General features: G+C 49.4%; 9 protein-coding genes and 1 pseudogene across 16 annotated transcripts; 8 read left to right on the forward strand and 2 right to left on the reverse strand.

Annotated features, from left to right (window-relative positions):
* Positions 1-10,084: 10,084 nt before the first annotated feature.
* Col26a1 (collagen type XXVI alpha 1 chain) lies at positions 10,085-145,795 on the reverse strand. Of its 2 annotated transcripts, none has more exons than XM_085836333.1 (13): positions 145,501-145,795; positions 111,268-111,390; positions 99,524-99,621; positions 32,836-32,897; positions 25,133-25,289; positions 22,456-22,554; positions 21,732-21,884; positions 19,241-19,324; positions 16,484-16,536; positions 15,524-15,559; positions 14,251-14,298; positions 11,393-11,477; positions 10,085-10,454 (listed from the first exon to the last, which is right to left on the reverse strand). In XM_085836333.1, the coding sequence occupies exons 1-13, from the start codon at positions 145,656-145,658 to the stop codon at positions 10,294-10,296; spliced, it is 1,317 nt and encodes a 438-aa protein (XP_085692459.1). In that variant the 5' UTR covers positions 145,659-145,795; the 3' UTR covers positions 10,085-10,293. The 2 variants fall into 2 exon arrangements, with proteins under 2 accessions (XP_085692459.1, XP_085692458.1); XM_085836332.1 differs by having other exon boundaries at positions 99,524-99,627.
* A 13,526-nt stretch (positions 145,796-159,321) lies between these two features.
* On the forward strand, positions 159,322-159,728 carry LOC147005375 (small ribosomal subunit protein uS8 pseudogene; annotated as a pseudogene).
* Positions 159,729-170,405: 10,677 nt separating this feature from the next.
* Positions 170,406-178,385, forward strand: Ift22 (intraflagellar transport 22). Its single transcript, XM_085837324.1, has 5 exons — positions 170,406-170,551; positions 173,760-173,836; positions 173,938-174,027; positions 174,274-174,476; positions 175,733-178,385. Exons 1-5 carry the CDS (start codon positions 170,513-170,515, stop codon positions 175,879-175,881), a joined length of 558 nt encoding a protein of 185 aa, XP_085693450.1. The 5' UTR covers positions 170,406-170,512; the 3' UTR covers positions 175,882-178,385.
* A 4,174-nt stretch (positions 178,386-182,559) lies between these two features.
* LOC147005376 (uncharacterized) lies at positions 182,560-201,171 on the forward strand. 5 transcript variants are annotated; one of them, XM_085837326.1, is made up of 5 exons: positions 182,560-182,845; positions 182,985-183,071; positions 185,746-185,866; positions 189,145-189,337; positions 197,777-201,171. In XM_085837326.1, the coding sequence occupies exons 1-4, from the start codon at positions 182,697-182,699 to the stop codon at positions 189,172-189,174; spliced, it is 387 nt and encodes a 128-aa protein (XP_085693452.1). In that variant the 5' UTR covers positions 182,560-182,696; the 3' UTR covers positions 189,175-189,337; positions 197,777-201,171. The 5 variants fall into 5 exon arrangements, 4 of the variants coding, with proteins under 4 accessions (XP_085693452.1, XP_085693451.1, XP_085693454.1 ...); XM_085837325.1 differs by lacking the exon at positions 197,777-201,171 and adding an exon at positions 197,512-197,700; XM_085837328.1 differs by lacking the exon at positions 197,777-201,171 and adding an exon at positions 195,928-196,473.
* Positions 201,172-216,352: 15,181 nt separating this feature from the next.
* On the forward strand, positions 216,353-229,867 carry Fis1 (fission, mitochondrial 1). 2 transcript variants are annotated; one of them, XM_085837330.1, is made up of 5 exons: positions 216,353-216,667; positions 226,271-226,403; positions 228,710-228,786; positions 229,174-229,279; positions 229,549-229,867. In XM_085837330.1, the coding sequence occupies exons 1-5, from the start codon at positions 216,644-216,646 to the stop codon at positions 229,644-229,646; spliced, it is 438 nt and encodes a 145-aa protein (XP_085693456.1). In that variant the 5' UTR covers positions 216,353-216,643; the 3' UTR covers positions 229,647-229,867. The 2 variants fall into 2 exon arrangements, with proteins under 2 accessions (XP_085693456.1, XP_021018649.1); XM_021162990.3 differs by lacking the exon at positions 216,353-216,667 and adding an exon at positions 225,336-225,502.
* Positions 229,868-231,499: 1,632 nt separating this feature from the next.
* Positions 231,500-239,418, forward strand: Cldn15 (claudin 15). Its single transcript, XM_085837331.1, has 5 exons — positions 231,500-231,984; positions 235,870-236,034; positions 238,011-238,092; positions 238,180-238,296; positions 238,384-239,418. Exons 1-5 carry the CDS (start codon positions 231,768-231,770, stop codon positions 238,484-238,486), a joined length of 684 nt encoding a protein of 227 aa, XP_085693457.1. The 5' UTR covers positions 231,500-231,767; the 3' UTR covers positions 238,487-239,418.
* A 6,591-nt stretch (positions 239,419-246,009) lies between these two features.
* Znhit1 (zinc finger HIT-type containing 1) lies at positions 246,010-251,527 on the reverse strand. 2 transcript variants are annotated; one of them, XM_085837334.1, is made up of 5 exons: positions 251,340-251,527; positions 248,698-248,868; positions 246,649-246,728; positions 246,333-246,502; positions 246,010-246,232 (listed from the first exon to the last, which is right to left on the reverse strand). In XM_085837334.1, exons 1-5 carry the CDS (start codon positions 251,356-251,358, stop codon positions 246,211-246,213), a joined length of 462 nt encoding a protein of 153 aa, XP_085693460.1. In that variant the 5' UTR covers positions 251,359-251,527; the 3' UTR covers positions 246,010-246,210. The 2 variants fall into 2 exon arrangements, with proteins under 2 accessions (XP_085693460.1, XP_085693459.1); XM_085837333.1 differs by lacking the exon at positions 251,340-251,527 and adding an exon at positions 250,663-250,750.
* Plod3 (procollagen-lysine,2-oxoglutarate 5-dioxygenase 3) lies at positions 251,462-260,423 on the forward strand. Its single transcript, XM_085837332.1, has 19 exons — positions 251,462-251,654; positions 251,995-252,086; positions 252,213-252,349; positions 252,449-252,612; positions 252,759-252,871; positions 253,005-253,068; positions 253,691-253,788; positions 253,999-254,100; positions 254,266-254,391; positions 254,537-254,658; positions 254,868-254,972; positions 255,081-255,206; positions 255,418-255,559; positions 255,662-255,775; positions 255,902-255,970; positions 257,092-257,196; positions 258,029-258,175; positions 258,804-258,929; positions 259,983-260,423. Exons 1-19 carry the CDS (start codon positions 251,537-251,539, stop codon positions 260,136-260,138), a joined length of 2,226 nt encoding a protein of 741 aa, XP_085693458.1. The 5' UTR covers positions 251,462-251,536; the 3' UTR covers positions 260,139-260,423.
* On the forward strand, positions 260,259-263,140 carry LOC110294973 (2-acylglycerol O-acyltransferase 2-A). The gene is made up of 7 exons (XM_085836387.1): positions 260,259-260,339; positions 261,222-261,328; positions 261,786-261,957; positions 262,094-262,298; positions 262,410-262,564; positions 262,677-262,881; positions 263,070-263,140. Exons 1-7 carry the CDS (start codon positions 260,259-260,261, stop codon positions 263,138-263,140), a joined length of 996 nt encoding a protein of 331 aa, XP_085692513.1.
* A 61-nt stretch (positions 263,141-263,201) lies between these two features.
* On the forward strand, positions 263,202-269,572 carry Mogat3 (monoacylglycerol O-acyltransferase 3). Its single transcript, XM_085836388.1, is given in 7 exon segments — positions 263,202-263,244; positions 266,690-266,819; positions 266,821-266,853; positions 266,855-266,911; positions 269,124-269,238; positions 269,240-269,337; positions 269,419-269,572. Coding segments are annotated over 7 exon segments (630 nt in total).
* The last annotated feature ends 14,500 nt before the right edge of the window (positions 269,573-284,072 follow it).

The following is a 284,072-nucleotide window of genomic DNA, read 5'->3' on the forward strand; positions in this document are numbered from 1 at the left end:
AGAGGTTAAGAGCACTGGCTGCTCTTCCAGAGGTCCTGAGTTCAGTTCCCAGCACCCACATGGTGGCTCACAACCATCTGTAATGGGATCTGATGCCCTCTTCTGGCCTGTAGACAAACATGTAGGCAGAATGCTGTATACATCTTTTTTTTTTTTTTTTTTTTTTAAATCTCTACTTGTTTATTTTGTTTTGTTTGAGATAGGGTTTCTCTGTGTAGCCCTGGCTGTCCTGGAACTCACTCTAGACCAGGCTGGGCTTGAACTGACAGAGATCTGCCTGCCTCTGCCTTCCAAGCACTGGAATTAAAGGTGTGCACTACCACCTCCTAGCTGGTGTTTGCTGTGATTGAGTCGGGCCTCAAACTCATTATGTAAGTACAAATGACTTTTAACTCCTAACCTTCCTCCTCTACTGCCCCAGGGCCGGGATCACTGTGGTGCTGAGGATGGACACAGGGCATCCCGGGAAAGCACTCTGCCACCTGAGCTATATCCCTGGCACTGGGTTGGTTTTTAATGAAATTTCCCCTTGTATATTTAATTCATTAAATCTTTGGAAGTTGATATTGATAGATGGTGTGAAGGAAAGAGCTAATTTTATTTCCTTCCAAATAGCTAACCAAATGTCCTGGTATCACTTCTGAAATACTCCAGCTCTTTCCCTGCAGATCTGCAAAAGCCACCTCAGGAAACTGAGACCAGTGGTCACCATGGCAACCGGGATGCATTAAAAGTCTCCCTGCTTATGAAGGAGTTCAGTGTGATCTTGATACGCATCATACCTAATTGAGACACACCGTTTAGTGTTTCTGAGAGGGGGAAGATAGCCCAGTTGTTATTGTTTGCCAGACAAGTATGAGGACCTAAGTTCCATCCCCAGAACCTGCTTTAAAAAGTGAGGCATGGCTGGGCGTGTTGGCGCACGCCTTTAATCCCAGCACTTGGGAGGCAGAGGCAGGTGGATTTCTGAGTTCGAGGTCTGCCTGGTCTACAAAGTGAGTTCCGGGACAGCCAGGGCTACACAGAGAAACCCTGTCTCGAAAAACCAAAAAATAAAAAAATAATAAAAAAATAAAAAGTGAGACATGGTAGTGTGGACCTGTAACTCCTTTGCTGGGGAGGCAGAGACAGGAGGATCTTGGTGATCAGCCTGCTCCTATGACAGCGAGAGACTCAGACTCAAAATAACGTGGTGGATGATACCCCAGAAATGATACTCAAGGTTGTTTTCTAGTCTCTGCACACCACACACACACATACACACACATACACATACCACACATATACCACACACACACACACACCATACACGTACACATACCACACATATAACACCACAATACACATACCACACATATAACACACACACACACACATATATATATATATCACACACAAACACACCACACATACTACACACACATATCTCACACACACATGCATGTATATCACAGAACACACATATATTACATATACACATATACCACACACACACACCCCACACATACCACACACCACACAAACATATATCACACACACACATACCACACATACACATACCACACACACATGCACATATATCACACAACACACATATACCATACACACACACACACACACACACACACACACACACATATACCTCACATACACATATAATACACACACACACACCACACATACACATACCACACAAACATATATCACACACACACACACCACACATACACACACCGCACAATTCAAAGGAAAAATCATGACATCATCATAATGTAAATGTGGGACGGTCAGGTTCAAAAATGAATTCTCAAGGCCACTGAGCTGGCTCTGTAGGTAAAGGCGCTTGCTGCGAAGCTTAATGACCTGAGTTCAATCCCCAGGACCCACATGGTAGAAGGCGAGAACTGATTCCTGAACTCATTCCTGATTCTGACCTCCACACAAGCATTATGGAAGGTGCACAAGCACACCATTTATTTCCATGCAAATAAATAAGCAAAATGCGTAAAGGAAATGTGATAAAGGTGAGGGAGGCCCCAAGAGAAACAGTGCCTTCTTGTGGCCCAGCAGCAGCCCAGCTGGAGTCTGAGTCCCTCTTCACTTGCAGGATGCATGGCCTCTGCCTCAGACAACAAAACCATTCTTCCCTCTCTGGGATGTCTGGCTTAGGCCATTGAATCCACTGCCTTTATGCCCCTCTCAATGTGCATCCTTGTGGGGAGACAGGACCCCAGCTTGCCAGGGGAGCAAGAGTCATCCATGGACTGCCCTTCCTGTCCCCTAAATTCACATATTGTGAATGGCTAATCTGCATGTCAGCTTGGTGGGCTCCAGAATTGCCATGGAAACCTGTCTGTGAGGGATGTTCTAGACTGGGTGAATGAGTAGGGAAGACTCACTGTAAGTGAGGGGTAAAATAAAAAGGAGACAGTGAGCCGAGCCCCAGCATCCATCTCTCTCTGCTTCCTGACCGCAGATCAGCGTGAGCAGCCGCCTCACGCTCCCACAACACTCCATGCCTTCCCCAAAGGGATAGACTATTTCCTCAAACTGTGCCCTGAGATAAATCCCCCCTTTTAAAGAATTATTTGTTTATTTGCTGTATATGAGTACACTGTAGCTGACTTCAGACACACCAGAAGAGGGCACTGGATCTCATTACAGATGATGGTGAGCCACCATGTGGTTGCTAGGAGTTGAACTCAGGGCCTCAGGAAGAGCAGTCAGTGCTCTTAACCACTGAGCCATCTCTCCAGACTCCAAATTCCCTCTTTAAGACACCTTTATCAAGTATTTTGTCATAGCACTGAGGAAAGTAACATACAAAGCCTGACTCTTCTGCATGGTAGATGAATATTTGGGGGAAGGAGAATGGAGGGAAACAACAAAAGAAAGATATGGAGGGCTTTATGGAGGTGACATAGTCCTGAGGAGGGAGTGCTTGGGAATGAGATTAGTGTCCATCTGAGAACAGACATGCAGCATATAATAATTTCTTTGAGTGAATTGAGACATCCTATTGTAGATGGGTGATCTAAAGACCCAGGAAGCAGTCAACTCACAAGTTTCAGAAAGTCCCTGAAATTTATCAGATCCATAAGCCCCCCCCCCAACTCTAAGGTTATATAAAGAGGAAGGACTGCTGAGAAGGGGAACCTCTTTATCCTGTCAAGCTGTCTGTGCATCTTACTGAGAGCTCCAGGGTCATCCATCACGTAGGCTGGATGATACAACTGCCTTTGACTCATCGCTGTTCCTGTAACTAGCCCCAATTAACGCATTGGTTCACTAAGTTGGACTTCGGTGGTAATGTTACTTTGGTATGTTGTCAGTTCCTCCTTTGGAGTGAGTAGGTATTTATTCGCATCTCCTCAGGAAAAGTGTTACACATGAGAAGACAGAGCCAGGAAAGAGTCATCTGTGAATCCAGAAGAAAATCCTCAGCATGGTCATATCTGACTGCTTGCAACTTGATCTTGGTTCTTCATTTTCTAGAATTGTGAGGCATATTTGTTCAGTCCTGTAGCCTACGATCTATTTGTATTGTAGCTCAAGATGCTTCTTGGGGGGGGCAATTCTGGGAGCCCAGCCAATAAAGACTTTAGGAGTCTTTATTTTAAAGGCACTGGAAAGTGCTTTTGCTAGAATGCACCCGCTCCTCACCTGGCCCACAAGGTACTCAAAACCACAAGGAAAGCATGTCCACCTCCATTTTTCTTTGGGTCAGCTACTGTCTGAATTTCTTTGCCTGTTTCTATAATAAAATACGTAAGGGAAAGAGGCTTGTTTTAGCTCACAGTTTAAGGTAAGATCATTATGGCAGGCCAGTCAAGGTGACAGGAGCTTGAAGCAGCTGTCCACACCCACCATCAGGAAGCAGAGGTAGGTGAAAGATGGCTGCTGTTCAGTTCCCTTTCTCCAGTCATACACAGCCAGGGAATGGTGCCGCCCACAGTGGGCGGCTCTTCACACATCAAGGAACATTATCCAGATAATTCTCCACAGGTATGCCCCACCCCTCCCAGAGCAGGGTTGGGGCTCTCCCAGCTGATTCTAGGACCAGTCAAGTTGACAATTAACACTAACCACCATAGTCACTTATCTCTGGGATGTAGGGCATGTCAATCACTCACTCCCAGACTGAAGGTACAGTCACTGAAGACCCTTAGTGTTAGCATCTACACAGTCCCATTCCAGAACCCCGGAGACTGCCTATTCTAAGTCTAAAGTCACCTTGGACTCTAGGAACGGCAGAGCCTCACAGAAAAATCACCCCGTGGTAAGATCACTCCCACACAGAAGTGATCATGCTTTGAGAAGCAGCTTGTCCCTCAAGCAAGAAGGATTTAATTGGACTGCCCTACAGAATCAGATGATGATCAATGTGACCCAGAACATGTCCCTGTCCCCTGCTCCAGCTCTCTCTCCATCTAAACCTAAATCTCTTATCAGAGCCCTGAATATCGACTCGGGGGTCACTGAACCCCTTTGTCTTCTTTTCCCAACATGGAGACATTGATTAGATCTCCTTTTTCTGCTTTTTTACCATTAGTCATCTCTTTAATTAGAGAATTCACACTGGTGACTCATCTAGTCTGTTGATGGCTCTCATAACTAGAGAGTTTGCCCTAAACTCCTGTAACAAGAAACCAACAACTAGTTGAATGGCAGACGACTGTGAAGCTACCAGTCACGGGGATCAGACAAGTGAGAGGGTCTGTGAGAAAGCAGAGGCCATGAGGTTGGAGACACAGTGCCACAAGAGGAAGGGCAGGAAGCATGTAGGATCTAGAGGGGCCAGCAACCTGCCTCTGTGATACTCCTGCTCCTGTCACAAAGGTCCTCTTAAGTCCTTGTGCCTTACAGATGTCCCTACGATCCTATCGTCTTGATCCCTCCCAGGAATTTTCTTATTCCCTGTCTTGTGACAATAGTCTTTGCGCCTAAGGACCTTCTGGGCTTGCACTATCCCCTCCGTGGTCTCTGAAAAACAGGACAGCTCATGAGCGTCAGTGACAAGTGTACTCATCCAACAGACAAGATGATACAGGTGCTAAGTAGATAGGCAGACAGATGATAGACAAATGTTTTGTCTTGAGATGTGGTGGTTTGGATATGCTTGGCCTATTAGGAGGTGTGGCCTTGTTGGAGGCAGTCACTGTGTCACTGTGGGGGTTGGCTTTGGAGGTCTACTCCTATGCTCAGGCTCCACCCATTTTGGAAGAGAGCTTCCTTCTAGCTGCCTGAGGATGCCAGTCTCTCCTGGCTGCCTTCAGATCAAGATGCAGAACTCTCAGCTCTTTCTCCAGCACCATGTCTGCCTGCATGCTGCCATGCTTCCTGCTACCCTGAGTCTTCCCCTAACATCACCCTTATGCAGTCCGTATACACCAAGCCAATATTCCCCTGCTGTAGATCTTCCTTGGCCAGATATGAGGCAGGTTGACTAAAACTTGGTAATACATCTGAGGATGACCTTACTGCCTCCATCTCTCTAGTGCTGGGACTGTAGGTGTGTGCCATCAAGCTACACGGTGTGGGGATTGAACTCACAGCCTCATGTGTGCTGGGCAAAGATCTATCAGCTGAGCAAGCCCAGAGCCATCGCTTGGGCCAAAAATCCCATCAAGAGGAAAGTGGATAGAGATGAGGTGATCAGCAACTGGGAGGCAGAGGCAGGAGGATTGAAAGATTGAAGCTAGCTTGGGCTATATAATGAGGTCTGGAGCAGCCTGGGCTACATATAAAGACCCTGTCTCAAACAAACTAAACAACTGTTTGTATCACCCATATATACCCAGAAAAACACTGGATCAGATATCGAGGTTACCTCAGTGAGTCATAGAGAAGGTGACCAAACTGCCCTTTGCCTCAGGAGCAATAATCAATACCAACCCCAAGTGCCCGGAACCCTGAAGGAGACCCTGTGACCCCCCCCCCAGTGTTGGGGATGACGGTTGTCATTTGTCAGCTGCAGAGGGAGGGGACACCATACCCCAGCTCTCCACCTCAGCACACATGACAGGCTCATTGGCTTCCCCAGCCCCCGCCTGAAAAGGTATTTAATTTGCCTTTTACAACATGCCAATTGCAAGTTAATTAACTGGCAATTGAGAGTTATAGGCTGCATTAGAATTTATTAATACCATTGGAAGTAAATCTCCCTGGGAATTCAATTAATTGAAAAATCTCGTGAAATTCTCCATAAAGCAGGTCTGTGAGAGACTGGGGTTGGAAGTGCAGGTGCTGGCTCTCCTCGGGGCGGGAGGGGTTTGTGTTCCAACTGGGGCGGCTTTGGGGAGGCTTTATCTTGGCCCGGCTCCTTCTCACGCTGCCTTAAGGGGTCTGGACAGGAGGTGATTTCATTGCCCAGGTCCTGTCAGGTAGGGGTCAGTGATCTGACACAGTGGCTCACTGTGTTGCACCCAGCTAGCCTAGGGACTGAGGATGGCCACATGTTCCTGCACCTGGACATCCACAATTGAGCATGGAAGGGTGAGCTATGGGGTGAGTTTTGGATCGAGTGAGTCATGGGCTTGGCTGGGGGACCCTGGCTTTACCTTTATTATCCTTGCTGGGACTCAGTGCTGCCTGTTTCCACCCTTGTACCTCATGGTCTGGGGGAAGGCCGAGAAGGAAGGACATAGGTGGGACCAACTCGGGATCACAGTCCTGAGCGTTTGCCATGGCTGGAGGCTGTGGAAAGGCAAGTAGGGTTTCTGGTTGTGGAAAAAGCAGCCACGATGTTGTGTTCAGGCCATAAGGCTGGACCTCTCTCCCGAGCCCCCTTGCTGGAGTACCCTTGAGCCTCAAAGCGTGCACGTCGCATGCGCATGCGCATACACATGCAGGGACTGGAGGAAATGCGAGGAGGGGAGGAAAAACATAGGTTTCCGTATCTCTTGCTCTGGGCAAGGAACAAAGCAGTGTGCCATTCTCCATCCAGAACATTCCTGAGCTCCCTGCTCCCTGTCAATGTTCAGCTCCAAACACATCCGCCCTCAGTCTCCCAGTACTGAGTGATCCTGGGCCAGCTGGGTCCAGGACCGTGCGGGTAGCGTAGAAACACACACCTATCAGGTCTGGGAACAGGCCTATAGGCATCGTTCCAGAACAGGCAGGTGAAATTCCCAACTGTGTGTCTCTTGGTCTCTCTCATCTTTAGCTTTTGGTTCCGGACTCTCTAGCTCAGAGCCTCTGCTTTCTCCATCACCTGGATATTTGATAGCCATCTTCTTTATTAGATTGGAACTCTGGTTTCAGTGTCAGCAGATGTCGGCTTTGGTTTGGAGAGGATCAGGCCCACAGCAAGAACCTGATCTATCGTGACCCAGCAGTCACTCTGCACCCCACCCTGACCTCGGGACCTTGCTCCTTGAGTATTTGGGTTTTTCCGAAGTTCTAGAAAGGAACTAACTGATTGGCTAAGCCAGGCCTGGAAAGGAGCAGGAGACAGGGTAAGGGGTGCCCTGGTACAGTGCTAATAGCTAAAACCTTAGTCGGAATAACTCTACCTCACAGCAAACCACTTCTTTTTTAAAGTTGTTTCACGTCCCAAAATGTCACCAAAGCCATCTCTCCCATGACTAGACATTGCTTGTTGAGACCAGCAGACTCCTTGAAAAAGCAAAGGCAGACGCCATATTAATGTATAGTATTCCTAAATTCTGAGTTTTAAAATATTATTATTATTATTATTGTGTGTAGGTGATGCATTGTGGGCTGTAGGTATGGAAATCAGAATTGTCAAAGAACAACGTTGTGAAGTTGGTTCTGTCAGTTCACCTTTATGCCACTTCCGGGGATTGAACTCACGTCCCCAGGCTTACCCAGCAAGTGCTTTTCACAGCGGCCGCACAGTCTGGTTTTCTGTGGTCCAAGGTCACTGCTCCTGCTTTGACACTGAGTGTCTCCTGCTCTAGAGCTTGAACAGATTCTGTTGACACTCAGAGCCTTGTGAACTCACTCAGAGTGTGGTGGGCGTGTGATTGACAGCTACGAAGGAGGAAATGGGGCTGTCTGCACTTTTCCTCCTCATGAACTCATCAAACTCATCAGGATAAGCTTGCTTGAATCATCCTTACGTTGTTGAGCTATCCGGGTTGGGAAGCAGGTGTTAATTAAACACCCCCGCCCGGAGTCATGCAATGCCTGGCGTCTCTCAGTTTAACTCTGCCTTATAGCCTTATAGCACGGTGGCACACGCCTTTAACCCCAACACTGCGGAGGCAGAGGCAGGCAGATCTCTGTGAGTTCAAAGCCAGTCTGGTCTACAGAGTGAATTCCTGGTCAGCCAAGTCTTCAAAACAAAAACAAAACCACATGTATGTTTTGCAGGGCTGGGGCCCCAACTTAGCCCAGATTCAGCCTTGATAGAGAGAGTAGGCAGCTGCTTCTTTCTTTTAAAAATTTATTTTGTTTTTATTAATGTGTGTGCACGTGTGAGTGCATGTGTGTGTGTGTGTGTGTGTATGGGTGAGTATATTTTTCCTCCTCATGTAAGTGTGTATTGCACATGTATGTGGATAACTGCAGAGGCCAGGGGAGGCATTGGCTGGCCTGGAGCTGGAGTTTCAGATGGTTTTGTGTCCAGCATGGGTGTCATGCATGGAACCTGGAAACCCCTGTAAAAGCAGACAGCTGTAGTAACTGCTGAGCCATCTCTCCAGCCCCATCTTAAAATGTAGATGTATTTATTCCTTTATGTGTAGCAGTGCACATCTGGAGGCCAGAGGACACCTTGCAGGAGTCAGTTGTCTCCTGTCACGTGGGTCCTGAAGATTGTACTCAAAGTCACCAGGCTTGGTGGCAAATGTTTTTACCTATGGAGCCATCTTGGTTACTCCAAGCGGACACTTCTGAGGCTACCTTCCCTCATCTACCTGCTTTCTTGGGTTCCTCTGCCTCAAAAACCTTAAGGGTGCCCTGAATCTGGACACAGTTGTTTATCAGTTGTCTGGCATAAATTATCTGGGTGCAGTCCAGCCTCCCCCACAGCTGACAAGCCACAGAAAGACTACAGTGGAGAGAGCACCTTTATTTGAAATAACATCACAGGTCTCTGATCACCTCCTGGTGGAGACAGAGAATAGCTCAGGGAGAGCCTACAGGGCCCAGTGGGGTCAGGTCACAGCCCTGCATAAGCACCAAGAACTTGAGGGATGGTCACTCCTGCTGGGCAGGGAGACACACCCAAGCGTGGTGCTTTCTGTTCTCTGAGTGTCGGGGCCATGGCCAGTTAGAGGAGAACCAGGATGGGGGGTCATAAGAGACCAAGCACCAGCCAGAGAGGCCTTCAGGGCTGTGGGGCAGTTCTTCTGTGTAACCTGCCCGGACCCCAGCCTCAAGGTGTGTGGCCACAGCCCCTAGCAAGCCTAGGATCCAGGCAGTCTGACTCTGTTAAGTGGACACGGATTTGTGTTGTCCATCAAAATAGGATATAGATATTCATGAAAGAGTGGCCATGATGAAGGTTGTAGGTCCCATTCTGGATGGATGGTCTCATTAAATGGTCCTTCCTTCTCCATGGGGGAGGGCAGATAAGGACCAGTAGGCTCAGCAAGACTGGGAGACATTAGAGGGCATCGCCAAAGCTCTTCGCCCTTCTCAATCTCAGAGACCTTCCTCCCTCACAGTCCCAAACTCCCCTCTTGGAAGTTGACCCCTACCTGCAGCCCTAAGGAAGTGACCAGAGGAAGAGAGGCAGGCTCAAAATTCTGTAGTGCCCTGATGTCTTTCCAGGTGGCCCTGCCTCCCGGCAGCCCAGCTGCCTCAGGAATCCTCTGGGCCACACACCTCAGGGTCATGGCTTCAGCAACAGTGAGGTCTGGGTTAAAACCTACCCCCCACACCCCCACATCCAGAATCTGGGTCATGTGTACCATCTGCACATTGGTCCCCAGGCTGAGTAGGGAGCACAGCCCTACCTTTTAAGGATTAAATGAGACAATATAGGGAAAGTGCCTGAGCTGGCCCTGACCCTGACAGAGCAGGGGCTCAGCCATTGAGGGTTGTGATTATTCTCCCACCTCCACCCAGCCCACCCAGCTCACCACCCCCCCCCCCGTCTCCAGCGGGAGTGGGAGGTAGGGGGCAGGAGCAAAAGAAGAGCTCTGTTGGGGTGCTAGTCAGCACTGGGCCCTGCTCTTGGAAGTACCATCTCTCCCCAGGGACCCCAGGCTCCCAATGTCCTCCACAATGGTCCCTGCTTGATGCCCAGTCCCACATGGGGAGTCTTCAGGATGCAGCTGCTGTTCAGCTGTAAGACTGGGCTCGCACCGGAGAGAGGGACTCTTACTTCCTGTCGCCAGCCTGGTCTGCGCTCTTTTGTGCAGGGTCAGGGCCCAGCAGGGCAGCCAGGATGCTGTCCGGTCGAGGACCTCCTCGCTTCATCTTGAGATTGGCTCTCAGGGCTGCATCCTGCCCAGAGCCACCCTCAGGAGAGGCCAGGGGATCTGGAAGGAGGGCAGAAGGTAGGTTGCTTAAGACAGCCTAGGTGTATCCAATGGCCTTGCTCCCAGTGAGAGGAAGCAAATAGGCTCTGAACCTCATTCATTCATTCATTCATTCCATTCATTCTGCAGCACACACATTCATTCATCTGTTAATTTGCTCACCCATTCACACATCCAGGTCTCCATTCATTTTCCCATTCATTCATCTTTTTTCCCATTCATTCACCTAGCTAGTCATGCCACCATTCATTCACTTTGCCATTCATTAATTTCCCCATTCTCTCGTTTATCATTCACTAGCCCAATCTCTCATCCACCTACTCGTTCCCCAAGTCATCCTTTCCCCTGCTCATCCATTGTCTACCTACGCATTCTCCCACTCATTCATGCACCTAGGCACCCTCCCCCCATGTGTTTGATCCTGCATTCATCATACCTATGCACCCGCCCACTCATTCTTTAGCCAATAGTAAGTGGCCTGAGCTCCAGACCCTGCAGAGTCACCAGCCAACCCCAGCTTGTACAAGGGGTCCCCAGTGTATTGGGAAGACACAGGAAAAACTCATTCCACAGTGAGAAGGAAGATACGAACAAAGAGGGCTTAGGACAGCTTCACCGAGAAGCGTGGGAATCAGTGGTCAGTGCTCAGTGCTCAGTGATGGAGGGATTGGCCTGAGCGAGATGTGGAGGCAGGAGACAGCCGGGCATGTCTGGGTGTGGCTGGTCATCACCTGTGATGCCGGGGGTGGGGGCAGGGGGTGGGGTGTTAGGGTTTAGACACTTATTGTCCCTAAGCAAATGCCTCCATGAGCATGCCTCCATGAATGAGGATGTAAAATCAGAGGGCCATTTGACAATTTGAAGCAGGGACCCCACAGCATGGCAGCCCTCACGGGACTATAGGTCATGGGAGTGTGGGAGACCTGCTTGCTACTCACCATGGACCCCAATCATGTGCTCAAGGATAAGGACCCTCTCTGCCAGGATCTTCAGGGCCTCTCGAAGCTGCTGCACACCTTCTCCCTGGTAGCAATGAAAGGCCAGGTTCAGGGTCTCAGTCAGCCTGGGGTAGGCACAGGCTATGCAACACAGTGGACATCCTTGCAGCCCTGCCTTTCCCTCAGTGTTCACCACTACAGTCAAAGCCAAGCAGTGGCTGTGTGCCAGGCTGGTGCTCCAAAGAGGTCACCAATGAGCAACCTAGAATCCAGTCAGTATGCATCCCCACAGTTACCCAGCATGGACTTCTGGCCTGGGCTTCTACTCTAGACCTGGTGGGCTCAAGCCTGTTTTTCTCTTGCCATGGTTTTCTAAGGGCTCCTTCCCAGCATGCCCTGGGCTAAAATTGTTGCTAGGGTTTTTGTTTTGTTTTGTTTTGTCAATATGACACAAGCTAGCATTATCTGGGAAGAGTAACCTCAATTGAGAAAGTGCCTCCATCAGATTGGCTTGTAGGCCAGTCTGTGGCCCACAATCAATTTATTGACTGATGATTGATGTGGGAGGGCAGAGCCTACTGTGGGCGGTGTCATCCCCTGAGCAAAGTGGTCCTGAATTATATTAGAAAGCCAGCTGAGCAATCTATGGGGAGCAAGCCAGTAAGCTGTGTTCCTCTATGGTTTCTGCCTCAGCTCCTGCCTCCAGGTTGCTGCCTTGACTTTCCCTGATGATGGACTGAAACCTGAAATTGAAATTAACTCTTTCTTCTCTGGGTTGCTGTAGGGCACAGTGTTTATCGCAGCAATAGAAAGCAAAGTGACCTGAGCAGTCTGCTCCCGGCTACTGAGCCATCTCTACAGCTCTGATTCATCATCTGTTCCTGAGAGATGCAGGTCAAGCTCCAACAGAGGCTCTACTTCCCACTATGCAAAGGATTATCTCAAAAAGGTCGTGGACCTGAATGTAAGAGCCCAAATCATAACGCCTTTAGAAGGGACCATAGGTGTCAGCAGTTGTAACCTTGGATTAGGTGATGGGTTTTTTTTTGATGTGATGCCTACAATACAATGGCCAAGAACAAAGTAGGCGATCGTGTGCCTTAAAAGAGAAGATTTTTTTCTTTCATAATGAGGAATGCTAGCAGAATGAAATCTCACTCATAAATGGAAGATAATTTTGCAATTGTTGGACATCATATTGGACTGTTTTTTAACCCAGGTTATATGAAGAACTCTTACAAGCTTTGGCTTCCCCTGATGACCGGAAGTTTGAGAATCTGTTCTTCAGCCAGTGTTGATCACAGTGATGGAAATCAACCCGGGACACCCACCTTCCAGGCAAGACCAAGAGGCCAGAGCACCCAGCTCAGAGGCCTGCAGGTGAGCACCGAGAACTGCACCTGCCTGGATTGTCTGTCTGAGAGCACCGGCCAGATCAGCTTTGTGGGGTGGGCTGGGTCAAGCCAGAAGACTAGGTACAGTTGAGCCTCCCGGCTGGTAGGAGCTAGTGCCAGGCACATTCAGAAACCTTCTCACGAGGCTTCCCTTGTGGATGTACATGACCACAGAACGTAGGCTGCTAACTTTTGAGAGACACCGCGAGGCGGAGGCAACGCCAAGTGGCCAAGGGGCAAGGCTGCCACCCCAGAGCAGCACAGGGCTGGTGTCAGGACAGTTGTGTGGTTTTGCCCTGTGGAACACGGGAGCTCTGTTGTTCCATTCAGAGTCAAGGGGGGAGTCAAAGAGTGTTTATTAGATGATTAGAGGGGAGGTCTCACAGGAGACAAGGCAGCTGTGTGCAGAATCCATGCCTCCTAGCTGGGGAAGAGGCTCTGGGTCTTCAGGGTCTCTCAGAAACCCAGAAAGCTGTCATCTCCTCCTCCTCTCCCTCCCAACCCCTCCTTTCTTTCCCTCTTAGTTTTCTCCCTTTTCTTCCCCTCGTCTCTCTCCCTCTTCTCCCTTCTCCTCCTCCTCTCGTTTCCTTTTTCCTTCCATTCCTCATGTGCTATATTTTATTTTTTTGTTTTGTTTTTGAGACAGGGTCCCAGTATATGCCCCAGGTTAGTCTCGAACCTGTGCTTTTCCTGCGTCAGCCTCCTGAGCACTGGGATTTTCCTTTCCTTCCTAAAGCCCCTACGCTTGGCTCAGCCTCACTCCTGTAGCCCAGGCTGCCTCCACCCTGCTCCAAATCTCCTCACCGACTCTTGAAGTCTGCCACAAGCCTACTTCTGGCACATACAGGAAGCTCTGAGCAGGCACTTCCCTTCCCGGACTGTTTTTGCTTTTGTTATTTATTTTTTTTTGTCCCCCAACCCAGTCTTCCAAGGTCTCAGTCGCCCATGCCGGCTGCAGACAACCTTGACCTTCATGCATGCTGTGTTACAGCTTCCGCTGGGGATCCCAGGACCTCCGTTCCCTTTCCTCCCCCTCCAAGCACTTGTCCCAGCTCCCACTTGCTTGACCCAATCTTTTCCTCCTTCATTAGGGTTCCAAGTTGAGCCCCCTTCCTTCCTCCACCTGTTGAACCCCACATCCACCAGCTCAAGTCCACCAAGTCAGTGTGGCAACTGCTCTTTGTAACCAGGGCTTGTTAAGGGGCAGTGTCTTTCTGGCATGTCTATGCCCCGCCCCCAGCAGCCACTCCTGAGAATGCTCCTCCCATCCCAGCATCCGGGCTCAGTCACCCCAGCTGCAGCTGTGGCTGGCCCATAATTGCAAGAGTAGCCATCTTATTGAGCTGGAAATTGCCAGAGGAAAAAGGAGGACTCTGTCCTCGGCAGCTAGAACCCAGCTCAGGTGGCCTTGGGTGTCTGGCTTTCTCCTCTAGAACAGGAGACATTGCCAACAACCATAGTTACCTCTGCAGCGCTGGCTTTGTCCTCTTCTCCCTTCACACTGGGCTCACCCTAGGAAGCAAGTCTCATGGTCAAGATATTGGTAGAGGCAAGGGCATCTCTCCACCCTCGGGGACACACAGAAATTGAAGACAGATGGTTTGCGGTGACACAAGGGACTAGGACATCACTTGTCCAGTCCGCCATAGGGAGGTATGTAGAGTTACCCCAAGGACTGCCCTGAAGCACGGGGCACTCGGGCTTGGAACTTGAGGGGGGGTCAGCTTTTGTGAATGTTGATTAAATTGCCTTTGTCTCTAGGCTCTGTTTCCCAGTCTCTAAAATGGGGCCAGTAAAACCAGCATCATGGATGGCATTACATATATATGGCTAATGTCTGCTTTGTGGCTTTGAGCGATGTTAATCTCTCTGTGCCTATATTGCTCACCTCTAAAAGATGACTAGTAATAATACCCATCTTGCTGCTATGCAGGAGATTAAGTAGATTAATACTGAGCAGAGGCTTACACTATTCTGAGGTCTAGGAGTGCTGTCAAAGACAGTGCTGCCATTGGTCACTAGATAGAGGTGTGGGAAGAGGCAAGCCTTGGTCATTGACAGATGTTCCTGAGTTCAAATCTCAGCTTTACTGTTGTGCTGTGTGGCTTTGGGAATTACTTAATCTCTCTGAACTATGGTTGCCAGTTCTGATAAATCAGTATAATATAGTCTGTATATGTGGTAGTGAGGCTTAAATACATGATGACAGCCACTCCTATTATCAGTAGGTACTCAACGGAGATCCATTCTCCACCTCCTGACCCTGATTTGTGGCTTGAATATGAAATATTAGCCTCTTTGTTTGGTCTTAGAGACTGGAGACCCATAAATCCTTGTGTATTAAAAAAGGCAATGGAAGAGCTGTCCAAGTACCAGACTCTGGGAGGTCCAGAGAACCAAAGGAACCTTTCTGGTTACACAGACTGTGAATCTATAACCCTGGGCTATACAGCATTAATATAAAACTCCAGACCACTTGGTGCATTAACTGTTTATAAGTTGTGATTAGACCCTCCCAGGACAACCCCCAACTTGAGGCTATTTCCTCTCTTGTCACACTCTCAGGCTGGAGTCCCACCTCTAGGTTACCCCTTTTCTTTTGGGACAGCTCAGGCTGTACCTAGTTCATGCTTTCCAGTCCCTCCTTTAGTTAGAATAGACAAACCTACATTTGGGAACACTATGGAGCTGAGTGCAGACATGTCCCCCAATTTCCCGGTGCCCAGCCCATACTTACAGATGGCCTTGCCACAACCCGCTCATCCACCAGGCCCTGAGTGGGGAAAAAACCATCAGTGATGTTCTCGTTTTGGATGTTTTCACTCTCTCTCTCTGGCCCCACCTACATTGGATCTCAGCAGAAGAGGAAGCTGGAAGTTCAAACTTGGGAACTGACTGGGTCTACAGCCCCACCCACAGCAAAAGTCTGATCTAAGCCTTGGGTGAGACTTAGGTTCAATCCCTTGTACAGTGAAGCAGTGCCAAGCATGGGCATCATGAAAAGGAGGGAAGCAGGAGACTTAGCACTTGGGCAAAAAAAAAAAAAAAACTACAAGTAACTGAGGCAGGAGGATGGTCATGTATGTGCTGACCTAGGGTTTATATGTGCCAAATCCAGGGCTCTCAGTCATATGCTTATGTGTGCAGCTGTCTCTCCTGACACCCAGCTGCTCACAAAACACTGTCCAATCTGTCACTAAAATGGGACCCTAGCTCCTGGCCTCACAGAGTGAGCCAGAGAGACCTTCTGAAAATGCAAACAGTAGCATGAGAACTGACTCCCAACTCAACCAGTGCCATCTATATGACAGAAACATCACAAAGTTCCACAGATAAGTCCCAGATACCTCACCTTGTCTTACATCCCACTCCACATTTACTGCCAGCCTTGTCCCTAGATCGGGGCATCAGCACCCACACTCCCCTCTCTAACTGATGGATGACATGGCTGGACAGGCAGAGGAATCCTAGAATTCGGAACTGTCCAATCAAGCTTCCTCTCCCATATATGATTCTCAGGAAAAGAACCAGGATTCCAGTGCCATTGGGTTACCAGTCAAGAATGTCTGTGTGACTTCCAGCAATGTCTAACCTCCCTGGGACTCAGCACACCAACAAGATGGGAGTGGTGCCACACTGGGACATTGACACCCCGAGACTACCCCATATATTACACTAGAAATGGCTGTGTCCTTACCTGGGATCCAGGTGCTCCTGGGGGTCCTGGGGGACCGTGTGGTCCTGGGGGACCTGTGGGTAAAGTCATTGAATACCTGAGGTCAGAAAAGGCCACTGATCCCCCATTAGATGTGAACAGAGACATTCCCAGCATCCTGACCCTGCCCTGGGTCTTCCCTTCATTGGTAACAAATGAAAGTTTGATGAATGGACATCATGAAAGACTCATACACTCTCAGTTCTCATACTCCAATCTCTATCCACCCACCGCCTTTCATGCTTAATCTACATGGTTACCCCAATCCTGAGGCCAGGAGAGCTAATCCAAGCTATCCCAGCTTGTTTGCCCCCTGCCAATTTGGAAACCTTGAACCAGCCCTTCTGACAGCCTCTATTTCTTTGTTTACCACAGCTGCTCACCATGTCCATCCAAATCACACATTTAGAAATGCTTGATTAGGGACCTCTGTAGCCCCAGCCATTCTGGGCATCCTTATATAGTTATAGAGATGACTCTAGAGTCATCTGAGAGGAGATGCCCAAACTAGACTGGTGTGTGGGCATGCCTGGGGGATTGTCTTAATTGTTAATTGATGTAGGAGAGCCCAGCCCACTCTGGGTGACACCATTCCCTAAGCAGATGGTCCTGGCTGTAAAAGCCTGAATCAGTAAGCCAGCAAGTAGAATTCCTCCATGGTTTCAACTTCAGGTTCTTGCTCTGGCTTCCCTCAATGGCAGACTATGCCCTGCAAACTGAAATAAACCCTGTCCTCCCCTGAGCTGATCTTGGCCATGGTATTTGTCCCAGCAACAGGATAGAAATTGAAACACTCCCAAGTTCCCACCAGGCCCTCTTCACCTCACCCTGCAGATGCCCTTCTGGAAAGTTCCACTGGTGCTGTTTCCTCCCATTAATTGATGAGCAAACTCTATTATTATCCCTGGTTTTCTCACAGCACTGGGTAAGAGGAATACCAGGACTTCTCCCTTTCCTCCTCCACATAAATCTTTGGTGTGGGCCAGCCGCTGTCCATGGCCACGGTGGGCTTCATGCCTATTTCCCCCAACCGCCCAGGGGATGTCCCAAGGGCCAGGCTTTCAACCCTTTTACCTGCACAGACCTCACTTCTCCAGCCTGAGGGAGACTTCACTAGAGTGTGCCCAGGCAGCCACCTCAGGAAAAGACACACCAGGCCACAGTCTAGTTACAAAACAAACACCTTCTCTGTGTCCCAAGCAAGCCAGAGATGTGGCATGTCACCTGGAAGTCCTCAGCACTCCAAGAATCTGCTGCCTCACCTCTCTCAAATATAACCTTCTGTGTGAACCCCACTCATCTCCTTTCCAAAGCTGCCTCTCACCTTTGGTTTTTTCCATTCTACAGAAGAGTGGGGAGGAAACCCAGGTCCTTGAGCATGCTAAACAGTGACTCTACCACTGAGCCACGCCCCCAGCCCCTCCCTGGAGGATTCTAGGCAGGGGCTCTACCACTGAGCCATGCCCCCAGCCCCTCCCTGGGGATTCTAGGCAGGGGCTCTACCACTGAGCCACACCCCCAGCCCCTCACTGGGGGATTCTAGGCAGGGGCTCTACCACTGAGCCAAGCCCCCAGCCCCTCCCTGGGGGATTCTAGGCAGGGGCTCTACCACTGAGCCACACCCCCAGCCCCTCCCTGGGGGATTCTAGGCAGGGGCTCTACCACTGAGCCAAGCCCCCAGCCTCTCCCTGGGGGATTCTAGGCAGGGGCTCTACCACTGAGCCACGCCCCCAGCCCCTCACTGGGGGATTCTAGGCAGGGGCTCTACCACTGAGCCACGCCCCCAGCCCCTCACTGGGGGATTCTAGACAGGGGCTCTACCACTGAGCCACGCCCCCAACCCCTCCCTGGGGGATTCTAGGCAGGGGCTCTACCACTGAGCCACGCCCCCAGCCCCTCACTGGGGGATGCTAGGCAGGGGCCCTACCACTGAGCCACGCCCCCAGCCCCTCACTGGGGGATTCTAGGCAGGGGCTCTACTACTGAGGCACGCCCCACATCCTCACTGAGCCATGGCTCCTGTTTCCAGGACAGAGGTGAGCAGCACGGAGCTGTCTCCATGCATTTCTAATCTGTTCATTTATGGGACTCTTGGGGCATGGCATGGGCATCTGTGTACACAGAAGATCTGTGAGGGATGGGAAATCCCCAGTCTCTCTCTTCCTATAGGGATCTCAGTTTTGCTGCCCACTGTACACATGAGCTGTACCCTCCTCCAAGGTCCTGAGTCCCCTCTGTTGCCCAGCCTGGCCCTGGTCTGGGTTTGCATGGTTCCTAGTGCACCTCTCATTGTGGCCCCCACAAGGATAACCTGGGACAACTTCTTCAGGCATCTGTGCTGTTCTAGTAGACTTGCTCAGAGTTGATGTGTCTGGTTGTGTCAGGGTGGGGATGGGGGTTTACCTCAGGCCCCAGGTCCATCTGTAGACTATAGACTGCCCAATTGGACTTCAGTTTCCTCAGGACCTGGGCTCAAGGCTAAGGATGAAGACAGTAGAGTGCTTAACTGGGTTGGATTCCTAGCACTGAATAAGCTAGGTGTCCTGGGGCACATCTGTAATCTCAGCACGTGGGATCTGGAGGCAGGAGGACAGGAAGTCGAAGGCTATCCTTGGCTACATAGTAAGTTGAAGGCCAGCCTGGGCTAAATGATACCCTGACTTTAAAAAAAAAATGTAGGAAAAAAAAAAGACCTTTGTACTCAGGACAAACCCAAAAAGGAATCCTTAATCTACTCACCAGGGGGGCCTGGGGGACCCCGGGGACCTGGGATGCCAGTCAGCACTGTGTCTACAACAGCAGGGTTCAGCTGGGAGTCTCCATCTGCAGAGAAAGTCAAATGATCAGTAGTCAGGCGGGGGGTGGGGGTAGCCAATCTGGAGGCTGAGTCTGAGAGTCCAGCATCCCCACCCTGTGTGCAAATGCTCAGAATTCAGAGTAAGGGATGGGAAAGTGGATCAGCAGTTAAAGAACTTGTCACACAAGCATGAAGGTCTAAGTTCAAATCCCCAGCACCCCCATAAAAGCTGGGAGTGGTAGTGCTTGCCTGTAGCCCCAACACTGGAGCACAGAAACACCAGACTTGCTGGGTTCCTAGTCAGCAATCAGCAAGCTCTAGAGTCAGCAGGAGACCCTGTCTCAAATAATAAGGTGGAGGACAACGGTGGAAGACACTCAATGTCAACCTTTGGCTTTTACACACACGAACACACATACACACACACACACACACATACACACACATGCACACACACATGTACACTCACACGCTTGCACACACACTCATGCATGTGCACACACTCATGCCATGTGCACACACACAAACACATACACTACACACACGCATACACACATGCACGCACTCATGTGCACACTCATGCACACGCGCACACACACAAACACACACGCATATGCACATGCACACACGTGCACACTCATGCACGCATGTGCACACACACGTATACACCATTCACACACACTCACACATGTGCACACACGCACGCATGCACACACAGATACGCACACACCTGCGTACCCGAATGCATGGACATGGGGTGAGGGCTCCTCCGTTGGGCTCCTGGTGGCTTAGGGATATATTTATTTCAGTGGTCATTAAGGTCATTCAGCATCATTTGCCTTCTCCCTAACTAGGAACATTTCTTCAAGGGAGCCCAGGCTACAGACCAAGTCAGAATGGGCTTCTTGCCCCACCAGGCACCCTTTGAGTGCACCAAGATTCCCATCATGCCTTGGGACAAGCCCCCTCTTACTGCAAGCACTCAGAAACTATGCATAAATCTCCAGAGTGGCTCCTTTAGGAAGTATGGCCACCCAGCTTTACAGCTGGGGAAACTGAGGCCAGGATTCTCAGGCCCAGGGAGGTTTGTGTTATGTATATGGGGTGCTGAACAGGAGTCTCCTCAACCCTGTTTCCATAACAACAGACCCATACTGTCAATCATGTCACCAACCCAACCTCTTCTTCAAGATTTTATTTTTGGGGGCTGGCAAGATGGCTCAGAGGGTAAAGGCACTTGCTACCAAGCCTGATGACTAGAGTTTGATCCCCAGAACCCACATGGTAGAAGAAGAAAACACTCCCACTCTGACCTCTACACCTAAACTCTGGCCTGTCCCTTTCAATAAATAAATACAACAAATTTACTTTAGTGTACTCTTCTTTTTTGATGCAATTTATTTTTGAGGTATTGGAGATTGAACCCCAAGGCTCATAATGCACTATGTATTATGTAAGTATTCTACCACTGAGCCACGCCCCCAGCCCCTCACTGGGGGATTCTAGGCAGGGGCTCTACCACTGAGCCACGCCCCCAGCCCCTCCCTGAGGGACTCTAGGCAGGGGCTCTACCACTGAGCCACGCCCCTAGCCCCTCCCTGGGGGATTCTAGGCAGGGGCTCTACCACTGAGCCACGCCCCCAGGCTCTCATTGGGGGACTCTAGGCAGGGCCTCTACTACTGAGCCATGTGCCCAGACATACTTTTTTTAAAAAAAAATATGCTTTTTTTTTTTTTTTCTCTTGAGACAAGGTTTCCTTGTGTAGCTGAGACAGGTCTTGAGTTTGCTGGATATCCCAGACTAACTTAAAGCTAGCACTGAGTCTACTGTGTCAGCCTCCTGAGAGCTGGGTTTATGCTTGTGACACCAAGCCCAGCTCCTCCAAGGTTTTTAAATCACCCCAGGGCTAGGGTTAAGGTGAGGTTAAGATCAGAGTTATGCACTTAGCCAGACCTGCTCCTCCTTCAACTGCTCTCCTCTGCCTCCCTCTGGTCCCTGAGACCCAGAGTCTCTGACCCCATGCTCTGCGCCCCCTCAAAGCAGGTGTTTTATGTGGTCTGCGGCTCGCACAGGTCACACTGCGGTCCCTGAGAACAAGCAGGTCTCTGCCACTTTTGTGTCAGTAAACACCTGTTAGTATCTTACAGTGAGAGACCACAGGGAAGGAAATGTTTCAGGGGTGCTCCTGGTGGGGGAGCCTCCCCAGCTGCAGGCGGAGCCGGGAACCATCAGACCTGGTGAGCTAAGCCTGGGGCCAAGAGCAGGCTTGGAGGTAGTCTCCATGGAGGTGGTCTCCATGGAGCGACCAAGCCTCCTGTCCTGGATGATCCCTGATATTAGCGACTCTTAGCTTCTCTGGGATCCTTAGCGAAAGCTAGTTTCCCTCAACAGACAGTTTGGCTCACCCACCCCCGACCTGACCCATCACTCACTCTCCTTGTCTGTTGGTGTCTGCAGGGAATACAGGACACCTTGGGGATTGTTTGGCAAGAGGCCAGGACTTCCTGCTGGGCCAGGAGGGCCTGGTGGACCAGGGCGCCCCATCTCTCCAGGGAGCCCGCGTGGCCCCGGTGGTCCCAAGAGACCTACAATGAAGAGCAAAGGCTTTAGGTGAGACCAGCGGCTGCGATGTTACAGACAAGGGAAGTGTGGCCCCGAAGAGGAGTGACCAAGGACATTTGTCCAGTCAGTGACAAGTCTCCAGGCCTACAGTCCTCCTGGGAGGTCAGTGGGACATCTTCCTCTTTCTGGCACAGGGACAGCAGAGAGTGGACATGACAGAGTTAGGAGTGGGATCAGCACGGGCTCCAGCCAGATGTCTTGGGACTCGGGAGTAGTTTAACTCTGGAGCAAGGACAGAGGGTGAGCCAGCCCTGAGCAGGCATTGAAGCTCTGCAGTGCGCAGGGGATCATGGGATTCCTGGATGGGGTTCCAGGTGCTTGGAACAAACCCCTGGGCCTTAGCAGCGCCATCCCCACCCCAAAGGTCCCAGTAGACTCTTGTCCTGCAGCACCTCTGAGATTGGGGAGAGGAGAAAGGTGAGAGGGAAGTAATAAATTTGGGGTAACAAGCAAGATTAAGGTACACAAAAATGCCACCCATGCCCAGGTACAAAGCAAACTCCTGTCTCCACTCCAGGGGACAGGGCTCCTTACCTGGAGGTCCCACTGGGCCCTTCTCCCCTGTCTGGCCCTGTTCACCTTTGGAACCTGGAGGTCCTGCAGGCCCAGGTGGTCCCATCTGTCCTGGAGGTCCTGAGGAGAGAATTATGGGAGAACACTGTGGACTCAGATGCCATAGAGGCTCCAGTTCTGGTCACATGGGTTGTGTGCTCAGATGAGTGATAGGCAGGGATTCTACCACTGAGCCACACCCCCAGCCCCTCCCTGGGGGATTCTAGGCAGGGGCTCTACCACTGAGCCACGCCCCCAGCCCCTCCCTGGGGGATTCTAGGCAGGGGCTCTACCACTGAGCCACGCCCCCAGCCCCTCCCTGAGGGATGCTAGGCAGGGGCTCTACCACTGAGCCACGCCCCCAGCACCGGGTGTACTGGTCACGAGAGTTGAGAAGCTGTCTTTCCCTGTCTGTGATCCCAATGACTGAGTTTGTTTTCCCCTTTTGGGTAAACTGAGCCGCAGAGAAGCATGGCCTTCCACTGCCAGCCGCAGAGTCAAACTGTAGCTTGTTTTTTCCACATCCTTTCTTCCTGCTATCTTCTTGCTCATGGTCCAGAACTGCAGTTGTGGCAGCTGAGCCCAACCTTCCCTGAGGGTCTGAAGGGTCAGGCCTTCCCCCTTGAATCACTATCTCTTGAAATATTCTGGAGGCCTGAGTGTGCCACCACGGAGCAGGCCCAGTTATCCCAGCCCTGAAGAGTCTGAGGCAGAAGAATAAAAAGTTCAAGGCTAGCCTTGGGTGACATACTTTGTCTTACTGCTAAGTCATCTGAGGGCCGTGTATGTAGCACAGCATTTAAAATTGCATTTGACTCTGGTCTGTGAGGCAGAGCTGGAGATTCTCTAAAGAATCTCTTGCTGGAAAATCTCAAGGAGGCAGGAAAACGCAGGAGTCACCATTAGTGGGGTGTTTCTGCCACCTGCTGGCCACTCCTGGAACTTCACTTTCTCTGATAAAGTTCCAATCAAGAGCATCAATGAATGAGTTTTGAGACTTTGTAACACAGTAGATTTGGGGCCTGGGATCAGGGGCGTGTGTGTGAACTCTAGAAGTGAATCTTAGGGTTCATTAAGAGAGGAGAAAGAGGGGACTAGATCATATTCCCAGGACCTCCAGGCACTTACCTAACTTGTCTGAGTTTTAGTGGCTATCTCTAACTTGTTCGTTCACATGCTTTGATTTAAGTTGGGAATGACACGTACAGCCAGGCATGGCTGCCTGCACTTATAATGCGGCACTGTTGGAGCGGGGTAGCAGAGAAAGAGGGATCGTGAGGGCTTGCTAGCCTCCAGCCTAGCTCCAGGGTCAGTGAGGGTCAGGGTCCTGTCTCGGGGAATAAGGTAGAGGACACATGATGCAAACTTGTGAATTTATCAAAATATCTAGGGGGGACACAGTGGGGACAGTGACCCATCTTGAAGGACGTCTCACCCCCACATCCACCACCACCACCACCATCACCATCACCATGGTATACAACCTGAGGCCAGCACTATCTAGGTATATTAGTTAGCTCGGTCAGTTAGACACAGCCCTGGGTCAGCTGACAAGCTAGTCTCGGCTGTGGAAAACACCTAGATAGGATTGGCCTGGGGCATGTCTGTGATGGATTATCTTAGGTTGATTGCTGTAGGAGGGCTCAGCCCACTGTGAGGTGGCACCGTCCCAAGGCAGGTAGTTCTGGGTCGTTTAAGAAAACTAGGTAAGTGTGGGGCTGTGGGTGACCCAGCAAGCAACACTCCTCCATGAGCTTTGCTTCCAGTTTCTGTCCTGACTTCCCTCAGTAGTGGACTGATGTATAAGCTGAAATAAGCCCTTACGTTCCCTAAGCTGGTTTTGGTTTAGATTGGGTCATCAGGTAACAGAAGGGACCCCAGGACAAGCAGGCATGACAACTGCAACTGTGCTGGCCATGGACATCAGCGGCACTCTGCAGCCCGGCCACAAAGCCTGGACCTCTGAGGGGAGTCTACAGGAAGGTCTTTTTATTTTTGCTCTTGAAAAGAAGCCAGGGATAGTGGCCCAGGTCTAAATTTTAGCACACAAAAGGCTGAAGCAGGAGGACCAGGAGTTGGACAACAGAGCTCAAAATGGATCTATGGGGCTCTGTGTGTCTTAGGAACAGCTGCATGCTTCCAGGGCTTGCTTTTTTCCTTTTTATTTATTACCATCCTGAGAGATGAACACAGGTCCTCACACATACCAGAGGCTCTATCATTGAACCACGCCCCAGCCCCTCCCTGGGGGATTCTAGGCAGGGGCTCTACCACTGAGCCACACTCTCAGCATCTTTTATACTTTGAAACAGGATATGGCTTTGCTAAGTTGCTTAGGCTGGCCTTAAATTCACTCCATGGCTCAGATGGACTTTAAACTTATCACCCACCAGGTTCAGACTCCCAGGTAGCTAGGATCACAGACGTATGCTACCAGTACTGGCTAGATCGTTCACTATTTTAAAGAAGAATGTAAAATTCTAATGTTATGCTTAATTTACCTTTTTTTTTTTTGTAATTAGTTCAAGTTTCAACACACTACATGAGCAAATTAGACCCAGGAGGGCAGGGTGTGGCCTATATGTAGAGGCCCTGGGTGCCCACTGCCCACTCTGACCTCACTCCCTGGCCAGATTCCTCCCCTGTGGGTCCTTCTCACCAGCTGGACCTGTGGGTCTTCTCCTCCGGGGCCCTGGATGTGCGATGGGAATGGCGTCTGGCAGGAAGTCCTCGTTCCAGGTTGGTGGGGTGCTCTGCGGGGGTGGCAGGTCATTGTCTGGACCTGAAGGCTGCTCAGCTGCTTCCAGCAAGAGGACCTGGCCAAGGAAGGGTGGACTGTCAGGCCTTAGCCAGCCAGGACAAGGACAGGCAACAGATAAGAGTGGGGCCCAGATACACAGTGGAGTATTATTCAGCCATCAAGAAGAAGGCCATTTGCAGAGAGATCATTATGTTAAGCAAAATGAAACAGACTCAGAAAGACAAATGCTGCATATTTTCTCTCACAGTCAGGATCTCCCCACCCCTTCTCTCTTGAGTTGAATACAATTAAGATTACATGGAAAATGCAGTGCCCACTTTTAGACAACTTGGTAAAAAGAATGGGCTGGCGAGATGGCTCAGAAAGTAAAAGAGCTTGTCACCAAAACTAATGACCTGAGTTCAATCCCCGAGACCCCACACAGTAGAAGGAGAGAGCTGACTCCTGCTTATTGTCCTCTGACCTTCAAATGTGTGCTGTGACATGTGTGTGCCCCTATGACACATTCACACACAAAAATAGACAACATGTAAAAGAAAAGCTGGGCATGATGGGAACACCCATGTGTCCAGTGTTTGGGAGGTGGTGACAGAAGGATTAAGAGTTTAAGAGTTCGAGGCCAGCTGAGGGATATATATAGGAGTTCAAGGCAGCCTGGGCTACACGAGACATTGTGTGTGTGTGTGTGTGTGTGTGTGTGTGTGTGTGTGTGTCAGTGTTGCTGTTGTTTGAGCAGAACAGGGTCATGGGTATGCAGGGACACATGACATGACCCCTGATGGTCACTGAGACCAGTTGTCCGCCGCTCATGGTGAGTTATGCCTTTCAGCAGGGACGCTGTCCTTTGGTAGGTACATCTCTGTCCTTCCTTCCACATCAGAAGTTTCATGACTCTCAGGCAGCACTTTCCAGACCATCTGGTTCATTTGTAGCCATTTGTCACTATGACTGAATGACAGTGAGCCCCACCCTCTTCACTGACACAGAGAGACTGTGAGGCGTGCACCCTGTCCCCTCTTTCCGTGGCTTAGTGTGTTCAAATTCTTTCACTGGGGAATAATCATGAATGGACACATGGACAGAAAGATAGAAGGATGGATGGATGGATGGATGTTTAGAAGGATGAATGGTTGGTTGAACGGACAGATGGACAGACGGATGGACAGACAGATGGACAGTTGGATGGATGGGTGGGTGGACAGACAGACGGATGGACGGACGGACGGTTGGATAGATGGGCGGATGGATGGATGGATGGACGGATGGATGGATGGATGGATGGATGGATGGATGGATGGATGGGTGGAGGAGTCAACAGGTGGTAGATGGACAGGAAAGAAAGGTATACATGGCCTGTTTCGGTGCTCTTGGCATCTCTTGGCACTAAACTGAGGCAGTGGCTCTCAGTACCCCATGCCCTGCCATCTCCTCTCAGTAGAATTGGGGCTCAAAGATGGCAAATACAGGAAGCCTGTACCTGGAACTCTTTCCCTTGATTCAAGTTTTCAAGTAATGTATGGAAACACCGTAATGAAACCCATAGCTTGGCACGCTGACTCTTTTGGAGTTTTTGTTTTTATTTTATGTATGTGAGTATCTGGCCTGCATGTCTGTCTGTGCACCATGAGGTCAGAACAGAGCATCAGAAGCCCTGGAACTGGAGTTGCAAGCTGTGATGTGGGTGCTAGGATCCGAATCTGGGTCCTCAGAAAGACCACTGCGTGCTCTTAATGCTGAGCTATTTCTCCAGCCCTTTTGTGTGCCAATTAACAACAACAACAACATAAAAATTCCAAAACCCAGTGGGCCCTAGCTGTTCCTGAAGTGCCCATCAGAGGGCGCTGTGTACCTGGGCTGAACACAGGACAACCCCTGCTCTGGGAGGCAGGCTTGGAGTCTGATGGGTCCTAGGGCAGAGGGGTACATCTGGGAACCCCGTTACTCCCCCTGATGCTGGCAATCAATGGGCCAAACGGCTGTTTTCTCTGTCCTGGGTCCTGGCTAGCCTGAGGTTTCATGGGAGGTATGTGTGCCTTTCCAATTCAGCTACCTGGGGCTCCTCTCCACCTGGCGCTAGGGCCACTCAGCTAAGCCACTCTCTTTGATCCTTGAGTCAGGAAGGTTCTGTGCATTTTTCTCATATATGACCTGGAAACCAAGACTCAGAGACTGTACTTAACTCCTCTGAGGTCACCCAGTGAGTGGGTGGTCAGACTAGGATCTCAGCCTCGGATCTCCTGACACCCTGCCCACCAGGTTTCCTACCAGAAAGGGAGGGTTCAGAATCCTGCCCCAGCCTGTGGCCTTCCCAGAGCTCGGGCGACTGCTGGGATGCTGCCGCAGCAGAGGGGAAGGGAAGTAACTTAACGGAAGGAATGTGCATCTGAGGGTGGCATGGGATGGGTGACTCAGCACAGTAGATGCGAGCATGGCGTGACAGGGACCTCAAAGCCCGAAGCCTCTGTTAGGGATGGGGGAAGAAAGCTGCTCCCCAGTTTTGCTTGGTTACTGAGAACAGAGCTGTGTTGTCCATTAAACAAGGTCAGGCTTGGGGTGCAGCTGATAAGAACTATATCCCAGCATCCTCCAGGGATCTAGAGATGAGCAAGGAGACAATTCTCAGGTACCTGAAGCTAAAGTAAGGCCATGTCGGAGGATGTGTGTGTGTGTGTGTGTGTGTGTGTGTGTGTGTGTGTGTGTGTGTGGTAGGGTGTGGAAGGGTGGTGCTGTGGGGGAGGTAAGATTGGTGGGGACCAGGACAATCATCAAGTCAGAGGGATCCCAGAAGAAGTGTCTACCCCATACCACTAAGGATTGACCAAGGTATTCTTCCTGCTAAGTTCTGGGCTTCCTCAAAGGGACCCTGCCCCCAGCTCCTTGGCTGACTCCTTCTGGATGCTTCCACTTGGCCACCATGGCCCACAGAGCCCACAAACCAAGGCAGAGGTGTCCCAGCCTCCGTCAAACCTGAATCTGCCTCAGCCTGAGCCCCTGCACTCCTGGCTCGGCATGACTGATGTCCTAAGAGGGGAATCCATCTGTGCCCAGACTGAGCTTAACGGGGACACAAGTGGACACAAGTCCAAGAAAGCAGGAGCGTGGGCCGGTGCGCTGGCTCTGGGTTACCCCCTGAGCTTGCTGCCGAGCCTGCAGACCTGAATTTACCCCCTAGGGTCCACATGGAGGGAGAAAAGCGACTTCCACCAAGTTGTCTGTGCTTGCTCATACACACTGTGGCATGCGTATCTGCACTCATGACTATGTGCACACGCACGCGTGCACATGCACACACACACAAAATCAAGAAAAAGTAAAAAACAAAACAAAAAACCAGACTACAGATTTTCGGTGTCAGTGACCTGATGATGTCATCACAACCTGGTCCTTACTTTCCTCCATCAAGGGACCAGTGCATGCTGGGATTTGTGCAACTTTCACACGCAGAAACTTTTTGGGGTCCCTCCCCGTTCTTGTGGATTGTGAAGTGGGACTCAGGAAAGGAGAGGAGCCAGTGCCCTGCTGGCCTCTTGCCCATGCTGCCTGGGACAAAGGGAAGTCCACCCTAATGGCCACCTGTTCCCCCAACTTCCCCTTCATACCTTGCTCTAGAGCAGTGGTTCTCGGCCTTCCTGATGCTGGAGCCCTTTAACACCGTTCCTCGTGCTGTGGTGACACCCTCCCTCCCCAGTCATTTTCATTGCTACTTCATAACTGCAATTTTGCAATCATCATGTAAATATCTGTGTTTTCCAATGGCCTTAGGCGGCCCCTGTGAAAGGGTCGTTTGACTCCCGAATGGGTCGTGACCCACAGGTGAAGAGACACTGCTCTAGATCTTCCAGTTGTGTTGCATCTGTCGTGCGTGTCCCAGAGAAGGCTGGGGAAACGTAATTAGCGATCGATCATGGCAGTCTCTTTCTGCTTTGTCCAGTAGTCAGCTTAGCTGGTGACCTCTGCACAACCACACAGCCCAGCTAACAGCAGCCCTGTTAGTCTGCTGGGCTAACCCTTGTCTTTTCTATATTATTGATTTAGCGTGAGGATGGGACACTTTAGAACTCGAAGCATCACAGACACCGATTCCCTGGGGAGCCTGGGGGGGCGGGGAGTCTTAATGATCCTGGGTCCTTTGGTCACGGGACAAATCCCAAGACTGACAATTCCTGGATTTCCCATTTGAACAAACATACTTAGAGAATAAGCTCCTGTTGGCTGTGTGTCTGTCTGTCTTGAGCAACTTGATGCAAGTTTGTTTGTTTGTTTGTTTGTTTGTTTAATGACAGCTCTGTCTGTATATACACCTTCACGCCAGAAGAGGGCATCAGAGATGGTTGTGAACCACCATGTAGTTGCTGGGAATTGAACTCAGGACCTCTGGAAGAGCAGCCAGTGTTCTTAACCACTGAGCTATCTCTCTCCAGCCCTAACCACACAGTAGTCTTATCTGAGAAACTAGAAGTCTCAGTATCCAGGCTTCTGCCCTGTGGCTCTTAGGCAGGCTGCCTCAGCCAGGAGACACGTGAACACTGAATAGGCAGCTGGAAAATGGCGTGGGGAGGAGTCACGGCCCTCAGCCCTTACCTGAGCACTCACAAGTCTGTTTTAAGCAAGCTGGGCTGAGGAGTTGGGCTCTGCCCCAGGGTGGGCCCCAGGCTCCTCAAATTCAAGCTTTCTCCTTGGGCATCATATCCCGACACCACACCCCATCTTGGAGCTGGCTCTTTCACGGTATCCTGAGGTCCCTCCATCCCTCTGCCAGCCTGAAGGGCAGAGGGCAAGTTTTGCAGTTGTGACCTTTACTGCTGAGGCCCTATGTCCCAAGGAGAGTGAGAAATGGGGAGCTAGGGGTGGAGGGATTGCTCTTAGCCAGAGGGCATGTATGAGAGCCAGGTGCGAAGGAGGCAGCTGGCCCCCAAAAGCTGTGACTTGACACCCAGAATGCTGAACAGGAGCCAGGCCAAGCCGTCAGATTTTCCTCTGTGCCAAACTCTACCAGAGCTTTGGAAAATGCCCATCGGATCAACCTCCCTCCCCTGCTCTGAAACCTTAGGGGCAGGAGTTTGTCCCAGCCTCTTCCCCAGCAGCCTGCTCACCCTTACTAAGCTCTCCACCCCACACACCCCCAAGTCTCCAGAGAGATGCTGACTCCAGAGAAACAGACAGCCCCTCAGCTCTCAACAGTGTGCTGGGCCTGGGCTGGAGACCCTGGCTGCTTGCATAGTGGTCTGAGTACAGTAAACTGTACATTGTCCTGGGGCCTTGAGTACACTAAATTTTGCATATTCCCCCACAACCTGTCCTTAATGTTTTTATTTGTGTGTGTGTGTGTGTGTGTGTGTGTGTGTGTGTGTGTGTGTGTGTGTGTGTAAGGTGTGATGGGATACACTTGTAGTCAGAGGACAGCTTGCAAGGGTTGGCTATCAGACTTGGAAGCAAGTACCCTTATCCACTGAGCCATCACATCAGCCCATCTTTTCTTTCTAAGTATGTATATATGTATGTATGTATGTATGTATGTATGTATGTATGTATTATGCATGTATGTATTCATTTATTCCTTTTTTTAAGATAGGGTCTTGTTATAGCTCAGGCTTAATATTCTTTCCTTCCTTCCTTCCTTCCTTCCTTCCTTCCTTCCTTCCTCCCTCCCTCCCTTCCTTCCTTCCTTCCTTCCTTCCTTCCTTCCTTCCTTCCTTCCTTCCTTCCTGACAGTCTTGCTATGTAGCTCTGGCTAGCCTCAGACTCACAATCCAGAGTGCGGGGATGACAAGGTTAGGGTCAGGGGCGCCTTCCATTCACTTGTCCTCCAGGTATGCTCAGCATTCCTATTTCTGTGCACACATGTATGTGAGGGCACACACACATGTATGTGAGGGCACACACACATGTATGTGAGGGCACACACACATGTATGTGAGGGCACACACACATGTATGTGAGGGCACACACACATGTATGTGAGGGCACACACACATGTATGTGAGGGCACACACACATGTATGTGAGGGCACACACACATGTATGTGAGGGCACACACACATGTATGTGAGGGCACACACACATGTATGTGAGGGCACACACACATGTGTGTGGAGGTCAGAGGATGATCTCAGATGTGTCTTAGGCCCTGCTCACCTTGGTTTTTGAAACAGGGTTTCTCTCTGGGACCTGGGGCTCACCGAGTACACTAGGCTGGCTGGCCAGTCAGCCCCTAGCACCCTCCTGTCTCCACCTCCCAGCCTGGGGTTAGAAGTGTACACTGCCATGCCTAGCTCTTTCACACGGGTGCTGGGAATCGAACCCAGGCCCCCAGGCTCACAAGGCAAGCGCTTTGCTGACTGAGCCCGATCCCCAGCCGGCACCACTTGAATTTTGACTCGTGTGGAGCTCAGATGAATCCTGCCTATCCCTGCTAGCTCTTCCTAGACAGCCAAGCCACTGCAGAAGTCCCCATTCCTTTAAAAGGTTCTGTCACCTCAGCAGGACACCCCCCCCCCCAGGCCCTTCTTGCTCATCACCCAGCCCGCTGGGTGTGTAGAATCAGAGTATGTCCCTATAAGGGACATGCTACAGGCACCTTTGATCCCGCCCCCTGCTTTCTGGCCACAGAGGCACTGTATTCCAGGATGGCAGCAGGCCAGGCCATGGGAGAGCAGATTAACTCTGAGGAAACCTCATCCAGTGGAGAAGGAGCAAGCCGCTCCCTGGCTTTGGAAGGTCCCAGGTAGGTAGACTTGAGCGTGTGCTCTACAGCGCCCCCTGGAGGAACTAAAAGGGAGAGTCTTGTCCCCTGGAAAGGATACTCTACCCTGCTGAGCTGCCTGGAAGGCTGTAGTAGTATACTGTCACACGAACTGTGCTGGGGGCTTTGGTGAGGCTTTGAGCCATTTCTGTTCCTGTAAGTAAGCCTTCACGCATATTCCTGTGAATAACCCCAACAAAACTCGTTGCCCACCAAGTTGCACTTTGGTGGTATCTGTACTTTGGCTTGATGTCTGCTGTGTCTCCCCAGGACGTCTTGTCACACAGCCCTCCCCCCACCCCCACCCCCGCCCAGTGGAACCACAGTGTGGAGCCCCAAGGCCTGTGCAGGTACCCAGCCAGTGAACACACCTGTCCCTGTCCTATGCATGGGTTTCCCTGTGCCCTTCCTTGCCCTTTTGAGGCCAGGCCTCAAGCCACAAGTCCTCTGTCCCTGGGGTACCCACTGAGGACCTGGCCTCTGGCTGGCTGTCCCTCCTCCAAGTCTCTTACTCAGTTTCCTGTGCCCAGTCCCAAGCAGGTCCTTAACTGGGGAAGAGCAGCTTTGGAGAGACGGTGACTGACTTCGCTGAACCAGCCTCCCGCATGCCTTGGAAGGATAGTGCCCTAGATTGGCCACTCCCTGAGAATGTCACCCCCTTGTTCCTATCTCAGGAGGCTGGTCCATCTGAGGCTACACGGAGCCACGAAGGCTCAGTAGTTTTCAATGCCCAAGACCAGGCTGCTTAGGCTAGGCTGTCTCCTTGCAGAGGGGCTTCCTTTAGCCATATCCAGCATGTGCCACACGACCCTCCATCGCCATTCACGGTTGGCTCCCTAGGCCACCAAGCCAGTCTAACCTTGGCCTCCAGCGTGGTCAGCCGCTCACTCATGTCGCTAAGCCGGGTACAGTTCATACATTCTGAAAAGAGAGAGAGAATACAGTGAGGGTACAGTATAGATACCCAGGAGATGAAGCCTGGCATCAGGATATCCTCTAGTGACAGACAGGCAAGAAATTTCTAATAGTTTTTGCCTGGAAAACTCCTACCCATCCCTCAGAGCCCTATCCTTGAGGTCCACTCTCCTTTCTGCAACCTTGGAGACAGTCAGGAAGGACATGCTGGAGGTTGTGGTGTCTGATGGGAGGTCGAAAGGCCACACGGTGGTTGCTATGTGCTGAGACCCAGACAGGAAGAAAAGTAGGAATTAGCAACTCTTCTAGGGACTGGAGGAGGTGGAGTGGCCAGCACCCGATTCTCACACCAGGGTGCCTGCGAGATGAGTTTGGCAGCATCCGGAAGGACCTCAGAGAAGTGAAAGTTGGGTTTGCAGCTTTAAGGCTCCTTCTGCAGGCTAGGACAGGGCTCAGCTTGTAGGGCCCTTGCAGGGCATGCGTGGAGCCCTGGCTTCTACTTCCAGCACTGAAAACTGGGTGTGGTCCAGGCCTGGGATCCCAGCCGGAGGTGGGAGAGGAAGCAGGATTACCCCAGTTTAGGATTACTCCAGATCAAGTTCAAGGCCAGCCTTGGATATGGAAGACCTTGTCTAAAAACAAACAACAACCACACCCCCTTAAATCCCTCTGGTCTGTGCATAGCCACTCATACCAATGAATCCAGTACCTGAAAGGCTGAGTAGGAGAACCACCAAGAATTCCAGGCTAGCCTGGCCTACAGAACAACTTCCAGGCCAGATTGAGCTGCATAGCTAGACTCCTGCTCTCCCATGTGTGTGTGTGTGTATCTGTGTGTGTGTGTATCTGTGTGTGTCTGTGTGTGTCTGTGTGTCTATCTCTCTGTCTCCCTCTGTCTCTGTCCCTCTCTGTCTCTCTCTGTCTCTCTCTGTCTCTCTCTGTCTCTCTCTGTCTCTCTCTCTCTCTCTCTCTCTCTCTCTCTCTCTCTCACACACACACAAACACACACAGCCACCAGTCTGTGCTCCCCTAGGCCCTCACCTCCTCTGGACTTTAATTGTCTGTTTACGTCTGTCTCCCCAGACCAAAGCCCTTTAATGTGGAAAGGAGACATTCAAAGCCACTCCGGAGAGCTTTGATTGCTTCAGACCCCAAGGCTTGTCTCTCAGACTCTCTCTCTTTTCTTTCCCTAGTTCAAAGCTTAGATTCACAGGAACCTCCTTCTGGAGAAACAGATGCCCAGAGACTTGGGAGGCTTTGCTGTCTGACTCCATAGCTCCACCCACGTAGCTGACACAGGCTGCTGCTGAGAGGACGTGCAAGTGGCCTCCAGGAGGAGTGCAGAGGGGTGCAGAGGGGTGCGGGCAGTCCCGGTGTAATGCGTGTTAGGACGAAAGCACTAGTTCGTTCTCTGAGTGTGCACAGGCCAAGCTGGGCCACCTGCCCACCTGCCTGATGTGTCAATCAAAGTGTGCTGCACGCTTATAATCCAGTCCTGGGGTGGGGAGGGGGGGCAGGCGGAGAGACGAGGATGGAAAGTTCAAGGTCAGCCTGGGCTATATAAGCCTCTATCCAAGAAGTAAGGCCGGCGAAGTGGCTCAGTGTGCAAGCAGGAGGCCCTGCGTTCAAATCCCCAGAATGCTTGTAAAAGCCAGGTATAGGGCCAATGGGTTGGCACAGCAGCTAAGAGTGCTTTCTGCCAAGCCTGATGCCCTGGTTTGAACACAGGGATTTACACGCTAGCAGGAGAAACCAACTTCCACAAGTTGTCCTATGACCTCTGTGTGTGCATGAACACACACAAATATGTATATATATATATACATATATATATATATATACACATATACACACACATACGTACATACACATACATACATATATAAGAGAGAGAGAGGCATCATATGGGGGTGCTGTAATCCCAATAGCCCCAGTACTGTGGGGAGCACAGCCCAGTCAGGAAAACAGTGAGCTCCAGGTTCAGTGAGGACATCTGATGACTTCCGCTGGCCTCTGCAAGCATATGCACAGGTGCACAAATCTGTACACATGTGTCTACATGTGTTGCATGCATGCACATGCACTGAAATAATAGAACAAGAACAGAAAAAAAAATGCAAAAAGAAGACGAGCAATAATGAGAAGCAGAGAGGAGATCTGGCATGCGCAGTGGGGAGAGGAAAAAGGTCAAGCAGTCACGTGACTCAGAGTCGGCCTTTGCGCGCTTAGCTTAAGGGGAAGGGTTAGGGAAGGAAGGAGAGCCGGGTGTAATTAGCAGTTCTGGTCAAGGTGGGGTCTGGTTGGCCACTGTCTGGTTCCGCAGAGTGGTCCAAAGGAAGCTCTTGTTTGAGCGGAACAGGCTGATTCTCAGACGTGAGCTGCTCCAGCTCTAAGCTGCAGCCTCCTCTTCGTTAGTAACTGTTCATGTGGGCTCAGGCAGGGGCTTTGTCCCACATTTTTTCTGAAATACAAAGTGACTGTAGGTTTATGTTTTTTTTTTTTTTAAGATTTGTTTTATTTTCAACTATGTGTCTGTATGTATGACTGTGTGCGTGCGTGTGTCTAAGTATCCGTGTCTGTGTTTGTGCATGTGGATGCAGGTGCCCACAGAGGCCAGAAGAGGGCGCCATATCTCCTGACGCTGGAGTTACAGGAGGTTATAGCATGAGTTCTTAGAACTGAACTCTGTCTTTTACAAGGATGGCAAGCAAGTGTCCCTAACCACTGAGTCATCGCTCGGGCCCTGTGACTACAAGTTAACAATGACTGGAGCCTCTGCATGGCCTGGAACAGGAGAGTGTAGATGCTGACAGTAAGGAGCCCCATGACTCTAATCTCACCCTTCACTATGGATGGTGATTAGCTAGATCAGCTATCACCATGTTTTAGCTGGATGCCCCTGAGTGTTTAATGGACCTAGGAGCAGAGGTAGCAGCTGAACCAAAGTAAAGGATGAATGCAGGGTGAAGGCAGAGACACCAGGCCTGCTTCCAGCCTGCTTTTACTTAGTTGCCTTGGAGACCTGGGTGAGGAGTCTCTGCTTTTTAGCAAATGAAGTCCAAAGTATCCAACTTTTGGGTTGTCTTGCTTTTGAGATACTGAGGGTTGGACTAGAGTAAGTGCTCTACCACTGAGCCACGCCCCCAGACCCTCCCTTGGGGATTCTAGGCAGGGGCTCTACCACTGAGCCACGCCCCCAGCCCCTCCCTGGGGGATTCTAGGCAGGGGCTCTACCACTGAGCCACGCCCCCAGCCCCTCCCTGGGGGATTCTAGGCAGGGGCTCTACCACTGAGCCACGCCCCCAGCCCCTCCCTGGGGGATTCTAGGCAGGGGCTCTACCACTGAGCCACGCCCCTAGCCCCTCCCTGGGGGGGGGTGGGTTCTAGGCAGGGGCTCTACCATTGAGCTACATTTGTAGCCCCTTGCTGCAGGCTGGAGAAAGGGTGTAGGCAAGGGCTCTACCACCAGCAAACCCCATCCCAGGTCTCTTTGACTTTGTACTTTGAAACAAGGTCTCACTAAGTTGCTCAGGTTAGTCTTGAACTCATTCTGTAGTCCAGCCTGGTGTACAACTTTCCACCATTTGCCTCAGGCTCCAGAGTAGCTGGGGTGACAGGCGTGTGCCACCTGGCTCAGGTCTAAGCGTCTGTTACAGCAAGATTATGAGTACAGGAGAGTCGGGCTGTGCCCTCCATCCCAGCTCTTGTCCTCCAGGCTCAAACTAAAAATCCCTTAGCAAGAAGACTGACACCCGGCCCACCTCCAGCTCCCAGCCCTCTTGACTCATTAGAAGGAACTCTATGTCTTGCATGGAGCGCTCCCCTCACCTCTCTCTCTTTCTCTCTCTCTCTCTCTCTCACACACACACACACACACACACACACACAATCCCTCCCTCCTACCCCAGCCTGCTCCACATCAGTGGTTTATAAACAAGTTTTAGGAACAAGGACTCTCTTTCGCCTCTCCATAAAACCCTGTCATTCCGATACATAAAACAGATTAAAGACGGAAGGGTAAACACTGACTATTAACACAAGGAGAGGAATGAGAAATGTGTACAGTATCCAAGGTGGGAACCAGACAGGACTTTACAAAGGAAAAGCAAGAGGGGGAGGTGGGTTTTTTTTCTGGTTAAATGTGGTAGATTGAATGCACATGTCCTCTAGAGGGGAACTGGAGGTAAAGAAACAAAAAAGGCACAGAGAGAAAAGGCAGAGGTTACCTCAGCAGATGCCTGCGCCAGTAAGCCTCTCCTGAGATGGAATGCAGACAGGCCATCCGTCTCATCCTGGGAAACCAGGAGCCAGGAGGTCAGGTCACAGCCATTAGACCCTGCTGCGGTTGGAGCAGAGAGCAAAGGGTCCTCTGAGGGATGGGACCAGCCAATGGGACCAGCCAATGGGGCCAGCAAAAAAACAAAGGGCCATGGACACTGGAGCTCAGGGAGGGTCACTGATGAAACACTGGGTTCTGAGAGACCTGCCTCTTGCATGTGCGTGTTTGTGTGTGTGTAAATAAATAGGTCTGCAGCATGGGGGAAGGGGGACAGGAGGAAAGGGGGCCCAGAGAACTCCCAATGTCCCTTAACAGAATGGGCAAGAACCAAAAGGAACACAGGACCATCTGTCCACCACTCCAGTCCTGTCTTGTGTCCTCTTCACCCAACCCTTATCTATCCTACACTGAAGGCCCATGCCCACCCATCCCTATTCCCCATCTATGCTTAACTAATTCCCCACACACCCCAACTCATGCCCCACCAACCCCTAACCCATCCCCCACCCATCACATATCCATCCCCCACCCACCCCCAGTCCATGCCCCATCCACCCCTAGCCCATGACCCCTACCCCCACCCCAGAGAGCCATCACAAACAGCCAGAAGGCCACAGTGGACCTGGCTTGGGTAAACCAGTGCCTTGGCCCTCCCAGGTATCTGGGCAAAGGGCACATTCCAGAGGCTTTTTTTTTTTTTTTTTTTTTTTTTTTGGTTTTTCGAGACAGTGTTTCTCTGTGTAGCCCTGGCTGTCCTGGCACTCACTTTGTAGACCAGGCTGGCCTCGAACTCAGAAATCCGCCTGCCTCTGCCTCCCAAGTGCTGGGATTAAAGGCGTGCGCCACCATGCCCGGCTCTCCAGAGGCTTCTAAAGGTTTCTAGGGGCTGTTTCCAGGGTCTGGAGCAACAAATAAGACCCTTTGCGGGGGGCAAGGGTAGCTGAGGGAGGGAGCCTTAGGGACCTGTTTCTGGAAATGTGTTAGGCCCAGCCCAGTCTGCTCAGGCTCTCCATTTGGCAGGTGCGCAGTGGCTTGGCCCTTGGAAGATACTGGGCGGGTGAGGCTTGTTCCGCATCCCAGTCTCAGTGGGGGTGTCTTAGTGGTCCAACCATCTTGGATACCCCACGGCACCAGCCCAAGCAAGCCTTGCACATCTGGTTGGTTTATAGCTCCCCTGGAATATGTCACCAGCAGGCAGTTAAAGCCAGTTTGTTTAACTTGTTCTAATTACTAAGCCGCGTAGGTGGGGCTGGTCCTGTCCCCTGACTCTGGGACCTGCCCAAAGACATATGTGCCATGCTCTGGGCCTTGATGGGCCTAAGTAAGATGCAGGCCTCAACTTTGGGGATTCTGAGAGGTTTTAGCCCATCCTGACTACACCACAAGGCAGGCCAGGAGGACAGGACATTCCCAGCACTGGGGCGTAGATAATCTGCTGATCCCGAGAACCAGACGTGCTCCAGGCGGGGCAGGGGAGGTGCTCCCAAGAACCATACGTGCTCCAGGTGGGGTGGGGGAAGTGCTGTGTCAGTAAAGTGCCTGCCTTACAGGTATGAGGACCCCAGGGGGCCCCTAAAAAGACAAGCACGAGGGTGGAGCCGTTGGTGGGCCTCTGGGATCCACTAACTAGTCACCCAGTTTACCAAACCTGCTAGTTCCAGGTCAATGAGAAGCCTTGTCTCAAAGAATAAAGTGGCTCGTTGTGGGTCACGCTAGTAGGAGCTGGCGAGGTAGAGGCAGGAGGATTGTGAGTTTTCAGGCCAGCAAGATGACTTCCTGGCTAAAGGTTGTTTACCTTTTCAATTCCCAGAACCCAAAATGAGGTGGGAGGAGAGAACTGAGCTAGAGAGGTGTCCTCTGACCTTCACGTGACCTCTAGCCTCCCCCGCCCCTGAGAGAGGGAGGGGCCAGGTGGCTAAGCTTGGTAGCACACATCTGTAGTTCTAGGACAGAACAATTACTGCAAATTGAAGCTAGCCTGGGCTACATAGTATGTTCAAGGCCAGCCTGGGCTACATATTGAGGCTTGAGCCTTCTCTTGCTCCCTGCAGGGCGACATCAGTTGCCTCATCTGTAAAATGGGTCCACATTGGATTAGACCCAGGGCCTCGGGCAGATTCCTGAGGTCCCCCTTCATCCACAGCTTCTCACTAACACCCTCTGGCTATCCACCCACAGCAAGATAGGAGTGGGCGTGTCCTTTTGCTACCTGCATTTGCCCGGCACTGCTGCTGCTGGTGGCTGTACTCTCAGAACTCAGTCCTCACCTCCCTGCATGAGGCTGGATTCCTGAGGGTGGGCTCTGAGAAAGGCTTTGTCGATAAGGTAGGAGTTGGCTACAGGAGTGAGTTTAAAGAGACAGCAGAATTTTACTCTGAGATGTTAGTCATAGATCCTAGTGGGCCATCTGTGGAGAGGGGCATCGGAACAGGCAGCGTAGAGCGGGCTAGTTTCCCCAGCATGACAGCCCGCAGAAGGTAGAGCGACCTGCCTTAGTTCATACATGAGGCTTCATCCACTCGCTGCATGGAGCCAGCTGTGCCCGGCTCAGGAGACTAGCTGTTGCTTTCAGCCACACAATAGTGAAGTGACTCCCTCCTCCTCCTCCTCGTTCTCCTCCTCCTTGTCCTCCTCCTCCCCCCTCCTCCTCTTCCTACCTCCCTCCCCCCTCTCCTTCCCACTCCTCCACCGTTGTCTCTGAGGACTTCCCTCTATTGGTCACCCTTGCTGAACAGCCTCCATGGCCCTCAGAAAAAAGCCCAAGTCGTGGCCAGGCTTCCGATTCCTGCAGATCCTCACAACCCTCAGCCACACTAAGGACGCCATGATGCCTTCAGATGGACTGTGCCCCTTCTCCTGGCTCACGCTCCTAGTAGCTGGACCACATCACCCTTTGGGCCACACTTCTCACTGGGACATGCCTCTTACAGATGAGTCACAACCCTACAGTAAAAGCCACATGCCTTCTTACTTGGACACGCCCTCCCCATCTGGGACACGCCCCCTCCACTGTGCAGACACTCCCTCTGGCTAAGCCACATTCCTCCCATTGGCATAAGCGCTCTCAACACCCAGCCATATCTCCTTCAGCCGAGCTTCACACCTCCTAGGATATACCCCTAGGCCATACCTCTTCCTTTGGGTCACAGCCCCTTCAGCGTTCCACCCCTTAGAGCTATGCTACATCTCCTCCCACTGGGATATGTGCTCTTACAGTTAGGTCGCACGCTCTTTCAGATGAGCCATGCTCAGTCTAATAGAACATGCCTTCTACGGCTGGGCCGCATCTCTTCCCGTTGGATCACACCCCTCCTACTGGCCACACCTCCTTACATCGTAGCCAAACCCCTCCCCTTCAGCTAAGCCTTGTCCCATTCAATAGAGCCGCACATCATCCTACCAAGCCCCACCTCTCAGCCCTTCTCTCTGAACCATACTCCATCCATTAAATCCGTTCAGGCCTCTGTCCTTCCCACATAGCTTATAGCTCTTCTTCAGGTGGCATCATGTGAGCTATTCCGAGTCTCCCAGCCTTGGCAACAGACAGTCCTCTGCTCTGCTCACAGTTAATCGTCATTCTTAGAAACGTCAGCTTTGGCCCAAGTAGAAAGACGCCATTGCCAAGAGGAGAGCAACGCTGCCCTCGGCAGTTGTCTGGACACAGAGTAGCTTCCTTCATCCATTATCAAAGCTCTAGGAGAGAAAAGCCGCAGGACAAACGCTAGGCTGCGCTGTGCGCACATGGTCCGTTCTGCGTTGCAGGGAGGGTGTGAAGAGAGAAGGTTCCCACTAGCTGTTAAAGCAGGAATCCTCACTCTAATAAGCCAGCACTTGCCCAGCAGGTGGCTCCCAGGAAAGGTAGCAAGGGCTCTGTCACAGTAAGACTCCTATCTGGGGAAACCCAGCAGCCCAAGAAAGCCGACCTGCCGACCTGCAGGAGTCATGATTGGGCAAGGCAGGACTGTCACACAGAGAAGCCCCAAGTTTTAAGAGGACAAGCCTGGCATGCCCAACGACCATCCGTCACACATAAATATGGTCCCTAAGATGGGAAACACGCAGCAAGAGAGCAGAACACAAATTCAGAACAGAGCACTAGTCAACAGAAGAAAACAAAAGCAAACAAAAACAAAGCATCAAACCAGCACTTCAAAATCCTAAAGCAAAAATCACAATGTTTTTCTGTGTATTCAGTACCCTTAGAGAGCTATGAGTAAGTACACACCGTTTCCCTGTTGTGATTGTTTTTTACATTTATTTGCTTTGTGTGTGCATCTGGGTGTGTGGGTACGGGTGCTGCACGCATGTAGAGGTCAAAGGATAACTTGCAGGAGTCTGTTCTCTCCATGTATGTCCTAAGGACTGGACTCGGGTTCTCAGGTGTAGTGCCAAGCCCCTTTACCCACTGAGCCAATTCTCGGGCCCTATGGTCATCACCTGGGAGACAGACATCTGCCTGTGGGGGATTATCATGACTAAGCTAGCTGAGGTGGAAAGGCCCGCATTGATCTTGGATGAGCCTGTTCCTTGGGCAGGAATCCAGGGCTGTATAAAAGAGAGATGGTGAACTGAGCCCTGGAAGATTCACTGCTGATTCCTAACTGCAGGTGGGATGTGAACCAGTGGTTTCAAGTTCCTGCTACCTTGACTTCTCTCCAGTAAAAAACAAAAAACAAAGCCCAATTCCCCCCATGTTGCTTTTGTTACAGCATTTTATCACATCAAGAGAACAAAAATGCACATTCAGAAGTGAACATTTTAAAAAGTTCAATAAAGGGTTGATATATAGGAATGTGTTTATAACATTATAAAGGGAAAGTGTGAAAACTGAAGAGAGAGAGAAACAACCTTTAAGAAGGCATATAATCGCAAAAATTCAGACTCTCGGAGGTAGAAAATAATAAATGTTTTCAAAGATAAAATGAAGCCTGTGGGAAATGTCATAACCAGGTTGGTGTTGGAATCCTAGATATCACCAAACAGCTGGAGTGGGGAGCAGAAGCCACCAGTGTTCTTTTGAGAAAGAGGATTTTCTGGCTAAGATCCTATACCCAGCACAACTATCACGAAAGATTTGAGCCTGGAATGAAGACCTTGGTTTTAGACACGCACATTCTAAAACATGTATCCACACCTCACGTGCCTCCTCTCAGAAAGATGGTGAAGGATGAGCATCGCCCAAAGAACAGAGCAGACTAGAGAGAAGAAAACACTAAACATGAATATGCAAAAGTTCGGCTTTGAACTCCAGAGCTGAGGATGACCTAATCCTCCTGCCTAGGTGCTGGAATTTCAGGTGTGTGCCACCAGGTGTGGTTTCTGCAGTGCTAGGGATGACACCCAGGCTTTATGTATCCTACCAATTGAGCTACAGCCCTGGCACCCACTTCCCTTTTTAAAAAGTTTAAAGCCTTGAAGAACTGACTTTTCCCCATAGATGATTTAATTTGGAATACTATTTTTGGTGTTGGCATTTAAACTCAGAGCTTCGTGTGGGCTTTGTATGTACCCTCCCACTAAGCTACACCCCCGCCCCCTGACACAATTGCATTTTTTAAATGGGAAAAATACCAGTGCTATATAAAGAGATGGACAAAATTGGATCTGTATTCTGTTTGTAATTATATAAAAGATGCATAGCCAGGGATGGAAGAAGAGGGGACAAACAGAAATAGTTGCATCAAAGTGGGCAGGTTTCCCCCTTGTTTTTATAGAACTTCTGGGTGATGTAACATCTTGGCTCAGTCTGCTGGTCTAAAAATAGGGTTGGCCATCTCTACCTCATTACAGTTGCTGTATGGGCTGGGGAGAAGTCAGGGGAGAAAGGGGTGTCTAATATCCCTATTTCCTCTCTTATCCCCCTCTCTCCTGTTTCTCTCCCCTCCCTCCCTTCCTCTTTCCCTTTCTCCCCTCCCTTCTGCCCCTCTCTCTCTTTCTAAGATAGGTTATCAATATGAAAGCCTGGCTGGTCTGAAATTCACTATATAAACCAGGCTGGCCTTGAACTCAGAGATGTCCCTATAATCCTTTTTCCTAATTATGTGTATCTACACATAGGTCTCTCTGAGGGTTTATTGCATGAGCACAGGTTCCTGCAGAGGCTAGAAAAGGGGTATCAGATTCCCCTAGAACTGAAGTTTAGGCTGTTATGAGCCACTTGATGTAGATACTTGGAATTGAACTCAGGCCCCCTGATTGATTCGGGAGGGCAGCCTTCTCTGCATGTTGCCACCCTTGGGTAGATGGCCAGCGTGCCCTGAGAACAAGTCAGCGAGCATCATTCCTCCGTGGATTCTGCTTCAGTTCCTGCCTCTACGTTCCTGCTTGAGGTCCCTTCATGAGGGAACTGCAAAGTGTGTAAACTGAAATAAAACATCCCTCCCCAGGTTGCTTTTGGTCATGATGTTTATCATAGCAATAGAAACTAGACTAGAGCATGCAGTATGTCATACTCCTAATCCTCTCTCTCTCTCTCTCTCTCTCTCTCCCTCTCCTTCCATTTGTTTTTTGAGACAAAGTCTTGTGTAGCCCAGGTTGACCTTGAACTCTTGCAGTTGAGAATGGCTTTGACCTCTGATCCTCCCCACTACTATGGAGTGCTGGGATTACAGTCACACCCTAACCACACCCTCTTCACATAGCACTGATGATGGATGCCAGAGTCTTTTACCTCTAAAACAAGCGCTCTACCCACAGAGCTGCATCTCCTAGACTTCAGTGTCAGCCTTGACTTTGACTCTGCCTCAGCCCCTGAGATGGTTGCAAAACTGTTTTTTAACACGGGTCTCTACAGGTAACCAGGACTCAGATATCCAGTCCGAGTTCCAACTCTGAGCTCCTAATCTGTGACTTCCCATCGTGGGCCTCCTGACACTCTGAGGACATCTGCCTGCTCAAGTGGATCTGGTGGCTTCTGACTGTCACGTTGCAATAAATAAAGCCCTGACTTCACATTGAGGAGGGAACATGGTAGGCTTTTAAGGACAACCATGGTGTCCTACTTAGAGTCACTATCACTGTGATGAAACACCAGGACCAAAGCAACTTGGGGAGGAAAGGGCTTACTTGGCTTACACTTCCACATTGCTGTTCATCATCAAAAGAAGTCAGGACAGGAACTCAGACAGGGCAGGAACCTGGAGGCAGGAGCTGATGCAGAGGCCATGGAGGGGTGCTGCTTACTGGCTTGCTGCCTATGTCTTGCTCAGCCTGCTTTCTTATAGAACTCAGGACCACCAGCCTAGGGATGGCACCACCCACAGTAGGCTGGGCCTTCTCCCCTCAATCACTAATTTTTAAAAAATGTCCTACAGGCTTGCCTACAGCTGGATGTTAATTGAGGCTTTTTTCTCAATTGAGGTTCCTTTCAGATGACTCTAGCCTGTATCAAGTTAACATAAAATTAGCCAAGACACATGGGGAATGGGGCTACAGCTCAGCAAGAAGAGTGCCCACCTAGGAAGCGGCACTATTTGGAGGCATGTTGGAGTAGGTGTGTCACTGTGGGTAAGGGCTGTTAAAGACACTCTTTCTAGCTGTCTGGAAACTAGTCTTTTCCTGTTTGCCTTTGGATGAAGATGTAGAACTCTTGGCTCCTCCTGCACCAGGCCTGCCTGGATGCTGCCATGCTCCTGCCTTGGTGGTAATGGACTGAACCTCTGAACCTGTCAGCCAGCCCCAATTAAATGTTGTCCTTGTAAGAGTTGTCTTGGCTAGGGTATCTGTTCACAGCAGTAAAACTCTAACTAAGACACGAAGCATCAAGAAAGTCCTTGGCTTTATTCCTACTGATGTATAAAAGAGGTGTAGTGGTATATGCTTGTAATCTCAGCACTTGAGAGGTGGAGACAGGAGGATCAGAAGTTCAAAGTTATTGACTACTGGGAAGGTTTAGGGACTTTGTGGGTTACATGAGACCCTCTCTCAAACAAAACAACAAAAATAGAGGCTAGGGAGATAGTGCTATCTAAAGTCTGTGTTGTCCAAATGTGGGGAATTTGATGTACCACGCCTCTGTAAAAAGCCATACACTGGTGATTGTAGTTCCAGCATTGGGGAGGCAGACTAGAGGTTCACAGGCAGTGTGCAGTCACTTTTGAATTATATATTATCTTATGTACTTATTATTTGTGTAGGGCTATACGTGTGTGTGTGTGTGTGTGTGTGTGTGTGTGTGTGTGTGTGTGTGATAGCATGAATATGGAGTTCAGAGGACAGATTACACGAGTCAGTTCTCTTCCATCCCGTGCGTCTGGGGATTGAAATCATGTCATCAGGCTTGGTAGCAAACACCTTTACCCACGGAGCCGTCTCACCAGCTCATGGTGCAACCACTGTTTTGGTTTTTTTTTTTTTGTTTTTTTTTTGTTTTTTGTTTTTTTTTTGTTTTTCGAGACAGGGTTTCTCTGTATAGCCCTGGCTGTCCTGGAACTCACTTTGTAGACCAGGCTGGCCTCGAACTCAGAAATCCACCTGCCTCTGCCTCCCAAGTGCTGGGATTAAAGGCGTGCGCCACCACCGCCCGGCGCAACCACTGTTAAAAAGACTTTTCTAATAGGTCTGACTATAAGCTAACTTGACTAACATGTCCAACAAAAGGAATACATACAATCATCAAAAGGCACACATGAGAATGTGTGTGGCGGTCCTGCTCATGGTAGCCCAAGTTACAAATAACCCTGATTTCTGGGCTTATAAGGATGTTCCATGACTAAAATGCTTGCCTCACAAGTATGAGGGCTCAGGTTTGGGTTCCGAGAACCTACATAAATGTGGATGTGGTAGTACACACATAATCCCAGCTCTCTTATGGCTCTCTTACCACTCAAACAAGGTGGATGATAAGAACCAGTTCCTGAGGTTGTCCTCTGACCTCCACTTATGTGCTCCATGGCACCATGTACTCAGACAGGAGAGAGAGAGAGAGAGAGAGAGAGAGAGAGAGAGAGAGAGAGAGAGAGAGAAAGCGAGCAAGAGAGACAGAGACAAAAAAGATTGATTCCCAAATTGGATGTCCAGCATGATGGTCTAGACCTGTAATCTCAGATACTTGGGAGGCTACTTGAATAAGAATGACCAGTGAGGGGCTGGGGGTGTGGCTCAGTGGTAGAACCCTTGCCTAGAATCTCCCAGGGAGGGGCTGGGGGTGTGGCTCAGTGGTAGAGCCCCTGCCTAGAATCCCCCAGTGAGGGGCTGGGGGTGTGGCTCAGTGGTAGAGCCCCTGCCTAGAATCCCCCAGGGAGGGGTTGAGGTGTGGCTCAGCAGTACAATCTTGCCATACAAACATGAGGACCTGCATTCTATCCCCTGACCCATGCCTGGTGATGCACATTTGTAATCCCAGAGATAAGTAGGTCCTTGGGATTCCCTGGTCAGTTAGCCAATCAGTCAGTTCTAAACTGGAGGAATACTGAGCTTCAAAAAAAGAAACAAAGGAATTTAAAAAAAAAAAAAAAAAAGGAATGTGCCTAAGGAATGACAGCCAAGGTTGTCCTCTGGACTTCTTGCACACACACACACACACACACACATCCACACACATCTGAGGAGCTGGTGAGATCGTTCAGGAAGAAAGGGTACATCTTAGTTGGGGGTTTCTATTACTGTAATGAAACTTGTAACCAAAAGCAACTTGAGAAGGAAAGGGTCTATTCAGCTTAGAGCTTTCATGAAGGAAAGTCAGGGCAGAAATTAAGGCAGGAACCTGGAGGCAGGAAGATGCAGAGGCTGTAGAGGATGCAGAGGCTGTGGAGGATGCAGAGGCTGTGGAGGATGCAGAGGCTGTGGAGGATGCAGAGGCTGTGGAGATGCAGAGGCTGTGGAGGATGCAGCTTACTGCTTGTTCCTCAAGGCTTGCTCAGCTGTTTAACTGTACAGTCCAGCCCCATCTCCCCAGGATTGACATCACCCGCTATGGGCTGGGTCTCATCAATCACTAATTAAGAAAATGCCCTGGGCTTGCCTACAGGTGGGCCTTATAGAGGTCTTTTCTCAATTGGTGGCTCTCTCTTCTCAGAGGACTCTAGCTTAGCTTGTGTAAAGTTGACAAAGTACTTGTTGACTAGTCTGATGTTGGGGGACAGAGAAATGCCTTCTTTGAGTAGTCCTTTGACCTCCACAGGTGAAGCCCTACCCCCCTCCCTCCACGCCCCATAAACTTAAGCGCCACATTTGAACAACAAAGGCCTTTGTGCAGCATCTTCCCAGGGTGCCCAACAGTTTAACTCATCCCCCTGGATCCTGCTCTGGCCAAACTGATCAGGAGGGAAGGTTGACAACCAACTTCCTTAACTCCTGGATCCTCAGTTGCTATGTCCATAATGAGGAAAATTCACTATGGAGAAGACCTTCCACTGGTTAGGAGTAACTGATGTGTGGAAAGTCTCGAATTTGAATAGTGGCCGACAAAGTGTGGAAATCCTGATCCCTCTTCTCCCCTCTAGCCATTTACAGTCTAGCAAGAAGGAATCGTTACAATTACCAAGCAAGTTACAACGTTTCAAAAAGTGCTTGCCCATGATCCACTCCTCCTGTAGCTGGAGAATTCTTTCAATTAATGCAAAGACAAGAAGCGAGACCACACCTCTCAGAAAGAGCAAATAAGTTGGAAATCCAAGGGCATGGAGAAAGTTCACAGCCATTAAGATCGCTTGCTGCAAGCCGGGCGTGGTGGCGCACGCCTTTAATCCCAGCACTCGGGAGGCAGAGGCAGGCGGATTTCTGAGTTCGAGGCCAGCCTGGTCTACAAAGTGAGTTCCAGGACAGCCTGGGCTACACAGAGAAACCCTGTTTCGAAAAACAAAAAAAAAAAAAAAAGATTGCTTGCTGCACAGTTTGAACCTGAGTTTGGTTCCTAGCATCTACACCAGTGGCTCAATCCCCTTGAACTCCAGCTCCAGAGACAACGCGTCCTCTTCTGGCCTTTGTAGGTACTGCATGCCTGCGCAAGCGCTCCCATACAGACACCCATGCATACTCATAATTATAAGGAAATATTTAAAACTAAGGTGGAGAGCAGTGTAGAAAGATGTCTATGTCATCTGCCAGTCTCCACCTACAAACAAACAGGAAGACTCAGAACAGGAAGACTCAGACAGCACGGCTCTCCTGGCTGTCGGGCTGTTGCCTGCTAGGTCAGCCCTGGCCGAGCGCTAAGCAAGACAGGTCAAGGTGAACCTGAGCAGTAGGCTCTGCCAGCTCCAGCACTGTGTGTTCTGCCTGCTATCTAGAGCTCAGGGAGGCAGCTGTTTTGGGATTTAACATCACTGCTGCGCTGGGGAGGGTGAGAAGGCGTCTTGGTTTGGCTTGAGTTTGCATTTTCTTTTTACATGCTTGTAATCTCACTGCTGGGGAGACCCAGGTGGGAAGATCATAATTTTGAAGTCCGTCAGGGCTATATGGTAAAATCCTGCCTCCAAAAGAAACAACCAATGGAAAAGAACAGACAAAAGAACCTCACAACTAAATAAAACTCAGTGATGGGGCTGGAGAGATGGCTCAGTGGTTAAGAGCACTGACTGCTCTTCTGAAGGTCCTAAGTTCAAATCCCAGCAACCACATGGTGGCTCAAAATCATCCATAATGAGATCTAATGCCCTCTCCTGGTGTGTTTGAAGTCAGCTACAATGTACTTACATATAATAAATTAAAAAAAAAAACAAAACATCAGTGATTTTATTTTCAATTATGTGTGTCTCTCTGTATACTACTTTGTGTGTGTGTGTGTGTGTGTGTGTGTGTGTGTGTATGTATCTGTGTGAGGAGGTGAATGTGTGGTGGTCAGAACATAACTTTGGGTGTCAGTACTCAGATGCCCTCAACTTTCTGTTGGAGCCAGGGTCTTTCCTTATCCTGGAACATTACCATGCAGGCCAGGCTAGCTAGCTAGTAAGTTTCCAGGAATCTACCTACCTCTGCCTCTCCAGCAGAATGCAGGCTCCTGTTGTGTGGTTCTGGCCTTCAAGCTGAAACACTGTATCCCTGAGAGAGTCTCTAAGGCTCAGGAAATAAGCAACTCAAAAGTGTTGGGAAGTTCCTGAAACTCAACACACTCTCTACGGCCCTGCCCAAGGTCATATAAACAGGAAGTCCTCCTAAGAAGAGTCTGAGGCGCGAGCTGCCTGTGGCAGGAAGGCAGCTTTTGTGAACTGGCACCCAGGCTGGGGTGGGCTTCTCAGCGATGCAGCTGTCTCTGCTACTATGCTAACCCCAGTAAACGCATTGGTTCACTAAGTAGATGCAATAGTGTCTTTAGTTATCATTGGTAGTCAGTCTGTCTGAGGGCAGGCCATGTATGTCTCAAGAACAGCCATGCTCAGCTCTCTATGTGGGTTCTAAGGATCCAAACTTGGGTCCTTCGTGTGTGACGTGACCACTGCACCCACTGGGTTCTGCTTGGTTTTGTTGCTTTTGTTCTGATTCGTTTTGAGGTGGTACTGTATTAAGTAGCTCAGCCTGGCTGTAAAATCATGATCCCTCTGCCTCAGTCTCCCAAGTACTGGGATTGCGGCGTGCACCCCCTCACCAAGGTATGTGGTACCAGGAATAAGACCAGGGCTTTCTGCATGCTCAGCAAGCACTCTACCAACCGAGCAACATCCCGGCTCTTCAAGTAGAGGCTGTGCCAAGCCAAACGGTGTGCGGCGACCACCAGACATGCATTTGAACTCTATAACACATCAAGAACTCTATAACAGAGAGAGAAGACTCCCACGCACTTTAATTACCTGCTGTGAAGGCTCAGAAAAGTTCTCAGCACAGCAGGAGGCCCAAAGCCAAACACCAGGCTGTTGGAATACTGTTCCCTCTCCCCCTCCCTATCCCGTCCTCTCCTCCCCCTCCCTCTTCTCCTCCTCCCCTTCTCTCTCCCCACCAATCCCTAGCCTGGCTTAGAACATTCTGGGGACTTGAAGGGACTCAGCCACTTTCATGGGACAGCAGGAAGCCGTGAAAACAGCCAGGCCAGTAGCTCTGTCCACAGGCTTCAGTGAGACACCACCACTCAACGTTCCCCGAGGGAGGAAATCCGAGCCTGTGTTGGGTCCTGTCCTCCAGGCTGCAGGAGCCCCACGGATTCCTGGGCTACAGATTCTCTTTCAGGAGCACATGCCTGATAGGATTGGAGAGATGGTCACGTACAGACTGATGCAATCATGGACCCGGATCGGATCCCAGCACCTATGTAAGCAGCAGGGCATCCTGCGCATGCCTGAAACACCACCTTCAAGGGGGCGGGGCGCCGAGAGCCGAAGGCTGCTAAGTCCTACTGGCTTCCAGCCTAGTTGAGAAAACCCAAGCCCCTGCTTCCGGGAGAGACCCTGCTTCAGAGGAATAGGCAGGGGGAAACAGAGTGGGATACCAGATGCCTCTTCTGGCTTCCACCCATGTATACAGGTGCGCACGCTCAAAGACATGTGCGTATATATACGCATGTACCTGAAGGACAGTTGACAGCGTTCAGAATGATCCCTTTGACCCAAGACAGACTGCTGGGACACTGTTGCACTAAGCTGCCTAGGGGAGCCACAGATTTATTATGTAGTCCAGGCTGGCCTTAAAATCTCCATCCTTTGCCTCAGCCTTCCAAGTGCTGGGATTACAGACCTATCCCACTGTGCCTGGCTCAAACATCCTCCTCCTCTTCCTCCCTCTCCTCTTCCTCTTCCTCTTCCTCTTCTTCTTCCTCTTCTTCCTCCTTTCCCCCCTTTCTCCTTCCTCCTCCATCTCTTCTTCCTTTTCCCCTCCTCATAATAATAGTAATTATTAATATTATTGTTATTATCTTATTGAAAGAGAGTCCCATGTGGCCTGGCAGACTTCACATTCACTGTGTAGCCAAGGATGATCTTGCTCTCCTGATGCTCCAGCCCCAACAAGTGCTAGGTTTATAGCCATGTGCCACCGAGCCTGATCTATGTTGTGCTAGGGATGAGGCCCAGGGCTTGTGAACACTAGAAAAACACTCAACAAACTGAGCCACACCTCAGATACAGCCTAGCTTCTATGAAGGCTTCCCTCCCACCCTGGCACAGAGCTTAGGACAGTGCATGGGATTAAAGACTGCAGGATGCAGACACAAATGCAAGGGGGGATGCTACGAGTATCCTTCACTTGTGAAAGGGGGGGGGGACAAATGTGATTTAAGATAAGAACTATGAATCGGGAAGGAGATATAGCTTGGTCAAGATGGATGGCACAGCTAGTTCACGGTACCACCCAGGCCACCAGCTGATGATTCCCACTGCCTGCCTGTCTGCCTGCCTACTGCCTTTAATCCTTCCCCTTTCCCTTCCCCTTCTTCTTCCTCTTCCCCTTCTTCTTCTTCTTCTTCTTCTTCTTCTTCTTCTTCTTCTTCTTCTTCTTCTTCTTCTTCTTCTTTCGCCTCCTCCTCTTCCTCCTCCCTCTTTTTCTTCATTATTTCTCTGTATGCACATTCATGTGTGCAGATGCACATATGATGAAGAGACCTGTGTGTACATGTGAGTGGAGGCCAGAGGCCAACCTCAGGTGTGTGTGTGTGTGTGTGTGTGTGTGTGTGCATATAATGTGGCACATAGGAGGGGGGTCAGAGGCAGTCAGTTCTCTCCTTCCAACAGTTGGCTCCTGGGGATTAAAGCTGGGTCTTCGGGCTTGCCAGCAGGTGCCCATATTCACTAAGCCACTTTACCGACCATCTTGTTTTTAGAGACAGCATCTCTCTCTGGACTCTGATCTACTGATTCAGCTGGGCTGGCTGGCCAGGGAACCCTAAGGATTCTTTTCTCTTCTTACCTAGTTCTGGGATCACAAGAATGCTCAGATTCCTACTCTGCCCACCAGGGGTTCAAGAAGATTTGAACTCAGGTCCTCAAACTTGCCAAGCCAGAGCTTCACCCACTGAGTCACTGCCACATCCCTACAGCAGGTTTTTAGCACACGACTTACCAATGAGCAAAGACTGCCTTTTGCCTTTAAAGGACTTTCCTGGGGGCTCTGTGGAGGTCACACTGAATAACACAAGTCTTTCCCAAGCTCCTCGGTGCTCCTAGCTCTAGGGTTGAGGGCGGTGGTGACCACAATGTGGCGGTGACCACAGCAACTCCCAGTCCCACACCTCACCCCGTGGGACAGACAGCTGCAGGGAACTGATGACACAGCCCAGTTTAGAAAGACCAATGACAACGAAAATTCGGTCTGACACCATCTGGCTTCAGTTCCCAGAGACTAAAATTAGGCAGGAGAAATTTAGGATACACTTCAGATGTCCAAAGAAAATAGGGGCGGGGGCCAGAAAATGGATCAGAAAAGAATTTGGGTGACTCAGCCCCAGCTGCGGAGAGCAGGCAGGAGCTCTGCGTGTGGGAAGGAGCAAAGGATGCCTTTCTTCCTTCACAGCAAAAGAAGACTGAAGGTCCCCCCACCCCGCACCCCCACTCCCACCCCCACCCCCAGTCAACACGTTCCCAAACTGGGGCCTTGCTTCAGCCTCACTTCCCAGCTGGAACAAAGAGGTTGACAGGAAGCAAGCTGAGCTTTTATTTCAAGCTATCCCCCTGCCCCAGTTTCTTCTCTTCATAGGAAGCTTGGGGGGGGGGGCGTGTCTTAACATTTTAACTTATTACTGTGTGCCAGGCACATGTGTGGAGGTGAGAGGATAACGTTGAGTTAGTTCTCTCCTTCCTGCCTGGGTTCCGTGGATTGAACTCAGCTCACTGTGACGGCATGGCAGGCACCTTTACTCGCTGAGCTATCTCAGTGGCCCTTGTTTGGGGTCTTTAGTGGACTGCTACCCCATCTGGACTAGGTGTATCTGTCCCCCAAGTCCAGCTGAGAAAGGGCTGGACCACCCTTGTGGGTGAGTTTCTAGTCTCCTTTCTGTTGCTGTGATCCAATACCTTAACCAAAAAACAACTTAGGGGAGAGAGGAGGTTGATATGGGTCATAAGTTCAGGTTATCCCATAATAGCCGGGAAGTCAAGGCTGGAAATGGGATGTCATTGCATCTTCAGTCAAGAGCAGAGAGAACTTAATGCCATGTGCTTTTGTTTTGCTTTTGTTCAGATAGTTTTCTCGCAGTCAAGGCCTAGGGAATGGTGCTGCCCACAAGGGCCCGGTTCTTCCGACATCAATAAATTTTCACGACAATCCCCTACAGATAGGCCAACAAGACAGTTTGGTTTGGGCGATCCCTCAAATGAGATTCTCTTCTCAGGTGACGCTTGGATTTGGCAAGTGGACATTTAAAACTAACCCGTACAGGAGTCAAGTGCCTGGGAGGCTGAAAAGCGACCCCAGACGGGTGCACACCTGCAATGCCAGCACTCAGGAGGATCAAGGCCATCTTTCAGATCGAGGTGAGTTCAGGTCAGTCCGGGCTACAGGAGACCCTGTCTTCATAAAGCCAAACCAAGAGAAACAAAGGAAGGAGTGTGGAGAGGAGGAGGGAGCAGAACAGAGGAGAGCAACACACACACACACACACACACACACACACACACAGAGAGAGAGAGAGAGAGAGAGAGAGAGAGAGAGAGAGCATGAACCAAGGCCCAGTGAGGATTAAGGCTCTCTCTATCGTACCATCTTATCTTATCTGGAAGGCCTAAGATCTAGATTCGATGAGATGATAGCACCCTCTAGGATCCCAATAAGCAAGAGTCTCTGTAGGGGGCGGGTTTTAGTAAACAAGACAGATGGTTTTGTCTAATTCTTAGCAAAATGGGCTATGTGATCCCTAAAGTCTAAGACCTTGACCTTGTTTATTTAACTAAATCCCTCCTTTTGTAATTTTATTTGTGTGTGATGAGTGTGGAGGCCAGAAGTCCATTCCGCAGGGTCTTCCTCAGTCATTTCCCTCCACCTTACCTTTAAAAGAAGAGAAGGGTTCATTTATTCATTTTGTTGGCGTATGTGCACGTGAATACAAATGCCCTCGGAGGCCAGAGGCTTCAGTGCCCTTGGAGCTGGAGTTACACGGCTAGCTGTGAGGCCCCTGGCATGGGCTGTGAACTTCACCTGGGTCCCTTGCATGAGCAGCACACGCATGCTCTTAACTGCGGAGCCACCTCCGGCCCCTCCAGTTTATTATTATTGAACCTGGAGCTCACTTTCGTCAACTGTGATTGGTGGCATGCACCTGAAATATTACCATTCAAAAGATAGGAGGATTGCCATAAGTTCCAGGACAGTCTAAGTACACACAGAGTACTAGACCAACCACAACTTTACAGAAAGATCTAGTATGGATAAAACATTAAGAGGAAATCACTAAGACTAAAATTAAAGCCTAATCTCTTCCATTCCTAAAGACATCACAAAGAAAGTGGAAAGACAAGCCATAGAATGAGGATATTCATAAGTCATGTGACCAATGACATCATAATATTCACATAATATTCAGATCCTATCTTATATAGGTCAACAACAAAAAAGCAAGCAGCTCAATTAAAAAAAAAAAAACCGTGTGTGTGTGTGTGTGTGTGTGTGTGTGTGTGTGTGTGTGTGTGTGCAGTGCCTTAGAGGTCAGAAGAGGGCACGGATCCCTTGGAGCTGGAATCAGAGGTGGTTTGAACAGCCTAACATAGTTGCTGTGGTCTGAACTCAGGTCTTCTGAAAGAGCATCAGGCATTCCTGAGCACTGAGTTGCCCCAACAGCTCAAACTGAAAAGGTTAAAAAGACATTTCTGTATAGATGTCTCTCCAACAAACACATGAAAAGATGCTTAGAATAAACCAGAATTCCCAAAATAAGATGTTACTGCACATACATGCTCTCTCTCTCTCTCTCTCTCTCTCTCTCTCTCTCTCTCTCTCTCTCTCTCTCTCTCTCACACACACACACACACACACACACACACACAATCAAATTTAAAATAGAAACAGTTTAGGACAAGATACAGGTAGCAACTAAACACTGTAGTGATTGTAACTAAACACATTGAAGTCAGTCATGTTGACGTGTTGAGTCACTTGGTGTGACTCGAGCCTCAGTAAGTTATTCTAAAACCAACCAGACAGGTCTGTTATTGTGACTTGTCCCATCTTCCTTAGATGAATGAAACACTTGGGACTAGAAATGTCTCAAATTTTTGGAGTTAAGATTCAAGAATGTCTGCATAGACTTCATCAGTTGAGCTTGAAAACCCAAAATGTTTGAGATGCTGAGGGTATACTGGTTTCAGCATTTCAAACTGGCGACAGAACAGCCATCTCTTTTTAGAGTCTTCAACCAATACATTTCCCCCCAACAATTCCAGAGAAACACAGCCAGCTTTCTCCTTTAGCTAGGCAGGAAAGAAAGCCATCCAAATGGAATTTCCTACGCATTTTGTTTTTGTGTGTACGAGCTCTACGTCAGAGACGACAGAGAAAGATACATTGCAGAAGGAAGAGAATTTGATGTGAAGCAACCACACTTCCGGTTTAAATGACACTGATTCTGGCTTCAAATATGGCCATTTCCAGGTTACAACTGACCATTTCCTGTTTGGAGGCCCCCATATTTGTTCTAAAGCAGTGTCCTTGCTCATTTGAAATTTAACCATTCAATTCCGGGCTTTCGTTTCCTGTCGAAGGGACAACCACCAAGCTTCTTAGACTTTCCTCAGATGCTTCACCCCAGGCTGCTTCAGAAGGACACCTTGTCTTTGGAGTCAATTTACAAAATCTCCACTCCCCAAAGGCAGATGGTAGCACGATGAAGCTGTCTGGAGAGGTTAGCGACCCTCCTGTGACATGCAGAAGCCAGGGGCAGAGCTGGAGCTTGGGCCCAGTCTACTGATGGCACACCTGTCATCTTAGCTTTACCTGTCAACATGACATGTTGACAAGGGAGTCTCAATTGAGGACTTGCCCTGATCAGATTGGTCTGTGTGGATATATCTGTATGCCTTGACTGTTAATTGATATAAGAGGGCCCAACCCACTATGGGCAGCTCCATTCCCTGGGCAAGTGGTCCTGTATTAGAACGTTATCTAAGCATGAGCCTGTGAGTGAGCCAGTAAGCAGAATTCTCCATGATTTCAGCTTCTAGCTCCTGCCTGAATGCCTGCCCGAACTTCCTTCAGTGATGGACTGTGACCTCTAGGGCCCAAGCAAACCCTCTCCTTCCCTAGTGTTTTGTCACATCAACAGAAATGGAACTGAAGCACAGGACTCTTGGTGTACAGTCCTCTAGTCCTCTGAGGGATAGGAGTCAGAGCAGGAACTAATAAACCCCAGAGACCAGCATGCTTTCCAGTGTCCCCCACCCCACCCCCAGGAAGGCATCCAGGACATGGGCCAACCTAACCTCTGCACTCAGCCATCTTCAGCTAGAACCCAGATAGAACCCCTTACCTGGCTGAGGGGACCCAAGCAACTTAACCTCAAAGGCCAGTGTCCTGAGCTGCAAATGTGCTGCACACCAGATTGTTATGCACGCTTTAGAGTTTTTGTTTGTTTGTTTGTTTGTTTGTTTGTTTTTGAGATGGAATCTCATTAACTCAGTGACAGAGGACAGCAATGCTCTCTGTGGTGGTCAGTTTATGTCAGGCCTTTGTGTGTATATGTGCATATGAGTATATATATTCATGTAGTGTGTGTGTGTGTGTGTGTGTGTGTGTGTGTGTGTGTGTGTGTCTTTCCTCCAGAACTGTCTACCCTGTTTTCTTGAAATCAGGTTTCTCTCTCACTGGGATCTGAGGCAGGACAATTACTAGGCTGGTTTGGCCAATAAGCCCCAGGTATCTACCTGTCTCTCCATGCCCCCACCCGGCCCCCAGCATTGAATTTACAAAGTGCACAGAGCCATAACCATCATGCGATTTCTGAATATCAAATTCCAATCCTCATGCTTACATAGCTAGCACCTTAAAGAAAGCCACAAATAGATGTAGATGTAGGTATAGTGCAGACACATACAGAGACATGGGCATCACAAGCCATAGATGGATCCCAGGCCTGTCTCCATGTTGTATTATTCAACCTCCCTTCTGAGATCAGAGTTAAACTAGGTCCTGGAAACTCAGAGCCAAACGAGGCTCTGTCCCTGCAGATGACAGGTTCACAGCTCAGAGGCATCAGAAGGCATTAAAGCTGGGCATGGTGGTGCACACTTGTGATGCCAGCATTTGAGAGGCTGAGTCTGGAGGACTAACCTCAACTACATGGTAGCAGTCTTAAAACACAACATCCCCACAAACAAAAGGGCACCTGAGGGCCAAAGGCAGTCACTGTGAGATTTTTGCCTTAGGAGGGGCAGCCTGGAGGCAGAATGGAGGGGTGCCACCCAGCTTGTGATGAAAAAACTTTCAGAGCTACAAGGGAAAGCCATTCATAAGAGGCAGGGTGGGATGAAGCAGAGAGGGGGGAGTGCAGGGAAAGAGGACAGATGAGAGCTCAAAATAGGACAGGATTAATAAAGCGTCTGCAATGGGTCAGCCCCTAGCGTTCACGTGTCACGTGTCTGTCTGTCTGTCTATCTATCTATATCACTGTCTATCTATCATCTGTCTTTCTATCTATCATCTGTCTATCATCTATTTTCAGTCTATAGATCTAGCTACCATATTTATTAGCCATCTATGTCTCTGTTTACTATGTATGTATCTTCTGTCTTTACACATCACATCAATATATGAAATATATTTGATAATAATTACCATTTGAATTGCATTAATATATACTGTTAGGTGTGCATGCATGACAATACAATTGGTGGGACCCAGGGCTAGCTGAGCATCTACTAGGCAAGTGAGCTCCCACCAGGCTATACCCTGGATCCTGTTTTAAGCAGTTCACAAATATTCACCAGATAAACTTCACCACATCCCTACAAGGAAGGCATTCCCAGTGTTATCAGTATTCCCATTTTATAGGTGAGAAACTGATTGTTCTTAAAAGGAATGCACTCTGTTGAAACTGAAGTTTGAGTTTGTTGTTGTTGGTTTTTTTTTTTCCTGTTGTTTTTAAAAAGTATCTTACAGTTAGGTCAAACTGATCTTGAACCCCCTATGTGGCCAAGGCCCACTTTAATTTCCTGATCCTCTTGCCTCCCCCCATCCCCAGTACAGGAATTAGGGTATGCACCACGGTGCTGGACGGAATCTAGGGCCTCCTGAACTATAGGCAAGCACTCCACCAACTGAGCCATCTCTACAGGAGGGGTTCTGTCTCTAAAGTACTCTACATGCCTATCTGCCATGTTCACATGCCCCTGGTGAGCGAGCAATAGCTCCGGGTCATTGGAAGAGAAGATATGAGCAGGTCCAAGGTTACAGAACCCAGGCGCTGAACCTGTACAATCCCAGCCAGGTCCCATGAATTCCTATGGTCAGTACCACATCCGTCCAGCAGGTGGCAGCCACGCACCTCCATGAGAGGTTGTCTTTGCCGGCAATTGCACAAAGACATCTGTGTTCGCCAATAGTTGCTGTTTGGCTTGTAGCCAAGCAGAGTGGAGCTAGACAGCTTACTCTTGATGGAGTGACACTATTGCAGCTGAGGTGGCTCAAAGGCGCCCCACAGACAGCAGAACAACAGGCTAGCAACGGACAAAAAAACAATAGCAGCAAAAAACTAGGCAGGGCTTTGAGATTTGCGATTCAGTAGCCAATGGGTTAGATGGGGTGCTTGTCATCAAACAAGAATTAGAAGTGTTTCTAGGGAACTAAAGGGGAGTCGCTTGTTTGTTTTGCTTTGTTGGGACAAGTTCTTATGTAGGCCAGGCTGGCCTTGAACTCATTGTGTATCTTGAATTCCTGATCCTCTTGGATACACCTCACATGTGCTGGGATTATGGACATGTGTCTATATGTACCAGTATGTGGTGCTGGGGATGAAATCTAGGCTAGACAAGCCCTCTCCAAATTGAGCTACAGCAACAGCTCAGAGCTTAGCTTCTCAATGTGTGTGGGGTGACGGGACTATAGAGCACACAGGAAGGATGCTGGACATTGGGAGGGCCAGGATGCAGGGGCATGAATCTTAGTGTGTTGTGACTGTTGTCTGTCTAACTGAGGCTCTTCAGAGGTCTGGTGCAAATTCTACAGTACAGATCCGAATTCAGCCAGAACACCTTCCCATCCTACCACCGTGGGACTTGGAATCACTGTCCATCTCCTCACCTAATATCTTATTTTTTTGTGTGTGCATATGTATGCTTGTGTGTGTGTGTGTGTGTGTGTGTGTGTGTATGTGTGTGCGCACGCGCGCGAGTGTGTATGTGTGCACACGTGGCAGGTACACAGAAGCTAGAGGACAACCTCAGCTGTCATCTTTTTCAGACACTGTTTAGAGACAGGATCTCATACTGAACCAAAACTCACTAAGTAGACTACACTTCCCGGCCAGTAAGTTCAGGGGATCTGCCTGTCTCTGCCTCCTCAGTGCTCAAATTACACTGCCATGCCTGTGGGGGTAGGGGTATACTCGCGTGCGCATGTGCTCTCTCTCTCTCTCTCTCTCTCTCTCTCTCTCTCTCTCTCTCTCTCTCTCTCTCTCTCGGCTTTATTATTCAGGTCAGAGGCTCTCCCTGAACCCGGATACTTGTGTTTTCAGCCAGGATAGACACCTACAAGCTCCAGCCATCCTCCACAGTCTTCGAGTTAAAGGCATCCCAGGAATCATGCCTGACTTGTTATGTGGGATCCGAACCCAGGTCCTCATGCTTGTAAGCAAGCACTTTTACCCCCCTAGCTGTCTCACCAGCCCCCTGGGCCAAGGTCTTTAAATACACTCTTTCCATGAGGCCCTAGTGACTGAAAAGGGTTTGCATTTCCAGAAGTAAATGGAGGTCTGTCTGGTCACCCCCAACCCCACCCCTAGCCCAGAATCCATTTTTGCATTCTGGAACATGGGCTGGGAGAGCAGAGGGAAGGGATCTAATGTCCCATGGAAGAACCCAGACTGACATGAAAAAGCCCAGCTGATAGACCAGCCATGGTCTGGGGGAGCCTCTCTCAACTGCTTCAAGCCAGAGCCACTGTCCCAAGAGACAGGCAGGGATGCTTTGGTCTCTGCTAAGAGGCTCCCATCACCTCTTTGATTAGCAGCCAAGGCGAGTTTCTTTCCAGGTCTGAACGAAAATAAAATAAAGCATGTTACAGAGTGCCTCCCTCTCCTCAGATTTTCATTTTTAATGTGGTTTTCAGCACTGGCGTACTGTGAATAGGCTTGTGTGTGTAAGCACATGTGCTCGCAATATGCAGGAGACAGAGGCCGCCGGCCGCTCACAGCAGAATCAGCAGGGAGACCAGAGGCAGCACTTTGAGGGCCCCATCACAGAGGACTGAGGTATCTGTCCCAAAGACTGCGGGGGAAATGTGCTTTCATCTAGAGACTTTGACCTCTAATGGGAGCCATGATCTTCTCCAGCCTGGAAGGATGGATGAACAACTCAGGAGTTTTGGCTTCTAGGGTAGGAAACAGGTCAATAGAGAGGCCTCTTGTTTGCTTGCCTCAAAAGCATGTGGACCTCAGTTTGGACTCCCCGAGCCCACTGAAAAAGCTGGGCACAGAAGGTCTCAGGCCAGCCTGGCAGCTTACTGTTTCAAACAAGATGGAAGGAGAGGAAGTTACTGACTTCTACGTGTGGCCCAGTGCATGTACACACACGCACACATTCCCCATGTACACATGTACACGCGCACACACATTTCGTATACACATATGTGAGCACACACATGCACACACACACATCCCACATGCACACATGCACACACATCCCACGTGCACACATGCACACACATCCCATGTGCACACATGCACACACGTACACACAAACTTCTTAGAGCCACAAGAACTGGAGCAAAGTGGGTAGGAAGCTCTTTCCTACACCGGTGACTTAGGGTCTGGCATGTCATCTATGGTGACTAGGCCATTTCAGGCAAATGCCTGTCCATCTCTTAGCTGTTTGGCCTGTTTTTCCCCCTTCCATGAGTTTACTTGGTGCTGGTGAGATGGCTCTATTGGTAAAGTCATTTGCTGCCAATGCTGACAGGCAGAACGTGATCCCCGGGACCCTCAAGCTGAAAGGAGAGAACTGGCTCCCACAAGTTGTCCCGTTTCACAGGATTGCCATGGCCTGTGAGGGCGTGCAGACACACACAAACACACTTAATAAGTAAATAAGTAAGTAAATAAATAAGTAATAAGATTTAAAGATGTACTTGTCTTCGTTTTTTTTTAAACTTTCGTTTCTTTTTTTTTTCTCTTCTCTTTTTAAATTAGTTTTTAATGTGTTTGAGTGTTTTGCCTGCATGAATGTATGCATACCACACGTATGCAGTGCCCAAAGAGACCAGAAGAGGGCGTCAGATCCCCAGAATCAGAGATACAGGGGCTGTGAACCACTATGTGGGTGCTGGGAACAGAACATTGATCCCCTGCAAAAGCAGAAAGCACTCTTAACTGCTGAGCCATCTCTCCAGTCCCTTCTTTTTAATCTCTCTCTGTCTCTCTGCGCCCGTGTGAGTGCACCAGTGAGCACGCGCGGGCGTGCGTGCATGCGTGTGTGTGTGTGTGTGTGTGTGTGTGTGTGTGTGTGTGTGTGTGTGTGCAAGTGCGTGCAAGTGCATGTGTGCCAGAGAACAAGCACATGTATTATTCTCAGGAACACTATTCATCTCCTTTGAAACAGAATTTTCCATTGGTCCAGAGTTCACCAATTAGATGAAGTAGGTCAGGCTGTGAGCCTGGAGGATCCTCCTGTCCCTGCCCGCCCCACCCACTGTGCCTCTCCGTGTGTCCACCCCCTGCCCCCCGGCCGCCGCCAGCAGCTCTGTCCTGGAGTTTGCTGACCCCAACCCCAACCCCGCCCCAATCTCCTATCCCCTCAGTTTCTCACACTCTGCTTCCCCAGGGAAGCCATGTGAAGGTGGGGCTGGGCTGGTTTCTTCTGGAACTCATGATTTCTTTGCTATTCCGCAGCACTGAGGGGTGCCCTATACGTCATCGTCAACACCCTCCACGGATGCTCTTTAGCTCTTTGCCTCAGGTTCTCCCTCCTGCCAATTTGATTTTGGTGTCTCTCTGGAACATGAAGTTCTCGCCTCTCAGGACCCTGACCGGGATTTCTCTTAGCTGCTGAGACAGACAGCAGGTTTCTCTTGAGTAGATGGTGGGACACGACTCTGGGTCATTATTTCCTTTCTTTCAGTTAGGTGGGTGGACCCGTGGGTGGATTGGGTGGGGTGGGGTGGGGGTAGATGGGTAGACCAGTGGGTGGGTAGATGGGTATGTTGGTGGATGGATTGATGGATGGGTAAGTGGGTAGGTGAGTGGGTGGGTGTCTAAATGAGTAGGTGGTGGGAGGGTTGTGAATGGGTAGGTGGGTGGATGGGTGGATTTTGTGGTCTAGGATTGAATTTAGGACCTCATGCATGTTAGGCAAGTACTTTACCACTGAGTCTGTCCTGTTATCAAAAGCTTGGCCTAAAGAATGTATTCAAGGCCAATCTGGGCAACTTAGTGAGATTCTGTTTAAAACAAAAACAAAAACAAAAACAAAAACAAAAACAAAAACTGGGATACAGTTTGGCTCAGTGGTAGATCACCTGCCTAGAATCCCCCAGTGAGGGGCAAGGGGTGTGACTCAGTGATACATGAAACCCAAGATTCAATCCTTACCATAAATAAATAAATAAATAAATAAATAAATAAATAAATAAATAATCCACTCTCAGCCCTTCACACGTAGGCCTTGTGAGTGATTCCCTGAATTCCTCTGAGCTCAGTGGCCTCGAGTTTGACATGAGAAAGTAAAAACATCATAACGACCTCCCCCCTGCCCCGCCCGCTGGGCCTCTGGAGGCTCCGCAAGGATGGAGGAGATGACAGGAGGGGCGTGCTTTATGCATCCCAGACCCCATCATCACGTTCCTCAGCTCTGGCTTCAACATCTTCCCCACATATGGAAATGCTGTCAACCGGGACTTGGAGCCGGGCAAGGTGTGGATTTCCAGTTCAGAATCTCCTCAGGTGAGAGAGGTAGCGAGGGCCGGTGGGTGGGATGGCTCAATGGCTCAAGGTGCTTGCTGCCAAGCTTGACAATCTGAGGTTGACCCCAGGGACCCACATGATGGAAGGAAAACAAAAAAACAACAGTTCTCAGAAGTTGTCCTCTGACCGCCACATGTTTGCCGTGACACCTGCACCCACCCCTACCCCATCCTACCTCAACACAAACTAAATAAAACTTAAATAGAAAGGGAGGGACCTTTGTCCCTAGTCCTAAGAGACAGTGGTGAGCTTTGGTAAAGATGGTGGCTTACACAGGACCCTAAACCTACAGGGACCCAGGAATTTGTCATCTGGAGGAGGCAAGAAAGTGAAGGTCTGTTTAGCCCAAAGCCACCTGCCACTCTTCAGATCTCTGGCAGCACACAGGGCCAGCTCAGGCCTCCTATGTGATCCACGTCTTGGAAGCCACCCTCCTCTCATGCCCAAATAATGACCTGACTGGAGCCTCTGTAGTTGGTGTAAATCAATGGTCTCTCCAAGGGCAGGGATGGCCACTGCCCACTCATGGCCTTTACACAGGGCCACCGCTCTCTTCTCCAACCTCTGCCCATGTGGTTTCCCACAGCAAGAGGCCTAAAGTTAATGTCATGATCCTCTGGCTCGTTATTACATTGACATCTCTGCTGTCCCCAGTGTGGTCCTGACCAGTGGGGTGTGCTAGGGGCTGCCTAGAAGTGCAGGCTCAATTCTGTGAGGAAGTCCCCAAACTGATGAGAGACACAGAAAAAAAAAAAAGGTCAGGAGAAGATTTTGTAATGGAAGAGACCACTGTACCATTGTACATCTGGCCCAAGGTCCTGTCTTTATGGTGGTGAGTACAGAGACAAGGTTGCAGAGGAGCAGGCAGACTGGACCTGGGAAGCCAAAGAGGTGCTGAACAGCTCTCTGGGAGGAGGGAGGAGGGAGGAGGGAGGAGGGAGCAGGGAGGAGGGAGCAGGGAGCAGGGAGCAGGGAGCAGGGGGAAGGAGAAAAGGACTGGAGGAAGGAGATGTGAGGTGCGGAAGGAGGGGAAGAAGGAAAGATGAATGGAGAGAGAAAGTGGGAGTAGGGAGGGAGGGAAGAGACAGAGAAAGGGGGGAAGGAAGGAATGAAAGGGGAGGCAGAAGGGAAGAAAGAGAGGATGCAATGAAGGATGAGAAAGAAATGGCAGGAGTGAGAAGAGGGGGAAGAGGGAGAAGACAGAAGTGGGAAGAGGGAGAGAACAGAGGAGTGGGAGGAAGGGGAGGAAGTAGAAGTGGGGGAGGAGGGGGAGGAGAGAGAGAAGTGGGAGGAGAGGCAGGAAGAGGGGGAGGAGAGGGAGGAGGGGGAGGCCTAGGCTACTGGTCAAAAAGGCAGAGCAAACATCTGTGGGCCTCTCAGTTCCCCTGACTTCATACAGGCCAGACCCTCCCTACCTCCTCAGGGGATGAGCCGCAGGCTGAGTGGATCCGCTCAGAGGGAGCGAGTGCCCATCTCTAGAGCTGCCCAAGAAGAGGTTAGACAGCCATCTAAGGGCATGCTTGAAAGGGGAGCTGCTCCCCTAAGATCTCAGAATCTGAGCCCCCATCCCCCAAAATGCAAGTTACCCAGCTGTGAGAAAAGTGACCAACACGGTATATAACAAAGAGATAAAGCCTCATTAGGTGAATTCCAGATCACCCTGCCCGGGGGCTGGGATTGCAATTATGCTCTACCCAGCTGGCTTAACTGTGCTTTAGTGCTGGGAGTAAGCTAGCAGGAAGGACGGCATCCTGGGTAGCTTTGAGTAGGCTTGGTGAGGGAATATGGATCTCGGTTTCCACACTAACTGCAGGTCCTACTTCCCTCAGGAATCATGGCGTCCCACGGGAAGTTTCCTCTGTGGCTCCCTCTGGCGGACAGCAAAAGGAATGAAGAAACGAGCTCGCGCACAGCAAGCTCAAAGCTAGCGACTGTCTTAGTTACTTCTCTTGCAGCTCTGACCAAAGCAATAAAAGATGGAGGGGTAGAATTTGGTTGAGTCTGTGTCCTGTCTGTCATGATGGGGAAGACCTGGCGGCAGGAGCGTGAGGCAACTAACTGGTCACATGACACCCACAGTCAGGAAGCAGAGAGAGGCAGAGGCTGGGGGACAGCTTGCTTTCTCCTCTTTATTCTACCAGGGACCCCAGCCTAGGGAATGGTGCCGCCCATATTTAGGGTGTGTCTACCCAATCTAGAAATTTCCTCACAGACCTGCCAGAACGGACTCTGATCCTGTCAAGCTGACAATCAGTATTGACCACCACAGTCTGGCCTGGACCTGCTGTCCTGCCTGGACAGACCCTGGGGGTGGCCACGAAGGCGCGCTATTTCCAGTGTGATTTCTGTGACTCTCCCGTCATTGACAGATTCCCCCCCCCCAAGTTTCTGAGCCTCAGTTTCCTAAGCTGCAAAGCAAGCTGCTCCTCTCAAACAGGGCAGGAGATGATAACTGGCACTGGGGTTGTCCTCTGACCCCTACAAGTGTGCCAAGGCATGCACACGCGCGCGCGCGCGCGCACACACACACACACACACACACACACGAGCACACATGTCCCAAGTTTGTCCCCACTCAGTCCAGGGCTCTGATTCTAGAAGGTTCTGCTAGTACCTTGCTCAGCTCTAAAGAGGCTCTCTCTTCCTTTCCCCCTCCCCTCCCCTTGTCCCCCCTCTCTGTCTCACTCTCCTATGCAGAGTTTGTGCCTGTGTGTGAGTATCCATATGAGAGTGTAGTACCCCTTAAGGCCAGAAGGGGGCTGTCAGGTGCCCTGGAGCTGGAATTAGAGGTGCTTCTAAGTTTCGCCATGTGGATGCTGGGATGGAACTCAGGTCCTCTGCAAGGACAGCAAGCACTCTTAGGCACTGAGCCATCTTTCTTATTCCCTAAAAAAATATAAAGTAGGGTGCTTGTATGTTTGTCTGTTTGTTCACTGCTGGGAATTGAACTCAGGGACTTAAAGTCAAGGCCTCTCTTAGGACATGCTGGGTGTCCTAGGTAGCTTCAGTTGTCAACTTTATACATCCCAGTCTCATCTGGGGGACTGCCCAGATAAGACTGGCCTGTGGCTACATCTATGAAGAACTGTCTTGATGGTTGACTGGTCTCCAAGCCACTGTGGGCAGTGTCATCCCTTAGGTAGATGGGTCAGGGCTGTTTAAGAAAGCTGGCTGAGGGCTGGTGAGATGGCTCAGTGGGTAAGAGCACCCGACTGCTCTTCCGAAAGGTCCAGAGTTCAAATCCCAGCAACCACATGGTGGCTCACAACCATCCGTAACGAGATCTGATGCCCTCTTCTGGAGTGTCTGAAGACAGCTACAGTGTACTTACATATAATAAATAAATAAATAAATAAATAAATAAATAAATAAATAAAAGAAAGCTGGCTGAACATGAGCCAGTGAGCACACTCCTCCATGGTTTCTGCTCTAGATCCCTGCCCTGATGCCCTCCTGCCCTGATTTCCCTCAATGATGGACTGTGGGAGTGTAATTGGAAATAAACCCTTTCCTCCCCTAAGTGGCTTTTGATCATGGTGTTTATCCCAGCAACAGCACAACTGGAACAGTAGCCGAGTACTTTGCCTAATTCCTCAACCTGAACATGATCTTAATGCCAAAGAATGCGGGGATGGGAGCTACAGATGGACCATCCACAGATGACCACTGCCCTGCATCTACCTAAGGGGTGAAGGGGTCTGGGTGCTTCCTCTCTCGGCCGCTTCTGCCTCGAAGCCTCCCTTGCGCCAACAGCCCGTCCTCCTTCAGACACATGCTCCTTCAGTCGGGAAAGCATTGAGAGAGAACAACTCCATCTCAGATGCAATCATTACAACCCCCCTGAGGAACGTGAACTCCAAAGTGAAATCTCCCTGTCAAAACTTTCCTGAATGGTCTGTCATTGTGCTGGGATTGGCCTACATTCACGTCCTGATGGTAACGTTTGACATGGACCAGCTTCTCAGGGTGCGGTGTGGAAGATAACCGAACCCCCAAACCTCCTCCCTCTGTGGACCCTGGGGAATCTGTCTTCAACCTGGATCTCCAAAGGACTGCAGGACAGCATGACAGCAGGACAGCAGCCTTTTTTGTGGGGACATATCTCAAGCATGTTCAGAAGGCACAGCTACGTGCTTCAGAAAATTCCTCAAAAAAAATAGTGTGTGTGTGTGTGTGTGTTGTTGTTGTTGTTGTTGTTGTGTGAATGGGAGAGCGTGTGTGCCATATCACATGTGCGGTCAAAGGACAACCTCGGGTACTGATTTTTCACTTTCTACCTTGTCGAGAGACAGGATCTCTGATTGTTTACCACTGTGTAGACCAGGCTAGCCGGCCTGTGAGCTTCCAGGTGTCTCCTGTCTCTGCCTCCTGCCCCACCCTGGGAACGGAGCTCACAGACAGGTGACCTTATAGATGATCCTGGGGTTAGCACTCCCATTCTCATGCTTACACTGGAACCTCTTCAGTTACTGAGCCATCTCCCCAGCCCTCAGATAGAAGCCTTGTTGCAGGTAACACCAGGGTGTGTATGCAGGGTGTGCATTGTGGCCAGTGTCCCATGATGATGTCACCTCAGAGTCAACTGCTTGGTTAGAAGAGGACGCCCAAAGGTTTCAGGTACTCAGTAAGCCTGAGTGAGGTACAGTGCTGCCCCCAGCTTAGGGGGGCGGGAGGGTAGAAGTTTATCATGTTATCAAGTTTATCACTGTAGTCTACACTCTCTTACTTAGGACAGTATGCCCTTCCCTTACCTGGGAGGTGAGGCAGCATGACTGTTGGTATTCCGTCTGGACTCCACCCCCACAGTTACCTGGTTGCAGCCAGGTATCCTCCTCCCCACAGTTACCTGGCAACAGCCAGGTATCCTCCTCCCCACAGTTACCTGGCAACAGCCAGGTAGGCCTGGCCCACTATAAAAGGGGCTGCTTGCCCCTCCTCTCTCTCTTGTTCTTTTACTCTCTTGCCCCTTGTTCTCCCTTCCCTTACCCCCCTCTCCACATGGTCATGGCTAGCCTCTACTTCTCTACATTATCTCTCTCTCTCTCTCGCTGCCTTTCTCTGCCTCTACTACCCTCTTAACTCCCCTCCATATGCCCTGAATAAACTCTGTTCTATACTATACCATGGTGTGGCTGGTCCCTCAGGGGGAAGAGATGCCTTGTTGGGGCCATTGAGACATTCCCCAACACCTCGCCACCCCCCCCCCCCCATTAAACATATTCTTATCGCTTTATTTTTTTATAATCACAACAATAACAGACCCACTTTACAGCTGGGAAAACTGAGGCATGGAGGTCTAGGTTGGAGATAAGTTCTATGGTGTTTCCCTGGTCTGATGGGCATGCCTAGATCTCTGCTCTCAGTCACTGCTATAGCCTGGATGGTCCTCAGGGCTAAGGGATGGGAGTGCTGTGTAGCTATGTTCTCTAGATTGAAATATTTCCTCCTAGAGGAAGACTCACTGAGATGCAGAAAGTAGGAACTGAAGAGATGGCACAGTGGTTAAAAGCACCAGCTGCTATTCCAGAGGACCCAGGTTCAAATCCCAGCACCCACATGGTGGTGGTTCACAGTCATTTGTAACTCCAGTTACAGAGCATCTGCCCCCCTATTCTGGCCTCTGTAGGCAGCAGGAATGCATGTGGTGCCCAGACACACATGCAAGCAAAACATCCATCCATACACATAAAATAAAATAAATCTTTTAAAAGTCTTAGGAGGAAAACTAAAACTCAGAAGGCTCAAAAAAAAAAAAAGAAAAAAAAAAGAAAAACAAAACAAAAAACCAACCAACCAAACAAAAAACAGAACTGGTAAGTTTCAGGAAGTTTCTGAAGCCTACAAGACTCACAAGGCCTCTCTCCAGATGACATCTCTAGAGTCAGAGAGCCCCTTCTTCTGGGAGATAATTGCATACCCCAAAAAGTCACCTCTAAACTAAAATTGTTATCATTTTGCATTTTGGGGGGCAACTAATTACCAAATAAACTTTTAAAGAAAGGCTTGAGGAAATTCCTGTAGTAAACCCCCAACTATCACCAGGGTATCCCACTTTCTTGGAGGGAAATGGAGCAGTAAGTGCCATTTGTCCCTGAGTCCCCTTCCTGCCCTGATTTTGTGCCTAGGGAGACCAAAAAGGGCATGATCGCCTGGAGTCAGAGTTACAGGCAGTCGGAAGATGTCTGATATGGGGCCTGGGAACACAAGAGGTATTCCAGGACTGTGGTACACCCTGCTCACTCTGCTGTGGTGCCCAGCAGGTCTATACTGCAGCCAGCCTACGTTGGCAGCAGTGGCACAAGCCACTCCTTCTCCTAAGCATCCATGGCACCTGCCAGATGTTGCCTGTGACCCTGGTTCACAAGTCAACTCATGTGAGCCTTTTCCCCTCTGGAGTGCTCTGCTCTGGACAGTAACACACACACACACACACACACACACACACACACACACACACACCAGGACTTCCAAGGCTGGGCATGCCTTGCAATCCAGAGCCTCCCTCTGGAATGCATGAGTCCTTTGAAGTCTTCAAGGCAAGAGTGACCAGATGTGGTGACATCCGTGTCCCAGGTAGCCCACAGTGCCTGAAGTTTCCTTGCGCCTCCACAGGAAATTCACAGTTTAAATGGTGTCTCTTTGACATACATAAAGGGAAATCGAGGGGCTGAGGAGACCACTCTGTAGGTAAAGTGCCCACTACACAAGATGGGGACCTGAGTTCTGATCTCTGTCACCCACTAAAAAAGAAAAGCCATGCGTGATCGTGCACGACCATATCCCCAGCACTGTGGGGGCAGGGTGTAAGCAGGGATCCAGTGAGCCCCAGGGTTCACTGGGCAACCTAACCTAATTGATGACCTCAAAAAACAAGATATAAAAAACAGTAGAAGTCACCCAATGTATGGCTTTTGCATACGTAGGTGAATACCCCCTGCCATCCACCCCAAACACAGAGGAGAAATCAAGTCAGCATGCTTGCTAGCGTTTGCAGGCAGACTGATATGTAGGCTACATTCATGACATCATGGTAGATGACTTTATAGCCCTCCATATACAGCAATTACAGTTGAAGGCTGATGGTGTCTCTCTGAAAACCTGACTTTCTCAGTAATGTCTGTTTAAGACAATAATAGTATTCCAGGTCTCTCCCCGACCTCACCCCCACCCCCACAGAGACAGAGTAGCATCAGGTTGAAGACTGTTCTTCCCAGGAGAGTCTGAGGCTTCAGGGGAAGCCTGGTTTCTCTCTGCAGAGGGGATGGATCACAGTCGCTTGGGGGTGGGGGCGGGGTCAGCCCTGGGGCTTGCTTTGCAACCTGTGGAGGGAGGTGCGGCTTATCACCCGTGTAGGGTAAAGCCAAGTCACGTCTTACTAAACAAATGGAACTGCGAGAGCCAGGCCTGGCCCCCTGCCATACCTTCCTGGACTTAATTCTCTCACTCGCTCATTCAAGCAAACCCGGGAGAGTCGACTTGTCTGCTGAGCGCAAACCGCGCGTTATTCGAGATACTGAAAATACAGACAAAGAGCCTTGAGGGATCCCGACTCTGGAACTCAGGTTCACAGCTGGGGTTCATGGCGGGGCGGGGAATCGGGGTTTGGCGAATATTAGAGACATAGCTCGGTCTGTAAAGTGCTTGCTTGCAAACACGAGGAGCTGACGTCTGTCCCTGGCACCTAGGGAAATGCCAGGCATGGTGGCATGCACCTGTAATGCCGGCACTGGGGAGGCAAGGGCAGGTGGATCTCTGGAACTAGATATCTAGCCGGTTTAGCCTAATTGATGAGTTACAGGCCAGTGAGGCACCCTGTCTGAAAAGAGGTGGATGGTTTTCCTAAGGACTACACGTGAGAGTTGCCTCTGGCCTCCACATACGTGTGCCTATACGGTCATGCATACTCACGTGTACACTCACACATACATGCAGAATAAGTGAATAAGTAAATCAATAAATCAGGGGACAGTGAACTTGATGAGAACTAAAACTAAGGGTCAGTAAGGTGGAGCACCCACGAGGCTAGGGCAGGAGGACTGCAAGTTTGAGGTCAGCCTGGGCTACAGAGGAACAGGTTAGCCTGGGCTACATAATAAAACCTGGCCTTCTTGTTGGGAGCCTGCTAGGTGTGTGGGAGGGCTCACCATGTACAAGACCCGGGTGACACTTATTTTCAGGTCATAGGCTCCGTATCCTGCCTGCTCAGAGATAGTTTTGAAGTGAAACCGAGTCTGCAAATCTCCACCCCTCCCCCTACAGTAAAAAAAAAAAATGCATTTTTCCAACTAACTGAACCAAACAAAAGCATGCATTATTTAAATTTCCCGAGCAAATGCTTTTTGTCATTGGTTTTCTTCTCTTCTCTCTTAATAGCTTTATTTCTCACGAAGCAAACAAAGTCCCAGTGACTGAAGGAATTGCTCCAAGCACCCCAAAATGTGTGTTTGCCACACTGAGGGTGCTTGCACACACACACCCCCCCCAGCCTCTTTGCTCTCCAGGTCACTGGGAGGACAAGGCTGCTGCCACTGGCTGTAACTGTGACCCCAGACTGGCCTTTGCTTTGTTTGGTTTTGTTTTCTAAATTATGCATAGAGAAAAAGGAGGGAGACAGACAGACAGACAGAGACACAAAGAGACCCCCAAAAAAAATGGAATATGCACATTTACAGGTGCCTAGGGAGACCAAAAAGGGCATGGGATCGCCTGGAGTCAGAGTTCCAGGCACTCGGAAGATGCCTGACATGGGGCCTGGGAACACGACTCAGCTTTCTGCAGGAGCAGTAACCGCTCCTAACCACTAGGAGCAGTAACCGCTCCTAACCACTAAGCCATTTCTCCAGCCCCAAGGGCTGCTCTTTTGACCTTGCTGAGACTCTGTCTATTCATCTCTAAATGGAGGCAGTGTTCATACCCACCCACTCTTCACAGTCAAGTCCCAAGGGTGAGAAACAGCTGGCGACAGGCATGAAAGACATGCTCCAGGCTTGCCAGTATGAGCCCTGAGGCACAGTGAAGCAAGGTGATCTCAGACACACACATTCTCTCTCTCTCTCTCTCTCTCTCTCTCTCTCTCTCTCTCTCTCTCTCTCTCTCTCTCTCTCTTTCTCTCTCTGTGTATGTGTGTGTGTGTGTGTGTGTGTTTATACACACATGTGTATACATTTCCTGTATGTAAGTACCCAGAGGAGTGCACTCATATATGCACAGGTAGAGGACAGAGCTCAACTCTGGCTGTCACCCTCAGATGCTATCCACCTTGCTTTTTTGCTTTTTGAGGCAGGGTCTCTCACTGGCGTGGACCTTACGGACTCAGCCAGGCTGGCTGGCCGGCGAGACCCAGAGACCCAGGGAGCCTCCTGATTCTGCCTCCTCAGCCCTGGGAGTACAGGTACAGGCACACGCCACCACACCTGGGTCGTCCCTGTAGGTTCTGAGGATCAGATCAAACTCAGGTCCCCAGGCTTGTAAGGCGAGCGTGTGACTGACCAAGCCATCCCTCCACACTAGCCGACGCTGTAATGCTATCGCTTGCTCCCTGAGTGGGGGAATGAGGCTAGTATCTGGGACCTCTTTCTTTAATTGTGACAGCTGAGTGGGCTCCCTGCCTTGTCCTCCCCACAGCTGAGGAGGTCTGGGCTCCGGCCCAGCTGCTTGACTTCTTCAACCTATCAAATAGAAGCCATGCCTGCCTGCGAGACTGGTGCCAAAGAGAGGAAGCACGGGGGCCATTTCTGTCCCCGGCTGCCTAGTTGCATAGTCTGTCCTCCTACAGATGGAGACTCTCGGGGGTTAAACCACAGCGTCTCCAATTTGGAGACTAAAATGCTGGGAAGAGGCAGGAAGATGAACATTTGCCTCGTTAACACAGAGAATTTAAAGTCAGGCTGGGCTGCATGAGACTGTATAACAAAACCAAAATGGTGTTGGAGAGACAGCGCACATACTTGCCCTGCCAGTATCTGACCCTGAGTGCAATCCCCAGAACCCACATTAAAAAAGCCGGGCACGGTGGTGTGGGTCTGTAACCACGGTGCAGGGGTGGGGGCAGACAAGCAGATTCCTGAGGTTCAGTGGCCAGACATCCTAGCCTTCTTGGTGAGTTACTGGCCAATGAGAGCCCCTGTCTCAAGCAAGGTGGTGGTGAATGGCAAGATAACTCATAGATCAGAGCATGCACTGCTCTGGCCGCAGACCTGGGTTCTTAGCGCTCAACATTGGGCAGCTCACAACTGCTTGTAAACTCCAGTTCCAAGGGGGCCAAAGACATCTTCTGGCCTCTGCTGGCACCCACACACATATGGTGCACATGAACCCATGCAGGCACACACATAGAACGTAAATAAAAGCAAAGTGAACTAATCTTTTTAAGGAGATAAAGTAGGGGTGGGGGAGATATCTAGGGGGTTAAAGTGCTTGCAGCTGTGAAGGCCAGAGATCAGATCCCAGAAATCCATACAAGTGTCAGCTAGTCACGGGGGACCGACTGCAATTCTAGCCTCAGAAGGTGGAGATGGGGATCCCCAGAGCAAGTTGGCTAGTGAGACCAGCCATCCCAGCAAGCTCTGGGGTTGGCCTGGAGACTCTGCCTTGAGGAATGAGGTAGATGATAGCTCCTGATGACAACTCCAGGTCACCACAGGCACTTACACAGACGTGTATATGCATCCACACATATGTAAAACTATGCATACACACAGACATGCACAGCACAGAGACACACACACTCTCTTGCATGCATGTGCGAGCACACACACACCTGTGAGTGCATACACACACACACACACCTGTGAACACGTGTGCTCACACACTTTCAGTCCTCACAAAAGCAAACATGAAGCCCTCACATCAGTGTTAAAGTTCAACTCGGTTTCTTAACTAAAAGAGGGCCAGAGCCTGAGAGGTGCCTGTCATAACCAGTCCAAAGGCAAATGCATAGAACTATGGGAATGCAGATGTTGCAGGCTTGCCAAAAAGAGCCGATGAATAGATGCAAACCAGGCGCATCCCCGGGGCGCAAGCAAGAACATTCCACAGGACGCAGTTAGCTGGCGAGCATGTGGACAGGGGTCGTGCACAGCGATTTTGACAGTCGTACAACTTCACAGGGTTATAAAATCGCTAAAAGACCATAAAAGGGGGAGATAACACAGAAGGGTGTGCTGGAGAGAGAACATCTGGTAATCCCCTCTTCCTTAAAACTTTAATCAGGGTGCCGGGAACATTCTAGAGACGGCGGCCAGTGGTGACAGTTGAATCCGATATGCAAATGCACTTGATGGTACTGAATCTCATACTTAAAAGTAGCTAAACTCTCAAAACAGGAGAGGTGACTGAGTGGCTTAGAGTGGCCTTGCAGAGGACTCAAGTTCAGCTCCAAGTTCCCTGTTGGACAACTCAAAAACAGCTGTATCGCCAGGCTGTGATGATGAGTATCTTTAATCCCAGCACTTGGGAGGCAGAGGCAGGCAGATTTCTGAGTTCGAGGCCAGCCTGGTCTACAGAGTGAGTTCCAGGACAGCCAGGGTTACACAGTGAAACTCTGTCTCAAAAACTAAACCAAACCAAACTAGAGCAAACCAAACAAAAAACAGAGCCAGGCGTGGTGATAAGCCCTTGACCTCCAGTGTGGGGGTCATAAAGATAGGACAAGCCTCAAGGCTCTTTGGCCAGCCAGCCTAGCCTACTTGGTGAGACCCTGTCTCAAAAAAAAAAAAAAAAAAAAAACCATGTGGATGATGACTGAAGACTTGGGCCCGAGACTGACTAACCGTCCCATAAGCACGTACTCCTGCGCACATATGCAGAGGTACACACACAGAGAAAATAAGATGAAATTGATCATTTTAACTGCTTTTCAGATTTATTTTAATCGATTGACAGTACTTCCACTTGTGTGCGTGGGTGCGTGGGTATGTGCCCAGGAGAACAGGTGCACTCAGAAGATTCTGTTAGATCCATGGAACCTACATCTGTGTTTTGTTTTGTTTTTTGGTGGTTTGGTTTCATTTGTCTGTCTGTCTGTTTGTTTGTTTGTTTGTTGTTTTGTTTTGTTTGAGATAGGGCTTTTCTGGGTAGCTCTGGCCAGCCCAGAACTCACTGCGTGGACCAGGCTGGTCTGGAACTCAGAGATTCACCTGCCTCTGCCTCCGGAGTACTGGGATTAAAGGCGTGCACCACCACCACAAAGTCCTGGCTTTTTAAATTTTTTTTATTTTTTAAATGAGCTCTGGTGACTGTATCACCAACAGAGCTGTTTTTTCAAGCTGCAGACAGTTTCATCTTACGTAGAATTTATCCCTATTAAAGAGAGACTGGGAGATGCTCAGTGGGCAAAGTGTTTCCTGTGGAAGTGTGAGACCCTGAGTTTGGACCCTCAAGACCCACAAAAAGCGGGACACAGCAGTACACGTCTGCAATCCCAGCACTCCTATGAAGAGATGTGAGGCAGAGACCAGAGACATCCCAGAAGCCCTCAGGCCAGCTAGCTGGGAGTACTTAGCAGCTAACATGAGACCTGGTCTCAAACAAGGTGGACCTCCAACCTTTACAGACGCACCATGCCACATATACCCACAGACACACCATTTTAGAAGAAAGTGTTTGAGTTCCGTTGCCAGTACCTGCACCTGAGTGGCTCACCATGGGTCCTAGCTTTGGCTTTATTGATGTGAAGAGACACCATGAAACTCTTATAAAGGACACCATTTCATTGGGGCTGCCTTACAGATTCAGAGGTTCAGTTTATTACCATCATGGTGGGAATCATGGCATTGAGCAGGCAGATATGGTGTTGGGGGAGCCCAGAGTGCTACATCTTGATCCACTGGCAGTAGAAAGGGACGATTTCCTGCAGGCAGCCAAGAGGAGACTGTCTTCTGCACTGGGCGGAGCTTAATCAAAGGAGGTCTCAAAGCCTGCCTACACAGTGGCACACTTCCTCCAACAAGGCCACACCTCCTAATAGTCCTATGGCCAAGCATTCAAACACATGAGTCTATTCAAACCACCACACCACATAACTCCAGTTCCAGGGGTTCAAAAGCCTCTGACTTCCATAGGCACCTACACTCATATGTACATACCCACATATACACATATATGTACACATGAAATAATAATATGAGACAGCACACACTACCCTATCTGCCCAGTGGTATTGTGGCATTATAGCCTTCTCTGTTGGTCTTTTCTTGTGATGATGACGAGGACGAGGATGACATTTCTGGGCCTTGACCTCAGGGCTTCATGCATGCTAGGCAAGCATTCTACCAATAGGCTCTATTTTTGCCCTAACATCTCTAATTTTATTTAAGATTAGAATAGGCTGAGCTGGTAACGCAGACAGGAATAATGGCAATAAAAAGTTTGCAATGTAAAAGCCACTCCACAGCCCAACGGTGACAAGCAGGTTTTGCTTTGTGACCTGCCTCAGGAGCTGTCTCTCCTACCCAGAATATCTCCAGACCTTATAACAAAGAAGATCTTCCCTCAGATGGAGAGTGACCAACCAGAGGGCTAGTGTGCAGAGGGCTGGGGACTCTGGGAGCACAGAGTACTGGGCCCAGGATCTCAGGTCTTCATGTGAACATGGTAGATCTTACCAGGCTCAAAAGCACATCCCCAAGCAATGAGTCTTGTCCAAAGTTCCACCTTCTATAGGAGCCTCCTTGAGAGTGTCTGAGGAGTCCAGGCTGGCTAAAGAGAGTACCGGATACCACAACACAAAACGAAAAGTTAGGTAATCCTTTCCCCCAGGGTCACATTAGCTGGTGGTCCCAAAGGCCTCAGGTGAGGTCTGTGCTCTGGCTCAGGGTGAGGTCAACATTTGTGTGCCTGCATCTTCAGGGCCCAATCAGAGAGAATTTCCACAGACACATGGTTCTCTGGGATGTGGTTGGGCTGCTTACTATCTATCTCTGTCTCTGTCTGTCTGTCTGTCTGCCTCTCTCTCTCTCTCTCTCTCTCTCTCTCACACACACACACACACAAACACACACACACACACACACAGACCTCATTACCCTACTGACCAATACAGTGAGTCCCACATTGTGCTGGGGAGATGGCTCAATTGGTAAAGCACCTGCCTTGAAAGCAAGGGACCATAAATTCAATCCCCAGAATGTTGAAAAGCCAAGGATGGTCACTCTCCATCTGAGGGAAGATCTTCTTTGTTATAAGGTCTGGAGATATTCTGGGTAGGAGAGACAGCTCCTGAGGCAGGTCACAAAGCAAACCTGCTTGCCATCCCCCGAGCTGGGGAGGATGGCCAGTCCTGAGTGATCAGCCTGTCTAGAGGAAGCAGTGAGCTCCAGATTCAGGGAGAGATTCTGTCTCAGAAAGGAATGTGGTTAAGGGATGGAGGAAGACATTGCAACTCAAACTGCTGTCTTCCACACACTCCATGCTTATAGGCACACACCATACAGAAAAACACACAACAAAAAAGAAAAAGTCACTGCTTATAAAGCTATAGGGGATCCGCTATAGCTGGGGACACTATGGGACAGCATTCCACCCTAAAGATTCTTCAGGGTCTTTCTAGATCTCTTCTCTTCTCTTCTCTTCTCTTCTCTTCTCTTCTCTTCTCTTCTCTTCTCTTCTCTTCTCTTCTCTTCTCTTCTCTCCCCTCCCCTCCCCTCCCCTCCCCTCCCCTCCCCTCCCCTCCCCTCCCCTCCCCTCCCCTCCCCTCCCCTCCCCTCCCCTCTTCTCCCCTCCCCTCTTCTCCCCTCTTCTCTTCTCTTCTCTTCTCTTCTCTTCTCTTCTCTTCTCTTCTCTTCTCTTCTCTTCTCTTCTCTTCTCTTTTCTCTTCTCTTCTCTTCTCTTCTCCTCCTTCCACTCTCTCTGTCTCTGTTCTCTCTCTCTGTTCTCTCTCTGTGTTCTCTCTCTCTCTGTTCTCTCTCTCTCTCTCTCTCTCTCTCTCTCTCGTGTGTGTGTGTGTGTGTGTGTGTGTGTGTGTGTGTGTGTGTGTGCGCATGTCTGTTTGGAGGCCAGAGGTTGATTTTGGCTCTCCCTTGAATCACTCTTCACCTTATTTCTTTGAGAGAGCAACCCCGTCTGAGCCTAGAGATGGCCGATCCAGCTAGATGGGTTGGTCCACTGCTGAGCCTCTGGGATCAGTCAGCCTCTCTGCCTTCCCCAATGGCAGAGCTGCAGATATGTTCCACCAAGGGGACTCAAACCCCGGCCCCACGCTTCTGCGGCCAGGACTTTACCCACTGAGCCTTCTCTGCAGCCCTTCCAGTGGCTCTGGAAGTGGTGTCCCACTTCACCTCCTCCTTGCCCAGAACCGGGACTCCAAAGGCTCCTTTGTCCATCATCTAACACCGCCTCCCGCCCCGCCCATCTACCGGTGTCTGCCCAGAATTCCCTTAAAATCGGGAGCTGTGGATATGAGTTTCTTTCTTCCCACTCCTCCGGTGCCCCCTGCCCTTCCCCAGAGGACTGGACCCAGGTTTCTGATGCCGCTGTGATGACCAGGGGCAAACATGAGTTGGATATTTGCCCAGAGACTTCAGAATGAATAGCCGCAGAGTCCGGTTCCAAAATAGCATACATTAACAACCTGGAATCCATTCTGTCCTGATCCCGTTAGGCGGGAGGAAACATGGTCTGCAGCCAAATAAAAGACACTCTGGAACCCTTACGGCCTCCTCCATGGAAGACAAAGGCAGAGCGAGGACATTATGGGATGGACGTGCCTAATAAACGACGTGTTGGCATCTCCCTTCCACCGGGACCTGGATTAACAGCAGATGTTCAACGCGCATGTCGACTTGTACGCTAATCGAAAACAACTGTGAGGCTTTTGCAGACAGGAATTCCATAAATGCAGACGGGGGCCTGTTCCTGCAGTTGCTGGTGGGATGGCAGTAGAAGGGGAGCAAGCTGACGGGGGGGGGGGTAGAGGGGGGCAGGCTCCAGCCCTCCTCTGGAAGACCCCTAGCTCAGGGTCAAAGCTCCAGTTCCCGCTCTGCTTCAGGACTAGGCTGAAGCTGTCTTGCAAACCTCAAGGGAATGGAACAGGACATTGAAAGCCTTGGGTTCCAGAAAGTGTGACACAGAACCAAAAATCCAACTCAGTTCCTCGATGGCAATGGTTCTCAACCTATGGGTCGAGATCCCTTTGAAGTTCGGAGGACATTTTCACAGAGGTCACCTGAGACCATCAAAAAACACACACTTACACTTGAATTCATAACAGTAGCAAAATTACAGTTATGAAGTGGCAATGGGAATAATTTTATGGGTGGCAGTCACCACAACACGAGGAACTGTATTAAAGGGTCGCAGCCTTAGGAAGGCTGAGAGCCACTGCTTTATGGGATGGTTTGGAGACGATATCCTGGCATAGCCTATGAACCTTCACACGTGCATATCACAGGAGTGCACACACGGAAGAAAACAGTCACGATTTATAAAGTATAGAATCCACTGGGCAGTGTGATGGGGATCATGCTACCCTCAGAAGAATATTCTCCAGACCTTTCTAGAACCTTCACAAATGTCCGACCCTTTCTAGATTCTTCCCAGGCTCAGGGATGGAGTTCATCAGTGGATCCCAACCTCAGAGGGTGAAGATGGACTGTGGAACCCGGGATAAACTTAGACCTCCTGCTTCCTACACACTGCCATCTGAGAAGAACATCAGGAACACAGAGGGGAGATGCAACCATCCATGCCCGTGGATGCAGCATGAGATGGAGACCCACCCCAGCCTTCCCCCCGCCCCCGATTAGGTTAGTCGAGGGCCTGTGAGATGGTTCAGTGAGTAAAAGCACTTGCCGCCAAGCCTGGCAACCCGAGTTCAATCCCTTAGGACCCATATGGTGGAAGGAGAGAACCAATATCCACAGGTGTTCTCTGACCTCCACAGGTGCACCTGTGCACACACACATACACACAAATAAAATAAATGCCATTTTAAAAAACAAAATTAAATAGATCAGGTTGTTAAAGTGGGGATATCTACCCTAGATGTGGCCTGGGTTTCTGAGCAAAAAAAAAAAAAAAAAAAAAAAAAAAAGGACAAAGTAAGCTGAGCTCCAGCATCCATCTCTCTCTGCTTCCTGACTGTGGACACAATATAACATCCCTCTCTGCTTCCTGACTAGAGACACAATGTAACATCCCTCTCTGCCTCCTGACTGGGGACACAGTAACAGCTGCCTCGCCTCGCTCCTGCTGCCATGATAACTGGACCTTCAAAATGGGAGCCCAAATAAATTCGTATTTCCTTAATTTTATTTATTTATTTATTTATTTATTTACTGTGTGTATAATGTAGGGAGCATATGCATACATACCCCAGCATGCATGTGAAGGCCAGAGGACAGCTTTCAAGAATCAGTTCTCTCTGTACACTCTCCATTCCGGGGATGAAACTCCTGCCATGAAGCTTACATGAGCTTTCCCCACTGAGCTACCTCTCCAGTCCCTTTCCTTCCTTCAGATGCTTTTTCAAGAATTGTGTTACAAGAGAAAAGTAACTTAGGTGTGCTGACCAGTCTTATGTCAACTTGCCACACAAGGTAGAGTTATCTGAAAGGAGGGAGCCTCAGTTGAGGAGATGCCTCCATAAGATCCAGCTGTAAGGCATTTTCTTAATTAGTGAATGATGGAGGAGAGCCCAGCCCACTGTAGGAGGTGTCATCCCCTGGGCTGGTGGTCCTGGGTTCTAGAAGAAAGCAGGCTGAGCAAGTCAAGAAGAACAAGCCAGTAAGCAGCACCTCTCCGTGACCTCTGCACCAGCTCCTGCCTCCAAGTCCCTGCCCTGTTTGAGTTTCATTGCTGCAATAGAAACTCTGACTAAGACACCAAGATAGATCTCTTCAGGGCACAGATGAATGAAACCCCATGATCAAAAAACAACTTGAGAAGGAAAGAGTTTACTTGGCTTATACTTCCATGAAGTTCATCACTGAAGGAAGTCAGGACAGGAACTCAAACAGGGCAGTAAACACAGCATATGAGTTCATATCCTCGGTACCCAGGTAAAAGCCAGCCTTGGAAGTGCACATCTGAAACCCAGTGTTTAGGGAGAGGAGAGAGGCAGATCTCTGGTACTCCCTGGCCAGACAGTCTAGCCAACTGATGAGCTCCAAGCTCAGTGAGAAACCTTGTCTCAAAAATTAAGGTGAAAAGTGATAAAAAAAAAAAAAAATCACATTAACCTATGATGTTTGCATACACACACATGTGTAAACACACACACACATACACATATATTCACGTGCATGCACGCGTGCGCACACACACACACACATGCACATACCCCACACACCTGCATGAATACTTACACACGTGTGCAAACACCCTACATATGTACACACATATCTACACACATGTGGATACCTTGCCACATACACACATATATACAGAAAAACACATACCCACACACCACACAAACAAACATACAAAACTTAAAACTAAAACATAATAAAGTTCAGGCTTGGAAGTTTTATTTATGAATACAAAGCCCCAAAGTTGAGTAGGTAAGGTGGCACTAGCATTTAATCCTAGCCCTCAGGAGGCAGAGGCAGGCTGATTTCAATGAGATATGGCTTGGTGGTTAAAAACACTTGTCGCTGGAGGCTGGAGAGAGAGCTCAGTGATTAAGAGCACTGACTGCTCTTCCAAAGGTCCTGAGTTCAAATCCCAGCAACCACATGGTCGCTCACAACCATCTGTAATGGGATCTGATGCCCTCTTCTGGGGTGTCTGAAGACAGCTACAGTGTGCTTACATAAAATAAATAAATACATTTAAATAAATAAATAAATAAGAACACTTGTTGCTCTTGCAGAGGACCTGAGTTCAGTTCCCAGCACCTGAGTGGCAGTTCACAGCTGTCTGTAACTCCAGCTTCAGAGGATATGATGCTATTCTGGCCTCTGAAAGCACTGTATGTATATATGCAGGCAAAACAGTCATCCATATGAAATACAAATCTTTTTTGTTTTATTTTCAAGGCAGGGTCTCTCTGTGTAGTCCCAGCTGTCCCGGAACTCTCTGTAGATCAAGCTGACCTCAAGGTGACAGAGATCCAACGGCCTCTGCCTCCACCTCTGCCTCTCTGCCTCTGCCCCCGCCCCCGCCCCCGCCCCCAGGCCCGGCCCCGCCTCCGCCTCCGCCTCTGCCAAGTGCTGGAATTAAAGGTATGGGCCACCATGCCCAGCTAAATCTTTTTAAAAAATTTTTTTAATAAAAGTAAAATTAAAAGGGGAAAGCATGCAGGATACCGTTACAATTATACAGCCTGGTATACATAGCAAGACCCTGTCTCAAAAAGAAAAATACATTGCCCTGGACTTTTTCAAAATAAAAGTCAAGGAAACATTGAAGCAAATATGACATAATGCTAACAGCTATTTAATCTCAGCGGTTGGTATATGAGTATTTTATGGGGTGTTTTATGTGCTTCTTAGCTCAGAAATATTTCTTACATAAGGTTTAAAAATTAAGAGTTTAATATTACCATCAGGATGTCAGGAGGCTGTGCCCGGCTGCCCCGTATGGTGACCTGCCTCTGCAAGGGGACATTCCATGGTTCCTTTCTTGGTTATTTTTGGCACAGATGGCAGATATTGCCACATATTCCTGAAACCCCACTGAGGTGACATAAAGGATTAAGTTTAAAGATAGAAATTGACAAAGATAAAGAAATCCAACATAGAAACAACAGAAAGGAAAAAAAAATGAAAAGAAAAATGGCTGCCGAGTTATGCTCCATCAGGGAAGGCAAAGTGGCTGCGTTGTGCACACTAGCCATACCAACACTCAGAGGAGAGACAGTGCGGTGTGCTTTGGGGCAGCCTGATCTACAGAGTGAAACCAGGAGAGGGGAAGGGGGATGGAGATAGAGACAGGGACAGACCTCAGCAAGTAAAGGTGTCAGCCATGAACACGAATGTCCTGAGTTCAATCCTCAGGACCCACATGGTAAAATAACTGATTCCTGAGCATTGTCTTCTAACGTACACACACACACACACACACACACACACACACACGTACACACACATGCACACATACACACATGCACACACACATACACACACATGCACACACACATACGCACAGACACACACAATGCACACACATACCTACACACATAAACACACACACTACACACACAGACATACACACAAACATACACACTACACACACATACACACACACTACACACACACATAGACACCCATACACACATGCACACACACATACACACACACATACACAGACACACACACCACACACATACACACACACACAAACACACACACACTAAAAATGAAAAAATAAAAACAAAAACAACCTGCTATTCTCAGTAGAAAAGTAGGGATGAAAAATAATGTAGGTAAGGAAGAAGAGAGAGAATGAGAGAGAGAGAAAGAAAAGGGACAGAAGGGGAACAACAGGAAGGGGATGGAGAAAGGGAGAGAGAAGGGACAAGTTACTTAGTTCAGCCCTGGTTCTGCAGCAGGGAGGGCTGATGAGCCCTGGATCCCGCTGAGTCCCCTCCCCAGTGACATACTGCATGTACTTGAACTTGAAGGGAGAGAACAGAGGTGTTCCGTGCAGACTGGCTCATGCAGGAGGACGTCTCTGGGTACTGTCCTCTCCCCAAACAGAAAACTGGATTCTCTGCAGAAGGAAAAGGCAAAACGCTCACTCCTGAAGGACGCCAGCCATGGCTGAAGGAGAGCATGGTGAGACCAGCGAATGAGGTGTGAAATGATACACTGAGTGATCGGAAAGACCCCGCCTTCGCTTCTCCCGGCTCAGCTTCCAGATGGCCTGTGGCCAGACACACCCCTCAGGTACAGTTAGACACATTTTCTATGGAGAATCTGATCATGTCACCCACAGCAGGGAAAGCCTACATACTGTGCAGCAGTACCCACACACATGCAGTGCACAGTCATCACAGGCATGATGCACTCATCCCTCATGCATGGCTGGTAGACCCCACCCAGACACACATGCCAACATACAGGCAAGGCTCGGCTTTACATCTCAGTAAGTCCGTCCTCGGGCTTGAAAATACCGTTAGGTCAAAAGGCATTAAATATGGTGTGGGTGGGGTGTAGCTCAGCTGTAGAGTGCTTGCCGGGAACCCCTCAGTCAGAGGCTGAGGGTGTGGTTCAGGGGTAGAGCATTTGCTTCAATCTATGAGGTCCTGAGTTCAACCCTGAGCACCCAGGGTGGGTGTGGGAGGTGGAGATAGGGATGTCTCAACAACAATCAAGCAACAAAGCCGAAAGGATGGGAGAAGTTCAGACGGCTCAGACACTGACCAGCTGGGAAGTAAATATAGAGGCAATTAAGGAGGCAGCAAGAAAACTGCAAAGTTGTAAAGGAAGTGCTGAGCAAGAGTCCCAGGCAATAAATGATTGCATTATAAAAGGCATGAGATTCTGGAACGTTCCAAACCCACACTGGGGAATTGAGGCGGTGTTTGGCCATAAAGAACATTCAGGGGGTTCTTATGTGAACTAGGAACCAAAAGCCAAGTATGTGCGTTCCCTGGAACTCAGAGCTAGGAACTCCCTAGAAGAAGCCCCTGAAACACTTTAGCTGGGGAAGGGGTGAGGATCTGAGCCATGGAGTCCTGGGTTTAAGGGCTTCTAAGAGCCTGTGGGCATTTCATAAATTGGACTGCAAAGTGGGACGGTTGACTAAGTAAAGGCTGCCTTCATCTCAGATGTACCTTGTCCTCCTGGAGGGTACGTGAGGGACATGACCTCTAATACAAGATTCACACAAGCTAGAATCACATAGTTTTATTACCGATCATGCCCACCCACCCACATGTGACCACTGTGAGACTCCACCACTGAGTTCAGATGCATCACTGTGGCAAAGCCCAAAGTCAACTGACAGGAAAAAAAAAGACCCTTGTGTGAGACCTCATTAGGGGGCCAGTGCCACACAGGATGTCACTGTTCGTTAAGAGGGTTTCCTTGGCCTTTTGCCTCAAGTTAATGCTCACACGGGAATCTTTTAAATCATATTTGTTAAGATTTTTCTTTTTAAAAAGGGCTTGTGTGTGCCTATATGAGTTTTATGTGCACCTTGTGTGTGCAGATTCCTGAAAGGCCAGAAGAGGGCACCAAATCCCTTGGAAGTAGAGTTACAGACACTTGTGAGTCACCATATGGAAGCTAGGAACCAAACCCAGGTCCTCTGCAAGAGCAGTAATACTTCTAAACACTAAGCCATTTCTTTAGCCCCTATTTATCGTTATATTTACTTATGTATTTATTTATTTACTTACTTACTTACTTACTATGTTTGGAGAAAAAGAGACAGACAGACAGCAGAGAGAGACAGACAGAGAGATGTATTTGTGCCAGGGTACACATGAGGGGGTCAGAGGACAAACTTGTAGGAATTGCTTCTCTCCTTTCAATGGGTGGGTTCCAAGGATGAGACACCTGTCATCAGGCTTCACAGCAGGCGCCTTTACCCACCGAGCCATCTTGCTGGCCATATGTTTTACATAGATACATATATATTTATCCTGTCTCTGCCTCCTAGGTATTGAAGTCACAAGTGTATGCTACCATGCCCAACTATTTCCCCATGACCTATAGAGATCCAAAACCAGGTCTTGACTCTTGCAGGGCAAGCAAAACTGTCGAGCTGATTCCCTGGTCTTCCCGACGGCCATCTTGATGATACATGAATACCAGCTCAACCTTTGCACAGTGTGCTGGCTAGTTGTTATGGCAACTTGGTGCCAGCTAGAATCACGTGGGAGGAATGCCTTTATATGGTCGGCCTGTAAGCAAGCCTGGGGAGCATTTTCTTGATTGATGACTCATGTGGGAGGGCCCAGCTCTCAGTGGGTGGGGCCAACACAGGCAGGTCATCCTGGATGGCATAAGAAAACAGGCTGAGCAAACCACGAGGAGCAAATCAGAAGCAACACTCCTCCCTGACGCCTGCATCAGTTCCTGCCTCGAGTTCCTGTCCTGACTTCCCTAGATGATGGACTACAAGCCATAAAGTGAAATAAGCCCTTCCATCCCTAAGTTGCTTTTGGTCATAGTGTTTTATCACAGCAATAGGAACCCTAACTAAGAGACGACACCTGTTGCATAATGATATGAGTAGCGAGATGGGCATGGCAGTGCTTAGAATCTCACCACAGGGGAGGCTGAGGTGATCTTGAGTTCAATATCTGGACTACATCGTCTTCCAGGACAGCCCAGGCTATAGAGCCAGACATGAACTCAAATAACATTCAGGTACTTTTTATGAGAACCAGAAACCATCAACCAAATACATTCCCTGGGACACAGACAGAGACTCCCCAGAGATCCCTGGAACACTCGGGCTGTTAGTCACCAGATGTGGGTGCTGAGAACTGAACAGCTAGCTGTTCTCTGGAAGAGCAGCAAGCACTCACTCTACTGGGGGTTGAATATGCTTGGCCCATAGGGCGTGGTCTTGTTAGGAGGCGTGGCCTTGTTGGAGGCAGTCACTGTGTCACTGTGGGGATGGGCTTTGGAGGTCTCCTCCTATGCTCAGGCTCCACCCACTGCAGAAGAGAGCTTCCTTCTAGCTGCCTGAGGATGCCAGTCTCTCCTGGTTGCCTTCAGATTGAGATGTAGAACTCTCAGCTCTTTCTCCAGCACCATGTCTGCCTGCATCCTGCCATGCTTCCAGTCAAGATTGGTGTGGACTAAATCTCTGAGACCTGTAACCCAGATCCATTTAAATGCTTGCCTTTGTAAGAGCTGCCTTGGTCATGGTGTCGCTTCACAGCAATGGAAACCCTAACTAAGACGCGCTCTTAACTTAACATCATCGCGCCAGCTCTCCTTTCTCCTTTTTATTCTGCCCAGGACTCCCAGCCCATAAAATGCTGCTGCTTACATTTAGAGCAGGTCTTTCTAACTCAATTAACCGAAAGTAGAAACTCCCTCTTAGACATGCCCAGAAGCTGTCTCCTGGGAGATTCTAGATCCTGTCAAACTGCTAAAGCACATTAGCCATTAATCATCACCACTGAATCTGACGCCAGAAGGAAACATAACGCCATCCATTTCTTTATCTATAAAGATATTCTCTCAGCCGGCACATGCAGCCTTCAGCCTGGTTCAGAGAAAGGGAGTCTGCGATTGTCAAACCTGCTTCTGTCATAATTGCTTGGCTCTTCAAAGACAGCAAAGCCATTTCTGGGTCTTGCATGGTTGTTTGTTTGTTTGTTTGTTTGTTTGTTTGTTTGTTTTTGTTTTGTTTTGTTACTACCAAAGGCTCAGAGGCAGGCTTTAACCTCAAACCAGCATTCCTTGCAAACAGCAGGCATGTCTATTGAGGTACTCTGCCAGGACATGGAGGAGCAGGAGTTGGAAACATCTGGGCTGCAAGATTCTTACTGCATCCTCGATTTTACAGATAAGAAAACTGAAGCTGGGATAGACTGTAGCAAGCTTGCTCCTGCCAGGTATAAACATGCAGTAGGTCTGAGCTCCAGTTGTGGGGCTTTTAAAAGGCAACTGGGTGTGAGCACTGCCATCCCGAGCAAAAGCTGTGGGCTGAGACTCAAGTCACAGCCAATTGCTAAGGCCTTCATCTCCCTGTGGTTCTTGAATCTCCATGAAAGAGTAAGTTGGAGTTGAGATTATAGCTCACTGGTATGCACTTGTCTCATATGTATGAGGTCCTGAATTCAATTGCAAGCACTGCAATAAGTAAATAAATTAAATAGATAGAGATGTTAGTTAGATAGATAGATAGATAGATAGATAGATAGATAGATAGATAGATAGATAGATAGATAGATAGGGATAGATAGGGAGAGAGAGAGATTAGGTAGACAGATGGACAGATAGATAGATATGGATGGATAGATAGATATAGATAGATAGATAGATAGATAGATAGATAGATAGATAGATAGATAGATAGGGATAGACAGGAACTGAAAGAGATCTCTGGTGATCTGAGTTCAGTCCCCACCACCCACATGAAAGGCCTGAACATGGTGGTGCAGGTTTATAACCCCAGTGTTGGAGAAGCAGAGACAGAGGGATGCCTGGGGCTTGCTGGTCAAATAGCCTATCTTAATCAATAAACCCCAGTTTCCAGTGAGACACCTTTTCTCAAAAAAAAAAAAAAACAAAAAAAAAACTAGATGGCTCCTGAGAAACAACATCAGAGGTTAACCTGGACCTTGCACACACACACACACATACACCACACAAATGCCATGGCACAGACACACATGTGCACACACGTATCAATAAAAACTTTAAAGAGAAACACTTTAGAAAGGTAAAAGAAAAGAAAACTGTGTCTATGGCTGAGGCTGGAGAGAGGGCTCAGTTCTTATGAGCATTTGCTGCTCTTCCAGAGGACCCAGGTTCAATTCTCAACACCAATGTGGTAGCTCACAATCATCTACAGCTCCAGTCCCAGAGATTCTGATACTGTCTTCTGGTCTCTTCGGATACTGTATGCATGTGGTACATAGACATACCTTCAGGCAAATAGCCATACACGTGTAATACAAACAAATAAAATATCAAGATGGAGGTCAGCGTGGGCTACATGAGATCCTGCCTCAGAAAAACAAATGGTAAAGAAAATGGGCTGGGGACCTGACCCCCAGCACCCACAGGAAACATGGGGACCTGACCCCCAGCACCCACAGAAAGCATGGGGAACTGAGCCCCATCACCCACAGAAAGCATGGGGAACTGAGCCCCAGCACCCACAGACAACATGGGGAACTGAGCCCCAGCACCCACAGAAAGCTGGGCACAGTGGCCCATACCTGTTGCTCCATCACTGAGTAAGGAGGTAGAGTCAGGAGGATTACTGGGTCTTGGCTTTCAGCCTAGTTCCAGGTTTCAAGGGAGTAAGGTAGAGAGAGATGGAGCAGGTCAGCAGGTCACCTTACGTTTTCTCTGGCCACTCTAAATGGGCATAAGTCCACACATATGTGCACACACACACACACACACACAGAGAGAGAGAGAGAGAGAGAGAGAGAGAGAGAGAGAGAGAGAGAGAGAGAGAGAGAGAGAGAATCCTTCCACACATGTTTAAAGACCAGATATAAAAAGCTTCAAGTGGGGGCGGGGACTATGAGCCATCTGAAGGGGCTCCCAGGATGCCACAGCATAAATCCCACACATAGTTGTGAGGCATCTGTTCCATGGTTGAAGGCTGGGGACATGGTTTCAAGCTCTTCCCCAACAGCTTCCAGGAGTATGGGTGCACTGGGAAGTGCCAGAAGACAGGGTGACAGTCCCTTCCGCTGAACCCCATCCCCAATACCTGCACCTGGTTTTTCCAGGCCTCAATGGAACTCAGGACCAAGCCCAACCCCAGCCTTTGTGTCCCCGAAGCCAGAGGTAAGGGAGTCCCTTGGAAGCAGCATGATAGACCAATGACCACAAAGTCATGGAGACCCCAGGAGAAGAAGTTGAAGTAACTACAAGATGAATTTGAATGTTAAAAATCTTTCCTGAGGATTGAGTTGTAGCTCGGGTGGTAAAGTGCTGGTCTGGCATGCAGAAGCCTTGCGTCCCATCCTCAGACCACATAATCTGGGGTCTGGTGCATGCCAGCATTTGGGGAGGTGAAGTCGGGATAGCCAGGGGTCAAGATCCTCGTTAGCCACAGAGAGGGTTCGAGGCCAGCCTGGGATGCACGGAACGCTGCCTCAGTAAAGAAGGAGGGGAGGGGCAGAGGGAGGGGACAGTGGTTCTCTAAAGCTTGGTGCCATGGCACACACCTGTATTCCCAGAATTCAGGAAGCTACAGCAGCAGGGGTTTGAGTTTGAAGCTACCCGGGGCTACACAGCAAGACTCTTTAGACACACACACACACAACTGCAACAAAATACCACAAAGGTCCTTCGGACAGGTTCTAAGTCATCCCAGAGTCCCATAGGAGTGACAGTGACTAGGGGACACTAATGGCCTCTGAACCCTACAGTCAGCCATCCCAGGACAACCCAAGACATCCTTTGTCTTCTCTTGGAGTGACATGAGCTAGCTCTGGACAGTGACGACACACACAGGGTCCCTTTGGGATAGACTCACACGGGCAGGGGACATCAATATACTTTGTCTCTCCTCACCTCACCCTTCCCTGCTCCAGTGACCCTCTATGAAAAGCCCATTGCCAAGCAAGTGACAGCAGGAAGGGCTAAGTGTTCTGGGTGTGTGCATAGACCAGAAGGCACACTATGTGCTTTGTGAGCTGAGCAAGAGCTTTCCAGAAAGAAACCAGGCAGGTGACATGTACAGGCTCAAGTGACATGTGGGTTCCATGGCAACATGGCTAAAGGTGGGCAAAGATCTAATAACAGAACTCTATACGGTGCCTGAACCAGCTTCAGGGGAGGTGGAGGGTACCACAGGCTCAGGGTAAGATGGGGTATCATAGGCCCAGGGTGAGATGGGTTATCATGGGCTCAGGGTGACATGGGGTATCATGGACCCAGGAGCTCTTCCATGAAGCCAGTGTGTCAGTGTGTCTGCTGAGTGAAAGCAGATGCCTAAGCCAACAGGGTCTGAGCTCATTTCCCCCTTACCCCTCCCCACCCCCACACCACTGATACTGACACTCTGTCCCCACCAAGGCACAAAAGCTACCAGAGATCCTAAAGAAGGAGGTGACAGCATAGGGGGAGAAGGGGATGGAGGTGGGGGCACGGCTCAGTGGCTAAAGAGATTGTCACAAAAGCATGAGGGAGGACGAGTTCAAATCCCCAGAATCCACAATGAGGGAGGGTGTGGCAGCCCATCTGTAATTCCAGCCTGGAAAGGCAAAGATGGGGATTCTTAGAGCAGGCTGGCTAGCGAGGCTCGATGTATTATGGGCTGGCTCTGGATTTGATGGAAAGACCCTGTCTTGATGAACAGGGTGGAAGGAAGGTTGTATATGATTCCTGATGTCAACCTTGGGTCTACACACACACACACACACACACACGTACATGCACATCACATACACATAAGAAAATGAAGAAAACGTAAAAGAGAAGTGGGGGTTCGGCTTAGAGGAGGCTTTTCATTAGTAAAGTACTTGTCATCCAAGCTTAAGGACCTGAGCTTGATCCCGAGCACCCATATGAAAAGCCAGGTGTGGGTGCAGACACACGCAGAGCTCGTGAGCTCACTGGCCAGCCTGACTGAGTTAGCAAGCTCCACACACATGCACATACACACATGCATATACACACATACAAGCACACACACACACACTCACACAGTCACACACACACACACACACACACACACACACACACACTGAGTGGCAGCAGTCAGGTCCTATGAAATGTCCCCTTCACCTGGGCCAACCTGACAGCATCAGTGGCACATTGGTCACTCAGCCTCAACTATCCCAGTGACCTTAGCAGGACCTCACATAAATAATACATTTCTTGGGTGATGGTGGTGTATGCCTTTAATCCCAGCACTCAGGAGGCTTTGTGAGTTCAAAGCCAGCCTTATCTACAGATCAAGTTCTAGGATAGCCAGGGCTACACAGAGAAACCCTGTCTCAACAACACCAACAATAATACCACCATTTGTTATTGTTGTTGTTCCTTTTTGTTTTGTTTTTTTCAAACAGGGTCTCATGTAGCTCAGGCTGTCCTTGGACTTGCTTTGATGACCCTGAACTCTTCTTGATCTTCCTGCCACCCGGGATTAGAGGCATATGCCACTGGGTCTGGCTTATGTGATACTAGGAATGAAAATCCAGGCATTTGTGTATGTGAGGAGAGCATCACCCAATGAGTTATTATTACTATGGCCCTAACCCCAGGTGACTTGGTGAGTTCCAGGCCTGTGGGAGAGGATATCTCAAAGCAAGCAAGAACAACAAAAGACTCAGGGTAGAATGCACCTAAGGAAAGGCAACGGAGATGGTCCCCTGGTCTCCAGGTGCTTGCTCACACATGCACTTGATTAATGCCATGGCCACTCAGAGACTTCCCGGGGAATGAGCCTCTGTACAGAGTGAATTCTGCTGCTCACTTGCAAGGGCTGGAACCCAAACAAAGAGCTGGAACCTTCAGTGAATGAGCGAATGATGCCACAGAGCCACCTTCAGCATCCATGAGGCCTCGTAATAGTTGGGCTCTTTGTTCCTAGGAGAGGGGAACTTTTACTTAGGCTCTTGGTTCAAGGGATGAAGTCCAACATGGTTGAGAAGGTGTGACGATTCTAGGGGATTCTAGGCAGGGACTCTACTGCTGAGCCATGCCCCCAGCCCCTCCCTGGGGGATTCTAGGCAGGGGCTCTACCACTGAGTCATGCCCCCAGCTCTTAAGATTCTTCTCTTGATGGTAAAATGCACTAATGGGAAGGAACTAGGAGGAAAGAGATAAAGATTTTTTTTTTTCTAGACAGGATTTCTCTGTATAACCCTGGCTGTCCTGGAACTCACTCTGTAGACCAGGCTGGCCTCAAACTCAGAAATAAGCCTGCCTCTGCCTCCCAAGTGCTGGGACTAAAGGCGTGTACCACCACCGCCTGGCAAGATAAAGATTTTTAAAAGGGAAATATGACAATATCCAGGACGTAGGGTCCTGAGAAAATAAGTAGAAGCCAGAGGACCAAGCCTGTAGTTTCAAGAACCCCCACCCACCAATCTCTATCCCTTGTGGCTTCCACAGCATTTCAAATATGCATTCAGTAAAATTCGTTCCCAACTTCAGATCCTCCACTTATTCTTCTAGGTACATCTTGTAAGCCTGCACCTAGGGATGCCCAAGCTTTCCCCTTCATCGTTGCAACATGAGCATCTAACGCAGTACCTGGACCCCCTAAGCCTGCCATACATTTTAAAAGACAGCCATACTCTCTTATGTCCTGTTTTAATGGCAGCCGTGGAGGACAAGCCATAAAACCCTCCTCAGATTCGCTAGGAATCATTTCCCTAAAATGCTGAGCTCTGCAGATTGGCGAGGGGTGACCTCAGCTCCTCCCAGGAGAATTCCTTTGGCTTTGAATGCTCTGCCATTCAAAATAAAAACAGGCTCATACACAGAACAGGGGTGAGGTGAAAGGCAGCCTCTTTTGGATTCAAATCAACCAGCTCCATGCTGAAATGCACTAGCGGAGCCCCTCTCTGCCCCAGGCCTGCCTTGCCCTTTATGGGGACCCTGGGGATTGATTTCCATCCATCCTATTTATTTCCAGCTGAATACAAAGAAGGGGGTGGGGTGGGGTGGGGTGGGAAAGGGCCGTTCCACACTTAAATTATCACACCCCCCCCCACAACACTCCATTTGTTACTTTTCTGGGTGCTGTGACCTAATATCTGATAGGAAGCTTTTTAGGACAAGAGGGGGTTATTTTGGCTCATGGTTTCAAGAGATAAAGTCCATGTGGAGAGGAAGGCATGAGGGCAAACTGCTCCAAGGTAGTAGGAGTGTGTAGCTGGGAATTCCCACTTCCTCACATCTCAGAGAAACAGGAAGCAGAGAGTAGACAGGAAGTGGGCTGCAAACAAGTTTCACAGAACTGTCTCGAGCCAAACAACGACCGCCATCGTAGGGCCGGCTGTGCTTGCTTGCAAAAGGTCATCATGGCTGTGCTAGCTGAACGCTGGCATTCCAGAGAATGCTGTCGTGGGGAGGGCCATGGGACCCTCATCTGAGTATCTTCACTCATAGGCTGAGGAAAACTCATCTGAGAAGCCATGAGAGTCAGAGACACCATCCATGCTGGGTACAGACCTTCCAAGGAGACTGTTTTAAGGTCTCCCATGCTCCAGCACCTGGCCTCCCTCTCATCCATGACTTAAAGTAAACCCAACAAACTCATTAGTTCCCCGAGGTGAACTTTGGTGGAATGAAACTTTGGTTTGTTACTGGGACGTTATGAGGTAGGGGCAGACATTGTTTAGTCTGCCCATCAGGGGGACAAATTTTGCCACAAACTTCCAAGCCCACCTCACCCCACCCGACCTCTACCCCATATGATTCTCTTCCTCCATCAAGTCTCCTCCCCACTAAAGCTCCCACAATCTACAAAGCGATGCCACAGCTGGGAACCTTGTGTTAGAACACATGAGCCTGGGGGCGGTACTTCATACTCAAACCCCAACAAGCACCCCTGAAGTGGGAATTTCTGGTTTTGACGGGGACGCGGTTGTGTCGTGTGATGTCTTCCTGTAGCCTGTCTTATGAGAGGATGCTCTGCTGAAGCAGACACGTGGCGTTTTTCTGGAAGTTGCCTGGTGAAAGGGTATGTGATGTTTTCCTGGAGTAAATGCTTGAGAGGCATCTGATGTTTGGAAAGAGTGTAAGTATAACCCCATCAACAGTGGACGGACGACGCTCTTGCATTGGTTCACCTTGCAACTCTTGGCTGGTCCTCACTGGGCTTTGCGGATGCTGGTCTTCGCTGATGATGCTGTGTGGTATTGCTTTGTCTTGCCTTCTTTGCTGATCTTTGCTTCATAGAGAAAAGCTCGCCAGAGAAATTCGGGTGGTGTCCCTGCCGCTTGCTCAGACTCATGCTGATTGGCAGAGACTCTCGGTTTCTTCTGGATTGAGCTGCTGCTACTGATTCATGTTTGGCGTTTGCCGAGTGGACTGGACTGCCTCTGCTGTTTTGTATTTGGCGTTTTGCCATTGAACTGGACTGCTGACAACAAAGACTGGAATTGCCCCAACGAGCTGTTTCTAAACAAGTCCACAACCCCCTTTCCTATTAACCTTTCTCTTCCCTACCTCTGGTGGGTGGTAGACTGTGGGGTGGAGAACCATGAAAGGAAGCCTGGTAATGTCAAGCTAAGGCCCCAGGGACTCTGATGGGACGGTAGGAGCTTTATCTGCTTACAACTCCAGGCCCCTGTCAAGTAGCCACAGCCCCCCATAGAGAGAATTGTGGTCATCAGTCATGTGCAGCACCCACAAGTCCCTCCTCGTGTAGATGAGGCATCTCAGGCCAAGCTAATAGGAAGCACCTGCTGTCAGACCCAACCCACCCCAAAACTGTATAGAAGACCCTATCTGGAAGGAATAAAGGTGTATGAGAGTTACTCCACCCTCTGAGAGCATCCTTCACAAGAGCTGTTACATGGCCTGGGAAGAGAACGCTCTCCTGACTCCTGCCGCTTTTGCCACCAGAAGCTTCCGTGCACTTCATTCACCAGCCAGCTTGGCTTGGCTCAGCGCAGCCAGTGCAGCGACTCAGCTCATCATCATCATCATCATCATCCTCAGCAGCAGAGGCAGAGGCAGAGGCAGAGGCAGAGGCAGAGGCAGAGGCAGAGGCAGAGGCAGAGGCAGAGGCAGAGGCAGAGGCAGAGGCAGAGGCAGAGGCAGAGGCAGAGGCAGAGGCAGAGGCAGAGGCAGGCGGAGACACTTCCCCCTCCCTGTTCACACCCTTTCCCCTTCTCTTGACCCCTCCCGCTGGGCCAGGACAAAGCTCTCTGCAGAGAGCCTCCAGTACATCTGTGTGCGGATAGACACACAGACCGACAGGGGCTAGAAAGGAGGCTGAAGTGTTAAAGAACCATAATTAATGTAAGTTTTGAAAACTCTAAGCCTACACATCCCAAATGAGATCTGACTTCTGAGTTGCTAGGGACAGTGCCATCCTGTATACCGGGGAAAGACTCAACCCAGGCTATGCCTGCGATAACTATGGGTGGGATTTCCCTGGACCTTCAAAACTCTAGGCAGGGAAAAAAGAGCTGTGTTGCAGCTCTGTGTTGACACTAACTCTCTTTCTGCCTCAGAGTCTCGGTTTCCCTACATTGCCTACAGTGACAGCGTATAACACTGGGCTGAAAATCCTTTCTCTACTGCATCATATTCAAGGTGAAGACCATGGACATGGCTCCCTGGAGGGACACCTGTTGGTAGGACATGGGATTTATTTTATTTTTACTTATATGTACATGCAGCTGTATGTAATGGGGTGAGTGCGGGCATTATGTGGAGAGCTTAAGGAAGCCAGAAGTTATCAGATGTCCTGTAGCTAGGGTTACAGGCAGTGGAGAACCACCTGGTGTGGGTGCTGAGAACAGAACTCCAGTCCTCTGCAAGAGCAGCAGTCACCCTTAACTCTAAAGCCATGTCTCCAGCCCCGGGGAGTCACTCTCAGATCAGACCTAGCAAAGAAAGAGTAGACCCATATTCATGTTCAGTGCCTGCCTCCTGCACTTGGCTTTGGTGCCACGTGAGTCAGAAGCGTTCTTAAAATGTCTTAAGGGCTGGGGATATGGCTCCATCTGTAAAGCTCTTGCTGTGCACACATGAGAACCTACATTGGATCCCTAGCACCCATGCACACAGCAATGTGTGCCTTAAATCCTGCCAGCAGAGAGGCGGGGACAGGGATGACTGGAGCTCGCCAGGCGGCAACATCAGCTCTGAAAACATGGTGGAGAGAACTTGAGACTGACACCCAACACCAACCTCCATCTTCCACACACAAACGCAGGTGTCATCTAGATTCTGGACGTGAGAGGAAGTACGTGCCCTTGCCTCTCAGAGCCCGGCCGAGTCTCCTCAACATGAAGTTCTTTGCCTCATTTACTTCCTGAAAACGATAGAATTTCAATCTTCTCTGTGGCGCAATAAAACCCACTATGTGTACATCTGCTTCTTTATCCATTCATCTACAGGTGGATATCTAGGCTGATTCCAGAACAAGGCCAATATTGTTTCAATTTAATAGCAACTTGTCACCCCCTCCAAGGCTCAGGGAACACCTTAGAGAAGGGGACAGAATGACAGTAAAAGCTTGAGCTGGAGGGAGGTGTGAAGGTTTCAGGATGCTGTCTCATGGGTGTAGCACCGCATCTGGACTCTTGGACTCTCAGGGCTAACCTGCAGTGTTTACCTGAAGAGACCTACTGTAGACTAGGCCCATCATGACCCCATCCCAGAGGAGGGAGGGGCTCGGGAGGCTCCACCCTTCCCTAAAGATCTGCAGTAGTGGATGGTTGCTGGGTAGGGAAAGGCAATTTCTTCAGTGTTGTAGTCTCGGATGAGCTATGCCCTCTGCCAGACTCTCGAAAGCAGCCCTAATGAAACTCATTGGATCCCAAACAAGCAAACAAGGAGATACGTAAAGGTATGAGCAGGAAGTGGCTGGGGCTTGCGAGCTTCTGGTCAAGCTGAGAAAACACAAGATGAGCCCTCAGATCCAGGGAAAGACACTGCCTCAAAGGAGCAGGGGGAGGAGGCCAAGAGATGGCTCAGCAGCTATGAGCACAGGCTGCTTTTGCCGAGGACTCCAGTTCCGTTCCCAGCACCCACATGTCAGCTCACAACCATCCAGAACTCCAGTTCCAGGGGATTTGACACCCTTTTCCTGACCTCTGTAAGTCCAAGCATGCACATGTTACACAGGCATACATCCAATCAAAACACCCATGCACATAAAATTAAATCTGAAAGAAAGGAAGAAAGGAAGGAAGGAAAGATTGAGGGAGGGAGGGAGGGAGGGAGGGAGGGAGGGAGGGAGGGAGGGAGGGAGGAAGGAAGGAAGGAAGGAAGGAAGGAAGGAAGGAAGGAAGGAAGGAAGGAAGGAAGGAAAGAGAAAAGTTGTAAGAAGCAGATGGAGAGGATGCTGTGGTGGTCTGACTATGCTTAGCCTGAGATGTGGCACTATTAGGAGGTGTGGCCTTGTTAGAGTAGGTGTGGCCGTGTTAGAGGAAGTGTGTCACTGTTGGGGTGGGCTTTGAGACCTTCCTCCTAGCTGCCTAGAAGACAGTCTTCTTCCTGGCTGTCTTCAGATCAAAGTACAGAACTCTCAGCTCCATCTCCAACACCATGCCTGCCTCAATGCTGCCGTGCTTCCTGCCATGATGATCATAGATTGAACCTCTGTGACTGTAAGCCAGCCCCAATTAAGTGTTGTCCCTTATTAAGAGTTGCCTTGGTCATCGTGTCTCTTCACAGGAATGGAACTAACTAAGACAGATGTGTAGTGCCCTCTTTATAGTGCCCTCTTTTGATCTCCACACTTACTCACAGGCACATGCACCCCCACATACAGATGTACATACACACACATGTACCTCCACATACATATGTACATACACACACATGCACCCCCACATACATATGTACATACACACACACACATCCACCCCCACATACATATGCACACACACACACATGTACCTCCACATACATATGTACATACACACACATGCACCCCCACATACATATGTACATACACACACATGCACCCCCACATACATATGTACATACACACACATGCACAACATGTACACACACAGAGATGTATATATACAAATAACTAAACAAACATTTGCACATTTAAGTATATGAAAATTTTACTTATTTTAAAAAGATGCTATGCTATGCAAAAGCGGAAATAACTCAAATACCTTATACTAGACGTTTAGCTAACAAACGACATGTGTTTCCATATTCTATAACCACAAAAAGTTATAGAAGGACGTCAGTCCACAAGAAGAGATGCCCTTGAAAGCCACTGAATGGTCGGTACATAAGTGTACTGCATGCACACACACACACACACACAATCTCAAGTTTTGTTGTTGTTACCACTCTTTGGTTTTCTTTTTCTTTTTGCCAAAGGGAGATAGGAAGCTACTTTGAAATATGTTATTCCGGGTGTTTCTATTCTTTAACACTGAATATGAATAGGTGCTTTTTGACTTACAATAGGACAGTGCACAGATATACTTATCATAAATATAACACATTGAAAATAAATTTGAGGGTCTAGAGAGTCATGTAGTAAGGTCTTGACCCGAGTATCAGTAACCTGGGTGTGTTGTGTACACTGGGGAGTTGGAGGCAGGGGGATTCCTGTACCTCACTGTCCAACCAGCCAGCCTACAGCCTACCTTAATCAGCGGGCCCCAGGTCTCAGTGAGAGACCTTCAAAAGAACGAGGTGGACGGCTCCAGTGTCAACCTCTGATCTCCACATATGCACAAATTCATGTGTACCCACCTACACATAAACAAAAGGTATATGTTTTTATATAATTAATCTGAGGGGAGCGAGATACAGCTCGGCATCCTGGTGTCTGCCTGTTTGTACCAGATTAAATCTCATCTGCATTCGCTTAGCCACAAACTGCTAGTAGTACCTGCTCCAGTTCTGAATGTGTCGGAGCCAGAAGGAGAAACAGGCTGTAAATCAAATTCCCTCTCCGAGATCAGAGCTGCTGAGGCTCCCCCACTTCCCATCCAGCCAGTGTAAATAGGAACCCAGGCTGGCCACAAGCATGGTGGACCGCTTTGCCCAGAGTACGGGGCTCAGGGATCGTCAAAAGAGTAAAGAACTCCAGTTCTCAAAGCACGTAGAGCAGAGAGGGAACCAGCGGACACAGGGCACATGGCGAGTGAGGACAGAAACAGCCTCGATGGCTAGCATCCCAGCTCCTACTTACCTTCCTCGCAGTTGCTTCCAGTAAATCCAGGGCAACACCTCCACTCCAGCGCAGTCACCGTGCGGTAGGAAACCCGGTAGGTTGGTCTAATGAGAGTCCTGTAACTAACACAAGGACGCGGTCAGTGGGGCATGCACTCCTGCCCATCAACCCCAGACTGGCTGCTGAAGGTACCTGGCCTACTTAGAGTTTGGGAGGACAGCAGGACAGCGGACCTGTCACCTCAGCTTTGTGCTCACTGGCTCTGTGGTTAGAGACAAATCACCAGCCCTGGAGACCCAGACAGGGATCAGGGTCCTTCCAGACTCTTCTTCCTTCTCTTAACCCCTCACTAGAGGATGCCAAGCAGGTGCTATACCACAAGGACATGCCCTCCCCACAGCACTTCACTGGGGGATTCTAGGCAGGAGCTCTACCACTGAGCCACGCCCCCAGCCTCTCCCTGGGGGATTCTAGGCAGGGGCTCTACCACTGAGCCACGCCCCCAGCCCCTCACTGGGGGATTCTAGGCAGGGGCTCTACCACTGAGCCACGCCCCCAGCCCCTCACTGGGGATTCTAGGTAGACATTTTCCCACCAAACACCTTCAGCCCTCTTTGTAAGACAGGGTTTTAAGTTGACTTGGCTGATCTCAGACATATTCTGTACTGTCCTGGCTAGGCCTGACCACGCAATCTTCTGGCTTCTGCCTCTGAGTATCTGGATTGCTCACCCGGGCACGTACCACCAGACCATGCTCATCCCTGTCTTTCTCTAGCTCTGTAAGCACACTCAGCTGCTGGGGAGAAGTGTCTCACAGTCTTGAGTAAGCAAGCCTGGGGTTGCACTGTGATCAGAACGTTGCTCACCCTCAGCAAATGCGTTTTGATTAAAATTCAGACAGCCACATTAGAATCCTTCCTCAGCTAAAATGTTTCTAACCAGGCACATCAAGAAGGTTTAGAGCAGGGCTGAGGGGACAGTGTGGTCGGTACAGTGCTTGCCTTGCATGTACCAGATGTGTTTGAAATGCAGAACACACATTAAAATACCAGGTGTGGGGACGTGCGCTCATTATCCCAGCCCTCGGAAGGTGGGGACAGGAGACTTCCTAGGACTTGCTGGTCAGTCAGCCTGGCCAAGTCGGTGAGCTCCAGGCTGAGTCTCAAAAGGGAGGTTAAAGGGCTGGTGTAATGGAATGATGGGTAAATGGTTGACCTGATTGCCCCAGACTCACACAGTGGAAGGAGAGAGCCAATTCCCAAAGCCTCTGACTTCTACCTGTGCACTGTGCGTGTGCGTATGCTCGCGCATGCTCACGCTCGCTCGCGCACGTGCGCCCATACACACAGAGAAAGGTTAAAAAGTGAAATCAAGCGGGGCAGTGGTGGCACATGCCTTTAATCCCAGCACTTGGGAGACAGAGGCAGGCGGATTTCTGAGTTCAAGGCCAGCCTGGTCTACAAAGTGAGTTCCAGGACAGCCAGGGCTACACAGAGAAACCCTGTCTCGAAAAACCAAAAAAAAAAAAAAAAAAAAAAAGAAAAAGAAAAATGAAATGAAGCCCAGTGTTATGGTGTACATCTGTGAATGCAGCAGTTGGGGAGACTGAAGTTTGAGGACCTCATGTTTGAGACCAGTCTAAGCTATTCATAGTGGGACCCTCTCTCAAACAAATAAAATACCCCCCAAAACAAACAAAAAGAACAAACAGCCAAACAAAGCAAAACCTATATGGTCAAAGATCGCAAGCCCCGGCTCCGGTGTGCTACTCCAGCTTTCTGCTTTAACGTGTCTGTACCAATCCCCCTTCCACACAAGGCGACTTGGCTTCACAAACATTTAAACCCACTGTCATGGGGTGATTTAATGGGCAAATGGAGAAATGATGAGTTAATTGGTAGCAGCATCTGGAGCTACCCTGTTGACAGGAAAACCCACAAATCACAGCCATTTCTAAAATTGGACTTCAGGAATAGGCTCTGCTTGTGGGAATTCTTGAAGGTCTCCTCCAAGATGTGCCTTGTGAGCATTCCGCAAGCCAGAGAGAGTATCCACCGTTTAGCTACATGTCCCCTGCTCTACCTGGGGTGGGACAGTTCCCTCTACATACTGCCCCTCTCTCTCCCAGCTTCTGACCACTGAGAGGTACTGCGGTCCACATTTTAAGCGATGATGCTGGAGAGACGGCTTAGCTGGTCACACGCTTGCTGGTCAGGCCTGAAGTCCCAAGTTCTGATCCTCGGCAATCGTGTGACAATGGCAGCTGTGGTGGCAAGCACTTGTAACACCAGCCCAGAGGAGGTGGTGATAGGAGAACCCCTGAGGGTCACTGGCCAGCCAGTCTAACCTACTTGCTGAGTTCCAGGCCAGTAAGAGAACCAAAGAGATGGCTCAGTGGTTAAGAGCACCTACCGCTCTTGCAGAGGGCCCAGGTCCGATTCCCAGCAACCTACTCACAGCCATCTAGAAGGCCAGTTCCAGGGCACAGACTCCCTCTTAGGAGCTCTGAGGTGGTACATACATGGTGCACATATACACACGCAAGCAACACACACAGAATAAAATAAGTAAGGGACTGCAGAGATGCGCGAACATTAAAAGTATGACGGGCTCTTCCAGAAGACCTGAGTTTAACTCCAAGCACCCACATTGGGCAGCTCACAACTGCCTGTAACTCCCACTCTGGGGACTCAGTGCCTCTGTCCTACAGAGGCACCTGAGCTAGTGTGCACATACTCCCACACAGAGATTTCCCTTCATTAAAGACCATTTTTAAATCTTTAAATTTTTAAAAAGTGCACATATACACAAAAACAATGACTACCCCAAAACAGAACATTTAAAACCACTTCATTATTATTGTGTGGAGAGCGCTCAGCACGTGCCACAGCACACCTCTAGAGATCACGGGGGGGGGGGGGGACAACTTTCTCTCTCCTTCCACTGTGCGTGTCCCAGGAATCAAACTTGGGTCTTCGGGCTTGGCTGCAAGCACCTTTTTCTGCTGAGCCGTCTTGCTGGCCCTAACACGGTGAATCGAGTGGTTTATATATGTTCATGTAGAGCAAGTCAAGAGGCCATGATCATTCTGAGCTTGCGTAGGAAGAAACTGAGGCAGAAGTCTGTTTAGCAACTTTAACAGCGCCACTGCTGCTGGATGTCCGTGGCGCTGTGGAATCGCTCCAGGGTCCAGTCAGTCTGTTCTGGCCATCTCGTGCCTTGAGAGCACTTTTCCTTCCAGAAGCTTCCAGAGGCTGCTGCTTTCAGGCTCCTGAACTGCAGGAGGAGAGCTTGATCCTCCAGTACAGCTCCCCTCTGGCTCACTATGGACCACTCTGCTGACTGGTGCCATCATTCCGACTCTGCAAAGCTCCTAGCCGGCGCCAACGACAAGCACAGACTCCACCAGTGGGTGGCGCTGTTTCGCCAGCCTGGACGACCAAGGCTACCTTTGACGGGCAACTTGGTCTCCTGGATATCCAGAGGGCTTCAGTATGAATTTGTGAGCTATCTCCCTCCCTAAGACGGAGCGTAGGGATGCTTCATCCTCCCCTGTCAAACCTGGTCGTGCACACAAAAGTTCCCCTCCCTATATACCTTTCTTTCTTCTTCTCAATGACCCTTCACAGTGAAACTCAAATGTTCCCTCTGTCCCCTGGGCAGAGTTGACGAGCTCCCTCCTCTTCCCCTCCTACGCATCTTGTAAGAGAGCTTCGTTTATAAGTTATTCACACACTCAGCAAAACAGTCCTAACAGCCAGGCGTGGTGGCGCACGCCTTTAATCCCAGCACTTGGGAGGCAGAGGCAGGTGAATTTCTGAGTTTGAGGCCAGCCTGGTCTACAGGGTGAGTTCCAGGACAGCCAGGGCTACACAGAGAAACCCTGTCTCGAAAAACCAAAACAACAACAACAAAAACAAACAAACAAACAAAAAAAAGCATTCCCAACAGTCTGCTTTGTGCCAGCAAGGGGATTGTTAGCCTGAACAGGGAGGCAGGCATGGACGTGTACACTTCTAACCCCAGCCTCTTGGGAGGCAGAAGTCTTTACAGAGTCTGAATGCTGCCTTTCAGAAGGCAGAAGCAGGTAGAGCTCTGAGAATTCAAGGCCAGTCTGGTCTATGTGGCCAGTTATAGCTCAAGTAGGGCTATGTAGCAAGACTCAGGCTGTCCTGCTTAGGGCTTCTATTGCTGAGATGAAACACTTTACCAAAAGCAAGTTGGAGAGGGAAGGGTTTATTTGACTTACATTTCCATATCTTAGTCCATCACTGAAGGAAGTCAGGACAGGAACTCACACAGAACAGGAACCTAGAGGCAGGAGCTGATGCAGAGGCCATGGAGGGGCGCTGCTTGCTGGTTTGCTCTCTGTGGTTTGCTCAGTCTGCTTTCTTACAGAACCCAGAACCACCAGCCAAGGTATGGTACTGCTCACCATGGGCCGGGCCCTCTCCCATCAATCACTAATTGAGAAAACGTCTTACATCTGGGTCTTATGGAGACATTTTCTTATCTGAGGTTCCTTCCTCTTAGATGACTTTAGCTCTTGTCAAGTTGAGAGAAAACTGTTCAGCACACTGGACAAAGGGAAAAAAAATGCTAGACAAGGCAGGCACACAAGAGTGAGCAGCCAATACCAGGTGGTGTGATGAAGCTAACTCTGCCCCAGCTTTGTGCATTATTTTTTTAGATTTATTTATTTATTATATTTATTATATGTAAGTACACACTTCAGACACTCCAGATGAGGGCATCAGATCTTGTTACAGATGGTTGTAAGCCACCACATGGTTGCTGGGATTTGAACTCAGGACCTTCAGAAGAGCAGTCAGTGAGTGCTCTTAACCTCTGAGCCATCTCTCCAGTCCCAGCTTTGGGCGTTATTAGTGTACACGTTTAGGTGTGTGCACACCACAGTGTGTGCAGGTCACAAGACAACTTGTGGGAGTCAGTCCTCTCCTTCTACCATGTGGGTCCCAGAGATCAGACACAGGTCACTGAGTTCAGTGGTGAGTATTTCTCCCAGGGAGGGGACCTGCCTCATGAGAGATCTCCACCCGAGGCCAGACAGGAAGGAAGGAAAGGGATGGAAGGGAATCAGGGCTGCTAACTGAGGAGCAAGGACCCAGCAGGGACAAACGGTCTCACTTAATGAGAAAAACTGATACCCAGAGGAGAATGAGGTCGGGCTCAAAGCAGCATGCATTTGACAGACTCGAGCCGCCAATGGGGCCAGTGAGTGTGCTCTTGTCGGCCAAGCGATGTATCAAAGCTCTTTGCTGGAGTCTTGGGAGGTGGCTCAGTGAGTAAGAGTGTTTGCTGTGCAGGCATGAAGACCCGAGTTCAAATCCCCAGCATTCAAAAGTGAAGCCTGGACCTGGCTGCCTGGACCTGTAACCTCAGCGCTGTGGTATGTCCAGGTGGGGGACTGCAGTGCTGCGGTATGTCCAGGAGAGGCACTGCAGCGCTGCGGTATGTCCAGGTGGGGGACTGCTGGGGTCTGATGGCTGCCAGCCTAGCTCAGGTTTAGTTAGAGATCCTGTCTTAAAGGAAATGGATAGAAGTAACAGAAGAGGACACTCGACGTCCTCCTCTGACCTCCACACTGGACTTGGACCCTGCGCAGTCAGAGAGGCCTTGTCTTCTGTAGGCCTCCAATCCTGCAGAGACCCTCTGACTCTCTGCAGAGATCGATGACTGTCGACTTTACAGGCTCTAGAGTCAGCATGGAGACAATGTTTAGACATGCCCGTCCCAGAGTTTCTATATTAGGTGAATGGAGGTGGAAAGACCCACCCTGAATGGGAAAGGCATCGTTCCATTGAACCCCGGCATCCGTCTCTCTGCTTCCCGACTGTGGCTCCAATGTGGCCAGCCGCCTCAAGCTCCTGCTGACATGTCCCCACTATGATGGCCTTGTACTCTCCAACGAGGCGACAAAACCCAACCTTCCTCTCTGAGCTTGCTTTTGTGGGTTATTTTATCATAGCCATGAAGCATTTAGTTGATTGTACTGTCTGGTTTTATGTCAATTTGACACAGGCTAGTATCATTTTTGGATAAGGGGACCTCAGTTGAGAAAATACACCCACTAGATTGGCCTGTAGGTAAGCCTGTGGTGTGTTTTCTTCATTGATGACGTGGGAGGTCCAAGCTCACTATGAGCAGAGCCACCGCTGGGCTGGCGGTCCTAGCTGGATGCTGTAAGAAAGGAGGCTGAGCAAGCCATGGGCAGCCAGATGCTAAACAGCACCCTACCACGGTCTCTCTGTCAGCTCCTCCCTCCAGGTCCCTGCCATGAATTCCTGCCTTACTTACATGGATGGTAGACTACATGCATGTTTTCTCACAGATGAGAACCCCTAACTAAGACACTAACATGCCCTTCAAGGACATACAAGTCCTCCAAAGAAATGGTCAAAATCCCAATTATGTGGCATGCAGGGAACTCAGAGGGGGACCTGCTACAGACCCACAGCTTCTCAGTGACTATCTTGAAAGTCTGCAGAAGTGCCCAAGGTGTGCCCCAAAGCAGGCTGCTTCAGAGGAGATTAGAAGGACTGGCAAGATGGCTCAGCCAGGAAAGGTGCCTGCTGCCAAGACTGACCACCCAAGTTCAATCCCCAGGACCTACCTACAAGGTGGAAGGAGAGACCTGACTCCTGAAAGTTGTCTTGAGGCAGCCACATGTGTGCCATGGTGCATGCACACATGTGAACACACACACTAAATAAATAAGTGAATAAATACATTTTTTTTAATTTTTAATATTTTTATTACATATTTTCCTCAATTACATTTCCAATGCTATCCCAAAAGTCCCCCATAGCGCCCCTCACTTCCCTACCCACCCATTCCCATTCTTTTGGCCCTGGCATTCCCCTATATTGGGGCATATAAAGTTTGCAAGTCCAATGGGCCTCTCATTCCATTGATGGCCGACTAGGCCATCTTTCGATACAGAATAAATACATTTTTAAAAGAGAGAGATTTGCAAAAGGTATTCCTATCGGGGTGAGATACTCAATTACCGGAAATAGATGCATAGAGGCCATAACCCTCTGGCCTTCAAAGGACATCTCCCTGTAGTAACAAGAGGTCTCTTAATGGGAGCCTGGGGGACTGCCACAGTCTGGGACCCACTGGCTCATCCTAAGACCTCATCCAAAGAGTCTTGCATCCCTCTCTCACTGGCCAGGTCATCTTTCCAGGCCCCCTTGCTTGCCTGGTTCTCTGATACCTCATCAGAGACCTCGGTGAAGAGGAACAGGCTGGGAGGTAGCAAAGCCTCCGCAGGAAACAAGGAGGCATGGCACTGCTCAGAGGAAGGAGATTAGCTCCTGAGGAGCAGCAGAGGACCAGGAGGGAGGGAGGGAGGGAGGGAGGGAGGGAGGGAGGGAGGGGAGGTCCCACTGCAGCCTCTAGCATTCCCCAGGGGCAGCCACAGACAACTTAGGCAAGAGAATTGTGAGTTTGACATTTGCCTGGGCTTCCTAGTGAGAGCCTGTCTCAAAAACAACAATGAAATCAGATGAGGGCTGGAGAGAGAGAGAGAGAGAGAGAGAGAGAGAGAGAGAGAGAGAGAGAGAGAGAGAGAGAGAGAGAGAGAGAGAGAGAGCTCAATGGGTAGAGTGCTTGAAATGATTAGGACCAGAACCTGCCTGATTCCCAAGACCCATATGAAAATGCTGGCCATGGGCCAGCAAGATGGCTCAGTGTGTGAAGGGCTTGCCACACAGGCCTGGAGACCTGGGTTCAATTCCTGGAATCCATACTACAAATGTGGAAGGAGAGAATTAGCTCCATAAAGGTGTCCTCTGACCTGGACATTTACATATACAATAATAATAATAATAATAATAGTAAATTTAACTGTTGGATGTGGACACAGGTGTATTCCTGGGCTTGCTAGCCATCTAGCCTAGCCAAACTGGCAAGTGCCAGGCTACATAAGAGATTGTATCTCAAAAAACAAGATGGTGACACTAGTGCCACCTGAGGTAGATCTATGGACTCTGCATGCATATACCACACGCCTACACACATAAACATGTACACACCAAGAACAACAGGGAAGAGACAGCAGACTCAGCAGACAGCAGCTTCCATTTGTAGCTCGGGTCCACAGAGGTGGGGAGCATCACCTAGACAAGAAAGCCTCTGAGATTCCGCAGTCAGGGTGAAGAGGAGGAAGGGGAAGGGGGAAAAGAAAGGAGGGGAAGAAGAAAGAATAGGGGGTGGGAGGAAGAGGAGGAGGGACGGGAAGGCTAGCCCACATCTTAAAGTATTTAAATCAGAACTCCATTTAGCCTGGCAGGCATCTGCCCCCTGAGCAGCAGGCAGCCCCACCAAAGCAGGAGGCCGGCCAGCAGGGGATCGTCTGGCAGAGGCGGAATGAGGAGGCAGATGAGGAGGAGAGAGTTCCTCCAAAGCCCTCCACTCAGCACATCTGGAAAAGGTTGGCTGGAATGCCATCAAAGACCTCAGAGGAGCTGAAGAGTCGGCCAAGGGCAGAAGAGGCTTGGTGGAGCAAAGCGACCCACCCCTTGGTGCCCATGTGACTCCTCTGAGTCTGGCAGACCTCCTGAACCCAGCCCACCACCGCTAAGAGTTGACTGAGAGAGCCTTGGGGGCACCCAAGGCTAATGTCTAATACCACCTGACACTGACTGTAAGGGACACACGCAAGCTAAGCCTATCCCCCACTCCAGAGCAAGACAGGGAATAGGAGTCATCCCCCTGTCCCAACTAGGAAACTGAGGCACTGAGCAAGGACACCCAGACGGTCCTTTCTGCCTCCAGGTCTTTGTTAGTGCTGTGTCATAACTTGACCCATAAGAGAGGAAGGATTAATCTGGGCTCATGGCTCAAGGGCATAGTCCACCAGGACCCAAAGGCAGCCAGACACATTCATTGAGTCTGCAGTCAGGAAGCAGGGGGAGATGAACGTTTATGTTCAGCTTGAGTTCTCCTTGTTTGTTTTAAATCTGTGCTTAATTTGATTGCATTCCCCCCCCTCTCGTGGTGTTGGGGGGTTAGGGGGTCAAGGGGATGACACACTGAGACCAGCTACAGGGAGGCATATCAACTTTACTTGGGGTGATCAGGGCTTATATAGTTTTGGGGACTAGGGATAGAAACACCCAGGATGGGCAATGGTCACTGGATGAAGGCTTTGTGTACCAAAATGCCCATTAGCATGAGGAAGCATTTCAGCATCTCAGGTTGTAGCTGAATGGGTTCTTATCGGGAGAAAGGAAGTTACACCTGTGATCTAATTAAGGTTACATGACATTCTGCAGATAGAAGCATAGGGCCTGGGGAGTTGAACTCCCCAGACAAGGTCGGAGAAGGGGAAGCCCTACCAATGAAGGGGGTCCTCCATATTGTGCAGAGCTCAGAAGGCTATCCAGTCAAGGGTAGAGTTCGACTTTAATTAGCAGGGCAGCAGCAGTGTGTGCCAAGACCACGTGCATGTCTGTGCGCAGAAGCCCCATCAGTCGTCCATGTTGGTTTTGTTTTGGAGACACGGTCTTCACTGGCCTGGAGCATGTCAATTCATCCAGGCTGGCTATAGGCTGGCTAACCAGTGAGCCTCAGGGATCGAAATGTCTGCCCCTTGCTAAGCTGGGGTTACAGGTATATACCACCAAGCCACTTCTAACCTGGGTTCAGGGGATGGAACTCAGGACCTTATGCTTGGGAGGCAAGCACTTTATGACAGAGCTGTGTCCCTCAGTCAAACCCTAGTCTTGCTCCATTCACAGCAAATTGTCAAATTCTTATGTTAAGTTTCTCCCTGCTCAATGCCATCTCCATCCTCACACCTACCATGTCCCCCAAAATGTACATACCGCTGTCCCCAGTAACTTAGTCATCTGGCGTTGTGCCTCCAGCTGGCCAGAGGGCAGCAGGGATCCACCTCCCTCTGCCTGCCTGGCGCTGGGCTTGCCAGCATGTGCCACTGTGCCCGCCCAGCTTTTTCACAAGTGTTCAGGGAATGGAACTCAGGTCTCCTCTTTATACAGAAAGCTCTTTACCAACTGAACCACCTCCCAAACCCAGTTTAGTATCTTTTTCTTTTGGGACAGTATCTTCAGGCCTGAAGTTCAGTCTCCCTGCCTTAGCTATTGAGTGCTGGGAATACAGGCACCCAACCAACCTTTCCCAGAGCGCTCTATCCCTGTCTCTCTGTCTCTTTCTCTGTCTGCCTATCTCTCTTTCTCTCTGTCTCTCTATTTCTCTTCTTTTTCTTTCTTTCTTTCTTTTATTTTTATTTTTTTTAGTTTTTGATACAGGGTCTCATGTAACCAAGGCTAGCCCTGAGTGTGCTCTGTATCAGAGATAACATTGAACTTCTGATCCTCCTGCATGTTCCACTATGCCTAGTTTATGCAGTGCTGGAATGGAAATCAGGATTCTATGTATTCTAGGTGAGCACTGAGCTACATCACCAGCCCCTTACTGTCTAGGATAGACCCAGGATCCAGAGATTGAAGTGACATTACTACCATGGAGAAAGCAACGGGGGACCAAGGGAAGCAATTTGCAACTGATCCCAAGCTCAGTGAAGTGCCTTCTGTATTCTGTTTTCTCCACCACGGTTCTATGCCAACACAAATCAAGGCACCCAGGAATGCTTCAAAGGATGGGGAGACCAAAATTGGGCCCCACACAACTTCAGAAAAGTGGGCAGGCAAAACAGGCAAGAAATACGGAAACCTGAACGCGACTATGTAAATGCTGCGGTTGGAACACGGCCAGACACGCTGAGCAAGTGGGATTCTAAGTGAAAGAATAGGCCAGAGTCAGCTCGGGATGGGGTGGGGGATCCTGTATTTGCTTCTCTAACCTCAGAGCGAGGAATGCAGGCAAGCAGCATGCTCAGGCCTGAACCGCACCAGGAGCGCCTGGAGTTGGTTCCTAAGCCTTTCGACACTCCTCAAAAGCCTGCGCCTCAGAGTTGATTAGAAGTTAGGCTCCTGCGGGACTTCCATCATGGAGTCTCATCTCCTCCCCCAGCAATATTTTGAGGCAGTATTCTGTCCTCTCCATTTTAAGGTAGGGAAACTGAGACTTGCAGGCTCCCAGCCAATGAAGCATCAAGGGAAATCTTTAGGAAGGCAAGGTTGTGAGAAGGTGGAGCTTGCAAGCTACATACGAGAGGGTAAGAAGGATGGCTGGGAATGCACGTGCTTGAGGGGTGGGGCTGTGTATGGGTGTGGCTTTTTGAAGGGGCGTGGTTTTGGAGGGTGTGTCTGTGAGAGTTCAGATCACAAGAGGGTGTGACTATTGGAGGTGGTGACTGTGGTAGGGCACAGCTGTGAGACGGTGTGGTTGTGGGAAAGTGTGACTATAGGATGGTGAGGCTGAGAGGACTGGCTGCGGAATGTGCCCTCAAGAGGGGTGTTGTAATAGGGTGTGGCCCTGAGTGGGCGTGGCTATTAAGGGGCAGCAGCTCTAAAACCTAGATTTCCAAGCCCATATTTTTTAAATTTACTTTCCTCCTTAGTCCTACCATCCCTCTCCATCTCTTTTGTCCCCTCCCCCAAGAATCAGCAATAATCCGGAACAATGACACTGTCTCAGGTAGGAGCATGTCCCTCTCGTGGCGGCATGTACACCTCACTCCCTGTTCATGGATTCTGTGGCCAACTCTCCTTTCCCAGCATCAAGGCAGCCAACCCCAGGACTGTACTTGGGTCACATCATGCGAGGGAACAGAAAGACAAGGCAGAACCGGGCACCCTAGGTGCCTTTACCTCACGAGGTTGGCACAGGGCCCAGGCCACCGGCAGCTCTGGTAGACTCGCTGGACCACCGTCTCGGAGCCATTCTGCACCTGGCAGGACACTGTCCTTGTCACCGTGTGATGGCACCAGTGCCTGTGGGGACAGCAACAGTTGTGTTAGCCTTGGCTGTTCCCAGATGGTCCAGGGACAGTGTAGAAGAGCATACTATGGGGAAAGGGGGTATTGTCAAAATAAAATTCCCAACAGAAGCAACTTAAGGAAGGAAGGAAGGAAGGAAGGAAGGAAGGAAGGAAGGAAGGAAGGAAGGAAGGGAGAGTTGATTTGGGCTGAGTCTGAAGGTCCAATCTGTCATGACCGGTAAAGCATGAGGCGGCTGGTCACATGGCAACCGCAGTCAGGAAGCAGAGAGAGTTGGATGCTGGTGCTCAGCTCGCTGTCTCCTTTTTATGCAGCCCAGGACTCCAGCTGCATAAAAGAGAATGGTGCTGAGCATAGAGAATGGTGCCGCCCATTTGGTCTTCCTATTTCAATTAACCCGATCTAGAAACATACTCAGAGATATGTCTCCTAGTTGATTTTAGATTCTATCAAACTTGACAGTTAACTGTCATAATCAGGCCTGGACCAGATCTGCCTGTTGTGGGACTCTTTCTAGAATAAGCACTCAGACATCAATGAGAAGGGAAGAGAGATGTCACCAGTGCCTAGGAAGCACAGCTTAGCGTAAGCATAGGAGAAACCTGTCAATCAAGTGAGCTGGTTACCTGGAATGCTAGAATGGTCAAACAACGTGGTGATCCTTAGCTATTCTGTTAGGAGCCAGCCTCCCCTGGGTTCCCACTAATATCCTGAGTATTGTTTAGGCCCTAATCCTGAGCTTCAGCTCTCAGTGATTAGAATCCACTTTTATGAAAGAGGTTCCATGTACTTGGCATTGCCTACCAATAGAATATATCCTTATGCTTATCCAGAGGCTCCTTCCTCTCTAGACCCCAAGCCCTGAGCTCTGCATATCTGCCAGGAGAGCTCATTCTTGTTATAAAGGTCACAGGCTTTGCTACTTTGCTAGGGAGTTTCTCGGTAGCTACTACCCCTAAAGCTTTGTTGTGATCATTGTTACATGGTAACCTTTTCCCAGAGTTTTACTTTGTTTAACTGTGTGAGGAGAAGAATAAAACACAAGGTCAGACTCGGGAAGGGTTTGACCCAGTGCCTGCAGAGATGGTACTGACTAGAGGCTCATTCTTCACCTTGTATGGTTTATCTCTCGGCCAGCCCCGAGGCTTATGGGGTTGCTGGAACCAGCAGACTCAAGCCAGGACAGCTCCTGGAAGGCTTCTAGGTGGGGCAGGCAAGCAAGTGAGATTTTACAGAAGTGTCAGCAGGTTGTTAAGGACAAATGACCCCTTGTTTCAGCTGTTCCTCCATGTCATTCTGTTTTGGTAGCAAGTGATGTCCTGCTGGACAAACAGGCAGTACAAGCAGTGTTTTAAATAAATCACTAAATACACCAATATCTTCCCTGTGGTTTCCCTTCCCCCACCTGCTTGAACCTGCTTGCTCAAGGGTGGAGCTTCCTTCTCATTCGTCCTGCCACGCCCACTGCTGGACCCTGCCCCTTTGCTGCTTGGAGGCACACACGTGTTCTTCCTGCTACTGGACCCCGAGTTACTTGGCGGGAAATCGGGTTCCCTCCCCCTTCCTTTATAACTGAGTGTCTGGAAATAGTAAAATTGAGCTTTGATCAGAATACTGTCTTAACTACATTTCTTTCTCTCGCCGCCTAGCCCCTCTTCTCTTCCAGGTTTCCAAAATGCCTTTCCAGGCTAGAACCCAGGCTGTGATCTGCTGGCCGGACACAACACTTCCCCCTTTTTCTTCCTTTCTTCCTTTCTTTCTTTCTTTTTTTTTTTCTTGGTTTGTTTGTTTGTTTTTCGAGACAGGGTTTCTCTGTGTAGTCCTATCTGTCCTGGAATCTGCTCTGTAGGCGAGATTTTGAACTCGTAGAGATCTGCCTGCCTCTGCCTCCCAAGTGTGGGGATTAACGGCGCGCGCCACCACCATCCAGCAATAAGCCAATATCTAATAATTGATCTTTTCTACCTTACTCTACTTCACACTCTTTTCTTCAAACTCTAAGTTTCTTTGCACCCTGTCTCCAGGTACAGTCTCTCTGTGTATCCCTAGGTGACCTGGAACTTGTGACACAGACCAGGCTGTCCACCAATTCACACAGATGTACTGGCACTACCTCCCCAAGTGCTGAGATTAAAGGCCTGCGATACCACACCCAGACGAACTCTTGGTTAACACTGACCTGTGTATCTGGCCTGTGAACGTTAACCTTTAGGATCAGCTAAAACACACACCTCCGGGAGTGTCTGGGAAGCTTATTAGAGAGGGTTGATTGGGGTGAATATGGGCGGCACCAGCCAGGGGTCTGGGATCAGGGACTAAATAATCAAGAGGAAGCAAGCTGTTTGCAAACACCACTCACGGCTCCTGACTGGGAAGGCAGTGTGAACGGCTGCCCCAAGGTCCTGCCCACGTTCTCACGTGAACTGACCTAGTCTTGAAACTCTGCCACAGACATATCCACAGTTTTGTTTCCATGGTACTTTTAGAGCCTATTGAGTTGACAATATGAACTATCAGAGATCCTCTGTCAGGGGCTGAGGGGAGGCTAAAGCACTTCAGGCTCTAAGGCCTGGTGTCCTCTCAGTCACTGACCTGTGGATTCCGTAGAAAAGCTCAACCCCCTCCTTGCCACTGAAGCATGACAGAGACGGACCTGGTTACAGAAGAGGCCCAACCTCCTGATGAGCACAGGGATCTACAGGAACAGAGCAGGGTCAGTTCTAGGAAAGGCTACAAGCTAGGCACCAAAAGATCAATCCATTAACTGCAGTCCCGTGGGTCATCAAGGGACAGCGTTACCACAGAAGGATAAGCATGGGCCAGAGCAAGGCTGAAAGAGACAAAAGCATGTCAGAAATTCCTGTGAAATTAGGAGTGTCAGGAGAGCTGGGCCTAAGGACACAGGCCTGTTCTGGAGGCTGGGGCCAAGACTCAGTGGCAGGGCACTAGACCCCCCAGTGAGAGACTAGAGGTGTGACTCAGTGGTAGAGCTCCTGTTAGAATCCCCCAGTGAGGGGCTGGGGGCGTGGCTCAGTGGTAGAGCCCCTGCCTAGAATCCTCCAGGGAAGGAGCAAGGGTATGTATGACTCATCAGGAGAGTGACTGGCTACAGAATAGGAAAGGAGAGCTGGACAAGGACAACAGAGGTGGAAAGGGCACAGAACAAACAGTGTGGAGACTGGGCTAAGATACCCAGCAGGAACATACTCCCATCCCCTCCACCTACCACCAGATCCTAGAAATTTTAAAGCTAAAAATAAGTCCCTAGCCACATTAGAAAATGAGAAGCAGTGGGCTAGATGTTCTGAGGCATCCGGGAGAGACATAGAGCAGATGGGAGTAATTTGGAGGTGGAGAGCCCAGCCGGAAATCTGCAGCCAACAGGACCAGCACTAATGATGGGGGCAGCTTAGGAGCACATGTGGTCAGTACGCAATGGAACCACCCGGGTGACTGCCAGAGGGCAAGGCAGGAGCACAGTAGAAGTGGTCAGGGATAGCGGTAAGAGGCAAGTCTCTATCCCTGCTGGGATCAGGAATCAGGTACTGCCTGCTGGTGCTGGTACCTGTGGCACACGCCTTTAATCTCAGCACTCGGGAGGCAGAGGCAGGCAGATCTCTGTGAGTTCGAGGCCAGCCTGGTCTACAGACTGAGTTCCAGGACAGCCAGAGCTTCACAGAGAAACCCTGTCTTGAAAAACTAGAAAGAAAAACAAAAGAAGAAGAATTAGGCATTGTAGCTGAGATAGGTGGTGCATACCTACAGCATGAACACTCTGGAGGCTGAGGCAAGAGGACTGCAAGTTTGAAGCTATCTTGGACAACACAGTGAGTCCCAGACCAGCTTGGACCGTCTATAAAGCACATAGACTCATAAGCTATTGACCTTCAGGATGCCCTCAGGTCACATAGCTGGATTCTTTTGCACACCCTTTCCCCATTTTTTCCCCCAAATCACCAGTGTACCAGGTATCAAAAGTTAAGGTATCAAGAAACAGTAAAGTCATATAAAACAAAGAACAAATGCCAAGACTTGAATTATTTAAAGAGAAAAATAAAAAAGACAGAGAGAGGCACCAACTAAATAGGTGATAAATCACAAGGAAAACCAACAGAGGAACCAACCAGATAACTGGAAAGAACATTTTTTTTTTTAAAGACAGGGTTTCATGTAGCCCAGGTTGGCCCCAATCTCACTATGTATATAAGGATCACCTATAACTTTTGATCCTTCTGTCTGTACCTTCCAAGTGCTGGGATTATGAAGTCTTTCTCAATAGGATGCTGGGTATCGAACCCAGGGCTTTTGGGGTGCTAGGCAAGTATTGTACCAACTGAGCTGCATTCATCAGCACAAAGAGAGTGTCTAAAACCGTAATATCCTCAAAGAGATAAAATGTGCCACCTGTAAAATTATGGGATGAAAACTTTTGATTTCTTAGAAATGAAGTAAGCCAGGCATGTTGGCACACACCTGGATTCTAGGTACCAGAGAAGCAGAGGGAGGCAGGAGCATCAGAACCTCCAGGTGAGCCAGGACTAGCGTCTCAGTGGGTCCTTTTCTCTAAAAAATGTCACAGGGGCACGAGGAATGGCTCAGTGGATGAGCACGCTTGCTGCTTTTCCAGAAGGTCCTAGTTCCGTTCCCAGCACCCACCTGAGGCAACTCACAACTGTCTGCAACTCCAGCTCCAGAGATCCTAACATCCCCTCTGGATGTCACCACATACATGAGGCACACACACAGAAATACACATAAAAATAAACCCTTAAAAAAAAAAACCAAAAAACTGCCTTTGGCAGCACATACTTTTAATCCCAGCACTCAGGAGGCAGAGGTAGATCTGGTAGAACTTGAGGCTAGCCTCGTCTACAGAGCAAGTTCTAGGACACAGAGAAATACTGTCTAAGAAAAAGAAAACTACAAAGAGACCAGGTTTGATGGCACCTTTCTGTGATCTTAGTACGTAGGAAGTAGAGACAGGAGGATTAGGAGTTCAAGGTCATCCTCAACTACCTACCAAGTTTGAGGTCAGCCTGAGCTACATAAGACTGTAACAGAAAGAAGGGAGAAGGGAGAAGGAAAGAGGGAGCATGAAGAAAATGAAAGGCAGAGAACTGTATAGAAAACTCACCAGAAGACACACATAGCCTACGGAAGGCTCCACTAAGTGATACTATAGTAAATTTCAGAGCAATTCAGACACTAAATGCCATAGGAAGAAAAAGAAAAGCTGAAACTCCAGCTCCAGAGGATCTGGCGCCCCCTTCCGGCCTCCGAGGGTACCTTCACTCATGTGCACAGGCACACACAATGACACATGCATCATTTTACATCCTAAGATTTCAAAATCTTGGTAGTCGTGCTATTTTGAAAGCTTGTGGGAACCTCAGGATGAAAGACCTAGCTAGAGGAAGAAGGTCACTGAGGACAGGGTGTAGAGGACGTAGGTCACTGAGGACAGGGTGTAGAGGACGTAGGTCACTGAGGACAGGGTGTGGGAATTATTATCACAGCTTACTTCCTGCCAATTTCTCTTTCCTGGTTGGCCATGATGTGAAAGGAACTTCTCCACCATATGTCCCCACAGTGATGAACTGTCTGAAACCAGCAGCCAAAATGAATCACTCTCTCCTCACAGCTCGGGCCCACATTATGGCACACCTGCAGAGGTCAGGCAGCAACTTTAGGTGGGTCCTGGGGCTTGAACTCAGGTCCCTAGGCTTGTGCAACAAGCCCCTTTACCTGTTGAGCCATATTGTCTGCACCCACCCCTCCTTTTTTCATCATAATATAGCATGGGTTGGTTCTATATGACCACTCTGTGTGTGCTACCAAAGGACACAGAGATGTGATTCTATTCTAAACAATCTACTGCCAACCTGAGGACAATGCCCAACCTTGAAACCCATCCCATGGACACCAGAACAGACAGAGAGTCCGGCCGCTGCTGGATCACACGTAATGGCATTTCCACAGAAAGATGAACTGCAAATTGGAAAACATTTTCCAGTGGTTTGAATCATCTCCTTCAGACATCTGATATTTTCATGGGCTGTCAATGGTCTCCAGCAACCAAAACAATCAAGACAGCAAAACAGAGAAAGAGGGCTCTGAGCAGTAATACATGAAAACTCAGCTCATCAGTGCTGGGGAGGTGGCTCGGCCAGTGAAGTGATTGCCAGGAGAGCATGTGAACCCGAGTCTGCAACCACAACACCAACATGAAAAATTGCCAGGCCCAGGGCATACCTGGGAGCCCAGCACTGAAGGAGCGAAGACAGGAGGGTCTCTAGGGCTTGCAGCCAGTCTAGGTGAGCTCCAGGTTTAGTGAGAGAGATCACATCAAAATAATAGAGTGGAGAGCAGCTAAGGAAGGTACTAACAATGACCTCTGACCTGTGCACGCACGCACACACACACACACACACACACACACACACACACACACACACACACACGAGAGAATCAAGATGGCTCAAGTAGGTAAAGGGGCTTGCTGCCAATCCTGATGACCTGAGTTTGAACCCCCACAGGAGGAAAAAAACTGACTCCCCACAAGTTATCCCCTGACTTCTACCAGCTCGCCATGGTGGCTGCACCCACACTCACACATACAAACACACACACACATACCCAAAATAAATAGATACTTTAAACTGTTTACATGTATGGGTGTCTTCTCTGGATGCATGTGCATGCACCATATGTGTGCTGGTATCCAGGAGCCCAGGAGAGTGCAGCAAACTCCATAGTGCTGGAGTTACCTAGTTGTGAGCAGCCACATGGGTGCTGGATCCTCTACAAGAGAGGCCAGGTCTCTTACTGCTGAGCCATCTCTCTAGCCCCTAATAAACAAAAATATGGAAGATAAGCCATGTTCCCCTCCATGTACTGCCCCCCCCCCATGAGTGGTGGGTGCTGGGTTGTGACACTCAGACATTCTGTATGGCAGTTATCACATCACTGATGCAATAGAATACTTGATAAAAGCAACTTAAAGAAAAAGGATTAATTGATTTTATTTAGTGTGTGTGTGTGTGTATGTGTGTGTGTATGTGTGTGTGTATGTGTGTGTGTGTGTGACAGACAGACAGACAGACAGACAGACAGACAGACAGACAGACAGAGGGGGCGCTGTGGAGTGTGTGTGTGTGTGTGGAGGTTAGAGGGTTACTTTGGGAAATGCCTCTCTCTCTTCACCCTGTGGTTCCTGACACTCACATTCAGGTCATGAGGTTTGATCAGCAAGCGCTTGTACCCAGTGATCCATCCAACCACCTAGAATGGTTGATTAGGGCTGGCAGCTTGAGGGTGCAGTCCACTGTAGGAGGAAGGCATAGAGGGTGGCAGGAGTATCAGATGGCTGCTCACACTGCATCCTTAACCAGGAGGCAGAGAGAGAGAGAGAGAGAGAGAGAGAGAGAGAGAGAGAGAGAGAGAGAGAGAGAGAGAGAGAGAGAGATGCTAGTGCTCAGCCCACTCTCTCTTTTTTACCCCATCTAGGATTCCATCCCATGGGATGGTGCGAAACCTCTCCAGTGTGCCAGCATGAGGAAAAGACAGAGACCAACCTCAGCTGTCATTCCTCAGGTGCCATTCATAGTGAGGTGGTTGTTGTTGTTGTTGTTGTTGTTGTTGTTGTTGTTGTTTGAGACAAGGTTTCAGGCTGGCCTCAGACTTGTAGAGATCCTCCCATCCCTGTCTACCAAGTAGTGGGACCATGTTCCACCATACCCAGTCCAATAACAGGTAGAGCCAACATAGTCAAGCTTAGAATCTTCCAACACAGTCAGACACAGTATCCATTGTGCCCTAGTCCCCTCATCTTGGTGTTTGAAGACAGGGTCTCTCATTGGCCTGGGGCTCGCCAAGTAGGGTAGGCTGGCTAGCCAGTAGACCACAAAGATCCTCCTGGCTCCACCTCCCCAGCACTGGGGTTACATGCATGAGCCCCCATGCACAGGTTTGTTAAACATGTATGTATGTATGATCATCATGAGGTGGATCATCATGAGGTGGGTTGAGAACATGCATGATGTGCTATGCAGGCATGTATGCCATGGAGCTCAGGGGACAGTGTGGGACTGGCTCTTTACTTCCACTTTGGCAAGGTCCAGAGATCAAACTCAGGTTGTCAGGATTGCAAGGCAAAGCCATCTTCCCAGCCCCAAAATGCTGATTTCAGACCTAACAGATGCTGATCTGAGAGCTTCATGACCACTGCCCAAAAGTGAAGGCAGTGACGTGGCTTCTGGATTCTGGGATCCAGGACCCAGCCCCAAGGCTTGAAGGATGAAGAACACGGGTGGAATTGTGTCATGGGGGAAGTCACTTCCTTGCAGTGACCCCACAGAGAGAGCAAGCTGTACACCTTCCATGCGTTCATTCCAGAACCTTCCACGGTGAGAATTCGTGAGCCCACTCCATGTAAGGATCCTTCAAAGACCATCAGTTCATTCCCAACATGCCGGTCAGCCAGAAGGAGAGTTCGGTCATTCCAGAATCAGATTTCCCATCCATCCCGGCTGCAAAGAGTCTAAATGATTAAGACAATAAACCTATGGCCACTTATGGGCATGTCAGAGAGGATATGCTGAGAGAGAGAGAGAGAGGCAGCCAAATGCTCTCCGTTGGATCAGCAGCTCCCACAACACAATCAGGACACTGAGGATAGGGCCTGCATAGATGTGGGCAGAGGCCACAGAACAGGAATTGATCTGCTATCTCCTGTTTTTAAACTCTGGACCCAAAACTCAGGATATAGGCAAGTGCTCTACTAATGAGCCTGTGAGTCTCTAACCACTCACTGGAGGCCTCTAGGCCAGTGCTCTATGGCTCAGGCACATGCCTGCTAGCCACAGCCCCTTCCTACAAGAAAGTAGCAGGGAGATTAGTTGGGACTCAGAGGGGTAGCAACAGATGAATGTTATCAAAATACACTATATGGAGTTGAGGCGATGGCTCAGTGCACAATAGCGGTGCAAATGTGACGGCTTGAGTTTGAATCCTCAGCACCCACATAAAAAGCTGGGCGTGGCTAAGATGACTAGTAACCCCAGGACTGAAAGGGACAGGCAGCAGAGAAGGATCATTGGGGCTCACCAGCCAAGACCCAGTGTAGTGGCTATTCCTGGTTGTCAACTTGACTATATCTGGAATGAACTACAATCCAGAATTGGAAGGCTCACCAGTGATCCTAATCTGGAGGCTGGGAGATAGAAGTTTCTGATCTGGATCTTGGCATGAAGATCTTGAAGCATGGTGGCTATGAATTCCAGAAGATTAAGACGGGGAGTTCAAGGTCATCTGGGATTAAAGGTGTGGTGGCACATGCCTTTAATCTGGGCTACACCTTCTGCTGGAGACCTACATGAGGACATTGGAAGAAGGAAGATTTACTGCCCCCCTCTCCTTCACCTGCTTGCCTTGTGGGACTGAGCAACTCCTAGATCCTTGGACTTCCATTCACAGCAGCTGCTGACCATTGTTGGGAGTTGGACTGCAGACTGTAAGTCATCAACAATTCCTTTACTATATAGAGATGACCCATAAGTTCTGTGACTCTAGAGAACCCTGAATAATACACCCAGTCTCAAGGGAATAAGGTGGAAAGTGAATATTAGCAGGGGCACACACATGCACATGCATGTACATGCATACACACAGCACCCCACACTAATACACCAACAAGCCAATGCTCTCCAGGTTCAAGGAGAGATGCTGTCTAAAAAAAATTAAGGTGGAATTGGAAAGATAGCCCACTGGTTAATGCACATGCCACCAAGTGTGGGGACTAGATTTCAGATACCCAGAACTCACATGAATGAAAGAATGAATGAAAATTTCAGAATCAACCTCACTGTTTTTGAGGCTAGCCTTGTCTAGTGGTTTCTGGAAACTTCCAACCTATGACTTCAGACATGGTTGAACATTAAAATCCTATAGCTGCCGGGCATGGTGGCACACTACTTAGATCCCAGCACTTGGGAGACGGAGGCAGGTGGATCGCTGAGAGTTTGAGTCCAGCCTGGTCTAGAGGGCTACAAAGAGAAACTGCTTAGAAACAAACAAAAAGATTCTACAGCTGAAGACAAGGGAGCTCTTTCTACAGCCTTGCGTTGGGGTCCTGCCGGGGATCACTGTGTTGGGGTCCTGCCGGGGATCACTGTGTTGGGGTCCTGCCGGGGATCACTGTGTTGGGGTCCTGCCGGGGATCACTGTGTTGGGGTCCTGCCGGGGATCACTGTGTTGGGGTCCTGCCTGGGATCACTGTGTTGGGGTCCTGCAGGGATTGGGGGGGGGATCACTGTGTGATTATTCCTCTCTGGGCTCCTTCTCATCTTCCTGTAGCCCACAGGGCAGGAAGAACATCCTTGAAACTGGGAGAAGTTTCAGAGTCCATCACATTGATGTGCAAATGAAGGCTGGAACTCTGTGACATCTCTCCCAGAAGCCTTGCTGGTGAAAGCCAAAGTAGCCAAGCAAATAGTTTACTGGGGACAGGTTTCCACTGTCCGCAGGGTTCATCATATAGGGATTACCCTCAAATATCTGACACAGTGGGGATCATTTCTAGGTCCACAGGGACTTTGTGATAACTTCCAGTCAGGTGGTGTCAACTGGAAGAGTGTTCCTGTGTCTCTTCCTTCCAACTGTCACTTCTAGTGGGCAGATCCCCAAGTTCTAGTCCCTAGCTCCCCAACACAGGACCCTAACTGCCCCCACTCAGGCTAAGCTGGACCCACATCCAGACTTCCAGCCCATAAAGACTCTTCCAGAAACAGAGCCATTCCCCTTACCACCCTGCCTCAGTGAGAGATACCTACTCCCCTCCTTGGCTTGTCAACTGATCAACAAAGGTTCCTGGATCAAGAAAGTCCACACTGCTCCCTATGGAGTCCCTCTGAGCATGCTGAAGCCGCTCCTGGGAATGATAACAGGGAGGTGACTGAGCTGTTTTTCAGGACACAGAGAGGGTGAATAACTCATGTGGCTTTTTTCTTAATTGGAGAAGGGACAGTAAATATGTGGGTGCCCTCCCCTGTATAAGTATATAGAGACCAATGATTGATTTCAAAATGTCTACCAATGTCACTTTTCACATTATTTTTCAAGAAAGGGTCTCTCACTGAACATGGAATTCTATATTTCATAACAGTAAAGCCATGTCCGCAATACTTTTTTTTTTTTTTTTTTTTTGGCTTTTCGAAACAGGGTTTCTCTGTGTAGTCCTGGCTGTCCTGGAACTCACTTTGTAGACCAGGCTGGCCTAGAACTCAGAAATCCGCCTGCCTCTGCCTCCTGAGTGCTGGCATATTCTTAACAAATGTTTTACAGTTGAGCCACACCCCCAGCCTCTCCCTGGGAGATTCTAGGCAGGGGCTCTACCACTGAGCCACGCCCCCAGCCCCCTCCCTCACTGAAACATTCTAGGCAAGTGACTCCTAACCATAAAATTATTTTGTTGCTACCTCATAACTGTAATTTTGCTACTGCTATGAATTGTAATGTAAATATCAGATATGCAGCATGGTCTTCGGTGACCCCTGTGAAAGGGTCATCTGACCCATAGGTTGAGAAGTGTTGCCCCCCTTCATTGGGGGGTGGGGACAGGGTCGCAGTCTAGGCAGACCACTTAGAATACACAGGCCCTGAATTCCACCCCTAGCACTGCAAGATAGACACACAGACAGATAAGAGCCTCCTTATTCTACCTTAAGGCCAGGGCTGGATCAGAAAAGAGCCTTCAGAGAAGAGCTGGGATGCTGGGCTGGTTGGTATTGGAGCCCTGGCCTGAGGCTATAGGAAGGCATGCAGGGGCATTTAGGTAAGGAGACAGGACCTGAACAGCAAACAAGCATCAGAACGTTTGCTTCAGCCTCCTCCCCAGGCACAGTGGCCTGGGCGGCTGAGACCCCTGCCCCCACTGCCGCAGACTGTGGAGAAATCTGAGCTGCCCTCAGTCTGTTACAGGCAATTAATTGCCCCTCTTTGTTCTCAGCACTGATTAAAGGCAGATGTCCCTTTGGAGGAAGGTTCAAGGAGCCCACCTCTCCCCTCTCCTCTCCCCAGACTGCCTCACTAAAGTCCTACCGGCACCATGGGGGCCCCACCACCACTACCACAAGAAAGACCAAGAATCACCCAGAGTATCTGCAACTGTTTTAAGTTCTTGATTCGTCCCCGCAGAGCCATCCTCCAACCCACCCTTCTTCCCATGCCACACACCCTGCAGTCTCCCTGATTAAAGGGTTTTCCTTCCAGGAACCCCTGCAGACCCAGCGAGGGCGATTCCCACAGAGCGCCGGAGAAGCCCGGGCTTCCGCACCTAGTCCCGGGAGCCACTGCCGCGCTTGCTTGTGGGTTTCTCTGTGGGATCAAACAGAAAATTAAATCCATCGCAGGCTGCAGAATGCGCCGAATTAGGCTCATCCATGAAAAATCTGAACGCTAATGACTTACAGTTCCTTTACCAGAAAGGTTTCTTTTAATCAATCCCCGCGGGTGACTTTGCCAGGCATTGGGCTAGAATTCCATGGGATAAGTTTCTATCCCTGTAGAGGGGACATTTGAAACGGTCAGGTCTTAAAAGTGCTTTTGTTTTTCTTCCTCCTCCTCCTCCTCCTCCTTCTCCTCCTCCTCCAGGGCTCCAGCTTCCGGGACTAGTCACCAGCGCTAGGATGGACTTTCAGTGATGCCGGAGCCTTTGGGTCATCTCATGCTCTTGTAAGCAACCCCGATAAACTCACTAGTTCAGCATTTTGGACTGTGGTTATGTCCCGTCTCTGGTCTGTCAATGGTGTCCCATCTTCGGTAATTAGGTATTTGTGTCAAGTCTCCCCTGGAACAAGGTCACCTGACAGCATCTGAGGTTCACGTCAGTAAAGTAGGGTCACTGCTGTCCCCCTAATATGTGTGTGCATGGTTACCTCTTTTATTACATTTTCACTTCATTCTATGTGTTTCGTATGCACATATGTGCATGGGTGTGCATGTGGAGGTCAGAAGACAACCTGCAAGAGTCTCTTCTCCCCTACCATGTGGGTCGCAGGTATTGAACTCGGGTATCAGGCCCGTCAGCCAATGCCTTTTTCCCTCAGAGCCATCTTGTCATTCCCGGCCTCCTGCCTTGCTTCGGTGTCCCCTGTGTCACGCACGCCCTTTCCTCTTGGGATCTGTAAGTAATAAGTTCCTTTCCAATGACATGGTCTCTGGATATGGAAATGTTACTACACCTCATCTTTTCTACTGTAGTGAGTGTGTGTGCGTGTGTGTGTGTGCGCGTGTGTGTGTGCGTGTGTGTGTGTGTGTGTGTGCGTGCGTGTGCATGCGTGTGTGTGCATGTGTGTGTGTGTGTGCGCGCGCATGTGTGTGCGTGTGTGTGCGTGTGCATGCGCGTGCATGTGCACTTGAGTACATATACACAGGGAGTCCAGAGGTCAATGTGGAGTATCTTCCTCAATCTCTCTCCACCTTTTTAAACCTTTTTAAACCCTCACCAAACCTGAAGCTCATCAGTTTGGCTAGACTCACCAGCCAAGTACATGCAGGGTTGTGTCTGTCTCTGCATCCCATCCCACAAACGCTGGGGCTCTACCCATGCAGCACCACAGATGCTGGGAATCCAAACTCAGGTCCCGGTGCTTGCACAGTAAGCACTTTGCCCTGTCCCCATCGTCTCCCTAGCTGAGGATACTCTGTATCTATCTGAGGACAGGCTGCCACTCCATCCGTCCTCATTGCAGGCTCTAAGATGCAAAGAGGCAGGAGGTGCAGCACAGGAAGCCAGAAAGCCAGGCTCTGAGCTGGACGTGGAGCACAGTTGGTAGAGTGCTTGCTCCATATCCGTGATGTCCTGGGTTTGATTCTCAGTAGCACATAAACCAGGCATGCCTGTATCCTACACCTGAGAGCTAGAGGGAGGAGGTTCAGAGGTTCAAGGTCATCCTTGACTACCTAGCCAGCCTGGAGGACATGGAACCTACATTTCAGAATAAGAAGAAAACAAACAAACAAACAAACAAAAACAAACCAAAAAAACATCAAAACATAGGTTCCAGCCCTGTCTGGCGCAAGACTGTAGCTTTAGGTGTTAGACTTTAGCTAAGTCCTTTCTTGAGACAAAGAGCCCTGACTGGCACAGCAAGGGGCACACATCAGCAAGCAAAACGCCTGTGGCTGTGGTAGTCTGCTAATGATCCGGTGTACAAAGATGCTTGACAACCCGCGATCCATCCCCAGAACCCATATGGTGCAAGGAGAGACCCAGTCCCGAAAGTCGTCCTCTGTGCTCCAACGGTGTGTCCCGGCACAAGTGCCCACACACATACACACTCACTAAACAAAAGAATCGGTTTTACTTTTTAATCTTAAAACTACAGAAGTGAGCTTTTGTGTTCCAAACTTAAGTCTGCAGAATTCCGTAGGCCTTGAAAACGTGTAAATATAGAGTCCAGATGCCCCTTTCCCAAGTCTCAGGGAAGATCTGAAAGGAGCGGATGGGGAAAATGTGGCTCCCCTTCGCTCTGGAAATTTCCTGGGCCCTGCCGTCACTCAACAGGACATTGGCTGATGCTGCACAGGGTCCTCCAGGCCTCGGGGTGGGTCATGGCCCCTGCCCTGGAAAAACTGACAGCCCAGACAAAACCAGGTCCTGCAGAATATAAACAAGAAGACTCTCAATCAGGCTCCAGTGCATGCCCAGAGAAGAGAAGGTGACCAACTCTCTACACGCACTCCCTCCCATCTGCGAGTGAACGCTACAGCCAGAAATACTCCAGCCTTGCGCTGGGACCGGATGCCCCAGAGAGGCAAACAAGCCCTTGTTTTTCTTCACCATCTGCTCTGGCTCTCAGAGAGCTGGGGCCCATCCCCCTTCCTTCCTGCTGCTCTGTCACCAGCCTCTGAGGGTCCTGTTACCACAGCCAGGCTGTGCATTGACCTCAGGACAAAAGGCTTCGGTTAGCAGGTCAGGCTGGAGAGCCGAGTCCCTGGAGCTCAATGGCCATAGCCAATCAGAGAGCTGGAGTCAGTGAGAGACCTTGTCTCAAAAATAATAATACAATGTGGAGAGGGACTGGGAAAGGCAGCTCACGTCCACTTCCGGTCTCCACATGAACAGTCACACATGGGCTTGTGAACCCACATACATATGTGTGTGCCCACATGTATGACACACAAGCACATGCTTGAAAATAATAATGCTGCTGCTGCTGCAAAGTTGTCCTGGTTGGGCACAGTGCAGGCAGGACCCTTGAGATTACAGACCCAGCCCTGATAAGGAGCGAGGGTCTCAGTTCTGAGAGCTGGAAGTAGGCTGTGTGTAGAGTGTGTGTGTGTGTGTGTGTGTGTGTGTGTGTGTGTCACTTCCTTTTGTCCTTGCCAGTCACCAACTGAAGTGTCTCCTTTTGTGGTTTTTGACTCAGGGTCTCACTTCTCCCCCACTGGCCTTGAACACTTTATGTCCTGAGAATGGCCTTGAAGGACTGATCCTCCTGGCTCTCTCTCCCAAGTACCGGAATTACAGGTGTATGCCACCATGCCCGGTTTTCTTCAGTGCTTCACTGCTAGGCTTCAAACATGCCAGGCAAATAAATGCTCTACCCACTACCCACGCCCCACCCTTGGACTGAGGTTTGCATCTCTACACAGTTTGGTTCTTAGATCTGTGTAGCCTCAGACACCTCATAGTCCCCAGCACTCAGAAAACACAGACAGACGGGCAGGCAGGCAACGGACAGACAGACAAACAGGCAGGCAGGCAGGAGGCAGGAAGACAGGCAGGCAGGCAACAGACAGACAGACAAGCAGGCAACAGACAAACAGACAGGCAGGCAGGCAGCAGACAGATAGACAGGCAGGCAGGCAGGGAGGCGCATGCGCGCGCGCGCACACACACACACACACACACACACACACACACACACTGCAGTGTATCTGAGTCTAAATTCCCTCCGGAGATAGGGAGTCAAGCTCTCCCACCCTGGGACGACTGGAGAAAGAGTCAGATCTATATCTTTCCCAGATTGCCGTCCTTCTCTATTCCATTTGCTAACAAAGACCTCCTGATCCAACACAGTGGATGGTGGCAATTAAAAAGCACAAATCTGGAGGGGTGGATCAGTGGTTAGAGCACTTCCTGTTCTTATAGAAGGCCCAACTTTGGTTCCCAGCACCCACATCAGGTGGCTCGCAACCACCTATAATTCCAGTTCTAGTGGATCCTACACCCTCTGGTCTGCACGGGCACCTTTGCATGCATGGTAAACACACACACATATGCACACACATGCATGCATGCATGTACATGCACACACATACATACACATTCAAATAAAAATAATAAATTTAAAAATCTAAGTACAGAGCCAGGAAGATGCTGGGCTAGGAAAAGCACTTGCCGTCCATAAATGCTGGGCAAGAATGCCTGCCATCTTTAATCCCAGGACTCAGGAGGCAACAAAGGGTGTCCCCAAACTAAGCGGGCTGAACTTTGGGCTCCAGGGAGAGGCCCTGGCTGTATATAAGGTGGAGAGTGACCGAGGAAGCCACCTGACCTCAATCTCTAGCCTCCACCTGCAGACATATGCACCCTCAAATGAGCATACTATTCATATGCATATAGACATACAACATATGTACATAAATCCGAGCATTCGTGCGGCAGAGGTAGATGGATCACTGTGAGTTCAAGACCAGCCTGGTCTACACTAGCAAGCTTCAGGCTGGGCAGGGCTACATAGTAAGACCCTATTTCAAAAAAGAAAAAAAAATGTATGTACATATTTATACACACCACACACATACACACACACATACACACACTCACATACACTCACATTAAAATATACATATCATTTACTTCATGGCTAAGCTGGCAAGAAAAGAGGCAAGGGCTGGCAAGATGGCTGAGTGTCTAAGGGTGTTGTCCACCAAACCTGACCATCTGTGTTCAATTTCCGAAAACCACATAGGGGAAGAGAGAACCGACTCTTGTAATTTGTCCTCTGACCACCACACAAATGGCATGGTATGGATACATGCGCACACGCGTGTGCACACATACTAAACAAACACAAACAAGCAAATGCATTTAAATATAAAGGGCATAAATTTCTACACAGGCGAAAATCAGTAGCTGTGAACTCACAGGAACACACCAGTCTTTATCTCTGCTGTGGCTCAGCAGAACTCTGAGAAAGCTACTGAAGGATACCCTCCACCTCAAGACGGAGTAAACCGAAAAGCCAGTGGCTATGAAATGCCACAGAGAAGCATAAGGGAGAGACTTGGTTCAAAGACAGATCTGGGATGCTGGTGAAGGCCAATTCCAAAACTGTCAGTCTAACTTTAGATCCTGAACAGATTAGAGTTCAGATCCAACAACAAGGGATCCAAGAAGACAAAACTCAAATGCATCATCAGGAGTAAAGGGCTGAAGGCGTGGCTCAGTGGTAGAGTGCCTAACATACATAAAACACTGGGTTCCATCGTAGCATTATATAAAACCAAACATACTTGGCCATTGGAGGCAGTAGGATCAAACTTTCAAGTTCATCTTTTGCTACTTAGCAAATTCAATGATAGTATAGGCTACATGAGACTGTGTCTACAAAAAAGTTAAACTAAAATAATAAGAATTCACCGGGCAGTGGTGGTGCATGCCTTTAATCCCAGTACTTGGGAGGCAGAGGCAGGCGGATTTCTGAGTTCAAGGACAGCCTGGTCTACAGGGTGAGTTCCAGGACAGCCAGGGCTATACAGAGAAAACCCTGTCTAGAAAAACAAAACAAAACAAAACAAAAATTATTATTATTATTATTATTATTATTATTATTATGAAGAATTCAAGTTATGACTCAATAGTGTAACATCATATGCTTTAAATACAGTTCTGCTGCTCCTCCACTGTCAGCTTCAACATAGAAATGAAACCTTGCACCAGGTGTGGTGGTTGCATGCCTTTAATGCCAGAACTTGGGAGACAGAGACAGGCACATCTCAGAATTTGAGGCCAGCCTGGTCTACAGAGTGAGTAGAGAACAGCCAGAGCTACACAGAGAAACCCTGTCTTGAAAAAACAACAGCATAAAGCCAACAAGAAAAACAAAAAATTAAAAACAAAATGGAAGGTGGTTTGGGGTTGGTTTGGATTTTTGAGACAAAGTTTCACTATGTATCTCTGGCTGTCCTGGAACTCACTGAGTACAGCAGGCTAACCTCAAACTCACAGAATCCACCTGCCTCTGCCACCCAAATTCTGGAATTAAAGGTGTGTGCTTCTACATGGGCTCTATGTTCACTCCTTTTTCGTTTGTTTGTTTTTAATTTTTTTCTCTTAATTTATTTATTTATTCACTTTATATCCCAATTGTAGCCCCTCCCTCCTCTCTGCCCAGTCTTACCCTCACACCCCCTCCTCTCACTCCCCAAGGGAAGCCCCCCTGCATGGGTGCCATCCTGCCCTGACACCCCCCTCACTCCCCAGGGGAAGCCTCCCGGATGGGTGCCATCCTGTCCTGGCATATTCATCAGGACAAGGCACACCTCTCCTACTGAGGTCAGACAAGTCAGCCCAACTAGGGGAAGAGGATCCAAAGGGAGGCGACAGAGTCAGAGTCGGCCCCTGTTCCAATTGTTGGGGACCCCCATGAAGACCAAGCTGCACATCTGCTACATACGTGGGGGGCGGCCTAGATCCAGCCCATGCTTGCTCCTTGGTTGTTGGTTCAGTCTCTGTGATGGCCCATGCTCAATCTTAATCCTAGCATTTGGGAAGCTACAGCAGGAGACTAACGATTTTGAGACTAGCCTCCGTTACGCAGAGAATTCAAGGCCAGCTTGGGCTCCCTGTCTTAAAAAAAAAACAAAAAAACAAAACAAAAAAAAAAAAACTAAAGTTCTTATTAATACAAGACGAAAAATAATAAAACTCTTAGAAGAAAACACAGGGAAGGGTTTCATGACATTGGATTGGGTGAGAAGTTCTTGGCTATGACACTAAAAACACAAACAACAAAAGAAAAAGCAGTTAAATTTGATTATGTCAAAATTGAAAACATGTGGGGATCTGGGGAGACAGCTCAGTCAGAGGGAGCTGTTTCAGCCTGAGCAAGAAGCGCCGGCCGGGGTACACAAGCGAGTGCCTGCAACCCCAGCGTTTGGGGCATGGAGACCAGAGGATCTCCAGAGCTTGCTGGCCAGCCTTATCTAATCAATCACTGATCTCCAGATTTAGGTAGAGATCTTATCTTTTAAAGGGGGGGGGGTGTGACAAGTGATAAAGGAGGAAACCTAACATCAACCTCTGGCCTCCTTGTTCTCACACACACACACACACACACACACACACACACACACACACACACACACACTGCATACACACTCTTTTTAAAATTGTACTCATTTGTTTATGTGCATTGGTATCTGCCTGTATGTACGTCTATGTACCACTTACACACCTGGTATCTGTAGAGGCCAAAAAAGAACATTGGACTTCCTGGAACTGGAGTTACAGACAGTTATGAGCTACTGTGTAGGTGCTGGGAACTGAACCTGGGCCCTCTGCAAGAGCTGCAAGTGCTCTTAACCACTGAGCCATCTCTCCAGTCCCACTTTAAGAAAGAAAAAAAAAAAAATGATGATGATGCATGCCTTGATCTTAGCACTCAGGAAGCCTAGGCAGGAGGATTAGGAGTTCAAAGCCCACCTGGACTAGAAAGCGGGCTTCTATCTTAAAAGGCAGTATCAACCAAAGCCACAGAAAATGACAAACAAATCTTCGCTGTTATAGGGACAGACGATGTCACAACCACTGTGGAAGAGGTCCTCAAAACACTGAGACTGGTGTTATGACCAGGCAATTCTGTCTGTGAACATGCACCTAGGAGAGTGGCAAGGAAGAGAAGAGATGCTCACCCAACTGCTGCCTTAGCATCAACATTCTACAGCCAGAAGGGCAAGTAAGATCACGTGATACATACACGTCAGTACACACAGGCGTATATGCACACACATACATGCACACGCATACATGCACATACACACACGTGCAAAATCACAGGTCTGGAAGATACCTCAGTGCATAAAGAAGCAGGAAGACCTTGGTCTCGTCTCCAGAAACAATGAAAAAGAAATGTTAAGGGTACTGTGTGCACCTGTAATGGCAGAGCTGGGGAGGCAGAGCTGGGCAGATCCCTGGGATTTGCTGGCCAAACAGACTGGCTTATTCAGTGAGCTCCGGGCTAGTGAGTGGCTGTCTCAAATTAATTAATCAGTTAAGTAAACAAATAAATAGGGTTGGGGGAGGGGCCTTGGAGGGGCGGCACAGTAGTTAAGAGCACTCACTGCTCTTACAAAGAACTTGAGGCCAGTTCCCAGCACCTCCACCCAGGGGCTTGCAACCACCTGTAACTCCAGCCCCAAGAGCACTGACGCCCTCTTCTGGCCTCTGCAGGCATCTGCATGCACATAGTACACACAGACAAGTAGGCATGCACACATACACACACACTGCACACACATACACACAATCATTAAATCAATCAATAGACAAAAAATAAATCGCCCCCTTTTAAAAATACGAGGTATGAACTTAAATAGCAACACCCACGATTGACTTTTGGTCTCCACACACTGGTGTGCACACACACACACACATGCACATTTGCCAGAACTTTTAAAAATAGAACATGAGTGAGCCTCACCTACACATCTGTCCTGGCCCCAGGAGCCTGCGCCCTCACAGCTGCCTAGCCTGCTGAGCCACAGACACCCACCAGTTTCCTCTACCTGACACCAACATTTGGCTTCCATTTCTGGCTCCTCACAGAATTCTCAGAGACCAGCTCTTGCAGGGTTTCAGGTCCAGAGGAAGCCAGAGGCTCTTGGGAGAATCAGTTTGCATCTCAAGGGGTGGGAGGTGGGTTTGGCAAGGCCAGCCAGTGGGCCGTCTTGCCCAGCCACCCCCTGGCGCCCCAAGATCCCATCCATCCTGCAGGCTCCCCACCCGCTGTCAGCAGGGCAGGCACACTTCCTGGTGCAAGGTAACCTTAGCCGGCTCTGCTCCCCATGGGCTTGGCTGAGCTCTGTTATTAATCTCCTGTAGATCCTGTGTCCTGAAGCTGAGACAGCTGTCCCCATGTGCAGCTGTTCCAGGACCAGAACTAGCAGGCAGACAACTTCCAGTACTATCGCTTTTATGGAAAGAGATGTTTTTTTTTTAAACAAAAGTAGATGTGAGCTGTTTTTCCTGCAAAGGTCTAGGTGGACCCTCATACTGTCCAGGTGTCATGGCTTCTGGCTCCTGAAATTCATTTCTAGCCCCATGAGTTCATCAGTGTTCTGCACAACTCAGTCTGAAGAGTGAACACAGCAGAGTTCCGTCCACTGAAACTGAATTAATAAGGAACTGCTATGGCTAGAACATGACTCAGTGGTCAAGAACTTTCTTGGAATCCCCCAATGAGAGTCTGGGGGCGTGGCTCAGTGGTAGAGCCCCTGCCTAGAATCCCCCAGGGAAGGGCTGGGGGCGTGGCTCAGTGGTAGAGCCCCTGCCTAGAATCCTCCAGTGAGGAGCTGGGGGCGTGGCTCAGTGGTAGAGCCCCTGCCTAAAATCCTCCAGGGAGGGGCTGGGGGCGTGGCTCAGTGGTAGAGCCCCTGCCTAGAATCCCCCAGTGAGGGGCTGGGGGCGTGGCTCAGTGGTAAAGCCCCTGCCTAGAATCCCCCAGGGAGGGGCTGGAAGTGTGGCTCAGTGGGAGAGCCCCTGCCTAGAATCCCTCAGTGAGGGTCTGGGGGCGTGGCTCGGTGGTAGAACCCCCTGCCTAGAATCCCCCAGTGAGGGGCTGGGGGCGTGGCTCAGTGGTAGAGCCCCTGCCTAGAATCCCCCAGGGAGGGGCTGGGGGCGTGGCTCAGTGGTTACCTAGCACACATAAGACCCTGGGTTCCACTCCCATCATCACAAATGGCAAGCCAGAACAGGGCTTTGCTTTAGTCCAAGCCCTGAGCTCGCTCAGTCCTTCCTACATTATTTGCTAGGGCCCATGGCTCAGTGGTTAGAGTGTTTGCCTACCATGCATGAAGTCCTAGGTTTGATTGCTAGCACCACATTAACTGGGAGTAGAAGCTAGAGAGATACACCAGTGTTTTAAGAGCACCTACTGGCCGGGTGGTGGTGGCGCACCCCTTTAATCTTAGCACTTGGGAGGCAGAGGCAGGTGGATTTCTGAGTTCGAGGCCAGCCTGGTCTACAAAGTGAGTTCCAGGACAGCCAGGGCTGCACAGAGAAACCCTGTCTCGAAACAAAACAAACCAAACAAAACGAAGAGCGCCTACTGCTCTTCCCGGAGACCTGAGTTCAGTTCTTAGCACCCACATCAGGCAGCTTTCAACTGTGGCTCTAGGGGATTCAACACCGTCTTCCGACGTCTTTATTCACATATACAAACAAACAGACACACATGCACACCCGTATCTAAAACTAAGATAAATTTGGTTGGCATAGTGAAATACACCTCTACTCCCTGCACTCAGGCTGCAGAGGCAAATGAATCTCTAAGTTGGAGGCCAGTCTGGTCTGTATACTGGGTTCTTGCAGGTCTGGTCTACATAGAAATCCTGTCTCAAAAATAAATAAGTAAGTAAATAAATAAATATTATTTATTATTATTTATAAAATTAATTACTTTTTTTTTTAAAGAACAGGTAAAACTGGAATTAGTCACATGTATTTGTAATCCCAGCACTCAGGCAGTGTGGACAGAAGCATCAGAAGTTCAGCTTGACTGCTGTACCCATCAGTCGCATGTGATCCCAGGGTGTGTACCCACTCCTGGGTCAAACAAGGCCTCGGTGCTGGTGTGCACTCGCTTGTATACACACACACAATGCACACGTGCATACATGCGTGTGCGATTATAAAATGTTCTCCCTCAAAGCCCTAGAAAACCAACTGATCAAACATTAATATAATTAAAACAATATCTCAAAAATAGTCTGAGCCTTTAATCTCAACACTCAAGAGGCAGAGGCAGGGGGATCTCTGTGAGTTGGAGGCCAGCCAGGGCTGTAAAGTGAGACACTTTCTCAAAAAAACAAAAAAAAAAGAAAAAAAGACCAATTTTTTACACTTTGTGTGTCTGTGTGTGTGTCTGTCTGTCTGTGTGTCTGTGTGTGTGTCTCTGTGTGTGTCTGTGTGTGTGTGTGTCTCTGTGTGTGTCTGTGTGTGCGTCTGTGTGTGTGTCTATGTGTGTGTCAGTGTGTATGTCTGTGTGTGTCTGTGTGTGTCTCTGTGTGCCTGTGTCTGTCTGTGTGTCTCTGTGTGTGTGCGTGTCTGTGTGTGTGTGTCAGTGTGTATGTCTGTGTGTGTCTCTTTGTGTCTGTGTGTCTGTGTGTGTGTCAGTGTGTATGTGTGTGTGTCTGTGTCTGTGTGTCTGTCTGTGTGTGTGTCTGTGTCTGTGTGTGTGTGTGGGTGGTGTGAAGTTGGTTTTCTCCTTCCACCTTTATGTGAGTAATGGAAGTGGAGCACTCTGGTTGCTAGGCTTTTGAGGAATAAAGAGCTTCATAATTTGGATGTGGGGAGATGGCTTAGTGGGCAAGAGCACTTGTGCCGCAAATGAGCGGACCTGAGATCAGATACTCCCGCCCTCTGTAGAGAGCTGGGCGTGGCCATGCCCATCTGCCTCCCAACCCCAACCCAGTAGTGGGTCAATGGTTAAATAGGATCACTGGGGCTTGCTGGCTGCCTCCTTAGCTCCAGGCTCTCCGAGGTCCTCTTCTGGCCTCTACAGGGGAGCGCGAAGGCACAGGCGCCACACCCACATGCACACAAATTCTCAGGATCTGAGTGAATTGTCATCAACAGCTGCAAACCAAAGGAAAGGGACAAGGCTGACACATTCCCCAGCAGTCAGCCGGGGATCGCATCACCCCAGAACTGGGTGCCCAGAAAGGCCAAGACCTTGTGGAGTCCAAGGACTAGCCGTATGGCCAAGTCAATCACAAGGACCCAGGGGGAGGACTATAGACAGGGCCCTCCAGGGGAGCAGGAAAGACAGATGTGTCAGAAGCCAGAGGTGACCTGCCTGGATGTACCCAGTGCAACTGAATCAGGAAGAAACTGCCCAAGCATTGAGGTTCCCACAAAACACAAATTGCCAGCCCACCAGGACCCTCCATTGGGCGTCATATCCGATTCCAGAGAACATTCTACAAGGCTCCAAGTAGGGAGATGCCTCAGTGGATAAAGCATATGCCATGTTATCATGAGAACCCGAGTTCAAATCCCCAGCACCCACATACAGCCTGACAGGTTAGGACACATCTGTAATCCTGGTGTTCCTATAGTAAGTTGTTAGCTGGAGACAGGAGAACCCCAGAATCTTGCAGGCCAATTTAAACAATGACAGACCAGAGCCCATGTAACCACTAGACGAAGGGGAAAGATTCAAGGTTGTCATCTATTCTCCACACACTGAGACACATCCACCTGCCTTTGCCTTCTAAGTGCTGAAATTAAAGGCATGCAGCACCATCGCCAGCTAGGAATGAAGATATTTTATTTATTATTTGTTTGTTTGTTTAGGTTTTATTGAGACAGGGTTTCTCTGTGTAGCCTTGGGTGTCCTGGAACTCGCTGTGTAGACCAGGCTGGCCTCGAACTCACAGAGACCCACCTGCCTCTGCCTCGTGAGTGTTGAGACTAATGGCATGCCCCACCACTACCCAGCAAAGATACTTTTAAGAGACACTTGTGCCCCTTCCTTTGGCTATCGGGTTATTTATCGGGTTATTGAGACAATGGTCCCAACGAAACTGGAGTTTCCCCAGGAATCACTGGGAGGAAGAGAGCTGGAGCTTGATGCCAGTCAGAGGTAGAAACTATCTTTGAGGAAGAGAATGGAGCCAAGACAATGACAGGTAAGTGATGGGGGGGGAGGGGGGCCACACCTGAACCCGGACTGCTTAGCTGGCCATACATACCTTTTGCCCTGTCTTAAACCGAAAGCTTTGTCAGGATACCAAAGATAGAATTTGGGATGGAGGGACCTCTGAGTTCCCCTCCCCCGTGTGGACAACGGAATAAATATCTTTCTTTTTTGCATGTAGTTTGTGTGCACATGTGCACGCACATATGTGTATGTGTGTGTGTGTGTGTGAGAGAGAGAGAGAGAGAGAGAGAACTCCTGCACATCTGAGCACACCGTGCGTGTTTCCATGGCACATGAGTGGAGATCAAAGGGCAACTTACAGGAGTTAATATTTCTTCCCCCCATGTGGCAACTCAGGCTGGCCGCCTTGGCAGCAAACATCTTTGTCCACCAAGCCATCTCACCAACCGTGAATTAATCTTTTTCTGTTTTCACTATAGAATTGTCTTTTTAATTGACAGATTGAGGGACTGGTGTTCATTGCTTGTTAGGGCTTCCAGAACTTAGGCGACTCTGACCCTCACAACTCAAGTTAACAGTGTCGGACAAGGAGATGCAAGAAGCCAGAGGACTCACCTGTCCACGATTATGATGAGCTAACCTGGACTGAATGTTGCTTGTTCCGAGGGGAGAGACAGCTAGAAGGGCGGGACCCCCCAAGAGATTCAGAGAACAGTATATGGTGTGTAGGTTTGTTCCCTTGGGCACTTTGTGTGAACATTCCTGAAAATCCTCTAACAGTTCGTTACTGAGGCTCGGGTCACCGCCCCAGGGGCAGCTGGTCTGCGTCCAGATCACACACTCTCCAAGTGGCAATGAGGTGTGGGGCCAACGAGAGCCAAGAGAAGCTAGTGGGGATTTTTACTGCCACGGCAATGCTTTCTCTGGGAACAGATTTTTAAAATAACAGACAAGCTGAGGGAATACAGAAAGGAGATGGAATCAGAAACCTTAGGGCTTTGCGGGAAGGTGCCCAGATACATCTCTGGAGACCATTCTGTGTGATTTAAAAAAAAAAAAAAGAATTTTTTTTTAATCCTATGCTGCAGGAATATGGGTACCTGAGCTCAGTCCCCAAGAGTCAAGTACAAGGCCAAGTGTGGTTGGTGTTTTCCTGTAATCTCAGCACTGGGCAGGCAGAGACAGGAGAACCCTTGGGGCTCACTAGCCAGCCAATCCAGCTGAATTGGTGAACTCCAGGCTCAATTAGAGTTAATGTCTGGGGGCTGGAGAGATGGCTTAGCACTGACTGCTCTTCTGAAGGTCCTGAGTTCAAATCTCAGCAACCACATGGTGGCTCACAATCACCTGTAATGAGATCTGACATCCTCTTCTGGTGTGTCTGAAGACAGCTACAGTGTACTTATGTATAATAATAAATAAATCTTCGGGCCAGAGCAAGTAGGACCAACTGGAGTGAGCAGAGGTCCTAAAAATTCAACTCCCAACAACCACATGAAGGCTCACAACCATCTGTACAGCTACAGTGTACTCACATACATAAAATAAATACATAAATCTTTAAAAAGAGAAAAGAAAAGAAGCTCAGTGGTTAAAAGCACTGATTGCTTAAAAAAAAAAAGTCAATGTCTCAAAAACTAAGGTGGCAGGCCCATGAAGTGGCTAGGTGGGTGGAGGTGACTGCTGCCTAGCCTGACAGCCTGAGTTCGATACCCTGAACCCACACAGTGGAGGGAGCTAATCAACTTCCACAAATCGCCCTCTGGTTTCCACATGTCACAGCGTGGAAGCTTACAAGCATGCACATACACATAAACAAATAATCTGTGTATGTGTGTGTGTGTGTATGTGTGTGTATGTGTGTGTGTGTATGTGTGTGTGTATGTGTGTGTATATGTGTGTTTATGTGTGTGTGTATATGTATGTGTATGTATATGTGTGTATGTGTGTGTGTATGTGTGTGTATGTGTGTGTGTATGTGTGTGTGTATGTGTGTATGTATATGTGTGTTTATGTGTGTGTGTGTATATGTGTGTATGTATATGTGTATATGTGTGTGTGTATGTGTGTGTATGTGTGTGTGTGTGTGTATGTATATGTGTGTTTATGTGTGTGTGTGTATATGTATGTGTATGTATATGTGTATATGTGTGTGTGTATGTGTGTGTATGTGTGTGTGTGTGTGTGTATGTATATGTGTGTTTATGTGTGTGTGTGTGTATATGTGTGTGTATGTATATGTGTATATGTGTGTGTGTATGTGTGTGTATGTGTGTGTGTGTGTGTGTATGTGTCTCTCTTCCTGTGTCTTCTCACATATGTGGATAACTTGAAGAAGTTAGAAGAGAGCACCAGATCCCCTGGAGCTGACCTTGCCTGTGATTGTGAGCTACCCCCAAAAGATGCTAGGAACAGAACTCCAGTCCTCAGCCAGACTGAGCTCGAAGTCACTGGGCCATCGCCCCAGCCCCAGGAAATGTTATTTTAAAAAGAATCAGGCCGAGCAGTGGTGGCTCAGGCCTTTAGTCCCAGCACCTGGGAGGCAGAGTCAGGTGGATTTCTGAGTTCAAGGCCAGCGTGTCTTCCCACCAGCCAAGGGCTCCAGACCCACTGTGGGAGGCCCCATACAGAGAAGTCCTGCCAGGTAATTCAGGATCTCCAAGCCACCAAGGGTATCACAGTTGCTCTAGAATGCAAGGGACAGACTAAATGACAACTTTCCAGTAAGGCATTCTCTGAGTGTGCCCTGGCACTGCCAGCTCGGTGCAGGGACTGCAGTCAGGATGTCCTGAGTTGGAGAGCCCATTCCCTTATTTCCGTGAACCATGCATCTAGAACCCAGGGACAATAGCCTCCAGTGGGATGGAGAGAGGGGAAACCAAGGTGGACTTGAGAGGCTCCAAGATGGAGTGAGAGACTAGAAAACGATCTCTTGGGTAGCAATTTCCTCCAGTTCTAATACTCCATTCTTGAGTGAAGCTCTTTAAAACTCAGTAAGTTCCAAAGGGAGGCTTCTGAAAACTCAGGAAGTAAACAAGCAAACACACAAGTCTCTGGAAGTTCCTGAAATTTAAGAGATTCACAATGGCCCTCACCCAAGGTTCTATAAGCAGTAGACTACTGAGTAGAGGAGGCTACCCAGACTGCTGATCAGCCTGCAAGTTATCCAGAGAGCTCCATTTTTCATGAGCCATCACCCATGCTCTCAGGGATGCAGCTGCCTTGAATTACTCATGTTTTTGTAATTAACTCCTCACCCATCTTCCTGTGAGGAACTACAATTAACTCATTGGTTCACCAAGTTGGACTTTGATAGTGCCTTTGCCATGATCTCTGCTGGTTCCATATTTTGTGTGTGTAGAAGTCTGTTCTCATCTCTCCAGAAATAGTGTTACATAATACCATCCTAGAAAGGCCAGGAGGAGGCGAGAGGTAGCCTATCTCCTCAGTGGATATATTTCAGTGTCCTAGCAGATGTTACACAAAGTTAAAGAGAAGAATATTGAGTGGCTGGGGAGATGGATCAGCCATGAAAGTGCTTACCTTACAAGCCTGGGGACTTGAGTTTGACCCCCAGAACTCAGATTTTTAAAAAGCCAGGGACTTTGCAGTTGGCTTGGCAGTGGCGGTGCACACTTTTAATCCCTGCACTCTGGTGGCAGAAACAGGTGAATCTCTGAGTTCCAGGGCAACCTGATGTACAGAGAGAGCTCAAGGATAGCCAAGACTACACAGAGAAATCATGTTCCCCCTTCTTTCCCCCCCCCCAAAAAAAAAATCCAGGGGCTGGCTAAATGGCTCAGCAGGTAAAGGTCCTTGTCACCAAAACTGAAGATCTGAGTTCAATGTCTGGGGCCTACATTGTGGATGGAGAAAACCAACCACCTCCAAATGATCTCCACCTTCTGAGACACCTGGCCACTGTCCTGGGAGATGTCCTCAATGCTGCTCATTCCTGAGGAGGTAGAGATGGAGAGGGAGACAGAAGGAGCAGGAAGGAGGTTAAAGTGAGGGGGAGGGAGGGGTGGGAAGGCAATAGAGGAGCCAATAGTGGGGATAAGAATGGGGATACAGCCCTGTCATCACATTGAGGTTCGGAACCTTTCCCAAACAGGCCTGCCAGACAGTTTCCCAGTGGGACGCAGAATGGTTTCAGGTTCTGCGTTCACTCCATCCATCTGCACAGAGGACAGTCAGGAAATGGGCAAAAACTTTGCACATTGAGCCAAGATGTGATTGAGTTGTGTGTGGTTGTGTGTGTGTGTATGCGTGTGTGTGTGTGTGCATGCACATATGAGTGTGGAATCCAGCACCAGCGAGCCTATTGTCTCTACCGCCAGGGTGCTAGGGTCACAGTGGAGTACAGGGCCACAGGCAGCTTTTTATGTGACTGCTGGGGATTTGAACTCAGGGCCAAGGGCTTGCTGGGCAAGCACTTTAACTCACTAAGCCATCATCTTTCCTGGTCCCACAACTGAAATCCTACAAGAACAGAAACAAACACCCTGAGTAACCTGGGGTCTTCCCTGAGTAAGACCCCTCCTCATCTCTGAGAGGCGCCTGTGGAGCATGTGCCCTAGCTCTCTCTGTGACAGACTGAACCCCGAAACCCTAACACCAACAGCAGTCACCACCACTGGCGTTATGATTTAGAAGAGCTCGGAGCTTGTGCTGGGCGTGGTGGTGCACACCTTTAATCCCAGCACTCTGGAGGCAGAGGCAAGCAGATCACTGAGTTCAAGGCCAGCCAGGACAAGTTCTACAGAGCAATTTCCAGGACAGCCGGGGCTACACCTGTCTTGAAAAGGTGAGAGAGCAAGTGGTAGGGGAGACAGAGAGAGAGAGAGAGAGATGGGGCTGGCCAGCCTGAAGTAGAGCAAGGGACAATGGTCAGTAGTAAGAGGCAGAGGTGGCTCTGTCAGACAGAGAAGGACTGAGCACAAAGCTCAGCAGGTCTGACTCTCCTGATGGGAGGCCTGGGGATGTAGCCGAGGTTGTAAGAACACTAGCTCGGTGTGTAAGAGGTCCTGCCTGGGTTCAATCCCAAGCAATGTATGCACCAGGTATGCAAATGAGCACTTACAACCCCGGGAAGATCAGGAGTAGAGCATCATCCTTGGGAATTTCGAGGCTAGCCTGGATGATATGAGGCCCTGTATCAAAAGGCAAAAAGGAGAGGTCTGGGAGATACTCAGTCAGTAACATATCTGCCTTTCAAGAGCAATCCTCAGATCCTGTGGGGGGGGGGCGGGGGGCGGGAACCCAGGTGTGCTGGTACACGCTCAAAGTTCCTGTGCCCGGGAGACAAATAAGGACTCGCACTCCCTGGACAGCCAGCCTGGCCTCCTCAGTGAGGTCCGGGTCAGTAAGAAACCCTGTCTTATAACCAATCTAGATGGTGTCTCAGGAAGGATGCACAAAGTTGTCCTCTGTCCACCACATGTGTGTGCTCATTGGGGCATTTGAACATACGTGTGAACTCCGGTACATATCAACGCGTGGGCATGCATACACACATAAACAAACAGTTGGAACCTGAAAAAAGGAATGAGGCTAGATGAGTATTTGTCAATCTCCCAAATCCCTGCATCCCCTTCTGCTGCCAGCATCTCATGCCCACTGTGGTTTCCATGGGAACCTCATCATATGGAGCAGAAGACAGGTTCCGGGAGATTAAACAAGGCCATTCACTGGGACAATATCAGGTAGCATGGATCCTGAGAGATCGTCCACAGACCACTAAGACTGTACTTAAAAATGGCCTTCCAAAAAATTCAGGGGCTTTCTTGTAGTTTTCCCAAAGCAACTCCAACACAGAAACCCATGCTGGGCTTCTAACAGAGATGATCAAAGAGAGCCAACATGGACAGATGATCTGGGTCATGAGGGCTCAGATGAGAGATTGTGTTGTGGAGGAACAAGGCAGAGAGGTACAGATCTGGAACATTCTCCTCTGGCCATCACATGTGTATGCAAAGGGATGCACATCCAAACACACATGCACACATACATATGGCACACTCACACACATACAAATTAGCTAACAGAGTTTTATTAATAAAAATAATTCAAAAGGCCCTTGCCTAACACGTACAAAGCAGTGGGTTCACTCCCTGGACTACAGGGGTCGTAGGGGAAGCTGCGTGGCACCGCTTCATCCCATAAATGACATCACACCATACATGTATGTATGTATGTACTCTTCTATAATGTATGAGACTTTTTCACTTCTATCTTCACATATGGAAGCATACAAAGTCCACACTTTTGTGGGTGCTTGGAGATCTCTCCCAATAGGAACTTTGAAAAGATATTTCCGAACAGAATGAAAGCGATAAACTGGCAGGCAACCCTCTGTGTGTTTGGAGAATCCTTCTAATAGAAACTTTTGGAAGATATCTCCAAACAAAATGAAGGCAGTCGAGTTTCACGTGAACTTGTGTGTGTGCACATTTTGGTGTGTTTGTGTGCGTGCGCAGGGAGCGGGCAGAGGTCAAGGCCCTCAACTTGACTTTTTTGAGACTGGGTCTCTCACTGAAGCTGGAGCGCAATAGATCAGCTAGCCTTGCTGGCCAGCAAGTCCCAGGAATCCTCCTGTCTCAACCTCCCAACCCCTGGTACAGCAAGCACAGTAGCTCAGCACTGCAGCTCCCTGTGAACCACCTCTTCTGCCCCGACCAGCAAACCTTGGCAAAGGACAGGGATCTTCCAAGGGTGACGCTCCATGGCTCCCAGCACGCACCGTTCTGCTTTCCTCGCTGCAAACACTGATAACATTCCTGGTCATGGTCATTGAGTCTGGTATCTACTTATCCAAACTTGGCTGAATCCCGAGATGCAAATCTAGAGATTAGGGGAAGTGTGTGTGTGTGTGTGTGTGTGTGTAGTCCTCTGGCTTAGTCCCAAGATTCTCTCTATACTCAATAACTGCTCAAACACAGTATTACAAACACATAGAAAAACTGCTTTCCAAGGCAGGCATAACAGTACATGACTGCAACCCTAGCTACTTTGGAAGTTGAAGAAGAAGGGTTACCGGACTGAGGCCAGCGTGTGATACACAAGTGTAAGACCAGCCCAGGCACCTTAGAGAGACTCCATCCCAGATTTTAAGTTTTAAAGGGAGCTGGAGAGAGGACTCTACAGGTAAGGCAGCTTGCTGCACAAGTGTGAGGACCCGAGTTTGAATCTCCAGCACCTGTGTTCAGTTTTGTTCCAAAATGAAATCACAGCTCACACTATACAAAATGGTCTACAATTTCCCAAGCTTGCTTACATCTTCACATATGGAAGTGTGCACAGTCCACACTGCTGTGGGTGTCTGTGTTTGCAGCTCTCTCCCAATAGAAGCTTCTAGAAAGTTATTTCCCAACAAAATAAAATCACAGGCAAACTGGCAATAATAGAACCTGGGACCTACTTCCTAGCTTCCATAACGGGGGAGGCAGTGAGAAAGCGACGATAGAACAAGTTTGGCAGTCAATCCTGCGTGTTGACAATGAACTCAAAGAGTGAGACTCTAAATTCAAAAGGCAGTTTTATTTTTTAAAGTGTGTGTGTGTGTGTGTGTGTGTGTGTGTACGCCTAAGTGTGAGCGCAGTGCCCGCCCTCAGAGACCAGAAGAGAACCTCAGATGCCTGGAGCTGGAGATATGAGCAAGGGGGTTAGTTCTGGGAGACCCACGCAGTGGGCGCTGAGAACCAAACTCGGGTTCTCTGCAAGAGTCACTTAATTCCTTAATCCTGTGGCGGTGTGAGGATCAAAATACACCGCGTGGAGCTAGTACAGATGCGAGGATTGGAGAGATAGTCGAATAGGAAAGTTAAATTCGGTAAGATTAGCAAACAACTCAGTAATATATATTTGGGTGCGCTGCCTTTTCTTTGAAAATTCAAAAACCATTGAGACAGCGCTAAACCATCGGAGGAGGATAGCGCGCCACCTGGCGGTAGATGGAAGCAACGGACAGGTCCAGGCACTGAGGGCTGAGTGACCCCGCGCCTCCACCAAGCCCACTGCGGAGCCGTGGGATCGGGGTGGGTACCCTGTTCCAGAGTGAATTAGACAGCCAAATTTTCTTCGGCCCCCTCGAACCCCAAAGGCCGAATGGAATGGGCTCTCCAGTGTCGCCAGGCGACCGAAAGGACTCATGGCCTTGGTAACTCTGGGAGCTGTGGAACACAAAGCCAAGGCCGCGCAGGTGAGCCCGGCTACTCTGTGGGGGCTGAACCCGGAGTCTTGTGAGTCCCAGGAGCTCCCTCTGCGACTCCCGGATGCAAGTCGGTGCCATCTCCATTCGAAGCCCAGGGCCGATGGGCACAGGGGAAAAAAAAAACGGAGTGGGCGCGACCGGAGACCACCAAGGCTGGGGCCCCGGGTTTCCAGAACCCCTCTCACACAAGTTGGCTCCCCGAAGTCTTTAGGCCCGGGGTCCCAGCAAATGATCACAATATCTATTCCCTCTCCTGCACCCGACCACAAGGCTCCTATGGTCGTTCGTTCCAGGCGTCTGTAGTCCCCAGGCCTGCGTCCTTAGCACTGGGCTACTGTGCCTCAGAGGCCACCCCACTGTTCCCCATCTCGCTTTCGGTCTCCGTGCCCTCAGGCCTCGTGGTACAAGTCCGATGTCCTTCCTTCCCAATCACTGGACCACTTTGCCTCTTAGTCTCTGTGGTGCGTCCCCAAGCACAGAGCACTCAGCAGGGGGTCACTGCGCCTTGGAGAGCGCACTGGCTCTAATTCTCACGCCCCCGTGTCCTGAATCCCCCAACATCCAGCCACCACTCCTCGGAGTCCTCACTGTCCTTTGATCTAGTTCCTGCGCCCCCAGCCCCTAGCCATTACGCCTCAGAATCCCCACTGCCCGGCGATCCAGCTCCGCGGCGCCCCAAACTCATGCCTTTCGACCCCAACACCCAACAGACCTCAACTCCTCGGATCCCCTGTTGTCCCTCGATCTGGCCCTCACGCCGTCGAGCCTCTGATCTCCTAACATTCGACCACCTTTTCTGTGGTCCAGTCCTTGGTCCGCTATCCCGCGGCCCCCCAGCACCGGGCCAGTGTTCTTCACAGCCCCCGATGTCGCTGGATCCAACCCTCCGCGACCCTGGCTCACTGTCCTGCGTTACTAGTACCGGGTCACGGCTCTTCCGAGCCCCCGCTGTCCCTGGATCCAACCATCGTGCCCCCAGGCCCGGTCACTGGTTTTACTCACCGGCGACTCGAGTAGCCGTTGCCGGGGGAGCCGGCGCCCTGCTCCGGGTAGCCGTGCTGCTGCAAGGCTGCTGCCGGGAACGGGTAGAGAAAGCCGGTGGCCAGCGCCGACCCGCACAAGCAGCAGCACGCCCATGGTAACAGCAAAACCAGCTTCATTTTGCACGGCTCTCCCACGGGGACCTAGGGTCCCGGGAGCCGGGGGACGATCAGGAGTGCCCCAGACCGCTTGACTGACCCTGTTGCCCCAGGCTGGAGCGCAGGGAGCCAGCCGGTGAAGTCAGGGTCGGAGGTGGAAGTCGTCTGGGGGGGGGGGCGCCCACGCCTCTCCAGGGCCGCCTTTTCAAATTCGGCGAGGTGGGCTCTGCGCAGTCGAAGGGGGCGTGGGTCTTTCATTTTAACCCTCAGCGGTCCAGGACTGAGGAGGTGGCTACCAAGCCGGGGGTACCCCCCAGGGACACACATGTTTCCAAACACTAAATCTTACACTGTGGGCCCTTATACACATTTTGAACTTTCTATACCAAGGTGGAGGAGGATTTGGTCCCTCTTCAGTACCCAGTCTTTGATCAAACACCGTGGCACTGTGAGATATCACTATCTCCATTTTTCAGAGGTAGATCTTGGACTCAAGGAAAGTTAAGCAAGGTTCTGAGGTAAAACTGTGTGCTACAGAAACTTGACACCCATATAAAAAGCCAGCCATGGGCACTTAACCCCATCCCTAGAGCCTCCAGCCCTGGGACTTCTGACCTGGCTCAAGGTTCAGTGAGGGAAACCCTGACTGGAGGTAAGAAAACCAAGAGGACTAGAGCCGGACACCCTATGTTGCTCTCTGGCCTCAATTTACCCATGTGCACGTGTGTGCATAAGCCCCCCCTCACACACATTTAAGCCTAGCTAGTGTGCACCCCTATAATCCCAAGACTCCACATGCTGATTTTGAGTTTGGGGCCAGCCTAAGCTTCATAGTGAGCCCCTGTGTCAACAGTAACCCAGAAAGTACAAACGGAGTTCTGCTTCTGATAGTAGCACCCACAGCACAGGCCAGTTGACAGCAATGTGGAATATTCTGGTCTTTCTCGTTAGTCACGGTGTGGAGGGAAGGTTAGAAGACAAGAGTATTTTCAAATCCAGGCGAAGAGGAGGCTGTGACCTAACCATTTGTTGAATGTCGCCAGTACCCATGAGGCACCCTTCAGATTCCTTTGGGAGGAGGCGCTGAACACCCCTCCCCATAAAGTGGGGGTCCTCCAAATTCTTCAGAGCCGGAGGGAGACATGGATGGGGAGTGTGAAAAAAGGTCCTAGGTCTAAGACACACATCCCATGAAGGGACTATCTACTCTGTGAAGACTAACCCGGCCTCCGAGACTCATGAGAGCTTGGGAAGGGTGGACGTTCCACAAAATAAACCAGAGCCAGGCTGAGCATGGCAGTGCATATCTGTGATTCCAGTTCTAGGAAGTTGGAAGCAGGAGTATTGGTCAGCCTGGGCTACATAACAAGACTTGGTAACAGACAAAAAGAACTAAGTTGGGATTGGAGGGACTCTCGGGAAGGGATGGGCGATTTAGGGGAGAAGGTAAAGAGAGTTGATATATTGGGGTACCCATGCTAGAAGGTACCTGTGAGTTATGTATCTATCTATAGGACTATATTAGACCAGATAGCAAGTCACCGGAGTGGGTGGCTCACTCTCCTAACACCAGTCCTACAGCCAGATGGCATGGGAGACTATAATTCCAGCCCCAAGCAATAGGAACAAGACTTTGAATCCAGCCTGAACTATATAGTGAGAACCAGTCTCAGATGGGCGCAGGGTCGGGGGGGAGATTCCTGAAAATGTAGCTCGGAGTTCTTGTCCAGAATCCTCCCAGCAAAGTGCTGGGCTGTGGCTCGGTGGTAGAGCCCCTGCCTAAAATCCTCAGTGAGGGGCTGGGGGCGTGGCTCAGTGGTAGAGCCCCTGCCTAGAATCTCCCAGGGAGGGGCTGGGGGCGTGGCTCAGTGGTAGAGCCCCTGCCTAGAATCCCCTAGGGAGGGGCTGGGGGCGTGGCTCAGTGGTAGAGCCCCTGCCTAGAATCCCCCAGTGAGGGGCTGGGGGCGTGGCTCAGTGGTAGAGCCCCTGCCTAGAATCCCCCAGGGAGGGGCTAGGGGCGTGGCTCAGTGGTAGAGCCCCTGCCTAGAATCCCCCAGGGAGGGGCTAGGGGCGTGGCTCAGTGGTAGAGCCCCTGCCTAGAATCCCCCAGGGAGGGGCTAGGGGCGTGGCTCAGTGGTAGACTGCCCGCAGCTTGTACAAAGATGTAGATCAGATCCCTAGTGCGCTGTCTCTCTCTCTCTCTCTCTCTCTCTCTCTCTCTCTCTCTCTCTCTCTCTCTGTGTGTGTGTGTGTGTGTGTGCGTGTGTGTGTATGTGTGTGTGTGTGTCCTTAATCCTCTACTGCTCATGCTTTGACGTCATCAATCTACTCCTGTCTCCAAGAGAGCAGTGGGTGCACACAACTATTTGAAGTTGCTTTTTGTTTCCTTTGGAGTTTTTAAAATGGGGTTTCTCTGTGTAGCCCTGGCTGCCCTGGAATTAGCTCTGTAGACTAGACTAACCTCAGACTCACAGACCAAACTGTCTCTGCCTCTCAATCGCCAGGACTAAAGGTGTGTGCCTCCGTGCCTGGCATGTCTCCTTTTCTTGATCGTTGGGATTACATGTATATGTCACCCTGCCTAGTTCACGCAGTGCCAAGACCGCAGCTCAAGGCTACCTGCGTGCTAGGTTAGGTGAGCGGACCAAACCCAGGTTGTTATTATTTTCTAAAGTAATTTTTATTAATTGGCAAACAAAATCATGGCTTTCATTATGGCATTTGTACACAAGGCACAGTGAGTGTATTCTTTTGATTTGCTATAGACGAGGATGCTTGGAGAGGTTAGGTGACTCCTCTAAGGTCACACAGCTGGTGCTGTGGAATGGGCCTCTGCGGCAGCTGTTCTCTTTGGGGACGGGAGAGCAGATACCACAGACGCTTTCTCCACGCTCTCTCCCATTCCCCACTGCTGGGTGGTGCTGCACCTGAAAATTTTTTCAAGGGGAGCAACTTTGGAGCCTGGCAGTGGTGGCATATACCTTTCATCCCAGCATCCTAGCACTTGGGAGGCAGAGGCAGATCTCTGAGTTTGAGACCAGCCTGGTCTACAGAGAGAGTTCCAGGAAGCCAGGGCTACACAGAGAAACCCTGTCTTTGAAAACCCTATCTTAGGGGCCTGGACTGTTCTTCCAGAGGACCTGAGTTCAATTCCCAGCAATCACGTGGTGGCTCACAACCATCTGTAATGGGATCTGATGCCCTCTTCTGATGTGTCTGAAGAGAGCAATGGTGTACTCTTATACATAAAATAAATAAATAAATCTTTAAAAAGAAAAAGAAAACCCTATCTTAAACAAAACAACAGTAAAAACAAAAAAAAAAAAAAGGAAGGAAGAAAGAAAAGAAACAGAGACAAGAGTAATTTAAGGTCACCCTTGGCTACATAAAGAATTTGAGGCCATCCTGGGCTACATGAGTCTTTGTTCCTAAAGCAAAATAATGTTAACAGCATCTAATTTATGGATTTGCTGAGGAGATCAAATGAATTGTTCAGACAATGTACTTGGAACTATGTGCCTGAAATATTATAGCCATCAATAAAAACTAATGTGTATTATTATTTAACTGAAGGACACCTGGTATCCAATCAGGTGGGAACAGCCAATAGACTGTTCATATACAGAACACAGGTTCCCTCAGAGATCCAAACTCAACACATCTTTGTTTGTGTGTGGTGCTGGGAATTGAACTCAAGAATCTTCGTTCACACCAGACAAACCCTTTATCAATTGAGCAATATCCCCAGCCCCTGGTACATCTCTTTGTTCTAATTGTTGTTGTTCTATCATATCTGTAATGTTAACACTCGGGAGACAGGGACAAACAAAAACAGAAGATCCTACTGGGAAGGTGTGGTTTATATGACTTTTTTTTTTCAATGCTTATTTTTTTAATTGAGGGGAGAGGGCAGAGCACACAGCAGACCCCAGGTGTGGAGGTCAGAGGACAGACAACTCATGAAAGTCAGGGTTTTTTTTCCACCAGTGGCCCCCAGGGATTAAGTAGAGGTACAAGGATAGTCAGAGGCAAGCACCTTTGTCCTGTGAGCCACCTCTCTCTCCAGTCAGAATTCCATTCAAGGTAAAGCGGTGTGTGGTGGTGCATGCCTGTAATTTCAGCATTTGGGGGGGCTGGGAAAGGAAGATCTGGAGTTCGGAGTCATCCTCAGATACATAGTGAGTTCAAGGCCAGCCTAAGCTATGTAAGGACTCTGTGTTGAAAAAAATAATAATAATAACAACAAACAATAAAAAAATTTAAAATAAAGGATAAACTTTCTAAGTGCTGGGCAGAAATTTAGGGACATTCCAGCAGCCTGGGAGTCCAGCACTCCTGGGAGAAGCCAGCAAAAGACAAATGCATTCTCTAAACTAGAATGTTCACAACTGCTGTTGCTACAGCTGCCATCCCCGCCCCCGCAGCGCTGCCCCAGGGGCCTCTGATCAGTTCTCCACACGGGCATTTGTCTGTGTTTCAAAACTGTGTTCCCAGCATTCCTGAAATACATGGGGAAACTTCCGGAGAGGGGGAAGCCATTGTTCATTTTCCAAGAGCCCCAGAAATCCAGCATCGGAAGTCTGGAGCTGAGAACAGATGCGGGTGCTGGTAAAGTGCTTACTTTGCAAGCATAAGGGTTTGAGGTAGATTAACCAGCCCCCAGAAGAAGTTAACTGGGGGCTGGTGAGGTCAGTGGGCAAAGGCGCTGGCAGCCAGACCTGGCCTGCCGAGTTCCATCCCCAGACCACATACGTGGAAAGAGAGACTCCCACAGGTTGTCTCCTCTGACCGCCACACATACACCAGGGCATATACACATGCACTCAATAAATAAAACGTCATTTAAATAAATACAATCAGGGCATGGCAGTGCAGGCTTGTAATCCCAGGTCCCAGTGAAAGATTGTCACACACACACACACACAAAGTAGACAATGTATGAGAAATTCCATACAGTCATCTAGCCTACACACACACACACACACACACACACACACACATACACACACACACACACCCTTAGATCCTCATCCTCCCGCAGCAATACCTTATGTGGGCGGGTCAGAGCTTGTAGTGTCCCTAACTGGCAAACAGAAGTGACTTGTCCAGGATCTCCTCCTCCCCTCCTTCCACGATGAAGACCCTGCTGCTTATTCAAAGGTCATGGGGTGAGGGGTCAGGGGTGGGAATCATGACCAGAGTCTTGAACTCACTGGACACGTGCTGGTTGTGAAGCCCGATTTGCCTGCCTCTGAGCTGGAGCTCCGTGGCGGTGTGTTTGGCTAGCATACACATATACAAGGGGCCGGAGTCCCATCCCCCGTACCACAAGAAAACAACAACAAACTACAAATATTCTTTGAGCTAGATATGGTGGTATAGAACTGTTATCCCGGCAGTAATGAGACTGAGGAAGGAGGGTCATAAGGTCCAGAATGAAAAACAAACAAACAAAAACCTTGGAGAAAGAGAGAAAGATGGAGGGGGAAAGGAAGGAGGAGGGGAGGAAGGGAAGGGAGGCAGGGGTAGGGGGAGAGAAGGGAAGAGAGAAGGGGAGAGAAAGAAGGAGGAGGAGAAGAGAAAGAAGGAAGGAAGGAAGGAAGGAAGGAAGGAAGGAAGGAAGGAAGGAAGGAAGGAAGGAAGGAAGGGAAAGAAAGAAAGAGAGAAAGAGAGAAAGAGAGAAAGAGAAAAAGAGAGAAAGAAAGAAAGAAAGAAAGAAAGAAAGAAAGAAAGAAAGAAAGAAAGAAAGAAAGAAAGAGAAGCAAGGTAGTACAGAGAAAGCAGTTTTTGCAAATACTAGCTTGCCAGCTTTTCTGATAAGAGAATAGCACCAGCATCCTCTCCAGCCCACAGAAAGCAACCTTCACTTTTGCTGAAGTCAGCAGAGCCCCTGCGCGGAGAAGTCAATACTGAGCAAGCTGGGGCCAAGGTAAATAGTGACCTCTTGGCATGATAAATCTTACTGTTAATCTAAAACAGGAATCTCTCCCAACCACCACCATCGGCCCCAGGTTGCCCCATAACCGGACACGGATCCTGCAGGTCTCAGGAAAGCAGAGGGAAGCTTCGACTCTTGACTCTGCTTTCTCCCGATGCACCACCCGCTCCCAGCTGTTTCGGGTCTCAGAATAACAAGATAATGGTCTGGAGAGCACTCTGCTGGGAACAGCAACGCCAAACCGGAAGGGCTTCTTGCTTCTGCACCCAGTACTCTGTGCTTGACTGTGGATATCACAGAAGAGCCTGAATTGAGTTTTCCTCTTTGCCAGAACTCCCCAAAAGTCCACTTAGCATCTCTGAAAGCAATGACTCCTTTGCTGAGCACTTCTGTTAAGTAGAAATCGGCCTAGTGCCTAGAGGGACCTAGATGACCAGAAGACATCTCCTGAGGATTTGGGGTGAGACCAGATGGTAGAGGGCTTGACTAGCATGCTCGAAGCCCGAAATTCCATCGCTGGCATCACATACACCAGATATGTAATTCCAGCACGCAGGAGGGGAGGTAGACGGATCTGATCAGGGTCATTCTTGGCAAAATAGCAAGTTTGAGGTCAGCCTGGATTATGTGAAACTCTATCCTACCAAAGAAGTAAAATAAAACCGGGCGGGGTGATGCACGCCTTTAATCCCAGCACTGGGGGGGGGGGGGGGCAGAGACAGACGGATTTCTGAGTTCGAGCCCAGCCTGGTCTACAAAGTGAGTTCCAAAAGTAAAACTTAAAAATCTATCTGAGACTATCTCAAAAAAAAATTACAAAGGTACAAGAAGATGGTGAACTGGTTGGCCATTGTGATGGTTACTCTCGACTGTCACGTTGACACAATCTGAAATCACTTGGAAAGAGAGTCACAATGAGGATTTTCTTGATCAGGTTGGACTGTGAGCATGTCTGTGAGGTGTTGTCTTGATTAGTGGGAAGACCCAGCCCACTGTGGGTGACACCATTCCCTAGGCAGAGATCCTGGGTTATATCAGCGTGGAGGAAGCCCTGAGCATCCACGTGTATGTATTCACTCATTACTCTCTGCCATTGAAAGGCTTTTTTGGTTTGTTTGGTGGTTTTTTTTTTTTAATTTCAAGTCTTTATCAACTACAAAACTTAAAGGCATAAAATAATAATCTAGTTTGAAAAGTGCCTATGAGAGCTGGAGAGATGGCTCAGCGGATACGAGCACTGACTGCTGCTCTTCCAGAGGTCCTGAGTTCAATTCCCAACAGCCACACGGTGGCTCACAACCATCTGTAATGGGGTCTGATGCTCTCTTCTGGTGTGTCTGAAGAGAGCGACAGTGTATTCACATTAAATAAATGAAATCTTTTTAAGTGCCAATGAATAAATATCTGCCATCAGTTTCTCGATGGATTTTTCACTGTAGACAATTCTTTATGGGTTTTCTTTTTCTTGTTCTTATATATTTGTGGTCTATTTGCTTATTATTAAATAACCATAATATTTTTGGAATTAAATTTCTTCAGGCAGTGGAAGGTTCTCCACTTCCATCACTTCAGGGTTTTTGTTTTTTGTTTTTTGTTTTCTGTATTTCTGAGTCAGGATCTTATTTAGCTCAGGCTGGGCTCCTATTTACTATGTAGCCAAGGTTGACTTGAGCAGACCCTCCTTCTCCACATCATAGGTGTGCACTACCACCCCAGACACAACCTCTTTTGTGTGTGTGTGTGTGTGTGTGTGTATGTGTGTGTGTGCATGCGCAAGAACACATTTGGAGTAACCACTCAAGAAAGTACATATGAATTTTATATCTATGGGACTATATTGAACCAAGAGTGGGGGTGTCCCATCACATTTTCCTAACAACACTCCTACAGGCACATGGTGTGGTAGACTGTAACTCTAGTCCTCTGGAGATCCAAGCAATAGGAATCAGGCATTGAGTGCTACCCTTGGGAGCTAGAAGAGGGCATCCAATCCCCTGGAACTGGAGCTTCGGGCTGCTGTGAACCTGAGACATGGCTGTGGAGAGTTGAACTCCGGTCCTCTGAGAGAGCAGGACAGTATTACTGTTAACCGCTGAGCCATCTCCCAGCCTCAGTCATAGTCTCTTAATTTTTATACCATGGTTATGTGAGATTTTAATATCAGAGAACAACCGGGTGAGGGTGAATGAGAACTCTTGTATCTACCTTATGACTTTTCTATAAAGCTAAAAATCATTGCAAAATGTATTAAGGATTTTAAAATGAAGCAGAGAGACTTTAAAACTATATAACATCTGGGGCTGTGGAGATGGTGCAGTGGGTAAAGCACCCTGCCACATACGCATGCAAGAGCTGAGCCAGGATCCTTAGAACCCATGAAAGCTGGATGCTCTGTGGCACATCTGTAATGCAGCACTCCTGTGGAGAGGCGGGAGGGGACAGGAGAGTCCCTGGAAGCCCCTGGGCCAGCTGGTGTGGAGTTCAGAGAGGTGAGCAAAGGCTCTTGTCACAAACAAGGTGAAGGGTGAGTGCATCATGGCACACATGTGCCCAGGCACACACTCATTTATGCATGCTCACTTGAGCCAGCACACACATGCAAATACACACACACATAAGTATGTGGTGCACTGGTATCCAAATACAAATAGGCAGCCTTTGTTCCGGTCCTAATTTTGAACAAATCAATAGAAAGCATCTTGACAGCAGAGAAATTTGAAGACAGACTTAATACTGAATAACATTAAGACAACATTAGCCATTTTATTAAGTGTGATAATGGTGTTATGCGCGTGTGTTTGTGCGAAGCATCTCTCTTGAAAGCACATGTAGCTAGTGGTGAAATGACATGATGTCTGGGATTTGCTTTAAACTATGGAAGAGCTGGGCATGGCCCATGCCTTCATCCCAACACTTGGGAGATGGAGGCAGGAGGGTCAAGGTTCAAATGAGAACTCAAGGCCCAGCTGGCTCTGTGAGACCCTGTCTCAAACAAACAGCAACAAAGAGAAAGAAAAACAGAGAGGCTGGTGGTACATAAACAAACTGAGGCTGAAATGTGGCTGAAGTCGTTGGTGGTACAGTTTTGGACTCTGGAGCATCAAGATGGCTCAGGTGGTGAAGGTGCTTGCCACCAAGCCTAATGACCTGAGATTAAGCCCCCCAAAACTACATGGTGATGGAAAGAACTGACCCCCCAAAATTTGTCCTCTGACCTACACACACATACACACACACACATACACACATACACTCAGAGAGAGAGAGACAGAGACAGAGAGAAGTGGGGAAGGAGGGAAGGAGAGAGGGAGGGAGAGAGGGAAGGAGAGAAACTACATAAATGTTAAGTATTTGGAGGGCTGGAGAAATGGCCCAGTTGTTAAGACCTTGTGCTGTTCATCCAGAGGACCCAAGTTCAATTCCCAGCACCCACATCAGAGGGCTCACAAGTACTTATAACTCCACCTCCAGAAGATCCAACTCTCTCTTCTAGACTCTCCACGGCATCTGCACACAAACACATGAGCACAACCCCATTATCACACTTAATAAAATGGCTACTGATAACTTAATGTCATTCAATATCACATAACCACATACATATACACTCAAATGCACTTAATCACACTTAAAGTAAATATTTACATACACACACACACACACACACACACACTTGGAGCTGGAGAGGTGAAAATCAGTTGTCCACATTCCCAGTTAAGAAAGAACAAGGGAAGCCAGGCGTGGTGGCGCATGCCTTTAATTCCAGCAGTCGGGAGGCAGAGGCAGGTGGATTTCTGAGTTCAGCCTGGTCTACAAAGTGAGTTCCAGGACAGCCAGGGCTATACAGAGAAACACTGTCTCAAAAACAAACAGAAAGAAAGAAAGAAAGAAAGAAAGAAAGAAAGAAAGAAAGAAAGAAAGAAAGAAAGAAAGAAAGAAAGAAAGAAAGAACAGGGAGGAAAGAAGGAAGCTCTCTGCTGTGTTGTGAGAGGTGCATTCTTTCCCAAGCAGATCCCTGGGGCTTGCTGGCCATCCTCGATCACTTGCTTGAGCACTGCAGGTCAGTAAAAGACACCGCCAAAAGCAAATGAGAAACAGCCAGATGGTTCCTATGAAAGCCTTGGGAGAAACTGAAGGTTGACAGGAGAGAACTGACCCCACTAAGCTGTCCTCTGGTCTCAACAGGAGGGCTGTGGTAAATACACGGGCACATGCGCACACACACACACACACACACACAAATGCACACGATAATAATAATAACATAAAAAAATGTTTAAGTAAAAAGAAGCCAGGTGGGACGGAGAGATAGTTCAGTGGTTAAATTTTTTTCCTTTTTTGTTTTGTCTTTTGGATTTTTTTTTTTTTCTTAGAGCACTGGTTGCTCTTCCATAGGACCCTGGTTTGATTCCCAAACACCCACATGGTACCTCATAGCTGTCTGAGACTCCAGTTCCAGGGGATCTGATGCCTTCTTCTGGGTTCTTCACACACTGCACAGACATACATACAGGCAAAACACCCATACAGGGAGGGGCTGGAGACATGGCTCAGCAGGTAAGAGCACCGACTGCTCTTCCAGAGTCCTGAGTTCAATTCCCAGCAACCACATGGTGGCTCACAACCATCTGTAATGGGGTCTGGTGCCCTTTTCTGGTGAGTCTGAAGACAGCAATGGTGGTGTACACATGTATAAAATAAATGAATAAATCTTTTTTTTAAAAAACCACCCATACATAATTAATTAATTAATTAATTAATTAAAAAAATAAGCCAGGCTTGGTGGCACATGTCTTTAATCCCAACACTTGGAAGGTACAGGCAGGTGAGTTCCAAGCCAGCCTGGTCTACAGAGTTTTTAGAACCCTGTCTCAAAAAAAAAAAAAAATTAAGTTGAGGACTAGCAAAATAGCACAGTGGTAAAGCTACTTCATCACCACGCTTGCTGCCTGATTCCTGAGTAACTGGGCCCCATCTGGTGAAGGCAAGAACCAGCGCCTACAAGCTGTGCTCTTACCCAACGTGTGCTCAGGGCTTGTACACACACATACACACACACACACACACACACACACACACAGGAATAAATTCGAAGAAAAGAAGAAGAAGAAGAAGAAGGAGGAGGAGGAGGAGGAGGAGGAGGAGGAGGAGAAAAGAAGTAGAAGAAAAGAAGGATAAGAAGAAAAGAAGAAGAAGAAGAAGAAGAAGAAGAAGAAGAAGAAGAAGAAGAAGAAGAAGAAGGAGGAGGAGGAGGAGGAGGAGGAGGAGGAGGAGGAGGAGGAGGAGGAGGAGGAGGAGGAGGAGGAGGAGAAAAGAAGAAGAAAAGAAGGAGAAGAAGAAAAGAAGAAGAAGAAGAAGAAGAAGAAGAAGAAGAAGAAGAAGAAGAAGAAGAAGAAGAAGAAGAAGAAGAAGAAGAAGAAGAAAATTCTTTAAACAGCACTCAAGGAACAATGCCTGAGAATGTTCCCCGGCCTCTACATGAACATACACATACATGTCTATACACCACGCCCACACAAACATACTCAACAACAGCAATACCTACTGCATAGGCTGTTGAGAGTTTTAAAAGAGGAGCCAGTAAAGTGGCTCAGAGGCTTAAGGTACTTGCTGCCAAGCCTGACAACCTGTTTAATCCCTGTGACCTCGTGGAGGATGGAGAGAACCAGTTCCTACGAGCTGTCCTCCGATCTCCACACATACACCGTTGTACACACATACGCTCATCCACACACAAACACAAACTAGTATTTAAATTTTGTGTTTGTTTGTTTTCAAGTGGGAGTTTTTCTGTATAGCCCTGGCTGTCCTGGAACTCGATCTGTAGATAGGCTGGCCTCAAACTCAGAGATCCGCTTGCCTCTGTTTCCGGGATGCTGGGATTAAGGGCGTGCGCCACTACACCTGACTATTTCTCATTTTTTAAAACAAGCTGATATGTTCAAAGTTCAGGTGAAGATGCAAAACCCTTTACAGCTCTCCTGGTGTTACACGGATAGCTCTGCACAAGGGCTCAGCCGCAGCAGCATGTACACTCTGATGGCCAGCGAATGCTTGCATCTCAGCCTCTCCCTGGATCCATAACGCATCCCATATGAACCTAAGAGTCGCCTGCAGCCATCTGGCCAGACCCGCGCCTCTTCGTCCATCCCATGCTCCTCGTGTTCAAATGAACTTCTCTTGTTTTCACGGTCATTGTCAAAAGCAATTTGACGAATTCTTTTCACGGCCTCGAAAGTCTACGCTTAGGGATCCCGATCTGCCAAGCCTCCTTTCTTAGAACCGACCGACAGCAGACGTGGTGGAGACGTGGATTTCCAGTGGGTCATTTCGCAGGGGGCAAAGGGGTCTGTCTGTCCCGGCATCCTCCACACTGGTTACAAAGTCCTTTTAAAAGACAGCATGCCTTGAATTACGATCTGTCTGGCATCCTGGAACTCTGCATCCTGTCCACCCTTACAGCTGGACCACGGGCAGGATGGGGGATGTTCAAAGAAATTCTCTCCTAACATATGAAACCTCCCTGGAGCAACCAGCTCTTTGCAGCATATTTAGTTAATTGGTTTATGTTTGATTGTTCTACACAGTGCAATCAAGCCACTTCCTGGCTCTTCCAAGCTTCTAATTCACAACGATCCTACATGCTTTTCTTTTGGGGTTTTCTATTCTTCTACAGAAAGACTGGTCCGGGAATACAAACAGCATGCTATTATGGACTCGGGCCAAAATTTCACATTTATAAAAAAAATCTAATGTGGAATGGCTAGAGAGAAGGCTTGGTGGTTAAAAGTGCATACTGCTCTTGCAGAGGATGGGAGTTCAGTTCCGTGCGCTATGTCAGGTGGCTTTCAGTAACTCTGGCTTGTGGGAGGGGTGGGGGGGCCGCAGGGAGGGTAGGGGATGAGGAGGAGCAATATGACGCCCTCTTGTGGCTTTCTTGTGTACCTGCACTTGGGCAGATACACAAAGACACACTAGATACAAATGATATCAAAGTGACTTAAAAAAAAAAAAACTTTTTTAAAAACCTAAATCGTGCCGGGCGTTAGTAGCGCACGCCTTTAATCCCAGCACTCAGGAGGCAGAGGCAGGCGGACTTCTGAGTTCGAGGCCAGCCTGGTCTACAAAGTGAGTTCCAAGACAGCCAGGGCTACACAGAGAAACTCTGTCTCGAAAAAAAACAAAACAAAACCAAACAAACAAACAAAAAAACCTAGAGCATGGCGGCCTGGATGGCTGAGTGCCTGCTATGCAGTCCCGGGGGCTGAAGTTCAAATTCCAACCCTCATTTAAGGAGTCCTGTGTCCTGCTCAAGCCTGGAACCCAGACCTAGATCCCAAACTCTGAAGTAGGTGGAGACAGCTGAGGCTTAGCGGCTTTCAGCATAGGGAAAAAAAAAAAAAAAAAAAAAGCCTCAGGTTTAGTGAGAAATCCTACCGCAAGGGAATAGATGTAGAGTTAGGACACTCGTCACACTCGTCTAGCCGCCGAGTGCAAAACCATGTGCGCATGCCTCCACACATGTGTATAATCAGAAATACATGAATACATAAATACATCTGTAAAAAGAACAGGAAGGGCTTGGTCCGATGAGTAGAGCCAAGCGTTGGGGGTATCCAAGGCTGGAGAGACGGCTCTGAGGTTAAGAGTGCTTGCTGCTCTTCCAGGAGACTGGAGTTCGGTTCCCAGCACCTGCTTAAGATACTCAAAACCGCTCTCTTTCTGCCATCTTCCCTCGATGCCACCATGGTGCGAATGAATGTTCTGGCGGATGCTCTCAAGAGCATCAACAACACTGAGAAGAGAGGCAAATACCAGGTCCTCATCAGGCCGTGTTCTAAAGTCATCCTTAACCGTGATGATTGAAACACGGGTACTTTGGTGACTTCGAGATCATTGATGGTCACAGAGCTGGTAAGATCGCTGTGAACCTCACAGGAAGATTGAACAAGTGTGGCATTATAAGCCCTGGATTTGATGTTCAACTCAAAGACCTAGAGAAATGGCAGAACAACCTGCTCCCACCACGGCAGTTTGGCTTCATTGTGCTGACAACCTTGGCTGGCATCATGGACCATGAAGAGGCAAGACAAAAACATACATGAGGGAAAATTCTGAGATTCTTTTTTTTTTTTAATGTAAAGCATAAATAAAAAGCCTTCGTGGACTGTGGGGGGAAAAATATTCAAAACCACCTGTAACTCCAGCTCCTAGGAATCTAAGGTCCTCTCGTGGTTTCACATGAATTCACACTCACAGGAATAGACACAGACACAAGCACACACAGATACATAAATAAAAATAAACACACAAGGAGAAAAGAAATGAAACATTGCAGTAGTAGCGTGATATAGTGACTGCTACACCCTGAGGCAGGGGAGATCATGAGTTCAAAGCCAGCCAGGGTTATTTCCAGTGACCATGTCTCAAAAGCCAAAATCAATCCTGGAGAGACCAGAATCATTCTGTAAAATGAGATACACAGAAATACACATAGATACAAATGATTCAAAAATAGTTTTTAAAAAGATTTATTTATTATTATTCATAAGTACACTGTAGCCGTCTTCAGATACACCAGAAGAGGGTGTCAGATCCCATTACAGACGGTTGTGAGCCACCATGTGGTTTCTGGGATTTGAACTCAGGACCTTTGGAAGAGCAGTCTTACCTGCTGAGCCATCTCACCAGCCCTTTAAAAGATCTTTTTTAAAAACCTAAAGTGGGGCTGGTGAGATGGCTCAGTGGGTAAGAGCACCCGACTGCTCTTCTGAAGGTCTGAAGTTCAAATCCCAGCAACCACATGGTGGCTCACAACCACCTGTAATGAGATCTGATGCCCTCTTCTGGTGTGTCTGATGACAGTTACAGTGTACTTACATATAATAAATAAATAAATCTTAAAAAAAAAAGATTAAAAAAAAAAAAAAAACCTAAAGTGTAGAGGCCTGGCTGGCTGAGTTTGATCCCCAGAATCCACATTGAAAAACAAAACAGGTTTGGTGTTACATCCCTGTAATCGCAGAGCTGCGGATGTAGAGACAGGTAGGTCCCTGCAGCTTGCTGTTCAGCCAGCCTAGCCAAAGCACTGAGGCCCAAGTCACAGCAAGAGATGTTTTAAAGAAGAAACAAGGTAGCCGATTCCTAAAGAAGACACCCGAGGCTGACCAGTGGCCTCCTTGTGTTGTAGAAATTATTTTAAGTCTAGAGCAGGGGTTTTACCCCACCTTCGATATTGAGTTCCGAGATGAAAGACACACTCAGAGCCTTAATAGTTTTAATAAGCCCTAATCAGCACAAGAGCTGGGCAGCTGCCTACCCTCCATGTTGTTAGAATCTACTTTCCTACCCACAACCCTGAGCTATTACTTACTATGTTTCATCTGGGCTGCTCTGAACTCCAATTGGGCAGCCCTCAGGGCCACATTGTCTTGACCCTTAACCTATGGCAGCTTCTCCTTCCTCCTCTTCTGCACTTCTTCTCACCTCTAACCCCAAGTCTGGGAAACCTAAATCCCACCTATGTCTCTTCTGCCCAGCTATTGGCTGTTGGCATCTTTATTACCAATCAGATTAACTTGGGGGCAGGGTCACAGGAGCTATGTGCAGACTCCAGGTCTTTGGGGCCACACTTAGCATTACAATAGACAGTAAAAGACGCGTGCGCGCGCGCACACACACACACACACACACACACACACATGCACAAACAGCATAGACTGGTTCCCCTGCATACACACAGACACATGAGAGAGACAGAGACAAAGACACAGAGACAGAGACAAGCAGAGACAGAGAGACAGAAGCAAACAGAGAAGAGGAGGCGTCTACGACCACCAAACAAATCTAATGTTGATGGACCATCAGTGTCTCAGAGCTAACCATTGGAGCAGCCAGCACTATGGTTGTGGATGAAGCTTTTCTGGCAACTATAAAATGGCTATGGTCCTGGTTTACCAAGGCTCTGACAAGACTTGCCCTTCCCCAAAGTCTAGCATTTAGAAGAAACAAAACAGGGCCTGGGGCCGTGGCTTATTTGGTACAACACCTGCCTGCCATGCAGGAAGCCCTGGGTTCTATCCCCAGGACTGCATAAACCAGATGTGGTGCTACACTCCTGGAATCCCAGTGCTTGGGGGGTGTTGACAGGAGCATCAGTGGTTCTAAGTCACTCTTAGCCATGCAGAGAATTTGAGGCCAGCAAGACGGCCCAGTGGGTAAGGACACTCACTTGCCATTTGTTGCCAAGGCTGGCATGTCCTGTGTGGAAGAAGGAGAGAACACACTCCTAAAAGTTGTCCTCTTGAGTTTCACATGTGTATCCCAGCATGTATGTGTGTGTTCAACACACACACAACGATAAGTAATAAAAATGTAATAAATATGAATAAGTTGGGCATGATGATGCATGATTTTAATCCCAGCTCTCAGGAGGCAGAGGCAAGAGGATCTCTGAGTTTGAGGCCAGCCTGGTCTGCAGAATGAGTTTTAGGGTAGCCAGGGCTGTCTCAGTCAAAAATAGAAATCAAATAGAAGAAAACAGAACAATAAAGTAGAAACAATAAAAATGGCCAATGCTGAGGACAGATACCTTTGGTTTGCAGACTAGAGGCGTGACTGAGCCTTCAGCTTTCACTAAGCTCTTCACAGAGGTTGGAGGAAGGAGGGATCACGGCCTAGCAAGGATCCTTTCCCAGGGGCTACCAATGGAGCAAAGCCACAGGCCAGGGAACCGGGCCCCTGGCTCCACTTTCCCATGTACCTCAGGCACGAGGAAACCTGTCTCCTGTCCAAACCCCACTGTGAATGTTGAGCAGATTGCAGGAGAGGGGCAACGGCTTTGAAGATAGGGATTCGGGAAGCAGGAAGGACTGTGTGTTTGGGTTGGTTCCCAGGGGCTTCTCAGGAGATTAAGGCTGATGAATCAGTCTGCTCATCGGTCTGCTCAGGTGGCTGGATGCCTTTGTGTGGGAAAAGGAGTCATTTCCCACAAACTCTCTCCTCCAGGGAGCAACAAAACCACCCTGTCCTATTCCCCACTGAGCCCTGCCCCCCCCCCAAGCTTATCTTCCTTCAGCCTGGCTGGTCTGTAAGGAAAAGGAATTTTCTTCAAGTGATTTCATTCATGCACTGGTCCAAGAAATGCAGCTCTGGATGTAGTTTTCAACCCGTGACTTTGGGTGAGATGGTGGCACATACCTTTAGTCCCAACACTTGGGAAGCAAAGGCAGGTGATCTCTGTGAGTTCGAGTCCAGTCTGTGGAGCATGTTCCAGCCCAGCCAGCGCTATGTACTGTGACTCTGTCCTTTAAAAAGATGAAAAGAGAGCAAGGAAGGTACTTTGTAGCAAGTGTTGTGATTATAAAAATATAAAGGGATATTAAGATATGTTCTGTGGTGGGGGTGAGGTGTGGGGGAAGGGGGTGCCTCATTGGCCCCATGCCAAGGTATCCCTTCCCCTTGAGGGACCAGCCACAGGAAGGTATAGTAAAGAATAGAGTTTATTCAGAGCATGGGGAGGGGAGTTAAAAGGGTAGTAGAGGCAGAGAAAGGCAGAGAGAAGAGAAGAGAAGAGAACAGAACAGAACAGAAGAGAACAGAAGAGAACAGAAGAGAACAGAAGAAAAGAGAAGAAGAGAAGTAGCAGGGGAGCAAGAAGCAAGAGAGGCAAGAGTCAGAGAGTGAGGGGGACAAGCAGCCTCTTTTATAGTGGGCCAGGCCTACCTGGCTACCTGTTGCCAGGTAACTGAGGGGGTGGAGTCCAGACAGAACACCAACAGCAAGCAACAGAACCACTTAGAAAAAGACATCACATCAAGATTTTACAACATCCAGCAGAGAGACCATTGGAGTAGCCTGCTGGGGAACAGAATCAAGGAGCCCGTGAGGTGGCTCCGGGGGTAAAGGCGCTTTCAGGGAAAATCCCTTGACAACCTCAGCCGGATCCCAGGATCTCCGTGGGAACTGATTCCCCTGGGGTGTGTGTTCTCTTACCTCACAAGTGCCACAGTGTGCACAGCCACACGCACACAAGAAATCAAATGTGATGATATTAATAATAAAAGCTGCACAAGTTCTGTATTTACATTTTTTAATTTTGCTTCAAAGTCTTATTTTGTATGTATGAGTATGGGTGAGCACCTGTGGAGGTCAGAGGAAAGCTTTTGGGAATCAGTTCTCTCTCTTTTTATCATCTGAGTGCTGCAGATTGAATTCAGGTCATCAGACTTGGTGACTTTGCAGGGCGAGCTATCTTGCCCAGCCACACAGTATCTATATGAGGGTGAGGCGTGGGAGGACATTTGACCTGGGTCTGGTGGTGCAACCCTGTCATGTCACCTACTCAGGAGGCTGAAGGAGGAGGATCAAAAACTCAAGGCCAATGGTCAGGCAGTGGTGGCTCACACCTTTAATGCCAGCACTCAGGAGGCAGAAACAGATGAAGTTCTGAGTTCGAGGCCAGCATGTTCTACAGAACAAGTTCCAGAACAGCCAGGGCTGTCACACAAGGAACCCTCCCTGTCTTGAAAATCAAAAGCAACAAAACAAAACAAAAACCCTCAGGGCCAGCCTGGGCTATAGAGCAAGGTCAAAGTTAGTCAGGCAGCTTAGAGAGATCCTGTCTTTAAATAAAAAGTAAACACAGGTATGGTGGCACAGGAAAGCACAGGTGGATCTCTGTGAGTTCAAGACTAGCTTTGTCTACATAGTTCCAAGTCACATGGCACTCAAAGTTACACAGTAAGACCCTGTCTTAAAATAAGTAAATAAATTTAATTTAAACTGAAAAGAGGGCTAGGAGTATAACAGAGGCAGAACATCTGTCATTCTAGCACTACCACTGAGCCACGCCCCCAGCCCCTCCCTGGGGGATTCTAGGCAGGGGCTCTACCACTGAGCCACGCCCCCAGCCCCTCCCTGGGGGATTCTAGGCAGGGGCTCTACCAATGAGCCACGCCCCCAGCCCCTCCCTGGGGGATTCTAGGCAGGGGCTATACCACTGAGCCACGCCTCCAGCCCCTCCCTGGGGGATTCTAGGCAGGGGCTCTACCACTGAGCTATGCCCCCAACCACCCCCACTTCCTTTTTATTTTTAAAGGAATGACAAATAGTTACCAAGAATGAAACAGATCCAGGTTACAAACCACTACATGGCCATCTCTATCTTTGAAAGTTGAACAGGTTGAAAACCTCTGAGTCATACAAAGAAATTCTTGAAGCCCATTTTTATTCTCACGAGTCACAGGAAATCCACAATTTTTCCCTTTGGTTGTAAAAACAGCATGTGCAGTCATTTGGACCGTGAAGGGTCAGCTCAAATGACAGAATTTTATGACTGGTGGTTATATTAAATCTTTTCAACAATTCATAGGAAGGATTTAAAATCCGTCAAAGTTCTTTCCTTCTTTTCAAGTGAGAGACTTTATGGCTTTGATCACAAAATCAGGAGGAAATGAAGCTGAGCTCCTCCAGCCCTTGTCCCTACTGATGCCACATTGCCCTCAGGACTGAGCCATGTACCACGCATAGGAAGTCAACCTCATCTGAATAAGGTATTTTAACAATTTCTGATGATAATAATGATCCCAAATTTAAATAGTGTATATTGCCAAGAAAAGTAAAAACACTTCACCTTTTTAATTCCCTCACCTGGAAATGAAAACCAAAATGCCTTGGCAAGACTAAAGTAACATTCATTGTCATTAACTGAAATATTTATATAAAGGGCCAGGGAATGAGAGATGGCTCCCGGTTAAGAGCACGCACTGCTTTTGCAGAGGATGTGAGTTCAGTTCCCCGCACCCACCACAGGCAGCTCACAATTGCTTGCAACCCCCAGAAGCTCTGACACCCTCTTCTGGCCTCCACAGGCACCTGCACTCAAGTGCACAAACACGCATGTACACACATAAACAAATTTTAAAACTTTGGAGTCGGGGCTGGAGAGATGGCTCAGCGATTAAGAGCACTGTCTGCTCTTCCAGAGGTCCTGAGTTTGATTCCCAGCAACCACATGGTGGCTCACAACTATCTGTAATAGGATACAATGCCCTCTTCTAGTGTGTCTGAAGACAGCTACAGTGTACTCATATACATAAAATAAATAAACCTTTAAAAAAAAAACCCTTTGGAGTCAATGAATATATATGTGAGGGGTTTCTGTGATGGTATGTATTGATAGAGAAAAAAGAATTAATTTGTATTAAGCACCTATTGTGTTACAAACAAATGAAACCCTTCAAAGAACTGTAATTTATTCATTTTATGTATGTGAGTACACTATAGCTGTATTCAGATGCACCAGCAGAGGGCATCATATCCCATTACAGAGGGCTGTGAGCCACAGTGTGGTTGCTGGGAATTGAATTCAGGACCTCTGGAAGAACAGTCAGTGCTCTTAACCTCTGAGCCATCTCTCGAGTCCCTGTAATTTATATTTTCAATTTTGGCTTGGGGTGTGTGTGTGTGTGCCTGCCTTGGTGAGTTTTTGACAACTTAACACAAACTAGAGTCACCTGGGAAAGGAGACCCTCAGCTGTAGAATCGTCCATGTGAGCCTGACCTGAGGCCACGTCTGTGAGGTCCTTCCCTAAGTGCTGTGCTGGACATTGGTTCTAATGCTTTCACTTAATTGGGAATCTGCATGTCCAAATGCTAAAGGCCCTTGTTCCCAATTGGGTTTTGATCGATCAATAAGGATGCCGACAGCCAATGTCTAGGCATGGGGCGGGACACGAGGATGCAGAGAGGCAAGGGGAAGAATCGCCATGACTCAGGGTAGCAGGATGGGATACAGGAGCAGCAGGAGATAAAGCCAACCAGCCAAGTGAGACCGGATAAGTGGCCACTGGCCACTTCCCTGATTGGGCCTGTGGTAGGTAGCAGGGGAAGGTTTAGAAGTACCCAGCCTTTGAGGAAGCCAAGGCATTTTAAAAATAAGTGTGTGTATGTGTGTGTGTGTGTGTGTGTGTTTCATTTTCGGATCCAAAGATAGATCCTTGGCTGGTATATGTGAGCAATCCACCAGGAGGCAAAGTGTGTAGCAAAAACTCACTTCTACAATACTGGCTGATGTAGGAGGGCCCAGTCCACTGTGGGTGGTGCCATCCCTAGGCAGATGGGCCTGAACCATGCAAAAGAAGTAGCTGAGCAAACCAAGGCATCAAGGCAGTCAGCTGTCTTCTCCACAGTCTCCGGTCTCCATCCCTGCCTTCAAGTTCCTGCCTTGAGTTCCAGCAACGATGGATAGAACCCATGAACTAAAATAACCCCTTTCCTACGCTGCCTTAATTTTGATCCAGGTTTTATCACAGCTATAGAAACTTTAATTCCAGTATCCAAGAGGCAGAGGCAGGTAGATCTCTGAACTGGAGGCCAGCTGGGTCTACAGAGTTCCAGGATGGCCAAGGCTACACAGAGAAACCCTTTCTCGAACCCTCCCCCTAACCTCCATCCCCCAATAGAAAGAAAGAAGGAAAAGTAAACTAAGACGCACACATGCACGTGGGTGCTGGTGCCTGGGGAGGCCAGAAGGGGGCGTTGAATTCTCTGAAGTTGGAATTACAGGTGATAGAAAACTACATCTGGAACCAAAATCTGGTTTTTCAGCAAAAGCAGCCAGCACTCTTAACTACTGGTCCATCTCTCTAGCTCCTCTACCATATTTTTGAAACAGGGCCACTCAAGAAACCTGGAACTCACTGATTCAGCAGGACTAGCTGGTCATTTGCTCCAGGGATCTGCTGCCTCTGTCTCTCAAGCAGTAGGGTGACAGGGGCTTGCCGCCACCCCTGACATTTTTACATGATTTCTAAGGAGACAGACTCAGGTTCTCCTGTTTATATGACGAACATTTTTACCAAGCCACCTCTGGAACCCCGTTGGCGGTATGTTGTTTGAGGTGAAGACTAACATACCCTGAATTGATCTTGAACTTTTATATAGCTGAGACTCTGAACTCATGATTCTCCTGCCTCTGTCTCTGAGTGCCAAGATAACATGGGCACGCACACTGTGCTTGACTTTTTCTAGAATGTTAAAGGATAGAATACATCACAACTTCTTCCCGGTGTAACAAATAAACAGCCAGGCTGAAGCAGCCCAGGCTCGCTCTGGACCAGCCAGAGGCAGGCCATCCCTGCACACAAAGGAGACAGTGCATTTCTGCACATAAGAGGGGAGATGGGAGGACTGGGGACATGGCCAGTGGTAAGTGCTTGCTACACAAGCATGAGGACTTGAGTTCTATCCTAGTGCCCATGTAAAAGCCAGGCAGTGGCAAGCATCTGTCTCAGGACTGGGGAGGAAGTGGCAGGAAGAGGAGCTTGCTGATCAGCCAAGGTAGCAGAAATAGTGAGCTCCCTGTTCAGTAAGAGACTCTGTGTCAAAACTTAAGGTGAAGGGGATCGAGAGATCACACAAGAGTTAAACACACTGGCTGTTCTTCCAGAGGACCAAGATCTGATTCCCAGCATGACCGAATGAATGTCAGTTCACAAACTAACTGTAATTTCACTTCCAGGGGGAATCTGCCGCCCTCTTCTGGCCTGCTCGGACACTGCATGCAAATGATGCACAGACAGATATGCAGGCAAGACGCTCATACAAATAAAATAAAAGATCTTGAAAAATAGGGCAGAAAGCAATAGAAGACACCAGAAATCTACCCTGGCTCTGTGCGCTGTATATATACATGTGTGCAAACGTACATGTATATGTATCGTCATGGGCACACACATACACAAGCATATGTACACACATACATGAACACACACAAACAGAAAGAAGGGGGAGAAGGAGGAAGCTGGGGTATTGGACAAAGCCTGTGACTCCAGCTTCCTCACTGCTATCCAGTTAGACACAGCCTCCTTACACTGTGTTGGTTTCTTTTCTGTTCCTTAAAGTCAAACCACACACTTTATCTCCGAGTACTAGCTTAGGCGCAGATGAAAACATGACTCTAGAGATTGTAGAGATTCCTGTACAAGCATGAGGATCTGAGTTCTAATCCCTGGCACCCACATAAAAGCCTAGTGGCGTCACTGGAGAGGGAAGAAGCAATGGGATGCCAGGAAGCTGGCAATCTAGCTGAAACGGTGAGCTCCAAGTTCAATAAGAGACAGGAGGAGGAGGAGGAGGGAGAGGAGGGGAAGGAGGAGGAAGAGAAAGAGGAGGAGGAGACGGGTAGAAATTGATAGGGAGATATACAAAGCCAACCTCTGTCCTCCACAGGATCACAGAGAGACACACACATGCATAGATGCACAGGACTTTATAGGGATTTACCTGGCAAGGGGAAACACACTGTGTAGTTTCTCTCTCATCTGAAAAGGAAACTTGAGGTGCGGAAGGAGCCAAGCAGTTCCATCTCTGAACATATGTTGCCCAATGAGCTGACACCAACTTCTCCTACAGCTCAGGCCGGGGACCTAAGTGTGTTTCAGGCCAAAAGTCAGAGGCAGGAACACAAAGTTCCCTTCAAATTTTCCAGGTTGTGTAGAGAAATAATTTTCCTGAGGGGGTCTCTTGTCTTTTGAAACTTTTAATTTTTTTTTCAGTGCATGCGAAAGAATGTATGTAATACATTGCCACTCTGAAACAAGAGCAATAAAATTAACCGCCCGCGATTAATATAATGGAGCTTAAAAGTATGAAAGCCAGCCGGGCGTGGTGGCGCACGCCTTTAATCCCAGCACTCCCGGAGGCAGAGGCAGGCGGATTTCTGAGTTCGAGGCCAGCCTGGTCTACAGAGTGAGTTCCAGGACAGCCAGGGCTACACAGAGAAACCCTGTCTCGAAAAACCAAAAAAAAAAAAAAAAAAAAAAGTATGAAAGCCTGGGCTGGGGAGATGGCTTGAAGGTTAAAGCACTGACTGCTCTCAGAGGAGCCCTGACTTTGGTTTCCAGCATCCATTTTGGGCAACTGAACTTCCATAACTCTAGCTCCAGGGCACTTCCTTCTGGCTTCCACAACCACCTGCACTTTTGTATACGTGTGTGTGTGTGTGTGTGTGTGTGTGTGTGTGTGTGTGTGTGTGTGTGTGAGTGTGTCCGCGCGCACACTTTTTTTTTTTTTTTAATATGAAAAAACTCAGAGAATGACCGAAATGTCAAAAGAACACACACACTGGTTTGGAGAAGCTTCTCCGCGGCCAAGAACAATCTCAGCATCAAAATAAATAATGACAGGGCTGGAAAGCGGCTCATCAGGTAATGACCGGAACCACCAAGCCTGAAATGGTGGTGGGAGAAGAAAACTGAGTCCTATGTCTTGTCCTCTGATCTTCACATATGTATCATGGCGGACGCACATACAGGCAGATAGATAATTGATTGATAGATATAATCTTTTAAATTGAAAAAAAAAAAAAAGTTGGGAATCGAGAGTGGTGACACATGCCTTCAATGGTATTAAAGTTGGGGGGCAAAGGCAGGTGGATATCTTTGAGTTTGAGGCCAGCAGGCCTACATAGCGAGTTGGACTGGGGAGATGGTGTCAGTGACAGAGCGCTTTCCTAGGATTGATAAACACCTGAGTTCAATCTCCAGCATCCACCCGCGGAAATAAAAGAAAACCAAGATCACAGTACTGTTTTCCAGGCAAATTTAGCAGCTCCTTTAATCTATGGAGCGTTCAGGAAGACCGGGAGATATAAAGCAGATTAGAGCCTGGCTCTTCTACCCCTTCCAGAACGCTCAGGTTGCAGTTAGCAGGCCCAGCTTTGCCTTTTCTCTTTTGGTCCTCCTCAGCTTCCATCGTAGGCCACCTTTCCAGGCTCCCGGAACTAGCAGGGTTTCCTGGGCTACTGCGCAGCTGTTCCCGGTCGCCGTGGAAACTGACCAGCCAATCAGAGCATGCGGCCCAGACTGGCGGACGCGGCGGGGAGCTTAGCGCGCTTTGGTGGTGGGCTTCCGCGGGTTCGTGTTAACGGACAGCGATGCTGAAGGCTAAGATCCTCTTCGTGGGCCCCTGCGAGGTGATTCAGGGCTCGGGGGCTCCCTAGAACTGGGGTTGTTCTCAGGAGATGCAACTTGGTACCAGCAACCCCACTGAGGGCGGCAGCTGGCGCTACCGTGACCAGCGGAGCGGCCAGGCCTTCGTCCAGTTCACCCCTCCCAAGTAGTGGAGGAGAATATTGAGGTACCCAGGTCTCAAGGGCAGCGGGAATAAGGGACGCCTCATGACTTCCCCTCCAAACCTTCCATGCAAAAGGAATATGTCCATGGGGTTAGAAAACTAGATATTTTCAATATAGGGACTTGGAGCAAGTGGCTATTAATATGAGGGAGTCACTCTATATGTGATTCACCGAATTAAAGTTCAGATGGACCGAAACTAAACATGCAAATAAGTTAACTGTAGAAGGAAGCTGGGCGCAGCATCACATGCCTGTAATAATACCAGGACTCAGAAGGCAGTGGAGGAGTGATCACACGTTTAAGGCCAGCCTGAGTTATGTATTGAGTTCTGGGACAGCCTGAGCTGCAATGTGAGATGTCTCAGATAACAAAATTAGATAGATAGATAGATAGATAGATAGATAGTTGGATAGTAGAATTCGGGAATCACCTAGATGGTTTGTTAAAGTTGAAATCCCAGGGTCCCAGCTCAGAAGGTTAGCTTATGTTAGGTTTTGATATTTGCTGATAATGTCTTGCTACACAGCTGGGGCTGGCCTTGAATTCAAGATCCACCTACTTCAGCCCTCAGGTCTGGGAAGAATGTAAGAATTCAGATTTTGTACGCAGTAACTTTTAATAATATGATCTTCATCTGAGGTTATTGGCTGATTGAGCAAACGTGAGAACTAATGTACATTCATAGGTGACTATATGGTGAAGATATGGCTTTAATCCTAAGTTAGGAGGCTGGGGGTAGAGCTGGGTGATAGGATGTTTGCCTAGCATACAGGAATCCCCGGGTTCAATCCTCTTCATATAAAACGTTCATGGTGGTACATGCCTCAGTTTCAGTGTTTGGAAGGTAGAGAGGCACGATGATTGACAGTTCAAGGCCACATCCCTGGCTACAAATAGCAAGTCTGAAGCCGGCCTGGGATCCGTGAAACCTGTCAGAGAAAGAAGTTGCTAAGTATGCACAGAAGCAAAGGAGGATTGAGCCATGTGTGGCGCAGGCCCGACACCTCAGCATACAAGACACTAAGTGTTGCCACAAGTTTGAGGCCAGTCTGGACCATATAGGAGTGTTGAGGCTAGCCTGGGGCAGAGAGGAGGAGAAGGCTTAAAAGAAAGGAGGGGCTGGAAAGACAACTTGGTGACTAAGAACAACACATACTGCTCTCACAGAGAGAGCTGAGTTTGGTTTCCAGAACCCATGCCAGCTGGCTCACCACTGCCTTTAGGTTCCAGTGCCAGGAGACCTGACACCTCTGGCCTCTGTGGGCACAGGCACTCAATATGCACAGACCCTCACACGGCCCGGACATAATGGTCCATGCGTTTAATTCCAGCACCGAGAGGCAGAGACAGGTAAATCTTGAGTTGAGGGTCAGCCTAATCAACAGGCCAGCCAGGGCTACATAGTAAAACCCTGTATAAAATAAAATAATATATTAAATAAATAAATAATACATACAATAAATATATAAAATAAAATGGAGAGCATGGTTGTGGTTTGGAGAAAGTTTGCAGACTGTTACAGTCTGCGGTTGGTGATATACACAAAGCTTCCATCATTTTCAAGCCTGAGGCAGGAAGCTTGGTTCCCAGCCTGAGCTACATAATAAGTCCTTACCTTAAAGCAAGCAGCTTGGAGAAGAGAGTATAATTTCGGGGAGCGCCGTGCTTTGTCTTTGGTTACTTGGTGGTCTGGGGCTTCTCTGAAGCAGGATCTCAGGTAGCTTGGAGTGACCTTGACCTCCTGATCGTCCTGCCTCTTCTCAGCCTCTCCACCCCTTCATCTCCTCTCCTGTCCCTTTTATCCCTCACCTCATCCCCTTCTCCCATCCTGTAGAGTTTTACCAGGGCCCACTCAGGTTTAAGAGATTGACTTCTGAGGAGAGAGGAGCTTTGTTGTATATTCAGGCATATACTGGATGGTGCAAATACACAGAGAAGATCATAGCTCTGAGGAGGGAATCGGTGGATGGGGGGATGGATGGGTGAGCAGGTGTTGGAGAAAATGGGTAAAAGGATGGATGATGATGGATGGATGGATGGATGGATGATGGGTGGGTGATGGTTAGATACGATGGGTGGGTGGGTGGGTGGGTGGATGGATGGGCATGAGTGGGTAGAGAGAGTCGTTGCATTGATGGATGGGTGAGTCGGTGTTTGAAGTGGGCAGATGGCTGGGTAGATGGATGGGATTAGTGGGTGGTTGGATGAATGGATGGGACGGATGGGGTGTGAGTGGGTGGTTGAATGGAAAGATGGATGGATGGGTAGAAACCAGGTTTGGGTAGAGGGCTCAGAAAGGCTGTCTTACTGTCCTTTTATAGGAAAAGTGATTACTAATGTAATACAGAAGGAGAAGTGACCCAGTCAGCCAAGAGTCCAGAAACCTGGGTCTCAGCGTTAACCTTGATCCTCTTCGTGGCCTCCTATCTGTAACAGACTGACTGGCTGAAGCTGTGCAGAGAAATAGAGGAGGTGGTGGGACACACACTCCCCTGGGGTGCTGCTGTTGTTGTTGTTGCTGTTGTTGTTTGGTTTCTGGCTTTCTGTCCTCAGATAAGTTAACTGAGTACCAGCCAGGCTGTAAGGAGAGGCATACTGGGTCCCAATCCAAGCTGCTCCCATTGTGCTAGGGCAAGACAGCATGCTTCAGCATGCTCTCTGTCTTCGAGATCCCAAGGAGTCGTGGCCAGTATTTCACCACACCTAGCAGCCCAAGCTAGCCTGGAACTTGCCTTCTTGCTACCTAGCCCCCTGTGTGCTAGGGTTGCAGGTGTGTGCCAGCGTTCATGGTAGGTGAGGCCTCCTGGGTGGTTTCTCTCGTGGATCTGTTTGTTCTTGCTTTTTTTTTTTTTTAAGATTTTATTTATTATATGTAAGTACACTGTAGCTGTCTTCAGACACTCCAGGAGAGGGCGCCAGATCTCGTTACAGATGGTTGTGAGCCACCATGTGGTTGCTGGGATTTGAACTCTGGACCTTCGGAAGAGCAGTCCGGTGCTCTTACCCACTGAGCCATCTCACCAGCCCTTGTTCTTGCTTTTACAGAGCGGCAAAACAGTGTTGGCCAACTTTCTCACTGAATCTTCGGACATCACTGAATATAACCCAACACAAGGTGTGAGGTGAGCTTGCCCTGTGTGAGTCTCGGAAGCAGCTGTGATGCATCGTTTATTCCCTCCCCACTTCCTAATCACGAGGGCTGCTGTGCTGTTTGTGTTTTCAGGATCCTAGAGTTTGAGAACCCACATGTCACCAGCAACAACAAAGGCACTGGCTGCGAATTCGAGCTCTGGGACTGTGGTGGCGACTCTAAGTAAGTTTCCTTTAACACAGCTCTGCTTCTACAGGTGAGTGACAGAAAACAGGGCCACGGTTGGTTGGCTCAGTGGTAGAGCCCCTGCCTAGAATCCCCCAGGGAGGGGCTGGGGGCGTGGCTCAGTGGAAGCACACTTGCACTATATGTGTGAAGCCCCCAATGCTGTAATAACAATAACAAAAATAAACATTGAGAAGCGAGGGTGGCCTCCAGCTCTCTCCTGACTTCTTTTCCACATGTCAGGTTTGAGTCCTGCTGGCCCGCTCTGATGAAGGATGCTCATGGAGTGGTGATTGTCTTCAATGCTGATATCCCAAGCCACCTAAAGGAAATTGAAATGTGGTATTCCTGCTTTGTCCAGCAACAGTTCCTCCAAGACAGTCACTGCATGCTTGTGGCCCACCACAAACCGGGCTCCGGAGGAGAAAGGGGCAGCCTGGCTTTGTGTAAGCACCCTGGACTTTCCTCTCCTGCTTTTTGTCTTCAGTGTTTGAAACGTGTATGTGTGTGTGTGTGTGTGTGTGTGTGTGTGTGTGTGTGTGCGAGCATGTGTGTGGGTGTGTGAGCACAAGTATAGGTCCATGTGTATTTAGAGACAACAGATGAACCTTAAGTGTCATTCTCAGGAAAGCCATTCACCTTGGCTTTTTTTTTAACTTATGTTTGTGTGTCTGCCTGAATGAGTGTATATATACCTCTTAGGTAAACATTTTCATAGAGGTATGAATTAGTAGTAAGGTGCTTGCCTAGAATCCCCCAGTGAGGGGCTGGGGGTGTGGCTCAGTGGTAGAGCCCCTGCCTAGAATCCCCAGTGAGGGGCTGGGGGCGTGGCTCAGTGGTAGAGCCCCTGCCTAGAATCCCCAGTGAGGGGCTGGGGGCGTGGCTCAGTGGTAAAGCCCCTGCCTAGAATCCCCCTGTGAGGGGCTGGGGGTGTGGCTCAGTGGTAGAGCCCCTGCCTAGAATCCCCCAGTGAGGGGCTGGGGGGCGTGGCTCAGTGGTAGAGCCCCTGCCTAGAATCCCCCAGGGAGGGGCTGGGGGTGTGGCTCAGTGGTAGAGCCCCTGCCTAGAATCCCCCAGTGAGGGGCTGGGGGCGTGGCTCAGTGGTAGAGCCCCTGCCTAGACCTCACAGTGATGTGGCAGGGTACAGCTCTGTGACAGAGCACTTGTCTAATATGCACAAGCTTCGGGTTCCTTCTCTAGCACCACACAAACAAAACCCAAAACAAGGACCTGCCAGTACCTGCTTTCCGATTGCAAGGGGGCAAGGGTTTTTTGTTTTGTTTGTTTGTTTTCTCTGTGTAGCTCTGGCTGTCCTGTCGCTTTGTAGACCAGGCTGGCCTTGAACTCAGAGATCCACCTGCCTCTGCTTCCTGATTACTGGAAGTAGAGGTGTGCACCACCACCACCCAGCTAAGGGGCAGTTTCTTAAAACCATTTTGTCAAGCAGGTTAAGACTTGAGACGTTCAGCACATCCCTGCATGTGCTAGCTCAGTGTCTAATCTCAGCACTGGTGAGGCTGAGCAGGAGGACGACCGAGAGTTCTGGGCAAGCCTGGGGTACATTGCAAGGCCTGCAAGGGAAGGAGGGAGGGAGGAGAGAGAGGAAGCAGAAAGGTGGTGTTCCAGAAGCCTGGCTCGTCACAAGCTAGAAAGTGTTCCTTGTCCACCTTCAAGCCTAATTAGCCTCCTTTCCCCCTTGGAGCTCCCCCCTTGAACAAGCTGAAGCTGGTGCACTCAAACCTGGAGGAAGACCCTGAGGAGGTCCGGGTGGAGTTCATCAAGTATTTAAAAAGCATCATCAACTCCATGTCGGAGAGCAGAGACCGTGAGGAGATGCTCATCATCACCTAGTGTCCCTGTGCCACCGCCTCCCAAAGGACGCTGACTAACCCCACCCAGCCGCTGACGCACCCTTCTCCTCTAGAAGGCTCCAGGAAGATCAGGCATGGTGGCACACACCTGTGATCCCAGCTCTCAGGAGGCTGAGGTAGGAGGAGGGTTGAGAGTTCAAGGCTAGCCCTGGCTACATAGGAGCCCTTATCTCCTCCCTTCTCCAGAAGCAAAAAGCTGCCCTGCTTGCCTGTCTTGGCTGTCATGCATAAACATGTCCTTCCTTCCGGCAGCCCCTAGTACTGTTCACTGGTGATAGTGGGATGAAGTGGCCTAAAGCAGACAGATGATGTGATCTCTGCTGTCCCCAAGTGCAGTGAGGGAACACGTGGTCGAGCTGCTGCTTTCGGGCTTTGCTGTCAAAGAATCAATAATGGGGACAGTGAGATGGCTCACTTGCTGCCCAGCCTGGCATCCGCACTTCAAGGTGGAAGGAGAGAGACCCGACCCGCAGAGTTATCCTGTCTCCCCTGGTGACATGGCACCTCCACAACACACACACACAATATACAGTGGTAAAAGGGATCTGGCTGGAGAGACGGGTCTGCGGTCCAGAGCGCATGTTGCTCATGCTGTGGTCCTGAGTTCAGATCCCAGCACCCACACTGGGCAGCTATGATTGTAACTCTAGTTCCAGGAGATCCAGGGCCTTCCTCTGGCCCCAGGCTTCCTCCCACATCAGCATATGCTCACACAGACTGTTTCTGCTGCTGTGATAAAACACCATGGCAAGGCAGCTCGTAGAAGACTTTATTAGGCTTACAGTTTCAGAGAGGTAGTAGTCCATCAAGATAAGGAGACATGGCAGCAAGTGACAGGTGTGGCAGTAGGGACAGGAAACTGAGTGTCATACCGAACTACAGACACAAATCAGAGAGAGCAGATGGCATGCCATCAGTCTTTGAAAGCCCACTGCTGCTGACATAACTCCTCAAGCAAGACCACACCTCCTAAACCTTCTAAACTGCCATCAGCCGCGAGCCCAAGGCTCTGAGGGCCATCTCCTTTACACAAACACAAACATAATCACTTCAAAAGTAACAAAGGAGCCGGGCGAGTTGTGCGGCTCCACAGTAGACCATGTGCTTAGAACCCCACTCGGGTTAGAGGTGTGCTTTAGAAACACCACTAGCTTAGCACGCAGGGGACTTTTTTTTTTTTTTTTTTTTGGTTTTTCGAGACAGGGTTTCTCTGTATAGCCCTGGCTGTCCTGGAACTCACTTTGTAGACCAGGCTGGCCTCGAACTCAGAAATCCTCCTGCCTCTGCCTCCCAAGTGCTGGGATTAAAGGCATGCGCCACTACCGCCCGGCTTGTAGGGGACTTTTGATTCCATTTCTAGAACTGAAAAGAAAAAAGTCAGTACAAAGTATCTTTATAAAGGAATGCCAAGGGCTAGGAGATGGCTCCTTTGGTAGAACCCTTGGCTTGCAAGCAAGAGGACCTGAGTTCAGCTGCCCCCCAAAACCCGTGTGAAAAATCTGGGCATTGTGGCATGTCCTAAGATCCCAGCACCGGGGAGGCAGAGGCAGGCAGATCCTTTGGCTTGCTGGCCAGTCAGCTTATGCTATTCTGTGAGCCGCTAGCTTATGGAAAACATTTGCTCAGAAATAAAGATGTGGTCTGGTGAGACAGCTCAGTGACCAGTCTTCTGGCTGCACAAGCATGAGGTCTGGAGTCAGAGTCTCAGAACCCACAAAATGTCAGGCAGGTATGGCGGCTGCCTGTAATCCCAGAGAGAAGCTTAGGCATGACCTCCGGGGCAAGCTGGCTGGCTGGCCGGGCTGGACTAGGCCAGTTCTGGGGTCAGCTAGAGGCCCTGACCTAATAAGTAACGTGAAGTGGGCTCCTGAAGGCACGTGTGCACACATACACACTGAGGCACATACACAGAGAAATAGATGTGGTGCCTGAATGAGCAACTACCAAGGCTCCTCTGGGCTTCACATGCATGTACACACACATGCACTCACATACAAAGGGACACTGGTTATCTTGGCACATGCTTGCACTCACAGCTGCCAGGACATGAAAGCAGGAGAATCGGGACTTCACATTAGCTTCAACTATTTAACAATTTCAAGGCTAGCCTGGGCTACATGAGACACTGGAAGTTTCTAAACAAGCAAACAAAACAAAACAAATAAAAAAAAAAACCCAATACTTATGAGATCCACTGGTGAAACTCCTGTGACAAAGTTCCCAAGAGTGGGCTCTGCATTCCCTGCAGTTATTGGTCTTGTAACTTGATGGACTGTCATTAACAGTAACAAGCAAGGCTGGTAAGATGGCTCAGCGGGTGATGGTGTGTGCTGGCAAGCCTGATGACCTGAGTGTCAGGAAAGAGCTAGCTCCTGCAAACTGTCCTCCGATCCCCCACACGCACACCTCAGCATGCTCACAAGTGTGCACGGACACACACAGAGACCCAGAAAATAAAAATAAAATAAGTAAGAATTCCACCTCTATCTCCTCTCATAATGAGACTGCTCGATACTGGAAGTCAGAAGTCCAAAGTTGACACCTCCGGGGTCCAGATGAAGGTACCACCAGGGCCATATTCACTCTGGAGGAGCCAAAAGAGTGATTTGTTTTTGTTGTTGTTCTTTTGGGGAGAAAGTGTTGAGATAGATCTCACTTTGTAGCCCTGGCTGGCCTGGAACTCACTCTGTAGACCAGGCTAGCCATGAATTCAGAAATCTGCCTGCCTTTGCCTCCCCAATGCTGGGATTAAAGGCATGCGCCAGCACTTTCCCACTACTGTTGGCTTCTCCTGGCTGTCTGCACTCCTCAGTCTATGGCCACACTACCCTTGTAGTCCAAGGAGACTCAGCAAGAGAGGCAGGGCTAGGACTGGATCCCAGGCTCTGTTCTTCCCTCTCTCGTGATCCAATGCACACGGATTATAAGTGTCACTGCAGAGACCAGAATGACGAAAGCACCAGCCACCACAGTGCTGGCCCAAAGGCCCGAGTGTTAAAAAGGCTTGATCGTCAGCCTGGTGCTATTGGAAGATGGACACCTTTGAGAGGTCAGTCCTAGCAAGAGGCTTAGGGAGCATGTCCTTGGAGGGGATCATGGGATACCAGCCTCATGTACTTCTGTGGCCACCTGAGGGAGCTTTGCCCCACCTCCTGCAGCCACCGTGGTGTGTCTCCACGGCCTAAACACAAGCCATCACCAAATGAAACCTGGGAACCATGAGCCAAAGAGCAAACTTTTATTTCTTAAACTTCTCTTGGGTATTTTGTTACAGTAACAGAAAACTGACCGACACCACTGGGAACAAGGAGGGTGAGTAAGGACCCGTCAGAAAATGGTTTATAAGCATCTTCTAGGAAAAACAAGCATCATGTTTCTTTGAACCAATAAGGTGACTGGGGGTGGGGGTGCAGTATTCTAAAGTAGTGGCCATTTACAGAAAAGGATGCCCAGCTTACACGTTAATTTGAATGTCCATTTCTTAAGAAGGTCAGCTAAATTGCTTTGACAGAATTTTCTAGGTCCCAGAGCACACAGGCCCATTAGTGTGTGTGTGTGTGTGTGTGTGTGTGTGTGTGTGTGTGTGTGTGTTACATGGCAGGAGGAAGCCCCTAGGTCTCTGTTTTTAAAACCAGAACTAAATGGCTAGAGCAGTGACTCAGCCATACCTGCTGCTCTTGCAGAGGATCTGAGTTTCGTTCCCAGCAGCCTCTTGACAGCTCACAAACATCTGTAACTTCACCTTCACAGGATCTGATGCCCTCTTCTGGCCTCTGTGGGGAGTGTGCCTATGTGGTACTCACACATGTACACAGGCAAACGTTCTTACGAGAGGGGTGGGGGGAAAAGGGAGGGAGGGAGGGAGGGAGGGAGAGGGAGAGAGAGAGAGAGAGAGAGAGAGAGAGAGAGAGAGAGAGAGAGAGAGAGAGAGAGAGAGAGAGTCACTTGGTCTACAGAGAAAATTCAAAGCCAGTCTGGACAACTTAGTGAGATAGTGTCTCAAAAATAAGGCTGACAATGTAGCTCAGTGTAGAGTGCTTGCCTAGAATCCTCCAGTGTGGGGATAGGGACAAATGGTTTGGCTGTAAAGTGCTTGCCTAACATGAAGGAGGTCCTGAATTCAACAGCTAGACAAACAGACAGACAGACAGACAGACAGAGACACACACACACACACTAAATGAGGGAAGGCATGCTTGCCTTTAATATGAAGAATAATCTGTGGTTTTGATGTATCTTTGCTGTATCAGTGAAATACTCGCCATGTGTTAAGATGGGAGTCGTTTTCCTACTGCAGGTACAGCCAACTGTTCCCACTGCAGAAGGAAAAGCCGCTGGCTGAACTGAAAAACACCCCTTCTCCATTCTGCTCTCTCTCAGTTCATTCCAATTCAAGCTTTTGGATTTGTTTATCGAGTCCTGTGTAGCCCAAGCTGATCTCAAATTCCCTATGTATCAGAGGATAACCTTGAATCCCTGATCCTTCTGCCTTCACTCTCACAGGCCGCCATTACCCATGCCCCATTTATGTGATGCTGCAGATGGGAGCCAGGACTTCCTGTTAGCCAGGTGTCTACCCACAGAGCTGCAGGCCTCTCTGTGGCTCTTCATACAGCCTTTGAAAACTGCCTCTTGTTTCCAAAGCCCCAGTGTGGCCCAGGTCCTCTTAGGGATTCCAGATACTCAACCTGTGAAAATCAAAATGAGCCTCGTCTTCTACATCTATAGTCTTATCAGAGTTTTGTGCTAAGTTGCTACTAGTAGAAACCTGTTTCAACTACACAACAAGAATATAATCCTTTTGGAAGCTGGGAAGATGGCTCAGTCAGTACAGCACCCGCTGCGAGAGCACTGAGGACCTGAGTTCAGATCTATATCCTCAATGTACAGCAGCATGGCGTGATGATGTGATGGAGTGATAATGGCACCTGCGATTTCAGAGATGGGCAGACCCCACAGCCAAACTGACCACTTTCACTAGAGTGGGAGAGAGGGAGAAAGTAAGAGAGATGGCTTAGTGCTAAAGTGTTTGAGGAATGGAGTTTGGATTCCCAGCACTCACACAAAAGCCAGGCACTGAGGCACTCCCGGGGGGCCGGGGGGTGGGCAGAGACAGAAGGATCTCAGTGGCTTGCTGGCCAGCCAGTTTATCAAATCAGATAAAGATTCAGTAAGGGGCCCTATTTAAAAAATATAGATAGAAGAGTGACTGAGGAAGGCTGGTGGTATGGGTCTCCGGACTGCACGCACACGCACAAACAGGTGACCTGCCCACACATAGGCCAGAAGAGGGCATCAGATCCATGGACAGATTATAGAACAAAGGCCATTGTTATCCAAACTTCAGTCTTGCCCCTCTGGTCAGGTGGTTGACACTGTCTCTTGGGATCCCAGTCTCCTTAATTACCATCTCTCAGTGTGTAGCAAGAGAAAGATTCATACCCAGGCCTTTCATTTCTGTTGTGTCCTGGAGTGGACATTTAGTTTGAAGGTTAACTCAGAACAAACCGTTAGTAGTTTTCAAGATTTCTTCCTACCATATAGGTTATTGTCTTAGTTAGGGTTTTACTGCTGTGAACAGACACCATGACCAAGGCAAGTCTTATAAAAACAACATTTAATTGGGGCTGGCTTACAGGTTTAGAGGTGCAGTCCATTATCATCAAGGTGGGAGCATGGCAGTATCCAGGCAGGCATGGTGCAGGAGGAGCTGAGAGTTCTGTGTCTTCATCCAAAGGCTGCTAGTGGGAAGACTGACTCCTAGGCAACTAGGGTGAGGATCTTAAACCCACACCCACAGAGGCACATCTACTCCAACCAGGTCACACCTCCAAATGGTGCCACTCCCTGGCCCAAGAATATACAAACCATCACATTTATGAAGTATGTATTAATCGTAATAGCCACAGGCTCCTTTGGTCTACTTTTGTGTACAACAAACCTTAAAGGAAGATGGCTGAAGACAGGCTAGCCAGGTACAAGCTCCACTTAGGAAATGCAGTGTCTGAAATGGCTCCGAGGGTAAATATAAAGAAGGGACTTGAGGGCTGGAGAGATGGCTCAGTGGGTAAGAGCACCCGACTGCTCTTCCGAAGGTCTGGAGTTCAAGTCCCAGCAACCACATGGTGGCTCACAACCACCCGTAACAAGATCTGACTCCCTCTTCTGGAGTGTCTGAGGACAGCTACAGTGTACTTAACATATAATAAATTAATTAATTAATTTTAAAAAATTATTAAAAAAAAAGAAGGGACTTTCTGAGTACTATTTAGTCTAAGTACTTATAAGGCAAAATTCTGTGTTTGAATTCTTAAAGGCATGGCTAGTAATCAATGGACTACGTTTCCCATAGCTCCTGTGGCAGCTTCTCTATTTCCTAGAAGGCTGTTCGCCCTTTGCTCTGGCCCTGAGCATCCAGGAAGGAAAAATGGCATTGCATTTGTCAGCATTGTTTAAGTCAAATATCGTCTTTTGTCCTTTATCGTTCCCCTAATCTGGTTTCTGCTTCTTCGCTCGCTGGTTTGCAGAGCCCAAATAATCTGAGAATGGTCTCTGTGGCAACTACAACGGTTACTAGGGCTACTTGGAGAAGCAGGAGGCTGTCGATGCCGAAGCATTCTGGGAGTTGTAGTTCTGATTCCTTTCCAGGCAACGGCTGTCTTGCTCTGCCTCCTCCCACACCAGAAGTGAGCATCAGGTGATGGCGAGCGCGTGGACAGGGTGAAAGCTGTGAGGGTTAGCGACAGATCTGCGTGTTCACCTTGCTGGTCACCGGCCACCATCACCTCGGAGCCAATGAATTTTCTGTCGCGAGCCCCGCTAACAGGCTTGCCGCTGAGAACTCTGGGAAATGTAGTTAGGCGCCAGCAAGCTGCCGTTAGTTGCAGGTCTGAGGTGGGAACCGCGGCTATTCGTGTGTTCGTGGCTCGGATCAGCCTTCCACGGTGAGGATTGTCAGCCGGGAAATCAGGACCAGACCTGGGACTGGATGCGCGGGAAGCCCAGCCCTGAGCCGGGGGGCGCGCAGGTCACCTCTCCAGTCCTGAAACCCTCCGTTGATGTGACTCTGGGTTAACCGTCTAGTTCCTTCACGTTGTCCGGAATAGCAGAATGGATCCTGGTGATCGGAGCAATTAGGTGCTGTCCATGGGCTGGGGAGATGACGCAGGGGTAAGAGAGCTTGTACAACCTTGAGAAACCACTCGAATCCCCAGCAACACTCCCTTCCCCCCAAAAGGGGGGCAGGGACACAACCCACAGAGACCCTAGCCTCGGGCCTAGCCCTACCTTCAAGTTCAGAGACGGACCCTGGCTCTAGGGAATGAAGCTGGGAGTAATAACTTCCTGTAGCCCCTGCAGTTGCCCACGAGCTCTCAAGCATATGTCAGCATGCATCCACCACACACAACAAGTAGTGATGGGTGCTGCCCCAGCCACAGCCCTCCACTATTAAAGAAGAGGGAGCTGGGGTTAGATTCGATAAGGTACCCCTCACCCACGGTCTAGCTGGGGCCGACAGACGCAGATCTGCAGTACCTAGCAGTGTTTGCCCTCGGAAGCTTCACTGCTTCCTAAGAGCAGACGCGTTCGATACTCCAGTAAATGACAAGGCTGGCAGGTGCTTTTGGTTGGTTGGTTGGGTTTTTTTTTGTTGTTGTTTGCTTGTTTTGGGGGGGACTTTGTTGTTTTCTGTTTTGCTTGTTTGTTTTTAGTTTGATGTTTGTTTTGGTTGTTGCGTATGTATTTAGGGGGAGGGCATGTAGTGGTCAGATAAAACTTCCTGGGTTCAGAAATTGGTCCTTTTCCTTTTGCCACGTGGGTCTGGGGGATTGCACTCATGTGATGCAGTCATCACATTTACCTGCTGAGCTATCTCGCCACCTATCTTGGTTTTGTTTGAAATAAGGTCTGTATATGTAACCCTAGGCTGGCTTGGAACTTGTAGTCATCCTCCTGCCTCAGCTTACCCCAGTCCTGGGATTACAGACTTTAGGGAGTCATGATTAAAAATATATAAATAGCCAGACTGGTTGCACATACGTGTGATTCCAGTGCTCACAAGGCAGAGATGGGAAGATCAAGACTTAATTTGAGGCTAGCCTGATCTACATAACAAGATGCAGACCGGGCAGGACTACATAGTGAAACCTTGTCCCCTTCCATCACTAAAAAAAAAAAAAGTGGGAGAGTGAAAGGACCAGCCGTGTGAAAGTGCTTACCACCGAGCCCAACAGCCTTCCGTCAGAGTCAATCCCCAGCACCCACACACAGAACAAAGCAAGGTACAATGAGCCACACTTGTAACCCCCACGTCCTGCTGGGGAAGTTGGCTGGCCAACTGCCCCAGTCAAATCAGGGATCATGAATTAGGATATCAAGAGTCCAGGTCTCACAAAACAAAGTGGACAGTGACTTTGGAAGGTCACCTAAGGTTGGTTGACCTCTGGCCACCACATGCACCTGCGCAAATATAAACACCAGCCTTCGTTTGTACCTGGGTTCTGGGTCTCCCAACTCAGCCACTTGACGGGACCATCCCAATACACCCCACACCCAAACCAAATGCGCTTCCTTTACGTGTATGCAGATGACATTTCCTTTAAAGCTCTCTGGGTTTTCAAGCTATAATATTAAATTTTGAATAATTTTAATTTAGGTTATGTCTGAGGGATAAAATTTGGAAGGAATTTTCCTTTATATCCTCCCCTTCCCTTTCAGTGTAGGAATTGAATCCAGGGACTTTTGCATACAAAGCAAGTGTTCTACTAAACCTACTGGAGCCCTGTCTTTAATCATTTATAGAAGGCTATAACTTTTATTATTATTTAGTGGTAGGTATTTGTAATATATTAACATTTCTTATCTAGCCAGAAAGCTGGTTTTTTTGTTTTATTGTTTGGCTGGTTTTCTTTGTGTTTTTTGTTTGTGGTTTTTGTTTTGTTGAGACAGGATTTCTCTGTGTAGCCCTGGCTGTCCTGGAACTCACTCTGTGGACCAGGCTGGCCTCGAACTCAGAAATCTGCCTGCCTCTGCCTCCCGAGTGCTGGAATTAAAGGCGTGCCCACCACTGCTGGGCTGCTTGTGCTGGAGACCTGAGCTCAGATCCCAGCATCCACACTGGGTGGCTGACAACCACTTGTAACTCCATATCCAAGGGATCTGACGCCCTCTTTGCACTCCATGGGCACCTAAACACACATACATATGTTCACACCAACATACACATAAAATAATGAAAAGGAAATATTCAAGAAAAATACACTGCGGTGGGTGTTGGGGGTGGGGAGCCCAGTGGCACACTCCTTATCCCAGAAGCACAAGTAGGAAGTTGCCACAAGTTCAAGATCAGCCTGAATATCACAGTAAGAACCAGGGCAGTAAAGGCCATGTGGAAAGACCCTTTCAGAGACAACAAAAGCAAGCTAGGTGGTGTGGTGCACACCTTTTATCCCAGCACTTGGGAGACAAGAGACAGGCGGAGCTCTGTGAGTTTGAGGCCAGCCTGGACTATGTTTGGGTCTAACAAGAATTTAAAAGAAGCAGCAGGGCTGGGGATGTGGTGCAGTCAGAGTTTGCCTAGCATACACAAAGCTCTGGGCTCCACCTGTACTGGGTGAAACGGTGCCTGCGTGGAATCCCAGCACTGCAGAGTGGAGGTGAGAGGCTCGGGAGTCACATAGTGTGTGTGAGGCCAGCCTGGGCTACATAACAGACAAAACCCCCTCAGGGTCATAAGCCTGCAATTCAAGGACTTGCCCAGCTAAATCATGAAAGAGGAGGAAAGATTAAGGGGAAAGGGCGGGGAAAGGGCCACGTGTCCACCCGATGACCCTGTTTCTTCTAGATCTCCTGAAGTTCTGTCATTCCCCGTGGTCTACAGTTCAGGAAGCACCTGGAACATGCGGCACCTCTGCAATGGGAACAAGACCGGCGTCATCAGCTTCAGATGTGTTCTTGGAACGCTGGTAAGAGCAGGACCCACAGGAGTCGGTGCCTGCTTTGCCCTCGGCTGAAAGGCAGTTGGACCCTCCACCCACTTCAAACTCTGAGTCTGTATGGAGCCTGCTGTGGTCCTCACAAAAGGCCCTGAGGAGATCACCGGAGTATGAAGGCTCTCTTGTCTGTTAGCTTTATGTGGCTGTGTCCTCTGTAGCTCCTGAAGAGTTGCTTTAAGACCTCTATTACACTTCCTGGTTATCATCCAATGGCTTCCTAGCCAACCCTCATGCCACGGTGTGGCTCAGGAGCAGGTGTGTGGACAACAGTATCTCTTCTTTGCTTCACAGAGCCTGGACTCAGTGTCCAGTGACTTTCCTGTGTGCTAGCCAGCTCCTTTCTAAAGAATACACAGGAGAGCCTTTCCCAGGGAGAGAGAGAGAGGTTGGGGCTTGGACACAGTAGACTCGAGCTGGGGTTTCACAGCTGTGACCCAGCACTTTGGGAGTCAGGTGCAAGGGCACTGATGGGAATCTGGGGTCAGTTTGACCTATATAGTGAAACTCTGTCAGAGACAAAGCTAGATGAGAGCCACCAGAGCCAAACCCTCTCAGGACCAGCCTGTGGTTCAGCACATAACGCAGCCAGGACTCTTGTCCAGTGCTGAGCAAGCACGTGTTGTACTCGTCACTGGGTGTGAGAAGTCTCCAGCTTCTCAATGACTTTAGTGTCATTGACCAGAACCACTGCCTACCTGCCCAGCCCAGTGATGCAGTCACTGGCTAGAACCGGGCTCTGGCTCCCTGTGCATAGCAGGACACGCTGGGGCAAGTTCTGGGACTTCTCTGAGCCTCTGTTTCTCTATATATGAGTATCATAAAATAACACACAAGGATTGGGGTGTGGGTCAGTGGTAGAGCCCCTGCCTTGAATCCCCCAGGGAGGGGCTGGGGGCGTGGCTCAGTGGTAGAGCCCCTGCCTGGTACACACAAAGCCATGGGTTTGATCTTGTGCCTAGATAATGTATTAAATAAGTAGTAAGTTTAAAAGAACTTTCTAGATTACAGAGTGCTTAACATACAGAAGTTCTTTTTTATTATAGTTTATATGTGGTTTGGGTTTTTTTTTTTTCTTTTTGTTTTTTTGTTGTTTTTGTTTTACTTTGTTTTTAGGGTTTTTTTTTTTTTTTTGGAAACAGGGCTTTGCTGTGTAGACTAGGTTGACCCGAAACTAGTAATTATCTAGCCTCAGCTCCTGAGGCATGGGGTCACGAGTGTGAGCCACACACTCGGCTCCGTTCCTATGTATGATCTGTATTTGCTTTTTGCCCAGGAGCAGTGTCAAGCCCAGCTTCCCATACCCCCCTCCCCCTTGCTTGCCCTTGATCGTCCTGAAGCTGACCCGGACCTCTCCACACGGCAGCCACAGCCTCTGCCAGAGTCCTCCTAGGCCTTGAGCAGTGCTCCACCCTGTCTCACGTTGCTGCTGTTCCCTGACTGCCTACCAGGACTCTGCCCTTGGGGATCACTCACCAACACCCCATCAGGCAGCCTCCCCAGCGCGTGCCAGCCACACCTTCCACTCAGCAGCTGGCAGAGCTCAAGTTCTTCCACCCGAACCCCTCACACCTCCCTCACCTCAGGCCTCTCCTCCTTCCTTCCTTCCTCATCCTCCCCACCCCCAGCCCCCACCCCCGCCTGCCCCCACCAGGAGTGTGAAACCGTAGGGGGGGGAGCTCTCCCATGGGTTTAAAAGAAACGAAATGAGCCTAGAAAAGAAAATGAAAATAAGTTGTAACCTCACTAAGACTGTCATCAATCGATTGATCGTTTACAACCTGCTTTAACCCTCAGCCAGGCGTGGCTCTGCCCCAGGGTTGTCCTGTAACTTGGGCGACAAGGCAGGAAGATCAGGAGTTGGGGAAAGAAAACAAAGAGTTCCTGGAAAGAGAACTCAGAGGTTAAGAGTTCTTATCATTCAGTCATGAGGACCAGAGTTTAGAGCCCAGCACCTACCCTAGCCCCAAGGAAGGGATCAGAGACAGGGGGATTGCTGGGACTTGTCAGCTCTCAACCTAGCTGAGACGTCTTGAACCCCAGACCCTGCCTCTACACAGACACCCAGGCACGAATGCACACAAATAAATAATTTATAAAAATAGTCTGTTTCTAAAAAGGTATGGTCGACTGTGCCTTTAATCTCAGCTCTCAGAGGCAGAGGCAGGCAGATCTCTGGGAGTTCAAGGTCAGCCTGGTCTACCTAGAGTGGTCCAGGCCAGCCAAGGCTACACAGAGATGCCTAGTTTCAAACAAACAAAACAAGAAAGGTGTCCATCTCTTGCTGTGGCTGTGGCATAGGACGGATGGATCACTAAATATCTAAGGGCTGGGGCTATGGCTCAGTCGGTAGAGTGCTGATCCAGCGTGAGTCCCTGGGCTCCTCCCATGATGTATGTAAGCGGAGTGAGGTGGCACACACCTGCAGTCCGAGTGCGAGGAGTGGGGGCTCAAGATCACCCTTGGTGCTGGGCATGGCAGTGCACTTGGGAAACAGAGGCAGGCGGGTCTCTTGAGTTTGAGGCCAGCCTGGTCTACAAGTTTCAGGTAAGTTTCAGGACAGCCAGGGCTACACAGAGAAACACTATTTTTAAAAAGGAAAAAAATAAAAGCATCATCCTTAGCTGTAGAGAGTTAAAGGCCAGCCTGGGCTACAAGAGATCTTGTCTTAAATAAATAAATACATACGCCGGGCATGGTGGCGAATGCCTTTAATCCCAGCACTTGGGAGGCAGAGGCAGGTGGATTTCTGAGTTCGAGGCCAGCCTGATTTACAAAGTGAGTTCCAGGACAGCCAGGACTACACAGAGAAACCCTGTCTCAAAAAACCAAAATAAATAAATAAATACATACATACATACATACATACATACATACATACATACATAAGGGGGCTGGAGAGATGGCTCAGCGGTTAAGAGCATTGACTGCTCTTGCAGAGGTCCTGAGTTCAATTCCCAGCAACCACATGATGCTCACAACCATCTGTAATGGGATCCGATGCCCTCTTCTGGTGAGTCTGAAGACAGCGGCAGTATACTTATACTTACATGCATAAAATAAATAAATCTTTAAAAATAAATAAGTAAATAAATAAACAAATGAAGCAACAAAGCCCCTGATCCCTTAAGATGATACACCTTAGACCTCATTGTTGTACTGTATGCAGCAGGTACTCCGGGTCCAGGAGGGAAAGGCGCGCTCATGGACCTCTTTGTTGAGGTAACATTTGAATCCTCTATGTTTTTAAGAGTTCGCCTTGGCAGCTGTCCGAAAGGTAATCCTGTGAAGGGACCTGAAGCAGACCCTCTGAGGAAGTCTCGCGCACCCGTGCCGCAGAACATCGCAGTGTGTTCATTCCCCTTCCGTTGGCCTCGGGATCCGAGCAGGAGAGAAGAGGGAAGAACGCTGAAGGACATGAGAGGGACCCAGCTTACAGTCCAGGTAAGTTCCTGGTTCCAGTCAGAAGACCCGTCGTATGACAGTGTGCCTAACGCATTAGAGGGTCTGAGGGAGGGGTTCTGCTGGAACTTGGCTGCCAAGGCTGGCTCTGCCTCGCAGGAGTACTGCCCCCACCCCCCACCCCACCCCCATTGCCTGGGAGAGAAAGCGCCGAGCCACTTACTTCCTTCATCCCCACAGCCAGAATCCCTGACAGGGCTGGTAGGATGGCTCAGTGGTTAAGAGCACTTGCTACTCTTGCAGAGGACCCAAGTTTGAGTTCCAGCGCTCACACTGGGTAGTTTACAACCACCTATAACTCCGTCTCCAAAGGATCTGACACCCTTTTTTTCGCCTTTGAGGTCACCTGCACACACAATGGCGCACATACACACACATACATAGATAGAGAGAGAGATTTAGAATGTACTGTCTGACAGGAAGCAGCTAAAGAAAGGAAGGGTTTCTTTAGGCTTGTGGTTTAGAGCAGCAGTTCTCAACCTGTGGGTCATGAACCCTTGGGTCAAATGACCCTTTCATAGGGGTCACCTAAGATCATCAAAAAACACAGATATTTACGTTACGATTCATAACAGTAGCAAAATTACAGTTATGAAGTAGCAATGACAGTAACTTTATGGTTCGGGGTGAGTCAGCACACCAGGAGGGACTGTGTTAAAGGTCACAGCATTAGGAAGGTTGAGAATCGCTGGCTTGAAGGGTTCGTTCGGTCCGTCATACGAGGGAGGGCATTACAGAGCTCACAGCAACAGGAGTATGTGGCAAAGACTTCTCACATAGTGGTAGATAAGGAAGAGACAGAATAGACTGGGACCAGACGTGAGGGGAATCCTCGAAGGCCTGCCCAGACCAGGCCCCTCCAACTGAAACCTCCACAGCCTTCAATGTAGCCCTGTAAGGTGCTGGAGATACGGGTAGGCAGTGAGAACACTTCCTGCTCTTGCTGAGAACCTGAAGTTGGTTCCTAGCACCCACCATGGGCAGCTCACAGCCACTCTGATGCCCTCTTCTGGCTTTCTCAAACACCGGCACTCATGTGTCCTAGCACATAAAAATAGATCTAAAAACAGCAGCACCAGCCAGGGACTGATCATTCAGAATGTGAGGCCGTCTCAGATTCACACAGTAAGTCCACAGATTGGGGGAAGTCCTTCTCCCCTAATGCTGTCTGACCCAGCAGAAAACCACACTTGGGAGTAACCCACGGGTGCTCTGCACGTGGAAACCCCATGTTTGTGGTCAGTCCCTGGAACCCCCCATTCAGAGTCTACAGGCTCATCAGAGGGTTGACTTGAAGCTGCACCTATCCGCAGGGAGCTTTCAGAGAGAGACTTTATATAAAAGACCATCGCCGTGCTGGATGCTTAAGAGCTGGGTGTGGTGCTGTGTTCCTGCAGTCCCAGCACTTGGGAGACAGAGGAAGGTAGATCTCTGTGAGTTCGAGGCCAGCCTGATCTTCATAGTGAGTTCTAGGCCAGCCAGAGTGGCATAGGGTGACCCTGTCTCAAAGAAAAAAAAGAGGAGGAAGAGGAGGAAAAGGATGAGGAGAAGAAGGAGGGGGGAAAGAGAGAGAGAGAGAGAGAGAGAGAGAGAGAGATATTGATGGAAGCCAGGCATAATGGCAGACCAGAGACCTCAGATGACCGGACTGCAAGCATCAGAAGTCCCTGTCCCTTGTACTGTACCTGGCCCTGTGCCACTGCTGGTCCACCCTGATGGAAGATTGACCCAAGTCCTCTGAATGACCAAGCTGATATGCTGATAGGGGCTAGCAAGGGTTGGGCATGGAAACCTGGCCTTGGCTCCCAGTTCCCGAAGGCATGATGAGGCTCTGACTCACTTCATAATCTAGACTTGAGTCTCAGTGTACAGCTGAGCTTGGACAAGCTTGTTTCGATGTAGCCCTTGTTTATTGTTTATGTGTTTTATATGCATTCTCCCCCTTCTCTCCCTCTCCTCTCTCTTGCACACACACATTTCTGCAACAGCACTTTTTTTTTTCTTTTTTCTTTTTTTTTTTTTTTTTTTGGTGGGGACAGGATTTCTCTGTAGCCCTGCCTGTTTTGGGCCTCTACCTTCCAAGTACTGGGATTAAAGGCTGTGCCACCACTGCCTGGCTGCAACAGCACACTGTTTGTAGTTTACATAGTCATCCATCCCTGTAACTTTGTAGGAAAGGCAGCCCCTCCCCTCAGCAGGTGTGTGAGCTGAAGGGACCCGAGGAACTAACCAGAGAGGGCCAGTGGGCGACCGTCAGTCTGGATTCCCAGCCCCCGCGTGGATTTGTGGCCAGCCTGGTGTGGAAGGAAGCTGGAAGCCACCTGAATAGTGGTTCATTGCCAGCATCAACCGGCTCACATTACAGCAGCCTGGCTCCTTCCTAGATACCCCCTTGGGCCACTGATCTATTGCTTCTTATCTTTGTGTGTTTGGGAGGGGTGTGTTTGTCTGTCTGTCTGTCTGTGTGTCGTCATGTGTTTGGGAGGGGGATATGTGTGTCTGACTGTATGTGTCTGTGTGCCTCTGTATTTGTCTCTGTGTGTGTGTGTCTGTATGTGTGTGTGTCTGTGTGTCTGTCTCTGTAGGTATGTGTCTGTGTCTCTGTGTGTGTGTCTGTCTCTGTATGTGTGTGTCTGTATGTCTCTGTATATATGTGTGTGTGTGTCTGTGTGTGTGTGTGTCTGTGTCTCTGTATGTATGTGTCTGTGTCTCTGTATGTATGTGTCTGTGTGTCTCTGTATATGTGTGTGTGTGTCTATGTGTGTGTGTGTCTGTGTGTCTCTGTATATATGTGTGTGTGTGTCTGTGTGTGTGTGTCTATGTGTGTGTATGTCTGTGTCTCTGTATGTATGTGTCTGTGTCTCTGTATGTATGTGTCTGTGTGTCTCTGTATATATGTGTGTGTGTGTCTGTGTCTCTGTATGTATGTGTCTGTGTGTCTCTGTATATATGTGTGTGTGTCTGTGTGTGTGTGTGTCTATGTGTGTGTGTGTCTGTGTCTCTGTATGTATGTGTCTGTGTCTCTGTATGTATGTGTCTGTGTGTCTCTGTATATATGTGTGTGTGTCTCTGTATGTATGTGTCTGTGTCTCTGTATGTATGTGTCTGTGTGTCTCTGTATATATGTGTGTGTGTCTATGTGTGTGTGTGTCTGTGTCTCTGTATGTATGTGTCTGTGTGTCTCTGTATATATGTGTGTGTGTCTGTGTGTGTGTGTGTGTGTGTCTGCAGGCTTAGCACATGCTTGCTTTGGGGAGTTGACTCTTTCTACTGTGGGTCCTGGGATCAAATTCAGGTTGTCAGACTTTTCTCAGCAAGTGCCTTTGCTCATTGAGCCATCTCGCTGGTCCGTTTTTCTTCTTTTTTAATTCTTGTATTACATTTCCCCTGTTATGAACAAAAGCTAAAATATTAGTGTGAGAAAACTTTTTACTGTTGCTATTTTACAAGAATCATGGGTGGACATTTGAATACCTGTGGAACACCTGCTGACTAGATGAACATGCATGTGTGTGTTTATTTATATATTTTCCCCGTTGATCACCCTAGAGGATTCTCAGGCCACTAAACCCTGGCATGGGGTTACTAGAAAAGACTAGAAAAGAGCAGGCCCAGTCTTGCTCTTCTAGGCAATACTGCTCTCAGCCACAAGAGGGCGATATTTCTCCATGTATGTCCCTCACAAAGCCTACTTTAAACCGCAGCCTAGGTAGGCACCAGCTTTTCCTGCCCACTCCAGGGGACAGAAAGAAACCAGTGAGTGTTTTATCCAGGTCACCCTGAGCCACTCCCCACTCAGCCTGCTCTCTGTACCAATAAGAAACCACCTTGGGAGTGGGCCTGTGGGCTCATACAGTGAGATAACCATACCTGCTTCCTCTATGTCAATATCGGCTGCTCCATGCACTTTCTGGCAGGCTCTTCCCTGCCTTTCAGCAGAGAACACCTTTCCAGAAGTCTCCGTGGCTTTCATGGTGTCAGATCATTCTCCACCGAGCTCCCAGGACCCAGAGCTTCCACTTTCAAAACACTCAACAAACTGGTGACCTGCCTACTAGAATGGGAGCCCCAGGAGATCCTGGGTCAGGCTTGCCTGTTCACTGCCCCAGTGCCACAGCGCCTGGCTCCCCCGTGAGGCTCGGGAGAGGTGTGCTAAGTGGGTGCGTGACCATTTCAGCCTTGACCTTCCCATTCACATGGCTTTCCAGTGTCCCCAGAGTCTCTAGAAACACATCCCGAGTAATGGTGTTACCAGTTCTGCCCTTTGTCCCTTGTGGCGATTGAAAGACCATGTGGTTTAGTCTAAGGTAGACGCAACTTCAGGAACTTCCAGTTTGGGCTCTGCCTCTCACAGGCTATGTTGTGTCTGCTTTTTGTTGTGTTTTTTAAATAGGGCCTCACATAACCCATGCTAGCCTCAAACTCACGACATAGCTGATTGTGGCTTTGAACCTGCTCCTCTTCCCAATACAATCCTAAATGCTAGGATTATAGTCTTGAGCCACCACATTTGACTGTACAGCTTAGGCTGTCTGGAACTAAGATCCTCCTGCCTCAGCTTCCATAATGCTGGAATGACAGGCCTGCATCACCACACCCCATTTTATTTCCGATGTATAGAAGCTGAGCTTCCAGAGAAACCAAGCACAGCCTGACATACAGTTGCCAGCCACCAGGCCCAACTTCTGCAGTTCTTTCTTCTAAACTTTTGAACACCAGGACCCCCCTAGAACTCCAAGACCATCTGGCCACTTGTAATTAGCCCTTCCTTCTTCTTTGTCTTGTATCCCAGCACCAGATAGCACAGGTTGCTCTGATGATATTTACAAGTAACCCATCCACAGCAGCGGCTTCTGGAACACACAGCAGCCAGGCCTTCTTGCCGATCACAGGCAAGCAGAGTTCCTGGGCATGAGGCATCAGGAGCCCTCACAAGACCAAGGCAAGGAACTAAAGAAAGAACCCAGAGCCCGGTGGTGGTGGCACACACCTTTCACCCCAGCACATGGGAGGCAGAGGCGTGCAGATCTCTGAGTTCAAGGACAGCCAGGGCTACATGGAGAAACCCTGTCTCAAAAAACCACCAAAAAGCCGGGCGTGGTGGCGCACGCCTTTAATCCCAGCACTTGGGAGGCAGAGGCAGGCAGATTTCTGAGTTCGAGGCCAGCCTGGTCTACAAAGTGAGTGCCAGGACAGCCAGGGCTACACAGAGAAACCCTGTCTCGAAAAACCTAAAAAACAAAACAAAACAAAACAAAAAAACCACCAAAAGGATGGAGATTTTACTGCATAATAAAGAGGAGAGAGAGGCTATGAAGGAGACATTGTAGCCCAGCGGGAGGAGGATGCTTTGGGAAGCACAGGCCTAGATTCTTCTCTTATGTACAGGGTTGGAGACTCTTAGTGGACCCCAAGGGTCACCTGTGCAGGACTGTGTGTCATCTGGAGCTCTCTGTCCCAAAGGCACTAGTGTCCCTTAAACCTAGCCTTTGTGTTTCCACCCTCTGCCTGCCTCTCGCCCTAGGCCTCCTGCTGCTCAGGCTGTCTTTGTTTACTAAACAGTCCCAGTTGACCTTGAAGTCCTAGTCTTCCAGATGCTGAGGTCACAGGGATGCATCGCTGTGCCAGGTTTATGTGGTGCTATGAATAGAACCAGGACCCAGGGAGCTTCACGGGGGAGCCAGGCGCTGTGGCACTGGGGCAGTGAACAGGCAAGCCTGACCCAGGCTCTCCTGGGGCTCCCATTCTAGCAGGCAGGCCAGTCGGTTTGTTAAGTTTTGAGAGTGGAAGTGCTGGGCCCCCGGGAGCTGGGGGGGGAGGGGGATGACATCATCTGACACCATGAAAGCCAGAGAGACTTCTGGAAAGGTGTTCTCTGCTGAAAGGCAGGGATGAGCCTGCCAGAAAGTGCATGGCTACTTTGAAGCTAGCATGGGTTCTGTGAGGGTTTGTAGAGTGGTAGACAAAACGCTCTACCAACTCAACTACATTCCCAGTTTTGAGGCAGGGGTTCTAAGTAGCCCAGGCTTGGCCCAAACTCTTTGTTTATAGTAATTAGTTTATTTATTTACCTGTACTACTTTTTTATTACAGCTATTTGTGTGGGGGTAGGGCACAAGAGGTGTGGAGGTCAGAGGTCATCTTGTAGGAGTCAGTTCTCTCCTTCCTCTAGGTGGGACCTGGGGACTGAACTCAGGTCATTTGTGGTAGCAACTGCCTTTACCCACCAAGCCACCAAAGCAGCCCCAATCGCCCATGACCCTTCTGCCTCAGTCTCCCAAGTGCTGGGATCCTAGGCACTCCTGGCTCTCTGTGTCTTGTCTGCTGCTGCTCTGAGCATGGGGGCCATCAAGATGACCTTCTAAGTCTGTCTCCCCTCCACTGCTGTCCTGGGGGTGGGGGTGGGGACTTCTTTGGTATCTGTCTTGTGAGATAGGAGTGCCCCCGGAGCCTCGTCACGTCACCGATGACGAGCGAGCATCCACCCTCGTCCCAGCCGGAACCTTCAGCTGATGAATAAGACTTGATTTGTCCCCTGAACCATTACCGCCCCCGATTCGTTCCATTCAAAGGCTTTAGCTCCCAATGGCTCATCTGACGCTGGGTGCAGTGGGGCCCCCTCGGAACTCCACTTCCACACGAGGAGGATGTGCGTTCTCTCCAGGGTGATGAGCTCTGACGTGGGTTCGAGCCTATTCAGGTGCTGTATCCGTCCTGTGATTTGTCTCCTCTCGATGGCTGTTCGCCTCCATCCAAGGAGCGTCCTCCCTCCCTGCATGCATTCATTGGGAGTCTGCCTCTCCAGTATGAATTATGGAGTGAATGGAAATTTTCCCTTATTCATAGTGTACAAAGATTCCCTCTGCGGCAGGAATGTGTTGGCTTTCTGCTGAATCCCATCCAATGTCTGGGCAGAGCCTGGCCCAGCGTGAGAACTAGGCAGTTTGCTTTCGGTTGCTGTCATAAATACCATGACTGAAGGCAGCTCGGGAACCAAAGAGGCCATTTGTCCCACAGCCTCAGTTCATCATCTAGAAACCAGGGCAGGAGCTCAGTGCAGGGACTGACACAGCAGCCTTGCAGCAATGTGGCTTGCTGCCCTTGGTTTCTTCAGCTATCTTTCCTTGCCTGTCTGCCTGCCTGCCTTCCTTCCTTCCTTCCTTTTTGTTTCTTTCTTCCTTTCTTTCTCTCTCTCTCTCTCTCTCTCTCTCTCTTTCTTTCTTTTTTTTTAAGATTTATTTATTTTATGAATGTGAGTACACTGTAGCTGTCTTCAGACACACCAGAAGAGGACATCAGATCTCATTACAGATGGTTGTGAGCCACCATGTGGTTGCTGGGAATTGAACTCAGGACCTCTGGAAGAACAGTCATTATTCTCAACTGCTGAGCCATCTCTCCAGCCACCAGCTAGCTACCTTTCTTATACAGCCCAGGACCACCTATATAACCCAGACTGGTCTCAAACTTGCCATTCCCCTGCCTCAGCCTACTGATTGCTGAGATGATAGGTAAGAGGCTAATGTTTCAAGCCTGCCCAAAGCCCACCTCTTCCTGAAAGCCCTCCAGGATTCTGTGAGCCTATACATTTGACAAGTTTCTGTGTGGATTTGGTGTCTACAAAAGCTCTCTTCACCCATATCCGCAGCAGGTCTCCAAGGTGAACAGCCTCTGGCACGTTGGAACAATGTAGATAAGGAGATCAGCCAATTCCTCCTGCCTTCTGTTTTTCATAACCTTAGCTGTCTCGTCTGTCTTTATGGTTGTGCTGTGGAATGCATGGTGGATCCCACAGTGGGGAACAATCATGGAGGAGGAGGAGGAGGAGGAGGTAGGCATTGCATTGGGAAGCATTGTCTGAGAGGTTCAAGGACGATGCATTTGGATGTCACCCCGCGTAATGTTTCTTAAAATATAGAAAAGTTCTAACAAAGTAATATTTCATTTTCTTCTCCTTCTACTTGTTTTCACTTCGTAGACCAAGGTGGCAGGCTATCAGCCTTTGTAAAATGAATGTGGCAGGCTTGGCTTGGCTTAGCTTTGCTTAACAGACATATATTTTTGGTTTTGGTTTTGCTTGCTTGCTTGCTTGCTTGCTTGCTTGACGTGACGTGACGTGATGTAACGTGATGTGGTTTCCCTTTCTATCCGTGCAGGGTTCCCAGACTGCCCTTTGAGAATAAAATAGGAGGCCAGAACCAAAGTCTTTTGGATAAAACACTGAGACTGACCACGCAAGGCACGGATCATCCCAGCATGTGAAGGCCTCCTTCTCTCCCTCCCTCCCTCCCTTCTGACCCATTTTCACTCTTCCACCACACACTCAATCAATCAAATTAAATAAATAAATGGAAAAAAAAAAGCTCTCTTCATCTATGGTCTACTTATACCTGTTTTTTTTTTTTTCTTCTTCCCTGACAGACAGTATTTGAAAGAGAGCCACGTCTTGTCTTTTGCATTCTCCACGGAGTCTTCAAGTGCTGAAACACTGAGGGAAGGGCCGTGCCTAGTAGCTGTGTGTCACTATGGACTCTGTGGTATAGGAGATGGGCTCTGGCCAGTTGCCTTTGAAGATGAACCTCTTTTCCAGACAGTTTTCACACAGGGCGGTAGGAGATTTCTTATTGCTACACCTTCCACCCTAGCCCTGATCCTCGCCACCAGGCCGCCCAGCCATATTAGCTCAGAAGATCCATAAAGGGGCTGGAGCCCCAGTCCCCTCCCCTCTGCTTGAAGATGTTATTAGTTAGAGTGGTGCTAGGATGCAGGAAGACCTTGGGAAGGGGCACTTGGTGACTAAGCAAGAATGGGCACGGGTATGCTGACTCAGCACACCCAGCTTGCAGGGGAGGCTGGCTCGAGGACCACCCTCAGGTGACCTTGGAGGTCTGCAGGCTCAGCTCCCGAATTGCCTAGACCCATACCTGTCGGGGAAATGGTAACTTCGGAACTTAGTAGGCAGACAGTTTCTGGAGGTAACATAGAGACATGAAGGGGTACACTGAGCTGCTCCCCAAGGGAGCCCCAGGCAAAGGTCACAGCCCTTTTCGCCTATGGCTGAGTTCTGGGTCCCACCAAGGATAGAACTCCCCTTCCTTGTCATCTATGAAAATGTCTTGATGTCTCTAAATCCCAAGTTCCCCTATGGCCACAGCCCTGCTTCTAACCTTCTTCTAAAGCAAGTACGGTAAGAGATGGAGATGTCGCTCAATTGGTAAGGTGCTTGCCTAGCATGCACAGAGAAGCCCTGGCACCCTTTTGCAATTCTTCAGAAACCAGGTGTGGTGGAGCATCTTGTAATCCCAGTACTTGGGAACATGTGGGCAGGCCACATCCAAATCTGTTGTCTCCAGTATACCGGACTCTGGCTCTGGAAATTAGTTGCTAGGATGTAATCTGGGCTGAGTCTCTAGGACAGCGTCTCCAGTTGGACCTAGAATGACTGCCCCGAGCCACATTCAACAAGAAATAGCACAAAGGGGTAGAAGAGACAGAGGTGGAGAAAGTGCAGGCTCTGAAGGGACAGATGGAAGGTAATCCAGGTTCATTCTAAAGCGGGCAGGGCTTCCAGGGGCCTTCTCAAGGCATCCGTCTAGAGACCTGCAGATTTGCACCCTTGCTGCTCTTGGCAGCACACACCTGTAATCCCAGCAAGGCAGGGCACTCAAGAGTTCAAAGTCATCCTTGGCTACAAAGTGAGTGTGAGACTAGCCTGGGTATCATAAATGAAGTCCTTCCTCAAAACAAACAAACAAACAAAAGCTACTTAGGCCCCGGGCTGTGTTTCTCATTGCCCTACTCCCTGGTCTGAGGTCACCAGCAGGGCTCCCAGCTGTTCCTTTGAGCCAGCTGTGTCTTCATTGAGGTCCCTGACTGGCATTCTGTCATCCCCCATCTGTGTGAGAGGATCTCTTTTTTTGTTTTTTGGTTTGGTTTGGTTTGGTTTTTTGAGACAGGGTTTTCTCTGTGTAGCCCTGGCTGTCCTGGAACTCACTCTGTAGACCAGGCTGGCCTCGAACTCAGAAATCCACCTGCCTCTGCCTCCCAAGTGCTGGGATCAAAGGCGTGCGCCACCACACCACGCCCGGCGAGAGGATCTCCTAAGAGTACCTAATTTGTAAGTGCTCACAGTGACCCGTGGGTCCCAGGCGGTGTCTCATTGAATCTTCTCAACAAGCTTTGAAATAAGTCTTTTGTGGCCTCCTGTTACAACTGAGGGAAATCGATGTAGAGAGCTTCCCTCAGCTCTCTCCTACCCATGCAACTCCTGAGTGGAGGAGCCAGGACTCAAATCTGCATCTTCCCCTGCAACTGTGACCTAAAAAGTCATAGGGTTGGGTTTCAGGAGTTTCGCTTACATTTGCTGGGATAAGCAGCCCGATTTCTGGACTCTGTGGCCCTTTAAAAATCCTGCTGCTTCTACAATCTCTTCTTTAGCCTGCCCAAGCCTCTCTAATGCTTTACAGGAACATGGGTGCCCGTGAGAGACATGAGCTAAGGCAATGAGAAGCTGTGACGCAGATTCTGACACCAGCCCTCAGTACATACCTTGTGCGCCCCACATGGTATAAGGTCCAGGTGCTAAGGCCAGTTTGCTCACCGGCAAAGTGAGTCTCAGCCTGTAAAGAGAACAGGAATGTGCCTCCAGAGAGAAAAAAAGAACACATGAAGATGAAATCCGGGCTTGGGGGCAAAAAGGAAACATTTAAATGTGTACCTTGTGATAGGATTACACTCCCCGCCCCACCTTCACCAGATGAGATGACAGTACTTACGTAAGGTACTGTATGTAGATTGAACTCTGGACCTCACACTTTCTGGAAAGTGCTCTCCCACTAAGCCACACCCCCAGCCCCTCACTGGGGGATTCTGGGCAGGTGCTCTACTGCTGAATCATGTCCCCAACTCTTTTTTGACTTGATTTTGAGACAAGGTCTTACTGAGTTGCCTAGGCTGGCCTGAATCTCACTCTGTAGCCCAGGCTGGCCTTGGACTCACATTTTTCCCCCTGCTTAGCCTGCTGAGCCCCTGGGATCATAGACTTGCCTTGTTATACCCATTTGCTGCTGCAGCTAATACCTTTAAACCTGTCTTCCCCCACCCCAGAAAACCTTCCTAGCTTAGTATTGTCTTAAATCCAGTGAAGAGAACAGCAGCTTTTCCCTGTTCCTCCACATGAGGGCGCTACACCGCTCAGCCATGGGGTGATGTGTTCAAGCCTCTCCCACAACCTTTATGGGTGCATTTCTTTTCTGTGTGTTCTCTAATGAGAAGCACTGGGGCATCTCTGCATGGTTTTTCTTGCCAGTTTCTCTTGTAGCTCTCTCTCCCAGCAGACAGCCACATTCAGCACACCCCTCACTCGTGTACTGCCATGGCCGTCCGTTCCTTGTGACCAGCCAGATGACTTAGATAATAGGGGAGTTTGAAATGAATGAGCTGATACTGTCTGTAGGTTAGGATTCTGACCAAAGGGTCTTCGAGGCTCTAGGGGAAGGGATTAATTGAAATACCTTCCTGAGCATAGGGCTTTTCTCCAGTGTGAATTCTCTGACGTTGAACGAGTTTTGTGAATCTTAAAAGCCCTCACGTGGTCACTGTAGTTGGTAGATTTCTGTTGTGCAGAAGTAGCCAGGGTGCTTGGACGCTGGCTGACTCCTCCCACACCCTCGGGACTCTCTCTCAGGTGAATGGTACAGCAGTGTTAAGCAGGTCCAGAGCCTCTAGGAAAACTGCTTTGTGTTCCTAACAGTCGATATTGGTTCCTGCTGTTACAACTGTTACAACGTTAAATAAATAAACTTGATCCAGACTCAGCCTCGCTTTTTTGTTTTGTTTTGTTTTGTTTGGGGTGGTTTCTCGAGACAGGGTTTCTCTGTGTAGCTCTGGCTGTCTTGGAACTCACTCTGTAGACCAGGCTGGCCTCGAACTCAGAAATCCGCCTGCCTCTGCCTCCCGAGTGCTGGGATTAAAGGTATGCGCCAACTTGCCCGGCGAGACAGGGTTTTTCTATGTAGCTCCTGCTGTGGTGGAAGTCACTCTGTAGACCAGGCTGGGCTGGGACTCACAAAGATCCACTTGCCTCTGCTTCCCAAGTGCGAGCATGTGGGGCTTAAAGCCCAGTACCACCACCCCCACCTGGCAGGAAATATTTATTTCTTCTAAATAATATATTTGGCCTGTTCTCACCAGTACAAACACTGTAATATTGAATAAATTTGATCCAGATTCAAGATGTAAGCCATACTTTTTTTTTTAATGTACTTGGCCTTTTGTGGAGGGTTGTGTGTACATGTGTGTGTTCGCGAGTATGTGTATAGGTCCTAGGCCAGCCTTGGGTGCTGTTCCTCCAACACTGTCCACATTGTTTCTTGAGACCTGCTTTCTCTCCAGTCTGGAGCTCACCAAGCAGGTCAGCCTGGATGGTCAAGGCAGCCCCAGGGATCCGCCCACCTCTGCTTGACTTACAAGTTCATGCCACCCCGCCCAGGAATTTCACCTGAGGATCAGAGGTTCTAAGGATCAAACCAAGGCCCTCGTGCTTGCCCAAGCATTTCTCCAACTGAGCATCAGTGGCTGCCCTTGAGCCGGAACTTCCTGCCTCAGGCTCCTTTGTGCTGAGATGACAGGTATGTGCTGTCGTGCCCAGCCTTCCCCGCGCATGCTCACATCCCTCAATACTCTATTTTGATTAATTTAACATTTTTTTCAACTTTATTAAAGAACTTTCCGAGAATCCCCCAGGGAGGGGCTGGGGGCGTGGCTCAGTGGTCGAGCCCCTGCCTAGTATGTATAAGGCTCTGGGTTGGATCCAAGTAGAATAAGTATCAAATCTCCCCTCTCTCCCATAATTATCCAATTGTTTCAATGCCATCTAATGAGTACCTCTTTCCCAACTATTTTGAAATTCTGCCTTCATTGTTAAATTCCTGTTCAACTTGGCTACTTCCCTTGAATCTACTTGAACCTGCTCCAATACCTAATTATTTTACTGTGTAATTTGCTTTGGTTTCTAATACAATTGCTTTCCCATTTACTGTTTTCAAAATGGCACACCATGAAAAACAGGCGGTTAAGTTGGAGCTAATGAGAGTCACTCTGAGGCTGAAAAAAATCTTAGTGAGCTGTTATTTATGGCCAGTTGTCCACAGGGACAAGATAGTGGATTTTAAAAGAGGTTGAAACATAATATAATGAAAACAACAACAAAAGAAAAAGCCCACTTGGGAGGCAGAGGCAGGTGAAATTCTGAGTTCGAGGCCAGCCTGGTCTACAGAGTGAGTTCCAGGACAGCCAGGGCTATACAGAGAAACCCTGTCTCGAAAACCCGAAATATTAATAATAACTAAACAAAAAAGTAGTGTCAGGAACTACACAAGAAGCCCAGAACAGACAAGAGCCTAAGGATCTCTTATTCAAACTAGGGTTCTTGGAGCCATTTTGTTTAAAAAAAGAAAGAAATCCTGTTCTCAATAATGACCCTTGATGAGGAACTTAATTTCAAATGAGATTTTGGGTTTAATGCATCATACAACAATGTCAGGAGGACATGTGACATGACTCTGTCTCAGGACTGGAGACTTCACAGACCTCCGCACAGGGCTACAATGCCCTGACTGTCCTGTCTTTCTGTCTCTTCTAAAACTAGCTCCATGACAGAAACCAAATATAACATTGGCCATTGGACCTCCCTTTTCAGGCTTCCGTGAAATTGTGAGAAAATTATGCATCAGCTTCTCAGCTCTAAGCTTTTCCCAGAAAACAGATACCTTTCTCTGTCATCTTACCAAGTTCCCTGAAGCCCGCTGGTGCCTTCAGAATTATCCTGTGGGTCTGTACCATTTGAGGAGTACATTTGTCATTTGTCTTCGCTGGGACGATACGTTTTATATGGGTTTTTAACAAAAGAGATTGGTTTTATTTTGTGTGAATGAGTGTTTTGCCTACATGCATGCATATAACACTGCAGGCTTGCCTAGTACCCGTGGAGGCCACAAGAGGGCGCTGGAGTCCCTGGAGTTGTAATTATGGGTGGTTGTGAGGCATCCCGCAGGTGCAGGCAACCGAGCCTGTGTAAGAGCAATAAGTGCTGTTACCAACTGAGCCATCTCCCCAGTCCCAGAACAATATGTGTGTGTGTGTGTGTGTGTGTGTGTGCGCATGTGTGCGTGCATGTGCACGTGTGCTCAGGCGCTCCTTTCCCCTTCCCCAGTATCCTTTCTATCTTTGTATTCAGTCCCCCACAAAACTCACACAAAAGTGGTTTCTCAGTTATGACTTATTTCAGCAGATACACTCAATGTAGACACAGCAGGAAGAGATATAAATAGCTGGAGGGTGCTGGGGTCAAGCACACACTTTCTTGTTTCAAGAGCAAACTACAGTTTTACAGATTATATTGCTGTTATTATAAACAGATCTGAGATGTTTAAGCCTGTGAGTTTAGGGCCAAATAGGAAATTCGTGGCTCTGAGTTTAACAACAGTTAGGGTGTTCCCAGTTATTTTAATTAGAAATAGCTGAGAGCAGTTAACAGAGAACAATCTACATTACTTTACGTAGATAGTTGGTTTTCAAAAATGTCCGAAGTCCACAGAACGTGACGTTTAATGTTATTTATTCATTTGTTGTTGAGACCAGTCCATTCCTGACAGCTTTCCCTGTCTGTCTTTGATTCAAAGAGGAAACTGAGCATCTTTGAGTTACTCCAGTTGTGGCAAAACAGCCACTAGGCAAGAATTGCCTCATTTCATCTGCAACCATAATACTGTCCAAAGAAAGGACACAATTACAGGACATCTTGATTCTGCCGAGACAGAGTAGGCTAGTCCTTAATATTCCTGTTTCTCTACGTCTGTCAGATGACCCTGGCCCGTAGGCTGAAGACCGATGCTCCAACATGCTGAAGTAAGGGGCTGTCCAGGTGATCAGCGGTCTCTATGGATTGGCTACGTTTTGGAAGCTGTGTTAGGCTTCTATATATTTTCAGTTAATATCAGTCATTCTTGGATTTCTGATGGGGCTGAGAACCTACATAGTCTCCTAGCCAACCCAGGACAGTTCTGAGAGGATGGTTTTCAGATGGCATCCAATCTAAAGCCAAGACATAGCCAGATGTAGATTATAACTCTTTTAAGTAAGGATGACAGAAGTTCTGTTTAACTAACAAAGATGATGGACTGGGTGTTAGGTCTCTTGTACTTTATAAATTACAAAATAATGATAGTTATATTCAGTTATATCTGAGATAAAATAGTCTTTTTTTTTTTTTAATATATATAAGTACACTGTAGCTGTCTTCAGACACTCCAGAAGAGGGAGTCAGATCTCATTACGGATGGTTGTGAGCCACCATGTGGTTGCTAGGATTTGAACTTCGGACCTTCAGTAGAGCAGTCGGGTGAAGGCAGAGTCAAATTCTGGGGCTTGTCAGGTGCCAGTCCAGCTCCAGATTCAGTGAGAGAGCCTGTCTCCAGGGCAAAAGGCTGAAGGTGATAGAGCAGGACCCTCTGCATTTGCAAATGTGGGTACGGAGTACACATATGCACACACATAAAAAGGGCTAATGAGAAGCGTCAGTGGGTAAGGGCACCTGTCACCAAGCCTGAGAGCCTGACTCTGACCCCTGGGACCACATGGAACCTGGTGCCTCCAAGTTGTCCTGTGACAACATGCAGAGTCAAACATAATCACACACACAGCACAAATTTTAGAAAGTAAACCTGCCCTGTTAGCTTTTTGTCACTTCGACTTCACCTAGAAGAGTGCATTCAAGCCCGGGTTTCAGCCCAGACTCTGACTGCTTTGGGTCAAGGCAGAGGTCATTCGTGCCAGGAAGCAGGTAGCCAACTAAGCTGCTCTCCTCCTGGAGTCTGGACCAGGGATGCTTGAAGTCTTTACAAGTCCGAAGTGATGGACTTCCTCCAACCAGGCCTCAGCTCCCAGTCTTACACATGTGAGCCTCTAAGGACATCCCAGACCCAAACCAGAGCTACCAGGACAGCCCAGTTCATCATTCTGTTAAATTCCTGTAGGTATGTTTGTTGTATGTGCTCAAGTGTGTGCAGTTGCACATGCCGATGAGGAGAGGACTTCGGCTGTCCCACCTTACTGCCTTGAGACAAGGTGTCTCACTACAGTACATGTGGGAGCCCTTACGAATTCCTGTCCCTCCACCACTCCGACCGTCCTGGGGTTACAGGCATGCCAACAGCCATGCTTAGCTTTTTACACCATGCTGGGGATTTGAACTAAGAGCCCCATGTTTGCAAAGCAAGCACTCTTGCCCACTGAACCATCTCTCCAGTCCTTAGTTCATCTTTTTCTGCCACGGGGTTGCATGTAGCCCAGCTCAGGCTGGCCTCAAGCTACGTAGCCCACATGAGCTCCTCTTCCTCCTGCCTCCACCCCTCAGGGGCTAAGATTACAGGTGTGCCCCTCAGGGCTGCTTTGCAGCCTGGTTCCACTTGATTCTATTTTGGGCACAGAAAAGAACTTCTTACCAATCTCTCAGTGAGGATTCTAGTTCTCAGAATTTGACCAGGGGTCATTGCCATGGCTACGGAGATATGTGAAACTGTGCAAAAAAAAAAAAAAAAAAAAAAAAAAAATCTGCTCTGTTAATTCTAGCCTCACGCTCTCAAACAAAGGAAATCTCCAGGCCTGACAGCTTCATGGAGGGATTCTGCTCCTATCTGAAGAAATATTAAAGGCCAAGCCCAGTGGTGCAAAGCCACGAATCCAGGTCTCCAGAGGCAGGAGGATCGAGGCCAGCCCAAACTCTTTGAGAATCTCTTGAGATCTCAGAAGGATTCTTTTTTTTTTTTTTTTTTTTTTTTTTTGAGACAGGGTCTTACTATGTAACTCCAGAACTTTCTATGTAGACCAGGCTTACCTCAGACTCACAGAGACCTGCCTGCCTCTGTCTCCTAAGTAGAGTTCTCTCAAAAATGAACATATAAAAGGTCTGGGGAATTGGCCTTTGGGATATGGAATAGGATGCACATATTATCTAATATGTGCACAGTTCAATCCACAGCACTGAAGAGCTAAAGCATGTGGGGCCAGCATAGCAACACAAGTGGACCACAGCCTAGCTGCGGGTTCTCACCTAGCATGGAGGAAACTCCAGGCTCCATCCCACCTGGTGCTCCAGATGTGGAGCCAGAGAATGGGAGAGTTAAAGGCCATCATGAAGCTACTTAGTAAGACAAGGCCAGCAGCTCCTGCCTCTGCAGCATGCCTGCCAGATAAACCTGGCTCCCCTGTTGGATTGGGGGGAGGAGTTATTTTCTGTTTGGGGTTTTGGGGGTACAGCTGGGAGTTGGAGACAGGGTCTCCTATGGTGCTCTAGCTGGCCTGGAATTTCTTATGTAGACCAGGCTGGGCTCAAACTCAGAGATCCTCCTGTCTCTACCCACCTGGTGCTAGGTTTAAAGGCATGCAGCACCACAATAAGCTTGTCAGGGCATTTTTATCACAGTGCCAGATGACACTCCCACAAGGGCTCTCAGTGGTCCCAGCCCCCAGGGAGGGGCTGGGGGCGTGGCTCAGTGGTAGAGCCCCTGCCTAGAATTCCCCAGTGAGGGGCTGAGGCATGGCTCAGTGGTAGAGCCCCTGCCTAGAATCCCCCAGTGAGGGGCTGGGGGCGTGGCTCAGTGGTAGAGCCCCTGCCTAGAATCCCCCAGGGAGGGGCTGGGGGCGTGGCTCAGTAGTAACACCCCAATGTAGTTTGGCTTAATTGGTGAGCTCCAGGCTAGGGGGAGAGCCGGTTTCAAAGGAGGTAGATGCTGTTCTTAAAGATGACACAAGCCCTGCACCAGCATACACATATGCAACACAGCCACAAGTTTTGGGGTTTTTTTTTTTTAAATGGGGTTTCTCTGTGTAGCTGTGGCTGTCCTGGAACTCACTCTGTAGATCAGGCAGGCCTCAAATTCACAGAGACCCGCCTGCCTCTGCCTCCTAAATGCTGGGATTAAAGGCATACGCCACCACTACCCAGCTAAAAATTCTCAGTTAAAAACAACAAAAACAAAAACCACTTTGGGGGTCTAGCAAGGTGGCTCATTGGTTAAGAGCACAGACTTCTTTTTCAAAGGCCCTGAGCTCAGATCCTAGCACCCACACTGAGTGGCTTACAACCACCTATAACTCCCGCTCGGGGGTGAAACAGCACTATCCCCCTGCCTCTGTGGGCACTTGTGCTCCTGTGCACACCTAGAACTTTTCTTAGGAAATCTGTAGCTTAGATGACGCCCCTATGTCCCGGGTAGCTCGAGGGAGGACACCTGGCTGTGTGAGAGGACACCTGGCTGTGTGGGTGACCAGCACCCCAGGGACTGAAGCCAAGGGACTCATTGTCAGGCCAGCCCAGGCTATGCAGCAAGAGCCCACAGCAAGAAGCAAGAGCCTGCAAGATGCCTTAGCAGGTAAACGTGCCAGCCACCAAGCCTGGTGACCTGAGTTTGATCCCCCAGACCTAGGGAGAGAAAGACTCCTACAAATTGTTCTCTGACCTCCATCCTTATATGCTAGCACATGCACACGTGCCTCTTTCCACCCACCCACCCACACAAAAAAACAGAATAAAGGAAGAATGGAGGGAGGGGGGGACAAGTAGGGGTGAGGGCAGAAAGAAAATCCTAAATATAGTCTATTATCAGGTTCCACAATTAGGACTTCACTCTGACTTTGGGGATAGAAGGTGGGACACCATTCTGCCCGTAACACATATAAAGCTCAGGGTTTTGTTCCGTATTGAACAAAAACCTTCTAAATATATAGTAGCAGGGGGTGGGGAGCCTCATCTAATGAGACACGTCTTCGCAATTTTCCATTGCCTTCATCCCATCTTCAGCTGGTTAAATCAATAAAAGTCTCTGCGGTTTAAAAATACTTGAACAACTTTGACACTGGAGAACACTCGGTGCTTAGACTCGCTCTGCTTGATGGGATCTCATTTTCCAGAGGAAGCAGCCTCCGCTTAGCTCTTAGTCATAGCTGGCCTTCGAGAGCATCCTTCCTCAGCACCTGAATGTTCCCCAGGGGTTGGGGCGGCTGGGGCGTTTGGGGTAACTGCTATGTTAGCTTCCCTCTCCATAAGTGATGGGCTCCCCAATTTTACTTCAAAACAAAACCAAAGCCAGAAGCCGCTGAGTTTGCATTACAGTGATTTTCCCCTCCCCCACAAGACAGGGTCTAGGGTTTCTCTGTGTAGCTCTGCCTTTCCTGGAACTCACACTGTAGACCAGGCTGACCTCGAACTCAGATCTGTCAGCCTCTGCCTCCCAAGTGCTGGGATTAAAGGCCTGTGCCACCACTGCCCGGCTACAGAGACTTTTCCTTTTCTAAGATTTATTTGTGGAGTGTGTGTGTGTTTAAGAGGCCAGAAGAGAGAAGCAAATCCCCTAGAACTGCAGTTATGGTGGTTGTGAACCACCCAGCAGGGGCAGACACATGATGCACAGACGTGTGCAGGCAGGGGGTGTGGGGGAGATGAATGTGGTGGCACACATCTCTAATCCCAGCACTCAGGAGGCAGAGGCAGTGGAGTTCTTTGAGTTAAACTATAAAGTGGGTTCCGGGACAACCAAGGCTATTACACAGAGAAACCCTGGCTCAACATGTCCAACCCCCAAATAAAATTAAATACAAATTTAAAAAGAAAAATGGGATCAAGGAGATAGCTCATTGGATCAAGGAACGTGCCATTAGGTCTGACAACTTAAGTTCAACTCCCCCAAATCCCACATAGTAGAAAGGGAAGAACTGACTACCGAGGCTGGCCTCCCACCTTCACACGCGTCCTGTGGCACGCATGTGCTTGCCAACACAAATGTGTACAAAAATTGGAAAAAAAATATTATTGCAGACTGGTGAGATGGCTCAGCGGTTAAGAGTGCCGACTGCTCTTCCAAAGGTCCGGAGTTCAAATCCCAGCAACCACATGGTGGCTCACAACCATCTGTAATGAAATCTGATGCCCTCTTCTGAAGTGTCTGAAGACAGCTACAGTGTACTTACATATAATAAATAAATAAATAATAAATAAATAAATAAATAAAATATTTTAAAAAAATATTATTGCACCGAAGTGTGAATCAAGCACAAACTGTTAAAACATTACCCACCTGAGGTTCCCCTATGGATGTAGAATTGTCACCCACGGAGTGACCAAGTGTGGAGGGCCATGATCATGGACGGGAGACTTAGCAGCCAGTCTGTTATGAGATCTCCTTTGCCTGTGGAGCAGAGAGGGGACACTGCATTTCCTCAAGCTGGACGTCTAGGCTGTTGTGAGCCACCCATGAGAACTCAGGTTCTCTGCAAGAGCAGAAAGTGTTCTTCCCATCTCTCCAGCTCCCAAGGCTTGCTCTCCCCTAAAATCCTGTTCTCACTTCTGCAAGACCTAACTCGGTCACAAACCCCTTTACAAGGGTGGCCTGACCCAAGTAGTCTCCACTAGACTTCAGTTTTGTTTTCTTTTGTTTTGTTTTTAAAGATTTATTTATTATTATATCTAAGTACGGGGGCTGGCGAGATGGCTCAGTGGGTAAGAGCACCGACTGCTCTTTCGAAGGTCCTGAGTTCAAATCCCAGCAACCACATGGTGGCTCAAAACCATCCGTAATGAGATCTGACGCCCTCTTCTGGTACATCTGAAGATTGCTACAGTGTATTTATGTATAATAATAATAAATAAATCTTTTAAAAAATATATATCTAAGTACACTGTAGCTGTCTTCAGATGCACCAGAAGAGGGCGTCAGATCTCATTACGGATGGTTTTGAGCCACCATGTGGTTGCTGGGATTTGAACTCAGGACCTTCGGAAGATCAGTCGGTGCTCTTAACCACTGAGCCATCTCTCCAGCCCCTTGTTGGTTTTTTTGTTTGTTTTTGTTTTTTGTTTTTTGAGACAGGGTTTTTCTGTATAGCCCTGGCTGTCCTGGAACTCACTTTGTAGAGCCTCTGTAGAGCCTTTGTAGCCTTTGTAGAGCCTCTGCCTCCCAAGTTCTAGGATTAAAGGCATATGCCACCACGCCTGGCAGACCTCAGTTTTTGTTTGTTTTTGTTTTTGATTTTCGAGACAGGGTTTCTCTGTATAGCCCTGGCTGTCCTGGAACTCACTTTGTAGACCAGGCTGGCCTCAAACTCAGAAATCTGCCTGCTTCTGCCTCCCAAGTGCTGGGATTAAAGGTGTGCGCCACCATACCAGGCTCTGTTTTTAAAGATCCCACTAATGCAGTCATGCAGAGAGCCACACTCCCAGCCTATGAACCACTAAAGGGTCCTATGCAAGGACTGTTTGCTCTCAGAGAACCAGCGGACAAAGGGTGTGTGCATGCTAGTGTTTGCTTTACTGTCTCCATCCTGTATGGTCCAAGATCCTCCTGCCCAGCGGTTAGCATAATCAAGATGGGTCATCCTGGACTGGGGACACAGGAGTTAGGAGAGCTTGCTGCTCTTGCACAGCACCTGAATCAGTTCCCAGAACCCATGTGTGGTGATTTGAATGAAAATGGCCCCATAACATCACACTATTGGTGGGGGGTGGTGGCACTATTGGGAGGTGTGGCCTTGTTGGAGTAGGTGTGGTTTTGTTTAAGGAAATGTGTCACCAGAGGTGGGTTTTGAGATTTCAAAGATGTTCACGGCAGGCCCAATGTCATCATCTCAGATGTAGAACTCTCTGCAACTTTTGTGGCATCTGCCTGCATGCCACCATGCTTCCTGCCATGACGACGGATTTTGTGGCATCTGCCTGCATGCCACCATGCTTCCTGCCATGACGACGGACTAAGCCCAGCCCTAGTTAAATGTTTTCCTTTATAAGAGTCGCCAGGCTGGCAGCCGGGCGTGGTGGCACATGCCTACATGCCTTTAATCTCAGCACTCGGGAGGCAGAGGCAGGCGGATTTCTGAGTTCGAGGCCAGCCTGGTCTACAAAGTGAGTTCTGGGACAGCCAGGACTACACAGAGAAACCCTGTCCCAAAAAACAAACAAACAAACAAACAAACAAACAAGCAAACAAAGAGTTGTCAGGATCATGATGTCTCTCCGTGGCAATAGAAACCCTAAAACACCATGTCAGGCAGCTCATGACTACCTGTAACTCCAGCTCCAGGGCGGGGTGTGTGGGGGAGGGGGATCCAACACGCTCTTCTGGCCTCTGTCATTAATCTGCATTCATATACACATAAAACACACACACAAAATATAATAAATGCATAAATATCTTTTTAAAAGGCAATGCCTTTAATTGCAGAACTTACACAGGCAGGTGAATCTCTGTGAGTCTGAGCCTGGTCTATACAGTGAGATCCAGCCAGGATTACATAGCAGAATCCTGTCTCAAAGAACAAAGAGGAGGGGAGAGGAGAGAGGAGATGAAAGAAAAACTGTGGTGGTTTGAATATGCTTGGCTCATAGGGAGTGGTACTGGTAGGAGGTGTGGCCTTGTTGGAGGCAGTCACTGTGTCACTGTGGGGTGGGCTTTGGAGGTCTCCTCCTATGCTCAGGCTCCACCCACTGCAGAAGAGAGCTTCCTTCTAGCTGCCTTAGGATGCCAGTCTCTCCTGGCTGCCTTCAGATTGAGATGTAGAATTCTCAGCTCCTTCTTCCCATGTCTGCCTGCAGGCTGCCATGTTTCCTGATATTGGACTAAACCTCTGAATCTGTAAGCCAGTTAAATGTCCAAGAGTCAGTGAGGGTGACCTTAGCTCCACAGGGATAGGAACTCCACAGGGATAGGAACTCCACAGAAAGACCAACAGAGTCAACTAACCTGGACCAACCAAACAGCAAAAATGGGCTGGACCAAGGCCTCCCGGCAAATATGTAGCAGATGTGCAGCTTGGCCTTCATGTGGGTCCCAAAAAACTGGAGCAGGGGCTATCCCAAAAGCTGTTGCCTGTCCATGGGATATGTTGTTCTAGCTGGGCTGCCTTGTCTGGCCTAAGTGAAAGAGGATGTGCCTAGCCATGCAGAGACTTGATGTGCCAGGATCTGGGGACACCCAAGAGGACCCCCCACCCGCTCAGAGGAGAAGGGGAGTGGGGGGGGGGTGGGAAGATTGTGGAAGGGGTGCCAGGAGGGGGGAAAGGGAGCAGGACGTAAAGTGAATTAAAAAAATGTTCGCCTGTGTAAGAGTTGCCTTGGTCCTGGTGTCTCTCACAGCGATGGGAACACTAAGACAGAAACAAAGAAATAAGAAAGGAAAACCTGGTTTCCCACATCAATTAACCTAGTTAGGACATTCGCTCACAGAAGAGCTCAGAGGCCCATCTCCCCAGTGAGTCTGTGCTGCTGAGAATTAACCAGTCATCACACTGGACAGGAAGCAAAGACCAGGGCTGTGTACCCTTCAAAGACCAGTCCCTCATGACCTACTTCCTCTAGCTATGCCCCATTTCCCAACGTGTCCAGAACCTTCCAAGACAGCTTCACCACCACCTGGGAGCCAAGCATTTTTGGCCAAGTTCAGTTTCTGTTGACCTTGATGTGGCATTCCCAGCTGGGTCAGCACAAGGGAAAACAAACAAACATGCAGGTGCAGGGTCTGAAGATGCCTAATGCTGGAAAATACTCTCCTCCCACAAGACAGGCTTCCCTGCGTAGTCCTGACTGTCCTGAAACTCACTCTAAACCAAGCTGGTCGAGAACTCTCAGACCAACCTGTCTCTGCCTCCAGAGTGCTGGGATTAAGGTGTGTGCCCACCACCTCCTAGAATTGGACAATACCTTTTTCACTCTAGGGGCTCTGTTGTTAATTATAGTTTATATATTTGTGTGTGTGTGTGTGCGTGATGTGGAAGCAGAGCAAGAGCAGAGAGCCGAGGCTGAAGAATGAAAGCTATTAAAAAAAAAAAGCCGGGTGGTGGTGGCACACACCTTTAATCCTAGCATTTGGGTGGCAGAGGCAGGTGGATTTCTGAGTTTGAGGCCAGCCTGGTCTACAGAGTGAGTTCCGGGACAGCCAGGGCTACACAGAGAAACCCTGTCTTGAAAAAAAAAAAAAAAAAAAAAACTTTGGCCACTGAAGCTGGAGAGACGGCCAGCCGTGAAGAACATTTGCTGCTCTTCCAGAGGACCCAAGTTCAGTTCCTGGTGCCCACATCTGGCCCTGGCAAGTGCCTAGGACTCCAGTTCCAGAGGATCTGACACCCTCTTCTGACAATTATGGGCCTTGCACACACGTGGTACACACATATCCACTCAGGCACAGGTACATACACATTCAATAAATCTAAAAGACAAAACACAGGCATCTGTCACTGGAGGAGCCTTCAGGAGACCGTCACGCCTTGAGAGCCAATGTATCAGACACTCCAGGCCAGAAGACAATAACATTAGTGACATCAGGTACAAGGCGATACTGAGATATAGCGTTAGAGGTAAGGAGTTGATCAGAAGTACCAATGCCCTGGACAGACAGACAGACAGCAACATGGCACATAGCATGGTGGGAGCTCTGAAGTGCTCTGAGGTCCACTTGGCAGGAGCAGGGGCTTTCTTGTGTTCCTGAGGATGGGGCAGGGTTCACAGCAAGAGCCTGTAGCCAGACTCTCTGATTCCCACAAGGGTGGAAAGAATGGGGAGCAGGGAGCAGAACGTGTGGTTACCCGTGCCCCCTGTGACTTAAGCTCACTTTCTGGGTGTCTTAGCCAGGGACTCACACTGGCTGCCTGTCTTTGGATGTGAGTGTAGGTGGGTGGGTGTCTGCCCTTGGTGGGAGGCAGAGGTCAGGGCCACTGCTGGGGGTACCTGGCAGCCGGCAGCTGGATTCTAACACATTCCTATAGCTAGCTGTTCTAGGAGCTGAGGGCCCCAATACTTCAAAACCCATGAACGAACGCTACCCTACTGTTTATTGCTGCTAGAAGCCAAAGATTACAATATCTGTCAAGTGCCAGTGGCTCTGCTTGTTAGAAGTCAGAGCAATAAGCCCTGGACTGTGTACCTAACAGTGAAGTCACTGGCTTCTAAAGCCTGGAGCAACAGGCCCATCAACACCAAAGGAACTTCTCGGCTACCCACAATTCCTGTTGTCTGGTAAAGCAAAAGGCCTCAGCCAAAAAGCTGGAGATGACAGCCTCTGAAAGTAGCTTTAGGTTTCTTAATGACTGTAGGAAACTGCCCATTAGCTTTCATCCCAAAAAAGTGGGAGTCACCCTTTTGTGGTCCTATCTTGATGAACCGTTTATTGGCTGTGAGCTGGGAAGATGGCTCAGTTGGTAAAGTGCTTGCCACACAAGCGTTTGGATTCCCCAGAGTCCACATACAGAGCTGTGCATCGTTAGCAGGCATTTATAATCTCAGTGCTGGCGAGGCAGAGACAGTGGGGAAACGGGGGCTCACTGCCCAGACCAGTCTACTTGGTGAGCTCCAGGCTGGAGAATTAATTACCTAAAAGCCTCAGGGGGACTGAGAAGCTAAGGAGACCCATATACTAAACCCACGGATATCTACTACCACTTTGAAACTGTAGGGTACTGATCTGTATCTGGACTCTTCTATCCCCTAAGGTCTCTCTCCGTCCTTTAAAACTCCAACCCCGCAGCTGGGCGTGGTGGCGCACGCCTTTAATCCCAGCACTTGGGAGGCAGAGGCAGGAGGATTTCTGAGTTCGAGGCCAGCCTGGTCTACACAGTGAGCTCCAGGACAGCCAGGGCTACACAGAGAAACCCTGTCTCGAAAAACCAAAAAAAAAAAAAAAAAAAAAAAAAAAAAAAAAAAAAAAACTCCAACCCCAACCCCATTCCCTGCTACATTCATTCCCACAGACCCACTTCCTTGGAGAGATTGGGTGGGCCTCCAGTTTGTCCCCTGGATCAAACTCTGACTCAGGTTCATTGAGAAAAACCTGTCTCAAGAAACAAGGTGGTAGTGTTTTTGCCTTGTAGTGTTCTCCCTTAAGCCCAGCGCCGCGGAAGCAGGTACAAGCAGATTATCTGTGTGTTGAGGGCTAGCTTGATCTACATTTGGCTACATTTGGCATTCCAGGCCAGACAGTACTTCACAGTGGGACCATCTCAAAAATAAAAGAGAGGGATTGAAGAAGACACCCAAGGATGAGCTGTAGCTTCCATAGGCACTATGTGACATACATATGTTGTAGGTAGCCCTGGGGCTAATCATATTTGATGTTAATTCCGTTCTCCGTTGAGTGGTTTCGGAAAAAGGAATGAGTCATCACCCAGGTGACTTCCTGTAAACCTGCTTCCCACCTTAATTTGTAAAATAAAAGAGCTGATGATTGGGCAGATAAAAGGTAAGGTGGAGCAGAAGGTGGGGAGAGAGAAAGGAGAAAATGGAAGAGGGAGAGGCCGCTGAGGAGGGGGAAGAAGGAGAAAAGCGGAAAAACCACAAGTTCTAAGGGGTCTCATAAACTGTGGAAGATGGTAGTGTAGCGGTAGATCTGCCCAATCTAGGCGCACAGCATGTAATCATATTAACTGTGTTGTGTTTTCATTGCCGGGGCATATTTGGGTTGGAGAGATTTACCGCAGCGCACGCGCGCGCGCACACACACACACACACCTTAATTTAAAATAATCATTTTTATTACATTTTATTTTGTGTATGTGTGTGCACCACAAGGTGGGTGTATGGCCCTCTTGGTTCACCATAAGACTCCTGGGAGTCGAATTCGCGTTATAAGTCTTGCCGGCAAGCACCTGTACCCTCTGAGCCATTTCAGGGGTCGGTATGAACCTTTTGAAAAATCTGAGGAAAGGAAAGTCCCTTTCCAGCATCCGATAGCGCCCTGCCCTCCTAGTGTCGCCCCGCCCCTTGGGGAAGCAGCGCGCGTTCACTGGCCAGTGAGGTCCTCTCGCTCCGCCCTTAGCCTCGCTCGGCCCCGCCTCCCTTTGGACAGCACCTGCTGCGCAGACTCTGCTCTTCCCAATGGAGCAGCTCCGGTCCTCCAGAGCACCGAGCCGACTTCCTAGAGACGCCCCCAAGGAGGCACCACCCGGAAGTTCAGGCTTCCCAGCGGGACCCTAGCGTGCTTTCTGTAACGCCTGCCGTTACTCCTTCTACCCCGAGGCTGTCCTCAGAGGGCTCTCCTTTGTCAGAAAAGATGAATGAAGCATAGTAGCTGTAGCATGAAGGGTTACAGTGTTGCGTGTTAAGGGATGAACCCCCAAAGTGCCTGTAGAAAACAGCTCTGGGCCTAATGTCCTGGCTGCGGGGCAGAATGAAAGACTCCGGTTGATAGACCGCTACGAATAAAAACCAAAGAAGGCTGTCATGAGAACATCCTCGGGTGCAGGGGTCCATGGATGCCCAGAGACGAAGCTGCAAGGGTAAGTGGGGTCGATCCTCAGGGTTGCAGTTTTCAAACACTGTCTTGTGTAGCTTTGATTTTTTTTTTTTTTTTTTTTTTTTTTGAGACAAGATCTTGCCTTGTAGCCTAGGCCAGCCTGGAACTCACGAGTCCCCCTACCTCAGGCTCCCAAGTGCTAGGATCATAGCCATGCATCACCACTACTCCCGGCTGTTTTTACTGAGAACATCAGCGCCATGAAACGTGCCAGACTGGGTTGGGTTGGGCTGTTGTTGATGGGCTGGAAGCTGGAACTGGCTGATTATGTAATATGTATTCATTAGCAGTTCAGGCTCTTTCACTACGGTATACCCTCCGTGAGGACAAGAGTTCTGTTCTATCTAGCACCGAGAAGAATTCTTGGCATGTTATAGCTGCTTAATAGGGTGTGAGAGGAACATTTTTTTTTTTTTTGGTTTTTGAGACAGGGTTTCTCTGTGTAGCCCTGGGCTGTCCTGGAACTCACTTTGTAGACCAGGCTGGCCTCGAACTCAGAAATCCTCCTGCCTCTGCCTCCCGAGTGCTGGGATTAAAGGCCTGCGACACCACGCCGGGCTTTGATAGGACATCTTAACTCCCTGCCTAGCCAGGGCAACTGAGAAGTAGAGGGGAGGTGACTGAAGGTTGGAAACCACCAAAAATGGAGTCCTGGTCAGGAGGATTTGCAGAGCACTCCTGCGAGCTAACCACTGACACCAGGCTGCGTGGGCTCAAGGGAGGGGCTGGGGGGGGTTAGTTTCACTGCCCATCACCATCCACATGCATCCTGAGCTGGGAAGTGTTTTCTTTTGCCTTGAATAGTCCCATCTACAGGCCCAAACCAATATGCATAGCATGATTAATAAAACCATTCCCGCTGGCTTCCCTTTCAGATGATGCAAAAGTGAATGTCTTGCCGGGCGTGGTGGCGCACTACTTTAATCCCAGCACTTGGGAGGCAGAGGCAGGCGGATTTCTGAGTTCGAGGCCAGCCTGGTCTACAGAGTGAGTTCTGGGACAGCCAGGGCTACACAGAGAAACCCTGTCTTGAAAAAAAAAAAAAAGTGAATGTCTTCATGGCTTTCTTTCCCTTTTCTTCCCCTTTCATTGACCATTTCCTCAAAGAGTATATTACGTAGCCAAACTATATTGTGACTTCCTCTGTATTATGTTAGAACTTTCCAGAAAGTTGATAATGAAGCTGGGCGTGCTAATCCATACCATCCAATGTTGGGAAGTCGAGGCAGTAGAAACAGGAACTTTAAAGCTCACCTGGGCCCTTGGGACCCTGCCTCCCATACATGGGGAAATGCGTCTCTCCATAAAGACTCCTGACATAAAGTCAAGCGTGACGACAATCTGAGCTTAGATCCCCAGCCAGCACTCACCTAGAAGCCAGGTTTGACTGTGCCCATCTGTAACCCACGTGCAAAAGGGAGGAGAAGAGACGCCTGTCATTGGATGCCATTTTCTGGATTCCACATGCACATGCAGATACACACGCATACACACAAACACTAATAGTGATAATTTTTAAAAAGTTAATAATGAGGGGATGGAGAGTTGGCTCATAAGCTAAGAACACTTGTTGTTCTTGCAGAAAGCCCAAGGTAGATTTCCAGCAACAACACGCTAGCTCACAAACACCTATAATTCTACTTCCTAGGATCCAGAACTCCCTTCTGGCCTCCGAGGATACCACACGTATGGCACATATACATGTTTGCAGGCAAAACAGTCAAACACACGAAATGAAAAATAATTGTTTTTAAAGTTAGTAATAACAATCTCTTAACAATTCAAGTAGTTAGGACTTGAATGTCTACTACTCTTAGGCACTGATCTGGACTCAGTAAGAGGTCCTGCCTTCCCTGACCTCCCAGTCTAAGTCAGGAGGCCAGGAGTAACCCCATTGTTGTTTAACACAAGTGGCACACTGAAAACCAGCACAGAGCAAACAGGGCCCCTAATGTGAGGATGACATCAGATTTATAGCTCCCATAGAGCTGGAGATGATGGCGTGTGGAGTGACTTTACTACTGAATTACCTTAAAGAGTAGTCCCTGGGGACTGCATTGCCTTTTGGGGTTTAGAGTTAACCTGCAGTGTTCCTTCCCCTCGCCTACTGATCAAGGTGAAGTTAGTGGAAGTGAAGAAGTAATTACAAACGTAGGGACTGGCAAGATGGCTCAGCCGTGTGCTGGTTAGCCCTTTGACATCTTGACACAAGCAAGCCAGGGTCATCTGTTAACGGGGAACTTGAAGTGAGAGGATGGCTCCATCAGATTGGCCTGCCAGCAAGTCTGGAGGACATTTTCCTGACATTTTTGATGTGGGAGGCCCAGCCCACTGTGGGCGGTGCCAGCAAGCAGGTTGAGCAAGCCAGGAGGAGCAAGCCAGTAAACAACATTTCCCATAGCTTCTGTTTTCAGGTCCTTCCCTGTTTTCCCTTAGTTATAGACAATGTTGCCAAAAGACTCTTTCCTCCCTAAATTGTTTGGTCCTGGTCTGTTACAGCAATCACACCTAACTAAGATAACTCGGGTGAAGGTGCTTGCCCCCAAGCCTGATGACTTGAGTTTGACCACCGCATGGTGGGAGGGGAGGATCTCTGTTCATCTTGGAGCAGCCAGGTCTTGGGGTACAGAATTTAGCATTGAGTACAGAGCAGCACCAGACCAACCCACTACATTCCCCACTTTTTAATCTAAATAAAAAGGCTCTTTCTCTTATAATAATAAACATACAGAAGGAGCAATCATGAAACAATTATGAAAGCTATTAAATGAGAATTACATTCAAAAAGTCCAGTCTTTTAGTATTTGGCAGTCTTTAGATAAAATATTTTATTGTCTACCCTATCTTGATAAGTTCAGATTTCTCTATCTAAATCATTTTTTCATTACCATCTTAAGCATTTTAAGTTCTCTAATTTCATAACTTATAGTTAGCAACCTTAAGACATCCATTTATAATTTCCTCTAACCTTCATAATTTGTGTGTATCACATCCTGAAAAACATCTCCTTAGATCTTAAAATGCTTTCGGGATCCTTTTTAGTTTAACTGTGAGACTGTAGCTGTCTAGTGTTCAATTCCATCAGAGACCTGAGAAGGGATAAGCATCACCTGAGCATGCAGGACATGCAGAGCAGCGGCTTCCACAAGTACAGCAATGGCGGACAGCCGACTCAGGCTCCGAGCTCGTAACCCTCTTGTCTCTTCACGTCGGAAGGAACAGTAAGAGCCTGGTGTAGAAGTGCAGGCGGCTGTGATTCAAAGCCAATAGAAAAGGAGGTGTAGGCTGCTGGGCGTGTAGCTCGTCGGTAGAGCATCCACTTGGCATGTGTGAAATCCTGAGTTCACTCCCCAGCACCACGGAACGCAGGAGTGACGCTACCACACCTGCAGTCCTAGTACCCGAGAGGCAGAGGCAGGTAGACCAGGAACTCAAGGCCAGCCTGAGCTAGAGACTGGGAAGGAAGAGGAGGGAGGGGGAAAAGGAAGAGAAAGAGAACCTTCTTGGAGTAAAAATCCCAGGTCCAGGGTTGGAAAGATGCCCAGCAGGAAAAGAGCTTACTGAACAGGTCTGGTGTCTGAGTGATTTGTCCCACCACCGCCACTGTAAACCTGGAGGAGAGAGCCAACCTCGCAGAATTGTCCTCTGGCTTCCATACTTGTCTTGTAGCCTTGACATACACATTAGACACACACGTGAGAATAGTAATTTAACCAAAATGGATGATAATGGGCTGGGTTTTAAAATGATGACTATCACTAACTGTTAAACCCAATAATATTAAAAATAAAAGCAAAATTCTCTGTGACATTGGACAGGTGACAGAACTGTCTAGAACCTGTTTCTTTGTGGCTCAAAAGGCCTGTCTACACCAAAGAGGCATTGAATAGGTGCTCATTGCGTCCTAAGGCAAAAAAACCTGTTTGTCAACCTGGTCTCCTCTCACACAATTTCACCAGCTCTTTGCTGGTCACATTTCCTGAAGTCCTTGTTTGATTTTGTTCAGTGCTGTGGGTGGAACTCTATACGTATGCTAGGCGGGTGATCTACCAGGATCCACACCCCAGCCCCTCCCTGGGGGATTCTAGGCGGGTGATCTACCAGGAGCCACACCCCAGCCCCTCCCTGGGGGATTCTGGCAGGGGCTCTATAACCAAGTTTTATCCTCAGCCTTTTGTTTGTTTGTTTGTTTGTTTTTGAGGTAAGGTAATTCCAGCTGGCCTAGAACTCACTATGTACACCAGGCTACCCTTGAGCTTGTAGAGGTAGTCCTCCTGCCTCTGCCTCTGCCTCTTGAGGGCTGGAATTAAAGACATGTACATACCCAGCTTTAGTTTTGTTTTGTTTTTTAAATGTTTTATTTAGAGAGCAGGAGAAATGGGTCCACAGTTAGGAACACTTGTTGCCCTTACAAAGGGTCTGGGTTTAGTTCACATCACCCACGAGGTGGCTTGTAACCATCTGTAACTCCAGCTTCAGGGGATCTGATCCCCTCTTCTGAGTTTTGAAGGCACTCAGGCATGCACATGCTGCACATATATACATGCACATAAAACATACGTGTAAAATAAAGCGAGTTGTTTTATTTTTCTTACATGTATGCATGCATGTCTGTATGTATCTGTGTGCTCATGAGTGCAGGTGCCCTTGGAGACCAGAAGAGTATGTCATATCCCCTGGAACCAAATTTAAGTCTTCTGCAAGAGAATTAAGTTCTCTTAACCATTGAACCATCTCCCTCTCCCTCTCCCTCTCCCTCTCCCTCTCCCTCTCCCTCTCCCTCTCCCTCTCCCTCTCCCTCTCCCTCTCCCTCTCCCTCTCCCTCTCCCTCTCCCTCTCTCTCCCCAGACATACACACCTTTTTATTCTATATTTTGAGGTGTGAGCTCATTCAAGCTCTCTTGGCCTTGAATTCCCTCATTAACTGGAGGTGTGCCTTGAACTGACGATCCTCTTCCCTGCTCCTGAATAGCAAGATTTGGGGGCCCTTGAACAGCACAGCCAGTGCGCCCGGGCCCCTGTCTGCCTGCAGTCCTCTGCCATTTACCTGTGCTGCCCCTTTCTTCTGTGGCAGGACTCTGCTCTCTCTGAGCGTGTCACTGAGTCCCTGCATGTCTTCCTTCTCCTCAGTCCCTTCCTTGTTACGTTTCATGTGCTCTCAACTCCCCAGATTATGTTGTGGGTTTCGTTTTCATTTGCAGTGGGCCCCGTCCCCTGCACACACATTTGTTGGTCTGTTGTGGATGGTTGACATGCAACAGTCTGAGTGCAGAGATGAGAGGACAGCATGGGGAAAGTTGTCTCTTTCCACCATATGGGTCCTGGGGACCAAACTCAGGTCATCAGGTTTGACAGCAAGCATCTTTACTGACTGAGCCATCTTTCTGTGCTAGTGACCAAGCCCCTAGGACACATGCTTACTAGATAGCACTCTGCCCCCTGAGTCCCAGCCCCAGCCCCCATCATCTAAATGAGAAAATGACTTCTCCCAAAACATCTACTCGCACCTGAGTTCTCTGGATCCCAGGTGATGCTCCACTCTGTGAACCCTGTTTTGGGGGTGTAGGGAGGTGTCTGTCCTACAGTTCAGTGCTGACACTCACGTGAGCTGGCATCTGAACCCACAAGTTAGAGAGCCTGCTTCAGACTGCCCTCACAAGCCCAGGTTGCCTCTGGTACTTCTGGGTGGCTGGGTTCACATTGAGAGCTTCTGGGTGGATAAAGAGCTGTAACAGCTGGGCATTCAAGGAAGCATTCGCCACCCCTGGTTTCTTAGGAAAAGACCAGGTGCATGGGCTGTATGGGGACAGAGTAATTCATGCAGTTTTCATGATTCTTCCACGTGACTGCCAGCACAGGAGCTCTGACTTCCACAGTTGAGAGCCTTTTATGGGAGGCTTCACTTGATTAATTATTGACTCTCTCCAGCCCTCTCCCTTCCCTAGTGAATGAGGGGTGGGTAAGACACAAAGTTCCAAGCTTTTCATCTGGACTGGATTCTTCTGTGACCAGCCTCCATCCTGAAAACTACCCAGGACCCTGCAGGACCCATTTAGTGAGAATTAAATCGTTTTCATTCCTCAGGAAGATGCAAGGGATTCAGAGCTACAGTGCTCCTGTGACCTCCGTCTGGGATCCTATCTGGGTGTGGTAGCTCACACCTTTAATTCCAGCATTTGGAGGCGGAAGCAGTTGATTTGTAGGAGTTTAAAGTTATTCTGGGCCACAGAGGCCATTTCAGCCAGGGCTACATAGCTACATAGTGAAAACCCTGTGTTAAAAAAACCAAAACCGGGGCTGGAGAGATGGCTTAGTGGTTAAGAGCACCGATTGCTCTTCCGAAAGTCTTGAGTTCAAATCCCAGCAACCACATGGTGGCTCACAACCATCTGTAATGAGGTCTGATGCCCTCTTCTGGTGTGTCTGAAGACAGCTACAGTGTACTTAGATATAAAATTAAAAAACAAACAAACAAAAAAAAAAACCAAAACCAGGGATCCTGGGGACTGTGGGTCAGAGGCCAATTTTATATATCTATCACTTTGCCACAATGTTTGCGGTTTTGTTTGCTTTTCATTTTTAAAAAGATCTACTTTGTATGTATAAATGTATGTGCTTTTGTGTACATGTCAGGTGCCCACAGAGGCCAAAGGCACCCAATCCCCAACACTGGAGTTCTGGGAGGCTGTGAACCACCTGACAGAACTGGAAACTGAGCCCAGGGCTTCTGGAAGGCCAGGCTGTTTTCTGTTCTATTTTATTATTTTATATTTTATTTTGGTGTTTTAAGACAGGGTCTCTCAGCCGGGTGGTAGTGGCACACGCCTTTAATCCCAGCACTTGGGAGGCGGAGACAGGCGGATTTCTGAGTTCGAGGCCAGCCTGGTCTACAAAGTGAGTTCTGGGACAGCCAGGGCTACACAGAGAAACCCTGTCTCAAAAAACAAAGAGTTGTCAGGATCATGATGTCTCTCTGTGGCAATAGAAACCCTAAAACACCATGTCAGGCAGCTCATGACTACCTGTAACTCCAGCTCCGGGGGGGGGGGGGGGGGGGGAGGGATGGGGGGGGATCCAACATGCTCTTCTGAGGTCTAAGGTGTATCATCTTAAGGGATAAGGGTTTTTGTTGGTTCGTTTGTTTGTTTGTTTATAAAGCTTTGTTTATTTTATGCATGTAAGTATAAGTATACTGCCACTGTCTTCAGACGCACCAGAAGAGGGCATCAGATCTCATTACAGATGGTTGTGAGCCACCATGTGGTTGCTGGGAATTGAACTCAGGGCCTCTGTAAGAGCAGTCAATGCTCTTAACCACTGAGCCATCTCTCCAGCCCAAAATACAGCATCTTATGTACTATTTGTAGGGGAGAATGGCCCAAAGTAGCTAAATTAGACAATGTTGGCAACGAGAACACGGGATACCTCAGACATACACATCTCTCTAAGGACGAATAGCCATAGGCCAGGAAGAGAGTAGGATCCCGACAAACTGCAACCCTCACTCCTGTGAGGCCCCGGCCCCAGCCTCAGACCTTGCCAAGTCTGCCTGTGGACAGTGACACAGAGCTGACATTCCTTTTGCCCTTTCACCCAGGCCTCTGAGAAAGCCTTGGATTGTCTGGCTCCCAAGAGGAGTTCCTACCCCAGGCTGGACTCCAACTTCCTATAGCCAAGGATGATCTTAAACTTCCCCCTCCTCCTGCCTCCACCTCCCAAGTGCTAGGATGAAAGCCTGCATGACCATTCCCCCTCCCCACATTAGATGCATAAGGATAGGAGTTTTATTTTTATCAGTGCCAATCCCTGTTCTTAAATAGTGACCGACACTTAGGAAATGCTCAATCAAGAATGAATGAATGAACCAATAAGCAAGGGCAGGGCTAGAAGATAGATGTTCTGAATAGCAAAGACCGCAGGCACATGCAGAGCACCTGAGATTACTGGAGGTTTCAGAATCTTAGGGCAAGGGACAGTGAGTGTGCTGGCTAGTCCTCTGTCAGCTTGACACCCAAACTAGAATTCTCTCAAAGGAGGGCCCCTCAATTGAGAAAAATGCCTCCACGAGATCTGGCTCTAAGGCATTTACATAACTGGGGGAGGACCCAGTCCATTGTAGGTGGTACCATCCCTGGGCTAATGGTCCTGGGTTCTATAAGAGAGCAGGCTGAGCTGGGTGGTGGTGTGTGCCTTTAATCCCAGCAATCAGGAGGCAGAGGCAGGCGGATCATGTGACCCAAGTTTTCCCCTTAGAGCTGGAACCCAGGCAGTTGTGAGCTACAACACGTGGGGGCTGGCAACAGAACGTGAGAGCCATCCATGGGCCTTTAACCCTGGACTGTGTTTCCTGGCCTATCAGCTTTTCTTCAGAATCCTATTAAGAATGGCTGTCCACTGTGATCATGTGACCCAAGTTTTCGGAGTGGGAGGTGGGGGAGTGCTTGGAGCACTCCTCTTGCCTTGTGTTACACTGAGACCCTCCGGCCCCTGGTACTCATTAGGATTTTATTGCAAACATTGAAGATAATCCAGGGTCCTAGAGTGAGGGTTCCTAGGATAATGTGATCCAGGGAGGATCTAGGACATCAGGGAGTCCAAAGAGAACAAAGTATCCCAGCGTAGGCACTAGCGCCCCCGCCCGCCCCAAGGCAAAGGAGGAAGGGGCGGGGCTTCCACAGGTCGATGCCGGAAGTGCCTCTCCGCCCCTGCTGCTGGACCATGGAGACCGTGGCCCAGTAGAGACCTTAGTGTGAGGCTTTCAGGGGCGGCGGCCATGGAGGCCGTGCTGAACGAGCTGGTGTCTGTGGAGGATCTGAAGGTAATGTCTGGGACGGAGGAAGGAGAAGGGCAGAATTGGAAAGGGCAGTTCCTAAGGAGAGCTGACTGAAGCTAGCCAGTGCGGGTTTCGTCTTTCTTGGCAAGCTGAACTACGGCTCCCAGCAGCCTCTGCGGCATCCTGCTTCTTGTGGGAATCGGCTTCGTGTCCCTAGGCCTGACGGGAATTGTAGTTTCCTGGGTTTCAGCAACTCAGACCTAGGCCTGGGATCTTAGTGTGATGCAGAGCTGGGAATTTGGGGTACTCGTGCAGGGATGAAGTAGTATAGTCACTGGTGTAAATTTTCGCTAGTGTTTACTTCCGCACAGTGCTATTTTCACCGCATCCTTGTAGCTGTGTTTTCTTTCCTCTACTAGAATTAAAGTAAGGCAGATCCAGGCCCAAAAGAGTAGGGTGGGACGGGACCAGCGGCCTCAAGGGAAAGGCCATGTAGGAGGTTGTTTAGCTCTGGGACAATATGTTTACTCTTCAGATACTTGGGGTCAGCTGGTTCGGGAGCAGTGCCTCCAGCTGCCACCAGGTGGCATCTCCTCTTGGTACCACTAGGGGCTGGGTTCACGGACCTTCTGAAGGGGAGGACACAGCATGGGACCCAGGGGTGGAGATGACAGAAGCTTCGGAGTACCAAGATCTACAAGGGAAAGGCGGCAGAGAGGAAAATGGGATCTAACTGGGATTCAGACATCAAGTTAGCAGGAGAATGATTGCTGCCCTTTGTTTCTAAATGGTTACTCTTCTCTCTAATGACAGAATTTTGAAAGGAAATTTCAGTCTGAGCAGGCAGCTGGTTCTGTGTCCAAGAGCACGCAGTTTGAATATGCCTGGTGCCTGGTTCGAAGCAAATACAATGAGGACATCCGCAGAGGCATCGTGCTGCTGGAGGGTAAGGCACTGGCCCCCACTTTCCAGCCGCCAGCCTGCCTGCCCTCTACTGTCCTTGACCTCACCCCTCCAGGACCCTTTCCAACACAGAACCGTCACCTTACAGCACATTTGTCATTCAGTAACCACCAGTAACTTCACTTGGAGAAAGGGCTAGATTGATTCTCTACATCCCCAGTTTCAGCATCTGAACAGTCATTCAGATGGAAAATGCTGTAGGAAAAATGTTCTCAGGCTGGGGAGACTCAGTGCGTCCTGTCCAGGCATGAAGACCTGGGTTCAAATCCCCAGCACCCGCAGCAGCAGCTGAGTTTGGCCACCCGTATAGAGAGTAAGCTGGAGTCAGCTAGAGATGGCTTGCTGCCATCTTAGCCCAGGTTCAGTTGGAGACCCTTTCTTTAGGGGATGCTGTGGAGTGTGAACGAACTGGCCGTCCTCTGACCTCCATGCTTCCATGTGCGCACACACAGTGTACACAAAACACTTCTGGTACAGTTACTAATTGCTGTTAATATAGCATTTACGTTGTATTGGATAACAGTCATTTAGAAAACTCTATAGAGATTTAAAATATCTGAGGGGCTAGTGGTATCAAGGCCATGTGACCCCAGCACTGCAAAGGTGAAGACACAGGGACATCGTTCAGTAGTCGAACAATAATGACTGTGGAGATAGAGGCAGGAAGGTCAGAAGTTCAAGGCCGGGCTGGTGAGATGGCTCAGTGGGTAAGAGCACCCGACTGCTCTTCCGAAGGTCCAGAGTTCAAATCCCAGCAACCACATGGTGGCTCACAACCATCTGTAATGCGATCTGGCACCCTCTTCTGGAGTGTCTGAAGACAGCTACAGTGTACTTACATATAATAAATAAATAAATCTAAAAAAAAAAAGAAGTTCAAGGCCAGAGTCAGCACACACTGACCAAATTTGAGGTCAGCCTGGGGTACGTGAGCTCCCTGACTCAAAAAACAATGCATCTTTGGGGAGTGCGTTCTTTTTTTGGTAGTGGTGGTGGTTTCAAGACAGGGTTTCTTTGTGTAGCCCTGGCTGTCCTGGAACTCACTTTGTAGACCAGGCTGGCCTCGAACTCAGAAATCCACCTGCCCCTGCCTCATGAGTGCTGGGATTAAAAGCGTGCGCCACCACTGCCCAGCTTATAGGTACATTCTATGCAAACACTGTTTAATTTTATAGATGGGCCTTCCGTCTGTGCACTTTGAAGTCTGGGGGCTGTGTTGGCATAATCCCAGAGGCTGTCAAGGGACAACGCTGTAGGAACAGAAGACTGCTGTATCATTAGTCAGTTGACTTTGACACAGGACCTCTAACCTGTGCATCCTGCTTCAAGTACCTCAGTGCTGCGAATTCAGGGGTGCCACCAGCTCTGGGGTCTCTGTAAAAGCAAATACTGTCCCCCACTTTGATCAGTTTGGATTTTTAGGTTTCTTTTACAGTAGAGCACAGCAGTGGGAGTGGTGTCAGCATTTGAGTCTTATTTGGAGACACAGTGCAGACACTGAGGAGACTAGCACTGCACAGCTACTTAGTGCCAAAGTGGTGGCTGCTGCACCACGGAACTGGAGAGGCTGGGGCAGCCTGATGGGGAGTTTGAAACAAGCCCGGACGGCATAGTGAGTGCCTATCTTAATACTGTCATACAGGGACACACACACACAGAGAATGAAATGAAAAACAAGTCAGACAAGGGTCACTCAGGGAAGCTGAGTTATAGGAAAGGGGGGCAAGTTGTGGGCCTAGAGTGGCGATTCACACCTTTAATCCCAGTACTCTGGAGGCAGAAGTAGGAGGATCTCTGAGTTTGAGGCCAGTCTGGTCTATAGAATGGGTTGTAGGACAGCCAGGGCTACACAGAGAAACCCTGTCTCAAAAACAAAACAAAAGCTCCGTCTAGAGAGTACATGTTTGCTTCGATTCCATTCCCAGCACTGCATAAGCCAGCCGTGTCCCAGACCACTCAGGAGACGGCAGGAGGAGTACAAGTCCGGGCATCCTCAGCAAGATGAGTGTCAGGCAGGAGGTGACCTTGCAGTAGGACCCATGGCTGGCCAGTGGGAATGCACCCATCCATCCAGACTTTGGGGCCGGTTCCTGGTCTCCACCACAGGTGTTTGACAGGCTTACGGCTGTCTCGGGGCTGTAACTGGGAAGCTGCAGGTGATAGAAACTGGTAATGCAGGTCCAGGACCATGACCCTCCCAGGATCCTAGAGGGAGTCAGCGTAGCAGGACCCATGGAACACAGAGTTAGAAGGAGACTCCCATCTTTCTCTTCTCCCTTCCCCCTCCAGAGCTGTTGCCCAAAGGGAACAAAGAGGAACAGCGGGACTATGTCTTCTACCTGGCCGTGGGCAACTACCGGCTCAAGGTAAGGCTGCAGAGTTGCACGTTCCTCCTGAGTGCCCCAGGTGGAGAGTCCTGGCCCTCAGAAAGCCAGCCAAGGGCAGCAGGCTGGGGTGATGGGGACTGTGTGGGTTAGACTCTGAGAGGGAAGGTGAGAGAGTATCGGGGTGTGGGGACCACGCTGACGTCAGGTTGGGGTGCAGCCCCGTGCCTGGAGCTGTTATCTCTGCTAGCTTATCACCCCCCCACAGCTGGGCTGTTTGTGAACTCTACTCTGTGGGGTGGGGCTGTAACGGGTGGAGGAGGAGGAAGGATGAGCTGGGCCAGGGAAGGACACCCCTGGGTGGGGGGGTTCAGGGGGATGCATCCCAAGGAACGTGTACTGTGAGGTGTGCCTTTCCTCTGATTGCAGGAATATGAAAAGGCTCTAAAGTATGTGCGAGGACTGTTGCAGACTGAGCCCCAGAACAACCAGGCCAAGGAGCTGGAACGCCTGATTGATAAGGCCATGAAGAAAGGTGACAGGCCTCTTGTTGGCTGTTCTTCCTCCTCCCTCGTGCCTGGGGCCCTTAGGAACACACACACACACACACACACACACACACACACACACACACACACAGAGTCCCTCATCAAACCTACCCTCCAAGGTCTCTGTAGCCCCAGGGTCCCACCCTGCAGACTCTGGGTCCAGGTCCCCCACCCGCCCGCTTCTGTGGAGGGCAGTGTGGCCAGCCGGGGCCTGGGGTGGGCCTGGTCTGCTCACGCCTCCCTCTTCCTTTTCCAGATGGACTGGTAGGCATGGCCATCGTTGGTGGCATGGCCCTGGGTGTGGCCGGCCTGGCTGGACTCATTGGACTGGCTGTCTCCAAGTCCAAATCCTGAAGGCAGCCTTCACCTGCTCTCTGCCCCGGGACGCCTAGGAGCCTGGGGGACACTGGAAGAGGGGCCTGTCCATCCTCACCATCGCCTTCCCTTTTCTCCTGCACCCCTGTAGTCTACCTCTACAGTCTCCATGACCCCCAGCCTCCTAGCCCCTGCACCTGTCCTTTAACCCTGTCATGCTTTGCAATGAGTGTAAATAAAATTGGGCCGTGGCTCAGGAAGCTCTGTGTGTGAGCATTGGCTGAGGGAGACCAGGTTCACCGGGTGCACGGCAGCCCTCTCTACCCCACTTCAGGTTCCTCTGCCAGCATCTTAGTCCACACCTTTCCTTCCTCCCCTATCCTGAATCCACTTGGAAGGAACAAGGAACCTCGCTGGAGGACAAACACGGCTTTTCCACCGCCCCAGAATCCTGGGAGAGAACAGTGAGCAGGGGACAGAGCTGCGATTTATGACTCTGGTCTCCTCTGACCCACACAGCTGCCTGGGAGTTTTCCACTGCAGGGGGCCCCCACTGGGCTTCCTCCAAAAACCCCACCCTTCCCTCCCTTTGTCTTCCTGCCCCCTCCCCTTTCTCTGCCCGATCTTTCTCCTTCAGGGGACACGGATGACGTAGGGTGAGAGAGGAAGCTGTGTGGAGATGGCAGGGACTGGGGGGGGGGGGTTGTTGGGCACAGGATACCCCAGCCCCAGCTTGTGGGATGGGAGGCAGAGACCTCAGAGTGCTCACCCCATGCCCCTTGTGCCAGGCTCTGCGTGGGCCTGTTTGACTTTCCTGCATTCTTGTCATTCCACAGCCCCTGGCAGGCTCGCTGGGGGGCGGGAGGAGATACCTGAGGGGAGCGTGGAGGAGCCTGATTCAGAGAAGGAGGGGATGGGGAGCCATGGTTGGCATAGCTCTGTCTCACATAGAAAGGGAGCCTGGGGCCAACTTCACAGGCAAGACCAGGAAGCAGTCAACAAGGGAAGCTATGTTCATGCAGGTGCTCAGCTAGGATGGGGTGGGGAACCCAGAGGTTTCCGCTTATCATGATTGATAGAGCTGGTAATGGTTCCTTGTAAGTGGACAGGGAGAGAGATTGACCAGAATTATGCCTTAGGCCTATGTTCAGCCCCCCACCCTGGGCCCCTGGACCCCTGGACCCCTGGACCCCTGGACCCTTGGACCCTTGGCAGGAAGATCAAACTCAGGACCGAAGAGTCAAAGGGCACCTGGAGGGGCAATTCAAGTTCAGGAAGTTTGGAGGAAAATATAATTCGGTGGCCTCACCTCAGCCGTGTGGCATTTAGATCCAAGCAGCCGCTGGGGCAATGAGAGTGTGCCCAGGAGCTATGATTTGTGGTCCCAACTCCCATTACAACCCCAAAGGCAATAATGTTGTGTCAACAAGGCTGAGAGCCAAAAATTCAAGCCCAGGGCCCTATGATAATGAGGTCCAGGTTGGCAGGGTTGAGAGGTCTTCTCACCCCCAACTCAAACTTGATGGTCCTTGGCAATTTAGTGTCCCATCTGTAGGGTCTTCAGAGTCATAGGTCGCTCTCAGGCTCGCTTAGTCCATCATGGAAGCCTGTGGTGGGCCTGTTAGAAGGCTTCTTCTCTAGACACTCTGGTCTTTTGGGTACCTAAAACTCTTTGTCCCTCTAATTTCATTCCCTGGCTCTGGTGACAGCTGAGTCAGAGACAGGCCACTTCCCCTGGATTCCTAATGCCTCCCTTGGGGGCTGCTCCTTGGCTGTATCCCTAAGTCTCCTAGTAAGTCCAGCCTCCCCACTCCTAGGGCGGGGAGTCCCGGGCTAGGCCGTAGGCCGGGGGAGGGGGTGGACTTTTGGCCCGTTTATTCCCTCCATCACAATCAACAGCTGCAGAGCGGAGCAGGCTTGGCTCATTCCTCTGACCTGCCAGGAAGCAGAGCCTCCCAGAGACCAGGCAGAGGCACTCAAACCTGACCTCCAGAGGACGGCAGACAAGAATCGCAGCTGGAAGAGCACTCCTTCAACCTTCTCCCTCCTCAGTCTTCCTTAACATCCCTTTTGGGCCAAAGTCCCCGGAATTCACCTGGAGGTGCCATCTCTCTCTCAATCCCTGGGGCTCAAGCCCCCTTGGGGGACCTGCATCCCAGCATGTCGGTAGCTGTGGAGACCTTCGGCTTCTTCATGTCAGCCCTGGGACTGCTGATGCTGGGGGTGACCCTTCCAAACAGCTACTGGAGAGTGTCTACGGTCCATGGCAACGTCATCACCACCAACACCATCTTTGAGAACCTATGGTACAGCTGTGCCACCGACTCCCTGGGAGTCTCCAACTGCTGGGACTTTCCGTCCATGCTGGCCCTCTCTGGTATGGGGTGAGGGAGGCTCTAGGGGACAGAGAGAGGTTGGAGGGCTTAGGTGGAGTGATCCTTGAGGAAAGGGTGGAGGTGGTTGCCTTTGGGCACCATCAGGACACAAGGATTTCAGATGAAGCTCTTGGTTCTGGACAGCTACAGAAAAGGGTGCCGCATGATCCGGAATGGAACAGGTGTGAGTGTCACACACGGTTCCCTGCCCTAAAGTGTGACCCTCAGCCAGCTGAGGGAGGCCTCCGGATGTGATTTGCTAGCTCTAGGCATCCGGTAAAGGATGGAATGAATTTGGTGGTAGCCACCTGCAAGCTGAGAGGAGTCATGGTGCTAGTGTGCTGGTGGTCACGGGGCTTCTCAGCAACGCGGCGTGCAGGCGCGCACGGGATGTTGACTGTATTTTAGTGGTTTGTTCTGGGAAGCGTTGGCTCAGTTGGCAGGGGTGAGACCAAGACTCCCATCTTGCTGGTTGAACGCCACCCTCAGTAGCTCTCCAAACATCCACAGTCTGGGGGTCTCCCTGCTCTGCTGAAACTCCAGACAGAAGGGAGACTACTAGGAAGCTTAGACGCATGCTGGAGAGGCCGTTATGCAGCTGCGCAAGTGTATTTGGGGCTCAGAGTGTTTTGTGTTGTTTGATGGTCTTAAATGGCTGCAACCTGCAGCCTACCTTGGGCCCAGCCCTTCTTTGGAGCCTTCTCCTACCCCTTTCTTGCTCACCGCACAACACCTCCTCCCTTCCCTCCCATCATTTCCCCCAAGGGATCCCCAGACACACATATAACACGTGCACCAATCCGAACCAAACAGTAGCTCCCCAAACTGATTCCGCCGTGTGCGTGTCCACACCATCACCTCCCCAGCATCCACTAGACTTCCCAGTTGTCCCCACGCTACAGATACAAAGAGTCGATGACCATGAACCCTCTCTGGTTGTTCCTGCCACTAGATTCTGGTCTTGCTTTTCTGGGAGCCCAACTGCTGCAGGTGATGAGTGAGTAGGTAGGGGAATCTGAGACCTGCCCAGGGTGGCAAACAGAACGTTGTGAAATGGCCTCATATCTGGAAGATGCTCTGAGCTGAGATCGTGTCTAGGTGACTCTCTGGTACTCTGCTTTCCCCAGCTCTCCTGAGGTAGCCAGCGGCTAGGACTGCTGACTATGCTCCATACCCAACCTGTGGAAAAACTGAATCTATTCTGGGCCACAAACTCAGAGCAATAAGTGGCCAGAGGGGACCATGCATAGAGTCAACGCAGCACCCGGCCAGCCTGCTGCATCCCTGGTGTGCAGAGGGCATTTTGCTGTGAGCCTGGTGTGTGTAGGGGGCGTCTCACATGGGGTTGCTGCTCTTTGCCCATAAGAGAACTTGAATTTGGAGGAAAACCACATGGAGTTTGCTCGGGTAATGGAGGGAGTTATATTCTTTGGTTTGGTGTGTGTGTGTGTGTGTGTGTGTGTGTACGTGCGCGCACACACACATACACACACACACACACACATTGTTTTGAGACATGGTGTTGCTATGTAGTCCAATCTCTGACCTCGTTATGTAGCCTAGGCTAGTCCTGAACTGGAAAAGAGCCTCCTGCACCAGCCTTGCAAGTGCTGGGATTACAGGTGTGCACCACCATACATAGCTTTTCCTTTTACGTGGACATTGCCCTTCCCTTATGCAGTCTGTGCTTTTCAGATCTATTTACACCGTTAGCCTCATTTTGTCAAAGCGCAGCCACTCTGCAGAGGTAAGCAGCCTGACTAGAGGCAGAGGAAGTAGAGAGAAGTTGTAATTTCTATTTCCTGTGTCTAAGCCGTGAGCGTGAGCCAGTTTATTCTTCTATGATCTTCTGAGTTCCAAGAGGGACCCCCCCTGCCCGCTTTGCACCCAGTATTAGAGACTAAAGTCAGAACCATATATATACCAGACAAGCATGCCACCACCGAGCTACCCTCTGTCCCTCAGTGGAGGAGTCTAGGCCAGGGTTATACCACTAAGAACTACCCCAAGCCCTCACTGGGGAATTGCAAGCACAAAGCTCTACCTCTGAGCCACAGCACCAACCTCCTTTTTATATTCCATTTTGAGACAGTATTGCTGAGATGCTCGGGCTGGCCTTGAACATGCAGCCCTCTTGCCTCAACCTCTTCAGTGCTGTGGTGATTTCAGGCATAACTCACCAAGCCAGGCCTAACAACCAGTTAATGACTTCACACCTGTGCAGTCTCTATACTATTCAACCACTCTCTGGATCCACATACCCATAGTCCCTTCAATCATCTTTCCTTTGTCCATTAGCGTTCTCTGCACATTAAGAATTGGTGGGAGGGAGGGGACTATGGGGAAAAAGGAATTGGTAGGAGAACTCTCTAGAAGGTGTGGCTGGGAGATATAACGTCCTCTCAGAGACCTTTGTCCCCCCTCCCTACCTCTTAACTCCAGGCTCCTTCATCTCTTCCTGGCAGAGACCCAAGCCTTTTGCCTTCTGCACCATGCACTATGGGCCCCACCCAGAGAAGGGGTGCAAGGTTCCTGAGAGTGTTTGACAACCATCAAAACCAGGAGGAGGAGCCAACAGCTTCCCTCAGCTTTGGGGAAAGGGAAACCAAGGCACCAAAAGATTCTGAGCTGAACTGACTGGGCCGGGTTCCTAGGCCCAGGTTTCCCATCATCCGTGGTCCTCTACCCTGAATCATTGCTGCCCCCTGCTGGTTACTCAACTCCAACCCACAGTGTCCAAGGTGTTGGGTATAGTACCATAGGCCTGTAATTCCAGCAAACCCAAGGCTGAGCAGGAGGATCAAGAGTTAGCTATGTAGCATTTTTTTTTTTTTTTTTGAGACAGGGTTTCTCTGTATATACCTGGCTGTCCTGGAACTCACTCTGTAGACCAGGCTGGCCTTGAACTCAGAAATCTGCCTGCCTCTGCCTCCCGAGTGCTGGGATTAAAGGCGTGTGCTACCATGCCCAGTGCTATGTAGCAAATTTGAGGCAGATAGATAAATAGATAGATAGACAGACGGACAGATGGACAGACAGGCAGAGGCAGGCAGATCTCTGAATTCGAGACCAGTCTTGTGTATCGAATTCTAGGATGGCCAGTGACTACACAGGGAAACCATGTCTTGTGGGTTAAGGGAGAGAGGAAAGAAGGAAAGAAGGAAGGAAGGAAGGAAGGAAGGAAGGAAGGAAGGAAGGAAAGGAAGGAGAAAAGGGAGAGTATGGAAAGAGTCATTGAACCCTCACTTGAGTGTCTAATCATCTCTCCAAACATTTGCAGTTCTGCCTTAATTGTATGAGGCCTAATACCTCAGGGAGAGGCTAGGATGGACAGGCTGCAGAAGACTAGGGAAGGGGCTTCAGTTCTGTGGCTGTGGGAGCCATCATCCATGCTGGGGGAAGACTTTCCCTTGTGGCTACTTTGGGGCCAAGCCATCCTCCTGCCAGTAAGGGTTTTTCATGTGCTCTGTAAGGTGGCTCGATAAACTTGTCACCCAACGTGACATTTGGTGGTGTCCTACTTTGGTTTGTTCTTGGGACCTCCAGAGGAAGGGATAGGTACTGTTTACACTCCCCCAGGGACACATGGGTTGTGTCCCCAGCATCATATAACCCAGAACTGGTGGTGTGTGCCCGTCACCCCAGCACTGTGAGGCAGAGACCAGAGGAGAAGCTTAAGGTCATGCTCAGCAACTGCAACAAGTGTGGGGCCAACCTAGGCTACATGAGGCTTAGTTAGGCTGCGGGTGAGAGAAGAGGAGCCAAGATGGAGCAAAAGAGATAAGGAGGGAGGCTGGAATGGATTCTGAAGGGGGGGGTGCTAGGAGTTTCAGGTGCAAGAGACCGGCAGGAAAAGGCTGATGGCTTCCCCACTGTACACTCTCCAGGGTATGTCCAGGGCTGCCGGGCTCTCATGATCACCGCCATCCTCCTGGGCTTCCTGGGCCTCTTTCTAGGCATGGTGGGGCTCCGCTGCACCAACGTGGGCAACATGGATCTCTCCAAGAAGGCCAAGCTGCTGGCCATTGCAGGGACCCTCCACATACTTGCTGGTAATGGGGGACAGAGTGGACCCACGGGGTGGGGGGTATCTCAGGGCTTGTCTCACCTTCCCCTTTCAATTGACCCCAGCCCTCTGTGCCTCAGCTCTCCCCTCTCTCCACCCTGTCTGTACCCTGCAGATCTCTAGACCACAACTCACTGTCCAAGGTAGGGTTGTCTCTGCTCCCATCTGAGCCAAAGCCCAGGCACATCTGAGAGACTGTTTCCTTCCAGAGCTTATGACTGGCTGAGAGATCAGAGTCAGGGCATGTACACACACACACACACACAGTCACATACATACACACACATATACATATAACATACACATATACACACATATATACATATACACACATATATACACACATATGCACATACATATCACACATATACACACATACACACACATATACACATACACACACATATACAACATACATACCACACATACATATACACATATACACATATACATGTACACATATACATGCATATATACACACATATGCCATACATATCACATATATATACAACATACACATATACACACACACACATATATATATATATACACATGCATACATATATGCATATCACACATATACACAGCATACACACACATACACACACATCACACATACACACAACACACACATGCTCACTCACAGTAATGATATACAGATGGCCCATTACTGCCCAGCTTACTTCATTTCTGCACACATTCCACTTCTTCATGATAAACCACGCAGGGCTGGAGAGTGAAGGCACTTTGTGGTGACCCAAGATTGATCCAGAGACCCCCAGAGTAGGTGGGAAGAACCAGTCTTGGAAAGTTTTCCTTTGGCCTCCATACGAGCACCTCCACTCAGGTGGATACACCACACACTAAATAACACGGAGTGGGGGATATTTCCATTTCCTAGCTCTGAAGGCTTGGCAAGTTCCCTTAGCCAGTTTGCTGGAGGTAAGTGACAAACCACAGGGATGTCAGAGGCAGGAAAGACTTTTTTGGACAGTTGGGCTTTCAAGATGTGGATTGTTAGCATCTGGGGTCACGATTAGGTCATGTTCTCTGCCAGTTAAAGAATTATTAAATGGCAGGGAAAAAAAGTCCCATGCTGGACAGAGAGCAGTGGAGAAATCTTGGACACAGCAGATGAATCCGCAATAGAGGAAAAGCTTTTATTGGTGATAAGGAAATAAACCCATGCGGCAGACACACAGAGAAAGACTCAAAGCAGGGCGGGCTGGAGACGCCAAAAATCCAGTATCTTGTTAAGGGCTGAGGTTTGGCTGTCAAGGGCTGAGGCTTGGCTGTTTTTTTTTTTTCAGTCTGAAGAGGCTTCCTAATTTAGGGTTGGTCAGTTGGAAGGAAAGACAGGGTAGCTGATGGGCCCTCAGCTGTTGTGAAACATATCCTGATCGGGGGTTGAACTGTTGAGTCAGTCCATCAGCCATGTGCTGGCAGGAGAAGAAAGTCCTCAAGGCCTTTGTTTTAAGCTGCCAGGCTTTTGTCTCAGGTCCAGAAGGGAGGAAGAAGTTGGACTTCTTTATTTACCCAGGCATGGCTGTTCTCCCTGTCTCCCAGGGAATCCTTTTAAATCCTGGCCCCTCCATATGATTGAAGGCTAGTAGTGCACTCTGTGGTGGCTCATGACTATATTCTCCAGAGGTAACAGGATCAAGGTTATGCCAGGCTACATGGTGAGTTCAAGGCCAGCCTAGGCTTCCTAAGAGCTTGTCTTTAAAAAGATACCCTGGGACTTGTGTGACCCTGGGACTTGTGTGACCCTGAGACTTGTGTGACCCTGGGACTTGTGTGACCCGATGGCTATAGTTTGACTGTGTCTGAGGAAAGGACATGACATTCCGCCCCTGCTCCTGATCTGCCTGTCTCTCAAGCCCCTCGTAGCTCACTTGCTTGTGAGTGTGTGTGTGTGTGTGTGGGGCACATAGGACCAGACCCTCCGACCTTTTTCTCCAGGAGCCTGTGGGATGGTGGCTATCTCGTGGTACGCCGTCAACATCACTACTGACTTCTTCAACCCCCTGTATGCTGGAACCAAGTAAGTGAGGAACCTCGCCCTTGGGGACATGGGTGGGTCTCAGCCCACACTTCTATGGGCTGGCACTTACCTCTTCCACTCCTCCAGGTATGAACTGGGTTCCGCCCTCTACTTGGGCTGGAGCGCCTCCCTGCTCTCCATCCTGGGCGGCATCTGTGTCTTCTCCACCTGCTGCTGTGACTCCAAGGAGGAGCCAGCCACCAGGTGAGGGGATGAGCGAGAGGAGGGTATGGAGTGAGGACCACAACATCCTATGACCCCCGTGACCTCGCCTTCCTCTTCATCCCACAGGGCTGGGCTTCCCTACAAGCCTTCTACAATTGTGATACCCCGCGCCACCTCGGATGAGAGTGACGTCAGCTTCGGTAAATATGGCAAAAACGCATACGTGTAGGAAGCTCTGGCCTGCTGGACACCGTTTCTTGTCCCACTGTCTCCAGGACCTGCGGGCGGACCAGTCTCCAGTTAATAACCTCAGGACAGGCCAAATTTCCTGGCCTCACCCTGTGCCTGGAAGCCACTACCCACTCTAGGCACACCTTACCTGGCACTCAGCCTCTCCCTGGAACAGAAGCTGCGGGGGCAACTTGCCTGCTTCCTACAGCTGGACACAAGGGGACAGAGGTGTCTGCAGCATGGGACTCCATATAAATGTGTGCATGAATAAATGTATATTGTGATTGTTCAGGGGGCACCAGGGGTCATGAAGTCACAACCTTGTAAGGGAGTCCTTTTCAAACCATAGACTGTCAAGTCTGCCCACTTTGGGGGCTATCTCATCTAGTGAGACAGTGTGTCAGGGAGCTGGGGAGATGGCTCAGTGAGTTAAGAGTGTTTGCTACACAAGTATGAGGACCTGAGTTCAAATCCCCAGAACCTGTGTAAATGGCAGGCCATGGATACAATCCTGCAACCCAAGTGTGCTAGGTTGCGGTACTCTTGAGGCTTATTGGCTTCCAACCTAGCTCCAGGCTCCATATGAGACGCAGTCTTAAGGGAATGAGGTGGAGCGTGATGGAGCAGGGAGCTGGAAACCCTCTTCCCACCTTCTCAGGCACACAGACTTGTACATAGACTACACACATGCACACATTCTCAACAAAAGGATTTGAAAGGGGGAGTCACTAACAACTGATCCACGTCACCCACCTCAGGAGATTGTTAATAGCTGTGATGCTCCTGGCCTGCTGAAAGTTCCTCTCTGTTGACTCTTGACCTATTTTCTCACAGCCTCACACAGGGGCAGTTGATCTAGAACAGGCATTGGTATGTGCATGTGTGTTTGAAGGTTTGAGGTTTAAAATAAAGATATTTTAAACGATGCAGTCTTTGCATGAATGTGTGTGTGCCGTCACGGGGCTTGGGTGCAGCATGTGCCTACAGGTGCCTGAAGAGACCCACAGAGGGCACAGGAGGCTGTGAGCCAACCTGCGTGGGTGCTGGAAACAGAATCCTGCTCTTCTGTCAGATCTGCAAGGGCTCTTAACTGCTGAGCCATCTCTTCAGTCCCTTACTGGAGATAAATAATACAGGCGGGAGCTTGAGGGTCCAGAAAGAGGAGCTCATAAGAACGTGATACTCAGCCGGGCATGGTGGCACATGCCTTTAATCCCAGCACTCGGGAGGCAGAGGCAGGCAGATTTCTGAGTTCGAGGCCAGCCTGGTCTACAAAGTGAGTTCCAGGACAGCCAGGGCTACACAGAGAAACAAAAAAACAAACAAAACCCCCCCAAAAAACAAAACAAAACAAAACAAAACAAAAAAAGAATGTGATACCCTGCAGGCTTAGGAGTGCGTGCCTTTAATTCCAGTACTCAGGAGGCAGAGGCAGGCAGATCTCTGTGAGTTCAAGGCCAGCCTGGTCTCCAGAGTGAGTCTAGGACAACCAGGGCTACACAGAGAAACCCTGTCTTGAAAAACAAAAACAAACAACAACAAAAAAACCAACCCCCCCCAAACAACAACAACAACAAAATAAAACAACAAAACAAAAAAGAAAATGGTACCCTAGAGTATGGATTCTGGCATTTTAAAGAGTCTCAGAGAATAAGACATCAAACCACGGTACAGGCTCCTCAAAAGGGAATCCCTGGGACTGTGTCTGTCTGTCTGTTTGTTTCACCCAGGCCCGAGTGTGCTCATCAAGAACAGGCTGGGCCTAATATGGACATATTTCTGTGGAAAAGCTACAATACCTTCAAGAAAGAGGCTCTGAAGGTCCGTGTGTAACACAGCGGATTGGTACGTTGTGGGCAGCTTAGTGTGAGCCTTTGGGGACCAAGTAGAGCTGGTGCCTGATTAGATTTTAAAGTGAGTCTGGGTGTAATCGTGCACCCCTGTGACCCCAGCACTTGGAAGGCAGAATCAAGGACATCCTTAGCTCTATGGTGAGTCTGAAGCCAGCCTGGGCTACTTGACACCATGGCTACAAAAAGTATCGAGCAGAGCTTAATTAGGGAGCTAGCTCAATTGGTAAGCAATTGCCTTTCAATCACGTGAGGACCTGAGTTCTAGTTCCAGAACCCAAATCAAAAGGCTAGATAGCTGGGCAATGGTAGTGCATGCCCTTAATCCTAGCATTCGGGAATCAGAGGCAGGCGGATATCTGTGAGTTCCAGGCCAGCCTGCTCTACAGAGCAAGTTCTAGGAAAGCCAGCGCTACACAGAGAAACCTCTCTTGAAAAAAAGTTTTTTAAAGAAAAAGAAAGAAAGAAAAAAAGCCCAGGTATGGTGGCTTATGCTTGTAATCCCAGCACTGGGGAGATGAAAAGGGGGTGGGGGTCACAGGCTGGGAGATGAAGGGGGCGGGGGTCACAGGCTGGCCAGCCTTCTCAACAAATGTCAGAGTGTCAGAGCAAGACACATCTGCTTTCTGTTGTGATACCACTGTGACCAAAAGTAACTTAGGGAGAAAGAGGTTTATTTCAGCTTTTAATTCCCAGGGCACAGGATACATGCACATTCTAGTAGTATTTTTATAGAGCCCAAGCTCACCTGCCTCGAGAATTAGCAGTTAGGAAAATACCCCCCATAGAGGTGCCCACAGGCCAATCAGATCCAGGCAGTCCTCCAATTGAGATTCCTTCAGATAATTTTGGGTTTGTGTCAAGTTAATAGCAGAAGCTAACAACACCTACGGTTGATCTGCACACACACACACCCAAGTACACATGTATACACACACACATACACACACAAAGAAAAAAAAAGAAAAGAAAATGAAGCCACTAAATAGACACCTTGAGTCCTGTGGGAAAACTGGGGACAGGGGGCCCCCTGCAGTACTTTTTGGTGACTGGGTCTGCCTCTGGGTTTTGGCAAGTGGCCCTTTCTTTTTCCTGTAACGGAATCCACACAACTGTATAGACTCCCCTGCCTGCCTCTTCCCTTCCTTTCAGAAAGCCTTAAGCGAGTTGCACAACTGACCACTTAACAGTATCAAGCTGGTTGCAGGGCGGGGCTCCTACTTCTTCAGCCGCTCTGTGGTCACAGAACTATAAAAGACCGAGGGGAACTTTTTCTTTGTTTTCTTTGTTTGTGTTTTTTTCTCTTCTCTGTGTAGCCCTGGCTGTCCCAGAATTTCTTCTGTAGACTAGGCTGGCCTGGAACTCACAGAGATATGTCTGCCTCTGCTTCCTGAGTGCTGGGATTAAAAGTCATCACCGCCAGTCCAATGGGGGTGAGTCACACACACCCCCCATTTTTATTTATTCTTCTCTCATATATTACACCCTGACTACACTGTAATCTCTCCTCCTTCCTTTTTCCTCACCATTTTCCCTCTCCCAGATCTGCTCTCCTCAACCTTCCTTCAGAAAAGAACAGGCCGGGCTGGTGAGATGGCTCAGTGGGTAAGAGCACCTGACTGCTCTTCCAAAGGTCTGGAGTTCAAATCCCAGCAACCACATGGTGGCTCACAACCATTCGTAACGAGATCTGACTCCCTCTTCTGGAGTGTCTGAAGACAGCTACAGTGTACTTATATATAATAAATAAATAAATAAATAAATCTTAAAAAAAAAAGAAAAAGAAATGAACAGGCCTAGAGACATCAACGAAATACTCCATATCAAGCTACAATAAGACCTGGCACATATTCTTACATCAAGGCGGGATGAGGCAACCCAGTAGAAAAGGGTCTTAAAGACAGGTAAAAGAGTCAGAGACAGTCCCTGCTCCCACAAGAACACCAAGTTACATAACTGTCTTAGTTAGGGTTTCCATTGCTGTGAACAGACACCATGACCAGGGCAACTCTTATAAAGGACAACATTAAATTGGGGCTGGCTTACAGTTTCAGAGGTTCAGTCCAGTATCATCAGGGCAAGGAAGCATGGCAGGATGCAGAGAGATGCGGTGCTGTCGGAGCTGAGAGTTCTACATATTGACCTACAGACAATCAGGAGAGATTATCTTCTGCAGGCAGCCAGGAGGAGGGTCTCTTCTGTCCTGGGCGGAGCTTAAACATAAGACCTCAAAGCCCACCCCCTCAGTGACTCACCTCTTCCAACAAGACCACACTTCCCAATAGTGCCACCTCCCATGGGCCAAGCAGATTCAAACCACCACAGCAACCAAACCATATGCAGAGGACCTAGGTCAGATCCACGCAGGCTCCCTGATCTCTGTGACCCCCGGGAGTCCAGGTCAGTTGATTCTTTAGGCCATGTTTTTGTGGTGTTGACCCCTCGGCCTCCTCCAAGTCTTTCTCCTTGTCCTCCTCCTCCTCGTCCTCTTCCTAGGGACTCCTCAAGTTTGTCAAGGGCAACTTAAAAAAACTATGTATTATTGTGTGTGTGTGTGTGTGTGTGTGTGTGTGAGAGAGAGAGAGAGAGAGAGAGAGAGAGAGAGAGAGCACATACGTACACATGTATGTGCCACCACATACATGTGAAAGTCAAAGGACAACTCGTGGGAGTCAGTCCCAGGGATCAAACTCAGCTACAAGTCACAAGTGCCTTTACCCATTAAGCCATCTCACCAACCCAAAATTTTAGTGAGAACTTGTCTCAAAAACCTTGAAAAACCTTGCTGGATCTCATTAGTAGCTAATTAAGGTCATTTGTCCAGCAAATACCTAGGACCGCTCCTGCTGTGTGCTTAGCAGGGTAATTTCAAGAATTAGGTAATTACAGCCTGCAATTACAGCCTGCAATCCACTTAGACAAGTAGCGAGTCTGGGATCCTACAGACACCATGCCAATCTCCGCAGCCAGCACCACCAGCAACAGGAACCTCTAAGCTTCCCCCTTGCTTCCCAGGAATGTCTTGATCTAATGCTGTGACAATTCTCTATACTCCACTTCCGACATCCTGAGTGTCCCTGAACACTAGTAGCATCAGGGACAAGAGTCAACCTGACTGGTCCCATTTTGTCAGGTATCAGACAGAACTATCTGGTTTCCTCTTACACCATTTTGCAACACTTCTCAGCCCTTACCCCACCTGCCTAGTCACTCAGCCCTTGAAGCTAGCTCAAAACTGAAATTACTTAAAGGGTTGCTGGCGGTACAATCTGTAATTGAGGCTATTTGGGAGGCAGAGGCAGGAAGATAATGAACTCAAGGCCTGCTGGAGCTACAGAGTTGAGTTCAGCCTGGACAATCTAGTGAGATCCTGTTTCAGAATATAAAATAAAAGTGATCTGGGCCGGGTGTAGTGGCGCATGCCTTTAATCCCAGCACTTGGGAGGCAGAGGCAGGCGGGTTTCTGAGTTTGAGGCCAGTCTGGCTACAGAGTGAGTTCCAGGACAGCCAGGGCTATACGGAGAAACCCTGTCTCGAAAAAAAAAAAAAAAAAAAAAAGTGATCTGGGATGTATCTCAGGGTCCGAGTGCTTACCCCATTGAGTGATCTGGGATGTATCTCAGGGTCCGAGTGCTTACCCCATTGAGTGATCTGGGATGTATCTCAGGGTCCGAGTGCTTATCCCATTGAGTGATCTGGGATGTATCTCAGGGTCCGAGTGCTTATCCCATTGAGGCCTGGAGGTGAGTGTCAGCAGTCGAGTGCTCGCCTAACCTGGACAATGCCTTGGGTTCCAGAAAAAAAGGGGGCGGGAGCAGGGACAGAGGAGAGGAGGGGGTGGAAATGGAGGGAAGGGAGGAAAGAGATAAAACATGAACTCAGAACCAGGAAAAAGAAACTAAAGTGCCTCCTTTCAAGCTAGGCACAGTGATGCACGCCTTTAATCCCAGCACTCAGGAGGCAGAGGCAGGCGGGTTTCTGAGTTCCAGGCCAATCTGATCTACAGAGAGAGTTTCAGGGGATCCAGAACTATATAGAGAGACCATGTCTTCAAACATCAAAACAAACAAACAAACAAACCACAAACCCACCTCCTTCCAAACTAAATTCATAGCCAAGAAATAGGGCCAGTGAGAGGGCTCAGTGGGTGAAGATGCTTGCTGCCAAGGTTAACGACCTGAGTTTGATCCCAGGGACCAACTTAGTGGAAGAAGAGAACTAACTTCTAACACACACACACACACACACACACACACACACACACACACTTTTCATTAAAAACAAAATGAGGAAAAACCTGTAGCGTAACCAATAGCAGGTAAAGGAGCGGAGCTTCCACAGGACTCTGGTCCCCAGGGTTGATGCGGCTTGGCCGAGCTGGCTAGGTGGTGCCTGCTTCCTCCTTGGCCACTTGATAAGCTTTCAGAGGCAGCTTCGAGATCTGATAAAGAGGACGACTGCTCCCAGGGGAGGAGGAATTTTCAAAAATCTTTTCTTCCATTATTTTATGTGTACATGTTTTGTCTGCATGTACGTCTGTGCACCCCATGTATGACGTAACCTCAGAGGCTTGAAGAGGGCAGCAGATCCCCTGGGCTGGAGCTAGAGACCGTTGCGGGCTGCTATTTGGGGGTGCTTGAAATTGAATCTGGGTCCTCTAGAAGAGCAACCAGTGTTTTTAACCACTGAGCCATCTATCTAGCTCAAGAGGAATATTTCTCCAAGGGTACATGAGTGACTGCTTCCCTGCTGGACCCTCCAAACCAGCTCTTGGGGTCCATCTGCAGGAGGACATACAGCCCTCTCGCTTTCTAAACACCAGACGTGGGCAGGAGACAGCTGAGTGGATAAAGGCACTACCCTTGGAAGCCTGATGACCCACGTTTGATTCATAGGACCCATACATGCCACGGCTCATATCTGTAATCCTAGCACACCTGCAGCAAGATGGAAGAAAGAGAACCACTTGGGAGCCTTGTGGGCCTGAAATCCGCTAAGTGAGGAGCAGACACAATAAGAGTCCTGTCTCAGCAGGGTAGAAGGGGAGAACTGATTCCTTCAAGAATTGTCCTCTGCCATCTATACGCTCACTATGACACACGTGTGCGAACATGCACATACGTGCACACACACACTCATGCACACACACATAGAGGAAAAAACCTTCAGATACATGTAAAGGAAAACTATTTAAAAAACAATGCTTAAGAGGCAGAGGCAGCCGGGCGTGGTGGCGCACGCCTTTAATCCCAGCACTCGGGAGGCAGAGGCAGGTGGATTTCTGAGTTCGAGGCCAGCCTGGTCTACAAAGTGAGTTCCAGGACAGCCAGGGCTATACAGAGAAACCCTGTCTTGAAAAACCAAAAAAAAAAAAAAAAAAAGAGGCAGAGGCAGAGGCAGAGGCAGAAAGATTAGGAGTTCCACCTAATGGCTACACATATAGTAAATTCAAGGCTAGCCTGGGCTATGCAAAACTTTGTTTCAAAAACCAAAGTAAAGCAGCAGCTAAGAAAGGCAGAGATGACTTGAGAGTAGCTGGAGAATGGGACATAATCCTCCCATGACACAGAGGGCCGGCAATGGAGGCTACAAGAAGAAAGGCAGAGTCTATGCAGGCCTGACAGTCAACCTTGACCTTCACCTCCAAATACCCCAGAATGAGCAGGCAGGCTTCCTTTCATCACGCCATTTATTATCACAGCACTCTGTGGATGGACCACCCCACAACAGTCCTGGGTCCGTGTGGCCTTCCTTGGTCGGCAGGGCACAGCTTTGCTGGGTGAATGGGTAGTTCCCCCCTCTCTCTGTCCTTTGTGAATGAGCTGGGGTGGGTTGGGAAGGGTGGGGGTACTTTCTCTCCCTGATGCCAGGTTTACACAGTCCACTTCAGACACCTGCAGAAAGAGAGAGAGAAGCCCATTGGAGAAGGAAGGAGGTCCTGGGATGCTACATGGAATAAGACTGTAGGCATGGCTGGGTCAGGCTCGGGCTTACCTGGTCTCCTGATGGGTACCCAGGCAGCGCACGGTGCAGTACCGGGCACCACAGCTCACACAGGTATACGGGGATGGGAAGCCACACACAGCACAGAAGGGACGCTGGGGCCGAGATGGGGGGCCGGCACAGGCTGTCAAGTAGTTGGGGCCCTCAGATGCACTCAGGTTCTGCAAGGACATGAAGGGACGGGCATCTGGAATTCTCCAGTCGGCCAGGCAGCTGACGTCCACCAGGGGCGCTGAAGAGCAGGGGCTTGCTCACCCCGTGCTCTCTAGGGTCCCGACCTCCGACCTCCGACTGAGCCTTCTCTCACCTGCTCCTCCAGCAAAGCCTGGAAGTTTTTCCGGAAGCGAAGTTTAAAGTGGTCACCTCGAGTCTTCTTCTTTTTCTTTCCTGGGGGACAAAGGACACTGAGTTGCTGGACAGTGGCTGTGACAGTCCTGTTGGAGAGGCCTATCCACACCACACTCGGGGTCTGTCCCTCCCTGCCTACATCTGCACTAACGCTGACATCTGCAATCCTGGTCGACTGTCAGCTACTTAAAGTCCAACCTACTCCATCTTTTTATTTTGGGGACAGGAGCTGATGAAGCCCAGGCTGGCCATGAACTCACTGTGTAGACAAACGGTGATCCTTGATTGATCTTCCTGTTTCCACCTCTCAGGTGCTGGGATTACAGTCTTGCTGTTGTTGTGGTTGTTTTGATACAAGGTCTCACTACCTACCCCAAGCCCACTTCAAACTCACTATATAGACCAGGCTGACCTTAAATTCTTGGCAGTTCTCTGGCTTCAAACTTTCTGTGTGTTGGGTCGCTATACCTGATTGCTCCATCTTTTTTATTCCACACATATGAAGAAACTGAGGCACAGAGACACAGAGAGGAAAGACAGATGCTCCCAACACTGGAGCTAGTCATTGGCAAAGCCAGAAGTAATTCCCAAGTCACCGCCCTACTGCCAGCCTTCCCTTCCACAGTCCCGACGCCTTCCCTTTCCTCCAGCCCAAGGGCAGGGATATTTTATGCAGTCTGTCCCTCTCTGCCTACATTTGTATAAATGACACACTTGAGCCGGCAAGATGGTGGGAAAAGGCGCTTGCTGCCAAGGCTGCCAGCCTGAGTTCAATCCCTGGCACTCAGTACAAGGAGAAAAGCGACTCCCAAACATTGTCCTCTGACCTCCACCCACACGCTGTGCCACACATGAAACAAGAGAGATTATTTAAAGTTTAAAAACATCTTGCCAGGCGTGGTGCACACCATTAATCCCAGCACCTGGGAGGTAGAGGCAGGCGGATCTCTGTGAGTTCCAGAACAGCCTGGTCTACATAGAGAGACCCTCTCTCAAGAAACAAAGAAACAAAACCCTCCCTACTATAAACAGACCAGAGAACAGGCACATGCATGGTATTTCTAGCTTAGCGTATACAGCTGTTCCTTGTTGGTTTGCTGAGCTAACCACTCCCTCCCTGTCAGATGGCCTTGGAGTACAAAGATGACACCAGCAGACACTAATTTGACTCAGTGGTTCAAGAAGTGCCGGAGCCCAGCCCAGACATGAGCAGAGTAAGGAACAAGTACACAGGATGATAACAAGGGTCACGGTCATCGCTAGTCTCAGAGATGTGGCTGACACCTGACACAGAGGGAAGGGGAAATGGCAACCAATCCAGATGATTGACAGCCTCTTGTCTCTGTCTATAACCTGCTGACTGAACATGGTTTGTTTGTTTGTTTGTTTGTTTGTTTGAGAAAGGGTTTTTCTGTGTAACCCTAGCTGTTCAGGAACCCCAATTGAAGACCAGGCTGACCCACAGAAATCCACCTGCCTCTGCCTCCCTAGTGCTGGGCTTAAAGGTATGTGTCATTGTGTCGTGTGTGTGTGTGTGTTTGTGTATGTGAGTGTATGTGTGTGTGTATTTGTAAACACACGTGCACATGTGAGCAATGGCTCCCCCAGGCTAGATGATGGCTCTTTAGAATATCAATAAATTGATATTAATTAATATCAATAAATTTCTCAGATTGCTTGCTCTCTGAATAAGTTGCATTTTTAAAGAAACAAGGGCTGCTAAGATGGCTCGGTGCTTAAGGGCACCTGCTGCTGAACGCAGTAACCTGAGTAAGCAGAATTTCAACTCTGGAAGGAGAAAACGAACTCCTGTAAGTTTATTTCTGATCTCCACAGGCAAGCCTGCGCAGGAATGAACAGACACACATATGCATGCACACAAAGTAAGGAAATTGAAAACACAATAAAGATGCAATTCCCATCTGCGCTCATTGGCATCATCTGCAGTTACAGGTGGCAAGGAGCTTCAGGGCACTGTCTTGCTCCTCCTCCCTAACCCCCATCTCACCTGTGTCTGCATCATCATCAAACTGAGGGAGCCTCTTGCCCAGCTGGGGGAGGCCGGCGTGGGGGTCATCCTGGAAGTTGTCATTCTCCAATGCCTCCAGCTGTCGGTTGATCCGCCGCTGCCTGGCTGCCCGGTCCAGCACCCGCCGCTGTCCAGGGTCCTGGGAGCGAACTAGATGGGGCAAAGAGAGTTACCGGGGTCAAGAAAGGAGGAAAGTTGCACTGCAGGTGCCTAGAGCCCCAGTTTCCTGGCCTCGGCCCCTTCATTATGCTGTGAGGAATTCCCAGCTCTTCACCCTGCTTTCTTCCAGCTTGGCAAGCTTGTTTCGGTCCTTTATGCTGTCTCTAAGTCCTCTCAGTCCCAGCAATAACTGGAGACACAAAAAATTGCAGCTGGAGAGATGGCTCAGTGGTTAACACCACTTCCTGCTCTTGCAGGGTGCTACAGCTGTTTCCAGGACCCAGGACCGGCAGCCACGAGGGTGGCTCACAACCTTCTGTAATTCCAACTGCCTCTTTTGTCCTCCGTGCACTCACTTGCACAGAGCAGCACACATACACAAATTAAAATAAATAAAGAGTGCCTTTGAGAATTGACACAGTATTGACAAATTAAAATAAATAAAGAGTGCCTTTGAGAATTGACACAGTATTGACTTCTGGCTTCCATATTCTCAACACCTGTGATTCAGTAGGGCAAAATCCAGTGTACATATCTAGAATGTTCCTTCAGCCTGAGATGCATGCCTGTGCCGTGTAACTGCACCAACTACCTTCCTTGGACTAAAAGTCTCCCCAGTGTGGCTCCCAGATGTCCCCCTATCTTGTTGGATATATTTCCTATCCCGACATTTTGGCTCCTCTCTTGCTCTCGAGGCTGCTTCTGCCTGTCCTTTTTCTTTAATTGATAACACTCTTTGGCCTGTCCCTTTCTCACCCCCACAACCTTCGATAGGATCTCAGGAAGCCCAGGCTGGTCTGGGATGACCTCCTGTGCACAGCCACACCAGGCTTATGTGATGCTGGGGATGGAGCAAGAGTTTTGGGCATGCTGGACAACACCCTACCAGCAGGGGTTCATCCCTGACCTCTTTTTCTTGTATTTCTATCTCTCTTCAAAAAATTCATTTATTCTGAGTGTTTCTGTGCACATGTAGGTGTTGCAGTACACGTGCAGAGGTCAGAGGACAACGTATGGAAGCCTTTTCTCCTATCATGTGGATCCTGGGGACTGAACTCAAGTGGTCAGGCTTGGCAGCAAGCAACTTTACCTACTGCATGCACCATCTCACCTGCCCATTCCTGGTGCTGGGTTTCCCATAACATGCCAGTCTCAAACCAGAACTCCCCCAAACCACAGACTTCAGGACTACAGGACACCAAGAGGCTGAGGTTCAGCCTAGTTTGCATAAACAGCCTAGGCTACATTACAAAAAAGAAAGAGAAAGGAAGGAATGAAGTGTGTATGAAGTGTGTGTGTGTGCGTGTGTGTGTAGTACCCAAAGCCAAGCCCTTTGATTTCCTAGGTTTCTCTGTTCCCTCCATCCAATATCCAGAAGCTGGAGGAAAGTGGAGCGATGGTGGCGCACGCCTTTAATCCCAGCAGTGTGGAGGCAGAGGCAGGCAGATCTCTGTGAGTTCCAAGCCAGCCTAATCTACAGAGCTAGTTCCAGGACAGCCAAGGGTACGCACCCTGTCTCGAAGAAAAAAACAAAAACAAAAACAAAAAAAAAAGCAAAACAACCCAGAAGCTGAGGTGAGTACCACTGCTCATAGCACCCAGGCTTTGGAGAGACAACATATCCTCTCCATCCCCAGCGTCTGCTGAAGCAAGCAGTCACAAAACATGAATTAATGGTTCCAACACTGAGCGAAGGTAATTGACGTGAAAAACTAGGCGGGGAGATGTTAGGCTGAATTTGAACTTGGGATGCACAAAAGGGCGAACCACTCAAGGCTCACATACCGGCGGGTTTCTTCTCCACCATTGGCGCAACACAGTTGACAGAAGAGCCTACTGCGCACGCGTACTAACCACCGACCCTTGCTCTGAGCACACCCCTTCCGGTGGCGTGCACACGTACGCGTGCGCAGTCTTTCCCCTCCCGCTTGAAGTCATTACGTGATGTTCCCTTGGAGATCAGCAAGCTTTCCGCCATCTTTGATAGGGGCAAACCTACTTCCGGTCGCGTCGTGGTTACAAAAATAAATAAATAAAATCTGAGAGCCGCCTGCAAATGGTCACTTTTTAAAAACTGGTGTGAGTGGTCTTTAGGGGCGCGCTCTTGTCCCTGTGCCCTTTGCAGCCCCAGCGCGTGTCCCCGCGCTGCGGGACAGGATAGGCAGGTTCGGTGGCTTTGTTGAACCCAGACCCACGAGGATGTCCGCGCGATCCCGCCTCCGGCTTCCCGGCCCCTCCGGGCCCGCCGCCCCCGCCGCGCGCCACCCCAGGCCTCGCCGTCCTGTGTTCCTCCGGGTCAGATTTGTGGTCAAGATCCGCCCCCGCGTCGCCTGGACCCTCCTCAAAAGGTCACTTCCCCTCCCGGGGGGATTCGGTTGCTCCGGCGTGAGTCAGGCTGTGCCCAGGACCGGACCCTCGGCTCCTCCCCACCCTCCAGCCCGCGCCCGCGGGACAATCCTTGCCTTGTCTCGCCGTCTGCATCTCGGGTTTTCGGTGGCCTCGGGTTACGCCTTTTTTCCAGGGCGGAGTCCCGAGCACAGCTCCTCCTCTCAGCGGGCTCGGTTTCCCCTTTACCCAGAATCTTCCCGGGGCGTCGGAATCCAGGCGCTCAGCTCAGCGCCCGTGCGGGCCTGGGTGTAGCCTAAGCGTGCTGCTAGCCATGGCTGCGGCAGGCCCGGAACCCCGGCTTTTGCTCCTGCTGCTGCTGCTGCTGCCGCCGCTGCCCCCCGTAACTTCTGCCTCCGATCGACCCCGGGGCGCCAATGCTGTCAACCCAGGTGAGAGCCCGGGAGGCCAATGGGCAGGGTCGACACGTCCGCCAGCCTGGGAGGGAGTGTCCAGCGTTCCTGGAACCCAGTGCATCAGCCTCTCCTCATACAAAACTAGGGGTTCCAGGCTCCCCAGACAGACAGGAACACCCCAGCCCCCACTCGTGGTGTATGTTACTCTACTCTTATGGAGACCAAATGTGCTGAAAGAGCTTTAGTGAAGTAATATGGAGGTGTGTGTGTGTGTGTGTGTGTGTGTGTGTGTGTGTGTGTGTCGGGGGTGATACAGAGGGATAAACACGTGGGACACTAAGCCGTGTCTTAAGTGCCAGTTCCCTGGCTATGACAGACAAATTGCTGGTGATCACTGTGGCTACGGCAGAGACAGAGGGGTACCGGCGTTTTCTGCAGTCTGCGGAGTTCTTTAACTACACTGTACGGGTGAGTGGGGGGACTCATAGGAGAAATCCCATCGGGAGAGGGCCGGGGTCGTGGGGGTTGGTCCTGTTTCCTCATCTTGGCCAGCTGAACCTCTTCCGCTGCGTGGGGGTGGGATCTTTTCTGCAGACCCTGGGCCTGGGACAGGAGTGGCGAGGGGGTGATGTGGCTCGAACAGTTGGTGGAGGCCAGAAGGTCAGGTGGCTCAAGAAGGAAATGGAGAAATATGCAGATCAGGAAGACATGATCATCATGTTTGTGGACAGGTAAGGAGGGCTGGGGTGGAAAGAGAGGGAAACTGCTTATGGAGAGAGAAGAAGAGACTTGAGGTTCCTCGGCTCTCGTCTTCCCCTTTTCTCGCCCAGCTACGACGTGATTCTGGCAAGCAGCCCAACAGAGCTGCTGAAGAAGTTTGTTCAGAGTGGCAGTCATCTGCTGTTCTCTGCTGAGAGCTTCTGCTGGCCTGAGTGGGGGCTGGCAGAGCAGTACCCTGAGGTGGGCATGGGGAAGCGCTTCCTCAACTCTGGTGGTGAGTGGCCGAGTTCCCAAGACAGACTTGTCCCCTCTCTATCTCTCCCTCCCCAAGTGGAGCCGGCATTGCATGCTCTGGGTACTTGAGTGGGGGACCCTGGCAGTCTCAGGAGGTCTAACTCACTTCTGCTTGCCACACCCCAGGATTCATTGGCTTCGCTCCCACCATCCATCAGATTGTCCGCCAGTGGAAATACAAAGACGACGATGATGATCAATTGTTCTACACTCAACTGTACCTGGACCCAGGGCTGCGGGTAAGGGAGACTCAGGGACAGGAACCCCCACTCCAGTTGAATGGGAGGGAAGGCATAAAGGGAGTTGGAGAGAGAGAGAGATAGTGTCACCTGTCCCCCACCTCCGTTCACTGCTCCATCTTTTGCTATCTAGGAGAAACTCAAACTCAGTCTGGACCATAAATCCCGGATTTTTCAGAACCTCAATGGAGCCTTAGGTAAGGACGGTGGTTAGAGGTGGGTAATGCCAGAACTGGGTTGATCTACAACTGACCAGTATGCTAACTTAACCAACCCCTGAGCATGTGTGTTAGCGATGGTGAGGCTGGATGCATGGCTCAGTGGTAGAGCACCTGCCTAAAATCCCCCAGGGAGGGGCTGGGGGTGTGGCTCAGTGGTAGAGCCCTTGCCTAGAATCCCCCAGTGAGGGGCTGGGGGCGTGGCTCAGTGGTAGAGCCCCTGCCTAGAATCCCCCAGGGAGGGGCTGGGGGCGTGGCTCAGTGGTAGAGCCCCTGCCTAGAATCCCCCAGGGAGGGGCTGGGGGCGTGGCTCAGTGGTAGAGCCCCTGCCTAGAATCCCCCAGGGAGGGGCTGGGGGCGTGGCTCAGTGGTAGAGAGTTTGTCTATCATACAGAAACCCCTAGGTTCAATTCTTAGCACCACACAAAAACAAAAGGAAAAACTGGTGTTTGGAGCTCAGGTTATCGATCTACCAAGCACTTGCGAAGACCTTTGTGCACCAGAGGAGTTGGGATCCTGTCACTTCACACCTTAAAGAGCCTGTTGCCTCGTGGTTCCAAAATGAAGGAACTCTTGAAAACCTTCCCCTTTTTGTCCCCAGATGAAGTGGTCTTAAAGTTCGACCAGAATCGTGTGCGCATCCGGAATGTGGCCTACGACACACTTCCTGTTGTGGTCCATGGAAATGGTCCCACTAAGGTGCCCCCATGCCCTCAGCCCTCCTTGCCTCCCCCTTCCCCTCCCTTGCTACCCTAACCCTCCTGGACCCCCTCCCCCTGGTTTTCTCCAGTCCCAGCAGAAAAGGTGCCAGGACGGCTGCCTCACCCTACTGACTTTTTCCTGAGCCCAGCATCCTTGCCATCTGTCCCCAGACACCTCCACTTTAGCCACTCAACCCTGTCCCAACAGCTCCAGCTCAACTACCTGGGGAACTATGTCCCCAATGGCTGGACTCCCCAGGGAGGCTGTGGATTCTGCAACCAGAACCTGAGGACACTCCCGGGGGGGCAGGTGAGGACAGCAGGGATGTAGGCAGAGGGCCAGCTGGGTGGCCTTGGGGCTGAGCTCCTACGCACCGGGAACTGGCCAAGTGGGCAGTGAGTGACTGGCTGGCCAGGGCTGTGGGACAGAAAGAGGTCTGGGCTTGTGTGAACCTTGTCCTGTGGTGTCCCCCAGCCTCCCCCCCGGGTGCTTCTGGCCGTGTTTGTGGAGCAGCCTACTCCCTTCCTGCCTCGGTTCCTGCAGCGCCTACTGCTCCTGGATTACCCCCCGGACAGGATCTCTCTCTTCCTTCACAACAGCGTGAGATATGGAGAACATTCCCCCTTACCCCCCCCCACCCCACCACACCGACACCTCCTCCCATCTGTCCTCCCTGACTGCATCCCCTGTGTACCCCCCTCTCTGCCCAGAGCATCAGTGTATCCCTCTCCCCGCCCGTCTTCAGGAGGTGTACCATGAGCCTCATGTTGCAGATGCCTGGCCACAGCTCCAGGACCACTTCTCAGCTGTAAAGCTGGTGGGGCCAGAGGAGGCCCTGAGCGCGGGGGAGGCCAGGGACATGGCCATGTGAGTGAGTCTGCCTGGGCTGTGGTTACACTACGCTCCCCTCCCTCATCCTCTGCCACAGACAGTGGAGCCCCTGGGGAAGGAGACACTGACTGACCCTTGACCTCATCTCAGAACCAGGAGAGCCCCGCTCATCCCTCCATTCCCCACTGCCCTGCCTCCATGCCCCATTTGGGCTCACCTCTCTATCGGTGGGTCTTCCCCTCCAGGGACAGCTGTCGGCAGAACCCTGAGTGTGAGTTCTACTTTAGCCTGGACGCCGATGCCGTCCTTACGAACCCGGAGACCTTGCGTATCTTGATTGAACAAAACAGGTGACCAACGCCACCCATGCATGGAGCCCCAGAAGAGCTTCACCGCTCCCCTGGTGGGGCGTAGTCCTGTCCCATCTCGTCCATCCCTCACCTATGTCTTCTCCATAGGAAGGTAATAGCTCCCATGCTTTCCCGCCATGGCAAGCTCTGGTCCAACTTCTGGGGTGCCCTGAGCCCCGATGAGTACTACGCCCGCTCCGAAGACTACGTGGAACTGGTGCAGCGGAAGCGAGTGTGAGTCCCATCCATGTGTACCATGCAGTGCCAGACCTTTCCCTCGGTCCCCCTCCGCAGCCTCCTACGTACACACTAGGCCCCCGCTGTGGGAAGGGTGATATGATGGCTTCAGGCTTGGGATTCTGGGGGACCCTGAGGAGGCGCTTCTGCAGTGAGCAAAGTGGAGTCTGTGGGGTTCAGACTGGCTGATCATACCCGGTGCCTGCAGGGGCGTGTGGAATGTACCCTACATATCTCAGGCATATGTGATCCGCGGGGAGACCCTGAGGACTGAGCTGCCCCAAAAGGAGGTATTCTCCAGCAGCGACACAGACCCAGATATGGCTTTCTGCAGGAGCGTCCGGGACAAGGTGAGTGGGGTGGTTGGCATGGGTTGCCCATGGGGACTCGACGCTGTGCCCACAGCCTCCTGATGTCCTCCTCACGCATGCCCACCCTTTACCCCGCTCCAGGGCATCTTCCTCCACCTCAGCAACCAGCACGAGTTTGGCCGGCTGCTGGCTACTTCTCGCTATGACACAGACCACCTACACCCAGACCTCTGGCAGATCTTTGACAACCCTGTGGTAAGAGGGGACCTTTGCTCCCTGCTTCCAGTCCATAGCCTCCACCACCATTGCTGATCATGGGAGGGACAGCTGAAGGGCAGGCATGAAGAAGGCTCTGCTCAAGTGCCCTAACCCTTCCTACAGGACTGGAGAGAACAGTACATTCATGAGAATTACAGCCGGGCCCTGGATGGGGAAGGGCTGGTGGAACAGGTAAGCTGCCCCAGGACCTTGGCCCGTGTGAAGTACCCACTGCTGGCATTGGTGGGTTCTAAGCTGAGCTCCCGGGGACTGAAGGTTTCCTATTCGGGCAAGAGGAAGGCTAACGGCCACACTAAGTGTTAAGGGCCTGTAATCTTAGAGGTCTGGAAGGTGGTGCAGAAGGATGGAGAGTTTCAGGCTAGCCTGGGCTACATAATAGGAACCAGACCAGCCATGGTCAGATGGCAAGACCAAGTCTCAAAAACAAAAGATGGGCTCATTGGTTAAGTGCTTAGGACATAAGCATGGCAACCTGGTACAGGTTTCCAGAGCCCACCTGCAGTTCCAGACTGAGGATCCTCAGCAAGTTGACTAGCAAGACTGGCTGCATCAGTTAGCTCTGGGTTCGATTAGGAGATCATGCTCAGTGGATCAGGTGAAAGAATAATGGAGCAGTTCCTGGTGTCAACCTCAGACCTCCATATGCACAAATGTGCACACGCGCACCCCCACACAGCCGTGCCCACCCGCACATAAGAACAAATGGAGGTGTGTTACCTGCCAATAATGTCAGCGCCCAGGTCGAGGAGGCAAGAAGATAACAGGGATTTGGAGTTGCAGGGCAGCGTCAGACATGTAGCCAGTTCAAGGCCATCCTGGTTTACATAGTAAGACCTTGTCTAAAAATAAGTAGATGGGCTGGAGCTGGGGCTTGGGTGGTAGAGAGCTCCCCCAGCATTCACAGAGCCCTAGGTTCGGTCCCCAGCACAGTATAAACTGAGCATGAACTTGCCCGCCTGTGATCTCGGCATTCAGGAAGTGCAAGTAGGACGATCAGGGCTAGCCTCAGCTACCTAGTGAGTTTGAGGACAACCTGGGCTACAAAAGACCCTGTCTCAAAAAGGAGGAAAAAAAACAGGACAAGATCGTTGTTCTAGATGTTGGGGCTCCAGGCACCCTATTCCTGCCCTCCTCTGCTAAAGCACCCCTCCTCCAGCAGTGACCTAGAGAGCTTGGGTCAGCCCTCCATAGGTCCTCTCCTGTGTGTCTCCCCTCCCCTGTCCTTGTTGCCTGTCCCACTCTCCTGTGAGCTTCACCTTGCCTTGTCCCTTGCCGACCTGCCCTGTCCCTAGCCATGCCCAGATGTGTACTGGTTCCCACTGCTGACCGAGCAGATGTGTGATGAGCTGGTGGAGGAAATGGAACACTATGGCCAGTGGTCTGGAGGCCGGCACGAGGTGAGGATGGAGGGCTCCCAAGGGGGACAGGGTGGGCTTGAAGAGGGACAGGGGACTTGGGGGATAGAGGGGATCCCCAAGGGCGGGGCTCATAAAGAGTATGCTAGTTACTTGTCTTGTTGCCGGGAGAAATTATCTGACCAAAGCAACTTGAAGAAAGGATTTCTTAGTGGCTCACAGTCTGCAGGTACAAGCCCATCATGGCAGGAAGGCATGGCAGCAGGAGCGTGAGAGAGCTGGTCACGTGGTCACATTGCATTGTAGTCGGAAAACAGATGAGTTCTGTTGCTCAGCTCACTTTAAGGCCAGGGGATGGTGTCGCCCACAGTGGTCAGGTCTTCCCATCTCGGTTAACCTAAGCTAGACAATCCCTCCCCAGCATGCCCAGAGGCTTGTCTTTGAACCTAGGTCCCATCAAGTTGACAGTCAAGGTTAGCTATAACACAGAGGGTGCTTGGGGCTACGGATGTCAGATAGCATGGTCAGGTAGCATGGGAAGGTGGCATGGATTCACAGCAGAGCTAAGGACAGCAGAGACTAAAGGGCCCAGCAGCAATGAGTCTGCCTTGACAGTAGAAGAGAAAACTGCTTCTAGATGCCACAGACAGAAAGAGATTCCGGCTGGGCAGTCGTCTGCACACCTTTAATCCCAGCACTCTCGACAGAGGCAGGTGAATCTCTAAGTTCAAGCCCAGCCTGATCTGTAGATCAAGTTCCAGGGAACCAAAACAAAAAAAAAAACCTGGGAACCAACAAGAAGAAGCTGGTATTATTCCTGAGGGAGAATGGGCTAGCCCAGGGATGTGGGTGGCTGAGTGTCTGTTGCCCACAGGATTCCAGGTTGGCTGGAGGATACGAGAATGTTCCCACCGTTGATATCCACATGAAACAGGTGGGATACGAGGACCAGTGGCTTCAGCTGCTGCGGACATATGTGGGGCCCATGACGGAGTACCTGTTCCCTGGCTACCACACCAAGGTGGGCCATCCCAACCGCTGCTGTACCTCTTCTTGTACCCCAGTCTCGGAGGCTCTATGTGGACCCCGCTCTCAGCCCTTTAGCCACTGAGGCTCCATGGACTTGGGGCCCAGGATAAAGATGGACTCGGAAGGAGGTTAAGCCTCCTACTCGGGCCGCTGTGCTATTAGGAGAGTCACTGGCAGGGAGTGTTGATACCTGTAACCCCAGCATTTGGGAAACTGAGGCAGGAAGGTCGAGTTTGAGAAGAGCATGGGCTGTGCAGTGAGCGCCTGTCTCAAAATAGGAGAGAGAGAGGCTGGAGATGTGGGTCAGCCAGTGCGCTCGCTCAGCATGTACAAAGCCCTGCCTTCCATCCCCAGCACTGCAGAGCCTGTGATCCCAGCACTCAGACGGTAGAAGCAGGGGGATCAGAAATTTAGGGTCATCCAGAGCTACATAGTGAGTTTGAGGCCAGTCTGGGCTACATAATACCTTGTCTCAAAAAAAGGGGAGGAACGGGACTGGGGAGATGGCTTGGTCTATAAAGTTCTTGTTCCCATGTCTTCCACCTCATGTACAAAACAAGTAAAGGGCTAGCCTTGGCATGCCCTGCCCTTCCCATGACTTCCACCTCGTGTCCCCACAGACACGGGCAGTGATGAACTTCGTGGTCCGCTACCGGCCAGATGAGCAGCCCTCGCTTCGGCCACACCATGACTCGTCCACCTTCACTCTCAATGTCGCCCTCAACCACAAGGGTGTGGATTATGAGGTGAGTCTCGGGTCCTTTCTGTCTTGGGGTCCGCGGGGCTCCTCCACACCCTTCATTTTACAGTCTTGTCTCCGTTCCCTCCCTAGCCTCCGGCTGGGCCTTCTTGAGTTTCTCAGTGGTTTCCTGTGTCTTGGCTCAGCCACCGTATTAATTAGCTTTCTGCTGCTGTAACAAAACCCTGCGGCCAAAAGAAACTTAGGGAGGAAGTTACTCTGCTTAAGCGTCCCGTCACAGTCCCGTCACAGTCCCCGTCACAGTCCCCGTCACAGTCCCCATCACAGTCCATCGTGGAGGGAAGCCAGGGCAGGAACTGAAGCAGGGCAGGAACCTGGAGGCTGGAGCTGATGCAGAAGCCATGATGCTGCTTGCTGCCTTGTTCCTCATGGCTTGCTTAGCTGTTTCCTTAGACACTCCAGGACCACCAGCCCAGGGATGGCCCCACCCACCGTGGACTGGGCCCTCCCACATCATTCCTCGGTCAAGAACTGCCCCCTACAGGCTCACCCACAGGCCAATCTGACAGAGGTGTTTCCTCAGTTGAGGGTCCCGCAGTCCTGACAAAATCCCAACTAGCACAGCTGCTCTCCTCCCTCCTCCTGCTCCCCAGGACTCCACTGGTGACGTCCCTGTTGCTGCCACACACTCCCTGACAAGACAGTGGAAGGAAAGGAGGGAGGGTCTAAGTCCAAGGGGACGGTCCCTCACAGGGAAGGCACAGCAACGGCAGGAGCGTGTCCACAATCAGGAAACAGAGAGAGTCCTGGAGCCCAGCTCACTCTGTCTTTTTTATTCAGCCCTAGATGCCAGCCCGTGGGTTGGCTCACCCTGACTCAGGGTGGCTCTCCCTGCCCTCCTTAAACCCATTCTAGGAACTCCCACTCAGGTATCGCCAGAGGTTTGTTTCTAGGGTGATTCTAAACTCCACCAAGTTGGCAGTGCAGATCAACAACCACATAGCCTCCCTTGTCCATTTGATTGGCACCTCTCCCACCCTGCGCCCTCATCACCCTGTGAGCTAACCTAAGTTTTATTTTCGTGATCTCATCTCCCCAGGGAGGCGGCTGCCGCTTCCTGCGTTATGACTGCAGAATCTCATCTCCGAGGAAAGGCTGGGCTCTCCTGCACCCTGGCCGCCTCACACACTACCACGAGGGGCTGCCCACCACCCGGGGTACTCGATACATCATGGTGTCCTTTGTTGACCCCTGACACTCAACCAGTCTGCCAAACCTTCTCTGCCACTGTGCCTTGTTGGACAACCTGGGTCGCCATCCTCAGAGAGAGGGGACTCTGCCCGTCTCTTCTCCCGAGAGTGTCTGTGTGCTTGGGATGGAATGTGCTGGTCCCAACAGCCCTCAGGAGGTCCCTGGAGTCTTCCACTTGCCCACTGACCCCATGGACTCAGGGGAAGTGGACTTCTGAGGGTCCCCTGCCTGATAAATTATTAAGCTTCCTCAGCCTCACTTTCAATAAAAGGGTGTTTGTAACCATTTAGTCCATGAGTCATATATAAAGACAGGGTCTCATGTATTCCATGCTGGCCTCCCACCACGCACAAATACACATGATTAAACTTTTTAAAAAATTTGCAAAATATTTTTGAGTGTGTGTACTCATGCATGTGTGTATGTGTGCACACATATACATGTGTGTGTCCAAGAACAAGCAGGAGCCTGTGGGGGCCAGGAAAGGGCATTGTAGCCCCTGGAGCTAGAGCTCCTGGTGGTTGGGAGACAGTTCACATGTGTGTGGGAATTGAACTTAGGTCTTTTGCAAGACCAGTTAAGCGCTCATAATTGCTGAGCCATCTCTCCAACTGCTCTCTACCCACCCTTTCTATGCATGGCAGTTACTTAGCCAGATTGTGTGTAGGTCCAATGTGTACTGTCCCAGCTGCTCCGATTTCAGGATTGTAAGTTCGTCTGTTTGTTGTGCCTGAAGACAGACTATAGAATGTTCCAACAGCTGGGCACAAGAACCCACCTGAGATGCCACAGTTTTCACTTGATGCTCACAGCCTGGGTGGGGAATTTGACCTTAACTAGACACAGGCAGTGACTATGGGGTTTTCAAGCTTGTTCTTGTAAAGGCCATGGTGGTGGCGGGCGACATTCCAGTTCATCTCAGATCTCTCTACTTATGGAATTCAAAAACTTTGCCCAGGGCTCCTGGCGATGACCCAGCTCCTTCTCACTGCTCCTTCCCACTGGTCGGGGCTCCTGCAAGCTCAGGGAGGGATACCTTTGCCTTGTCCCAGTTCACAGTTCACTGTCCACGTGGCTCAATGTGTAGATTGGGGGTGGGCAGAGGTGGGGGGGCTCCCCAGCCTCCTCCAGCCCCCTGCACCGGAGCCTTCAAGTGTTGGCTGTGCCCCAGTGGGTCTTTTCCTTCTTGGGACTTTGGTGAGTCCCCAAACCACTGGAACCAGACAGACCTGGCTACTGGTGCTTTGCTCCTATGATCCTAATGAGGTAGAACAGACCACTGGGGTCCTAAATGGAATCTAGGGCTTAAATACCATAGGACTGGGAGGGTGGGCCAGAGGGGAGGAAAGGGCTTACATCTTCGGGTTGTTTTAAAAAAAAATTGTAGTGTGTGTGTGTGTGTATATATATATATATATATATATATATATATATATACACATATATATATATATATATTTGTGGGGTGGCATGTTTATGCTACAGCAAATGTGTGTTGAACAGAGAGCAGCTTGGTCTCTCCTATCACTATGTGCGATTAGGGAATAGAACCCAGGTCCTCAGGCATGGCAGCATTGCACCTTTACCTGCTGAGCCATCTTGCCAGCCCTGCACATCTGGGCTCTTAGCCTCGCTCTCTATCTTGCCCTCCAGCCCTGCTGTGCCTGGTGACATTGATTCTAGCCTCCCTAGGCCGGACTTGGACCCTTGTGGTTCTCTACCTGCTCTGGCTCTATCGAGACAGACACACACCCAGGATGAGGGGTCGCCAGTCTGCCTGGGTCCGCAACTGGAGGTATTTCCGAGATTACTTTCCCATCACGGTGAGAGGTCCCAGAAGGTGAGCTGGGTTGGTGGAGGCGTGGGGCTCTAAAATAGCTAAATGTGGCCAACCCTCTTCTGTCTCCAAGGCCGTTTCTCACTGGGAAATGGGATACATTTATAGTCTCTGCTCTCTAGCTCATTAAAACGGCTGAGTTGGATTCATCCCAAAACTACCTTTTTGGTTTTCATCCTCAAGGGGTCCTGGTTGTTGGGGCCTTCAGCAACTTCTGTACAGAGGCCACAGGCTTCTCCTGCCTCTTTCCGGGTCTCAAGCCATATCTACTCATGCTACCATGTTGGTTCCAAATGCCTCTCTTCCAAGATTACATTATGACCAGAGGTAAGGAAGATCAGGGCACTGATGTCACCGTGCCCCTCTTATCCCAGGGTGGGGGTGGGGATGAGTTTACCTCTATCTTGGTGGTGTCTAGCCTTTGCCCTTCCCACCTAGGTTTAGTCTTTTCTGACAAGGCTAGCGCTTCCTATCTCTTGTCCCACCCTGAGGGTGGCCGGGTGGCCGTTCTGACTGTGGGAGGTCTCCTGGAGGCTTTGGAGGCAAAGCCTGGAACAGTGAGCTTGCGGCTCCGGAATCAGAAAGGATTCATTATCACTGGAACACCGGTGAGGAGTGGGCGGGTGGCAGAGGCGGCAGGGGCGTATCCATCCGAGCTGCCCTGCATGAGAGGAATGTGAGCCCGTATCTTCAGGCCCGTGCGTGTCTGTTCTTGTTCCCCCAGGGCCTCTCTTCATGCCCGTCTTCTCCTTTGGAGAGAATGACCTCTTCCGGCAGTTTCCCAACCCGCCAGGCTCCTGGGTACGGAGGATGCAGGAGGCACTTCAGACGATACTGAGTGTGGCTCTGTCTCTCTTCCACGGTCGCCTGGGTCTCCTGATACCGTTCCGCGTGCCCATCCACACTGTTGGTGAGTCATGTGCCTCTCTCTCATCATCTCCCAGCTGAGAGGATTGTTCCCTTAAAGCCCGACATCCTAGCCCTCTGGTTCACACGCCTGGCACTCGCCCTGAGCAGGCCTCGACCTCTGTCCAGGCAGATCTTCGGTTAGTGGGACGTCTCAGCAATCAGTCTTCTTCCCTCATGTCCCTTCCACAGTGGGCGCCCCAATTCCAGTGCAGCGAAGCCCGAGGCCCAGCCAGGAACAGGTGGACCAGTTGCACGAGTGAGTTATAGGTAGAGCATCTCACTACGGGATCCCTGCTGATAACACCTTGTCCTGATCTAGACATGTCCATGTCCCTGTGTCCTGGCCTTCCTGAGAAACTGCAGGGTGAGATTGGGGAGACAATTAAAGGTGGGAGCAGACAAGAAGTGTGTTTTTGCCAGGAGTGGTGGCACACGCCTTTAATCCCAGCACTTGGGAGGCAGAGGCAGGCGGATTTCTGAGTTCGAGGCCAGCCTGGTTTACAGAGTGAGTTCCAGGACAGCCAGGGCTACACAGAGAAACCCTGTCTCAAAAAACCAAAAAAAAAAAAAAAAAAAAAAGTGTGTTTTTGTGTTTGGGGAGGGCGAGGAGAAAGAGATAAGCCACAGGGGCAGGGGGCCCCATTGTCCTCACGGATTCTAGTAGCCAGGGCCACTCCCAGGAACCTGCAAACAGATGGCATTGTAAGCACTTGCCTGTGTGTCAGGGTCCTCCTGCCCTGCCTGGCCTGAATGTTAGAGATCAAAGTCTCAGGTCCCCACCATTGTCCGAGACTGTGGCCAGTGGGCAGGCTAGCCAGTTGCTTCCTTACCTTAATGCCTTAGTCACCAAGGAGGCGAGCACTGTCCCCTTTCTATAGTCTCTTTCCCTCTCTTTTCCAATTCCAAGATCCTCCCAGTAACCTACCCAGACGCATTGACCAAGGAAGTTCAAAGGTCAGTCCAAGAAGGAGCCTAGAAAGTTCTGGGTCAGGCTGGCGAGATGGCTCAGTGGTTAAGAGCACCAACTGCTCTTCCGAAAGTCCCGAGTTCAAATCCCGTCAACCACATGGTGGCTCACAACCATCCGTAACAAAATCTGATGCCCTCTTCTGGAGTGTCTGAGGACAGCTACAGTGAACTTACATGTAATAAATAAATAAATCTAAAAAAAAAAAAAAAGAAAAGAAAGTTCTGGGTTTCCATATCTAACATCCGATCACCTCAAAAGTGAGCTGCTCCCTGGGAGTTCATGTCCCCAAACCTTCACCATCTGTTTCCCGGGCCCTGGAGTCCTGGTGACAATAGGAGCCATTAGGTTGGATGTTCCCATGTCCCCTTCCTTCTCTCTCATCAGAAAATACCTCAGAAGCAACAACTTAAAGTGATAGGCACCTACTGGTAGGTGCTCACTTTTCCCTTCATGGGTGAGACAGGAAAGGGGTGGGGGTGGGGCAGGCATGGGGGCCCAGAGACAAGGGGGCCAGGAAAGGGGGATTAGAAGACATATGGCTGACCTATGACCCTTGTGGGTACCAGGCACCAGAAAAGGGCCTGAGGAGACCACAAGGCTCTTTGGCAGGGGTGGAGGGGAGAAAGCCGATTGTTTTGACTGACTGCATGACAAAACCCACGTCTTTCCCTTTCAGCCGCGCCCTCTCTTGACCCTTCACTAGAGATGATTCTTGTCTGTGTTTTGTGCACGCGCATCCAGTTTTGTTTTTGTTTTCAAATATGTGTGGGTACAGGTGTGTGTGTGTGTGTGTGCTCATGTGTGTGCACAGGTGCACACCTGTTGCTCTTGGAGACCTGAGGTTGAGCCCAGCACTCTTCCACCCTGAAACAGGGTGAAACAGGGCCTCTCAATCAAACCCAGAGCATTGAAACAGGGCCTCTCAATCAAACCCAGAGCACACTGATATGGCTGTTCTTGCTAGCTGGTTTGCCCTGGGATTCCTCTCTCCAGCTTCTGAGGTTAGAATTTCAGGAGGCTTCCATGCCCACTTGGCAGTTACCTGAGTTCTGGGGATCTGAGGTCCCCAGATTTCCTGGCAAATGCTTGACCCCTGAGCTATCTGCCTGAGTCTGGAAGATGGGGTTTTCCCTGAGAACAACGCTTCAGCCCCGCCCTCTCTCTGCGTGTAGGCAGAAGGCACTGAAGGGGGACAACGTGGAGAATTTGTAGTTCCCTATCAAGGTAACCAGTTTAAACTCTTGAAAGACAGTCTCCTTCTCCTCCACCACCTTCTCACCTTCCTCCATCCTGGAGCCTGCACTGGATGGGTCCCTGAGCTCAGACATGGGGTGACATGAAAGAGTGACCTCCTGAACCCTGGGACCCATCTTAGGACCTTGAACTTTGGTGAGGTAAAGGACGCATCTTTCCAGCAGTAATCTTGGATTCTTGGTTTTTAATTTAACTTTTTAAATTAAAAAAAAAATTAGGGTCCTTGAGAGATGGCTCAGTGGTTAAGAGCACTGACTGCTCTTCAGAAGGTCCTGAGTTCAAATCCCAGCAACCACATGGTGGTTCACAACCACCCATAATGAAATCTGGCGCCCTCTTCTGGAGTGTCTGAAGACAGCTACAGTGTACTTACATATAGTAAATAAATAAATTGTTAAAAAAATTTTTTTTTAGGGGCTGGAGAGATGGCTCAGTAGTTTTAAGAGCACTGACTGCTCTTCCAGAGGTTCTGAGTTCAATTCCCAGCAACCACATGGTGGCTCACACCATCTGTAACGAAATTTGATGCCCTCTTCTGGTGTGTCTGAAGAGAGCAATGGTGTACTCATATACATACAATATACAAATAAATCTTTAAAAAAATTTTTTTAATTTACATTTTACTTATTTGGGATTTGGGGAGGGGCTTGTGCTTTCTATAGAGTGCATGTAGCAGTCAGAGTCGGTTTTCTCCTTCTGTCATGTGGGTCTCAGGGTTGGAGCTCGGGTGGTCGGGCTTGGTACCTTCTGTACAAGGTGAATACTCTTACCTGGCCTTCATCCTGCATTCTGTGCCTCTATCTCCTGACATCTTCCACACACCTCAAAGCTCCTGAAAACCGAAGAACTGCCTGCAGACGGGAGCTACATGCTCCGGGCCCACCCCCACGAGATCATGAGCACAGGAATCTTTTGTAATTTTCCAGTGACAGCAAGGCCTTCTCTCAGCTCTTTTCCAGGCTTGTGCCTTGGGTAGCCATGTTGGCTGGACTCTACTATCTTCCTATCTATGGAGAATACCTCATGTTCAGTGGTGAGCCTTGTGTGGCACAACCTAGAGCCATTTGCGAAGGGAATCTCAATGGAGGGATTTCCCAGATCAGATTGGCCTGTGGTTTTGTGGAAGATTGTCTTGATCGTTAACTGATGTAGGAAGACCCAGTTCACTGTGGGCGGCATCATTCCCTGGGCCTGTATAGGAAAGCTAGCTAAGCATGCGTCTACAAGTGAGCCTGTAAGGAGCATTCCCCTGGGGTTTCTGCTTCAAATTCCTGCTTCAGTTCCTTCACTGACTTCCTACTGTGATGGACCGAACCCCACAAGCTGAAACAAATCCTTCCCTCCTCTAAGTTGCTTTTAATCAGAGTAAACACAGAGATGAAAGTTAGGAGTACCCATGGGTCATAGGGCACCCCCTCCATAATTAACAAGATCCTTCCACAGAAGACTCCCCCCTGGGGAAGAAAGTTGACACTAGCATTGGTTCCACTCAGAAGGGGACACCGGGTGTGCTGTATAGGAAGCAGGGAACAAAGGACTTAGAAGGATCAGGACGTAAGTAAGGCTTGCTCTTTCTGTACTAAAGAGTGGGGCTGGAAGGGCTGGGGATCTGGGGAGAGAGTGGTGACAGCATCCCACTTTTATCCACGAAAGGCTGTGTGTCCTGTGAGTCACCAGAGTCTGGACTTCATTGTGTCACAGCCCTGCTTGGGCAGGCATCCTGACTGGGGGTTTGTGGGAAGCCCTGTATACACTGTATCACACTGCGGCAGCACAAAGGCTCTGTGCTCCTGGCGCGAAGGCATGAGTGAGCAGGGCTGCAGATTTTTTTCAAGTTAGGTGTTTTGCTTTGGAACAAGGTCTCAGGTAGCCTAGGCTGGCCTCGAAATCACTATGTAGCCAAGAATGACACAGAGCTACTGATCCTCCTGCCTCTACCTCTTGCATACAAGTATGCACCATCAAGTATGATCAAGTATGCAGTGTTAGGGATAAAATCCAGGGCTTTATATCATATATATATATGTATGTATGTATGTATGTATGTATGTATGTATATATGTGTGTGTGTGTCATTGATATTCATATATATCATATATATGTTATATAACAGCAATATATACATAGATACCACACACATCTCTGTGTCTATGTCTGTCTATGTCTATGTCTGTCTATGTCTATATCTATATATCTGAGTTATAGCCCCAGCCCACAAACCCCTAGTGTCTAGAGGGATGCAGTTCAGTATCTCAGCTAGCATCTAAAGGGCTCCATTGGTTCTGTGTTATACTCTGGGCTTTTCTAATTCCTTGACATCTAAGTCCATGCCCTCTCCTTACAGGTTCTGTGGCTCTTGAGCTTCCTACTCTGTGCCCAGGACATTCCCAGCTTGAGTGAGATAGGATCTCAATACAAATGGCAAGACCCTTTTTCCCTGGGACTCAGAACACCCTTGTGTGTGTGTGTGTGTGTGTGTGTGTGTGTGTTAGAGACCATAAGAAGGCATCAGAGTCCCCGTCTAAAGTTACTTGTGTGAGCCATTCAACATAGGCGCTTCTGGTCCTCTGTAAGAACAGCAAGTACCCGTACCTGCTGAGCCATCTTTCCAGCCGCACACCTAGAATTTTTTTAAATTTCTTTTTATCTTTATGTGCACGTGTGTTTGCCTGCATGCATGTGTAAAAGTGTCTTTTATTCTTCTGGTAATAATTGTCTTCAAGGCTTACTGCCTCTGTCTGCTAACCTAGGCCTAGTCCTGGAAACTTCTAGCCTCTGTATAACCTTATCTAGGCCCAGAATGTTTCCAACCTCTGATACTTGCTGTTGAAATAGCTCACCCTTCCTAGTTCCTTCTGAGCTCTGCCTGGCTGGTCAGTTCAGCTGTTCTGGCTCAACACCCCGCTTCACACTAACCGAGTCAATCTGGCTTCTCTCTCGGCCTCAAACTAACTTTGTCAATCTGTTCTGATCTTTTGGTTCCTTCTCATTCTAGCTCGTTCTGTCTTCACTTGTGTCTAGCTTGTTCTCTCTCTGCAACCTGTCTCTGTACAACCTTCCAGGTAAAACTGTCTCCTCTCCTTTTCCCTCTCCGCACTGCTCTCTTAAGTAGCTTCCGTCTCTTCCCGTGAGAGTTGTGTATAGCCTAATCTGTCAAATCATTCTCTGATTCATCACTTTGTCTGCCACTCAGTTAGACATCACTTTCCAACATGGCTGCTTCCTTCTATAAACTAACTCTACCTTCACTGTTTGGGATTAAAGGTGTGAACTAAGCAGGAGTCTGCATTCCAACCAGAGAAATTAAAGATGTGTGTGTTAAGGACGAGCCACCACGGAACTAGAAACAGGGCCTTTTCAGTAAATAACACAATCTCCAGGATCACAATGGGATCGAATATCCTGTAACATGCATGTCCATGTGTGATCAAATACCCTGTAACATGCGTGTCCATGTGTGATCAAATGCCCTGTAACATGCATGTCCATGTGTGATCAAATGCCCTGTAACATGCATGTCCATGTGTGATCAAATGCCCTGTAACATGCATGTCCATGTGTGATCAAATGCCCTGTAACATGCATGTCCATGTGTGATCAAATGTCCTGTAACATGCATGTCCATGTGTGATCAAATGCCCTGTAACATGCATGTCCATGTATCACGTGTGTGCAGTGCCCAAGGAGGCCAGAAAAAGGCACTGGGTCTCCTGGAACTGAAGTTAAAGACAGTTGTAAGAGATCACGTGGGTGCTGACAGTTGAATCTAGGTCTCTCCTGCCCCATCTCCTGCCCCTGCATTTTTAAACATAGATGCTGGGAATCAACATCAAGTCTTCAAAATTCCATATGAGCACCTCGTTAACTGGGCAGTATCACCAGACCTTCAACCCTATCTCAATGCAAAGCCAGGCGAGGTGAGACAGGCCTGGGATCCCAGCACACTGGGAAGCTAAGACGGGAGGAGACACACATGCTAACCAGAGCAAGCCTTTCTTCCCCCTTGCTACCCTTCCCAGGGCCTCCCTCCTGCCTGTGTACTCCACTGGGAAGAATACTATTTACAGATTCAAGTCTTTTGCCTAAAACTCCTGGGGGCATCGATGTCAAGTTGCCTGCAAGAGACTTGTGGGATTTTTCCCCTTGCATCTTCTGGGACCGAAGTCTCTTCTCAGCCAACTCCTGGGATCTGGTACCATTTGCTCTGCCCATCATTACTGTAAGTGAGTGGGTGTCTCTGGGGAAGAGAGCCACCATCAGTTTCATTTGCAACAAGAGAACCCTCTCATGTACCCACGTCCACCCACCCTGCAGTGGCCACCCCATCTGTGTGTCCCCATGCCTCAAACTCACAGAAGACCAAGTGGATCATTGTCACCAATTCTACATAAAGGCTCTGGAACAACTGTTCGAAGACCACAAAGAGACCTATAGTGTCACTGCTCCTGCCCCCCTCACCTTCCTCTAGACCTATGGCCCTAAACCCTGGGCCTGCAGACGTCCATTATGTCATGATTCAGTCTTTCCCAAATGCTAATTCTGCAGGCAAACGTGTCCAGACTCGACTATCCCGGTCCCAAGGCACCTTCGTCTGGGTCTCTCTCCTGACCTTGGCTCTCTTCCCAGTGAGTCTTGGTTGTTTCTTGACCTTGGATAAGTCACTACTCTATTTGCTTAAATTTTTTATTAACACATATTAATGATGCACAATGGTGGATTACATGGGGCTGCAGAGACGGCTCAATTAGGAGCACTTGCTGCTCTTTCAGAGGACCTGAGTAGGATTCTCAGCACCCACGTGAAGGTTTACCAGCATCCTTAACTCTAGTTCTAGAGATCCATTGCCTTTGTCTGACCTCCACAGGCACCAGGCACGTGCACGGTGCACACACATTCATACAGGCAAGATACTTCATTTACATAAAATAAATAAATCTAAAAGATTAATGGGTTTTATTATGACACTTTTATACACATATACAGTGCATTTTGACCATACACCCATGACCTTCTCTTTTCCCTTCTCCCTTCCTCTTTCTAACTAGTCAGTCTTTTATTTTCATGTCTTTTTGTTTGTTTGTTTTCCTTGTTTGGGGGACGCAGTGAGTTTCATTAGAATTATTTTCTCAATAATTCTAGGCACCTCACCAGAGGCTACACTATTGAAAAAAAAAAGCCTCATCCTTTCATTAAGATCCTTGCCCAGCCCTCTTTTTAGAGACAGGGTCTCATTATGTACCTCTAGTTGGCTTGGAGCCAACTATGTAGACAAGCTGATCTTGGTTCCTCCTCTCTTCATTCCCCCAAGTGCTGGATTTAGAGATGTGTGCCACTGAGCTGAGGTAATCCTTGCCTGGATCCTTCTCCCTGTCTAAACAAGGTCAGAGGCTGAGCTAAGAACTGACAGCCTTTTAATCCCAGCACTTGGGAGGCAGAGGCAGGTGGCTCTCTGTGAGTTCAAGACCAGCTTGGTCCTTAGAACGAATTCTAGGAGAGCCAGGGCTACACAGTGAAACCCTGTCTCAAAAAACCAAACCAAACTAACAAGTAAGAATTGGCAGGCTCCAGAACAGAGCTGAGGAGGGACCCTTTGTGGAAAGATAGCTTTGAAGGGTAAACAGGATGTAAGAAGGAGAAGCGAGGGTAGATACTGGAACACAATGAGCAAAAGCTAAACTTGGGGTCTGCCCTCCCTGGTTTGCATGTTCCCAGAACTTGGGAGGCTGACACAGGAAGATCACGGATTCAACATCGAGATGGCAGATGGAGACAGGAGACCCCACGAAAGTTCACAGGTCATCTACCCTGGTATATGCAATGGTGAACAAGAGATCCACTCTCAGACAAGGAGGCGGGGCAGTCAGTACTGATGTCTGAGTGCATCTACATTCACACAGACACTCCTACACATCACTCGCGTACAAAGATTTTCAGTCTTTGTCTTTACCAAAACAGGAGAAAACACATGCCCTGGTACTGGTAAATCTAGCCAAGAACCAAGGGTTTGGGGGAGCTTGTAGACCCCAAGGGTGAACCTACTACGGTTACATCACTAAATGGATATACTATCAAACTGCCCTCTCAGTTTGTATCTCCAGACACATAGATCAGTGTGCCTCCCAGCCGGACCTTATCAGAAAAGCTCCTTTGTGTCATGGACAATGGCTAACACAGAGACTTTACTAATCGAAATGTAGAGAAGAAGCCACTCCGTCTAGGGACAGGTACCATCTAGTAAGAGGGGTCTGAAAGATCTAAGAGGCGGAGGTCCAGGCAGACTGGGATAAAGCAGTGTCCTTTGGACATGACAGGATGCTACACTCAGGGACTCATACCAGCTGTGGTTGCTGGCGGGAGATCAAGCCAGCACAGAAGAAGGAGGGAGCCAGAGACCCCACCCCTCGCTTCGGAGCTGTTGATAGTTGAAGGGAGAGGCGGTTTCTTTAAGGATGTCGACCCTGGTAGGTAAACCTTCTCCAGTGGATGGGGTCCACAGCCATGAGTATGGGGAATCTCACAAATTGGAATTGATGAGTTAGAGAGAGAGGTTAGGGGGAGGTAGAGACAGAGGGAGAGGGAGAACAGGAAGTTCAGAGAATGAGGGGTGCATAATGGATGGATGCCAGGTCAATATAATTGAATTACTTTATATGCATGTATAAGATTCCCCCCAAAAGTTAATAAAAATTATATTAAAAGAAGATATAATAGCTTAAACTAAGGATGGAGACAAAATTATACTTGGTGGGAGTTCACAGCCATCATGACAGGCATGGTATGGATATAATGAAAGGTAAGATCTGATGTCTTAAGAATCTTTGTGTGACCACAGCTATAGTGTCTTATATTAATCTACTCTGAACTCCCCTGTGGTGTGTGTGCCTCCTTTACACCCGCCCAAATGTTTTGGATTCATAAATGAAAGACACACATACACAGCCTTATATTTTAAAAACCTTAAACTGCTCAATGGTGGGTCACTCCCTAACTCCTCGTGGCTAACACACACTCCCCTCTGACATTCCTGAGTTAAATTCCTAAATCTGTATTTTATCTTTGTTGCCCTGGACCCTGCTGGGCAGCCCTCCTGGGGCTGTTTTCCCCCTGCACTTACATGCCAGGTCTCTCACCCTCCTGCACATTTTCAGCATGGTCTTTCTCTCCATCTGTTTGTTCACTGGCTTTGTGCTTGTATCTAGTACTAAAAATAAGAATCATTTGTCAGCTGGGCAGGATGGTTCATGCCTGTAATCTCTGGGGATGCTGCTGACACAGAGCTATCTCTGAGTAAGGGGCCAGCCTGAGCTACACAGTGAAACCCTGAATTGAATAATAATAATAATAATAAGTTGTTTGAGTGCAATTGGAACGTAACTATATTTGTCACTGGATGTCTGCTGTTCTATAAAACATATTCAGGAGAATTTCTCTCTTGTCCCCAGATGAAATTTTGGGCAATTCCATAACTTATGTTGAGCTTTTTCAGATAGTAAGTTTTTTGTGTTTTTATAAAGACAGGGTCTCATGTAGTCCAGGTTACCTCTGAACTCACTGTGTGAAGACAGGATGCCTTTGAATTTCTGACCTCGGCCTCTTGAGTACCTAGAACACAGGCATGACTTGGATTCTTCTGTCCCCCTCCCCTCCGTCTTCTTCACTCCCCTCCCTTCTTCTCCTCCCTCCCTTCTCTCCCATCCCTCCCCTTCCTTTCTCCTTTCCTCCCCTCTCCCCTCCCTCCCCTCCCCTCCTCTTCTCTTTTCCAGAGTCTCATATCCCAGAGTTCAAGGCTGTTGTGGGTCTTCCCCTCAGCAAATAGTGCACAGGATGCCCCATTGCTGTGTGTTTCTGCTTGCAGTCTGGAAGCCTAACAGACTTGAACTTGAGAGGCTCCACAAGCTCAGCTTCTTGGCTCTTCAGGGACCTTTTCTCTCCCTGCCATCCTTGGAATGGCCACCAGAGGGTGATCTCTTTTTCAAAAGGCAATTCTGTCTGATCCATTCCAGTTTAAAACCTCCTGACTGGCCAGTCCGACTCACCCGGAGGGTCCAATAGACAGCCAAAACTTAGTCTCAAACTCACAGAGATCTGCCTGCCTCTGCTTCCAGAGTTCTGGGATCAAAGGCCTACACCACCACACCCAGCCTTGTTTGCCTGGATTGTTTGGTTTCTACGTTTAAGACAGGATCTCACTTTGTTGCACAGGCTAGTTTTGAATGTGTAGCTCCCCTGCCTCGGGTTCCTGGGTGTTGAGATTACAGCCCTGTGGAGCTCACAGAACAAGAGGCCTCTCAGGCCTGGATTTTGCTAGAGACCAGCTTCCTATCTGGAGAAGAACTCAGTGCAATTCACTATCCATTTCCAGACTGCCTTCCCAAGCCTGCAACCTGCCAGGCCTTAAAGATCCCCAACACTTGCCTGGCAGTGCTGGCACACAGCTTTAATCCCAGCCCTTTGGACATAGAGGCAGACAGATCTCTGAGTTCAAGGCCACCCTGGTCTACAGAGTTCCAGGTTAGCCAGTTCAGAGAAACCCTGTCTAAAACAAACAAACAAAACCCCAAAACCTCCACACCCCTCTGTGTTGTTTGCAAACACCTTTTTTTTTTTCCAAAGTCAGGTAACTTGAGTATCAGAGCAAACACTGTATTGTATTGCAATACATTAAACATGTCTCCATCTGAAAGTAATGGATAGGGCTGGGTGGAGTGGAAAACGTTGGTCATGTCAACACTAGGAAGACCCAAGTGGGGGGATATTGAATTCAAGGCCAGCCAGGGCTCACAGTGAGACCTCATCCTGTTTTTGTTTTATATATATATAAAACAAAAAGTCTGATTTGCACTACATGGAATAACAACTCATTAATTTGAGAGAGGTATTTTAAAGGTTCATATTATTTATTTTGTGTATGTGTATGGGTCTTGCACATGAATACAGGTACCCACGGAGGCCAGAAGAAAGAGTCCAATCCTCTGGAACTAGAGCTGTAGGTGGGCGTGAACCTGGGTGCTGAGAACCAAACTTAGGTCCCCTGTAGGAGCAGCAAGTGCTCTGAAGCACTGAGCCATCTGTCCAGTCCCTCATTTGAAAATGAGTAAGGGGAACATCTCAGCCTTGAGAAACTATGGCTCGGTACATTTACAGTGAAGGAAGACAGATCTTCCATCACAGAGCCCAGCTAAGCCACGACAGCATGCTGGCAGAACTGTTCCCTAGGTGGTGCCGCCAAGGTTTGAACTCAAGGCTTTATAAATGGTGAACGTAAGGGTTGGTATGGCAGGGAGCAGGTTTAATTCTAGCATTCCCAAGGCAGAGGGAATGGATCTCTGCAGGTTAAAGGCCATCCAGGTCTACATAGCAAGTTCCAGGCCAATCAGGGCTCCACAGTGAGACCCTGTCTCAAAAACCAAAGATAAAGGGGATAGTCACCCAGTGGTTAAGAACTTCTTGCTTCTAAGCCTGATGACCTGAGTTCAATTCCCAGAGCCCATATGGAAGAGTCTTGGAAGTTGTCCTCTGATTCCCACATAAACACTGAAAGTGCTTGTATACACACACACACACACACACACACACACACACACACACACACAGAGGGGGGAAAGAGAAAGGGGGAAGAGGGAGGGGGAGGGGGAGAGGGAGAGAGATGAGAAAATATTCTAAGAAATGATTTTTGTTTGGTTGGTTTTGGTTTTTCGAGACAGAGTTTCTCTGTAGCCCTGGCTATCCTGGAACTGTAGACCAGGCTGGGCTTGAACTCAGAAATCTGCTTGCCTATGCCTCCCAAGTGCTGGGATTAAAGGCATGTACTACCATGCCCGGCTAAGAAATGATTTTAAAAGCTAAGCATGTGCCGGGCAGTGGTGGCACACGCCTTTAATCCCAGCACTTGGGAGGCAGAGGCAGGCAGAGTGAGTTCCAGGACAGCCAGGGCTACACAGAGAAACCCTGTCTCGAAAAACCAAAAAAAAAAAAAAAAAAAAAAAAAAAGAAAAGAAAAGAAAAGAAAGAAAGAAAGAAAGAAAGGAAAAGAAAAAAAAAAAACCCTAAGCATGTGAATGGGTGGTGGTGACGCACATCTTTAATCTCAGCACTCGAGAGGCAGAGCCAGGGGTATCTCTGAGTTCGAGGCCTGCCTGGTGTACACAGCAAGTTCCAGGACACTCAGGGCTACACAGAGAAACCCTGTCTTAACAAACAAACCAATATCCCAATTTAATGTTGATAGGAATGGCCACTAATGAATACACAGAGGCAGAGGTGACATCAGCAGGACCCTGTCCCTAAGAGTTCACCGTCAAGGCTGATGGCTTTTCCATCTCTCTGACTCACGAAGCTCCCACGGGTGTTCCTAGAACCGGACAATCCTGCCTACGGACTAAACAAGCGGCTTCCGTTAGGGCTGAATTATGATGCGCAGGCTGTAATGAGACTCGGTTGAAGAATAGCTGCTCCAATTGGCTCAGCAATAATTCCTCCCATTACCTGAGCCCGCCGTGTGCCAGAAATACAGCACCAAGTCCTTTCTATGCATCATCTCATTCAGCCCTTACTGGAAGCGAGGTGTGAGGTCCTCTTTATAGAAAGAGAGACGTCGTGATTCACCAGCGAGGCTGACATCAGTGATCCATTGCCTTCTGCGCCATCCAGACCATTCCTCTAAGTGCTGCCTTTCTGAGTCAGCCATCTAGGCATTCTTTGGCTCTGTGACTATGTGCCAGTTGCTTAACCCTTTTGTCTCTGGTCTCCTTCCTTCTCTCTCGCTCTCTCTCTCTTTCTTCTCTGAGACAAGGTTTCTCTGTGTAGCTCTGGCTGTCCTGGAACTCACTCTATAGGCCAGGCTGGCCTCCAACTCAGAGACCCACCTGCCAGTGAGTGCTGGGATGAGAAGTATGTACCCCCACCACCTGCACCCAGCTCTTCTATTGTCTTAAAGGTGAGCTCATTGTAAATGTTATGAAGCCCCTGGGGATGCTGGGGGTTATAGCTCAGTGGCTAGACTGCTTGCCTATTGAGAGGGAAGTTCTAGATCCTGTCTCCAGCGCTGCCTGATCTAAATGGTGTATGATGTCTGTAATCCCAGCAGTAGGGTAGAAACAGGAGACTCAGGAGGCAAAACTCATCCTCAGCTACATGAGGACCCAGAGGCCACCTGAGAGGCCACCCAGGGTCCTACATGAGACCCTGTTTTTCTTGGTTTTTTGAGACAAGGTTTCTCTGTGTAGCCCTGGCTGTCCTGGAACTCACTCTGTAGACCAGGCTGGCCTCGAACTCAGAAATCCGCCTGCCTCTGCCTCCCAAGTGCTGGGATTAAAGGCGTGCGCCACCACCGCCCGGCGACCCTGTTTTTCTTCTTAAGCATATGAGGGCTGTCATGATGGCCCAGTGGGGACTTGGTGGGCACTTGCCACCAAGCCCAGCAGTCTGGTCTCCATCCTCAGTATCTTTAAGATGGAAGAAGAGAACCAACTCCTAAAAGTATCTTCTACGTTCCACACGTGTGCTGTGGCCCACAGGTGCCCCTATCCACAATTAAGCAAGTATAATTTTTTAAATTATTGGATTATAAATTTTGCTTTTGTTTGTTTGATTTTGATTTTTTTTAAAGATTTATTTATTTATTATATGTAAGTACACTGTAGCTGTCTTCAGACACTCCAGAAGAGGGTGCCAGGTCTCGTTGCGGATGGTTGTGAGCCACCATGTGGTTGCTGGGATTTGAACTCTGGACCTTTGGAGGAGCAGTCGGGTGCTCTTACCCACTGAGCCATCTCACCAGCCCTTGATTTTTTTTGAGACAAGGTTTCTCTGGCTTTCCAGGAATTTGTTCTATAAAGTCAGGATGGCCTCCAATAGGAATATGGGTGCCTATGTCTCTGCCTCCCTCTGCCTCCCAAGTGCTGGGATTAAAAGCATGACAGCATTTTGTTTTGTTTTATGTGCATAGGTATTTTTGCCTACATGTTTATCTGTGCACCACATATGTGCAGTGTCCACAGAGGCCAGAAGAGGGCATCAGATCCCTTAGAGCTGAGTTAGAGACAGTTGTGAGCTGCCATTGGGTGCTCAGAATCAAATCCAGGTCCTCTGGAAGAGCAGCCAGTGCTCTTAACTGCTGAGCCATCTTTCCAGTTCCATCAAATGTAATTTTTAAAAATAAAAACCATGAAAGAGCTTGTATGATACTGAATGTCTGTAATCCCAGCCATTGAGGAGATGAGGCAGAAGGATCACAAACTCAAGGCAAGCCTGGGCTACATAGCAAAATCCTGTCACTATTAAAAGAAAAAGAAAAAAAAAAAGCAAAGCAAAACAAAACAGAAAAGGCTTATTCTCACTTTTTTTTTTAAAGATTTATTTATTATTATATCTAAGTACACTGTAGCTGTCTTCTGATGCACCAGAAGAGGGCATCAGATCTCATTACGAATGGTTGTGAGCCACCATGTGGTTGCTGGGATTTGAACTCCGGACCTTTGGAAGAGCAGTCGGTGCTCTTAACCACTGAGCCATCTCTCCAGCCCCTTATTTTCACTCTTAGATTCTTAGCAGTCTCTAAATTTTTATCTTTATGTATGTGCACATATATGTCTGTGTGGGGTGTGTGCATGCATGTGTGCAGGCATGTGTGCACTCACAGAGTCCAAAAGAGGCTGTCAGGTCACTTGGAACTGGAGTTATAGGCATTTGCAGGATTCCCTGATTATTTTTCAGGGGCAGGGATCTGAACTCCAGTCCTCCAGGTTATTCAGCACGTGCTCCTCACCACTGTCATTACTTGCTTACTTTTGAGACAAGGTCTCCTGTAGCCCAGGCTGTCCTCAAACTCCCTACATATCTGAATCTGACCTTGACTTCTGGATCTTCCTGCCTTCATCCATGGATAACTGGGGCTATGGTTGTGTTCCGCTGCACTGTGGTTTGTTTGTTTGCTTGTCTGTCTGTCTGTTTTGTACTTTCAAGGCAGCATCTCACTGTGTTGCTCTGACTGCCCTGCAACAACTCACTCTTTAGACCAGGCTGGCTTCAAACTCAGATCTGCCTGTCTCTGCCTCCCGAGTGCTGGGATTAAAGGTATGCACCACTCAGCTCCCTCTGGAGGACAGACTCTTAATACGTTTGGAATTTGGATGTGAAATGGCTCTTTTGAGCTCATCTGTTTCAGTACGTGGTCACCATCTGGTGGTGCTGTTAGAAAGGGTTTGAAACTATTAGGAGGTGGCCACTCGCTGGACTAAGTGGTCACTGAGAATGCTCCCTGAGGTTTTATATCCTGGCCCCATATCTTGTTCCTTTTCTGCTTCCTGAATGCAGAGGTACTATAGCCAGTGGCCTCACACTTTCCACCATGATAGACTGTATCCCTCCAAACTACAAGCTAGATAAGCCCTTCCTCCTACAGTTGCTCCTTGTCAGGCCGTTGGCCGCAACAATAGGGAGAGCAGCTAATACACCCTCTTCAAGGGTTTGTTCCCCTTAATGACCTATCGTCCTTCCATTAGGCCATGCCTCCTAAAGTAGTACCGCCTCCCAGCAGTACCACAGGCTAGCAACCAAGCCTCAAATACATGGTGGGGCTTTAGGAGATATTTCTGATCCTAATGACAGTGGGATCTAGCTAGCCCAAGCCATGGACACTCTCAGAATTTACTTTCCACATCGTAAAAACGCGTAAGCAATCCCACTGTGTTGGCTCCTTTTCTCATTGCCATGAGCAAATACCAGACGGAGGCAACTTGAGAGAGGAAGGGTTTCCGTTGGCTCACAGTTTCAAGGGACACGGTCCATAATGGCTGCTCTTTATTGTCAGCATGGCTGGATTTAGAACCACCTAGGAGACGCTCCTGTGAGGATGTCTGTGAAGGCTTATTCAGAGAGTTTAAGGGGAGAAGATGAAGTCTCAGTCAATGTGAGTGGTACCATCTCATGGGCTGGGATCCAAGGCTGAATACAAAGGAGAAAACCTGCTGGAGCAACAACTTTCTCCCTCCTGACCAGCTGCCTCGAGATTCTGGAGCTATACTGTTGCCCCCATGATGGACTGTGCCTTCATGCTGTGAGTCATAAGAAACCCTTCTTCCTTCTACTTAATGTTTTTTCACATATCTTATCTTGTCACAGCAACTATGTAGGCATAGTGTCAGCCCGCATCATGTCAGGGCTCCAAACCACCCCAAACAGCATCACCTGTTGGAGACCAAGTGTTCAAACACAAATGCCTGGGGGGGACATTTCACACCCACCATAACCACCGGCCGCCTACAGTGTTCTGAGAATTATTTCAAATCACATTGAAAACACGCCAGGTGGTGCTGTGATTCATAATGCATCATGGCCTCCAGGGGACCTTGGAACACAGGGCTGCTGAGTCAAAGGCCTTCTCTCCTGCCCCTCACAGTCTTGGCTAATCTTAAACTGCAGTAGCTTCTGGGGATGTCTCAGAGCCAGGGTGTTTGTCTACCATGCACTAGCTCCTGAGATTCATTAGTGATCACACACACACACACACACACACACACACACACACACACACACACACAGAAGGAGAAGGGGGAGAAGGAAGAGGAGGAAGAAGAAGAGAAAAAGTAGTTGAGCCATCATTGCTCCCCTTGCCAAGAGGACCTGGTTCAGTTACACACACACACACACACACACACACAGGGCATGCACTTACTTACATCTGTCTGCAACTCTGGTCTCAGGGAACCTGACATCTGGCCTCAACCTGCACCAGGCACACAAGTGGTTCACAGGCATCCATGCAGGCAAGGCACCCATACACATTCACCAAGAAAGGAAAAAATAAGAAGGAACCATGAACCCTTCTCATCCAGCCAGTGCCCCAGCCAGGGTAAGGATCAGAGTTTTGTCCATAGGACTTCATGTTATCACTTGTCCCTGGGGTCCCGCGCCCAAGGAGACCCTTGCCAAACAGACAACTTCTTCAAAATCTCTCCTACTTCACTCCTTCACTCTGAGAAGGGAGCAGGGGGTCCAGGAAGACCCTCTTTCGACAGCTTCCCTTCCTTCCTGAGTGACGTCCTCTAAGACCTGCCTCTCCTAACATCTTCATATTCATCTTCATCTTATAAACACCAATGATGGCTCCAGGAGAGAGGGATGGATGGATGGAATCACTGGACATCCATATCTACCCCACCCCTCTCCCATTGAACTACATACTTCTGAAATATCTGACAACGGTCAGAGACTGAAGCGATATGCTCAGCTCTAACCCAGAGCTTGGTCTCATCCTGGACCTCCTAACCCATCCGTAGCCAGTACTCACCTCTCTTCTCTCTATCTTTCCAATTTTAGTATATGTGCTGCCGAAGAGAGCACCAGTACTCACCTCTGTGTTCAGGGACCTTAAACTCTTTGCTTATGTCCTCCATTTTGGAAACTGGGGTAGGGGGAATGGAGCTTCTGATCTGGCTCAGTGGGTAAAGAGACTTGCCTCTAAGCTTGATTCCCTGAATTCAGTCCTGGGACCCAGAGTAGAAGGTGAAATGGTTCAAGCAAGTTATCATCTGGCCCATGAGTGTACACACACACACATACAGACACACAATATACATATACAACACACACATATACACACATACATATATACATACACACTACACACACACACACACACACACACACACACACATATATATACCACACACATATACACACTCATCACACACACTACACATGCATACATACACACACATACATATACACACATACACATGTATACACACTACACACACATACACACACATACACACACATACAGACACCACACATATACATATACAAAACGCACATATACACACACTACACACCCACATACACACACCACACACACATGTATACACACTACACATACATACACACACACATACAGACACCACAATATACATATACAAAACACACATATACACACACTACACACCCACATACACACACTATACACACACCCCCACACACACACATACACACACACCACACATATACACGCACGTGTAATAAAAAGTAACTAATTGGGGCTGGTGAGCTGACTCAGTGGGTAAAGACATCTGTTCACCAAGCCTGGCCACCTGAATTTAACTTCCAGGACCCATGAAATAGAAAGAGAGAAGTGACTCCTGCAAATTGTCCCCTGGCCTCCACATTCGACCTGTGACACACACACAGCCATCCCACCCCAGACATAAAATGGATTAAAATGGAAATTTCTAGTTTCTTTGGAAAATTATGTCAAATGATGTTTTGCTGGTGAAAGGATGTCTTGCTAAAGCAGACACATGGAAGGACCCATGAGGAAGGAGTATAAATATGAGAGTTGGAGAAGAGCCCTGAGCTTTGATTTGGTTTGCTCTGACTCACTATTCTCCATGTATTGGTTCACCTTACACAGTGTTGTTGATCTCCCGTAGTGGTGATGCCAGAGAGAAACTCACCAAGAACTGCTGGTTGGCGAGCCTGGCAGTTTCTTCAGGATTGAACTACAGCTGCTGGTTCATGCCTGGTGTCTGCCTGCACAAAAGTCTGGACCGTAGCTGCTGGTTCGCGTGTGGGGTCTGCCTGCCTAGAGGGCTGGTCTGCAGCTGCTGAGTCCTATTTGATGTTTGCTATGAGAAAGAAAACTGAGCTCATCCCCAAAGAACTTCCCCCACACCCTAATAACTTTTCTCCTTCACTCCCTCTGCTGGGTGGTGGCTACAGGGCAGGTTGAACCCTTATTAAAAGCAGGTTGCAAAAAATTTATGCCTACAAAGGATTTCTAAAATACTGTAGTAAGCATTGAAGTCACTTGATACTGAAGGAGTCTGAGGAGTGGATTGAGAAGTTCTTCCTTCTTTGGGGTTCTGGGAACTCCCCACCCTGACTTCTCCCTCCTACACCCAAACGGTCTTATCCGAGAAGCACCCTTTGGAACAGTCTCCTCATCCTGGAAACAATGGGGGAAACATGAGCCTAATGTCTTCGATTAGTGAGACGAGCCCCCATTCCAGGCTGCTCGCGCTCTGCCCCACGGGACACTGGAGCATTAATGGTTCAGTCGTGGGTCTGCCGGCTCATAGCTTCTCCAGGAACGGAGCACAGCTAGTTCAGGTTACCTAAAAATGCAAATGGTTTCTTCTCTCCCCACGTGGATTCACGGGGATCAAAGTCACATTGTCAGGCTTGGCTGCAAGCACCTTTGACCACTGATTTGGGGATCCCTGAAGATACAAGTAGGGGCCAATAGATAACTTCTTCATTTTCTGAATGAAGGGGACATGGGGTTTCTAAACATGCAAGCCTGTGTGTTAGTAATGCAAAATCTGGAGGAGTAGGCGAGATAGGATGAGTTCCCTAAGAACTTAACCTTCTCTAACTTCCAGCTTAGGGGAAGAAGGCTCGTTCTGGTCTCTAAACCCAGTCTGAAGAGAAAAGACAAAACTATAGGGTTGGGTCCCTGTCTGGAGTAAATGGATCTGGACAGGTCACACTGATAAAGAGTCAGAACTGTAAAAAAAAAATCTGGTTGTTAATTTTTATTATTTATTTCAGGCAGGGACTAATAATATGGCCCTAAGTGGCTTGGAAGTCACTATGTAGACCAGGCTATCCTTAAATTTATAGAGATTGGTCTGTCTCTGCCTCTTAAGCGGCAGAATTAAAGAAAGTCAAGTGCTTGGGTATTTAAAAATATTATCATATATTATTTATATACAATAATAAGTTTCAATCACTGCACACGTATCTAGCCTAATATATTCTGATCATATTCCCTCCTCCTCACCCTCTTTCATCCCATTGCCTGGCTCCAGTTTTGTTTATGATGCTGTGATAAAAACCAATCTAAGGAAGCAAGGGTTCGCTTCAGTGCACAATTCCAGGTCACAGACCATCCCAACAGAGAAGTCAAGGTGCCAAGGTCTGCTCACATCACACCCACAGTCAAGAGCACAGAGAAATGATTGTCCGCATGCTCAGTGCTCAGCTAGATTTCTCCACTCTTACACAGTCCAGGATCCTCAGCCTAGGGAATGGTGCTGCCCACAGTGGGCTGGATCTTCTCCTATCTATGAATTAATGAAGAATTAAGACATACAGACACACCCATAGGCCAACCTGATTTAGACAGTTCATGAGACTTTCTTTCTAGGTGATTCTAGGATGTGACAGGTGGACAATTGAAAGTAGCTGTCACATACCATGATCCTCTTCTTCTTCCCAACCATTTCACCTATTTTCATGGCTTAGTGGTGTATGTGTATGTGTGTGTGTGTGTGTGTGTGTGTGTGTGTGTGTGTGTGTGTGTGTAGTGTGTATGTATGGTTTGTCTGTGTGTATAACAGTATACATCAGGGTTGTTGACTAAAGATGAACGAGAGCTATTCACAGGAGCATAGGTGACATACCAGCCGCTACACCACTGAAGAAGCTGCCCCACCCTCTCCTGGCAGCCATTCACTTCTATAGATCCTCGAGGGGCAGAGCCTTAGGAATCCTTCCTTCCCTCCTCCATGACAGGATGTTGATGGTCTGAGTTTTGTGCAGATCTTATATGGGTAGAACCTCGTGCTCTTTGGGGGCCCCAGAAGGAGCTCTGATCTGCTTTAAGCCTAGTTTCTTAGCTTAGAAGTTACTGCTTCACCTCATCTGAGCTGACCTGTCTGCAGGCAGATTAGAAAGACCCAGACAAGAAAGAAGGAGCTGAAACTCTTTAAAAAAAATTTTTTAGGGGCTGGAGAAATGGCTTAAGCCAGTGGTTCTCAGCCTTTCCAACGGCGACACTTTAATACAGTCCTTCATGTTGCAGTGACTCCCTTCCATAAATTATTTTCATTGCTACTTCATAACTGCAGTTTTGCTACTGTTATGAATCATAATGTAAATATCTGATATGCAGGATGCCTCATATGGGACCCCTGTGAAAGTGTGCTTTGACCCCCAAAGAGCCACACTCATTGGAGTGTCCACAAATT

This window comes from Mus caroli, unplaced genomic scaffold (assembly GCF_978045245.1).
Source record: "Mus caroli unplaced genomic scaffold, Mus_caroli_1 scaffold_4, whole genome shotgun sequence".
Classification (NCBI taxonomy): Eukaryota; Metazoa; Chordata; class Mammalia; order Rodentia; family Muridae; genus Mus; species Mus caroli.

Coding starts and splice junctions, on each gene's coding strand:
- Col26a1 (XM_085836332.1), bottom strand. CDS start 145,658: ATGAAGCTGGTTTTGCTGTTACCATGGGCGTGCTGCTGCTTGTGCGGG. Junction 15,560..16,483: donor CAGGAGCACCTGGATCCCAG/GTAAGGACACAG, acceptor TTCCCCACTCAG/GGCCTGGTGGATGAGCGGGT. Junction 14,299..15,523: donor GGGTTGTGGCAAGGCCATCT/GTAAGTATGGGC, acceptor CTTGCTTCCTAG/GGTGAGCCCAGTGTGAAGGG.
- Cldn15 (XM_085837331.1), top strand. CDS start 231,768: ATGTCGGTAGCTGTGGAGACCTTCGGCTTCTTCATGTCAGCCCTGGGA. Junction 238,093..238,179: donor CCCCTGTATGCTGGAACCAA/GTAAGTGAGGAA, acceptor CCACTCCTCCAG/GTATGAACTGGGTTCCGCCC. Junction 238,297..238,383: donor AAGGAGGAGCCAGCCACCAG/GTGAGGGGATGA, acceptor TTCATCCCACAG/GGCTGGGCTTCCCTACAAGC.
- Plod3 (XM_085837332.1), top strand. CDS start 251,537: ATGGCTGCGGCAGGCCCGGAACCCCGGCTTTTGCTCCTGCTGCTGCTG. Junction 251,655..251,994: donor CGCCAATGCTGTCAACCCAG/GTGAGAGCCCGG, acceptor TGGCTATGACAG/ACAAATTGCTGGTGATCACT. Junction 252,350..252,448: donor ATCATCATGTTTGTGGACAG/GTAAGGAGGGCT, acceptor TTTCTCGCCCAG/CTACGACGTGATTCTGGCAA.
- LOC147005376 (XM_085837326.1), top strand. CDS start 182,697: ATGAATTTTCTGTCGCGAGCCCCGCTAACAGGCTTGCCGCTGAGAACT. Junction 182,846..182,984: donor GCTCGGATCAGCCTTCCACG/GTGAGGATTGTC, acceptor TTAACCGTCTAG/TTCCTTCACGTTGTCCGGAA. Junction 185,867..189,144: donor GATGTGTTCTTGGAACGCTG/GTAAGAGCAGGA, acceptor TATGTTTTTAAG/AGTTCGCCTTGGCAGCTGTC.
- Fis1 (XM_021162990.3), top strand. CDS start 225,458: ATGGAGGCCGTGCTGAACGAGCTGGTGTCTGTGGAGGATCTGAAG. Junction 225,503..226,270: donor TGTCTGTGGAGGATCTGAAG/GTAATGTCTGGG, acceptor CTCTAATGACAG/AATTTTGAAAGGAAATTTCA. Junction 228,787..229,173: donor TGGGCAACTACCGGCTCAAG/GTAAGGCTGCAG, acceptor CTCTGATTGCAG/GAATATGAAAAGGCTCTAAA.
- Ift22 (XM_085837324.1), top strand. CDS start 170,513: ATGCTGAAGGCTAAGATCCTCTTCGTGGGCCCCTGCGAG. Junction 170,552..173,759: donor TCTTCGTGGGCCCCTGCGAG/GTGATTCAGGGC, acceptor TTGCTTTTACAG/AGCGGCAAAACAGTGTTGGC. Junction 174,028..174,273: donor GACTGTGGTGGCGACTCTAA/GTAAGTTTCCTT, acceptor TCCACATGTCAG/GTTTGAGTCCTGCTGGCCCG.
- LOC110294973 (XM_085836387.1), top strand. CDS start 260,259: ATGGAATGTGCTGGTCCCAACAGCCCTCAGGAGGTCCCTGGAGTCTTC. Junction 261,329..261,785: donor GTCTTTTCCTTCTTGGGACT/TTGGTGAGTCCC, acceptor ATCTTGCCCTCC/AGCCCTGCTGTGCCTGGTGA. Junction 262,565..262,676: donor GGAATCAGAAAGGATTCATT/ATCACTGGAACA, acceptor GGCCCGTGCGTG/TCTGTTCTTGTTCCCCCAGG.
- Znhit1 (XM_085837333.1), bottom strand. CDS start 250,684: ATGGTGGAGAAGAAACCCGCCG. Junction 248,869..250,662: donor GGTGGAGAAGAAACCCGCCG/GTATGTGAGCCT, acceptor TGCCCCATCTAG/TTCGCTCCCAGGACCCTGGA. Junction 246,233..246,332: donor GGTACCCATCAGGAGACCAG/GTAAGCCCGAGC, acceptor CTCTTTCTGCAG/GTGTCTGAAGTGGACTGTGT.